General features: G+C 47.1%; 16 protein-coding genes, 1 non-coding gene and 2 pseudogenes across 49 annotated transcripts in view; 7 read left to right on the forward strand and 12 right to left on the reverse strand.

The window, feature by feature from the left end:
* The first annotated feature begins 301 nt into the window (after nt 1-301).
* Nucleotides 302-50,379, forward strand: ARIH2 (ariadne RBR E3 ubiquitin protein ligase 2). Of its 3 annotated transcripts, XM_032591920.1 has the most exons (17): nt 302-456; nt 3,206-3,267; nt 5,188-5,532; nt 19,707-19,752; nt 30,850-30,917; nt 35,721-35,784; nt 37,333-37,483; nt 38,555-38,676; nt 40,138-40,247; nt 41,720-41,837; nt 42,837-42,887; nt 42,978-42,999; nt 44,858-45,009; nt 45,592-45,735; nt 46,370-46,438; nt 47,704-47,787; nt 48,007-50,379. In XM_032591920.1, the coding sequence occupies exons 4-17, from the start codon at nt 19,714-19,716 to the stop codon at nt 48,076-48,078; spliced, it is 1,266 nt and encodes a 421-aa protein (XP_032447811.1). In that variant the 5' UTR covers nt 302-456; nt 3,206-3,267; nt 5,188-5,532; nt 19,707-19,713; the 3' UTR covers nt 48,079-50,379. The 3 variants fall into 3 exon arrangements, with proteins under 3 accessions (XP_032447811.1, XP_030162562.1, XP_030162561.1); XM_030306701.1 differs by lacking the exon at nt 19,707-19,752 and having other exon boundaries at nt 311-456; XM_030306702.1 differs by lacking the exons at nt 19,707-19,752; nt 48,007-50,379 and having other exon boundaries at nt 308-456; nt 47,649-47,720.
* A 3,794-nt stretch (nt 50,380-54,173) lies between these two features.
* P4HTM (prolyl 4-hydroxylase, transmembrane) lies at nt 54,174-68,374 on the forward strand. Its single transcript, XM_030306719.1, has 9 exons — nt 54,174-54,520; nt 54,723-54,804; nt 62,807-62,997; nt 63,856-63,952; nt 65,356-65,518; nt 66,087-66,272; nt 66,992-67,082; nt 67,288-67,411; nt 67,930-68,374. The coding sequence occupies exons 1-9, from the start codon at nt 54,191-54,193 to the stop codon at nt 68,148-68,150; spliced, it is 1,485 nt and encodes a 494-aa protein (XP_030162579.1). The 5' UTR covers nt 54,174-54,190; the 3' UTR covers nt 68,151-68,374.
* Nucleotides 68,375-68,439: 65 nt separating this feature from the next.
* WDR6 (WD repeat domain 6) lies at nt 68,440-76,264 on the forward strand. Its single transcript, XM_030306705.1, has 7 exons — nt 68,440-68,780; nt 71,943-74,415; nt 74,517-74,600; nt 74,695-74,811; nt 74,910-75,028; nt 75,128-75,735; nt 75,866-76,264. The coding sequence occupies exons 1-6, from the start codon at nt 68,681-68,683 to the stop codon at nt 75,586-75,588; spliced, it is 3,354 nt and encodes a 1,117-aa protein (XP_030162565.1). The 5' UTR covers nt 68,440-68,680; the 3' UTR covers nt 75,589-75,735; nt 75,866-76,264.
* Nucleotides 75,800-78,778, reverse strand: DALRD3 (DALR anticodon binding domain containing 3). 4 transcript variants are annotated; one of them, XM_030306715.1, is made up of 12 exons: nt 78,600-78,778; nt 78,228-78,523; nt 77,850-78,106; nt 77,685-77,764; nt 77,469-77,597; nt 77,071-77,141; nt 76,909-76,970; nt 76,732-76,814; nt 76,474-76,656; nt 76,284-76,397; nt 76,117-76,185; nt 75,800-76,030 (listed from the first exon to the last, which is right to left on the reverse strand). In XM_030306715.1, exons 1-12 carry the CDS (start codon nt 78,762-78,764, stop codon nt 75,911-75,913), a joined length of 1,629 nt encoding a protein of 542 aa, XP_030162575.1. In that variant the 5' UTR covers nt 78,765-78,778; the 3' UTR covers nt 75,800-75,910. The 4 variants fall into 4 exon arrangements, with proteins under 4 accessions (XP_030162575.1, XP_030162574.1, XP_030162573.1 ...); XM_030306714.1 differs by having other exon boundaries at nt 75,800-76,185; XM_030306713.1 differs by having other exon boundaries at nt 76,474-76,814.
* Nucleotides 78,779-81,478: 2,700 nt separating this feature from the next.
* NDUFAF3 (NADH:ubiquinone oxidoreductase complex assembly factor 3) lies at nt 81,479-83,129 on the forward strand. 2 transcript variants are annotated; one of them, XM_030306720.2, is made up of 5 exons: nt 81,479-82,058; nt 82,161-82,374; nt 82,511-82,577; nt 82,683-82,783; nt 82,863-83,129. In XM_030306720.2, exons 1-5 carry the CDS (start codon nt 81,982-81,984, stop codon nt 82,977-82,979), a joined length of 576 nt encoding a protein of 191 aa, XP_030162580.1. In that variant the 5' UTR covers nt 81,479-81,981; the 3' UTR covers nt 82,980-83,129. The 2 variants fall into 2 exon arrangements, with proteins under 2 accessions (XP_030162580.1, XP_030162581.1); XM_030306721.2 differs by having other exon boundaries at nt 82,161-82,353.
* A 558-nt stretch (nt 83,130-83,687) lies between these two features.
* On the reverse strand, nt 83,688-88,788 carry IMPDH2 (inosine monophosphate dehydrogenase 2). Of its 2 annotated transcripts, XM_030306716.1 has the most exons (15): nt 88,613-88,788; nt 88,121-88,169; nt 87,798-87,899; nt 87,399-87,473; nt 86,877-87,083; nt 86,290-86,377; nt 86,017-86,216; nt 85,847-85,937; nt 85,659-85,754; nt 85,313-85,384; nt 84,503-84,646; nt 84,272-84,416; nt 84,030-84,173; nt 83,867-83,950; nt 83,688-83,764 (listed from the first exon to the last, which is right to left on the reverse strand). In XM_030306716.1, exons 1-15 carry the CDS (start codon nt 88,708-88,710, stop codon nt 83,743-83,745), a joined length of 1,617 nt encoding a protein of 538 aa, XP_030162576.1. In that variant the 5' UTR covers nt 88,711-88,788; the 3' UTR covers nt 83,688-83,742. The 2 variants fall into 2 exon arrangements, with proteins under 2 accessions (XP_030162576.1, XP_030162577.1); XM_030306717.1 differs by lacking the exon at nt 85,313-85,384 and having other exon boundaries at nt 88,613-88,786.
* Nucleotides 88,789-89,043: 255 nt separating this feature from the next.
* On the reverse strand, nt 89,044-141,674 carry QRICH1 (glutamine rich 1). 6 transcript variants are annotated; one of them, XM_030306708.1, is made up of 12 exons: nt 141,510-141,674; nt 140,002-140,061; nt 137,586-137,805; nt 131,031-131,360; nt 107,397-108,437; nt 101,081-101,258; nt 100,292-100,446; nt 99,089-99,203; nt 92,576-92,684; nt 92,068-92,219; nt 91,656-91,746; nt 89,044-89,987 (listed from the first exon to the last, which is right to left on the reverse strand). In XM_030306708.1, exons 4-12 carry the CDS (start codon nt 131,337-131,339, stop codon nt 89,795-89,797), a joined length of 2,343 nt encoding a protein of 780 aa, XP_030162568.1. In that variant the 5' UTR covers nt 131,340-131,360; nt 137,586-137,805; nt 140,002-140,061; nt 141,510-141,674; the 3' UTR covers nt 89,044-89,794. The 6 variants fall into 6 exon arrangements, with proteins under 6 accessions (XP_030162568.1, XP_030162566.1, XP_030162569.1 ...); XM_030306706.1 differs by lacking the exon at nt 141,510-141,674 and adding an exon at nt 140,791-141,076; XM_030306709.1 differs by lacking the exon at nt 141,510-141,674 and adding an exon at nt 140,787-141,076.
* Nucleotides 129,081-129,208, forward strand: LOC115509445 (annotated as a pseudogene).
* Nucleotides 141,675-142,880: 1,206 nt separating the features above from the next.
* On the reverse strand, nt 142,881-149,881 carry QARS1 (glutaminyl-tRNA synthetase 1). The gene is made up of 24 exons (XM_030306740.1): nt 149,736-149,881; nt 149,437-149,584; nt 148,967-149,076; nt 148,733-148,808; nt 148,262-148,326; nt 147,608-147,661; nt 147,411-147,471; nt 146,981-147,052; nt 146,790-146,875; nt 146,526-146,612; nt 146,015-146,114; nt 145,825-145,903; nt 145,635-145,743; nt 145,399-145,529; nt 145,199-145,291; nt 144,950-145,087; nt 144,775-144,862; nt 144,546-144,689; nt 144,305-144,409; nt 144,023-144,115; nt 143,777-143,904; nt 143,617-143,683; nt 143,417-143,542; nt 142,881-143,023 (listed from the first exon to the last, which is right to left on the reverse strand). Exons 1-24 carry the CDS (start codon nt 149,850-149,852, stop codon nt 142,973-142,975), a joined length of 2,328 nt encoding a protein of 775 aa, XP_030162600.1. The 5' UTR covers nt 149,853-149,881; the 3' UTR covers nt 142,881-142,972.
* Nucleotides 149,882-153,101: 3,220 nt separating this feature from the next.
* USP19 (ubiquitin specific peptidase 19) lies at nt 153,102-164,442 on the reverse strand. Of its 16 annotated transcripts, none has more exons than XM_030306739.1 (27): nt 164,337-164,441; nt 162,594-162,853; nt 162,304-162,339; nt 162,004-162,132; nt 161,784-161,917; nt 161,408-161,710; nt 161,083-161,299; nt 160,797-160,953; nt 160,614-160,685; nt 160,383-160,498; nt 160,061-160,281; nt 159,781-159,976; nt 159,564-159,697; nt 159,296-159,454; nt 159,097-159,207; nt 158,524-158,634; nt 158,341-158,442; nt 157,424-157,564; nt 157,214-157,332; nt 156,840-156,977; nt 156,427-156,740; nt 156,213-156,323; nt 155,909-156,125; nt 155,673-155,825; nt 155,419-155,579; nt 155,159-155,337; nt 153,102-153,513 (listed from the first exon to the last, which is right to left on the reverse strand). In XM_030306739.1, exons 2-27 carry the CDS (start codon nt 162,715-162,717, stop codon nt 153,397-153,399), a joined length of 3,972 nt encoding a protein of 1,323 aa, XP_030162599.1. In that variant the 5' UTR covers nt 162,718-162,853; nt 164,337-164,441; the 3' UTR covers nt 153,102-153,396. The 16 variants fall into 16 exon arrangements, with proteins under 16 accessions (XP_030162599.1, XP_030162597.1, XP_030162595.1 ...); XM_030306737.1 differs by lacking the exon at nt 164,337-164,441 and adding an exon at nt 164,257-164,326 and having other exon boundaries at nt 160,061-160,275; nt 161,408-161,707; XM_030306735.1 differs by lacking the exon at nt 164,337-164,441 and adding an exon at nt 164,257-164,326 and having other exon boundaries at nt 161,408-161,707.
* A 242-nt stretch (nt 164,443-164,684) lies between these two features.
* On the reverse strand, nt 164,685-176,177 carry LAMB2 (laminin subunit beta 2). Its single transcript, XM_030306722.2, has 33 exons — nt 176,103-176,177; nt 175,930-176,015; nt 175,640-175,812; nt 175,418-175,553; nt 175,264-175,337; nt 174,709-174,897; nt 174,553-174,616; nt 174,116-174,318; nt 173,907-174,027; nt 173,387-173,575; nt 172,996-173,175; nt 172,764-172,876; nt 172,435-172,514; nt 172,214-172,346; nt 171,877-172,035; nt 171,672-171,799; nt 169,862-169,994; nt 169,484-169,676; nt 169,261-169,404; nt 168,805-169,036; nt 168,558-168,721; nt 168,258-168,482; nt 167,962-168,179; nt 167,754-167,850; nt 167,294-167,666; nt 167,021-167,205; nt 166,702-166,943; nt 166,274-166,622; nt 165,737-165,944; nt 165,518-165,659; nt 165,258-165,434; nt 165,007-165,166; nt 164,685-164,927 (listed from the first exon to the last, which is right to left on the reverse strand). Exons 2-33 carry the CDS (start codon nt 176,012-176,014, stop codon nt 164,791-164,793), a joined length of 5,406 nt encoding a protein of 1,801 aa, XP_030162582.1. The 5' UTR covers nt 176,015; nt 176,103-176,177; the 3' UTR covers nt 164,685-164,790.
* An 11,155-nt stretch (nt 176,178-187,332) lies between these two features.
* Nucleotides 187,333-191,744, reverse strand: CCDC71 (coiled-coil domain containing 71). The gene is made up of 2 exons (XM_030306741.1): nt 191,673-191,744; nt 187,333-189,084 (listed from the first exon to the last, which is right to left on the reverse strand). The coding sequence occupies exon 2, from the start codon at nt 189,030-189,032 to the stop codon at nt 187,611-187,613; it is 1,422 nt and encodes a 473-aa protein (XP_030162601.1). The 5' UTR covers nt 189,033-189,084; nt 191,673-191,744; the 3' UTR covers nt 187,333-187,610.
* Nucleotides 191,745-195,770: 4,026 nt separating this feature from the next.
* Nucleotides 195,771-200,570, forward strand: KLHDC8B (kelch domain containing 8B). The gene is made up of 6 exons (XM_030294260.1): nt 195,771-195,842; nt 196,802-197,310; nt 198,383-198,547; nt 198,901-199,125; nt 199,224-199,325; nt 199,717-200,570. Exons 2-6 carry the CDS (start codon nt 196,935-196,937, stop codon nt 199,911-199,913), a joined length of 1,065 nt encoding a protein of 354 aa, XP_030150120.1. The 5' UTR covers nt 195,771-195,842; nt 196,802-196,934; the 3' UTR covers nt 199,914-200,570.
* A 720-nt stretch (nt 200,571-201,290) lies between these two features.
* CA2H3orf84 (chromosome A2 C3orf84 homolog) lies at nt 201,291-211,341 on the reverse strand. Its single transcript, XM_030294285.1, has 4 exons — nt 211,315-211,341; nt 209,224-209,337; nt 202,071-202,127; nt 201,291-201,701 (listed from the first exon to the last, which is right to left on the reverse strand). Exons 1-4 carry the CDS (start codon nt 211,339-211,341, stop codon nt 201,291-201,293), a joined length of 609 nt encoding a protein of 202 aa, XP_030150145.1.
* On the reverse strand, nt 206,574-206,916 carry LOC115527189 (annotated as a pseudogene).
* An 11,288-nt stretch (nt 211,342-222,629) lies between the features above and the next one.
* On the forward strand, nt 222,630-250,868 carry IHO1 (interactor of HORMAD1 1). The gene is given in 8 exon segments (XM_030294293.1): nt 222,630-222,685; nt 226,231-226,405; nt 228,721-228,884; nt 241,476-241,524; nt 241,959-242,046; nt 249,162-249,265; nt 249,730-250,081; nt 250,084-250,868. Coding segments are annotated over 8 exon segments (1,773 nt in total).
* On the reverse strand, nt 231,375-231,478 carry LOC115509459. The gene has a single exon (XR_003967361.1). It is a non-coding gene; the product is annotated as a U6 spliceosomal RNA (small nuclear RNA).
* Nucleotides 250,869-258,711: 7,843 nt separating the features above from the next.
* On the reverse strand, nt 258,712-262,635 carry CA2H3orf62 (chromosome A2 C3orf62 homolog). Of its 2 annotated transcripts, XM_030306747.1 has the most exons (4): nt 262,535-262,635; nt 261,428-261,848; nt 260,390-260,481; nt 258,712-259,248 (listed from the first exon to the last, which is right to left on the reverse strand). In XM_030306747.1, the coding sequence occupies exons 2-4, from the start codon at nt 261,841-261,843 to the stop codon at nt 258,983-258,985; spliced, it is 774 nt and encodes a 257-aa protein (XP_030162607.1). In that variant the 5' UTR covers nt 261,844-261,848; nt 262,535-262,635; the 3' UTR covers nt 258,712-258,982. The 2 variants fall into 2 exon arrangements, with proteins under 2 accessions (XP_030162607.1, XP_030162606.1); XM_030306746.1 differs by lacking the exon at nt 262,535-262,635 and having other exon boundaries at nt 261,428-261,965.
* Nucleotides 262,636-262,729: 94 nt separating this feature from the next.
* The window catches only part of USP4 (ubiquitin specific peptidase 4), a 49,633-nt gene continuing 34,391 nt past the window's right edge, over nt 262,730-277,971 (reverse strand). For 2 of the 5 annotated variants that reach the window (XM_030306742.2, XM_030306743.2), the window contains 9 exons: nt 276,769-276,960; nt 275,765-275,853; nt 270,720-270,947; nt 269,151-269,221; nt 268,770-268,888; nt 268,233-268,382; nt 267,097-267,200; nt 263,843-263,931; nt 262,730-263,482 (listed from right to left, as the gene is read on the reverse strand). In XM_030306742.2, the coding sequence (XP_030162602.1) occupies nt 263,321-263,482; nt 263,843-263,931; nt 267,097-267,200; nt 268,233-268,382; nt 268,770-268,888; nt 269,151-269,221; nt 270,720-270,947; nt 275,765-275,853; nt 276,769-276,960 (1,204 nt within the window). In that variant the 3' untranslated portion in view covers nt 262,730-263,320. Of the gene's footprint in view, nt 263,483-263,842; nt 263,932-266,100; nt 266,285-267,096; nt 267,201-268,232; nt 268,383-268,769; nt 268,889-269,150; nt 269,222-270,719; nt 270,948-275,696; nt 275,854-276,768; nt 276,961-277,569; nt 277,667-277,971 lie in introns of those variants that run through there. The other 3 variants (XR_004343196.1, XR_003966964.1, XM_030306744.1) reach the window with 3 other exon arrangements.

Here is a 277,971-nt window from a genome sequence, read left to right on the forward strand (position 1 = left end):
GAATACAAACAGTGAAGCGAGGAGTCCATCAGAAAAACGCTGGTTAAATATCCTGGCGGGCGGCGCTGGTGAAAGCCGGAAGAGATGCCTTGACCACTCTCCAATAAGCCGACCCCTCTCCCCCGAGGCCTCCCTCAGCCTTCTGAGCCGGCCGTACCCCGCTCACACTCGGGATCTGAGTGCTGGGGTGTAGCGAAGCGCCAGCCAAGGGACGCTAATACCCAGCGCCAGTCGCGACCTCAGCGACCGCGGGTCGACCCCGGGCCGGAAGTGACGCAACCGTACTGAGCACTTCCGGAGCTGCGGAGACGGCTCCGCGGGAGGAAGGAGCGCGGGCCTTGACCGGCGTCGGCCCGTCGCCTCCGCTGTCGCTTCTGCTACAGTGTCCGATCCGTCTGGCCCGGCCAGACCCGGTCTGGCCTGCCCGGGCTCAGCGGCCGCGGGCTGCGGCTCCCGGTAAGTGTGCGGCGCAGGTCGCGGCCTTGTTTACCCCGGCGCGCCGGGGAGGGGGGGTGGGCTCCCCGCGCGCCTCCCTGGCCCGGCCGGGGCTCCGCCTTCGTCGCCGTCCGCGAGGCCCCCGTGCCCCCTGGCCGCCGGTTCACCGTCTCAGCTCCCAGCGCCGCCCGCGGAGGGGCGGCTGAAGGCTACGGCCGGGGCGGGCGGGCGCCTGGCGTCTCTCAGTTTTTTCTCCTCCCGCCGTCTTCTCAGCTGGTGGAGAGGTCGGAGGCCAGCGCCTCTGACCGACTGGCGCCGGCGCATCTGGGCCCTCCCTACCGGGCGCGCCGGGGAAACGCGCCGCCTCTGGGGCTTCCAACTCCAGTCATCTTTCGGAGCCTTCGCAGTGCCATTCGCACGGTTAGTTAACGCCCGCCTGCGAAGGGTCCACTGGCGCGTGGGCTCCGTGTCCTCGAGGCTGTCCCGGCGCCTCGGTACCGACATTCGGCCCAAGAGCTGAGCTGCCGTCTCGCCGGACGCTGCTGTGCTAGCCGCGGGAGAGGCAGCCGTGTTTTCGAATGACTTCACCTCTGTACTGATTGTTGCTCTGTCCCGTAGAACTTTCTGCCACAATGGACATATTCTATAGTTCTGCTGCTAAGTAGGATAGTCCCTAGCCACATGTGGCTGTTGAGCATTTGACTTGTGGCTAGTGCTACTGAAAACCCAACTTTTAGGTTTTATTTAATTTTTAAGTTAAATTTTAATAACCACATGGGGCTAGTGCCAACCATCTTAGGATGGTGTAGTGTGGAGTTTTGAAACTAAGTTGCTGGTTCATATTTTAAAAGTGCTAAGTAGTTTTCTTTGGAGATGTAACCTTAGTAAATGACGATTCAGAGCCAAATATTATGTCTGGAGTAAACATCGTCGGACTCGCCAAAAAGTGTTTTGTTCTTGTCAACTTTAAACTGAGAGAGAAGTCTTCAGTTTGGGTCCTTTAGCCCAGGGAGGGTGTCACGTCTTTTGAACACGTGACTTTGGCTCTGGAGGAGAAGTAATTTCTATTACTCCTCTGTCTAGGGTGTAGGGATAATAGCTAACATCTAAAGGAAGTTAAAGCGTTGGTATCAGTTCTGTTAATAAGACAATAACATTCTGGACCCTTTGAGCAATGTCAGCACTCTTTTAAGTAGAATTAGGGATATTTAACTTTGAAAAGATTAAGTGTTTAAATCTAAACCTAGAACACCTACTAAGTATGAAATGGCTTTCTCTTTTTTGGAGGGGAGTCTGAAAGTTTACCCTGCTTCTTGAGTATTTAGTTGGTGAGAAGCCTATGGGCAAACCTCTAAGCTCCAATCCTGGGGAGAAATCCAGAGAAAGTGGAAAGCATGGCCTTTTGTTGTGATTCTGCAGGTAGATAGTATTAGGTTTTCTGGGAGGGTGATGGAGATTTATGAATCCTCATAGGTCATGAATCTTGTGGAAGTATTGTCTCTGGGTAATACTGGTTGCAGCAGTGTGATCTGGACAAGTTACTTAACTTTTTTGAACTGTAGCTTCCTCATTTGTAAGAAGTGGATGATAGTCACCTTGTAGGATTGTGAAGATTTAATGAGAATGAGTCAAACCTGAAATTGGCTGTCATTAAATGAGAACTAATATTGGTAGTGAAATTTTGTAGATGGGAACAATATTTATAGAGTTTATTCACCCAAGAAGCAGTATCTTGCATAAAAATACAGGTTAAAAGATATTTAAAAAAATCAGTTCTCTATTAAAAAAAATTTTTTTAATGTTTATTAATTTTTGAGAGGCAGAGCACAAGTGGGGGGGGGGGCAGAGAGAGAGAGGGAGACACAGAACCTGACACAGGCTCCAAGCCCTGAGCTGTCAGCACAGAGCCTTACCGGGCTCAAACTCATGAACCATGAGACCATGATCTGAGCCCAAGTCAGCACTTAACCGACTGAGCCACCCAGGTGCCCCAGTTTTCTATTTTAGAAATAATTTTACATAATCATTGGACTTTAATTTTCATTTAGTTTATATTTACCTGTGTTAGAAGTATTTTTTTGAAGTTATAAATTCTGGTTTTCTAGGAAATCCTAAAGGATAAAGAAATAGACATAAGATTTCTTATTGAGTAAGCACGTAATAGTACTTAGTTTTGGATAGTGAGATCTGTATCTGAGAAGGTCGGATGGCCTTTGAGCATGTCAGAAGAGAGGCAGCAAATGGATGTTAATATAGCCTACTTGACATCCTATTGGGGACACTTTATTTCACAATAACTTTTTCATGAGTAAAGGGAGGTCTGAAATATTGGCGATATTCTGTATTAGATTATCACCATGGAAGTGACTTTATACTAAGTCTCATTTTAAGCCAGTTGCAGTTTGCTAACTTCTGTGTAACCTTTAGGATTGAAATTGTGCTAGTAATTTAGGAAATCTGAGCCATAGGAGCAAGGTGGTGGGTTTCCAAACTGAGGAGAGGGATTGGGTATCTATTTACATCACCAGTACTCCAGGTTAAATTATTATCAGCTGTTTACTTTGAATACTTTCTTTTTTAGAAGGCCATGTAACTCTTTTCAGTATAATGACATACAGGTTTCTGTGGGACTTACAAGAAAATAATTTCATAGTTACTCTGGTCTCTTGCTGCATATCCTTTTAAATGTCTTTGCTTTTAAAAAAATAATAAATTTGCAAAACCAGGGTGCCAACTTAAATTTAAATAGAGTTGTGTCTTTTCATTTTAGATGGAAGTTATATGACATAGAATATTTGGGGTGACATCTTGAAAGATCTTCAAGAATTACAGGTATTTTTAATTTAAAGATTAACTTTTTTTTTCTAAAGGAAAAATACCATAGTTTATTTGTAATTAGGTCATTCTATACCAAACAGTTTGTTAGAAGTCAAACTGCAAATTCCCTTTTATTAATGTGATTTAAAAAAAAACTGGGCATTTGTGGTTAGCATGTCAAACTTCAATTCCCTGCTATTTTTATAATATCATTAAAAGGTGGCTCTGTAGTCCTTTAGACTGGTTACAGAGTCAGTACACGTTCATTTTAATGTGTTTTAATTTTTATCTTTGTCTTATTTATGGTCAGATAGACTTCATATATACTTTTGCATTTAATCCAGATTTGGTTATGGAAGTTATTTACATACCATTCAATCCAGATGCTCTTGCATTTTAAAGTCCTATTAGTTTTTAGATTTAAATCACTGTTTAATACTGTTTCTTGCAGATGATCACTTGGAACGGTACTTACGCAGAAAAGTTAATGGGTTTTTACCAAAATCTTCTCTGAGGTGAAGTTAGGACTTGTGATTGTTTTGCTTTCTCAACTAGTATTCTCTTTTCATTTGTAATTGAGTAACATTTTGACCTCTGAGGTTTTTTTTTTTTTAATAACTTGTTTCATTTGAACTCTTTTTCTTCATCTTAAATAGATTTTGGTTTTTCCTACCCTTCATTCGGTCAGGGCAGAATATGTGTAGTTTTCCTTCAATTTGTAGTTTTCCTTCACTATTGGATCAATTTCTTTGCCTCAAAGTACCCCTTTTAAAGAATCAGTAGAGGGGCGCTTGAGTGGCTCAGTCGGTTAAGTGTCCGACTTCGGCTCGGGTCATGATCTCACGGTCTGTGAGTTCGAGCCCTGCGTCAGGCTCTGTGCTGACCGCTCAGAGCCTGGAGCCTGTTTCAGATTCTATGTCTCCCTCTCTCTCTGATCCTTCCCTGTTCATGCTCTGTCTCTCTCTGTCTCAAAAATAAATAAACGTTAAAAAAAAAATTAAAAAAAAAAAGAATCTGTAGAGGGGTGCCTCACTGGCTTAGTCAGTGGAGCATGCGACTCTTGATCTCGGGGTTGTGAGTTCATGCCCCACACTGGGTGTAGAGATTACTTAAAAAAAAAAAAGAAAGAAAGGATCAGTAGAATCCTTTAAAACTGAAAAATCAGTTAACTCTGCAGACTAGAGGAGGATGTTGAAGAGCTTTGTGCCTTTTATTTTTTCTTAACTAACTATGCACCTGTTTTTCAGATATCTGAGAGCAATGTCTGTGGAACAGTGGTATTTTTTTCCTAGACATTACAGAGGGAAGGAACTATGTCATTTGTGTACTTTATGTGTCACCGCTTAGTGGGGTGTAATTAGCAAAGAGATTTTAAACTTTGGTAGTTCAGCCTTTAGGTTGCTTCACCTGTGGAGATGTGCCTTTTTTTTTTTTTTTTTTAAGTTTGTTTATTTTGAGAGAGAGCGAGGGAGAGAGGGAATCCCAAGCAGGCTCCTCGCTGTCAGCGCAGAGCTCAGTGTGGGGCTCGATCTCACAAACCATGAGATCATGATCTGAGCTGAAATCAAGAGTCAGATGCCCAACTGACTGAACCATCTAGGCGCCCAGTGCCTCTTTCTTAAGGACTCCCACAAGAAGGATAAATCCATGGGAATTTGACCCCTTGACATGGAGCAGATGGCCTTCCTTATTTACTTTTCCATGTGAGGCCCTTCTTGTGAAGTTACCATCATTAGCTGCTTCTGCCCTTCAAGGAAAGAGTTTGCCTTCGATAAGCTTGGGCAGGGAGATGATGGTGAAGTTTCCTGTATGAGACCAGAGTTGGAATAGGCCATAATGGGGGGTAGGGCCAGCCTATGACATTTTGATTTTTGAATGGTTACTGTTATAACTTATAGTGAAAGTAACACTTATTTTTTTCTTTTCCTTCCTTAGAAGACAAAAAACACTAATGCATTTGAGAAAGTGGTAAAGTTTGGGGGGAGGGGAAAAAAACTGCTTTCCTGATCTGCAACTTGGCTGGATGCTAAGATGTCTGTGGACATGAATAGCCAGGGGTCTGACAGCAATGAAGAGGACTATGACCCAAATTGTGAGGAAGAAGAAGAGGATGAAGACCCTGGGGACATAGAGGACTATTACGTGGGAGTAGCCAGCGATGTTGAGCAGCAGGGAGCCGATGCCTTTGATCCTGAGGAGTACCAGTTCACCTGCTTGACCTACAAGGAGTCCGAGGGTGCCCTCAATGAGCACATGACCAGCTTAGCCTCTGTCCTAAAGGTGAGCAGTATTGTCAATTCCAGGTGTAATGCCCCCAGTTAAATCTAAATATGAGCTGTTGCTAACTGATGTCTTCTCTGTATTGATCAAATGGATGGCCCTGTAGTGAAACCAAATTTAGGTGTATGCTGCATTAGTTGGACACATTTGATGCTTCACTTTGTTTTCTAATATATGTGTATCTAAGGTTTTCAAATTCCCAAATTACTAAGAATTAAAAAGGAAGGGTGGGGTAGATTCAGGATAGACTGGAAGTACATTGAAGCAGAATTGCATAGATTAACACTGGTTTCAGAAAGTGAGTTTTATGAAACTTTATGAGGTAAGATATGATTAGCCTCAGGATTGTCATCCTCTACATGACCATGTATGAATGACTGGCAGATGTCTTGAGAGGTACCCAGGGTATGCCCTGAATAATCAGTGCCTCTGTGCTAATTGAGCTCCGTTGTATCATAAACTAATATCTAATGTTGAAAGAAATTTTAGCTTGTGTTTCACTGATTTTGGGGTTTTATATGGAAAATTTAAAGAGTTGGTTATTCCAGCAAGAATCTTATTTTTAACACTTAAACTAGCATGCTTTTCAATCTTGCGCCCCAGGCCAGTTATTGTTCTTACCATGCACATTTTGTGCTATGTAATATTAGACTAGTACATAGTACACTCACATAGAACACTGTGTGCTATGAATATCTTTATGTCATTTAGACAATTTCCCAGCATGTTTTCTTTCTCCTTTAATGTTGGCCATTATGTGAAAGTGGGGACATTTCTCTTATTTCATTGTTTTCGCTGACCTTCCTTCAGAAACTGTTATATGGATCTTGTTTTCTGCTCAAATTGAAGGTCAAGGACACATTGGCATGATTTCAACCAAATAATTGTCTTGTTGGTATTTAAATGGAAGTAACTAAGATGTGCTGTGTTATTTTTGTAAAAGCTGCTTTATCTACTAGTTTAGGGATTTTTTTTTTTTTTCCAGGTAGTCAGCAAAGGCTAACTAATATCTTGGATTTAGATAGTCAGGGCTTTATTACCAGCTAGTTGGAAGTTGAAATCTAAAACTTTTTTTGTGACTCACTTTTGGAAGGATTGGAGACTTCTTGTGCTCAGCAGAAAGCTCTGAAGAATGGAGACCCATTGGAACATCTGGATTTGGGATTTCTACACCATAACTTTAGCAAAGCTGCTGGGACCTCTGTTTCCAGAGGACATTTCCCTGGTAGAAAAAGAAGCATCAGGTCTCTTCCTCACAATGCACACCTCTCTCTATCTGATCAACTCGTTTCTTTAACCATATTGTTAGGTTATACACAGCGTTGGCATTTAAATAGAAAAGGTATCATCAGGTGTGTGGCTATGTGCTGGAGATTATCAGTTGACTAAGTTCATCAGGATGTTCCATCTATGCATAAGAATTCTGTTTGTCAAGCAATCTGTGCTGATTTTCCTACCCTTTTGGAGAGAGGTGAGGGACCCAGGCACGTGTCCTCCTTTTTTTTAAATTGTGGTAAAATACATGTAACATTTACCATTTTACATTCTTTCTTCTTATTAAGCTGATACAGGGTCAGCCCCCTGGAAAGTCTTCCTCCCATAGAAAGCCCTCCCTTTCCTTCTTCACTTTTTATACCCTCAGAGGTCCTTCAGTCTAGATTATACTTTTCCTGAGCAAGCCTTCTTGAGACCCCTACAACATAGTGGTTGTACTCTCCTTTGGTCTCAGGGCCCAAACATCACAACCCATGTATATTAGAGCACATACTGCAGTCTTCTGACTGCTTTATCTTGTTTAACCTTTTTGCATATTTTTGCATGATCTCTCCAACTAGATTGTCACTTCTTAGAGGGCAGAAACTGCTTTATTCCTTTTCTTCCCCGTCATTCCTGTCTCAGTGTTTCATCCATAGTAGGTTTTGAATAATTTCTTGGATACTGTGATTTCTTGGATACTGTGGGTTTTGTCAACTGTTGATGACAATAGCTGATGCTGTTGGTATGAACTAGGTTCCCTAGTCCCTCTACTGTACATCCTTCTCTGTTGTCTTGAAAAGGCATTATGGCCATGTTGTTCAAGTGTCAACTATAGTCATTAGAGATTAGATTGCCAGGTAAGGTATTATAGGAGAGGAAAAATCTCTGACAAATACTTGTAGTCGATTATGTAGGTATGAGTCTTTAAGGAAAACAAAGTTAAAGATCATGAAAAGAGGAAGCAAAAAGTACTTGGTGTAGAGATGAAGGAGTAAAAAAAGATGGAAGAATGTTGAAACACAAGGAAAGGGTTAAAGAGAAAATGGGGCAAAGAAGAAAATAGCCCATGAAAATTTAGATCTCAGTAGAAGATAGATTTTTTTTCCTCCCTCCCTAGACCTCACTGAACAGCATGTTAATAACCCATTTTCTTTCTGGGGCTGGGCAGCAAGGGTCTGGGTTCTTTGGTGGTTTGGCTACATATAAAGGGACTTAGTGGTGTTTTAAGTAGTTTGTGAATTTGACCAAAGAGGCTAGGCAAAAACAGCTAAATTAAGAGTAAAGAGGAAATCACACACAATCTTTCTTTTTCAGACTGGCTAAAAACTAATGTTTTTATTTTTGTGATATTTTATTTTTCTATATAATATATCATGAGGCAGGAGGGGATAATTTAAGTGCTGCATTTACAGAATGGTGTTTATTGCTGCTTTGGCTATTCTAGCTCCCCTGTTGCATGTGTATCAGAGAGTGGAGCTCAGTGGTGATCATCCAAATCACTGCTGGTGTTCCCCATTGATCATGGTGTTTGCACAACTCCATGACATATTGAGATACTTAATTATTTTATTGATTTAGGTGTTTGACTAGTAGAAAATATGACACATATGTGGTTTAAAACTCTGCCATATGAACAGTTGTCTATGAATGAAAGCTAAGTTTGAGGACTGGCTTGACTTTTTCACTGATACTTGTGTTTATTTTACTTTGTTGTGTATTGTTAGTTGCCAATGGATGAGCCATTCTTCAGCATAAAAGTAACTTTATTATTGCCTTTTGAGATTTGACCTCTCTTAAATATTAAAATTCCAGTCTGGGCTTTTGGTGTCATGAGGGCCCCTGGTGTCAGGGTAACTTCTTATATGTGTTGTGAGACAGATCCATGAGTAAGATCATTAATTGAGAAAGGAAACTTCCCAGGAAGTCAGATTAAGGGCTAAGGATAGACAACAGAGAAAATGCTTATCTGTTATGGGGGGGGGAGGGGGGCGGGCAGCTACTGGTGTTCAAATAATAGCAAAACTAGAAGCATTGTTTTTAGAATGAGCTGTCATCTTACAGATAGAATACAGTTGACCCTTGAACAATGCAGGGATTAGGGATGCCAACCCCCACACTGCCAAAAATCGACATATATATAACTTTGACTCCCCCAATCTTAATACTAATAGTTTACTGTTGACTGGAAGCCTTACCAATGACATAAACAGTCAATTAACACACGTTTTGTATGTTATGTGTATTGTGTACTGTATTCTTAATTTTTTTTTTTTTTTCCAACGTTTATTTATTTTTGGGACAGAGAGAGACAGAGCATGAACGGGGGAGGGGCAGAGAGAGAGGGAGACACAGAATCGGAAACAGGCTCCAGGCTCTGAGCCGTCAGCACAGAGCCCGACGCGGGGCTCGAACTCACGGACCGCGAGATCGTGACCTGGCTGAAGTCGGACGCTTAACCGACTGCGCCACCCAGGCGCCCCTTGTGTACTGTATTCTTACAATAAAGTAAGCTAGAGAAAAGAGAATGTTACTAAGAAAATCATAGGGAAAAGACATTTATAGTACTGTAGTGTAAAAAATTTGCATGTAAGTGTATTTGCCCAGTTCAAGCCCATGTTCAAGTGTCAACTGTAGTCATTAGAGATTAGATGATTGCCAGGTGAGGTACTATGTTGTAGGAGAGGAAAAATCTTTGACAAATATTTGTAGTCAGTTACGTAGGTATGAGTCTTTAAGGAAAACAGTTAACTTTTTAAAACACTGTATTTATTTTTATATGAAACTCACACAAAGATTATTTGATTGTTATTGTTATAGATGAGAGAGGTCTTTTCTAGTAATAACAGACATTTTTATTGCAAAATGTGCACTAGTTAGCCAAGAGGAATTTTGTCATTTAGTGAATCCTGTTAGTACTGTTCTGTGAAAATCCTGAGGCATTTGCTGTTGGCTGCTCAGGAAGGAGCTCAGCCATGGGAGAACCCCAGACAGTCTAGGCTGGCTTTCATTGGTGATGGGCCAGGGGAATCTCCTGCATGGTGCGCTCCTTCTCTCAGTAGCACATTAGGGGTGTGGGCGGGAGACAAGTGTTGTTATGTTGTTCAAGGCCCCACCCAATTGCATAAGAAGGGAGAAGAAATAGTCACTTTGGGCTAGATCTAGTCTATGGAGCAACAATGAGCTGTCTGAACTTGTGACTGGAGAACCTTGAAAGTGGAGTAGAAGGGCAGTGCAGGTAACACAAGTCCAAGCTCCATGGGTCAATGAATTGGGTGGAAAAGTTACCTTCTGTGCTAGAGTGGGAGACTAAGAACTATAGGTAAAAGAGAATAACACATGGAGGATCATAAATGCAGCCTGAGGTGTCTTTACTATTTGGAGGAAAGGAACAGAATTTTTAAACTTCTTCAGTGCTGGACTGCACTATTTACTTCTTAAGCCTGGTGTTCGTTCCCCGGATAGGATTGGAGAAATACGCTGGTTGTGAGTGTTTTTACTACAGTTCTTGCTTTATGAATTGCTGTATTAACTGCAGTGGAGCTGGGAAAATGTTATGTAGAAATCTTTATTCTGCCACTCTTGAATTTGTTTTAAAATCTAGTGTTAGATATTCAGCAAAATGTGGCTGGAAAATCTCTTATGATTCTTCTGGATCATTTTTCCCTTTTGTGGATGAATCATAATTGGTTTTCAGGGCTTCTGACTCCCAAGTGCAGAAGTCTTTATAGTCTCGTGTTCAAAACAACCTGGTTTCTACGCATTTCTCACTTGTAACATGAGCAGTTGATATTCTTAACACAAAATACCTTATATTTAACCTTTCTCTTAAGTGGCATCAAGTTTTTGTATATCTAAAAAAAGACTTTCATTTTACTTAACCAACTTTTTAATATCCTGATATAGCTGGATTTTGGACCATTTTATTTTTATTTACATATTAGTTAATAGTAATTGTTTTTTTATTACTTCTCAGGGGAAAGTATCCTCAAGCTGGGCTTGGTAACACTGAGTGTGTGCTGAGCAGCCGTCTGATTTCTATTTTTATGACCTGATGTCAGGTTTCTTTGCATGCCTGCATCTCAATAGAATCTAGATTCAATTCCTGTGTTTCAAATAGTTGGTTATTAGTGGGCGTGTTGACATACTTCATGATGCTTTAGTGTGGAAGTCTGATGTGTGTTTTACTGATGTATAAATTTATTTTAAAAGGGTGATGAGAAATGTCCAGAGTGACATTGAGAATTGCCTAAGTACAACTAGTGCTACAATTGTCCCTGTCTTGCCAGTTTAGAAAGGTTATTGTCGTCATTGACTTTGTGTCCTCACTGTGCACCTGGCACCACATACAGCAGGTTCACCATCTTCCAGAAGAGAAGCCTTTAATCAGATTCAAGGCCAGCTTTCATTCTAATCTTTTTCTTGTGCTTTCACACTGTCATAGGAACCATGTGTAATCAAGGGGTGATTTTAACACCACACTTGTGTTTTAATCCTGAACTATTTATTTATTTATATTTAACCTTATATTGTTGAGGTGTTACTACAGTATTTAAGAAAAAATATCCTTCGTAATTCCATTAACCTATAATAAAAGTTTTCTTCCGTGCTTAGTATCCTTCAGACCTTGTCCATATTCGTGTGTAATATTACTGTGCTTTCAGTTCATTCATTCAACCAATATTTATTGAGCACTTACTATCTGCCAGGCACTGGAATGATATTCTTCTGCTCTTTTCTTGTATACAGGCATGCCTCAGATATTGCAGGTTTGGTTCCAGACTGCTGCAATAAAGCAAACATCACAACAAAGCAAGTCAAATGAGTTTTGTGGTTTCCCAGCGCATATAAAAATTATGTGTACACTGTACTATAAAGTGCAATAGCGTTATGTCTATAAAACAGTGTAAAAACCTTAAGTATTTTATGGCTAAAAAATGCTGTTACCTGAGTTTTCAGCAAGTTGTAATCACAGATCACCATAACAAATATGATAATAATGAAAAAGTTTAAAATACTGCAAGAGTTACCAAAAAGTGACACAGAGACACGAAGTGAGCAAATACTGTTGGAAAAATGGTGCCGATAGACTTGCCTGACCCATGGTTGCCACAAACCTTCAATTTGTAAAAAAAATGCAGTATCTGCGAAGGACAATAAAATGAGGTATGCCTGTATTTTAAGTATTTCCCCTTGTTTTTACTTCATCCTCATAAATTACTTTTAGCGGGTAAATATCACACCATCGTATTGAGCCATAATTTGCTCAGACTTTTCCTGATGGACATTTAGGTGAATACTTATATGTGTGACAGTTGTTGTGAACTGGTTATACTGCTGTGAACATTTTTGTGAATGTGGCCTTTGTGTCTGTTGGGCCTTGGCAAGAGCCTGGGCTGGTGGTCAGATGGTTGGGCTCTGTTCCCTTTTCTGCCATTTAATATAATGTGACCTTGGGTAAGTTCCTCAACATCTTTAAGCTTCAGTTTTCTCATCTGTAAAATAATGATAATACCTCCTTCACAGTATTAAATGAGATAATGCACATAAAGTGCCTGGCACGTGAATATTCGAACATGAATGTTCAAACAGATGTCATGGTGGAGGCAGGGCAAGCGCAGAAAAATGGGAATGTTACTTTCACATATTTGCTATGGTTCCTCAGAACGTATTCTTAGGATTGTGTGTTTTGAGTCATAGGGTAAAAGCCACATTGAGGAAGGTTCTGGGTGACATATTGCTGATGATGCCTCTGAGTATGCGTGTGGTAGTTAGATCATGTACTTTGGATTCTTTTGCCTTCATCCAGAACCTCTGGTTCTCTTCTCCAGGAGCCCACTGATAAGAAAAGTAAAAATAACACAAAATGAATTTTGAATTGGGACCAGGAAAAGAATGTAGGGGAATATAGCCTGTTATTCCTACCTTTCTGTTTGACTGCAGTGTTGGTCTTGGGCCTGCATTGACAGCACTACTTAATGAAGTGCTCAGTTGATTTTAGGGTTCTTATTATTGGGGTATCTCCTTACTTGTGCTTTGTCCCACCCCCAGCCCCCCGCCAGCTTAAAAAATTTTGTCTTTGCCCCTACTGCTCTAGGAAAAATTTGAATGATTAGATTTCTCTGCCCAAAAGAGGGAAGACCTGTAGGAAAGATTTGAGAAAGGTACAGAGTGAGATACAGGAAGCTTTTCATCTTGCTCTTCCTAAAATGTGTCTGCCCTGTGGCTTGATTACTCAAATTGACATGAATTGTCAGATTTGAAGCTTATGTTTTGTTCCCTTTTCTTTGAACTGTCACAAACCTGTATACACATGAAATGGTTTTACTGTGAAAACCACAAGTTATCAACCATAAATAGAGAAAAATACAGGGAGGACGAACAAAAGTTGGTTTGGAGATTTTAAGAGAACAGAGCTGTTCTTATAATCATGAACAAAGAGTGGTCTCTATCTGGGAAAGTTGCTCTTTTTCACTAGCAGTTTCTTTCCTGGTACACGCTCTACTCTCATTTCTTTTATCCGTTATTTTAGGCTCTCACCATCATTTTCCAGAGTTGGTAGATAGCCTTGCCTTCTTTTACAAGAAATAACTTTAATGCCATCAAACTTAGCTTCCTGGATTCTCTGTCTTAATTCATGATACCACCATCCACCAAGCTGGAAGCTGAGAATTTACCCTTGACTCCCTTCTCCCACGAAGCCCTCCTTGATCCCCAGGCAGAGTTGGATATCCTGTCTCTCTACCACTGTGTGCACGTTTCTTGCTATGTACTTATGGTGATTAGAAATTGTAAGCCAGGGCTTAAATTCTTTGAGAGTTGCTTGTTGTTGATCTGTCTAAGCAGGTCAATAAATGCAAAAGTTGAGGATTTAACCCCAAAGCTCTACTTCTGTGTGCTCCCATTGGTAGATAGAAGGCATGCTTGTTAGAGGACTTCCATGAAGCCAGGTGAATTCTAAGCAGAGATCATATATACCTAGTAGATGTATGGTTCCCAGCTTGGGGTGCATCTCGGAATTAGTTCTGTCAATTCTGATTCAAAAGCCTGAACTTCATGCAGGTGTAATAAAACAGAATCTTCAGACACAAAGTGAGGTATTACATATTATATTGATGTGGAGAATTCATGTGGAAGTACAAAAAAATTGTGAAACAATTCAGGTTATTGAAGTGATGAGGAAAGAGTTGTGTCCTTTCTTTGGCTGCTGAAAGGATGTGTCCAGTGTTCAGAGTGTACTGATTTCATAACTAGAGTGGGAGTAGGGTAAAGACACCCAACTATACTGGCAAGTTGGATAGGTTACCTGTAATATTTTTGATGTCTAAACGTACTTCTTATGCCATCAGTTATCAAGATAAAAGTGTGTTCTTATCTCCATGTTGATAATGAGTAGCTACAAAAATGACTAATAATATCTGCAATCATAAACACAATGTGAATGTTTTAAAAGTTTTCAATTTTATGACGTAGACTATGTCATCTTTTTTGCCAGTGTTTTAACATTGACGTCTGCTGCAAGATGGCTCACTGCCCTCACATACCTTTGTACCCCCTCCGTTTGTTTTTGTTTGTTTGGTATTCAAATGTCTGTAGCAGTTTTATGTGCAGTAGCCAAAAACTGGAAACAACTCAAATATCCACAAACAGATGAATGAACAAATAGTGGCATTCCCATAGAACAACATACTTCTTCTCTGTGGTATAAAAAGAGTGAATGGTTCATCATTGATAAATCCCAAAAAAGTATGCTGCATGAGGGAAACCCAGGGGGTAAAAAGAGTAAATATTTTATGATTCTGATCATATAAAGTTTTAGAAAATGCAAACTCATTGTGAAGGAAAGTAAATCAGTGGTTGCCTATAGAGTTGGGGGGGAAGGGAGAAGGATTATGAAGAGCATGATGTAAATTTAGGGGTGGTTTTCTCTTTTGAAATATCAGGAAAATGAAAGTAAAGGCATTTTGTTATGCAAAATGCATAACAAAGGCATTTGTTATGAGTTATAAACTCATAACAGGTTGAGGGGTGGTATGTGGGGACATTGCACACAGGAGCCAATTTGTCCAGCAGATCTTTGAAGAGACTGTGAGCTCTCATTTGACTGACAAAGGCTGGAAGAGATAAGTGAGCTGGGAATGAGGGGATTAATTAATTAAAAGTTTCTGTGTAGGACAGTCAGCCCTGCCCCCACTTAGTTTCAGGACAAAATAATCTGCCTATTTTTAAGAAATAGAATAACCTGGGGAGAAATAGGGCCCTTAGAGTGTGAGGTTGGATGACCTTATTGGTCAGTTTGGAGGTTCTTGAGTCTTGTGTATTAGCTGCCTCTGATTAAGCACCCTTAAAGAAAAGCCTGTCAGTTGACACATTCTGTCTGTGTACACAGAATTAGGATTTGCTTTCCTGACCACCCCCCTTTTTAAATTTAATATTCATATAAAATTAACCATTTTATATTTCATTTCATTTTATCTTATGTTATTTTATTTTAATTTTAAGAAAACATGAGTGGGGGAGGGGCAGAGAGGGAGAGAGAGAATCCCAAGCAGGTTCCGCACTAACAGAGTGGGGCTTGAACTCACAAACTCAGATGTGATCTGAGCTGAAATCAAGAGTCAGATGCTTAACTGAACCACCCAGGTACCCCTAAAATTAACCATTCAAATTCAAATTCAGTGACTTTTAGTACATTCACAGTGTGCAACCATAATCTCTACTTCTGAAACATTTTCATTACCCAGAAGGAAACTTGGTATCCATTAAGTAGTTATTTTCTGCTCCCCCCAGCCCTCAGCAACCACTAATCTGCTTTTTGTTTCTGTGGATTGACCTATTCTGTATGTGTCATATAAATGGGATCATGCAATATGTGACCTTTTGTGTCTGGTTGCTTTCACTTAGCATGATGTTTTAGAGGTTCATCCAAGTTGTAGCATGTATCACGACTTCATTCCTTTTTCTGGCAACCTTTCATTTTTTACCGTGAATAGCTAACCAAGGATCACCAGACATTTGAGGAAAACATGCAAAATAGAAGAGAAACAGGAAAATTGACCTTAGGTGAAGCAGACCACTAGATGATTTTGCTTGTTTATAAAAGTGCACTATTTAGTATTCTCCAGGATATTCAAGAAGATGTGGCATCCATGAAACAACCAGAGATGCCATCTGGAAGAAACTGTCGAAATAAAAAAGCTTGTGGAGATGAATTATGGGTTTGCCAAGTTAAAATATATTCCATAGATCAGAAGATAAAATCAAGAGAAAAATCTCAATATAAAGCCAAAATACAGGCAAAAATTGTATGTAGAAAAAAAGAGACATGGAGGATCAATCCAGAGATCTATCATCTACCAGAATTTCTGGGAAATGAGGACAAAAAATTAAAAGAAGGGATATTTCAAAGTATAAGAAGAAAATATCCAGAATCTACAGAGAGGAGCCTATTGAAAGGGTCTACCCTTTGCCCAGAAGGATAAAGGCCCACCTGCTACAATTGTCACTATGAAGTTTCAGAAAAGAATAGATAGAAAACCTGAAAGTTTCCGTGAAGATACACTGGGTCTTCTGAAAAAAATGGGAATTAGATATGTCATCAACAACAGTGACAACCAGAAGACAGTGGAACAGCAGTCTTCCTTCCAAGTCCTGAGGGAAAATCGTTTTGAACCTAGAGTTCTGTCATTGCAAAATAAGCTTGTTTTCAGAAGTGCGAGGACTCCCAAAATTTCCTTTCCTTGTACCTTTTCTGAAGCGGTTACTTGCAGATGAAAATCAAAAAGAGGAAAGTAAAGAATTCAAGAAATGGTTGAACTAATAACCTAGTTGTCCAATGAAAATTTTCATGTTACTTCTACAACAACCCTGGAAAGCAGCCCAAATTTGAACAGTTTTGGTGGGATCCAAGAAAAATTTATTCGAGAATAGGAATGGGTAGATTTCAAGCAATAGATAAAATGAAAAAGCTGGAAGATAGTTGGAATATGGTAAAGAGACCATAGGGCTCTTTACAAGGGACAAGGGAACTAGAATCCCTATGCAAAGCAGAAAAACTACATGCAAAAAATTATAAGCCAAATATAAAGCAAACACATATATGGCACAAGTATAAGTAAATGGTGGTGATTGAATAAAGATAATGTATTTGTGCCTAATGTATGGATATCCTTCTTTGGCCCAAGGACAGTGACATTGGAAGCACAAACAAGAAAATGCAATTCGGGTCCTGTAAACAATATTTTAAAGTTAACAAAGGTAACTGATAGAACTGATAGTAATATAAATATAAAAAGGTTGGGGTTTGGAAGGGGAAGGTAGGGAGTGGTATAAGTAAACTAAATCTGCTAGAGAATTGTGGGCACACTTAGCGAGGTTGGTGACAACCAGAAGAAATGGTAGAGATTTCTCCTGTATTGGAAGACTGGGAGGCTGGGGAGGGATGGGGTGGTGGGTATTGATCCTTTTCATCAAAGTGCTCTTTATGAACCATTTGATTTATTTTGTTCATTGTTCATTGGTGATTGGGGTAGGTTAAGAATTTGTTGATTCCCAATAAACAAGTGTTTTCTGAGTGTCTTCTGTTGTTTTAACTTTTAGACAGATGCTGAAAGATGGGGAAAAAATAGTTTGACCTCTACCATAAAATAATTTTAAGATCTCTTTGCCTTTAGTTTCTGCCACCTCTTTTTTTAAAGTGGTGAGAGAGGAGATATAAATAAATCCTTTTCTACTTTTGTTTCATATTTTCTGGTATATCCACTAAAAGTTCCACTTTGATTATCTTGGTCTTTTGAAAAACTTAAAGTAGCTTCTCCAGACTCCAATCTGAACTCCTTCCTGTTGCCCCTCTCCCTAACCTATATGTTTGATTTTTGCCTCCTCAAACCTCCTGTGAGCCTCTCTGCCTTTCAGAACCCTCTGCAACTCTCAGAAGACCTTACGTTTTGTTTGTTTGTTTGTTTGTTTTTAACCTTCCTCAGAGGAGCTATATTTGGCCTTTCCCTGCCTCTTTCAAGCCCATGAAGGCTTGAAAGCTCTTGGTGCCTCCTCTCTGGCTTCTGGAGGAGAATGTGGGTATGAGGTGACAGAAGGAAGCGTTAGCATGTAGGACCTAGTACTGGCACTGCTATTGTTCCAGGTGCTTGGGTATGGCAGAGAAGGAAATTGTTATAAATCTCTGTCCTCAAGGAGCTTCCTTTCTGGCAGAGTTCTTTCTTCCTTTCTTCTTTCCTTTTTTTCTTTCTAGAGAGAGCATGTATGGCTGCAAGCATGGGGGAGGAGCAGAGAGAGAATCTTAAACAGGCTTCGCACACTGCATGGAGCCTGACATGGCAGGTCCAACAACCCTGGGATCATGACCTGAGCCGAATTCAAGAGTCAGACACTTAACAGACTGAGTCACCTAGGCACTCCTTGATGGAGTTTTATATAAACAGAAGGGTTATAAAAATAGCATTATATGTTTTGAGCATAGCTAAGGCCAGCAATCTGTAGCTCTGTCTTTGAAATATGCTCTTGGACTTTGTGGCTTTGTCAGTAAGATATGCTAGCCTCTGAGGTATCCTGTAGAGAAGAGGGGGGATCTGAATGGTACTGCCCAGATAGTATTTGGTATTACCTCTTACTTGCCTCCTCACAGTAGCAGTAGCTACAAGAGAAAGAGCATTATTTGAAATCATTTTTGGATAAGATGGGCTTTGGCTGCAGAAACATGGTAAAAGATTTGGATTTTAATCCTACTATGTGCAATTCGTTGGATGTCAGCTCCCGTCTGCCTTTTTTTTTTTTTTTTTTTTTTTGGCTTTGGTTACTGGATACGACCTTGGTTTGTAAAAATGGTGATCATCCTGCTTATATGGAACCCCCTGGAAAACACAGAATTCTAGTAGGGGCTCAACCAGTCTTTTGTACTAAGTACTTCCCAGAGGTTTTCTATTAAAATGCACACCCTAAAAGATAGTCTGGCTGGGTTTACTCCATGATAATGTAGCTGGTGGGGGATAGATGAGGTACAGATAGAGTGGACCTGGCCATGAGTTGATGTTGGAGCTGGGTGATGGATGCATGGGTCTCATCATATTCTTCACTTTGTAGATGCTTGGAATTTTTCATAATAAAAAAGTATCCTTATGGTCAAGGATGATGACTTTCATATTTTTGCTTTATTGTGTTTTGTGTAAATAACTTTATTTGGGGAGGTTGTTGGGTTTTTTGGTATTTTAATGATCAGAGACAGCACTGAGTTAAGATTAGACTGGAGAGAAATCTTCACATTTAATCAGATTTTTAAAGCATGAATAATGTGGGTGCCTCAGTTACAAGTGTGCCCTCCCTCCGTGGAGACCTGTAAAGAAAAAGTGAAAGGAAGCCAAGTTATGATCAGGTGCCAGAGAGCTGACCTTCTAGAAGCTGAGAATATGTAGATGTGAAGTCTGGGAGAATGAAGGCCCACCCACTTAAATTTGATTGTAGGGGTGAGCCTCGCCTAAGGTAGCTGGGACCCCACTGCCACCACCACTGCTGCTGATTTTGTCCCATTCTAGTAGGCCGATGTTCACCTACTCCTTTGTCTCTGTGCTTTAACCTTGTTTCTTCCTCTTACTCCTTTAGTACCTTCTCGCCTCACCCCCCACCCTCCAAGACCTGAATTCATCCATCTTGATCTCCTTAGGCTAGCTTTCCTTTATCATGTCCCTTTCTATCCTGGCCCAGAAGCTCACCCACAATTCACTCCTTTCCTTCATCTCTGCTGTTTAGTGAATGACCACTAGTGTTTGTTAACAAATGTGATTGGACTACGAAGTGGCTTAACACAGGCTGAGGCATGGAGACCCATTCGTGTAGCCTTAAAAAATTTCAGGCAGTTGGCAAGTAAGAATTCTAAATAAAAATTGAAACTACCACCTGTATTTTTTCAGGCCGTTGATGCTCACTGCCATCAGCTGCATCCTCCCTATGGCACTGGTAAGTGTGGGAAGGGATGGTGACAGTTTTGGTGGGCTGCTGGATTTCTTTTTTCTGGGGGAAAAAAATCTGTTTGCGAGCTGTGTTATTAACTCGTCCCTGAGGGCTGGACAGCTTGAATCAACTGTAGGAGACTAAAAAGAGGAAGAAGCAACTGACCATGTTCGTGGGTTTCCTTGGAGAACTGTTGTCAAGAGCAGAGGCTATTCACTACGTGCCTTGATCCTTATATAAAATTAACATATCTTATGCATTATTTTTGAATAATAAACATATACGATCCAAGTGCTCTGGGATGTCAAGTAGTAACTGTTAAATTTCCTGAAAGTCTTAAAACATTTTCCCCAAAGATGGATGTTGGCTGTGTTAGAAAGGGTCTAGAATGTTGTATGTACTTACCATTTCCTTCAGTAGCTCTGGTATTTTAAGTTCTTTGTGGTCAGGAGATTAAGAAGAGGTAGGCTCAGGGACCTGTGATATAAAAAATCATTTTGCCACAGTCAGCTTTCTGCGTAGGGACCTAACGGAGAAAATATACAGCAGTAAATTTGAAATACAGGGTGGGGCAGCAAGTCAGAATTGCTGAAGTATAAGCCGATAACCAAATTGCTGCTGCTGTTGCGTTATCTAAGGTCTTGAAATCCTGCTGCTGTCTCCTTGTAATGAGTGGGTTGGAGGCCACGAGATTCAGAGGTTTTATCAAGATGTTCTCCACTCTAACTGACAGTTTGATGTTTACACTATTTCATTTCTCTAGTCTCTGAAGCCCTTAGAACATGGAAGAAAGTGTCTCCAGAATATCTACTGAAATGCAGAGGTTGTGGACTTGTGTACTACTGTTAACCAGTGAGGACCTCCTTGATGGCAACAAAGGCTAAAGCATTCTTGTACACTTTATTACATCTCTGTGAGAAAATCTTAGCATCATTGCCCAAATTCTGGATTTCCCACTGGTTCCCACTCCCTACCCCCCAAGTCCTCCTTATGAAGTAGGGATAGAATTGTGTAGCACACTTACTATATTGTTTATAAGAAACAGAAAGGAGAACTTGACTCCCAGCAGCTGTCTACTCCTTTAGATATCTATGCACAAGTGGTAACTACTGGACATGTTTTGAGGACCTGTATCAGGGAAATATCTTTTAAGCGTCTGTCCCAAACATAGATTATAGAAGATGACAGAAGGTTTTTGTCTGCAACCTTTGGGATATATTGATGACCAGCAGTAAAGTCCTTTCTGGCATGCATGTAGCTAAGGGCTTTCTGGAATAAAGATATGGAAACCACTTGAGGGTTTGAGGATTGTAAATGGAATGCAAAACCAAGCAAGATTGGATTGGCAGTGCAGAGCAGTGGTTAGGGTAAATGACAACAGAGGGCAATCCCACAGTTTTTTTCAATCTAGAAGGAAAGCTCCTTAGAGGCTCCTGACCCCAGGAACTGGTCAGGTTTGAGGATACAGGGAAAGAGGGAAAAAGGGCAGGGAAGATAGGCTGCTCTTGGCTTCTGCTCTTACCTTATCTTTAACTCTGTAAAAGCCTTCTCTGGGCCACCAGAGACTCGAGGGAACCCTTCAGTCTTTGATGAACTTTATACCACTACTTGCCCTCCCTTCCCCACCTTGATCAGTCACATCCCTTCCCCAGCTCCCAGGAAAAATAAGAGTTCTTATCTTTGGGGCTTATGTTTACACTGACCAAGGCTTTTAGACATGACTGTGATAACCCAAAGACAGGCTTGAGAGCTGTGCTTTGTGGAACAGCAACATTTAAGGAGCCAAAAGACTAGGAGCAGAGCATCTAGTGGAACGCTAAGAAAGCTTGGTCTGGGAGGTCGAGAGAGAGCCAGAGAGCATTATAAAGTTAACTAGCATTATAGACCTGTATGGAAGTTGTATCTATTTATGCTGAAATTCACACTGTATGATCAGTTAACCTTTAGTCAAAACTATGTTAAAACTCTGAAGGAGGATTTTTCAAAAGGTCAGAGTGACTAATGCAGTAGCTTAAAGGTCAGCCTTTTGTTTATTGTAACATTTGTTTATGCAAGTTATTGCCATTATGTTAAATAAATTTGGCAAACTTTTCCGTCCTGACTTCTATTATGAAAAATTAAAACATACAAAGAAGTTTAAGGAATTATATAGTGGACATCCATATACCTGTGATCAAGATTATACAGTTGCTAACCTTTTGCTACGTTTGCTTTGTTATATATCTAGCCATTGACCAATTTTATTTTTATACAGCTTTATTGAAGGATTATTTACATTCCATTAAATTCACCCATTGTAAAGTGTACCATTAGAAGAATTTTAGTAAATTTATACAACTATGTAACCATCACCACAATCTGAGTTATAGAATATTTTCATCATCTGGAAAGTTCCCATGTGTTGGTTAGTAGTCAGTCCCTGCTCACAGCCCCAGGCAACTAGTGATCATCTTTCTGTATGTATGGTTTTACCTTTTTTTTTTAGAAATTTCATATCAAAGGAATTGTACAATATGTAGTCTTTTGTGTCCAGCTTCTTTCACTGAGCATAATGTTTTTGAGGTTCACCCATGTCATATTACATGTCAGTAGTGCTTTCCTTTTTATTGCTGAATTTTCTGTTGTATGGATATATTACATTTTTTTTATCCATTCATTCATCAGTTGTGGACATTGGGTTGTTTCCAGTTTGAAGCTATTCTGAAATATGCTGCCATGACCATTCATGTCCAGGGCTTTAAATGGACATATGCTTTCATTTTTCTTGGATAGATATCTGGGAGTGGGATTGTTAGGTTGTAATATGTGTGTTTAACGTTTTAAGAAACTGCCAAACTGTTTTCTGAGGTGACTGCTATTTTACATTGCTGCCAGCATTCTGTAGGGGTTCCAGTTTCTCCACATTCTTGCTAGCTCTTGGTATTGACAGTCATTTGGATTATATTCATTCTAGTGAGTGTGAAGTGGTATCTTGTGGTTTTAATTTGCATTTCTCTTATGACTAATGATATTGAAGATCTTTTCTTTTGCTTATTTACTGTTCATACATTTTTGGGGTGAAGTGTTCAAATCTTTCATCCATTTTTAAAAATTAGGTTGTCTTCTTGAGTTGCATGTGTTCTTCATAGATTCTGAATTAAATCCTTTATCAGATACATGATTTGTAATTATTTTCCCTCTGTGGCTTATCTCTTCCATTTTCTTAATGTCTTTGAAGAGTAAAAGTTTAATTCTGATGAAGTTCAGTTTATCAATGTGCTTTCATTGTCTTATGTAAGAAATCTTTGCCTAAGCCAAGGTTGCAAAGATTTTCTTGTAGAAGTTTTTTAGTTTTTAGTTTTACATTTAAATCTGTGAACTATTTTGAGTTAATTTTTGTGTGATATGAAGTGTCCAAGTTCTGTTTTGTTTTTGCATAATGATGTTGTTATTCCAGAACCATCTGTTGAATGTTTCCTCTCTTGAATTCCTTAGCACCTTTGTTTAAAATTAACCATAAATGTCTGAGTTTACTTCTGAATTTTATTCTGTTGCATTGATCTTTATGTCTGTTTTTAAGCCTGTATGTACCCTCCTGCCTTGATTACTACAGCTTTATAGTAAGTGTTAGAGTCAGATGGCATAAGTCCTCCAACTTTGCTCTTCTCTTTCAAGATTGCTTTGGGTATTCTGGGTCATTTCCATTTCCATGGATTTTAGGATCAACTGTTAATGTGTGCCTCTTGCCCCCCACCCCCGAAAAAACCCTGCTTTGATTTTGATTAATTTTGATTGTCTTCAGTCTGTAGCTATGTTGTTCAGTATGGTGGCTATGAACACATGTAGCCATTGAGATTTGAAATGTGGCCATTTTGAATTGGTATATGCTATGATTCTAAAATATAAGTGTACTTTTCGGGCACTTGTGTGGCTCGGTTGAGCGTCTGACATCGGCTCAGGTCATAATCTCGCGGTTTGTAAATTTGAACCCCATATCGAGTTCATCGCTCTCAGTGCAGAGCCCACTTCAGATCCTCTGTCTCCCTCTCTCTCTCTGCCCCTCCCCGGCTCATGCTTTCTAAAAAATGAATAAATAAATAAAACATTTAAAAATAAAAGTGTACTTTGAAGATTCATATGAAAAAAAGGATGTAAGGGGCGCCTGGGTGGCTCAGTTGGTTGGGTGGCCGACTCTTGATTTCAGCTCAAGTCTTAATCTAATGGTTCATGAGATCAAGCCCCATATTAGACTCCGTGCTGACAACAACGGAGCCTGATTGGGATTCTGTCTCTGTCTTTCTCTGCCCCCCCCCCACGTGCATGCTCACATGCTAGCTCTCTCTCAAAATAAATAAACTTAAAGAAAAAAGATGTAAAATAAAATAGTTCTTGAATAATTTTTTGTGGATTACCTGTTGAAATAATATTTCAGATATATTGGTCTAAATATATTACTAAAATACATTTCACCTGTTTAAAATTTTAGTTTTCATTTGTTTGCTGCTGTATAGAAATACATTTGATTTTTGTATATTGACTTTGTGTTTTGTTATCTCATAATTCATTTATTCTAGTAGTAGTTTTTGCATATTAGGATATTCGGAGTAAACAATCAATTTTATCTAAGAATAGAGACAGATTTGCTTCTTTTTCCAATCTTTATTTAATGTCTTTTTTTTCTTTTCTCTTTGCCTTATTGCCCTGGCTAGGGCCTCCAGTATAATGTTAAATGGTCAGGATGGTCATCTGTGCCATTTTCTTGATCTTAGCATTCAGTATAATGTTTTTCATAGGTGCCCTATATCAGATTCAGGCAGTTCACTTTTTCTCCCTCACCTCTCAGGTAATTCACTTTTTGTCCTGATTTGCTGCAAATTTATATCTTGAATGAATTTTGTCAGATGGGTTTTCTGTGTCTGAAATGATCATTTTTTCCACTTTTATTTTGTTAATTCAATGAATTACAATAGTTTTCACATGTTAAATCAGCTTTCCATTCCTGGGATAAACCTCACTTCATTATCATATATTGTCCTTTTTCTATATTGCTGGATTTAATTTGCTAAAATATTTGGATTGATTTTTGTGTTTATGTTCATAAGGGATACTGGTCTGTAATTTTCTTTCTGTTATATTTTTGTCAGATTTTTATATCAGGGTTATTATGTTAGCTTCATAAAATAAATTGGAAGAAGTGTAACTTCCTTGAGTTTCTAAAAGTAAGATTGGTGTTGATAGAATTCAACGGTAAAAACTTAGGGGCATGAGAATTTTGTGAGAAAATTTTTGATCATAAAGTCAATGTCTGTAGTAGATATAAGAGCTATTCTGTTTATCCTCTCTACTTTGTGTCAGTTTTGCTAAGTATTTTTCAAGAATCTTGTCAGTTTCACCTAAGATTTAAATTTATTATCCCTTTTTCACCCGTTATTGGTCATTTGTATTCTCTTTTTCTTAATCTAGCTAAAGTTTTTATCAATTTTATTGATCTATTTTTTTAAGTTTATTTGTTTTGAGAGAAAGAGTATGCAAGTGAGGGGGGGTGGGGGGAGGAATCCCAAGCAGGCTCTGCCCTGTCGGAGTGAGGCTTGGACTCATGAACTGTGAGATCATGACCTGAGCTGAAATCAAGAATTGGGTGTTTAACTCATTGAGCCACCCAGGCACCCCTTGTTGGTTTTTTTGAAGAATCAACTAATGGGGTTTGTTAATTTTCTTTTTTTTTTTTTTTTAAGTTTTTTAATATTTATTTTGAGAGAGTGAGAGCAAGGGAGGGGCAGAGAGAGGGAGAGAGAGGAAATCCCAAGCAGCCTCCATGCTGGCAACACAGAGCTTGGCACAGGGCTTGATTGAACTCAAAAACTGTGAGATCATGACCTGAGCTGAAATCAAGAGTCGGGCGCGTAACTGACTGAGCCACCCAGGCACTCCTGTTAATTTTCAATATTATTTGGTTTGGATTTCATTTATTTCTTGTTTTTTTTTTTTCTTTATTATTTTTTTCTTTTCACTTGCTTTAAGTTTTATCATCTTTTTCTAGTTTCTCAAGGGGGACTTAAGGATTTTTTTTCCTAGTATAAACATTTACAGTTGTAAATTTCTCCCTGGCATCATGTTAGCTGCATCTCACCAAATTCTGTGGTATTTTCATTATTCAGTTCAAGACATTTTCATTTTCTTTCTTTCTCTTTCTTTCTTTCTTTCTTTCTTTCTTTCTTTCTTTCTTTCTTTCTTTCTTTTAGTGTTTGTTTATTTTTGAGAGAGAGAGGAGCACACACAAGCGGGAGACGGGCAGAGATAGAGGGAGACACAGAATCTGAAGCAGGCTCCAAGATGGGAGCTGTCAGCGCCTAGCATGACACAGGGCTTCAACCCACAAACTGTAAGATCATGACCTGAGCTGAAGTTGGACACTTAACTGACTGAGCCACCCAGGCGCCCCTCAAAACATTTTCTAATTTCTCTTGTGATTTATTTTTTTTCTTTCTTTAAAAAAAAATTTTTTTTTTTAATATGTATTTATTTTTGAGACAGAGAGAGACAGAGCATGTGCAGGGGAGGGGCAGAGAGAGAGGGAGACACAGAATCCGAAGCAGGCTCCAGCCTCTGAGCTGTCAGCACAGAGCCCGACGCGGGGCTCAAACTCGTCAATCACGAGATCGTGACCTGAGCAGAAGTCGATGCTCAACCTACTGAGCCACCCAGGCGCCCCTCTCTTGTGATTTCTTATTTGACACACCAGTTCTGCTCAGAAGTATGTTCTTTAATTTCCAAATATTTGCTACAGAAAAGGGCATTCTTTTTTTTTTTAATTTTTTTTTTCAATGTTTATTTATTTTTGGGACAGAGAGAGACAGAGCATGAACGGGGGAGGGGCAGAGTGAGAGGGAGACACAGAATCGGAAACAGGCTCCAGGCTCCGAGCCATCAGCCCGGAGCCTGACGCGGGGCTCGAACTCACGGACCGCGAGATCGTGACCTGGCTGAAGTCGGACGCTTAACTGACTGCGCCACCCAGGCGCCCCCAGAAAAGGGCATTCTTGGCAGAGAACAGTTAGCAAAGTGCATGGGGATGCTAGAATCACTTGGTCTGTTGCTGGACTCCAGGGCACAATGGTTCTGATGACTTCCACTAAGGGCTTCAGGTTTGTCTTGTCAGTACTGGAAAGCAGTGATGGGTTTTAAGCAGTGTGGGAACTGATCTTGGCAAGATGTAACAGCTCTGTAAGAGCTGTCTTAATACTTTTCAGTCAGGGTTTCAGGAAGGTAATCCTTAAAGGTTATGGAGTGGAGGGGTCCAGACAATAGTACTAATAGGTTGCTAATTTCTTGATCAAAACAGTGTAGCAAGGGTTCATCTTGATTCTGCTGGAAGATTCTGTTCTCCACGATTGAAAATAATAGAGAAGAATGGAAGACTCCCCAGTTGTGAAGTATTGACTCTGATAGATTCTGAATAACTCTTTGATCATTAGACAGTAATGGCATGAAAACTCAGGGAGTTCTTTCCTGCGAGAGTTTAGCTGTTTGTACTCTTTAATGTTTTAATATCCTCCCCAAGGTTTGTCCTGGCCCTTTTGTGGAAAATGGCTTAAATAGTGCCCCTGCCCCCAACACACATCCTTTTCTGCCCCCAAATCACCTGTGGTTGCTTCCTCTGAGATACTGCTGGGGTGTGTGTGCAGTCAGTTCTCTCTTGTGACCCCAAATCAGGGATGAGGTAGCCTCACTGCTGAGACTCCTTTTTTTAGCATAAATTCTTCTAGGTCCTCTTCCTCTACCCTTGTGCTGTTTTTGCCAGAGAGCCTTTTGGAACCTGACTTCCCTATAGATTCCCTGGTGTCCATTATAGGGCAAGGTGCAGTCACACTGCATTTTGCTTAAATTGTCTCTGGGTGTCTTCAGGTTTATATTGGATTATTGAGGGAAAGAATCCCTGATTTTCTATGATACACTGTGGACACAATATGGGCCATTTTCACACCCCCATCTGTGACTTAGGGATCACAGTAGCACTTCCTGCAGAAGGCTAGTGGGGGGTGCATACAGCTGACATGTGTGTGCCTACTATCTTGTATATATTGACGTATTCTTGGCTGTTGGCACTGAAAGAATAGATTCCTATCACTCCACTGTCAGTTCCATAAAGTGCTAGATGTATCTTCTCTTCACATAATCTGTTCTCACCAAAACTCAAATCTGCTGGGATATTCTGAGTTGGTCATTAGTGGATTTGCAGTCATTAATAAAATTTCTGTTTCAACAGAGGGCCAGATTTTCCATAGGTGGGCTGTACCTGGTGTGCTAATTCTGAGGTTTTTTATTGTTGCTGTTAGTGCTATTCAAATCGAGGGATCAGACGAGGTAGAGTGTTAACATTCTGTTTCTTAAGGAAGGTTGAAGGATTCCATCTTGAAAATCCACAGATTACAGACATGATATCATTTAATAATTGGTGTCATTGAGTGGTCCCCCTGTGTCCAGTAAAGTTCAGGATTCTGTGGATGAGAGGCAGCCTGACCCCTGTCTCAGCTTAAAGGCTTCATCTAAGCCATCAATGGTGAGAAAGGGGAGGTGGCTGTTAGACATGGCCAGGACTTCTCTGGGTTTCCCAGATGGTTTCATACCACAGCATGGCAAGACATTTAGAAGTCAGGACAGACAATGGTGTAGGTCTGACTGGGCTCCATTAGGTAAGAGATGATAGAAAAGGCTGTGAGGAGGTCATCAAAAACAGTATCACAGTCAGGTTTTTAAGAAAGTTTGTAGCCAGGAGCTACATTCAAAACCATTATTTAAGTTTAAACTGTATGTTTTGTCTCTGTTTTCATTTTGTGATAGTGGTTTGCTGTGGATAAATAGTTTTGTTATGGCTACAGTGAGGAGAAATGTCAGTTATAATTCAGGAATCCTAGACCTAAAGTCTCCATGGTCCTCAACAAGAAAATACTACAGCAACATGCCTGAGTCTGATGCCTCTTCCCGTGCATGGAAGAGAAGTGGGGACCCCCATCCTTAGTGAAGTGTGCTGTCTTGAAACCTGGGTTTTCTCCAGATGTTCCTGGGCTGCAAGACAGAAAGGCATTCACTCAGTGCACAACCTTTGATACTGATTATGCACTGGGATATGCCCTTGCTTAGTAAGTTGCATCTGTCTCCTTTCAGGAGTAACTTGAGCTCTAGGAGCAGGGGTTACAAGTTGGTCACTGTGTCTCCCCTCTCTGCAGTTCTTATCTGTGGACCAAGCATGTACTACCTTACGGTTCCTTGGTAGCTCCAGTTTAAAGACTCAGTCCAGTGAACAGAGTACTAGGGTTCTGTGTGTTCTCTTAGCTCCCTGGCCTCAAGTGTGCTTCTCGTTTCTCCTTGATTTAGTGGCACCCTCCTGCTCTGCAGTGCTCTCTCTGGGAAGCCTCATCTAGACCTCCAAACACAACCCCATCTTCTGTGGCCCTACCCTACCCTTGACAACCTCAGGCTGTTCCTTTTTGTAACTAGTCTGCTTCCCCTATTAACAGGATATTGTGGCTATAACATGTACATGCTATCTTACTACTGGCTTATTTAGCCTAGTATTAAAATATGGACTTCTTCCTATGTCAAACTTATTTCTGTAACATCCTTTTCAATGACTGCATAGTTCATTGCATGGATATGTCATATATTATTTACCTAGTTCCTTTTTATTAGACATTTAGTTTATTTTTAATTTTTTACTCTTGTAAAACACTGTGGTACACCTGTCCTCTATGATCTCTTCAGAAAAATTTACAGAAGTAGAATTGCTAGCTCAGAGCACCTTCTGAGACTCTTTGACAGCCATAACCAGTGTGCTTTAAAAACATTTTTTTTTTTTTGGGGCGCCTGGGTGGCGCAGTCGGTTAAGCGTCCGACTTCAGCCAGGTCACGATCTCGCGGTCCGGGAGTTCGAGCCCCGCGTCGGGCTCTGGGCTGATGGCTCAGAGCCTGGAGCCTGTTTCCGATTCTGTGTCCCTCTCTCTCTGCCCCTCCCCCGTTCATGCTCTGTCTCTCTCTGTCCCAAAAATAAATAAACGTTGAAAAAAAAAAATTTTAGAAAAACATTTTTTTTTTTAATTTTTTTGTTTATTTTGAAGGAGAGACAGAGTCTGAGCAGGGGAGGGGCAGAGAGAGAGATACAGAATCCAAACAAGGCTCCAGGCTCTGAGCTGTCAGCACAGAGCCCGATGTGGGGCTCAAACTCATGAACTGCGAGATCATGACCTAAGTCGAAGGCAGACGCTTAACCAACTGAGCCACCTAGGCACGCTTTTTTTTTTAATTATTATTTTTTCAATGTTTGTTTATTTTTGGGAAATAACAAGTGTGCTTTAAAAGGTAGGGGCCACAAAGACTGCCCATAGACTTTTTTTCCCCCAGTTTATTATTTTGAGAGAGTGAGAGAGAGAGAGAGAGAGTGCGCGTGCGCACATGCAGGAGGAGCAGAGAGAGGTAGAGAGAGAGAATCCCAAGCAGAATCTGCACTTGTAAGCACAGAGCTTGATGTGGGGCTCAATCTCATGAACAGTGAGATCATGACCTGAGCTGAAATCAAGAGCCAGACACTTAACTGACTGAGCCACCCAGGTGCCCCAAGGCTTTTAAATCTTCCTGCAATCAGGGCTCATTGGTTGGCAGGAATTTGGAGATTTTATACAGGTGTGTGTTGTTTTGCTGGAATTATACAAGAAGTCCAAGCCTAGAGATTTTCTGCAAGTAATGGGCCTAACTAGAGGTGCACTTCCCATGTGTGGCCTCCTACAGCAGCTTGAGGGAACATAGACCACTTTAGAGAACACAGCTTTTTTGCTTAAATTGAACACTGGATTGTTAACTGTAGACAGGGAGATTTTGCTTAAGATTCAATTCAGATTGATTTCTTGGAAGGGTCATTAATGAAAACAAAGAAAAGTTAAAGAGATCTGGGAAATCACTAAGATCATAAGAGTCTGAACTTAAAGATGAAGCAGAGAACCAAGAGGAAGAATTTGGAAGTCAAGCCTGGGCCTGCTGTAGACATGAATGTGTATGCACTTCTCAAAATGTGGAGCTCTGTGAAAGAAACTACAGTTGTAATTTGATTTTTTTTTTCTTTCTTCTTTTTAGGTATCTCATTCAGTTGCTAAACTTATATTAGTTAATTTCCACTGGCAAGTTGCAGAGATACTGGACAGGTAAGGTGTTTGGAGGAAGAGACATGGCATTGCCCATAGCTTCTTTCTCTGCCCGCCCACCCAGTGGTGATTATGTTTTGGAGTATATCCTTGCAATGTGCATATTATATATTTAAAACACTGGATCATATTGTATATCCTTTTTTCGTCTCTGTATATGGTGAATATTTTTCCATGTTTGCATTATATTTTTTTCTACCTCAGTTTTATTGCTGGCTTAGTATTTTATCACATAGATGTTCCATGCTTTTTCCTAACTCCTGTTGTAGACAGTGAAGTTAGTTCAGTTTTTTTATGCCTTTTTAAATTTGTAATCAGTGCCCTTCTAGATAACACTTGCCAACATCTCCATTTGTTTCTTTTGGATATATCAAGTGAGGAATGCAACATACTTTTGAATATTACCTTCAGAAAAGATAGGCCAGCTTACCATCAGAACCAGAGCTCTTGGCTCTGATCTTCAAGTCTTGAGGTATCCTGGAAGTTCTCAGGAGGAGGGGTTTCTCCTCCTCCTGAGGAGGGGTTTCTCCTCCTCCTGCACCCTCTGGGACGAGTCCCTGTGTCCCACCTTCATAGGCATGTGCTTCTTTCTAGCTTAGGGTTTCTTATCCTCAGCACTCCTGCCATTTTGGGATAGATAACTCTTTGTCATGGGGACACTGTTCTGTGAGTTGTAGGAGGTTTGGCAGAATCCACTTGAAAAGACAAAATAACAAAAAATGTGCAAGGGGCGCCTAGGTGGCTCAGTTGGTTAAGTGTCCAACTCTTGGTTTTGGCTTAGGTCAGGATCTCACAGTTCTTGAGCTTGAACCTGAGCCCCACATTCAGCCCCACTGCTCCTATCAGTGCAGAGCCTGCTTGGGATTCTCTGTCTCCCCCCCCCCTTTCTCTCTCTGTTCCTCCCCCTCCCCCCAAAAAATAATAAACTTAAAAAAAATGGGCAAAATACCAAACAAGCATTTCACAGAAAAGAAAGCTCAAATGACCATTAACATGAAAAGATACTCAACCTTCATAATAATCTGGCACACTGAAATTAGCACCCCCAGTCCGTGAAATCAAAAAGATCAGCAGATACTGCCAAATAACCCCTAGAGAACAAAACTGCCACTGGTGAGAATCACTGGTTGCCACTCCTGCCCTTTCACACCACAGTGAGTCTTTTTTTGAATGGTGTGATCCATTTATCTTCAGAGGAAGGAAGGTCATACCTTTCCTTTTCCAGGCTAAACATAACTGGGATGGCTGTACCCACTGGAGCAGCTTAGCTCACTCAGGAAGGAGCAAGTGTGCTCCTGATCCCACCCACTGCATTCTCACTCTCACTCTCTATCCTTAAGAGCCGAATACATTTAGATAGACTTCTGTGTGAACTTCCATTGTCTGCAGTGCTGTTTCTACTACTCACAATTCTGGAACCATGTAGGTTCCAGCAGTGGGGTACCTCTCACTGCCCAGACTCTGTAGCCTAACTTGGGAAAGGACAAGATGGCTGCAGATATTAAGATTACTAGCGTGAGAAGTAGGAATAAAAGCAGTGGAAGGGAGGCATTCTAAGTGAAATAAGGAAGTCACACTTACATGAGACATTGTTCCCTGCTCAGATTCCTGATTTTGGGGTAATGCATTTTCCTGGGTTTTGTGTGGCACTTTCATTGCCACAGGATAATTGTTTTTATTTTTACTTTTTAAAATTTATTTGTCTTGAGGAAGAGTGTGTGTGAGGGAGGGGCAGAAAGGGAAAGAGAGAATTCCAAGCAGGGATTCTCTTATGATGATAGCACAGAACCTGACACGGAGCTTGATCCCACAACCATGAGATCATGACCTGAGCCAAAATCAAGAATCGGACACTTGACTAAGCCACCCAGGCACCTGTTTTTATTTTTATTTTTTTAACGTTTATTTTAGAGAGAGTGAAAACAAGTTGGGGAGGGTCAGACAGAGAGGGAGACAGAGGATCTAAAGTGGGCTCTGCCTTGATAGCAGAGAGCCCAGTATAGGGCTCGAACTCATGAGCCGTGAGATCACGACCCAAGCCAAAGTTTGATGCTTAACTGACTGAGCCACCTAGGCGCCCCTTTTTTTAAAAATTTTTTATTTTTTTGTATTTTTATTTTTTTATGTTTATTTTTGAGAGAGAGAGAGCACGAACAGGGGAGGGGTAGAGAGAGGGACACAGAATCTGACGCAGACTCCAGGCTCTGAGCTGTCAGCACAGAGCCTGATGCGGGGGCTCGAACTCAGGAATGGTGAGATCATGACCAAAGTCAAATGCTTAACCGACTGAGCCTCCCAGGTGCCCCTGTTTTTATTTTTAAATGTATATATTTCATACCTCATTCCAGAAAAGAATTAAATTTTGATTATGAAATATTAATTTTTCAAAAATGTATGTGCACACGTGATAATGTATAGGTTTTAAAGAGTGATTAAGCAAACACATTTAAGTGTCCATTCAAATAAGAAGTGGACATTTTATTCTGAAGCTTCTGGTGGCAGTTCCTGCTTAGCCACACCCCCTTCCTTCTCCGAAGCAAACAGTATCTTGAATTCAGTATTGATCATTTTCTTATTTATTCTTTTTTTTTTTAATTTATTTATTTTAATGTTCATTTTTGAGACAGAGCATGAACGGGGGAGGGTCAGAGAGAGAGGGAAACACAGAATCCAAAGCAGGCTCCAGGCTCTGAGCTGTCAGCACAGAGCCCGACGCGGGGCTCGAACTCACAAACCGTGAGATCATGACCTGAGCCGAAGTCAGATGCTCAACCGACTGAGCCACCCAGGCGCCCCTCTTATTTATTCTTAAATTATATATCCTTTAGTTTTGGATGTTTTTAGAACTTTACAGACATGGAATCATGCTGTCTGTATTCTTAAACTTTTTAAATTAACAAGGTTGCATCTTAAGACATCCTATCCATATTCCTGTCAACATTTGTGATTGTGAATTTTAGTTTTTTGTTGTTATAAATAATGCAGCTCTGAAAACTCGTGTGTATGACCACTAGTGTCATATAATTTTTCTAGGGTTGAGTGTAGGAAGTGAGTTACTGGGCAATAGGGTGTGTGTTTCTTTAGCTTTGCTAAATGACAAAATGTTTCCAAAGTGATTGTACCATGTTATATGCCCACCAGTGGTACGAATGTTCCTGATACTGTCACCCTTGAAGTTTTACAATCTGGTGGGTGGGTATAAATGGCATCTAATTGTTTTTAATTTCAGTATCCCAGATTATTATGGAGGTTGAGCATCTTTTCTTGTTCATGGCCGTTTGTACTTTTTTTTCCTATGAAATGCTTGTTCTGTCTTTGTTTTTTTTTTTTGTTATTTTGTCTTTTCAAATGGATTTGTAGGAAATTTGCTTTTATTTATTCTGAATATCAGTCTTTTGCCTGTTATATATGTATTGAGTTACCTTCTATTTATTTATATAGCTGGGTTTTTCACTTTATGGTGTGTTCTGATGAACTGATATCCTTTTCTTTTTTTTTTAAGTTTACTTATTTATTTTGAGAGAGAGGGGTGGGGACAGGGACAGAGAGCTGAGAATCCCAAGCAGGCTCTGCACTGTCAGCTCAGAGCTCAGTGTGGGGCTCAAGCTCATGAACCACCAGATCATGACCTGAGCCGAAGTCAGATGCTTAACCAACTGAGCCACCCAGGCGCCCTGAACTGACGTTCTTTTTTTTTTTTTAATTTTTTTTTTTTTCCAACGTTTTTTATTTATTTTGGGACAGAGAGAGACAGAGCATGAACGGGGGAGGGGCAGAGAGAGAGGGAGACACAGAATCGGAAACAGGCTCCAGGCTCTGAGCCATCAGCCCAGAGCCTGACGCGGGGCTCGAACTCACGGACCGCGAGATCGTGACCTGGCTGAAGTCGGACGCTTAACCGACTGCGCCACCCAGGCGCCCCTGAACTGACGTTCTTAAATGTAACATAATATTTCAGAGTTTTCCTTTATGCTTTTTTTTTTTAATTTTAATTAAGTTTTTATTTATTTAAGTAATCTCTACACCCAATGTAGGGCTCGAACTCATGGCCCCAAGATCAAGGGCCACATGCTTCTCCCTGATGAGCCCACCAGGAACCCTGTATACTTTTTTCTGTGTCCTTTTTTTTTTTTTTTATGTTTGTTTATTTTTTAGAAAGAGAAAGAAAGAGCAGGGGAGAGGCCAAGAGAGGGAGAGGGAGAATCCCAGGCAGGCTCCACTCTGTCAGTGCAGAGCCTGAATTGGGGCTTGATCCCACAAACCGTGTTATGAAACCTAAGCTGGAATCAAGAGCTGGCTGCTAAACCAACTGAGACACCCATGTGCCCTTTTTTTATTTTATTTTTTGAAGATTTTATTTTTAAGTAATCTCTACACACAGCACAGGGCTCGAACCCACAACCAACAAGATCAAGAGTTGCATACTTTACTGACTGAGCCAGCCAGGCACTTCGGCATTTTCTATGTCTTAAGATATCATTCCCTGTTCTGAAGACACAGAGCTGTTTGCTTATATTTCATGAAAGGGATTGAAAACAGATATGGTATTTCATAAGTATTTTTCTTATAGTTTCGTATCTTTGAAGCAGGGTTATTATTCTCATATGAATTGAGAACTAAAAAGTTGAAAGAGGAAAAAGTATTTATACAAAGGAAAAGGAAGCTTGGTTCTGTCAGACAGTAATTAGAGACAAAGACACTTTAGTGCAACTGCAGCACTTGTTGGTGTCTTCTGATTTTGTTCACAGGTTAAAATGCTTATCTTCATTTCTGATTCCCTTTATTTCTGCTTGTATTTTGCAGATACAAGTCTAATTCTGCTCAGCTGCTTGTTGAGGCTCGAGTTCAGCCCAGTCCCTCGAAACATGTGAGTGTCTCCCACTTGAGCAAGGGTTCTCCTGACACACATGGCTCTTGCTGTGGCTTAAGGTGTTATTGAGAACCATCTTGCTTTGTTTCTGGTACAGCATGCCAGAGATTTTTGTTCCAACATGGGCCTAAATCTTCCATTTCCATTATAGTTGAAAGAGTTTCCTCATGGATGGAGAATAAATCATTGCCAGTCCTGGGGCCCTCTCCAGCCTCACCTTGCTCTTTACACTTACACACAGCCTGCGTTCCATTCCTGCTGGGTTCTTTGGTGTTCCCAAGCTTACTGCACGCCTCTTTGACTCTTCTCATGCTATCCCCAGCTTGGAATGTTCAGACCCTGTCCCCATCTTTGTCTGTGGGAGTGGAACTCATTTGTTAAAGACCCAAATTGAGCTCTCTCTCACAAAGCCTGTCTCCCGCGATCTCTCCTCTCCAAAATCCTCTAGTTATGCCTTGAAGTCTTTGCGTGTGTGAGGTACCGACTCACTCATCCTTTCAGCTCCCCTACCACACTGTGTGTGCTTTAAGGATAGGAACTATATCTTACAGTGTGCATGGCAATTTCCTATGTATTTAGGAGTTAGCAAATATTTTCAAATAAATAAGGCCATGTTGGAAACACTCTTTAGGAGGAAGAATTGGGGCTCAAATTGCCACTTAACTTCGGTAGTTCTTGGGAGAACATTTCTAGGAGCATACTAGATAAACATGAGAATACGGTCTTTTTCTTCAAATTGTTTTTTGTATTCCCAGTGAGCTAACCAAGAACCTAATGTAAACCTGTAGTGGACTTTTCCATCAATTTGTGGCTTGGGCCAGGGGTCCCCACATTGTTTTTGTCTGTCAGTTTGTGTAGCATGGCATGGATTCTGGAGTTCAAGCTTTGCGGTCATTTGCCCACATCCTAGAAGGTTTCTTTCCTAGTAGGAGCCTTCCTCATCCTCTAAATTAATTGTACTTGACATCTCTGCAGTATGTTAAGGATGAGTTGTGACTTAGTAAAAGCTGTAATATTTTGTGTTTTGGGCATTAATAATGGGGAAAGCACTGTCTTTGACAAGTAAACCTGCAGTGGGACTATTAGAAGCTTTACACGCTCAGCTCAGCCTCTAAGAGCCTCTGTAGTACTTGTTGAGGGACAGCTCTGTTCATCAAATGAGGCAGTTTATAAAAGAACCCAGTAGCCTCTAAAAGCAGAAGTTGAACTGAATGACCTCTAAGGACCTTGGCAATTTGGAAATCCTGAGCTTTTCAGCCTGACATTACAAACTACTGTAAGTTTTCCATTCAGCCTTCCTCTGCCTCTCTGAATCCGAGAGATTGTCCAGGGCGAACACTCAGGCACCATCTCCTTTAGGAAGTCTTCCTCATCTATGCTTTCTGTTCAGAACTCTTGGGACCCGTAGAGCCCACACATTTGTTGAGCTCTAACACTTGTTGCAGGGTCAGAATCACTTCCCAAAGACCTAGCTGTGTGAGGCACCCCTGTGGCTCCCAGACTCTAGAGGCTCCTCTTTACTCATTCTGTTCCGCCTCTCCCCAGGTTCCCACAGCCCACCCTCCTCACCACTGCGCAGTGTGTATGCAGTTTGTGCGGAAGGAAAACCTACTTTCTCTGGCCTGTCAGCACCAGTTTTGCCGTAGCTGCTGGGAGCAGCACTGCTCAGTACTTGTCAAGGACGGTGTGGGTGTAGGTGAGTTTGCCACAGAATTTGTAAAAGGCTAGCATGAAGTATTTATCTTCAACTCTGCCCCTTTAGGTACTCAGGTCAGCTGCGTGTTTTCTTCTGAGCCTGATTGAGGTTTTTATTGTCAGAACCATTGGTTTCCATTTCCAAACACAGGTTGAATAGTCGCAAGGTTTTTCTCAGTCCTGAACAAAATGAGATGATTAAGGCTGTTGTTTGGGCATGTATGTAAACATTAGTGTGAATGCATGGCTACTTTTTGGGAGAACTGTCCTTAAGCTGCCTACCCTATCTTGATAGCCCAAGTGGCAACCATAACTCAGAAACACTCAGAGATTGCTGCTATTTAGGTAACATAATTCAGATTTGGTGATTGGTTCTAGGAGTATTTGTTAGAGTATGACTTGATATTGGATCTAACTTAGCATCACATTAATGGTGTCTGCAGAATCTCATTGTGTTGGGTAGAAATCACTTGCACATAATATTAAACATCACAAAATGAAATTGTTAGCCAAGAACCATATAGGATTTTTTTTTTAATGTTTATTTTTGAGAGAGCGTGCACTTGCACATGAGTGGAGGGGCAGGGGAGGAGTTGGGCAGAGAGAGGAAACAGAGGATCCAAAGTGGGTTCAAACTCCCAAACCATGAGGTCATGATCTGAAGTTAGACACTTAACCAACTGAGCCACCCAGGTGCCCCTAGGATTTTTTTTTTTTTTTTTTTTTTTTAATGAAGTTCTGTGCCCAGTCGGGGCTTTAACTCACGTCCTCGAGGTCAAGAGTGGCATGCTCTACCAACTGAGCCAGCCAGGTGCCCAAAGTACTGTGTAGGATTTTTTAGATGATACTGCCTTTTTAGTGGTGCTATTTATTTGTGATTTATATGTAATTTGAGAGAAATCTTAGTTGCATCATTGTAAATATATTAATTTTTCTCTCTTTTTAATACATTCTGTGGCTTCAAGGGTTTCATATATGGAATCTGAATTTGTTGGTTGAACTCAGTGGGGAAATATATTCTTGTTGTGTCTTCTGCGACGCAGTTCTCCATCGTGTTGCCTTTGTTCAACAGGAGTCTCTTGCATGGCTCAGGACTGCCCACTGCGAACACCAGAGGACTTCGTGTTTCCATTGCTGCCCAATGAAGAATTGAGAGACAAATACAGGCGCTACCTCTTTAGGGACTATGTGGAGGTATGCCCAGCCCCTGTTGTGCCTCTGTCTTCCTGGACCTACTTCCCATTCATTCTCATCACGGTTACTTCGTAGACTAAGCTGCCATTAGGTGCTGTATTTTTTTTTTTTTTAATGTTTATTTATTTTTGAGAGAGAGACAGAATATGAGTGGGGGATGGAGCAGAGAGAGAGGGAGACACAGAATCCGTAGCAGGCTCCATCTCTGAGTTGTCAGCACAGAGCCTGACGCTGGGCTCAAAATCACAAACCATGAGAGATCATGACCTGAGCCAAAGTTGAACGCTTAACTGACTGAGCCATCCAGGCGTTCCTACATGCTGTAATTTGAAGAAAGAGCTGCACAGCTTTTTAAAAGTTTAGAAACCACTAGAGTGGTAGTGAAAGAACATACGCCCTGGAGTCAGACTGACAATAACGTGAATCCCACGTCTCTTACTTCCTCACTGTGTAGGCTTTGACCCATTATTTTACCTCTCTGAACCTTGATTTTCTCTGATAGAATGGTCAGGCGTGCTCACCTTCTACCCAGCTGCTTAACAAGCTGTTGTATGTCAGGGGATGAACATGAGTCATGGAGATCTCAGGAGTTGCTCTTGCATTTGGTTCCCTGTGTGATTTAGCACAGAGAAGGGGTATTGCTTCTTGTGCAGTTTAAAAACCTGTCCAGAATTCCAGTGTTTGGAGTCCATCCCCTCCATTGGGCTTCCAGTTGAGACTTGCTGCTTTCATGCAGCACAGTTTTCATCTTTGTCTTTTGTGCCTGAGCTTACTGGATTGACTCATCTCGGTCTTCTTATGCACGTGCTGTGGGATAAGCAGTGCCTTGTTCTTTGTGTTGTTTGCTGCCTTTGGTACATGCGTGAGGGTCATCGAGCCTTTCAGAGTTTTTGTTTTTAGGGAAAATTGGTGTGTGATGTAATAATTCAGTATTTGTATATGTTATAAAGTGATCACCACGGTAAGTCTAGTTAACCATCCATCACCATATAATTGACCCCCTTCACCCATTTTACCCATCCCATAACTCCCTTCCCCTTTTTGTTTTGTGTTTGTTCATTTTGTTTTTTAGATTCTGCCTATAAGTGAAATCATATGGTATTTGTCTTTCTTCGTCTTACTTCACTTAATATAATACCTTCAGATGCACAGCTGATTGGGCTGTGTTCCTTTCCAGACCTGGTCCCTGTGCACTTTCATCTCACAGACACAATTCTGTATTCCATTTTGTAATCTAGCCTTAAGTCATTCCAGTGATTTGCTCTCTAGTTTTAGCTAAACGTTAGAGGTCTTCAGTATCTACCTAATGCAGTTCCTTGTGGCATCCTTTCTGAATTCCTATAGCCCTTTGATGGAAGTCATCAGCTGGAAGAACAGAAGGTGTTTGAGCTCTCAGGGAGGTCTGATTTGGAAGCAGTGACTAGGGGATGTCCTCATTGTTTCCCCTTGGTGTGTTCACAGAGTCATTACCAGCTCCAGCTGTGCCCTGGTGCAGACTGCCCCATGGTTATTCGGGTACAAGAGCCTAGAGCTCGCCGAGTACAATGCAATCGGTGCAACGAGGTCTTCTGGTAAGAGTGAGTGTGAGTGCTGAGCATCCCTGGGCTCCTGCCTTGTCCTCCTCCAAAGCACCACTGCTGTTGCTGTGGGTGAGGGTGGGACTGGGAAAGACAGGGTCTTAGAGCCTAAACAGCAGCTCTGCTCCAAGTGGGCTCCACTTGGGCAGTGCTCCAAGTATGTACCCAGCATCTCACGTCCCATGGGATGTTTGACAGTGCTCAGAGACAAAAAAGTGGCACAGATTCTTGGAGACTATGCTGTGGTTTATGCTGCTAAGACTCATGGCACAGAGATTGTGTCTATGTGGGGGTGTATTTGCCTGCACAGATAATCCCATATCCCAAATCCCTGTATTTGAAAGCAACAATCTTCAGCATCTGAATCTTTCTCCATGTTGGCCTGCGTAGGTTAATTTTAAAACACTGTAATTCATAAAAGTAGTTTACATCTACTTGGAGTTTATTCCATTCGATAGATATGGGAATAGCTAACGTGTACTGAAGGCTTACCATGGGAAAGACACTATTCTCATCACGTCAACTTCATTGTCACAGCTCTGTACAATTGATACCGTTACCCTTATGTTCTTGGGGAAGAAATGGAGGTGTGCAAGGTGATGGCAGAGCCATAATTTAGGTCCATATCTATGTCTGTCCCTAATCATGCCTCCCTAGAAGATCCATGGTAGCGCTTCAGAGAAACTACATGGAAAGTGTGTGTGTGTGTGTGTGTGTGTGTGTGTGTGTGTGTGTGCGTGCGCGCGTGCGCGTGTGTTCTTGCCTTTCAAGACATTGTTGAGGGAGTCTGTGGCTTACCAAAGGTTAAGAACCAGTAGCATAGTTGCTCTCCATCATTTGTGTCACTTGTTATGAACTTGTTCCCCTGGGGCATTTGTTAGACTGTTTGCCTGAGAGCCTTCACTACCCAACATAGTATTGGCTTGGATAAAGGGAAATTAAAAACACGGAACTGTAGCCCAGTGAGTGTTGGAGTGTTTTTCTCTTCTGATTTTAAGTTTCAGGCATCGTCAGATGTATCATGCAGGCAGCACCCATTCTGACAGATGTGCATACTGTGTGCATCTGGCTGGGAGCTAAGTCAGAGCTCTCGGAAAGTGGATCTCGGCTTTGCCTGGGATCTGAGCTAAGTTATCTGTCTCAGAGCACCTTACCTTGCACTTTGAGTAAACTCTGAATTTGACATCCTTTCAAAGAGGGTTGACACCACCCAAGATAATTTAAGACAGAAACGTTTTATTTGGGTGTATTGAGAGTATATCTTAGAAGTGCTTAGATTGAAGAGAAATTCATACAATATTTTAAGTATAATTCTGGGTAAGTAAAGATCCCAAAGGCCTTGAGAGATAACTTTACTTCTTTGAAAAGCTCTAATTCAGTATCTTTTGGCTTGGACAGAAGGAAAATTGAAAACATAGGACCCTGCCCTAACAATTATTTGAATGTCTTTCTTTTCTGGTTTTAAGTTTCAAGTGTCGTCAGATGTATCACGCCCCCACAGACTGCGCCACAATCCGGAAATGGCTCACGAAGTGTGCAGATGACTCCGAAACAGCCAACTACATTAGTGCTCACACTAAAGACGTAAGGACTGTATCTTACCTGTCATGGATCTGCCCTCCTTAATGCTGCCTAGGTCCTCACCTGGGAGGCTGGCTGGCTTTTTGAGTGCGGAACACCCAGGGCCCCAGGGCCCTTGCTGAAGTCTGCAGACCCTTTCCCAGACTTGGCAGAATTGGCAGTGGATTATCATAGTATGCGTTGGATGCATTTATTTTAATAAAATGCTGACCTACCTGGAAAAGTTTGACCAGTAGAAGAACTAATTAGAAGAAAACCAGATTTTGTTTTAATGTGTCCCAGGCTTTAATAGCCTTGGGCAGGAGGTGGTTGATAGCAACACATAATAAAGAGCGAGGCTTTCGTGCAAGCCTGGGCATGCCCAGTTCTCATTCTGAAACTTCCCATGGGAAAACATGGCCCTCAGCCCCTTGAACCCTGGGTGACTTGGCACCTACCCTATGCCAGTCATGTGCTGAGTTGCTGCACTCACAACACAGCTGTGACTGTGACATTAAACATAGTCTACTTCGTGGCAATGGGAGAGCAGAGCGTCAGACTGGTCTCTGCATTGCTGCCTACGTTGTGGCACCTCTCAAATGAGAGCAGGTGAGCTTTAGAGGTTGTTTCCTTGCTCTCTCGTTGAGGCAGAAGTCCAGGCAAGCTGACCAGGACGTGGTCTGGTGTGGCAGCTCTTGTGCTGCTTGGCATTCTTTCCAAGCAGGAAGACATTGTGCTGACTCAGCTTGTGCTTAATCTGAGCAGCCTCGTGGCAGAGACAGATGGTGGAAGACTTAGTGGGGCTCAGCCAGTGCTTGGAGTGTTTCAGAGCCAAACGTGCTGACCTCATTTCCTTGAATTGCTGTTCCAGCCTCAGCAACCCGCCACATTTAAGTGAGATGCTCCTCCCCAGAAGGGCTCGCACGATGAGCTGCTGGGCACGGGTGCCAAGAGCTTTGTGTAATTTGTCTTAGAACCAGCCTGGTGGTGTGTGAGCCTAATGGCGCCCTTCTGTCTCCTCAGTGTCCAAAGTGTAACATCTGCATTGAGAAGAATGGAGGCTGCAATCACATGGTGAGCAGAAGCCTGTACCCTTTGCATATGTGCCATGGAGCCTTTGGTCAGCGTGCCCTTAACATGTTCTCTTCTGTTTCCCTCTGACAGCAATGCTCCAAGTGTAAACACGGTGAGTCCTAGGTGTGGTGCACAAGGCCCAGCAGCACAGTCTTGTGCATGGGTCTCCAGTGCTTGTTTAGTGAGTGCTTTTGTAGTAAAGTGACAAAACAAAGGGCAGCCTTGGTCACTTATAATCGCCAGCGTAAAGCAGCTCTTGATTTTTGACTTATTACTTTCTGGTGCCTCTTATAATCCTGCTGCCATCTCGCTCACACATATAGTCAGAAGTGAAGGTTGGGATGACTCTTTGACAACCTCATGATCCTCAGTCACCCAAGAAGATTTCAGTGTGTTCTTTTTATTTTTGCCAAGGCAGGTAAGTTCGGGGTTTATCTGTGCTACTTTACAGATATCTTTTAGAGCAGCTGTTTTATTGGAAGGAGTAACATAATAGTCTTCCTTCAAGGTTTTATAAAGTTTCCACAGGGTCTTTTGATTTGGCCTTTCGGATCTTCTTCATCCATCAGGAGTAGCTTGCATAGAAGGACCTGTTGGTTTTGCTTTCCTTCCTGCAAGATCAAATAAAGAAATAAAATCCAAGTAGAAAGTATGTCCAGGCAAGTCTACACAGCAGCTTTGATGCTGACCAGGGGGCCCTGAGGGTTTCTCTTTGTAAGGGTCTCATCTCATGCTATTTTTCCCAGGAGCCCACTGTAATCAGAGTGAACATGGCAAGGCATTAGAAGGAAATAGCGATTGAAGTGTAGAATGAAGATAGACCACTGGTAGTGGCATATTTCCTCAGTGGTATCCCACCCTATGCATTTGAGTGAGAGGGACGTGTATCATCTACTTAGAACAGTGCATAAGACATGCATACGGTTTAAAGAGAAATGACAAAGTGAACACCCCATCACATTCCTCACACTCAAGAGTTCCCTGTGTGTCCCTTCCCATAGTCTCCCCATCCCTTACCACCCAGAGTTACTACCATCCTTTGCTTTGCTATATAGTTCTACCACCTATACGGGCAACCCTAATATTTACGACCATAGCAAGCACAACCTACCTGATTAAGGAGATCACAGTTTTGCTGCTATTTGGCGAGGGCTTCCAGGAGAAGGGAAGCGAACAACCTCTAGGTCTCTGGGTTTGGCTTTAGCTCCTCCACGTTTTTATAAGAGGTCTTTTTGGTAAGTCAGTGAGCCAACTTGAATCCTGGTAAAACAGAGTTTACCCACTGTCGGTGTCTTTGGCAGAGATAGGTTATAGATCAGGTTTTGGCCATGTGACAGACTGGTTGGCTCCTCTCCATGAGATGGTAATTGTTGGATGTATAGTAGATCTTTATTTTTCCCTCTTTGCTTCCTTAGTGTAGAAGCAGACTTATAATTCTGAATATGAACTATTGGGTAGCTGTTGGTTTTATAGAAATGTTCTTTTTTAAATAATGACAGAATAGGGGAAAGCCTTTATTCCCAGCTTCATGTACAAAATCTTCTTAGGACGGGTGTTACGAGGGTGGAGGTAGTCAGGAGGGAAATATGTGTTCTGGACGAACAGATGGGCCTCATTGGACAAGTTTCTGCTTCTCAGTGGCATTGACACAGCCTACTAGTGGTCTTGTACAGTCAGCATCTACCTGTGTTGGGTTAAAAAGGCACCAAGCTTATGTGCTCATGGAACTGAGAGGTTCCTCTGGCTACTGTTCATATCAACAAGAAAAGGCTACAGGGACAGTGGGATGTGACAGAGAGGAGATGTGCACATTCCATCTGGAAAACGGTACCCTTGGGAAGTTCTGGTCAGGTGACAACCCCACCCCACTCCCCTCACAGGATCTGTCTGTCCTACTGCTTTGCCTGTGCCTTTGGAGGAATGTGATCTTATCTTGTGGGTGTAAATGCCTCTTTCTCCATCCTTCACAGACTTCTGCTGGATGTGTCTAGGAGATTGGAAGACCCATGGCAGCGAGTACTATGAGTGCAGTCGGTACAAGGAGAACCCCGACATTGTCAACCAGAGCCAGCAAGCCCAGGCCAGGGAGGCCCTCAAGAAGTACTTGTTTTACTTTGAGAGGGTAGGCATCTTCTGCAGCTGCTCTTCAGGGTTGGGCTTCTTCCAGTTGGCCTTCTGAGGTAGAATTCCCAGTGACTGGTATACTGGTATGTGCACACGGAAGTCAGGGAATGGAGCTCCTTCAGTGGACCTGAGTGATATCTCCATAAATGTGGCTTTCAGGTTCCAGAGAGCAGCCAAGACCAACAAGCTCTTTGAATGATGGCTGAAGGACAATGAGGGGACCATCAGTCTTTTCCATCCGCTATCATCTTAATCAGATTTAGAGGGCAGTTCTTCCCAGGAAGACTCTTCAGAAGCCCACAAGCATGGCACATTTGGTTTCTAAGCACAGTAGACCAATGGGTACCTAGCCTTGTTTAGTCTTCAGGGTTGGAGCCCTATTGCCCTAGAGGGTAGGGTGATCTGGCAGGCAGACAGGGTTAGTAGTGTGGACTGAAGAAGTCCTCCTCCTGCACTCTCAAGGACACACAGTCCCCATAAGTTAGATGAAGCTGTGGCCATCCTGTGCCAACCAAGGTGTCAGCCATTCTGAACTTCTGTGTGGACTTCTGCTCTTTTCTCCTTTCTCTGTATCCTGTAGTGGGAAAACCACAACAAGAGCTTGCAGCTGGAGGCACAGACGTACCAGCGGATTCATGAAAAGATTCAGGAGAGGGTCATGAATAATCTGGGGACATGGATCGACTGGCAGTACCTACAGAATGCTGCCAAGCTCTTGGCTAAGGTGTGTACTGCCTCACTCTTCTGATCCCTGGTCCAGCGCCTGTCCCTGTTAGGCCCAAACCTCTGAGGATGGGAAACATTGTATGGGGCAAGGGAACGCAGCTCTGTGTACAGCTCTGCACGCTTCTGCTTATGGGCCCATGTTTCCTTGGGCTGTGTCCCCTGAGGACCCAGCCTGCTGCAGGCAGTGGGGGGCACTTCCAAGAAGAGGATTCCACTGCCTCTACCCCAGGGAAGGAACTGCAAGCCCTTTTCTAGTTCTCCTTAGGGAGAACTCAAACTCTTTTCTTCTTTTGTCTCATCCACACATCACTCAGAGGGAGCTAAGAGATTGTGTGTGTGGACTCTGATGTCCGACTCGAGGGAAGAGCCTTTGAGGCAGCTGCTGGTAATAAATCAGAGTTTAAAAAAGGAACTGTGGGTTCTTCTGTGACCATTTTTGTTTCAGCTTTTCCCATGTTATCTCCCAATTAATCCGTGATTGAGCTCGGCCTCATTTCTTTTGGGCCCACACCTACAGGGCCAGGGCCAGGGCCAGGCTAACTCGCATGGTAGGGTAAGAATTGTGGGAGCTGCCTGAGATGCATGTGGGTTAGGTTCACAGGCACAGGTGCCTTCTCTCTCTCCTATTGCAGTGCCGATACACCCTGCAGTACACTTACCCATACGCGTACTACATGGAGTCTGGACCCAGGAAGAAATTGGTAAGGCCAGGCAGTCCTCTGCTCTGCCCTCTTAGCTTCACAGGTGCCCTTGTCTACTAGCACTTTCCAGGAGAGTGGGGACCAGACTCTAGCTATTGGGAGGGCAGAACAAAACTGTCAGTTTTTTTAAATACATATTTTATTTTATTTTATTTTATTTTATTTTATTTTATTTTATTTTATTTCATTTTATTTATTTATATCCGTTAGTTAGCATATAGTGCAATAATGATTTCAAGAGTAGATTCCAGTGATTCATCCCCTAAAAGCTGTCAGTTTTTGAAGTTCACTTCTCCTCTAGGCATCTTTAAATAGACTGCATGCCCTGGCATTCTGTGTAATAGTAAGGTAGATATGTCAAAGCCCCTGAACAGCTATATTTATAGGGCAATTGGCTAAAAAGTTCTGTGGTCACTTGGAAGGCCAGCGCCCATGCCTGGGAGGATCTCCAGCATGCATGTCTCTGAATTATAGTGGACTCTTTTACATCTTTAATTCTGTATCTTAGATATGGGTTATTTCCCCCAATTATAAAGTAATTCACATTTATTTAAATGTTGGAAAACATAGAAAAACATTTGCATCATCCATAATCCCACCAGAAGGAAATGGCCACTGTTAGCATTTTTCAGCCTTTTAGAATTATTTTTATCTATTTAATGTTAATTATATATGTCGCATTCAATTGTTATAACTGCTTATTGTTGCAGTTGTCATTATTTACCAGGCTGGTAAATACCGGTTTTAATAATAGGATAAATGATTTGTTATATGGTCATACCATCATTTGGGCATTTATTGTTTCTGACTTTCATTATTACAAATAAGACATTGAGGAACATTTTGTGTATAATTGTACAACGGGTATACAATTACTAAGTCAGATGGTTTGAGTATTTTTAAGACTTGAAGAGCTGAAAAACTGAAAGATTCTGTGAACGCCATGTCTGTGAAGATCCATTGTGATTTGCTTCTGCAACATCTGTTTCCCTGTATGTTGGGAGCATTCTTTTCAATGGCTTAAATTTTCCCCCTGTCTTTTGGGGTAGAGGGTGAGTGTAGCCTTGCCACTTGGCTGTGCTCCTCAGGTAGCCTTTTGATCGGGTTCTGGCTCTGGCTCCAGGAACTAACTCTGCTCGCTGAGGACAGTATCAGGGTTGTCGGTAGCTCTTGCGAGCCTGAGGTGCTGCGTCTGCCCCTCCATCTGCAGGCCCCGCCCCGGCTGCAGCCCCTCTCCTTTTGACCCTCCTGCTCTGCCCATACAGTTTGAATACCAGCAGGCTCAGCTGGAAGCTGAGATCGAAAACCTGTCATGGAAAGTGGAGCGCGCAGACAGCTATGACAGAGGGGTAAGTGCTGCCCTCTTGTTGGCCCTTCTGTTGCAGGCCAGGGAGGACTGCCGTGTTAAAAATGACAGGGTTGTTAGCATGCGGCCCAGAAGCTGCTGCTGAGAAGGGTGGGGAGGGCAGAACCTTTGACTCCTCATAGCCCCTGACATGGTGGACATGGCTTTGGCTGCTCCCTGCGTGGGATGGCCGTGTGAGCACCATCTTGCTTTCCTGCTGCAGGACTTAGAGAACCAGATGCACATAGCAGAGCAGCGGAGGAGAACCCTGCTGAAGGATTTCCATGACACCTAGGTGGGACATGGGCGTGTTGGAGTGAGGAAGATGTGGCTGCGAGGCCTCCTGGCTGCCGTACTGCATGCTGCAGGCTCTGCCTTTCACGACCCCAGGCAACAGCCAGGGCCCCACTCCTGAGAGACACTGGCCGCACACCTCTTAGTCCACTTCTGTTTTCTTCTCATCTTTTTGCTTTTTGTTTTTACCAGGGTAGAGGTCATGTTGAATTGGCCTCTTTTCAGGACTTTTAATTCCCCCTGGATGGTTGTTGGGAGGGAGGGAAAGTTTTTTCTGAATGACTATTAATAGTATTAGATCATTACAACTTATGTAATTTTCAAAAGTTGTATAATTATACAAAAAAAAAAAAAAAAGCAAACCATAGAATTACACAGAACCCTTTTTAAAAATAAATTGGCAATGGAGTGTTTTACCCTCTAGCTATTTTACTTAGAATATAACATTTGCTGCCTGCCCCCACTGCCTCAGAATGTCTACTGTAAGAGGGCCCCAAGGGTCTCTGTTTTTGGATTCTCATGTGTCTGGCCACAGCTGGTGTCCCAAGGGAAGAACGTGGGTGGCAGATGGTGGGGAATGGAGTTGGCCTGTGTAATGGGCACGGAGCGCAGAGAATCACATCATGCCTTCTGCCTGGTCCTTAGAGGCCTTTTAGTGGTTGGATGCACCTGCCTCACCTTGCAGTGAGGAGATAATACAGAAAAGGGCCTTGTCACAGGGTGTCATTGTCTGATGGCACTATGTGTCTGTGAGCTCATCTTTCTTCCAGGTTTACCTGGGTCTGGCTACTGAGACCAGCCCACAGCAAAGCATAGGTGAGCTTGTGGCCCTCCAGACCAGGGGATGTGAGTTCAGCACAGTTGTTTCATTTTGTCTCCTAAAGATAGAGATCTACTTTTAAAGGGAATTATTCCCCCAAACAAATTTGTTTTACCTTGGTCCCTTCTTTTGTGCCAGTGTTCTGGTGGTGTAACTAACCAGGTTCACAGATGGCCATTCATAACCTGACACTGTCCTGCTACACTGTTCTCTGGTGAACTTCAGGGTCAGAGTTCAGCATGGCCCTCCCAAGGGCACTGGTATTCCTGCCTCAGGGGCCTTGTTTGCACACGTGGTTTTTATGTTATCTGGAGTGTGTTCTGTGGCTGCTCTGGAGGGTTGGGTGCTCTCCCACTTGCCTGGGTTTAGCTGTTGGAGGACACCATCTCTGGGGTCTGGGAGTCTTGAGGCCAGGAGAGTCCTTGGTTTGTAGTCTCAGCTATGATGCTAGAAGGGCTGGTCAGGGGAGAAGGCCAGCTTTTGCACAGTAGAGTACAAAGGAACAGGTGGTTTGTGTGGTGTCCTGCCTGTCCTGAGCCTGGTCCTATGGGCCTTTTAAAAGTTACTTTTGTGATTCCTGGGGTTTCTGTGACTTTGTTCACTGCCTCCCCTCTGAGGCTGTCCATACTCGACAGGGCCTCCTTAACCTCCTAGAAGAGTTGCTTGGGAGATCTGTGAATATTATTTTGGAAGTTCTTTGATATTCAAACATTTTCACCTTGGTCAGCAATTTCCCAGGTATCATGTTAGCTGTAAACTGAATCACTCTTGAAGATAGAAGACAGCTGTGACTCTTGGGATCATGGGGTACACAGCTGGCTACAGGCTCCCTCTCTTCCTGTCAGGTCCTGTCTCTTTCTATCACCTACAAGGGAGGAACTGTGGGGTGGAGTGGGAAAACAGGCTAGGAGGGCAGCAAATGAGCCCAGAATTGGAACAGTCGGGAGCTCACTGAAGGAGGAACATGCCTGCTTGCAGGACCTCGGGGTGGGTGTCAATGCTGCATTGACATGTGGAAGATCCTGGCGTCTGGAGCCTTTACCTCTCTTACCAAGTCCTTTCCGTGTCACCACCGTGGCACAGGACCTGTGTTGCAGCTCTGCGCCTTAAGTCACACCCTGGGCATCCCTGGGCATTGTTTGGACTGCACGGCTGCCACGTAGTGCACTTGTACCCAGCTGTGGCCCCCAACCACTAGAGCTGTAGGAGGTTCTGTGCCCAGACAGTAGCCTGCAGCCCTTGACCTGTGGAGAGCTTCCTTTTGTGTCCCCAGTAGCTGTCCTTTGCTAACATCATCAGGAAGATGAGAAAGATCAGGCAGAATTTTTCTGCCCTACAAAGGATGGAAGATAAAGGAAGGCACAGTGTTTTCATGAATTTACCATATATCTTTGTTTTCTTCAAAGAAAAAATTGAGGCAATGTCATCTGCTCAATGTTGAGTGGTTTATTCAAAATAAACTGAAAGTTTCTGATTATAAAACTGTGTAGGGTCTTTCTTCCAAGGATGTAAGTAACCTGAGCCAATACCCCAGGGGATTCTGGCCAGTGAGCACCAAATGGGGGTCTTCCTGCTGATCAGCTCCGTCCTCTAGAGAGCTGGGAAGAACCTACTGGCCTCTGTTCTGCCTTCTCTGGCTTGCTGGCGAGAGGGCATCCAGAGGGAAGTGGAATATCCTGGCAGTTTTTGCTCTCCTCTCCCTCCCTGGGTTGCAAGTCATACCATTCCCCCCACCACACACAGATCCTGGGATTGTAGCAGACTACCAGTGGGAATGCCCCACAGCTGCTGCTGAGGCCCTGAGCCCCTCATCCAGAAGACCCCCTGGGTCCCTGCAAAGCAGATGTGGAAGCCTAGGGTTATACAGTATGGCAGGGGTGTTGTGGCTTCACAGGGGCTCTGGTGTTACAAAGAGAGGACCCTAGACAGAAACCTGAGTGCACAGAGTTTAATCCCAAGGATTGAGGACAGGAAATGGAGTTTGGGTTCTGATCGAGTGGGTCCACGCTTGTGGTGGGAAGAGTGGCAGCAATTTCAGTGATAGCTCAGGGGTGAAGGCTCCAAAGCTGTGGGCAGCATGCAGAGGGCAGGCAAGGCCAGAGAGGCCCTAGACCCTGCCAATCTGAACGCCACAGCTGCTCATCCCTGGGCCTCGGATGCTCCACGCCCCATGCACGGCACTGGGCATACAGTGGTGTGCAAAAGATCCATGGGTTTTACCCGCTCAGAGCCTCCAGAACATGTGGGACACGGATGGAATTGATCACTATACCATTAGAGATCTTAAAAGAACAAGAGATAACACATTCTGGCTAGAGGAGGGATTTTCCACGTAAGTCTCCAGGGTTCATGCAACAATCAGCATTGTCTCTGCCCTGTTTTGGGTACTGAGGACACAGCTATTGGCTTTGGCTTGTTAGGGCAGTTTCTGTCCCTACAAGATAATCACACTTAAGGATTACTGAGCACATAGCCCATTTAGTCCTCTGAGACACCCAGGCACCCCAGGACATCCACCCTCTTAAGGTGAGCCAGCCTGAGCAGTGAGAAACCTTATGGTCCTTTTAAAAATAATAAATTTAAAAATGGGGCACCCGGCTGGCTCAGTCGGTAGAGGATGCGACGCTTATCTCAGCATCATGAGTTCAGGCCTCACGTTGGGTTTGGAACCTACTTAAAAAAAGAAAGAGGGGCACCTGGGTTGTTCAGTCTGTTAAGCGTCCAACTTCGGCTCAGGTCGTGATCTCACAGCTCTTGGGTTTGAGCCCCACATCAGGCTTAGTGCTGGCAGCTCAGAGCCTGGAGCCTGCTTTGGATTCTGTTTCCATCTCTCTCTGCCCCTCCCCCACTCACTCTCTCAGAAAATAACATAGAAAGGAGGAAGGAAGGGAGGGAGGGAGACCTTATGGCCCTTAGGTGCCAAAAGGAACATGGGTTTTAAAAGGCCAAGAAGTTAGCTTATATCATGGTTGTGAAATTCCCACAACCAACAGCAGGTGGAGCAGAAATAAGCAATGAGCATCCTCTCCTATCCCCCTTCCCCTTCCACTGAGCTCCAACAGGCTTGCTTGCCTTCTGTTGTCTGGTGATGAGTTAAAGAAGGAGCTGTGCATGGCAGTGGGCATAACTCACTTGGATACAGGAGACAGGAGATAGGAATATAGGAGAATGGTTCAGAAAAAATGAGCAGTATGAAGATTTTAAGGTGATCTAATTATAGATATTAAAAGGCTAAAGAGGAAATGGTCTCAACGTTCATTCATGGGTACCAGAAAATAATGACATCCTTGGTAAAACTGTGACTCGGTTGTTGTTTTTCACATTAAAGAATTTAGAAGATTAATACAATTGGGGGGAAATTTTGTTTTCAATTGTTCTGTGTACGTGGAAGTTGAGAGACTTCTGACCTAACTGGAGTAAAGACAAGCTGCAGGAAATCTGGACACTTTGAAGTTGGTAATAGAGTTTTCTTCCTTTTGAATCAGAAACATTTCTTTTGTGACCATTCTAGTATTTATTTACTTATTTTTAGAATTTGTTTCAGGGAGCAGGGCCAGGCCCTCACTGCCTCTGTCTTCACCTCCATGCACAGGGAGTCCAGGCTTACCTGGTTACCCACAGAACTGTCAGTTCCCACTCCATCTGGAACGGGATGCTCGACCAGTGGTGGTGTTTGGTCAGCATCCCAACTTTGGCTGAGCCATTGAGCCGTAACAGTTCCCATTACCACCTGGCCCTCTTCCCCTCTTAGAAATGTCCAGAATGTCTCCTTTGGTTGAGCAGTGTTTCTCTGTAGTATCCTAAGGAGATTGACAAAGTGGTCCCTGAGGGTGGCTGGACGAGATGCACCCATGTGCTTGAGCACTGGTGAAACCTTCTGTTGTGTGTAAAATCTCTGAGAGAAAGAGGTGGCCACTCAAGCCCCCGGCCCGCTCTACTGGAGAGACCAGAAAATGCAGACTCCACTTTTCTAGAAGGAAATAGGGAGAGGGGGTGTATTAACAGAGTAGAGAGAAGCCACTAGTGGGACTTGCCTCAGTGGTGTTGCTCTTGTCTTCATGTCGGCTTCTGTTCTGGGGCATGTGCATCTCTGCCTGAGAATAACCCAGTCCTAGAAGAGCAGGGAACATGAAAATGCCTAGGCTTTGGCACTTGGGCACTGGTATGTCCTCCCACCTCCATACCTGGTGATAATGAGTTTAATCTTCCTCTGAGGTGATGGTGTCTCAATTATAGAAAAGTCCCTTTCTCCTTCTTCACCTGTGCCAGGTTTGAGGCAAGGAATGTTCCTGTGCACCTGAGTACCTGCTTGCATTGCTGCACGTTACTTACTGTTCAGGGTTTGAGCTTCCTGGTGTCAGGACTTCTTCAGAAGCCCTCTCTGACCACTCCAGACCAGATGCCACAGTCTACGCGTGTATGTGGCATCAAGCAGCTTCTTTTTTTTTAAGTTAATTTATTTACAGAAAGAGGGTGCACGCGTGGGGGAGGGGCAGAGAGAATCCCAAGCAGGCTCCCTGTCAGGGCAGAGCCCAATGCAGGGCTCCATGCAATCCCACCAATCATGAGATCATGACCTGAGCCGAAATCGGGAGTCAGCCGCTTAACCCACCGAGCCACCTAGGCACCCCATCATCAGGCAGCTTCTTAAGCCCTTACTGCTATGTTTCTGTGTGAGGTCCAGACTGACAGAGTGGACCTCCAAGGCGTTCTTGGCCTCCTACGCTGGCAAGCATCAGTGCCTAAATCTGTGGATCCTACGCCATCACATGCGCAGTCATCGGCCTCCTTGGCGCCCCCAAACCGCCGCATTACTGAGTCATCTTTTGGCACCGTCTACTCGCTGCCACCCTACTCCCCGGAATGAGAAAACGCAGACCATACATTTCCAGAAAGAGGGAAGCGCATCTTAACCAGGGGACGGAGAAACTTCTAATGGGGTTTCCTTTAACAGTGCTGCTCTTGTCCGCATCTCCATTGGGAGTGGGGGGCGATCGGCTTCTACCCTGGGAAGAGATTATTTCCTCCTGACGATAATCCAGCCCGGGAAGAGAAACTCCCAGGTGGGCCGGGTCCAGGGCGCAAAGGAGACCGAGCACGGCTCAGGGAGAAATAGGGCGGCGCGGGGGCGGCGCGGGGGCGGGGGCTGTTATGGCTGGCGCAGCATCCCAGGGCACCGTCTCCTAGAGACCGCGGCGCGCGCGGGCTCCGCGGCGGTTGTCCGGGCGACGGCGCTGCACGGCGCGGGCATCCCCGCGGCCCCTCCTCTGGACGTGCGCGCGACCTGGGCGCCATGGCGGCGGCGGCGGCCCCGAGGCCAGAGGCCGCGAGTCCGAAGTGGGCACCGCCTGAACGCGAGCGGGCCGGGGCCGCGGCCGGGCTGGACGACTGCGAGGACGCACCGGTCCGGCCGCTGTGCAAGCCCCGCGGCATCTGCTCGCGCGCCTACTTCCTGGTGCTGATGGTGTTCGTGCACCTGTACCTGGGCAACGTGCTGGCGCTGCTGCTCTTCGTGCACTACAGCAACGGCGACGAGAGCAGCGACCCCGGGCCCCAGCGCCGCTCCCAGGGCCCCGGGACCGCGCCAACCCTGGGTCCCCTCACCCGGCTGGAGGGCATCAAGGTGAGGACCCCCGCCTCGCTACGCTCCAGGCCCTGCACGGCCGAGCCCGTGACAGCCGCCGCCCAGCCCACGACCTCCACGTTGCTCCCTGCGTCTGCCCCGCGCGAACCCCGCTCGTCGCGCTCGGGGCCCCGGGCGCCTGTACTTTCCTCGGGCGTTGCGGCCTGGGGCCCGAGCTGCCCGCAGTGCCCCTTTCCCTTAGGTGGGGCACGAACGTAAAGTCCAGCTGGTCGCGGACAGGGATCACTTCATCCGAACACTCAGCCTCAAGCCGCTGCTCTTTGGTAAGTTCGCCGGGCGCTCCTGGGAAGGGCCAGGGGCTGCGGTTTGGGGGTGCCTGGAGGCTTGTTTTGACCACGTGACTTCTGTTTTGAAAATGGCTGCTTCAGAGTAGCTCTTTTTCCACCCAAAGGTTTCCCAAAGTGCAGTACCCGCCCCCGCCTCCATAATAGGGTTGTACAGGGTGACCTTTCCACACTCCCCTCTCTGACCCCTGCTCTACAGCTGATCCTTCCATCACAGGGCTGGGCAATGTGACCCTGAGGCCATTGTCTAAACATTTCATTGAAACTGTCTTTGGACACTCCCTGCCATCGTTAATTCTGTCATATTCTAGAATGGGGGAGCGTGGGAGAGACTAATAACCAGGTCCTAGCTGATCTCAGGGCCTCTGAGGAAGACTCTCACTCCCAAAGTGGGCCCTGTGGGCTGATGAAAAGCACTCTGTCCAATGTGAATGTCAGTGCCCCCAAACCTGCCCCCCTGGACCACCAGCCTTAGCTATCAGCACCTTGGGGTTCTTAGGATGGAGTTGTAGGCAAAACCTTCCAGGGTGGCCTCATTTGGAAGCAGCATCATAAGCTCACATTTTCTGAGCTCTGGTTATGTGCTAGGCTTCATGTTATCGTTTCATTTCATTCTTACACCCCCTCCATGAGATGAGTGTGGATCCCACCCTCAGGTTACTGGGTGAGAAAGTGAAGCACAGAGAGCTGTGGTTGCTTGGTCAGGCTCATACAGCTAGTTCAGGGATGAAGCTAGAATTAGAACCCAGGCAGCCTGTCTCCAGGGCCTGTACTCTAAAGCCAACATTCTGGCTGAGAAGATTCAGAAGTCCTTCAAAGACCACCAGTGTCAACAAAGTGGGGTTCCCCAGAACCATGACCTTGCCGAGGATAGGTTTGCCCACCCAACCCTAGGTACTCAGTCTCAGTGACACACTTACCGCAGACTTGGGGCCATTCCTGCCTGCTGTGGGATGGTGTGGGTAAGGGGCTTTAAGAAGGGGGCTGGGGACCAAAGCAGAGCATCTGAGCACATGCCATTACCCCTGGGGCAGAGGGCCCTGGTTGAGAATTATACTTAGGCCTATGAGAATGATTTCACATGCATGCTGTGTGAGGGGAAATAGGTAATGTCGGTCCTGTTCTGGGAAGGACCCTAGAAGGTTGTTACTGTTATTATTACTACCGCATAACTGATGAAGTCTATGCCAAACACTATTTTAAGGCTGAGAACACAGCATTGAACAAAATAGGAGGAAAACAACAACAACAACACACATCTGAAGCTGACATTTGAAAAAGAAGACAGTAAATAAACAAGCAAGTATATATGGCGTGTCAGATGGTGATACACGACTGCAGACAAATAAGGCAGAATTTCAACTGGGGTTGAATGAAACTCTTAATAGAGGCCAAGGAGGCCAAGGTAGGCTTCCCTGCAGACTTGTAGGAGCTGTGGGATCAAGGCAGGTGGCTGTCAGGAAAAGGTGATCCGGGCAAAGGGAACAACACTCACCCTTTTACTGCTACACTGCCATGAACAGACACGTCTGAAGGGGTTGTACTGTCTCCCATCAGCCTTCTTGGGACACGTAGACACTTAATTCAGATGAGCCATGAGGCCAGAACCGTACCCCTCACCCCCTAACATGCAGCTGTTGCATCGAAGCCTTACAAAGCTGAGAATGAGAAACCCAAACCCCATAAATTGCAGGAAGCAGGAGAGATGTGACAGAAGGTCAACTGGTTCTGGTTAAGCCATCCGATGGGTCTGTGTATCCGCAAATCACAAAGGGCTGTGGCCCCCATTTTCTCCCAAACTCTTACATTGCCTTTGAGTCCGCTGGTGGACGGTGTCCCAGGTTTTACCCTGAGGCTTGCTCCTTGGTGAAACGAGGTGAGCCACATGAAGAAGAGATTAGTGATTACAGGAAGTCCTCTTGTGAGGCAGGAAAAGCACAGGGGAAAGGGTGTGAGAGGAGGGGGAGTTCCTGAATGCGTGGTGTTGGATGAACCCAAAGAATGAAGCCTCATCTCAAGGAGGAGTGTCTGTCTTCTGTGCCTGTTTAGTCATCTACTGTCACCCTAAAAAGGCAGGAGGGCCTAAGGAGAATGGGCCTGCTGTGGGTTCTGTCACTTCTGCCCTGCTGCTCTTGGCTCCAGACCTGTGACCTTCAACCTCAGGGACCCAAGATGCCAGGGTTCAAGGGGTGGGTGTTCATAATGTAAGCTGGGGCTAGGGGGTTGGGTTCTGCCCCAGGGTGCCTCCACCTGCATGGGAGGGAGCCCCACCATTTCATGGGGAAGACCCCATGCAACCACCAGTCTCTCCCTTTGGGAGACATTTCCTGTTTCCCACCTTTATCTCTAGAGACATGGGGCAAGCAGGACCTGGCCACAAAGGCCCCACCCTGAGTTCTTGCCGTAATACCTGCTTGACTGTGGTAGGCATTTTGCAAAGATTTGGACCACTGGAAGTCAGCTGAGGACTTCATCCTGTTCCGTTCAGAAGGGAGGTGTCCCAGTTTTGAGTCATTGTCATCTCTCTGGGGACACTGCCTTCTTTCATGTGGCTCACTTCTCCTTCCATCCCACCCCACCCTCATTCTGTGTTTGAACAGATCGATCTTACCACCCCTTCCTTAAAGTCTCCAAGATTCCCACTTCACTTCTAAGTTTCATTTGGTACCCTCATCTTCTGCTGCCCCCTCACTCACTCACTGCTGTCCCCAAGCTCATGCTGCCTTGGGGCCTTTGTGCTATGCTCACTACCAGAAGGCTCACATCTAGCTCTTCCCACAAAGAGGATGGCTTCAGCTCCATTGGGCCTCTACGCATACATCCCCTCCTCAGATACCTCCCTTGACCTCAAACTGGTCTTAAGAGGTTTTGAGATGCTCTTACATCAGCCTGCTTGGTTTTCTTCTCAGCACTTGGCATCATTGGAGACTATTTTCTGTATTTATTTGTCATTTTCATGCCTCTGCCCCTAAAGATGAGCTGCATGCAGAGGAGGCCTGATTTGTGCTGGCTGTGTAGCCAGGAGCCAGAGTCGTGTCTATTGCTGGTCCTTATTGGCTGGCTGGAAGGATTTACTGGGCACTCAGCCAGACCAGCACCTATCTGCTTGCTTGGAGTGACTTGCCACCACCCTGGCAGGTGCCCCCTGATTCGGCACTCCCTTCAAGAGCAGGAGGGGGCACTTTCAGAAGGCCAACAAGAGCTTTAGCCCATTTTCTTACTATTTAAGGTAAATGAGTAACTTAACACCAGTACACAAAACAACTTATCTTAAAACCATGACTGCTTTATCATAGGATTTCCAAGTCAGTTCAGGAAAACAATTAGGCAGTTACTTAAGACCATTGTGTTCTTGACAAACACTGGAGGCCCAGAAATAGGGGAAGAACTTTTTGTGTGCATATAAGTTCAGATTTGTAAGCAGCTTAATACAATTTTCTGCATGGACCTCTCTCCACCCCCTGTGCTTTTGCATGGGCCTACAGCTTGAGGCAGTCTGTGTGTGGCTTGACAAGTAGCATCCTGCCCAGAATGAGCAAAGCCTGAGGCTTTGCACCTGCCCTGAAATAGATTGGGCTGCTGGGGCTTGTGGGCATTAGCCAGGCTGTCATCCCAGGCCTGGGACAGAAAGGTGGTCTTGCCTACCCAGCACACACAACTGCCAGGGAGCCAGCCTCCTTCATGTCTGGGCAGAGCACTATAGCTCAGGAAGGGTCCCTTTAGCGTTGATCACAGAAGGGTTTATGCCCTGCTTGGGCTGTTCCTGGGGCTGGTCTATAAGTATCCATGAAGGGCAGCAGATAGAGGGTTTTATGTATGTCCAGCCAGGGCGGGACATGGTTTGTATGGCTGCTGCTGAGGCTGTGGCTACAAAGTCCCAGGCTCTTCCTGCATTAACTCCTATTCTGGGCACTGGTGATGGTGCCACCTGCGCACCGCCAACTGCAGATTTCTGTGACCTTGGCTCCAGGCGTAGGCTGTGGTTACCAGCAATCGATGGCCCTGCACCTCCCCGCTTAGCACGTAGGTCTCAGCATGCCTTCCTCGCAAGAGGTTGTGCATGCATGTGGCATCCAGCTGCAGCCAGCGACGCAGAATAGGTGCCAGTTCCACAGCAGGCAGTGGGCCTGCCTTCAGCACCTCTAGCCCGGAGTCCAGGTTGCAGTCTGAGAGGCCAAAGGACGAGCCGTTGCATCGGGAGAGCCTGACCTTCACTGCTGAATGGGACCAGAGGAGTGGGGTGATGTGCAGGGCTTCTAAGAATAACCCCCCACCCCCCACCGCCTGGTGACCCACACCCTCTTGTGATACTCTACCCTTTATCAGGATCCTAGGAAGGGCTGAAGTCCTGGCGGCCACTCTCCTAGGCAGATTTGTTTGGTGTGTTGTTTTAGCAATGCCAAGCTTATTAAAGGCATTTATTTTGTAGCTTTAACCAGGTATAGCATTTAAGTGTCCCCTCTTTTCATCTGTCTTACCCAAGCTTGGAGCTGGGATGGAGGCACTTGTAAGGTGGGTGTAAGGAGTACTGGACGCTAGGGATGGGCTCACCAAAGTCGCTGGCACAGAGCGCTTCCAGAACCTCGTTGGATGAGCGGGCGTCCTGCAACTCGCAGTCCCTGCAGCTGGCGCGCGGCACTGGGGGAGGGGGGGAGGGGCCGAGTGAGGCTCCGCCAGCCGAGAGTGGGGGAAGGGCCGTCAGCGCGGGCTGGAGGAGCCCTCCCATGGGTCCCTCGATCTTCACCCTTTCTGAGACCTGCTGCTGTGGCCAGTCCCTGTCTTCCCTACCAGAGAGACCCGTGTACCTGGCCCTGCGGGGAGCGGCTTGGAAGGGTGGGGCGCTGCCCGTGGACATGGCCTGGGGGCCGCGCGGGGACTCACGTGGGCGGCCCAGGCGGGAGCCTACGGAGACAGCCGCGACGCAGAGGCTGTGCCCGGCGGGGAAGCGGCCGCAATGCAGGATGGCGGGCCAGGGGTAGCCGTAGCAGGCCATGATGGGCGCAAGCTGGCCTGCAGGGCCTCACACAGGCTGCGGCACGGGTAGATGAGCCTGCGGAGGTGGGGGGAGGGGAAGTATCGGGTGGCCGGGCGCTCAGGACTTCCTGGCCCCTGGGCTGGAGCTCCTGTCCCGTTCCAGTGCAGAGGTACAGCCAGTGACTCCACGGTTGCTGGGCAACGACACATGGTCACCTGGCAACAGCCCTCAGCCCCGCAACCTTTTCCCAGCGTTTAGGTCTTACATCCCCCACCGTCCTCGCGTGGTGCTCGCGTGGCTCGGGCCACTATCCCGCTTTCCAGCGCACCCCGCCCCCCTCCAACCATGGCGGAAGTCCACTGCCGGGGAGACGGTTGTATGCGAAGGACCCTGCACTCGGGGCCTTCACTCCCCCATTTCGGAGGGAGAAAGCAGAGCCCTCCCTCTTGTCCTGAAAGGCCTGCAGGAGACTGCCGCTTCTGGTCGAGGCTGGGGTTGGCAAAGAGCGGAGGCCTGATCATTGGATTCTGAAAGAGCTCATTCTTGCTGCTACTGGCGTGGTCACCCTGAGGCTCTGGGAAGGTCCCTCACTCTGCAAAGAAGGAACTGAGGGAGCCGTTCACGGGATAGGTTAGGCTGGGGAAGAGGAATCAGCCTTTCCATCTCTGGACTCTGGGAGAAAAGGCCCCCAGATGAGATGTGGCTCCGTCTCTTGCTGGGATCTCTTGGGCAGAGTTTCCACGCCCACTGGAGAGGGGCTTCTGCCCCGCCCCCCAGCCAAAAACAGCCTACCCACTTGTCATACCTTGTTGATGTTCAAGAGCCCTTGAGGATTCATGGGCCCAGAGGTGCTCACCATCGATGGTCCCTTACCTATGTCTCCTCTGTCCCATAGGCACCTGCTCCCCTGTGCCAGGAACACCCTGACAAAACAATCCTTCATCTTCATTTCCCTCCCCACCCCTACCAGCACTTAGCATGGATAGGTATACAGCAGTGGTTAGTGAACAGACCCTGGCAGAGGAAAGGCCCCCCACCCACCCTCACCTAGGAGCCCCTGCCCTACCTGTCAAGGCACACAGGGGCAAAAAAGGGAGCAGAGGAAGAGGCGGGCATCAGGGTGGCACTCCCTGGCCAGCAGGGGCAACCAGCTGACTGACTGCTGGACAGCCTCAGTTGCCGTGTCATGATCCAACAAGTTGGGCAGCTGCATCTCTGTGTAGCCAATGTCATGGCACAGCGCCATGGCTTGGGGAATAGGCATGCACCGTGTGGGGACCCAGGGAGCCCCTACCCCACTGTCACCCCACAGCACCACCAGTGCCACAAACAGCCACAGCCTTTGATCCATCACCTGCTCTGTCTGCCTTGGTCTCAATGAGTTGAGGTTGAGGGCTTTATAGGGCTGCACGCACACCCCAGGAGGCAGTGTTTGTGCAGCCTCCTAGGTGCTGGGACCCATCTGCTTAGGCCCCAGTGTGCTGGCCTGAGCAATTTGCATTTGATTAGCACACTGCAGGGGACTGTAGAGGTTGGTGGCATCTCCTTTGGGTCTACGGATTACCAGCACTTAATAAACTGAAGAAACCTGGGCCTGTGTTTTCTTTTCTTTTTCTGGTTTACTTTTCTTGTTTGTTTATTGTTTAAACTATCAGGAGGTGACTATTGACTAGCAGTTTGGTGTCATCCATTGTCCAGTGCTACCCCTGCCTCCTCCAGTGGATGGCTCATACCCTTTCTGGGTTTACTGGGTTGAGGGGTCAAGCAGGCCAGAGTGGGGGGCCTTTGTCCTGCCTTTAGCGTCATCACATCTGGGTAACCTACCCATGGAAGCTGAATGTGGTTGTGAGCATGGACTTTGGAGTGCAACAGCCTGGGTGGCCCTGAGCAAGTTGCTGATGTCTCTGTACTTGCCGTGAGTCACGAATAGGAAGGCAAACTGATGGGGCCCTTTTTTCTAGGATGAGTATAGGGATTAAGGAGTTGACGATGTGATTAGGACAGGGTACAGAGTCTATACCACCTAAATGTGATCTGCTGTGATAACCACTAAAAATCATTTTAGTCCTGGCTCTGAGCAGCCATTTTCCTTCCTCTTGGCAATGACCGCAACTTCATGCTGGGAGTGTAACCCAAAGAAGTGGTAGACCACGCTGCAGTCCTGAGGGGTCACTGTGATGGTGTGGCCCTGCCTCCACCTCTTGGTGGCCTCTTGGTCCCCATCTAAGGAAGTCTTCTTTCCCAGGAATGAGGGAATGTAGCTCCTAAAAGTGCATGGGGACATTGGGGTGTGGGACCCCCAGGTGTGAGGCTCACTTTCCAGCTCATCCAAGCTGCTTGTGAGGCTGGTGTGGTGGCATCCAGCCAGGCCTGACTGGCTTTTACTCGGGCTTAGAGGCATGACATTCAGTGTACACTTGTTCCCAAAGCAAAGGACACCCAGAACGTCTTCCCAGAGCATCTGTCAAAGACCTGAGTGCCCCCCCCCCACCACCACTGATGTGCCAGCACTGGGCATCTCAGCCCTGGGCAGAAGACTTGTGTGGAATAGAGGGCAAGGACTGGCCTACAGCACTGAATGTTTTACACTTTGTTTTTATTTGAACAATTCTGAAAAGCAAAATTGAAAGCAAAACCCAGCCACCATCATCCACTTTTAAATATATACCAAATAAGAAGTGGAGGTCAACCCTCTGGCCTTCAGTCCCACTGCAAGGTGGGTTAGTCCCTATCCAGCTTAGCTCTGGCGAGCTTTCCAAGACTCCTCTGGGACGTGTGTTCTCTCAGCATCAAAGAAAGAAGCCCCACGTTCCAAATGCTGGCCAACCTTTGCAAGACAACTCAATCTTGGGGTCGGAGTCCAGAGTAGAGGTAAAGGGGTGTGTGAGGTCCTGACATGGTGACCACCAGGGGACAGAGAGTACCCTAGAAACTCTGCAGAGAAGGTACTGGTTGCATCACTGCCTGGGCTCAGCCCTCGGCTTCACCCACCTCCTCTCCTGGCAGAAATCCCTGGCTTCCTGAGTGATGAAGAGTGTCGGCTCATCATCCACCTGGCCCAGATGAAGGGGCTACAGCGCAGCCAGATTCTGCCCACTGAAGAATACGAGGAGGCAATGGGCACAATGCAGGTCAGCCAGCTGGACCTCTTCCGGCTGTTGGACCAGAACCATGACGGTCGCCTGCAGCTCCGCGAGGTTGGGATCCTGGGGTCTGGAATAGACACAGGGTGGGAGCCCCCTGAATTGTCTTTCTGGTGGCGTGCTCAGCCCTGGCCCTGAGAGTCAGGTGCCACCTCAGATCAGCTTGGGCATGCTCAGTTCCAGAGGCCCCCTCCTTCCCTGGAGAGGCCCTGGCTGCCCTGGGAACCCCAGAGGATGGCAGGAGAATCCCCCTGGGGGTGATGACATTTATTGCCACAGTTCCTGGGTGGTGCACCATCTGTGATCTGGATTCCTTGCTGCCACGGCTGGGGTCCCCACAAAACCCATGGTGGAGGGGTGGCAGCTCTGAGGTAGCCAGAAGTCTGCATCTCTCTTTTACATGCCCCTCACTCACACCAGGCTTCTGACAGAGGTCTTAGCAGGGTATGTGGTCCCTTGCCTATATAGAGAATGCCTCACTGAGCCTGGGTTTCTTTGACGAGCTTAGTGGTCATGCTGTGGCCAGCCCTCCCCTTGGTGTCTGTTCTCTGTTTGCACTCAGGCTTTGGCCTCCCCACCTCACCTTGGGTATCTGAGTGGGATACAGTGCTGTCCTTCACTCTGCACCCAACCAGCTGACGGTGCTCCCCATGGAGGCCACAGTCCCAACAGGGCCAGGAATGCCTATGGCCTGCAGGCCTCTTAACTATCTCCCTGGCCTCCTCCCCAGATGCCTGTGGGCCTTTCTGCCTACCATCCCTTCAGCTCAGGGACCTCAGGCTCTGCCCTGTGTCCTCACCCATACCCCATCACCTGAACCCTTAACCTTTACAGCAAGAACTGGGTGACTGTCTATGCTCTGGGGGCCCCATCATTGGGGCCACTCCACTGAGGGACCATCTTGTGCTTTAGGTCCTGGCCCAGACTCGCCTGGGAAATGGACGGTGGATGACTCCAGAGAACATTCAGGAGATGTACTCTGCGATCAAGGCTGACCCTGATGGTGATGGTGAGCCCATACCTCGCCACAGTTCTGTCTCTGTGAGCCTCCTGCCCCCACAGCCAGGTGGCCTCTATACCCACCTTCTAGAGTAGCCAGAGATGATGAGGCGAGGATCCAGCCTTGCCCTCCTGGGCTGGGTCATCCCACTCCTCTTGATGACAGTCTAGAGGGACATTCTTGGAGGCCATTTTGACCTCAACAGGCAGAGACGGGTACAGGAGGGGGCTTGCTTGGCTGGCAGAGGGCAGAGTGGGCACAGCAGGAACAGGGCAGTGAGACCAGCTTGAGCTTGGCTGTTCACCCTGCTCCATCTTCCTCTTTTCAGCCAAGCATGAGGTCTTCCCCAGAAGCCACCCTCTCTGGTCTGAGATCTTGCTTGCTTTCCTCTTGCCTGCCTAGAGTCATGCTAACTTCTGGGGGTGGTTTGGGTAGGGGAGCTGTCATACAAGTGCGCCACCCCCTCTTTGGTAATAATCCTCAGGATATTTCTGAGGTGTAGTCGTCATTCACATGCCCAAGTTCTGGACAGAATGGGGAAGATACAACAGTGAAACAGGACTTGGAAGAATGGCCCTGTGGCTGGTGAACCCAGAGTGAAGGATCTGGCCAAGACCTGTGGCTGGAGGGGCACCATGATGCTACCATCCCTATGTACAGAGCCGGTAACAAGCCCACAGGCCTTAAGTGTTCCTCACCCTCAGAGATATCTGGGTCAAACAGTAGAAGGTTTCTTTCTTGAGTTAGCCAGGATTACATGGAGCAGACGTCAGCTACTCTTCCAGAACCCCCAAAGGGTGGATTTCCTGTTTTGTGGGTTGGACAGGAACAGGGAAAGAGTGTTCTTACTTGGGAGAGTGGCCTGGCTTTCTTTGTTGAGGTAGACTGGTAACCCAGCAGACAGGACTGGCCAGATAGATATCTTCCACTCAGGATGGGACCTGAGGTCATAAGGGAACTCCTGGGGACCAGCCCCAGCTTAAACCCTACAGCGTGGAAGGCCCTGGACAGAACCCAGCACTGACTGCTGTCTTTCTTCACCCTCTACAGGACCAGAGGGTAGCCACCATGTGCTTTAGAGCCACGCTGGAGGCCAGCCAAGGGCAGTGCTTGGCCTCAGGTCCTGGCCATATGGTTCACGCTTCCTTTGACCACCCTGCTGTGGCCAATCTAGTAGGGGTTAGGTCCTTTGGGGGACCAAATCAGGGTTTAAACTGAGGAAATGAATTTCCCTAGGTCTTCCTATAGGGCCTGATGTGACAGAAGGTTCATCTTACCCAAGAGTCCAGGTTAGGGGACAGGTACACATGGTCCCCCAGTGCCTGAGGCCAGGGGTAGGTAGGATGGTAAAGCCTGCCACTGTGGCTTCCTCACATGGGCTTGGGGGGCATGATGGTGGGTGCCCTGTGCAGGAGTGCTGAGCCTGCAGGAGTTCGCTGACATGGACCTTCGAGACTTCCACAAGTATATGAGGAGCCACAAGGCAGCATCCAGTGAGCTGGTGCGGAACAGCCACCACACGTGGCTCTACCAGGGTGAAGGTGCCCACCACGTCATGCGCTCCATCCGCCAGAGGTGAGCCCTGGAGCAGGAGAAAGCCATGTGGGGCCCTCACGGAAGTCCTTGGCTGGGGCCTAGAGGACAGACTTGATTAGCCAACTCAGGATTAAGTTCTATTCATTAGACCAGGATTGGGACCCATTAAAAAGGCAATTAACAAAGGCAAATTAGCCCTAATTGTGGGCAAACAATAGACATTTGGGATTAGAGATAGATTGGAATATTTGTTTTTTGCTAATTAGAAAAATGACTTCTTATCTCCGTCTACAGAACCCCCTGCCCCTGAGCAGCCAGGGGTTTTAGATAAGGAACCTCCTTCCTGGAGGGAGTGACCCCCCACACACACACCCCCGCCCCGCAACTTAGTGGAAATCTCATCTTTCTCACCCAGAGAGGTCTCTGGCATCCAGGGAGAAGGGTTCATGGGTAACCCCTTCTTGCTCTTACAGGGCCAGTCTAGGGTGGCCTAAGGGGCTTCCAGGGGAGGTGGGCAGGGGCAGAGCTTGTGGCATTCTGGGGGTCCAGCTCCTTCAGGGTGCTGCCTTGCATGAGATTACCCAGCTGAATTCCTACTGCCTACCAGGGTGCTACGCCTCACCCGCCTGTCACCTGAGATCGTGGAGCTCAGCGAGCCGCTGCAGGTTGTACGGTATGGCGAGGGAGGCCACTACCATGCCCATGTGGACAGCGGACCTGTGTACCCAGAGACCATCTGCTCCCATACTAAGTTGGTAGCCAATGAGTCTGTACCATTCGAGACCTCCTGCCGGCAAGTACCTCCCACCTGGGGTGGCCTTCAACTCCCAGACCAGACACTCCCATGACATAAACACAGTTCTGCCCTATGGACATGCCCCCAGGGCCAGGAGAACATGGGAGCATCCTGGTTGAGGATACCCCATCTCTTGCCCTAGTTTGTTTACCAAGTGGCAGGAAAGGGGTGGCCATCTTGTCTCAGTGGCCAGACTAAAGTATGCACAGACACTGAAAAATTTCCCCAGAACTCTGAGGTAAGGGGAAAGGCTGGATTTCTGGCTTTTTTTTTTAACCCCTATCCCCTGGGTCTTGATTCTGCCTCCATTGCTGGAGGCCTCAGCTTCTCCCTTTGAAGCTTTGTCCCCCTCCTCTGCTAAGGCAGGGAGGCGGGTCTCTTCTCTTCATGTGGCTGCTCTGGGTCAGCCCCTTGTACTCCCCACCAGCCCTTCTGCATGGTCACGCTGCTTCTGCTAGCCTACCTTTCCCAGCCAGCCACGTAATTTAGCTAAGTGCACCTGTGATCTTGGCCACACAAAACATTGTGACACACAGAAAGAGATGGTTTGTGGGAGGAGTAACAGGCTAGGGTCTTGGCACTGACCTGCAGTGTTGTCACTGATCCCAGCCTGCCCCTCTGGCCCTTGGGAACCTGGGCAGCTTATCCTGCCCACAGGTAAGCTCCTGGGAGTGCCCACAGCTGGGGACCTGCTCAACGGGCCCCCTGCCTTACAGCTACATGACAGTGCTGTTTTATTTGAACAACGTCACCGGTGGGGGCGAGACTGTCTTCCCTGTAGCAGACAACAGAACCTACGATGAAATGGTAAGGGCCAACCAGGCTGTTAACTCTGGTGGGATGGCAGGTTCTTGGGCAATCATAGTATATAATCTTCCAGACCTGGGATGAGGGGCCCAAGTGAACCCCTGGGCACATCTGACTGGTTTCCCTCTGGCCACTTTCGGCTGCCTGGCCTTGGCTTTTGGCAGTGGGGGCAAGTTTGAAAACTTTACCATCCTGCTGTCCACAGAGTCTGATTCAAGATGACGTTGATCTCCGTGACACTCGGAGGCACTGTGACAAGGGGAACCTGCGGGTCAAGCCCCGGCAGGGCACAGCAGTCTTCTGGTACAACTACCTGCCTGATGGGCAAGGTGAGGGCCTGTGGCCAGGCCAAGCATGCCTTGAAGGAAACTTCCCTTTATCCAGCCCAGACTGCCACCTTGGTGGGATGTTTCTAGCACCCCTACAAATGGTTTTCTGCCCCTAGTGCCTCCCAAAGATCATCCTTAGTGACTTCAGTGGCCTGCACCTGTGCAGCCTCCTAGGTTATCTTGAACCCTGTGATTGATTCCCTGATGCTCCAGCCTTCCGGCTCACTGGGGCTGGGGACACAGGTCTGTCACCAACCCAGGCTGTGGACAGGCCTGGCAGTAAGAAAGCTGGTTTCAGAAGACCAGTGGTATTGTCAAGAAAGAGTATTGTCAAGGTATTGGTTGGAAAGAGATGCTGAGTCCCCAAGGACACCTTGGGGCCAGATTTTACCACCTAAGATGTGTACAGCTGGGCCCACCCTTGTCATGCCCTTGGCCTGTATAAGGTCAAGCTCAGGTTAGCTCAGCCTACAGTCCCTTCGGTCGCCTCCCTTGCTCACACCATCCACCTCTCCTAGGTTGGGTGGGCGACGTGGACGACTACTCGCTGCATGGGGGCTGCCTGGTCACACGTGGCACTAAGTGGATCGCCAACAACTGGATCAATGTGGACCCCAGCAGGGCGCGGCAGGCGCTATTCCAGCAGGAGATGGCGCGCCTGGCCCGCGAAGGTGGCACTGATGCGCAGCCAGAGTGGGCCCTGGATCGGGCCTACCGCGACGCGCGTGTGGAGCTCTGAGGGGAGTGTTGGCCCCAGCCCCCAGCCACAGGCTGCCCGCCGCCCCAGACGGGGGGGTTGGGGGTGAGACCCGCCTTTCCCCTGTCCAGATGCAGGCCAAAGGCCTGGCTGATGTCTTGCCCCATTCCTGCCTCCAGCCGCGACTAGGGCACAGTTCCTACATTCGTGTTATTTATTGTGTACAGACCCATGCTGCCCCCTAAAATAAAACCACACGGCTTTGAGCCGCTGGGCCCCCGAAGCAGCGGGTCGGGCCGGGGTAGGGGGAGGTAGATTGGGCCAGTACGAGCCCGCCGCTGCGCTTGGAGAGCGTCACGCCAGGGGGAGGGGCGAGGGCGGCCTCGCCAATGACGGGCTGGATTGCGTGAGGCGAAGGGTCGTGATTGGACATCGGCAGCGGGCGACCCTGGGCTCCGCTACCTGTTGCTAAGGCCGCTGTAGATCGGCTCTGCTGCGTGCGAGGAAGGCTCGTCTCGCGAGAGCTCAGCTCCCTTCTTGGCCAGGGCAGCCGCAGCAGCAGGAGGACGGACATGGACGCTCACGAGGACTACGTTTGGCCGCGGGCAACCTCCGAGCTCATACTCCTCCCGGTCACGGGTCTGGAGTGCGTGGGGGATCGGCTGTTGGCGGGTGAGGTTTGGGTTGAAGCGCATGCTAGTGGAGAAGAAACCGTGCGCTCGCGTGGGGCGGGACCGTCAGAACAAAGGGATACCCCCAAGGAGGAGGACGGGCGGCTGGATGAAGCCCGACCGAGGGGGGCGGGAGCCCAGGAGATGGCGGGCAGGAGACCCAGCCGGAGGAGCCTTGGAGACAAAAAAAAAAAAACCGATGTGGCTACTGAGTCCCTTCATAGTCTGCAGCCGACGTGGAAAGAGCGGTGGGGCTGCGGGAAAGTGCGGGGAAACGCAGTGATTTCGGAGGCGGAGCATGGAGGGCGAGCGGTGTGTGGCCCCTTCCTGGAGGGGGGGGGGGGGGGGTTGGGATGAGCCGACCCCAAGGTGGGCGGTCCTGAGGGCGGGACCCGGTGGCGGGGGTATGGCCTCAGGGCTGTGTGAGGCTTCTCCGTGGAAGGTGGGGAGGACCAGATTGAGTGGCGGGAAACTAGAGATGAGACCTTTGTGAGTGAGCCAATGCTTGGGGAGGCAGACGCTAAGGCCCCTTCCGAGATGGTTGCGTCCAGGAATTCCGATGTTGATGCTTCTTGGGGGAAGGTCAGGTCAAGAAGCATAGGCCATCAAAGCCCTGAGACCTGAGGCAGCAGACCCTTGGGGAGCATTGAGGACTGACTGGAGGACACTAGTGATTGATGGTGGTGCTGCTGAGTTTTTTAAGGGTCCTGAGGCAGGGCTCTGTGCAAGTCTTGAGTGAGCTGCTTACTATCCTAAGGGGGTGGGTATGTGTGTGTGGGGAGGGATGGCCCAGTTGTGCTCTGGTGAAGGGTGGGGACTCTGGGAGTTCAAGGTGCCTACGATGGGTTAGAGTCCTAAGGCTTCTGCAGGAAGAGATAGGTAGGCAGAAACCCAAAGAACCACAACAATGAGCTAGGAGAAGGGAAGCGGTGAGTTTCTGGCAGAGGGTAAACATGCCAAAGGCTTTGAGGCTGAGAATTTGTTACTTCGGGAGAAAGAGGGAATTCCTGTGAGGCTGAGCAGGGGTGGGATGGGACAAGTGCTGGAGAAAGGAGCAGAGGCCAGGCTGTTTTAAGCCTAGATCTGACTTCATAGTGGTGGTGGAGAGAGGCCCCATGAAGGGTTTTAGGCAAGAAAATGACCTGGGAAATGCAGGTTAGAAAGCTCTTCAAGTGAATTCCTCTACTCCAGTGACTTCCAGAGTGACTTTTGTATTGCTGCAATTCTCAAATTCTGTCCATGTACACCTATAATCTGAATTTCCAGCCCTCTTTGCTTATGAGTTCCGGGCCCCAGTGCACAGGTGCCTTCAATTTGAAATATTCCTACTGGGTGCTCCAGCTCAGCAGAGGGAACAACAGCCAGTCAGGTGCCTGAGTCTGAGCATCTCCCTCAGCTCCCAAGCCAGTCTGGTTGATTTTGACTTCATACATGTGGCCACTGTCTGTATATTGCCGTCAGTTGAGGCCATGCAACTTTGCCTCCTAGACCCCCTCAGGAGCATTCTCCCAGCCTATCCTTGAGCTCTTTGTTTCTTATTCCAACCACACGACTGTGCTCACCTCAGGGTCATCAGACTTGCTATTCTATCTGCCAAGAAAGGTTCACCCATCTCCCCCATGCTTGCTCTTCCTTTGGTTACCACTGCTTATTGATTCCTCTCCGTCTATATGTTATGTTCGCAAGGTGGCCTCTCCTGACACCCAGTCTGTTTATTTCTTAATTATTATTTTTTTAATTTTATTTTTGAGAGAGAGCGCAGGGGAGGAGCAGAGAGAGAGAGAGAGAGAGAGAGAGAGGGAGACACAGGATCTGAAGCAGGCTCCATACTCTGAGCTGTCAGCACAGAGCCTGATGCAGGGCTCAAACTCACCAACTGTGTGATCATGACCTGAGCCGAAGTTAGATGCTCAACCGACTGAGCCACCCAGGTGCCCCTCACCCAGTCTGTTTAGAGGAGACCAGGGTTTCTCAGTATCAGCACTTTTGACATTTTGGCCCAGATCCTTTTTTTGGGGGGGGGGGGGGCTGTCTGTGCTTTGCAGGACGTTTAGGAGCATCCCTGGCTTCTACTCCTAGTTGCCAGTTAGCATAGCTCCCAGTTGTGACAACCAATGTGTCCCCAGATATTGCCAGATGTCTTCTGGAGGGAAAATCCTCTGGAATAGATTTCCCTCTTTTATATTCTTAAAGCAACCTGTATAGTTCTTTCCTGGAACTTACCAGAGTTACAACAATGTAGTTTACTTGGGTGATACTGTTTATTGTCTGCCTGATGGGCAGGAGTCTGGGTCTGTGCTTGTCTTACTCACTACTCCAGCATGTAGTTAGTTCCTTGTCTGGTTTATAATTGATGCTCAGTGCATGTCTATTGAATGTTGAAAAATGGAGATTGCAAGCTAAGAATATCATGAGGAACTGTTAATGTCATCTCAGCTTAAGGTGATATCCTGGGCCAAAGTCACTGTGGTGGGGAGGATTTGCAAAATCTTTAGAAAATGAGCACTCGGAACATGAGAAGATGTGGGAAGTTTAGAGGAGTAAGTGGTGAGCTTCTTGCTTTGGGGCTGGGGCTGAGTAGAGGGTGGCAATGGTTGAGAGAACTTGAAGGTGAACTAGTAGAGTGGGAAGTGCCTGCAGGGCAGGCAGGAGGTGGCTTAGGGTCATGGGAACCTTGGCTGTCAAAGTAGGGGCTGCCTCTCCTGGTTCTTCTCATCAGTGTTGAACATGCTCACATCTGAGCTTCAAGGAAGAAGCTTCTGGAAATCCAGAGGCGTTCTGCTGTGGCCCCAAGGTGGGAGGATCACCTTTAGGGACAGCCTCTGCCCTGGGGGAGGGGTGGGTTGGGGGGGCGGAAGAGGGCGTGTAGAGGCAGATGAGGCTGAGGATTTGTGAGAAAGGCTGACAGGCTTCCAATGGAAGGATGAGAAGTTAGGTGGGGCGAGGAAGAGCCTGTGTTTGAGGAAGTCAGGTTGAACTGAGTATCTGAATGCCAGCATTGAAAGTCCAGCTGAAGCTGAGGCCGGGGACTGTCCAGGGTTCAAGCCTGCAGGATCGTGTGTTCTAATGCATTCACAGGCTACATGCCTGAGTTTTCCCTGCCCTCGTCTCTTCATGACTTATCAGAGGTGAGGTTCTGATGTGGCTCTCTGCCTCTGTCTAGGTGAGGGGCCAGATGTCCTGGTGTACAGCCTCGATTTTGGTGGCCATCTGCGGATGATGAAGCGTGTGCAGAACCTGCTTGGCCACTATCTTATCCATGGGTTCCGGGTGCGACCAGAACCAAACGGAGACCTTGACTCGGAGGCTATGGTGGCTGTGTTTGGGAGCAAGGGACTCCGAGTTGTGAAAGTTAGCTGGGGACAGGGCCGCTTCCGGGAGCTCTGGCGCTCTGGCCTATGGAACATGTCTGACTGGATCTGGGATGCACGTTGGCTTGAGGGGAACATAGCCTTGGCCCTGGGCCATAACTCAGTAGTGCTATATGACCCTGTGGTAGGGTGCATGCTGCAGGAGGTGCCCTGCACAGACAGGTGCACCCTCTCCTCAGCCTGTCTGATCGGAGACACCTGGAAGGAGCTGACCATAGTGGCAGGTGCTGTTTCCAATCAGCTCCTTGTCTGGTACCCAGCAGCTGCCTTAATAGATAATAAGCCTGTGGCCCCTGACCGACGGGTCAGTGGGCATGTGGGTGTCATCTTCAGCATGTCGTACCTGGAAAGCAAAGGCTTGTTGGCCACAGCTTCAGAAGACCGAAGTGTCCGCATCTGGAAGGTGGGTGACCTGCGGGTGCCTGGGGGTCGGGTACAGAATATTGGGCACTGCTTTGGGCACAGTGCCCGTGTGTGGCAGGTCAAGCTACTAGAGAATTACCTTATCAGTGCTGGAGAGGACTGTGTCTGCTTGGTATGGAGCCACGAAGGTGAGATCCTTCAGGCCTTTCGGGGCCACCAGGGTCGTGGCATCAGGGCTTTAGCTGCCCATGAGAGGCAGGCCTGGGTGGTTACTGGGGGTGATGACTCAGGCATCCGGCTGTGGCACTTGGTAGGGCGTGGGTACCCAGGTTCGGGGGTCTCAGCTCTCTGCTTCAAGTCCCGTAGCAGGCCAGGTACCCTCAAGGCTGTGACGCTGGCTGGCTCATGGCGACTACTGGCAGTGACTGACACAGGGGTCCTGTACCTCTATGACTTTGAGGTCAAGTGCTGGGAGCAGCTGCTGGAGGATAAACGCTTCCAGTCCTACTGCCTCCTGGAGGCAGCCCCTGGTCCTGAGGGCTTTGGACTGTGTGCCATGGCCAATGGGGAGGGTCGTGTCAAGGTTGTCCCCATCAACACTCCAACAGCAGCTGTGGACCTGACCCTATTCCGTGGGAAGGTGCATAGTCTGAGCTGGGCCTTGCGTGGCTATGAGGAGCTCCTGTTGCTGGCATCGGGCCCTGGTGGTGTAGTGGCTTGCCTGGAAATCTCAGCCGCACCCTCTGGCAAAGCCATCTTTGTAAAGGAACGTTGCCGGTACCTACTGCCTCCAAGCAAGCAGAGATGGCACACATGCAGTGCCTTCTTACCCCCTGGTGACTTCCTGGTGTGCGGGGACCGTCGGGGCTCTGTGTTGCTGTTCCCCTCCAGACCAGCTCTGCTCAAGGATCTTGGGATTGGGGGCAAGGCCGGAGCTGTCACTGGAGCACTTGAAGCAGGTAGTGGCAGTGGTGGGGATGAAACTGAGTGGGGCCCTGTGTCCACCCTCCCTTCTCTGCACGGGAAGCAGGGTGTGACCTCGGTCACCTGCCATGGTGGCTACGTGTATACCACAGGGCGTGATGGCGCCTATTACCAGCTCTTTGTGCGAGGTGGCCAACTCCAGCCAGTCCTAAGGCAGAAGTCCTGTCGAGGCATGAACTGGGTGGCTGGGCTCCGTATGATGGCTGATGGGAGTATGGTCATCCTGGGTTTCCATGCCAATGAGTTTGTGGTGTGGAGTCCCCGATCCCATGAAAAGCTGCACATCGTTAACTGTGGTGGAGGGCACCGCTCCTGGGCCTTCTCTGATACCGAGGCGGCTATGGCCTTTGCCTACCTCAAGGATGGGGATGTCATGCTGTACCGGGCTCTGGGTGGCTGTACTAGGCCACACGTGATCCTCCGGGAGAGCCTGCATGGCCGTGAGATCACTTGTGTAAAGCGTGTGGGCACCATCACTCTGGGACCTGAATTTGAGATGCCCAGCTTCATGCAGCCTGACTACTTGGAGCCCGGCAGCGAGGGGCCTGGCCTGACTGACATTGTGATCACATGCAGCGAGGACACCACTGTCTGTGTCCTGGCGCTCCCCACAGCCACTGGCTCGGCCCATGCACTTACAGCTGTCTGTAATCACATCTCCTCGGTGCGTGCGCTGGCTGTGTGGGGCATTGGTACCCCAGGTGGCCCTCAGGATCCTCGGCCAGGCCTGACTGCTCATGTGGTGTCTGCGGGGGGCCGGGCTGAGATGCATTGCTTCAGCATCATGGTCACCCCAGACCCCAGCACCCCAAGCCGCCTCGCCTGCCACGTCATGCACCTTTCGTCCCACCGGCTAGATGAGTACTGGGACCGGCAGCGCAATCGGCACCGGATGATCAAGGTGGATCCAGAGACCAGGTAATGTGCACTGCTAGGTGGGAGTGTAGGGTGGTGTCACGCAGGGCAAGCCCCTTACAGCTGCTCCCAGGTTTGCCCTGACCTGTGTCTGGTCTCGGCAGGTATATGTCCCTAGCTATCTGTGAGCTCGACAGGCCTGGCCTTGGCCCCCTTGTGGCTGCAGCCTGCAGTGATGGAGCAGTGAGGTGAGAATGGGCATGGGGGGTAGTAGGGCCAAGAGACAAAGCCTGGGAGGTTGTCCAGAATGGGTTCTGAGCTGGGCCACTCTCCGCCCCCGAGGCTCTTTCTTTTGCAGGACTCTGGGCGGCGGTTGCAGCTCCTGGCTGAAACCTTCCACCACAAGCGGTGTGTCCTTAAGGTCCATTCCTTTACACATGAGGCACCCAACCAGCGGCGGTGAGAGAGGCTGCATGGTGGTCCTGCATGGGCCAGGTGGGGGCTCCTGTTGCTTTCCATCCCCTTCACTGACCTAGCTGCCCTCCCCTGGCTCCCAGGAGGCTGTTCCTGTGCAGTGCAGCTACTGATGGCAGCTTGGCCTTCTGGGATCTCACTACTGTGCTAGACCATGGTTCCACTGCCCTGGAGCCTCCAGCGGACCCCGGGCTTCCCTACCGTGAGTAGCCAGTGTACAACCATGGCTGTCCCTCCCCACCTCACACTTTGCCTTCACCCATGTGGCAGCGAGGCCCTGATAACCATCTTCTTCCTCCAGGACTGGGCACCCCCTGCCTGACCCTCCAGGCTCATAGCTGTGGTGTCAACAGCCTGCACACCTTGCCCACACGTGAGGGCCACCTTGTGGCCAGTGGCAGTGAGGATGGCTCCCTCCATGTCTTTGTGCTGGCTGTGGAGGCACCAGAGCTGGAAGAGGCCACTGGGGGTGCTGAGCTGGTGCCCCAGTTGCATGTGCTAGAGGAATACTCTGTCCCCTGTGCACATGCTGCCCATGTGACAGGCCTCAAGATCCTAAGCCCAAGCCTTATGGTCTCAGCCTCCATCGACCAACGGCTGACCTTCTGGCGTCTGGGGCATGGTGAGCCCACCTTCATGAACAGTACCGTGTACCATGTCCCAGATGTGGCTGACATGGACTGCTGGCCTGTGAGCCCTGAGTTTGGCCACCGCTGTGCTCTTGGGGGCCAGGGGCTTGAGGTTTACAACTGGTATGATTGAAGTGTCCCGCGGTGGCCGGCATGCTGGGTATGGGGCCTGCTCGCAGACGGGAGTGGAACAGGAGTGACTGTCTGTGCCCATGCCCAGTGTGCCTTGAGGGGAGGAGGCGGCAGCCGCGGGTTCCTGACGTCAGAGCAGGAGCTGGAGGTGAGTATAGGGTGCCATCTGGGCAGACCAAAAATATGCCCTACTGCGTATAATAGGACCAGGCTTTATAGTAGAAGTAATTTATTTTTGGTTTCAGGTCCCTAACAAAATCTGTGTATCTTCTTTTCAGGTGATGACTCTGTAAACATTCCTAGATATTGGGGTCTCTGTGGCCTTAGATATGGTCCAGCGGAGGGAGGCCCAGCGTGGCTAGGCCGGTGTGAAGCACTTCACGCACGGCCCGCAGAAGCTGGAGACGGGCAAACATTTGACCAAACAGGTGTGGTCGAGGCGCCTGTTGGAGAGAAAGGGCCTGCTGGTCTCGTCCTTTGCTTCCCTTGCACCCCCGCAACCCCCCACCCCGTTTTGCTGTGCACTTACTCCTAGGATGTGTATGCGGTTATAGTAGGAGCTGAAATCCATGCTGAGCTGTACCAGGAACTTGCACATCTAGAGACAGAGACTGAGTCACTGGCTGGTCTCTGATCTTGTGCCCAACCCAGAATAAAGCATTGAGTGTGCAGTGTCTGTCCCCGTCTCTGCCTCACCGTCTCTGTGCGTGCGGTCGTGTGCAGCCCTGGGGCTGTGCATGCCAGGGCTGCTGTCTGGCTCAGCAGGTCTGGGAAGGGGAGGATGCCATTGAAGAGCAGGAGCCACTCACCCTGGGAGGAAGAAGGGCGCTGGGAGATGAGGTCCCAACCTCCTGTGGGTGCCCAACTACCTGGGGAGGGCACTCACCTCATCCTGTAGCAGTGAGAAATCGAGACTGCTCACAGGTGGAAAAGTGGGGTACAGACCTTGTTCCATGCTGTGCCTGTACCCTTCAAACAGTGTGGCAAGACGGGCACAGTTATACATGACGAAGGTGCCGCTCTTGGTGCCCTTTGTGGAAATGCTGCTGTCGGCCAGGGCCAGGAGAAGCTGAGGAATGGGGGCACAGCTGCAGCCACCACACGTGCTGTCCAAGCCCTGATCCTGTAGGTCACCCAGGCTCACCTGACCGTGCGGGGCTGTGCTGAGCATCTCAAACTTGACGGTCGCCACGGAGAGAACGCTGAAGACCTCTGTCCAGGCTGGGTCTGAGGCAGTGCAGTCGGTCAGTCTCCACAGGCAGGGAAGCAGACAAGCCGCCCCTCCTGCAAAGCACAGCTAGGGGTTCCCGGGCGCACGCACCTTGTGCCAGGTCCCTGCCGTGCTTCACTGCTGACGCCTTGCACACCTGGGCGTACCGGAGCCTGCATGAGGAGAAGAGTGAGCGGGGCAGGTGGGGTGGTGAGGAGTTCCCCTCCACCTCAACTACCCTGACTCAGGGGCCTCCCTTCCAGTCTCACTCACTCGTAGTACTCAGGGGCAGTGAGGGTGCCGGGTGCACCAGCCACTTTCACCGGGCCACAGACCAGGTGCTTCTGTCGGGAAGAGAACAGGCACTCAGCTAGGCAGCGATACCCTCCAACACCAAATCCTTCGAGAAGCCTAAATCTGGTGCCTGGACTCCCCCCGCCTTTCAAGCCCACCCCAGGACACAGTCCAGTTTCTTCAGTGTTCTCTGGGATGTGCCCCCGGACCCCACCTTCTTTCTCTCAGGATGCTCACAAGCTACGGCAAATACCCACTCACCAAGCCTGACCTCCCCCTCAGGATCAGGTGTCACGTATGGACACACTGGCCAACAGGACGCTTGAGGGTTTTCAAGGGCCGTCAGGTTGGTGGGGGCGGGGAGGAAGCCACTAAACCTGTGTGAGCGGAGCCTGGTCATCCAGCTTCCGCCAAAGCAGGTCCACCTTTTGTTGCTGGAACTCCTCCTCACAGCTCACCACGTGCACAACCATGCAGCGGTCTGCGTTAGCATCTGGGGCCGCAGCCTATGGTGTGTAGGAAGACGGTCACCGAACGAACACAGGCCACTCGGCTGGCCAGTGTCAGCCTACGGAGTCGGGTCAGTCACTAACCAGGGATGGAGGGCTGTCCCCTGGCCAGCAGCGCGCAGCCTCCTGCAGCTCGGCTAGCACCGAGAGCAGATCCTCAGTCACTGCAGAGAACACGAGGGCGTTGAGGCTAGCCAGGAGCATAGAGTCCCCACCTTCTCTCCAGCCCTGCGAGGCTCCAGCTCCTACCCAGACACTTGTCCAGGTTGGGGTCATAGCCAGCTGCGCGTCCCCGTTCTTGCACCAGCTCCTTCAGGCACACTGTGCCCAGGACGCCGCGGGGCAGGGCTCCCCGCTCCTGGGCAGGGCTAAGCTCTGCAAGCGCGCGGTTCCTCAGGGCTTCGGTGGCGGCTCTCTCCGAAGCAGCGGGCCAGTCCACGCGCAGTTGCTGCAGGAAGGTCGGCATGTGCGGGTCTCGCACGGCGGGGACGAGGCGCACACTCTCCCTGCGAAGCGAGGGCGACCGCCTCAGCCCTATCACCCGGCGCAGCTCCCCCTACTTCCCACTCGCAGCTGCTTCCGTCCCAGCTTCCTACCCCCGCCTCTTTGGCCCCGCGTCGCGCTCACCCGTGAGCGCGCAGAGTTCGCGCCAAATGATCGGCCACGAGCACGGCGCGCAGCTGGCTCAGGCGGAGCGCGCCGGGGGCGCTGCGCAGCGCCGGGCAGTGGAGTAGGACGCGCGGGCCCGGCGCGGCGGGCGTGGCGGGCGCGACATAGGCGGCCACGGCGCCGAGCACGCGCTCGAAGACGGCGGGCCGCTGCAGCTGGAGCGCCAGACCCGCGGGGGTCGGCGCGCAGCGCAGCACCGGGGCCACGCCGGGGCCCTGCAGGCCGGCGACTGCACGGACCACACGCTCGGGCACCTGCGAGAGGAAGGGCGATGAGCGGGCTGCGGCGCTGCCCCCCGCCGCATGTCCCCACTCGGCCGCTCGCGCCCACCTGTCCGTCCCCGAAGCGCGCTTGTAATGCGGGCCGCGGCGCCAGGAAGTCTCGGGCACGCAGGTGGCGGGCGCGCGTCTCCTTGAACCACACGGGGTCGCCAGGCCCCAGGGCCGTGTTGAGGGCCCCTAGCGTCTCTCCGACCCCCAGGCGCCCCGTCGCCATGGCGACCGGAAGGAACCAGCAGAACCGGAAGCAAAACCCCGGGAGGTCGAACTTCCGGGAGGACCGACAGGCCAAGGCGCGTATCCGGTGGCGGCCCCTGAGCTGACAGGTGCGCCAGAGGGAACCGTGATAGCCGCTTTCGACCTTCGGCCCCAGCTCTCCCTCTGCGTGGCCGGTCTGCCCTGCCTGGCCTAGGCTCCGAAATCTCCGGGTTCATCTTAGACCTAGGGTTCTGTCTTCGCCACCTGCATTAGCAACCAGGGAAAGGATCCTCCCTACTGGGTGGGGCCCAGATCGCTGTTTCTCCCCTCGAAGTCTTACCTCTGTGTATTTGTGATAACGTTTCATTCCCCACATTTGACACATGATCAAACGTCAGGAGCTCCAAATGAGTTTAGTGGGATAGGGCAGCTAACATTACAGCCAGCTAACATTTCACGACCACCTAAAAACTCATTTTTAAAGAATCGTGTTCTGCGGTTTCGGGTTATTCAGAAGTATTTCCTCTTTGCGATTTGGGTCGTCTTTACATCGGATAAATGCCTACTCTCGTAGAATTGCTTCTCTTGATTTTTGAGGAATTAGATCCATCAAGATAGTTTCCAGAATTACCAGCTTTTTTTTTTTTTTAACGTTTATTCATTTTTGAGAAGCAGAGACAAGAGAGTGAGTGGGGGAGGGGCAGAGAGAGAGGGAGATACAGAATCCGAAGCAGGCTCCAGGCTCTGAGCTGTCAGCACAGAACCCAGTGCAGGGCTCGAACTCAGGACGAGAGAGATCTCATGACCTGAGCCGAAGGCGGATGCCCAACCGACTGAGCCACCCAGGCTCCCCCAAAATGACCAGCCTTTAATGCTTTCCTTTTAACCTTGTGTACTTTAACAGGGATCCTCCGGCTTCCTGGTTTAGGCAAGGAGCCATTCTGAGCCAAATAAACAATGTGATCATGAGAAGCCCCAGCTAAAGGACTGCTCCCAGTTGGAGCATCCCATTCCACTAGAGAGACAAAGCTCTTTCCTCTGTCCCACCAGGGATCCTGAATGTTTTCACTTCAATGTAACTTAAATCTCCTTTTCTATTTTCTTTAATGGAGATTGAACCTGACACAGCACACAGTGCTGGGAAAACCATGATTTCTGTTCTGAAGCAGTGAGAGTGCCCAGGGCTCAGAAAGGAGAGAACCCTAGAAAGGGGCAGCAAAAGTTTGGCAAGACCCCTTTCTGGGCCAGGGCTCCAAGGCCCTGCTGGGATCGCAGAAAGAGCACTGGGCGGACACGACATTCCCGATGGCTTCTTGGGTGCCCACTCAACGGGAGTGATCGTGTCATTCCAAAGCGCTTTCCATTCCGCAGGCGCATGACCCTGGGGCAGCTACTAACAGGGTTGGGGGCTGGAGGCGGAGCTGGGGACTACAGCTACTCTCGGTACACGAAGACGGTTGGGGTGGGTTTTCCCCAGGAAGTGAAGGGCTATCTTTAGCAAGCTGCGGTGGCCCTGTGGGACTCACCGCGATCGCAGCCCTGTCCAGAGGCCCTGGAAACGCCCTCCCTTGTCAATGCCACTCCAGGTTCCAGAGATGACCACAAACCTGGCTCTCCGACGTCTACGCCCACCACTTCCAGGCTGAGGGCGCACTTGAGACAGGGTCGGAGACCAGAGCGACCCAATAAGTATGTATGGGGGTCAGAGGCTGGCCCACCCCACCTAGGCCAGGACGCTGCTCTGGCAGGAGAGCAGGGAACGAAATCCAAGCGCAGCTGGAATGCTCTGGAGACAACAGCTGCTTTTGGGATTCCGTTGCCCGCTGTCCAGCCGTGGCGGGTGGGAATGACCCCGGGGCGGGGGGGTAGTTCCCTTGTCTTGGGGCCAGATCAGGACCCCCATTCCCAGTACCAGGAGACGGACCTACGAGTGGGCGGTAAAACCGAGTGTAGTGGGAACGAGGCGCTCACCTGGGCCCCCAACAATAGGAAGGTTGGTGGGGGTCTCCCCTGGGACCGGTCCAGATCCGGATTAGATCCGCAGGGTAAGATTACTCCTGTTGGTCCCATGAAGCCAGGCCACCAGTGCGGAGACGGTGGTGGGAAGGGCTTCGAGATCAGCCTAGAGGGAAGCTCACCCGTGGGGCCGGAGAGGAAGTAAAGCCGCGCGCCCGCCTCAGGGACACCCCCGCACCCCGGGCCCTTTGTCCCGTGACTATGCCAGCGCCCGGAGCGCTGGGGACCCAATGGCGGCGATAGGACCCCCGGGAAGCCATTGCGACCGTCCTCCGCTATGCCGAACCTCCCTCCCGCCCGGCCCCGTGGGTAGCAGACGCGTCAACATTCCCTTGAGGCCACGACACGGTGGGGGCGCGAAGATGCCCGAAACCCGCGCGGGCGCCAGCGACTCTCGCGCCAGTAGGCCCTCTGATTCGGTTCAAGACGGGGGGTCGGGGAATTCTCGGGCCGCGAGCAGCGTGAGCGACGACAGGGCGATGCTCCAGCAGCTGTCTAGTTCAATATCTGGTTCCGTTCGGCCCGGTGGCTCCCACCCGAACAGCTACAATCGCCCTACCACGGCGTCCCCTTCCGCTTGCTGGGGCCGCAGATTTGGAGCCATTTTAAGGCGAAACCAATCAGCCACGCCCCCTCGCGCTCCTGAGAAGCCAATCCACGCGTGGCCACGCCCCGGGAGACGCGCGGCGACGACGCCAACGGTCGCGCTGGTGACGGTTGAGGAGGGGCGTGATTCGCAGAAGTGCGGGGGAAACCTGAGCTGGCCGCTCCGCCCTCGGAACCCGACGCCCCAAAGCCTGGGATTAGGGGCTTGGATGCTGGCCCCACGCCCTGGCCAGGTGTGAGGGACTCGACCAGGTGCGCGGCAGCCCCGCCCCAGGCTCCGGGAGCCTGCGTTAATAGCTGAGGGCCGGGGACCAAGCGGCGGCGGGGGCCCAGGCAGCGCTCTGAGGCCGGCCACGCCACCAGGTGTCCGGCTCCCCCAGGACGGTCTGTGGGGGTCTGGGGCGGGGCGGGCGGCAGGTGCAGACACCGGAGCCGCGGTAGGGGACGGGCCCTCCTGGGACAGTTTTCCCGGGCCGGCTCCTTCACAATCCCGCGCTGGGGCAGCCGACTCGCGCGGTGCCCTCCGGGACGCAGAGGGCGCTGTCAGCGCGCTGCGGAGAACTTCGCCACGACTCCGCTGACCTAGCGCCGGGTTCCCTGCACGCGGGTCCGCCATGGTTGCCTCGTTCGCTCTTCGCGGCCTGTGCCGAGCTCGAGCCGCCTTGCGCTGTGACCTCGCAGAGCTGCTGTGGTGAGTCCAGACCCAGCGTCCCTGACTCTCTCGCCCCCCACGACCGGCGCCCCCCCCCCCCCCCAAACGGCTCCCTAGAACCTGAGCATACCCCACCCGCAGGGTTCCAAGGCGAGGGCATCGGCTCACGCCGGCGGACGATGAGCTGTATCAGCGGACGCGCATCTCTCTGCTGCAACGCGAGTCCCCGCAATCCATGTATATCGACAGCTACAGCAGCCTCGGCTTCATGGTCAACGGAAATCGTGTGCTTGGGCCCTGCGCGTTGCTCCCGCACTCGGTCGTGCAGTGGAACGTGAGCAGTGAGGAAGTAGAGGTCCAGAGCCCCAGGCCTGTCCCCTGATTCTGTCACTGGCAAACTTGGCTTTTCCGTTACCCCTTTGTGGAGCAGGTAAGGGCTCTGTGGGGAAAGCTGCGCGAACTTGTACTTAACTTGCCTCCTCCCAACCCAGGTAGGAACTCACCAGGACATCACTGAAGAAAGCTTCTCTCTCTTCTGGTTGCTGGAGCCGCGAATAGGTACTGGAGAAGGGGAGGGCTGAGGTGCTTCCAGCCCCAGCAAACCACCCCGCCCCAGCCTCCCCACTGACCCGCCATAAGCTAATCATGGCCATCTTTCCCTAGAGATCATTGTGGTGGGCACCGGAGACCGGACTGAACGACTGCAGCCCGGGGTGCTGCAAGCCATGAGGCAGCGGGGCATCGCGGTGGAAGTGCAGGACACGGTAAGTCCTGCCACTTGGGAGTGCTGAGCAGGGCCCAGTCCTATCTCTAGCCAAGCTGATGCAGGCTTTCTCTTTGCAGCCCAATGCCTGTGCCACTTTCAACTTCCTGTGTCATGAAGGCCGAGTGACAGGAGCTGCCCTTATCCCTCCACCTGGAGGGACTGTGCTCACAACTTTGGCACAAGCTGCAGAATGAACCGCCAGGAACTGACCTAACCTGTCCAGGAGGGCCGTGGCACTTTTGCAGTGCACACGGGTTTCCAGCGCTTTCACTAGTCCCTCCCCTTTGGCACTGTAACACTTGTCTTTCTTGCCAGCAAGTTAATAATTTAATCCACATCTTCCATTTTGTTCTAGTTTACTGCTGGTGAGGAGCTACTTGGCTCAGTGGGCTCTTGGTGGGGGTTGCAAAGAAACCAAGGGATCACCTTTTTATCTAGGCTACTTACCTCCTCAGAGGCAGGAGGCAGCATAGGCACCTGTTTCAAACTGCAAATGTAACTACTTGCTCACATGCAGATTTGAGGGGACCTCAGTGCTTTCTCCACAAGGTCCCTTGGAGATTCAAGTTAGAGAATACATATGTGGATCTCAACCTGGTCCCATGTGGCCAAGCACCTGTGAGTGCCAGTCCAAAGCCCCCATGGACTGTTCCATGACCTGTCCTAAGTAGCCATAATGTGAGACTGCACTCTTGTGAGTCAGAGCTGGCCAGACTCATCTTGTGAGCTGCCTCAGGAGGGACTTTTTGAATCAAGAACTAGTTCCTCCTTCCAGATCCAAGGAGTATCCTGACCTCAGTGTCTGAGGCTTTCCCCACAAATGAGGGTGTTGTGTTTGTGTGCATCTGTGATAGTGGCAGCTGCACAGCCACACCTGCTTGTTGACCTCAAAGATCAGGCACTTTTTTTTTTCCCAAACTTTTATTGAAAAACCAAGGGGGTATGCCATATCCCTTTTCAGAAAAGCCTCTTCTCATACCTGTAAGCAGAATAACAAGCTGTGAGGTGCGGCAGGAGGAAAGAGGCACAGCAAAAACCTTTGCTCTGAAGGTAGATGGGTACAAAAGGGCTGGTCACTTACGAATGGAGGCTGTGGACACCACCTTCCACCTGAGCTGAGGATGTTCTCTTCTCAAACTTGAGTTCTCCAGAATACATCATGGCTCTGAAGAGGGACGGATGTCGGATGTGGGTAGCTGGCCCTCAACCACCCCCTCTACCCATGTTCAACTCCCCAAGCTTACCGGACTTGGGTCAAACTCTTGGCACCAATGTCTTGGCAGGAGTGCTGGATGCCAGCGATCAGGTAGGGGACAAATTTGTGGATGGACCCTTTGTCCTGCACAGCCCCAGACACCCCCTGAGCCACCTTGATTTTGTCAGCTTCACTGTGGGGAGAGGCAGGACAACACAAGCAAGGTCAAAGCATAGATGAAGCTGCCAGTACAAGGCTGTCAGCACAGGATAACTGACTTTCCTGTCCCACCTGAAATATCGGTTCTGGCTGCTGAGATGCTTGTCCATGGCATCAAGAGAACCCATACCACGATATTTCTTTAGCCGGATTCCATCAGAGAAGAAGTACTCGCCAGGGGCCTCAGTAGTAGCAGCCAGGAGGGAGCCCATCATAACTATGGACAGATGGGAGTGCTGGGGGCAGACTCTGAGTGGCATTAGGGAAAGAATCCCACCAAACTCCCTGGGTGCTGGGCCTCACCTGTGGAGGCCCCAAGGGCCAAGGCTTTAGCGATGTGGCCCACATTTTGGATTCCTCCATCAGCAATAACAGGAACACCAAAGCGCCGTGCATATTCTGACACCTTGTATACTGCTGTTGCTTGGGGCCGCCCGCAGGCCAGCACTATTGAGAGAGGAATATATGGGTGGATGGAATTAATGGGGACAGGCAAGGGGCCCTGTGGCCATAACTCAGCACCCAGGAGCTCTCAGCTACAGATGCACCAAGACTGCAGCTTGGCCGAGAGAGTCAAGTCTGGGATGGCTGCTGCCCCATCTGCCTTGAACAGTACAAATAGCTGTGATGGCCTCCACTCAATCCTGCATGTGCGCGTGCATGTGTGCGTGCATGTGTGCATGGCCCAGGGCAGCCTCAGGCACATGCAGTCAGCAGCCGGGAAAAGCCCCACCCACCTGGTATCAAGTGGACGTAGGGGGTCACCGTGCAGTTAGTAACCCAGAGGCCCACCCCTTCCTGCCTAGTTGGCAGCTCGGGCAAGATCAGGGGAGTGGTTGTGTAGAAGGAAGAGTGGCTTGTTGGTTCTTGAGCTGTGCCTACGATAGGAAATGTGGGCAGACTAGGGCCTACCTGGGAAGGAGATCCTGCCTTATGAGCACCCCGGGAAGAGGAGGGAGCTGTGTTTTCCAGCAGCCCCCAAAACCATGGTCTGTCATTCAGTTTGCCCTGCCCACCCATCAGCACCACAAACCCCGGGAGCTACAGCTACAGTCAACCAAGCAGCCGGGCAGTGGGCAGCTGGGCCGGGCCAGTGGGCCGGGCTGGACTTACTATAGCAGCCCGTGACAGTAGAAGGGCATTTGGGGCTGTGGGACTTTATGTCTGGAGGGATCTTGGGAGCCACTAAATAAAACAAACAGACCAGAGTTTAGAGAGGGTGCAGAGCAGGAGCAAGGAGGCCAGGCTAGGTGAGGGGTGGGGTGGGAGGGAGTGGCAGGTGAGGAATGACGAGCTCGTCTTCCAGCATGTCACCCATCCAAGGGGCCCATCTGGCCCTGGGGCTGCCCCTATTGGAGGACTCCGTATTGTTCCCACAAGAGCACTTGGCTCAGGCCATCTGGGACTAAGGGCCCTGTTGAAGCCAGAGTCTCTGAGGGCCTGCTGAAGCATTTCCTACCTTCCTGGGTGATGCAGATGGAGCCACTGCCCATGCCCACCCGCAGGGCATCTACGCCAGCATCAATGAGATTCTTGGCCTGAGCAGCTGTGACCACTACAACAGGGAAAAGCTTGTGTGAAGGTCTAAGTGGGAGCTTAGCTTCCCTCCTCTTGCCCCACGTCCTTCAGTGCCCAGTCTTGCCTCACCATTGCCTCCAATAACTTGGAGACTGGGGTATTTCTCTTTGATGTACTTGATCATGTTGATCTGGAAGATTGAGTTTCCCTGGGAAGAGTCCTGGGACAGAAAGAAAGTCCCAGTGAGACTGGTATTACAGCTGCCCCTACCACCCTACCCTGCCTATGTGACAACTCACCAAAACCACTACATCCACACCAGCCTGGGCTAGCAAGTCCAGCCGATACTTGTCATCTTCATGAGTGCCAATGGCTGCTCCACAGAGCAGCTGCTTCTTGGCATCTTTGGAGGCCAGTGGGTAATCCCGGTTCTTCTTCAGGTCTGTCCGGGCAATGATGGCTACCAGTTCATCATCTTCATTTACAATGGGTAACTTTCCTGGAGGTAGGGCAAATATATAAATCAGAACCCTGGTCTTTGGTTCCAGAACCCTTCCACCTCTAGGACTCACCTTTCTTGCTGCGCTGCAAAATTTCATTTGCTTCTTTCAATGTGATGCCTGCAGGAGCTACCACCAAGTCTTCCCTCTTCGTCATGATCTAGCAGTGAGGGGAGCTATGAGAAAAGGCCAGAGACCAGACTTCCCAACAGACCCTGCCCTAATACAGGAGGGAGGTTCCAAAGACCACCACGATCACACACCTGCACCCAAACCACCCTCCTCAAGTGAACCCAACAGTCTGTGCAATATAGTGGCAGGGGTGAAAATTCAGTAGAAAGGACAACATGGTACACAGAGCCTCCTGTTACATAGTGGAGAAAGAAATGCCATGCCAGAGCAATGACAAGAGAACTGGAAGAGGAGGTCGAAATTGATCCTTGAGTACTGCCTGCACCTTGGGGGTGGCAAACATTTGGGCCCATTCAGAGCCTCTGGTGGGGAAGAGATGCACGAACCCCATGAAGGGATCAGAAACCTGGCTGGGCACTCATCTTTTCTGGACTGCAAAGGCCCCCAGAGATGCCATTCAGGCAACAGAAACCTTGTCTTAAGCCTTAGCTGCTAGAGCTTGGCTTTGCTTTGTCAGTAGCACCTACCTCTTCCAAAAACCGGTCGTGCTCCTCCTCCTTGAGAAAATCAATGTCCCTTGAGGAAATGATGCCAACCAGGCGGCTTCCCATCCGTCCTGTGTCAGTGATCGGGATACCACAGAAACCATGCCGGGCTTTGGCTTCAAACACATCCCGCACTCGATCCTTGGGGCTGAGGACCACAGGGTCTGTGATGAATCCCTGCTCATATTTCTGGAAGGGATGGCAAGAATATTTCTGAACGGCCTTTACCAGTTTGAAGCCCGGGGTCTGTGCCAACTCCCCCCTCTGGCAGTGCCACAGGACCGAATCACAACTCAAACCCAGGAATAGGAAACACGGGTGGGCTGTAGGTACTGTCCACCTGGTCCTCTTCTGTTGACTAAGGACACAGGGTCTCATAGTCTTCTCAAGAATTGAACCCCAAAGTGGGGAAAAGATCAGGAGAATATATCCCCCATTCCCACCCCCCACTCCACCTCAATGCAGTTCCCAAGAGCTCTTGACCACTATCCTTGCCCTTCTGACCTTCACTTTCCGAACTTCGTTGGCTTGGAACTCCGGTGTACAGTTGTGGTGGATGAAACCAATACCACCTGTAAGCTGCATGATAAACAGAAGATAGTGAAAAAGTGACAAAGAGGTGCTCCTGGGTGGCTCAGTTGGTTAAGCATCTTGACTTCAGCTCAAGTCATGATCTCACGGGTTCATGGGTTTGAGCACCACGTAGGGCTCTCTGCTGTCAGCACGGAGCCCACTTCGGATCCTCTGACCCCTGTCTCTGCCCCTTCCCCACTCATTCTTTTTCTCTCAAAAATAAACTTTAAAAAGAAGAAAAAAGTAAAGAGTAAGAGCAGCATGACTCTATATGCCTTTGGGGAACAATGTGGGGCTCCTCCTTCTGTCCCTACATCCCGTCATGCTCACCGCCATTGCTATGGCCATGCCAGCCTCTGTGACTGTGTCCATGGGTGAGGAAACCAGTGGGGTCTTCAGAGTAATCTTTTTGGTCAGAGCAGAAGTCAGGTCCTGAGGAGATACAGCCAAGTAATGTGGGAAAGCACCTCATATGCCTCAGGGTGGTGCCAGATCCCCATAAATCAGGTGCCCTGCATGACATGCATGCCAATCAGACTATTCTACAGAATCTACCCCCAAGCCCAATTTGGTTTGGTTCAAGCTGAGAGGACAAGGCAAAGGAGTACCTTACCTAACCTGATGTTCAGGACCCAGTTTCTGGCGATACTCACCACCTGGTCTGCAGTGAAGTCGATGTACCCAGGGAGAATGAGAAAGTCACTATGGGGAAGGGGAATGAATTGGGAGTAAGGCTCAGGTTTAGGGCGGCTTAAGATTCCATCCCCACTGATCACATCAAAAGGCATTTGGGCCTAGAGGGCACTGCCCTAGCCCGTGTCACATTAAGAGAAGACAAATCACAAGGTGGAGATGTAGATAGGGGACCTTTTCTGCCACCTAGCTGTCAACAGCGACCCTGGCATCCTGACAACTCCATGTGCCGACAGAATGGAGCTTCTAGTCTGAAATCCCAAGCACTGCCAAGATGCCTCCTCCATTCCGCCCCACTTCAGATCTACCAAGTGGAGCCGGAGATGATGGGGGATTTTCCGCAACCTGTCCCCACGCCCGAGTCCCAGAGGGCTCAGTGGAAAACCCCACCCGGCCTCCCACCGCAGCGCGCCGCCCCTCTCCTCGCCCAGGTGAGCCCGCTAGGCCCGCACTTGTAGGTGAGGCCGTCCCCGCAGTTGAACAGCTGCTGTGCCGTAAGCCCGTCGTCTGGCACGTAGGACGTGCCCCCGCTAATCAGGTAGTCGGCCATAGCCAGCACCGGGCAAAGCCGCGTGTGTCCGAAGACCGCGCCGCAGAGGCCTCAGCCGTCTGGGCCGCGCCAATATAAACCCGCCGATATCGTCATTGCGCCCTGCGCGTCACTGACGTCAGGACGCAGTGCGACCAGGCGGAGCCTACGCGACTTCGGGGCGGGACTACCGAAGGAGCGCATGCGCATGCGCTAGGGCTTGTAGCCTTGTAGTTGGGTGTTACCGTGTCTGCTCCCTCCCACAAGACCTTGACCCGTTCAATTAGCAGGCAAGGCTTTGCTTCCACTGGCCCGCCGGGATCCTCCCAAATAAAGAGGCAATGTTCACTAGCATGTTGAAAAGACGTGCTTGTCATTCTTAATAAACAACTAGATTAAGAATACATAAGAGAAACAGAGTGGTATCTTTATATGATACACAAGTGTATGTTACAAGAATTCCATCAGGCACAGGAGCCTCAGGTTTAAGGCCTCAATGCTAGGCAAAAAAAAAAAAAAAAAAAAAAGGCATGGTAAAGTTTTTACTTTAACATCTAAAATGTCACTTGTCATAAAGGAGGGTGTAATAGAAATTGTCTTTAATAAATCATAATTGAAGTTCCCCTCATTTTCCTTCCATTAAGATGCTAAGTTTATGTCTGAGCATGAAGAAAGAAAAAGACGGTGGCTCCCCTGTGGTCAGCGACGTCTGCCAGTCAGAGTGGAAGCCAGCTGGGGAGATTCCCTGGAGGGTCCATCCATCACTAATTCCATCTTTCTAGAGTAAGGGAACGGGCCACATTTCTCCTAACAGTCCAAGCCCTTTTCCCAGGCCCCAGACAAAAAAGAAAAAGCCAGCCAGCCACTTTCTAGGACATCTGGCTTTTCAGGAAACCCAGCACCCCCACGGGCTGAGGAATCTGCCGCAGATTTACGGAGACGCACAGGAGGCAAAGTTTCCTTTTACATTTTAAACAGAAGCAGTCTGAAAGGCTTCATAACTACACCAATAAAAAAAAAGAAAAAATGGAGGCCTCTTCTTTAGTGTGAAAGTCTGTCCATTTTTTTTCCTGGATCATCTCCCTTGCACCATGGCTTAGGCATCTCAGTGCATGGTGCTTGCGTTGGCCACTGCAATGGCCTCCTGAATTTCTCGTATCACCAGGATCCGAGTCAGCATCTGTCCCATCTGTTCTCTGCTGATAGGCTGGACCGAGTACCAGATTGGGCTATTGGGGGCCACCACTGGCTCGGGCGTCAGATAAAAGGTGTCATTCCGGCCTTTCACACTCTGGGGGCTGAAAAATATATCAGTAAAAGCTGGGTAAAACCACAATAGTCTCAACCCTCCCACATTGGAATCTACTGGACAGATGCTGTCTGCAAAAGTTGGGAAGACAGCAGCTCTTGGAGGTATGGTATCATAGCTACTGAATTCCATGCAGCCAACACATATTACCTCTAGGACCTCCTTTGGGGCTACTGCAAATGTCAGTAATAGGCTACCTCCCTTCCACTCCTCCCTTACATGCTGCCAGCTGTGAATATCTCTGAGTGACACCTAAGGATGTGAGGTTCATCTTCTTGAGTCCAACTATATCCCACCTGGAACCAATTTCACCACTTACAAGGTCATCTCCAAGTCTTTCCTCATGTTGTTTGCCTCTACCCAATCCACTGACAATTCCTCAATTTTACCTAAGGGACTCTATCTGCCTTCCCAGCTTGGCTAAGATGCTGGGACCCTTACTTAGGCTCACACTCTACCCCTTCAATGTTTTGCTGTACTTATTAGCACATGTCACTGTCTAAACAGTTACATTCACCCATCCACTCAAGATTTATCAAAGGGCCACTGTGTGCCAGGTCTGCACTAGGAGCTGGTGTTCAAGAAATGAGCAAAATCCAAGACTTCCCACCTTATGGAGCTTACAGGTAAGAGGAGAGATAGTCAACAATTAGATAAATACACACAAAATGACAATCAGTGATAAATGCTACAAAGGAAAGAGCCCAAAAGAACAGGTAGGGAATCTGGAAATGCTTCCCTAATAAAGCTGAGAAGAGGATTGATAGGAGCCAACTAGCCAAATATGGGGGCCCGTAGCGGGTGGGGAAGGCCTGCCCAACAGGGAAAAATGTTTTTAATGTTTATTTATTATTGAGAGACCGACACAGAGCATGAGCATGGGAGGGGCAGAGAGAGGGGAAGACACAGAATTTGAAGCAGGTTCCAGGCTCTGAGCTGTCAGTACAGAGCCCGACGTAGGGCTGGAACTCACAAACCACGAGATCATGACCTGAGCCAAAGTTGGACACTTTACCAACTGAGCCACCCAGGCGCCCCATCAACAGGGAAAATTTCTATGCTGAGGCCTGCGGGCAGGGAGAGCATGAGGTCCTTGAGTGGAGAGAAGCCAGCATGGCTAGAGAGCCAAGAGCTACATGGACATGAGATGAGCAAGGGGAGTATACGAAAGGCCTTGTTGGCAACATTAAGATTACTCTTCTTTATATAATAAACTAAAACCACCGAAGGTTTTAGTCTAAGTAACATGTAAAGAACTATAGCACAGAAATATCATTTTGGCATTGCTGTAGAGATGACATGTCAAACTGAAAGGGCAAGACAGCAAAAGCAAAGAAAATGAATCCCCTCTAGATTGATGTTGCTAGTGACAAAGGTCAAGGACAGGAAGATGTTAGGCTATGCTATGTGATGGAAGCCACTTCTCTATACTTTCCTCCCTCTACCTTCATTCCCCTCTCCAAGACAGGGGACCATATAAAATTACAATGCTGGTCATTCCACATGTTTTTGGGAAACCAGTAAGGTTGCTTCTATATTTAGCTTTTGGGAAGTGTGTATTTACTCTCAGTTCGTGACTAAAGAATGCCTTTGTATACAGGTACAGTGCATGCATGCACACACACACAGTCCCCCAGCCACCATAAAGCTTCCTCACCATTTAAAGAGGTAGAAATCGTAGAGCTTGATGGGACATCTCAGTGGATTCTCTGGATTTTCCGTCTGTTCTGCATACATGTCATCTGTAACTACAAAACACACCCCCAACACCAGAGACATGGCATCAGACTGCTTTAGCTTAGGCCCAGATTAGGAACCTTAGGCTTCTAGCCATCCCAAACTAGACTTATTGGGAGGAAAAATGGTGTGAGGCATGAAGGGAAAGTATGAAAGGAAAAAGCAGCAATCATTTCTGGGGCATCTCTGCTTCTAGAAGAGTTTGAAGTTTCTGGCTGGGGAGAAGGGAATGGAGAATTCTTATCCAGCAAATCCCAACCTTCACACTAATCACTAGTCCCCCGGCACAAGGACAGGGCAGGACAAGTTGCACCTGTTTCCGTAGCCCCTACCTTTCTGGCCAGTCTGGTGTATCCCAAGTGCCTTCAGGTACCGAATACTCGTGCTTTTATCCTTAGGATTAGAGGGGTTCTTCTTTGTCTGTCGCAAAACCTTGGAGAAGGCCAGCTTCATATGCTGGTCCACTGTCTTCAAAAGGAAGTATCTGCACCACAAGTGAAAGCAAGGCAAAGGGAGGGGTGCCAGGAGGAGACCATGACTCAGCCTCTGCCATCAGTGTCTCGGAGGAGCTGATGCACACACTCCCAGGATCTGGGCAGGCCCACACCCAAAAACACTGTCTAGTGGAGGAACCACATCAAGACTGATGGCAGGGGTCTGGCAAGGCTGTCTGCCTCACTGGTCACCACACAAATGTAGCCAAATGGGGCTGAAGGCTTTCAGTAGCCCAGATGCTCTCAAATGTGTCAAAGGAATTCCTAAGTCTACCTGGATAGTTTCCACCCTCTTCACTGGGCAGATGCCAGCAGTGGCTAAGCATAGAGCTTCTAGAACACTTACTTGGTGTTAAAGAACATGAGGGTGGTCAGCAGGGTGGAAGGGGAGTGAGCCCCGAGCTGCTTGCACTCCCACAGCATCTCCTCAGTCACGTGGCTGGGCAGGACATAGCCTAGGAGGAATAGAGTACTGCTACAACAAGACGATGGGAGAAGGGCCCTCAGAGGTGCAGGATGGGAAGTGGGAGGCACAAGGACCACACAGGAGTACAAGTTTACCAGAAAAATCTCCCTAGGGAATGGCAGAATCACCTGGAAGCTTGAAACACAGATGCCTGGGTTTCAGCCCAAGTTTCTGGGATGGGACCTCATAATGTGCATTTCTAACAAGTTCCTGAGAACCAGTGCCCTATATGATTCTTACCTGATGTTAATTCTTCCTCTAATCCAAGATTACAATTGGGCAAAAGAACATAGTGTAACACCCAAAACTATAAATCAAACTCTGCATATATGCATACTTCTCTAGAAAAAGGGTATGGAGCTTTCATCGTATTTTTTTAAAGGTGTCAAGGGGTGTTTTCCACCTCTAAAAAGCAAGCTCATTCTCATTCCCTGTCTGGATAAAGGGGAGAATGATATTCAGAACTATTACAGGGTTCTCCCACAGGGAAGGTCTAACTTTAAGACGCTGGTTCATAAGCAAACTGAGGGCTGGGCAGGGGCAAAGGCCAATGTTTGATCAAAAGCCCTGTGCAGCCAGGTCTATGTGAACAGAAGATGACACTTAGGTTGATCACCAAGCCCCCATCATGTGTTCATTCAACAGTCAATGTACCAGTGTTTATGTGCCAGGCACTGAGGCCCTGGTGAAACAGTATTCTCCTGCAGGAGTTTCAGGAATTCTCCAAGCAGACAGTGAGGATGCCACATCCTAGGAGCAGGGAAAGAAATATTCTGCCCAACACATTCCTCTTCTCTACTCTTGCGAAAGCTGGTCCTCTAAGTCCATTAGTGCACTCCCATCTCTTTCTGGCAGCACTATCTCTACTCTTCTGTTTTGTGGCCCACTGGCAATACGATAAGATTCCCTGCCCTCAAAATATCTGAAGCAGATGAGTGGCACAAGACAGCCCTGTTTGGGGAAGGCCAGAGCTAAAAGTGGTCCCACACATACCTTAGCATGCACTATTTTCTTTGGGTTCACTTCACTCTGCCAACTGGTAGTGTCTCTTCCCTAGCTTTACCCACTTCCTAACACAACTTAAACTGAACTTTAGTGTCTAAAAACCAGGACTCCTGGCATGGGAGAAGGGAGATGCAGAGACATCATATAAAAAGCCTTGTAGTTCTGAATCTGAACTGCAGGTATCAAAATGATTTTTTTTTTTTTTTTTAGTTCTGCCCCCCTGAAAGGCCTAGAAACAATGACCAACCCAGAAGCAATGAACACCCCTATGCTACTTAAAATACCATTTACCACTAAAAGGAACCAGGTTCTATGCTGAACTGACCAATTCTATACTGAGGCAGAAAACAGAAAATGTCCAAGATGAGCATGGAATATCTGGAAAATCAGAAATCAAGGAAGTAGGGCCATGTCAAAAGAACTTAAAAGCCAATTTAAAGAGGCTCCAAATGGCCAAAGACAGAACAATCTGCACATCAAAAAAGATTACCTGCAATGGAGTAAACTATACTAAATATGTTTAAATCCATCAGTTCACAAGGATTCTTTAAAAAGTGAATTGGTCATCACTGGATGAAGTATGGAGTAATGGAGTAAACCATACTAAATATGTTTAAATCCATCAGTTCATAAGGATTCTTTAAAAAGTGAATTGGTCATCACTGGATGAAACCAGTGAACCAATTCATTACTGTAAAAACTGCTAAACAAAGGAGAAGAAACAAGCCCTTATCCTGCCTCTACTATAAAATCCATAATCTATACTGCTAGGCATTGAAAGAGTGATCAGGAGAAAGTTGTGCTCTGTATTTCAGCTAATAACGAAGAAGTAGTAACATCAGAATACCACTGTTTGCAACTCCTAATGAATGAATGGACCTAGATATTATGGGTATCAGATGGAAGTATATAGCCCATCTATGATGTCTCCTTCCAAAAAGGAAACACAAAATTCAAAACCCCATCAATGAAGTCTTTATCTGCAACTATCTGCAACATTTACAGTTATGTGAATACAAGGAACAGAAAACTATACTAAACTACAATATGGGGATGTAATCAGACTGACAATTTAAAAGGCTACTTTCTTCTATAAATAAATTGCAAAAAAAAAAAAAAAAAAGAATTAAGGAATCAAGGGGAAAACTAAAGATTAAAGCTAAATATTAAAAGACATACCAGCAATTTCAATGTGCGGATCTTATTTGCACCTTGGCTCAAAACAAAGTCAAGACATTTTTGAGACATTAGAAATTTGAACAAAGGGTAGATTTTTATGACATTATGGAATTATATCCCCCCCCCAGTATAATAAAGGCATCATGTGTCAAACATACTAAAATATTTATGAATAAAGTGTCTAGGAGTTACTTCAAAATAATATGGGAAGGGAAAAAAACAGATGGGGTACCTATGACACAAGATTTGCCATGGACAATGGGTACAAGGGAGTGTCATTTATCTCAAGTTTACTTTTATATATGCTTAAAATTTCCACAATGCAATTTTTATTTATTTATTTATTTTTTTTTTAATTTTTTTTTCAACATTTTTATTTATTTTTGGGACAGAGAGAGACAGAGCGTGAATGGGGGAGGGGCACAGAGAGAGGGAGACACAGAATCGGAAACAGGCTCCAGGCTCTGAGCCATCAGCCCCGAGCCTGACGCGGGGCTCGAACTCACGGACCGCGAGATCGTGACCTGGCTGAAGTCGGACGCTTAACCGACTGCGCCACCCAGGCGCCCCCAATGCAATTTTTAAAAAGCAAAGTTTGGGGGCGCCTGGGTGGCTCAGTCGGTTACGCATCCGACTTCAGCTCAGGTCACGATCTCGCGGTCCGTGAGTTCGAGCCCCGCGTCGGGCTCTGGGCTGATGGCTCAGAGCCTGGAGCCTGCTTCCGATTCTGTGTCTCCCTCTCTCTCTGCCCCTCCCCCATTCATGCTCTGTCTCTCTCTGTCTCAAAAATAAATAAACATTAAAAAAAAAAAAAAAAGCAAAGTTTGCACAGCCACACTTGGCTTGAAAATTTGCACATCATGTAGAGTGATTCACTTATTTGGTTTCTGTTCTAATGATAGTCCCTCAGAAAGGACTCTTTCCTAATGCCCTTAAAACTTTCCATTCCCCTGTGCTTGGTTCAAGTCACTTAATCATATACACTGTCTTCCCCCTATTAGACTATAAGTTCCATTTTATTCATTATAATATTATATCATCTACACCTGAAATGCTACTTGGCACATAACAGGCAAGCAAAAACTATTTGCTTGAAAAGGAATTTTTCTTTTAGGGGTGTCTGGGTGGCTCAGTCAGTTAAGCATCTGGCACTTAATTTCAGCTCAGGTTATGATCTCATGATTTGTGAGTTTGAGCCCTGTGTCTGGCTCTGCTCTGTCAGCGCGGAGCCTGATTGGGATTCTCTCTCTCTTCACTCTCTCTCTGCCCCTACCCAGTTCATGCGCTCTCTCTCTCTAAATAAAATAAATAAGTTAACTAAATGAAATACCTATTTTTTAAAGGTTAAGCGTGTAACTGTGTGGTGATGGATGTTAACTAAACTAGATCATTATGCAAGATCTACACATATCAAATCATTATGTTGTATACCTAAAACTAACATAATGCTTTATGTCAATTATCTCAATTTTGTTTTCATTTTAAAATTCCTGTTAGATAAATGCAAAAAGTAAATAAATAAAAATAAATAAAAAACAATTGGCAAAGCCAGGATTAAAACTCAGATATTCATGTGAATATAAACTTTTCAACTCATCTGGGTAAATACTAATAAGGAGGACAACTACTAGATCATAAGGTAAGAAAATGTTTACTTTTTTTTTTTTTTATATTTCTAATATTTATTTTTAAAATTTTTTTTTTTTTTTTTTTTACTTTTGAGAGAGAGAGAGAGTGAGTAAGTATAGGGGAGGGGCAGAAAGGGAGGGAGACAGGGAATCCGAAGCAGGTTCCAGGCTCTGAGCTGTCAGCACAGAGCCTGATGCGGGACTTGAAGCCATGAGCAGAGAGATTGTGACCTGGGATGAGGTCAGATGCTTAACCCACTGAGCCACCCAGGCACCCCTCATGTTTATTTCTGAGAGAGACAGAGACAGAGAGCAAAGGAAGGGCAGAGAAGAGGGGGACAGAGGATCTGAAGCAGGCTCCATCCCAATAACAGCCTGATGCAGGGCCTGAACCCATGAACCGTGAGATCATGACCTGAGCTGAAGTTGGACACTTAACCAACTGAGCCACCTAGGCACTCCAGAAAATGTTTACTTAAAAAAAAAAAAAAAAAAAAAAAAAAAAAGGCCAAACTGCTTATAAAGGGATTGTACCATTCTGCATTCCCACCAGCAACGAATGAGCATTCTTGTCCTCCCTATCCAGCAATTGGGCCTACCACTGCTTGTGATTTTAGCCTTTCTAATGGGTGTATATAGTGGTATCTCATTTTAATTTGCAGTTTCCTGATGATATCTAATGATAAGCATCTTCATATACTTATCTACCACCTGTGTTATCTTTTTTGGTGAGGAATCTGTTTAGATCTTTCCCTTTTTTTTGGTCCAGGTTGTTTTTTATTGTTGAGCGTTAAGAGTTCTTTGTATATTTTGGATACCAGTTCTTTATCAGGTATGAGTTTTGCAAATATTTTCTCCCAGTTTGTGGCTTGTCTTTTCATTCTCTTAACAGTGTCTTTAACAGAACATAAACCTTTAATTTTAACGAAGTCCAACTTATCAATTATTTTCTTTCATGGACTATACTTTTTGGTGGTATATCCAAAAAGTTACTACCAAACCCAAGGTCACCTAGATTTTCTCCTATGTTATCTTCTAGGAGTTTTATAGTTTTGTGTTTTACATTTAGGTCTATGACCCATTTTCAGTTAATTTTATGAAAGGTGTAAGGTCTCCATCTAGATTCATTTTTTGGTATGTGGATGTCCCGTTGTTCCAGCACCATTTGTTGAAAAGACTATTCTTTGTCCACTGAACTGCCTTTACTCTTTTGTTAAAGATCAGTTGGTTATATTTCTGTGACTCTACCTCTGGGCTCTCTATTCTTTCACCAAAAACCTGCACACAATGTTTACAGCAGCTTTATTCGTAATTGCCAAAATCTGGAAACAACAAAGATGTCCTTCAATAGGTGAATGGATAAACAAATTGTGTGGTACATCCATACAATGGTATATTATTCAGAAGTAAAAATAAATGAGCTATCAAGCCATGAAAAGACACACAGGAACATTAAATGCATATTGCTAAGTCAAAGAAATAAATCTGAAATAGCTACATACTGAATTATTCCAACTATATGACATTCTGGAAAAGGCAAAACTATGGAGACAGTGAAAAGATCAGTGATTGCAGAGATTTGGGGACGGAGGGGATAAATAGGTGGAGCACAGAGGATTTTAGGGCCCTGAAACTTCTGTATGATACTGCAACTGTAGATACATGCCATTATACATTTGTTGAAACCCACAGAATGTATAACAGGAGGAGTGAACCCTAATGTAAACTACAGACTTCTGTAGTGTGTCAATAATGGCTCATCAATTATAGCAAATACATCATATGAATACAAAATATTAAATAATACAGGGAAGAGTGTGTGAGGGAGTATATGGGAATTCTCTACCTCCTGCTAATTTTTTCTGTAAACCTAAAAGTGCTCTAAAAAGATAAAAATTTATTAAAAAATAAAACCCCAAATACCTCAGACATTCTACTCTAAGACTCTTGTTCTTTCAGGAGTTTTATGAGTAAAGCAAAAATTATGCTCTATATATGTAGAACATATGTTCAAACATATGGGAAAAAAATCTCCAGTATGTAACATGAGCAACCTATATGAAAGAGTTCGTAATTCTTAAGTTTTGCAATGATTCTAATTTTAATCAATAAAATTTTTTTAAATGTTTTATTTATTTTTGAGAGATTGAGTGCATGCGTGAGAAGGGGAAGGGCAGAGAGAGAGGGAGACACAGAATCCAAAGCAGGCTCCAGGCTGAGCACCGAGCCCACCACAGGGCTCGAACTCACGAACGAACCATGAGATCATGACCTGAGCCGAAATCAGACACTTAACTGACTGAGCCACCCAGGCACCCCAATAAATTTTAATTAAAACAAAGAGAAGAGTAACAACCCAAGGCTCTGCATGCCCCCCGTGTCCTGGCCACACTGGGACCAGGGGTTTCTCTGTCTGATGTGCAGTGCCCCTTCAGTATCAGGCCAAGCAGTACAGAAGTTCATGCTGGTGCCAAGGATTTATAGCCTCCTCACCCACATGCTGTCATAGCCAGCCACAAAAACAGCTGATCTTTTATAAACCCAGGTGGGAAAGACATCCAAGGACTAGGAAGACTCTTACCAAGTGGAGTGACTCGGGGCTGAACATCTTTCAGAACTTCATGTAGCCACTCCGTGAATCGAACATAATAAAGATCGGAGAAAATGTCATCAACCCTTCCATTTTCAAAAAGATACTAAAAGAAAAACAATAAAAGTTGTTGGTAGTCTCCTGAGTAAAACTTTCAGGGTAAATAAACACTGTATCACTACCACTCCCTATCTGTTTCTGCTTCCTTAACAAACCAACACAACAGGTCAAAAATGTCCAGCATGTGACGCTTCCACAGCACACTTCAAATCATGTGAAATGACTCTCACAACACTCTAGAGAGTAGGGTCAAAGGGGCAGATTTTGTGAATACTATTTCTCCCAGATAAGGCACTGTCTTGTGATAGCAAAAAAACAATACAGGCTCTGGGGCCAGCCTCTTATTAGCTACAGTGTAAGTTAAATAACTCATCTGAGTATTTCAACTTTTGGGGCTCAGTTTCTTTGTAAATGGAAAGGACTGTGCCAGCCTTCTAGGACTAAGGAGAGCATGGAATGAAACAGAGCATGTAAAGCAATCCACTCAGTGCCCTGGGTGACTGGGAAGAAAGAGGAACAAACTGGGGGGCAGACTTTTCTCAGGCCCAGGCAACAGGGTGGTCCCAACCAGCAAGTGCTTGCATCATACCGTGGGGTTTCTCCACAAGAGCATTCACACACTAAGAAATCCGCCTTTGTTCTCTTAAACTGCCAGTTCTAAGACAAGTTTCCCTGTTATGTTTCACGTTAGATGTCCTGAAAGCCCAACTACAGCTGTATATTCTAGCTAGACTCTCGAATAATTATTCTGTGTTAATGCAGGGAACAATGAGAAAATGGGCTGAATGTTAGCACCAGATTTTATTTTGGATAAATTACTTTTATGCAAACCATGTATTTACTTTTAATGAAAAGTGTTATATACAAATCCTTTGTGATTAAAAAGTTTTAATATACCAAACATTTTAACAAAAATTTCTCTAGATGACAGAATTACATATGATGTCTATTTTATTTTTTTGAAGTGAACATGTTAGGTCTTTTGCAATTTTAAAAGATGTACATTTAAAAACTTATTATATAGTTGAAAGAAAACTTCACTATAATCACTTGCTTATCATTTTACTAATTTGAGTAACCAGCAAATACCCAATGGGAACAGCTCAAACATGTTCCTGCGAAGTTGTTTCCTACCTTTTGAATACACAGGAAAATATAGTAGAGCACATCTGGATCATAGGGTTCACCTTCTCCATTTCGAGCTTCTCTTGTCATTAGACAGAGCCCATAATTCAACTCAGCCACAGCAGAAGAGATGAGATCTTCCTGGAATCGAAGCAGTTGGCGCCCTGCAACACAAGCCAAAGGTAACCCCCAAAGGTGAATGGGAGGGGATCTTGATAACAGTAATCTCTTCACAGGTTGCTCAGATCCCGAGAAGGAGGGCTCAGAGAAGACACTGATCATCAGGGTGCTAAGACGGAAATGGTCACCTGTATCTAAGGTCAGAATTGGCCCACTAAGATAGTAATCCTGTATGCCCTGTTTACATCAAGGCTTTCCTTCCCACAATCCTTCCCACCACACATACCCCCAAAGTTATTAGGGCCAAGACATGAAAGCAAAAACAAAACCCCCCAAAATCCACACCTTAAGAGGAAGAATACGAACATATTGCTAAGGAAGAAGGCCCTTGAGCACACTCACTGGTCCTATCTCCTTCCAGAATTTACTCTGCCCAGATCTGCTAGGTTGACTCCAGAAATCCATGTGTACAAAAATGTCTGGTTTTGGGCAAACACCATAAATCCTGCTCATTACCAGCTTGTTGCTGGTCTTGAATTTAGCATACTATTTCAGATGGTGATCCCTAACCACCAGAGCCAAGCGACACCACTTTTCTGCCATTTTGTCCTCCAGCTGCTTTCATACCACTGCATTTTAGACAGAGTCCACCCTCCTCTCTCCTTCACAAACACTCACTCCCAATGGGTGCCAGTCTGTTCTGAGCATCCTTCTCTAACTCAGCATTCTTGGTCTGGGCCCAGTTTTTCCATACTTCAAGCCCTTCTTCTGGTTTCAGAGAATTTGGAAGCAGAAGTTCTGGGGAAGGCTGTGGCTGTGACTGTGGTTCAACTTCAGCAACCTGGACAGTCTGAGCCTATGAGAGAGAAACCATCAAAATGTGTCAATATTGTTTTCCATCAGGCCCTTCCACAATACTGTTAGAAAAATGTTACCTGTGGTTTTTTTTTTTTTTTTATTAAAAACAACAACAACAAAAAAAACAAAAAACAACTTTCTTCTACTTGTCCTACTTCCAAAAAATTTTGTGGAGTTCTACTCCTTACCCCAGGGACAGCTAAGGCTACTGCAGTGCCTCTCAGCTCTGGCTGGACTTTTGAATCTCTGAATTACAAAAACCAGTATCTGGGCTCCACCCAGAATCTTTTTTTTTTTTAATTTACAGTAACCTTTGTTTTCATTGATATTTCATTTAACATAATTTCAAAGAAGATCTGTGCTGTAAGATGAGCCAAACAACAGAAACCCTAAAGCTCCTAAGAGATTTTTTTCACACTGTTCTGAGTAGGACATGAGGTTTTGGGGTCCCCAATGTTGATACTTAACATTTTAAAATTTTTTATTATTTTTTTAAAGAATTCATTTATTTTTTAAATTTATATCCAAGTTAGTTAGCAATAGTGCAACAATGATTTCAGGAGTAGATTGATACCTAACATTTTACCTCTTGAGATTTTACCAATAGATACAGAAAGAAAAGAGAACATCAATACACAAGAATTAAACTGTAATAAGAAGCTCTTGGGTTACATACCACCCACCTTTTTAAGGCTGTAATGATAATGAAGGATTTCTTCTTCTGGAAAGTTCAATGTCATTTTTTGTTTTGTTTTATTTTGTTTTTTAAGTAAAATGTCACAATATGTGAAAATGTTGCACTTGCTTCTCTTAATACGCTAAAAATGGTGGAAGTTTTTAAGTTCTTCATGAGTCCAAGCTGGGTCATGACTACTACTTCTGGGGATACTTCTGGGGTCTATTCAACACACTAATTCCAAGTTTGGCAACCATCAGCAAAATGACTTGCAATTAAGCCCACAGACGTCTTCCAGAGTGGCAGAATCTTATTCCCATAATGTCAGCTAAGGTTCCAGAGGTGGCTAGGAAAACCCAAATGTTCCCTGGATCCTGAGACAGATGATAAGCACCCAGGCCTGCAAAACTACTGAAAAGAAGACCAGCAGCCAGTGACGGGACACTACCTGCTTTTGCACAGCCAATGATCCTACCAGAAGCAACCAGTGCTGCGTTGCCAAAGCCAATCCAATGTAAAGGCACTCAAACTGCTTTTCCATAGGTCTGCACCAGTTGACAAGGCATACAAGCCTTGAGGCCCCAGAATCTTTTTAAACAGATTAGTCTTTCAAAAACCTTCTCACATAAAAAGGCCATTCTAAAGTTCAGTCATTTCTCAGAACTACTGGCCCAAAGCACAGCTTGTCAAACTATAAAGTGCAAACAAATCACTTAAGGATTTTATTAAAGTGCAGATTCTGATTTGAAAGGTCTCAGGTAGGACCTGAGATTCTGCATTTCTAACAAGTTCCCAAGTGAGGGAGCTGGTTTGCAGAACACACTTTGAATACCAAGTGTCCAGAGTAGTGACCATTAAACTTTTGGGTGCACTTTAAAAACTTCTGGGCTGCTTTTAGAAAATACCCATGACTGGGCCTTATCCTTGCAGATTATGATTTAATTGGTCTGAGGGGGGGGTATGCCACCAGTACTTTTAAAAGCTCCCAGGTGATTCTCATATCCAGTCATGGGTGAAGATCATCCTTTTTAAAAGAAAAAGGAAAGTACAACAAACAAGTTATGTTCTCTCCCCTGCAACTGTAAGATGAGAGGGTTAACACTGAAGGATCTATATGGCTTCTCTAGCTATATATAAGGTTGGTTTTCTCCCCACCATATTCCTTCTCAATAATACTGCTCTATTTCCTAAGGACATTTTTGAAGACAAGAGGCACTACTCTACCTTCCTGCCTCCAAAGGAAGTCATCCCATCCCATCCTCAATGGTCTAACAGCCAAGCCATGCACACAAAGGGGCAGAGAAATGTCCATGAGCCTCAATCACAATCCTCATTTTGGGCAGGATAGATAGCATCATAGATACCAAGCATAAATTCTTGAGTCTCACTCACTTGTCTATATTCTAAACAAATTCCTTTCAGCCATTCATCATGCCAGGGCCTACCCAAAGGGCTAAGCAATGTCAAATTATTCAAACTGAAGGCAAAATGATTTATATACGACACATTAATCTGCCTGTCAATGAGTAAAAATAAAAACTCTCCTTCCTATCTCTGCTCAATTAAACAAGGAGATAAAACAGTATCAGTGCAAGGTTCTTAAATGTTTGTCAACCCAGGAACTCCACTGTAGACACGCTTCCCAGTTCAACTACCAATCTCCTTGGTGAGTCTTAACCACTTTTCCAGTTTGGATTTCCATGTTTGTGGAAATGATTGCTAACTATGCACCTCCAAGCTAAACATCCCCTTAATATACCCAGGGGGTACTATGTTTCCAAGTGAACATCTTACAACCAACCACCTCAAACTAATATCTACAGAGAGAACTCAGCATCTTCCCCATCCAAAACTATTCTCCTCAGAGTTCCCTCCCTACCTTGTTCAACGGCAACACCATCTACCCAAGCTGCAAAATCTAGTAGGAGTGTGAATAGGTAAGTAGGTGGGTGCCACGGCATGTGGGGCAGTACTTTGCTTCTGGTTTTTAGACAGGTGCCCTTCACCCACTAATGTAACATTCCCAAGCATCTTGACAGTAAACTTCTACATCTGTCTAAATGTCAGTGGGTAGGGGTGGTAGTGATCCCAACCAGGATGAAAACTACTGATGTAAGTGGGGCCTTATATACTGTGGTGTAGAGTTTTCCTATTTATAATGGAGTCCTTGGAGAGTTTTAAGCTGAGAAGTGACATATTCTTACATTTTAAGAAAATTATTCTTGCTGATTTATGGAGAATGGATTGAAGAGCGAAGGTACTGGTGGCCTGGACAAGGATGGTGACAGTGGAGAGAATTTAAGAAATTCTGAAAAGTGTGGTGGCAGAACCAAAGTGGCTTCTTGAGAAACTGGCTGTGAGAGTAAGGGAAAGGAGACTCAAGGATGATTCTTGGGTATCTGGTTTAAACAAATGGGTGGAGGATGGTACCACTTTCTGAGAGGGAAAGTTTTTTGTTTTTTTTTAAACAGTACATGTATGTATGTATGTATGTATGTATGTATCTTTAAGTAAACTCTACACCCAATGTGGGGCTCAAACTCAACCCCAAGATCAAGAGTTGTATGCTCTACGGACTGAGCCAGCCAGGTGCCCAGAGGAGAAGTTTTGACAGTGGCAGAGGTGATGCTAATGAAAAGCTGAGATATCCTCAGTAAATCCAAGGAAATGAAAAATAGGCCGCTGGATGTGTGCAAAAGGTTCTAAGGGGAAAGGCATGGTCTAGAGATAAAGATCTGCGTCAATGCAGCACAGGCTCTGGGCTCCAGAGCCAGTCATTCCAGGGCTAAAGCCCAACTCTGCTAAATACTAATCCTGGCTCTGATCTTACTGGTTTAATCTGTGTCTCAGTTTCGTCCTCTGTAAAATAGTGGTACACACCTCATGAAGTTGATGTGAGAATTAAATGAGTTAATATGTGTAACACTGAAATAGTGCCTGGCAGACAGGGTCAGTGACTATCCTCTTCATGGCACCAGCCATCTAGAGGGTGCTGAAAACCATGGCCATGGCCATAAATCCCTTAGGGAGAAAAGAAGGCCAGTACTGAGCTCTGAGGAACATCTACATGTATGGTTTAGACAGAGCCACCAGCACACTCTTCTGAGAAGGAAAAAGAACCAGTAGGGGTAGGAGGAAAAACCACACCAGAAGAGAATTCCAGAAGACAGGTATGATCTGTTGTTTAATATGTTGCTGTGAGATAAAAACAGACATGCCTCTTAAATCTGGCCAAAAAGAGGTCACTAATAACCTTAACAAGAGCAGACTCAAAAACTGAAGAGAAAACCTTTTAGAAGGGAGAGTCGGCTTGCGCAGATAATGCTTTTGAGAACTCTGGGAATAAAGCACAGTGGAGAAACAGGGCAATAGATGGAGGTGCATATGAGCTCAAGGGAGGGCGGTTTCACCATCAACCTGGTTTTAAAGTGGGTGATAAGAGAACTTACATAAAGGGTATGGCAGGTGAAGGACCACAACACTTTGTCATCAGCTCTCCTTAGGGTTCAACTCACATCACAATTATCTTCCCCACAGGCTGTGAGTACTCCAAGGGCAGAGACTCTCTATTCATATTTGTTCCCCAGCACATAGCACTAAGCCTAATAAGGAAGGCAGAGGGATGTCTGTGGTATAAATGGATGAACTCATCTTTCCTGCATGATGGGTATTCTTCTCAATTTTTCCTTTTCCGGTAATACCTGATATACATTCCTGTTAAGACTTTCCCAAAGGAAACATGGCCCCTGAAGAATACAGGCCTACTAAAATGAACTCCAGAAAAGATCTTCTGATACAGGGTCCAGAAGTACAAAGTAAAAGAGGACTTTTAAATTAAAGAGGATTGGCTTGCAAACTGGACCATGAGGCCCAAGAAAGCTGAGAGCCCTGATGTCCTCCATACTGGTGAGCAATAGCTGAGTGCAGAGCTACATCACAATACTCCAGGCTGGTCTCTTCTACGTGCAATTAATCCTACACATCTGTACTTGACTCTTCTTGTTATCACAACTTTTAGGATTCTGGAAAAATTTCCTACCAAAGATCAGATCAAACTCAACTCTTCACTTTGGGAAGATAAATCCTTTGCCTCCCATGCCAACTCCTCTCCCATAGTTCCCCTCTCATGTTGCACTAGGCCATGTCCCTTCTGTCCATCCCTGGTTCTGTATTCATGCTGCTTCACTCTGGTCAGTTGAACCTATAAACTAGAGATCAAATACCACTTTTTTCCACAAAGATGCCTCTGCTGACTTTTTAACCTAGGACAGTTTCTGAATACCAAGTTTATTTTTGTGTGTCGAGCACACAGCACACTTGATTATGCTGCGTTATGTTAAAAAAATAGAAATCATACATTCTTACTCCAAAACTGGACTGGAAGCTACCTGAAGCAATGACTCTGTCTTGCTCAACTTCTAGGCCTGACAGCTGGATATTTAATAGGTCCTTAGCAAAGTCACCTAATATATTATCTATGAAACCACTTGGTCAGCCTTTGCTTAACCAATTACATATGGCCTGAGTTTCTGAGTATGGGCGCTGTTTGTTCCAGCTCCCTTGCATACATTCCCAGGAGTCCCTGAGACACACTGCCTTCAGCAGTCCCATGAGACGAGAGTCCCTAAAGTTTACTAACAGTCTTAAGGAATAAATTTATCCATACCTCTGTGGTATCCTTAAAAAAATTTAACAATTAGAAAACATAAAAGAATCAAGCAATTTTAAAGTTGAAATTTCAACAGGGTTCTATTATTGTAACTTTTCTGTAAGTCTAAAATTATTTCAAAATAAAAGTTAAAAATTTTTTTCAATATAGTTTCCATAACAAAATTAACCAAAGCTTGACTATTGTTAAATACCTTTGGGAAATCACATTGCAGTGGTGGCTCATCTGACACTCCCAAAGGTTATCACTTTTAACAGGCCCTCTGGAAAGTGTTTTTGATCATCTAATTTACCTACATTGTGTCCACAGATGATAACTAAAAAGGAATAATTTCACAGCCTCTCTGCTGTGATGAGTTTACAGTCTAGTGCATACAGTCTAGTGAAAACTAGTTTTCATCTAGTGGATGAAAGTCTAGATCCATTCGTTTGTAATGCAGAAAGTAGCTTATTAAATGCAGATTAACACTTAGTGTGTCCCGTTAGTCTTTACCTTGAACTTTACTCTTAAGAGATTATAAAGAAGCACCTGAAGCATCTACCCCCCCAAAGCAGTTATTGATCGTTTCATCTACCTCCAGTTACCAGGACAGAACTCCTGCTCATTGCATAGCTTCACCTGCTGCTTCTATTCCCCCTCCCCAACCTCAACCAAAATATAAATATTATATATTACTGCAAGACCAACATCGTTGCGGTAAATAAGCCAGAGGTGCTGGAGGCTACCAGGAAAGTTCTGTGTTGCCCTGGGCCCCAGGGCAGCAGGCTGCCCTACAGAGAAGTCTCACTTACTGAACAAGTAACCTGGAGCTGCTGCTGCTGCTGCTGCTGCGGTGGTGGCGGTGGTGTCTGTTCCTGGGGGGTTTGTTGTTGTGGCTGCTGCTGGGGGTCCCATATGTGGACAGTCTGAGCTGTATTCTGGTATGTGCCTGCCACAGCCTGCACAGCCACTGGAATGTGGATGTTGCCATTCATGAACTGTGCTGGAAAGAGAGAGTTTGCAAGGGTCTGCACTACCTCTTCATGTGAGTTTTTCACTACAGACGTGGTGCCCACCATCTTCTCCTTGTCATCCTCCAGCTTTACAGCTGCCAGGGCCGTGGGTGAGCCACTGACATGAACTGCATTGTAGGCTTCCTGGGGAATGGCAATGTGGGTAATGCTCTGCTGTTGAGGATCCCCACGGGGCTGGGCAGAGTAAACAGGGATGGTCCAGGTTTCTCCTGTAGGGCTAGTAATGGTCCCAGTGGCACTATACAGGTGGGCACTGTCTACTGTCAGTAAGTCTGGCCTCAAAGACACATAACTCTGCTGCTGGCCCTGTGGAATGGCCAGCACAGTAGCCACCGGCTGCCCTGAGATGGCATAGGACACAGTGATGGGCATGTCCACTTTGCGTTTCTTCACTGGCTGGAGGACACTGGCTGTGCCAACCCGTCGCTCCCCTTCCCGGGGTGAGCCCTGCTGAGACGGTGGTGGGGAAAGGGCACCCACGGTCTGGATTTGGATCTGCTGACCCCCAGCAAGAGACTGGCCGGCCACCAGCTGAGCCTGGATCTGCTGATGTGGGATGTGCTCCTCTGGGATCTCTGCAGCCTGGATCTGCTGGGCCGCCTGCACGTGCTGCACCTGGATCTGGGCTGCCTGCAGCTGCGAGGGGCTGGGGCTCTGCAGAGACGGGGTCTGGATGGAGGGGGCTGCCGGCTGTGGTGCTTGGCCTTGGATCTGCACCTGGACCTGGATGGGCTGCTCAGCAGGCTGGTGAACGGTGAGCTGCGGGGAGAGCTGCTGAGCCGAGACCTGCTGCGGAGACTGCTGTACCTGCACCTGTACCTGCAGCGACAAGATTCACCAGTGAGTGAACCAGGCAACATTAAGAATTCAGCCCCAAAAGGAAGAGATCTCAGGGAGAGGCCCTAGGTAATGTGAGGAGAAGGGGCTTCTTTGGAAGACCCAAGGCTTCTTTGGAGACCATAACCCCCAAAACCATGTGCATAATTCTCCATCATCACACAGCATTCAGAGCAACAATTAGCTACCAGAGCAAGTAAGACTATCAACTTGGATCTCTGAAGAAAATATCAGAACTTCTGCTTATGTTTTAATTATTGTTTTAAGGTGTGACCCCACCCCTTTGTTTTTGCAGATTGGTATAGTACAAGTAGATAGTTTATAAAAATATATTTTGGTGTATGATCAAAAACAGTTTATCCATGGGGTGAGTAATAAAAAGTGTGTGGACAGGGGCACCTGGGTGGCTCAGTCAGTTAAGCATTGGGCTTTGGCTCAGATCATGACCTCGTGGTTCATGGGTTCAAGCCCTGCATTGGAGTCTTTGCTGACAGCTCAGAGCCTGGAGCCTGCTTTGGATTCTGTGTCTCCTTCTCTCTCTGCCCTTCCCTCACTAGCACTCTCTCAAAAATAAGTAAACAACAAAAAAATATATACTAAAAAAACAGTCTGGTGGGGACCAATGTTCTAAAGGGTCAGCAAGACAAGTACATTTTACAGGCATGCAATTCTCAACCCAGGATCAAAACTACTCCCACCACAGACTAGTGGAAAACACAGTAGAGACAAAACTCTTGAATTTGGAGAGATCTCCCAATATTGCTATTAAAATGTAGGCACTGATAAATAATTTCTTAAGATATCTTTTTTTTTAATGTTTATTTACTTCTGAGAAAGAGAGAGAGAGAGAGAGAGAGTGCAAGTGGTGAAGGGGCAGAGAGAGAGGGAGACACAGAATCCGAAGTAGGCTCCAGGCTCTGAGCTGTCCACATAGAGCCTGATGCAGAGTTTGAACTCACGAACTGCGAGATCATGACCTGAGCCTAAGTTGGACGCTTAAGCGGCTGAGCCAACCAGGCACCCGTTAAGTAAGGTATCTTCAAAAAAGAAGCATTATGGGGCGCCTGGGTGGCTCTGTCGGTTAAGCGTCCGACTTCAGCTCAGGTCATGATCTCACGGTCCGTGGGTTCGAGCCCCGCGTCGGGCTCTGTGCTGACAGCTCAGAGCCTGGAGCCTGTTTCCGATTCTGTGTCTCCCTCTCTCTGTGACCCTCCCCCGTTCATGCTCTGTCTCTCTCTGTCTCAAAAATAAATAAACGTTAAAAAAAAAAATTAAAAAAAAAAAAAAAAAAAAAAGAAGCATTAAACAAACCCACAAGATTCCTGACAATTTAATCTAAGGAAGGTTACTATATCCTCCTTCTGATTTCTGATGATAATGCAGTTCATTTCTTATTGCTGTTACCTCAGCATACAAAGCAGCATGAAAAGATGCCTTGTATAGCCTGTAGTTAAAAAAAGAAAGAAAGAAAAAGATATTTCCTTCAGACACACATATCTAAACTCTAAACACTGGTAGGAAGGTAGAAAGGAAGGCAGATGAGAGATTTTATCTATCTAATAAAAGAAGCAGACACATCGGGGTGCCTGGGTGGCTCAGTCGGTTAAGCGCCAGACTTCGGCGCTGTGTCTCGCGGTTCGTGAGTTCAAGCCCCGCGTCGGGCTCTGTGCTGACAGCTCAGAGCCTGGAGCCTGTTTCAGATTCTGTGTCTCCCCCTCTCTCTGACCCTCCCCTGTTCATGCTCTGTCCCTCCCTGTCTCAAAAATAAATAAAACGTTAAAAAAAATTTTTTTTAAAGAAGGAGACACATCACAAAAATAATCAAGCATGGTGCTAGGACAACTGGCTATCCATATGAAAACAATGAAGTTGCATCTCTTAATTATTTCATACACAAAAAATTTAAAAAGGATCTGAACAAACATTTCTCCAGAGAAATGCAAATGGACAATAAGCCAATGAAAAGTTGGTCAACATCATTAGTTATAAGGAAATGCAAATCAGAACCACAATAAGATGCCACTTGAAAGCCATTAAGATGGCTATAATTAAAAAAAGACCGAACTACTGGGACCTCATCAAAATAAAAAGCTTCTGCACAGCTTAGGAAACAATCAGCAAAACTAAAAGGCAACCGACAGAATGGGAGAAGATATTTGCAAATGACATATCAGATAAAGGGTTAGTATCTAAAATCTATAAAGAACTTCTCAAACTCAACACCCCCAAAACAAATAATCCAGTGAAGAAACGGGCAAAAAACATGAATAGACACTTCTCCAAAGAAGACATCCAGATGGCCATGGAAATGGCACATGAAAAAATGCTCAACATCATTTATCATCAGGGAAATACAAATCAAAACCACAATGAGATACCACCTACACCTGTCAGAATGGCTAACATTAACAGCTCAGGCAACAACAGATGTTGGCGAGGATGCGGAGAAAGAGGATCTCTTTTGCATTGTTGGTGGGAATGCAAGCTGGCGCAGCCACTCTGGAAAATAGTATGGAGGTTCCTCAAAAAACTAAAAACAGAACTACCCTACGACCCAGCAATTGCACTACTAGGTTTTTATCCAAGGGATACAGGTGTGCTGTTCTGAAGGGACACATGCACCCTCATGTTTATAGCAGCACAATCAACAACAGCCAAAGTATGGAGCCCAAATGGCCATCGATGGATGAATGGATAAAGAAGATGTGGTATATATATACAATGGAGTATTACTCAGCAATCAAAAAGAATGAAATCTTGCCATTTGCAACTACGTGGATGGAACTGGAGGGTACTGTGCTGAGTGAAATTAGTCACAGAAAGACAAAAATCATATGACTTCACTCATATGAGGACTTTAAGAGACAAAACAGATGAACATAAGGGAAGGGAAACAAAAATAATATAAAAACAGGGAGGGGACAAAACAGAAGAGACTCATAAATATGGAGAACTGAGGGTTATGGGAAGGGTTGTGGGAGGGGGAATGGGCTAAATGGGTAAGGGGCACTAAGGAATCTACTCCTGCAATCATTGTTGCACTATATGCTAATTTGGATGTAAATTTTAAAAAATAAAAGATAAAGTTAAAAAATAATAAAAAAAGAAAATAATACATACAGAGTTTTTATTCTCAATAAATAAATATTTGATTAAAAAAAAAGACTGACAATAACAAGGGTTGACAGGGATGTAAAAAAATTGGAATCCTCATATACTGCCAGGAGGAGTGTAAAATTGGTTCAGCTGCTTTGGAAAACAGTCTAGCAGTTTCTCAAAAAGTTAAACATACCTATGACAAAGATATGAAAAACCCACAGGACCCAGCAATTCCACTCCTAGGTATATACCTAAGAGGAATGAAAACTATGTCCACATAAAAATGTAGATACAAATGTTTATAGTAGCCTTATTCCTAATAGCTAAAAAGCAGAAACAACCCAAATGTTCATAAATTGATCAATTAAAAATATATTTGATATTTCCATAGAACAGGGTATTATTTAGCAACAAAAAGGAATGAATGAAACTTTGGTACAACTTAGATAAACCTAGTGAAAACACTATGCTAGCGGCACCTGGGTGGCTCAGGTAGGCATTCGACTCTTGATTTTGGCTCAGGTCATGATCTCATGGTTCATGAAATCAAGACCCGAGTAAGGCTCTGTGCTGACAGTGTGAAGCCTGCTTGGGATTCCCCAACCCCCCTCTCTCTCTGCCCCTCCCCTGCTCTCTCTCAAATAAACATTAAAAAAAAATTATGTTAAGGGAAGTCAGTCACAAAGACTAATGATTATCTAAGAGCACAGGATTGGGGAAAATATAAAGGGGTAATGGGTACAGGGTTTCTTTTTTGGGTTGATAAAAATGTTCTAAAATTGGTTGCAGAACTCTGTGGGTAGATTTAAAAACTGCTGAATTATATACTTTATTTTTTTTAATTAATTATTTTTATGTTTATTCATTTTTGAAAGACAGAGAGAGACAGAGCACAAGCAGGGGTGGGGCAGAGACAGAGGGGGACACACAATCTGAAGCAGGCCCCAGACTCTGAGCTGTCAGCACAGAGCCTGACACGGGGCTCGAACTCACGAACCGTGAGATCATGACCTGAGCCAAAGTCGGAAGGTCAACTGACTGAGCCACCCAGACGCCCCTGAATTTTATACTTTAAATAGGTGAATTATATGAGAATTAGATCTCAGTAAAGCCATTACTAATTAAAAAGATAAGCAAGGAGGTTATGTAAAGGGCATAATAGACCTTGAAGTCAGACTTGAACTTCAATTGCTGGTATACTTTCCTAGCTGTGATTCCCCTTAGATGTAATATAAAGGGGGAGAACACCTAACTCCCTAGAGTTGTAATGAGCATAAAATAATATTTACCAATATACAGTAGGTGCTCAAAAAGGAGGTTTCCTTCCTTATAAGCATTATTTCTTCTTTGTAGACTTTGTTTCGAGAGAGAGGGTGTGAGCAGAGGAGAAGCAGAGTTAGAATCCCAAGCAGGCTCCATGCTATCAGCATGGAGCCCAATGTGGGGCTTGATCCCACAACCGTGAAATCAAGAGTCTGATAAGCATTATTTCTTTACACCAGCGAGTCTCAAAATATAGCTTCCAGGCCAACAGCATTAGTACCCAGGCACTTTTAGAAATACAAATTCTCAGGTCCCACCTCAGAACTACTGAATCAGAAACTCTGGGGAACAAGCCTAGCAATCTATCTTAACAAGTTTTCCAGTTGACTGATGAAGGCCCATGTTTAGAACCAGTGCTTTACATCAAGGACATAAAGGAAACTATGAAACCAATTACTATAGAAGCTTTTTTGGTCCTGGGATCCTCTCAAAAAATTATTGAGGACCCCCACTAGCTTTTGATTACATGGATATAGATGTTGATATCTACTGTATTAGAAATTAAAACTAGGGCACCTGGGTGGCTTAGGTGCTTAAGCATCTGGCTCTTGGTTTTGGCTGAGGTCATGATCTTGTGGTTCATGGGTTTGAGTGCCACATTGGGCTCTGTGCTGACAGTGCAGAGCCTGCCTGGAATTCTGTCTGTCTCTCTCTGGCTCACTCTCTCTCTCAAAAATTAATAAGTAAACCTTAAAAAAAAAAGTCCCTTGATGTAGCAAACCTCATTTAAAAAAAAAAAAAAAAACTAAAAAAAAAAACAAAACAACTAGGATATCACACAAACCAATCTTGTTAACATAAATAACACATGCCTATGAAAAGGCATACCTAGGTTTATTGTGCTCCCCCCACACAATATAGGTTTTTATTTTTTTAATGTTTATTTATTTGAGACAGAGAGAGCACCAGCAGGGAAGGGGCAGAGAGGGAAAGAATCGAAGCCCTGACCTGGGGTTTGAACTCAAACTATGAGATCATGACCCAGACTGAAATCAAGAGTTGGATACTTAACCAACTGAGCCACCCAGGTGCCCCTTTTATCATTATATTTTTTATAGTGATCTGTTGAGATCTTTGATGTTACTAAGTTACTTGTTATAATTGGGGACCAATGAACCTTGCCCATATAAGACCACCGCAAACTTAATTGATAAATGTGCATGTTCTAACAGCTCCACCAACAGGCCTCCTTATTTCCAGAGACAAAATAATATTGAAATTAGGCCAATTAAAAACAACAGCTTCTAAGTGTTTAAGTGAAAATAAGAGTCATTTCCAAAAGCTAGAAATGACTAAACTTAGTGAGAAAGGTATGTCAAAAGCCAAGGCAGGCCAAAAGCTAGGCCTCTTGTGCCAAACAGTTAGTGAAGCTGTGAATGCAAAGGAAAACTTCTTGAAGGAAATTGTTACTCCAGTGAACACATGAATGATGAGAACACCAACTTTATTGCTAAAAGGAGAAAGTTTAAGTCAGCCAAAGACTAATTCAGAGCAAGACCCCAACTCTCTTCAATTCTACAAAGGCTGAGAGAGAGGGGAGGAACCTGCAGAAGATAAGTCTGAAGCTAGCGGAGGTTGGCTCATGAGGTTTAAGCTGTCTCCATAATGTAAAAGTGTAAGGTGAAACAGCAAGTGCTGATGTAGAAGCTACAGCAAATTATATAGAAGATCTAGTTAAGGTAATTAATGAAAGTGGCTATACGAAACAACAGATTTTCAATGTAGATAAAACAGTCTTATATTTGAAGATGCCATCTAGGACTTTCATAGCTGCAGAGGAGAAATCAATGCCTGGCTTCAAAGCCTCAAAGAATAGGCTGACACTGTGTTAGGGGCTTATGCAGCTGGGTAACTTTATGGTGAAACTGAAGTTCACTTATTATTCCAAAGGTCCTAGGGCTAAGGTCCTTAGGATTTATGCTAAGTTTACTTTGTTTGTACTCTATACATAGAAAAACAAAGCCTGGATGATAGCACATCTGTTTAACGTGGCTTACTGAATAATTCTAAGCCCAGTGTTGAGACCTACTGCTCACAAAAAAAAGGTTCTTTTCAAAATATTACTGCTCACTGACAATGCATGTGGTCATTCAATAGTTCTTAAATTTTTTTAAAAAATGTTTATTATTTTTGACAGAGAGAGAGAGAGAGAGAGAGAGAGAGACACAGAGCATGAGCAGGGGAGGGGCAGAGAGAGAGGGAGACACAGAATCCAAAGCAGGCTCCAGGCTCCTAGCTGTCAGCACAGAGCCTGACACAGGGCTCAAACTCAGACCATGAGATCACGAGCTGAGTCGAAACCAAGAGTTGGATGCTTACTGACTGAGCCATTCAGGTGCCCCAGCAATAAAGTATTTTTAAATTAAGATATGTATACTCTTTTTTTTAAGACATAATGCTGTTACATACTTAACAGACTACAGTTTAGTCTGAACAACTTCTATATGCACTGAGAAACCAAGTCATTTGACTCACTTTAGTGCGATATTCACTGTATTGCAGTAGTCTAGAACTGAATTTGCAGTATCTTTGAAGTATGCACGTATTTGCCAAAAAATTTTTTTATGAGTTGCATTTTTTACATTTTTTGCAACTTGCTTTAATGGCTGACTTAATTGAAGACAGCTGGATTCTATTTGCTTCTGCATTCCATCTGTTGTGTATACATCACATGTGGCATCTAAAAAACTCCACTGTACATTCATAAGAAAATGAGAATGAAAAAGGCAGGTAACATCTCAGTATTCTAATAAAAACAGCTTTGATTTTAAGAAGTCCTGCAAGGGTACTGGGGATGACCAATCTTGAACCACCCTTTAAGAACCACTACTACAGGGGTGCCTGGGAGGCTCAGTGGGTTAAGTGTCTGACTTCAGCTCAGGTCATGATCTCACTGTTTGTGGGTTTGAGCCCCATTGTTGGGCTCTGTGTGGACAGCTCAGAGCCTGGAGCCTGCTTCAGATTCTGTGTCTCCCCCCCCCCCCCGCCCCTCCCTGCTAGTGCTCTTTCAAAAATGAACATTAAAAAACAAAAACAAAAAAAACTACTATAAGGGCGCCTGCATGATTCAGATGTTAAGCATCTGACTTTCACTCAAGTCATGATCTCATGGTTTGTGAGTTCGAGTCTCACATCGGGTGAGCTCGAGCCCACTTTGGTGGGTGAGCCCTGCTTCTGATTCTCTCTGCCTCTCACTCACTTGCACCCTCTCTCTCAAAAACAAACAAAAAAAACCCCACTACTATAGAGTTAATTACATAGTACACTTTATAATTGTTATTACCTCCTTAAAAATGAAAAAATTTTAATCTGGTTATCACTAAATTATAGCTCATATGCTTCATAATTTTACGGTATCTCTTTTAATGGATTTTTTAAAGAAACCATTTATCAACATTCAAACTTCCAACAGAATCAGAAACAAGTTATCACAATTACTATGGAAATACTATGGAATCAGAACTGGGGTGGGGGGAGGATCTACTCCTCACTCCAGAATAAACCAGCACAAGTAATCTGATGCCATTTTAGATACAAAGTAGCTAGAATTTAAAATTAGAGGAGTAAGAGCTAAGAGTTATAGCACTTTGTGACATTTCTTTACCAATGTCAACATATTGAGTAAGAAATCATACATTTTGTTTATAACCTTCAATCATAACTATCAAAGGTCAATAAGAATTAAATGTTATTTTTATTACCTCCCTTCCAATTTTTATTCATATAAAAACATAACTTTATTTTTTTAATAAAAAAAATGAAATTTTACTCAAAGAAGAGGAAACAGAACTGAAGTGAAGGAGGAGGAGAAAAAGAAAAAAAACCTAAGGAAGACATTCAGAAGTTGGTATTGTGATTCACTAGTTGCTCTCTGTTTCTTAACAGGTTTACCTGTAATTTTCAAGATTATATTTAGATCAATTGTCTCGAAAAAATTACAGATAACTACAGAAAAAAAAATATATATATATATAATAAAAAGGCATTTTTTAAACTTAAGCCTAGATTTAAGATGATTCTCAAGAGGTACAAAAAGGAAAACTATCATCTCTAAGCCTAGCATATCCTAGAAAAGTTACATATCAAATAGGAGAGGGGGGACATTACTAGGGGCATGAATTTGGTTTTATTGTTTCAAAAACCACTGTTTCTCACCTCTCAATCCCTCATGAATCACACCATGTTTTAGTTCCCTTCACATTTAAATTATTCAACCTTATTGGGGCACCTAGGTGGCTCAGTTGGTTAAGCATCCATCCTCTGCTCAGGTCACAAACTCAAGGTGTATGAGTTCAAGCCCCACATTGGGCTCTCTGGTGTCAGTATGGAGCCTGCTTCAGATCCTCTGCCTCCCCTCTTTCTGGCCCTCCCCCTCTCATGTTCCTTCTTTCTCTCTCTCTCAAAAATAAACAAACCTAAATTTTTTTTTAAATTACTCAACCTTCTCATTTGGCTCCCTACCTTCTCCAGAGTTTCTAATTGCCTTTTTTTTTTTCCAGATGATCAGAAGAGACACTTAAAATAACTATACTTCTGAGCTCTTGACCACATAATATGTACCGCACTACTACTTTCTTCTTGAGCATTCTGACTTTCTATTTCAACCTGGACAGACTGCTTTCTGGCTCTTCTGTATGGCTACCACACTGCAATCAGATCTCAATTCTGAGTTGGTTCTACCATTTCTTTTATTTTCATGACTTTTCTTAGATTCTTTATTTCATTGAGTATACTATCAATTAAGTTTTTCAGAAAGTATGTCTAAATGTGGTCTGCAGAGCAGCACATTCAACATCAACCTGGAAATTTGACAGAAATGAAAATTCTCTGGAAATGAAAACATTATGCCAAAGAGATATCTGCACTCCCATGTTTAGAGCATTATTTACAATAAACAAAGACATGAAAATGAATGAAATGTCTGAACAGATGGATAAAAAAGTTATGGAATATATAAAAAATGGGATTTTACTCAGCCATAAGAAAGGAGGAAATTCTGCCATTTGTGACAACATAGATGGACTTTCTAGGGCTTTATGCTAAGTGAAATAAGTCAGAGAAAGGCAAATACTACACAATCTCAAAATCCAAACAAAAAAGGAACAAACCCATGGGGGAAAAAAAAGAGATCAGATTTGTGGTTACCAAAAGCAGTGAGTGGAGAAAGCAGGAAGAACAGGATGAATGTGGTCAAAACGTACAAACTCCAAGTTATAAGATATGCTAGGGATATAATAAACAATTGGATGGATGACTGTAGCTAACAATGCTGTATGATACAGAGGAAAGTTAGTAAATCCTAAGAGTTCTCATCACAAAGAAAAAAATTTATCTTTTCATCTATATCAGATGATGGATGTTAACTAAACTTATTTCGTGATATACTTAAGTCAAATCATTAAGCTGTAGACTTAAACTTATATAGTGCTATATGTCAAATATATCTCAATAAAATTGGGGGGAAAGTGCAAATTCCCAGAACTGACTCCAGTCCTACACTCAAGCAGAATTCAGGGGTTGGGAGGGGTGGGGGAAACAGCCATTTCCATTTTAAGAAACTTTTCAGGTGATTCTAATGCACCCTGAAGTTTGATAACCACTAGTCTAGAAATTTTATTGGACCTCATTTGTCAATGTTATTAGTTTGTAGATGGTTAATCTTCCTTTTCCTCAGTGTTTAGAACCTAAGTAATCCAGAGCTCAACCCAACATTAAGACTAAGTATTCCAACCAAGAAACAATGAGAAACCATGAAGTAATGCATGTATTACCTCAATTAGGAATCTTTTCTTCCAATCACTGAAACTAAACAAACAAACATCTAATACCATTTCTTGATTTTTTTTGTTTTCTTTCCAGCTAAAATGTAAAACCAAGATTTCATTTAAAGGAGACTCGGGGTCCTGGGTGGCTAAATTGGTTGAGTGTCCATGTCTTGGTTTCAGGTCAGGTCATGATCTCACGGTTTGTGAGTTCAAGCCCTGCATCAGGCTCTGTGCTGACAGCACAGAACATATTTAGGATTCTCTCTCTCTTCCTCTCTGTCTGCTCCTCCCCCACTCATGCTTGCTCTCTCAAAATAAATACTTTGAAAAAGAAAAAAAAAAGAAGAATAAACTGGGGCACCTGTGTAGCTCAGTCAGTTAAGCATCCAACTTCAGCTCAGGTCATGATCTTGCAGTTCATGAGTTCCAGCCCCACCTGGGGCTCTCTGCTGTCAGCACAGAGCACACTTCAGGTCCTCTGCCCGACCCCCCCCCCCCTTTGCCCCTACCCCACTCACATGCACATGCTCTTGCTCTCTAAAAAATAAACATTAAAAAAATATTTAAAGGAGAATAAACTCAGTGAGTGTGTCAGGTCAATTTCCAAATTCCACCTTATAAATGATTTTAAACTTTTTTTTTTTTTTAAGTTTACTTATTTTTGAGAGAGCAAGCAGGGAAGGGGCAGAGAGAGAGGAAGACAAACCCAAGGAGGCTCTGCACTGTCAGCAGATTGGCAGCACAGAGCCCGTCGCTTAACTGACTGAGCCCCCCAGGTGTCCCCTCATGAACAATTTTATTTCCACAAGAAAGAATAATTCTTCTCGTACATTTCTCTGAAGCTCCACTGGTCCAATACCCATTAGTTACATGTAGTTGCCAATCACTTGAGATATTCAAACTATGATGTGCTACAAATCAGGTGCTACAAGTACAAAACATAACCAGATTTCAAGGATTTGTATCAAAGAAGGGCCAAACAGTTTATCGGTAATATTATACTGATCACATGTTGAAAAACTATATTAGATTAAATAAAATGTGATTAAAAAAATCAATTTCACCTCTTGTATTCCCTTTAGAAAAGAGGCTACTAGGGGTGCCTGGCAGTCAGAAGACCATGCTACTCTTGATCTCAGGGTTACGAGTTCAAACCCCACACTGGGTGTAGGGATTACTTAAAAAGAAAAACAAAAAAAACAAGAGAGAGGCTACTAGAAAACTTACAACAACGTATGTGGCTCACATTCCATTTCATGTTCTGAGTCTTACTGAGGAGGGATAGTTAAGGACAGTGCTCAGTGTGCTGGCAGAAGACCAGACTAGGTGAGGAATCGTACACCTAGGACCAAACCTTTTAACAACTAGTCTAGCAAAACTTTAGGGACCTTGATAGAATTTCACTGTTCAAATAACACTCTTCTGAAAACTAGTAGTCTTTACCCAAGTATTAAACATTTGCTAAACTCTGTTTTTTTAAATGTTTTTTAATGTTTTAAAGTTTTTAATGTTTATTTTTGAGAGAGAGGGAGAGAGAGATAGAGACAGACAGAGTATGAGCAGGGGAGGGGCAGAGAGAGGGAGACACAGAATCCAAGGCAGGCTCCAGGCTCTGAGCTGTCAGCACAGAGGCTGATGCGGGGCTTGAACTCACAAACTGTGAGATCAGGACCCGAGCCGAAGTCGGACACTTAACCAACTGGGCCACCCAGGTGCTCCTGCCACACTCTTATGATATAAATGAACTTAGAAATATGGTAGGGAAGAGATTTAACTGTGGGCAAAAGGCTGGATATGAAGGGGCAGAAAAGGCAGCAATAAATGGGTCACCAATCCAATCAGGATCCCAATCAGCCCACAAAGTGCCTGTGAGAGAATAGCTGACGGTAGTCTTGTTTTTGGCTGCAAAACCATGTTTGGAGAACACATCATATTATGAGCACTGCCTCTCAAGGCAGAAGCCAGAATCACTGTCCCAACATCCTCTTCTGCAGCTAGAATGCAGGCATATGACCAAAGCTTCCCAAATTAGACACACTGTATGCAATTTGGACTCAGAGGGGAACAACATGAGGAAGCAGGAACCACAACCTCCATTTTCTGGTAAGAGTGGAGGAATATGGCAGAAATGGAGCAGGATGGCATAGATCCCAATGAGAGACTGTGGTAGGGCAAGGACCTGGGCCCAGGGGTATGGCAGAAGGTCTCTGACAGAACAGGCCTTCAATGTGACCTGAATCCTATTCCTGGATGCACAGCCTCCAAGACCCATTCTCTGGCCCTCCCGTAAATTCCCTGAGTTAACAGCTATCCTTTAATCAATTTTTTCTGAATAAATGAGGGGGATGAGGGGGAATGCTGTCTGATATTTGTAACTAAAAACCAATACCCAGATGGATACAGAAAATATCACATCAAGTTGAAAACTTTAAAATAGTATTTTTACCTTGGGAAAGGGGGTTGTTTAGAAGGGTATCAGAGATTTGAACTGCATTTGTAACAGTTTATGTATTAAAAGAAAAAAGGGATAAAAATGACATATTACCAACAGCGTGGGAATCTTATTTATAAATGTTTGGATACTTTTAAAAACTCTAAAAGGCAACGGGGGCCACAGGTAGGAATGGCATTAATGAGAAGTGGAAGAAGAAAACAAAAGCAACTATTATTTATTTATCGAGGATTACTATGTGCCAATGTGCTTATAACCTAGTATTTTATGTAATCCTCAAAATAACTACAATATGAATTCTTTTTATTTTCATGATATAGATAAGGAAATGGACTCTATGTGGTTAAATCACTTGCCTAAGATGACACACATCTAAAGTAGCAGAGGCAGACCAGATTCGTCTGTCTGAGTCAAGTCTGGCTCTTAATTAACTTTCCTCATTCTCAGTAGCTCACACTACGATGAGGGGTTAGGGACCATCCAGCATGGAGGAAATGTGCAACAAGAAGAAAAAGAGGAAGAGGGACAAAAGTTGAAATGACAAACGGGGAAGAGTTGCACTTTGAGCCACTGAGGCCTTGAGATCTTGACTTCTAGCACCAGAAGAAGCAAGTGATGAGAGGTCTCTTTCCCCAGAGTATCCTTCACTTGTGAGGCCAGTTTGACCAACCAGACTTGTATGAAGCCTCAGTTCCTGCCCTGTAGGAACTGAGAAGGGCAGAGAAGAAACAAGCAATTCTATGGGTGCTAAGTGAAACCCAACACCTGCGATTCACCATCAGAAGGCCTTCTCTCTGGCACATGCATTTAACTTCAAGTGGATGCTTTAGGAAGCACCCAACTCAAGAGGGCTCTTGAAAGGGAAGATCCAAATGAATCCCCGTCACCTAGCTCAGGCCAACCTACCAGGAACAGGAAAATTGGGGTCTTTTCTAGTATTGTACACACTGTCAAGGCTCTTACATGGGAGCTCTTGTTTTTGCCTTCAGAAGGTACTTTCTTAACTCAAATAGATGTAGGGTACTGTTATGTAATAAGAAATACATATTTTGGTCTCTCTGGTTCCTGGCTGGAGCTCCTAAAACCTTCGTTAATTTCCTAAGTGATAATAAAAGTGCCAGGAGCATCATGTATTCTAATGATGTATTCATGCATTCAACTCTTAGAGGGCTCCTGGATGGAGGCTGGTCACTGGTAAGACCAAACCATGATTAAAGTTTGATACCTTCAGGGGCGCCTGGGTGGCTCAGTTGGTTAAGTGGCGGACTTCAGCTCAGGTCATGATACCGAGGTTCACGGTTCTAGCCCCATGTTGGGCTCTGTGCTGACAGCTCAAAGCCTGGAGCCTACTTTCGATTCTGTGTCTCCCTCTCTCTGCCCCTCGCCCACTCATGGTCTGTCTCTCTCTCAAAAATAAATAAAACGTTAAAAAAAATAAAAACAAAACAAAACAAAACAAAGTTTGGTTGGGGCGCCTGGGTGGCTCAGTCGGTTAAGCGTCCAACTTCAGCTCAGAGCTGTGGTGACAGCTCAGAGCCTGGAGCCTGCTTTGGATTCTGTGTCTCCCTCTGTCTCAAAAATAAATAAAAACATTAAAGAAAAAAAAATTTTTTAAATTATTTTTTATGTTTATTTTTGACAGAGAGAGAGACAGAGCAATAGCTAGGGAGGGGCAGAGAGAGAGGGAGACACAGAATCTGAAACAGGCTCCAGGCTCTGAGCTTGTCAGCACAGAGCCCGATGTAGGGCTCGAACTCACAGACCGTGAGATCTTGACCTGAGCCACCCAGGTGCCCCCCCAAAAAAACTTTTTTAAATAAATAAAAACAGAGCTTGGTATTTCAGCCCATGCTCCACTCTGTAAAGAAGAGGGGCTAGAAATTGATTTACTAATGGATCATACCCATGTGCTGTAGGCTCCATAAAAATCCCAAAAGTATGGGGGGTTCAGGGAACTGTGTGTCAATGAATACACTCACATGCCAGGAGGGTGGTACACCCAAACTCCAAAGGGACAGAGGCCCCTCTATGTCTTTATTCTGTTCATTTGTATCCTCTATTGTATCATTTATTATATAATATTCCAGGAAACATGTTTCCCTGAGTTCTGCCAGTTGTTCTAACAAATTATGAAACCTAAGGAGGGGTAGGGAGAACCCCAACTGATAGATGATCAATCAGAAGTACAGTAACCTGGGACATGTGATTGGTGTCTGAGCTGGGGGGAAGTCTTGTGGAATTGATCCCTTAACCTGTGGGACCTGATGCTAATTCCAAGTAGACAGCGTCAGACTGAATTACAGGACAGCCAGCTGGTGTCAGAGAATTGGTAAATGTGGGAAAAACCACACTTTTGGTAGTCTGAAGTGTGAATGTGTTAGTAGTAAGGGAACACAGTGAGACTTATTCAGATAGCTACTCTTCTAATTAACATGTACCTGTCTCCCACCAATCCACTAAAACTGTTTTAAAAATGTAATTACTTTGTATACATACAAGGTATGTGTTGCACAGATTAAGTCAGAGGATAAAGGCAACTCTGAGGTGATGACAGATGTTTTTTAAAAGGCAATCTAATTTTGCCGTAATTTAAAAAAAAGCAATCTAGAAAACAGCCTGAGCTCTCAAGACAGTAAATTGTTTTAAATATCATTAATATATACTTAATTTTTCTTACTGTTTATTTTGAGAGAGTGGAGCAGGGACAGAGAGGGAGAGAGAATCTCAAGTAAGAATGCCAAGCATGGAGCCTGTCGGTGAGGCTCGATCTCACAACTGTGAGATCATGACCTGAGCCGAAATCAAGAGTTGGATACTTAACTGACTGAACCACCCAGGCACCTGACATAATTTTTTATTATCAAAAGGATTAGGTTGAGACACAATATAGTTGACCCTTGAACAACTTGGGTTTGAACAGCATGGGTCCACTTATATGCAGATTTTTTTCAATAAATGCACTATAGTACTGAAGATGTATTTTTTCTTCCTTATGGTTTTCTTTATAACACTTTCTCTAGCTTATTTTAAGAATACAGTATATAATACATACACCATACAAAATACATATTAATTGACTACTAAGGTTATCGGTAAGGCTTCTGGGTCCACAGTAAACAATTAAGTTTTGGGGGAGTCAAAAATTATAAGAAGATTTTCAACTGTGCAAGGGATCAACGTCCCTAACCCCATGTTGTTCATGAGTCAACTGTACTATGAGGCAAAGAGCCTTTTCACCTGTGAATTGAGAAAGGCAGGTCTGTTCAGTACATACACATGTCACCTCTCTAGCCTCATCCATTCTTTCAGTGCACTCTAGTTACACCAGCTTTTTTGCCATTTTTTAAATAAGCAGGCTTCGGGCTTTCGGATTTGGAATGCTCTTTCCTCAGATAATCACGTGGCTCATCTGCCAACTCTCCTTGGTCTTAACTCAAATGTCAAGAGCACATTGGGGCTTACCCTGGTTACCTCCATCTGCTTTTTTTTCACTCCTCTGCATTATCACTATATAAGAAGATTTTTCTTATCTTACGTACCATCTATCTCCTTCCAGATATAATGTATGCTCCTGTATACAGGGAGCTTTCTGTCGGCTCACTACTGTACCCAAGCATCTAGAGTAAAGGGCTTTACAAATAAAAAGACATTAAGATAAGTTTGGGATAGGGAAGAAAAGGTTAAGAACTACTGCTCTGTACATACAAGTTCAAAGCAAAATATTCTCAAACAACACTTTTCTTTCATTAGAAAAGCAGTTCATGTTTAATGAAAAATTCAAGCTCTCAGGGCATCTGGGTGGCTTAGTCAGTTAAGCATCCGATTCTTGATTTCAGCCCAGGTAATGATCTCACAGTTCGCAGGTTCGAGCCCTACATTGGGCTATGTGCGGACAGTGCAGGGCGGCTTGGGATTCTCTCTCTCTCTCTCTGCCCCTCAGCTGCACACATGAGCACATTCTCTCTCTCAAAAATAAACTAAAAAATAAAAACAAAAAATAAAAAATTCAAGTTATCCTCCTTAGCAACCCACTCCCCAGCCCAGTTACTGTTTTGAACTTTACTACTATTATTCAAGGACCATGACATTCTACATGTTAAAAATCAGTGATACTAAACCGGTTTTGACACTCAGCAATCTGTTACACATCCTACCCTGTCAATAGGCAAAGATCTACCTCATTCTTCTGACTGCACAGGACACACTACAATTGTACCATTATTCACCATTTCCCTTATCTAGTGACTTGTTTCTAGTGTTACTACTATTATAAGCAGTGCAGCAGTGAATATCCTTGTATACACATGTATCTGTGAACACAAATGCAAAGCCAATGGTATGCATACTTAAAAAAAAATTTTATAAGTATTGCCAAAATCACTTTCAAGAAAATTACACTAATTTATCCTCTCATACCCTTGCCACCCTGGGTGAAATCTTTATAAATGTTACCCTACCTAATAAATGAAATACGGCATTTCACATTTATTATTTATTTAAAATGTTTACTGCTTTATTTTGAGAGAGAGAGACCATGAGCAGGGAAGGAGCAGAGAATCCCAAGCAGGCTCTGCACTGTCAGCGCAGAGCCCAAGGCAGGGCTCCATCTCATGAACCACGAGGTCATGACCTACATCGAAATCAAGAGTTGGACACTCAACTGACTGAGCCACCCAGGCACCCCTGGTATTTCACTTTTAAAATTTGTACTTCCTGGAGCACCTGGGTGGCTCAGTCGGTTGAGTGGCTGACTTTAGCTCAGGTCATGATCTCTCGGTTCAGGAGTTTAGGCCCCACATCGGGTTCTGTGCTGACAGTTCAGAGCCCGAAGCCTGCTTTGGATTCTGTGTCTCCTTCTCTCTGCCCCTCCCTGGCTCACACTCCTTCTCTCTCAAAAAAATAAATGTTAAAGAAACATCTTCTGATATGCTTATTAGCACTACTTGTATTCTTCTTCTATGAATTGTCTTATATCCTTTGTTCATTTTTTTTTACTAATTATTTTTTTCTACTTTCTAAGAGTTCTTTGTGTGTTAGAAACACTAGAAAGAAGCACAGTCTCAAGTTAAAACAGCTTGGGTGCAAATACTAGCTACTGAAATAGGACTTAACCTCCTTATGCCTCATGTGCTATTTTTAGTTTCAAAAATTATGCTTTTAAACTAAGTACAGACCTATAAGATATCAAAAAACCAACGTGTGTATAATAATTTTGTAACTGCAAGGTATATTTGATTCTGATATCACTCAGAAAAAAATGTTTTTACAAAATTTTATATAAAGTTGTATTGTCAGTCATATATTTTTTTTTTAATTTTAACGTTTATTTATTTTTGAGACAGAGAGAGACAGAGCATCAACAGGGGAGGGGCAGAGAGAGAGGGAGACACAGAATCTGAAACAGGCTCCAGGCTCTGAGCGGTCAGCACAGAGCCCGACGTGGGGCTCGAACTCATGGACCGTGAGATCATGACCTGAACCGAAGTCGAATGCTTAACCAACCGAGCCACCCAGGCGCCCCATTCATATTTTTATTAATATTATCTGGCTTATGATTTTGGCAGCTTTAGAATAACAATGTCAATTTTCATGTAAGTAACATTAGGTAATACAATTTAATTTTATTTAATCTACAAAGCCAACTTTTAGAAAAACTAAACCCCATTTGGCTTAAACCAGTTATTAATGAAAATATATTATTTTTAAACAATTTTTTTTCACGTTTATTTATTTTGGAGAGGTGGGGGAGGGACAGAGAGAGGGAGACACAGAATCTGAAGCAGGCTCCAGGCTCTGAGCTGTCAGCATGGAGCCCTATGCGGGGCCTGAACTCCAACCGTGAGATCATGACCTGAGCCTAAGTCGGTTGCTTAACCGACTGAGCCACCCAGATGCCACTGCCTTAAGAGTTTTTAATTTAAAACTTATGAAAAGGAAAGAAAGATCAGTCTCAAGAAAGGTAAGCTAGGATTAACTACCCTTTGGTCCAAGAATGCTTGGCTCAAAGGTCATTTTTAATTTTAAAGAGGGGAAAAAAACTACTCTTGCACATACATACCATATACCACAATCCTTATCTCAGCAACTTAGATGGTAGAAATGGACTACTTGAAAAAGGCAAAAAATGTTCAAGGAGGAAACTTTTTTAAAAAGACATACACGCTAATAACTTGAATTAAATCTGATAACCTAGGGGTACCTGAGTGGCTCAGTTGGTTGGGTGTCCAACTTCGGCTTAGTCATGATCTCACACACAGTTTGTGAGTTTGAGCCCCACGTTGGGCTCTGTGCTGACAGCTTGCAGCCTGTTTCAGATTCTGTGTCTCCCTCTCTCTCTGCCCCTACCCCACGCACACTCTGTCTCTCTCTCAAAGATAAATAAACATTAAAAAAAAATTTTTAAATGGGAGGGGGGATGGGCTAAATGGATAAGGGACATTAAGGAATCTACTCCTGAAATCATTGTTTCACTATATGCTAACTATTTTGGATGTAAATTTTAAAAAATAAAAAATAAAATTAAAATAATAATAATAATAATAATAATAAAAAAAATCTGATAACCTATGTGGGGAAGAGAACCACACCAAGAAAAGACAGCCTAATAAGTTGGCCAAAACGTAAATCCACAAAAAAATATATCAAAAGAACATTGATAGTTATTATTAAAATTATTATGCCTCTAACTTGCTGATCAAGCTAATATTCTGTGAGATATATAAATACAGCAATTTTTTTTTTGAGGAGAGTGAGTGAGGGGCGGGGGGGGGGCGGGCGGAGACAGATACAGAGAGGGGGGGTGAGCTCACTCCATGGGGGACTCAAACTCACCAATAAGCTCACGACTTGAGCCAAAATCAGATGCTTAATGACTCAGCCACCCAGGTGCCCACAAATACAGTTATATTTATGCAGGGGTTCCCTGAGACCTGAAAATTATTTCAAGTACTCCTTCAGGGTAAAAAAGATTGGGTAAAGCTATCTCAGAGTTTACTTTCTTCCTTAGGAAGGCTTTCCACAATCTAGAATTCCAAAGACTTTCTATACTGTCTTTTAATGGTCTTACTGTTTTGTTTTTATCTGACTCTTTCACCTATCTGGTCTGTATTAGGAGAGGTATCTGACTTTATTTCCAAGAAGAGTAGTAGACTGCCTTACTCCACTAATGGAATATATCCTTTCCCCACCTATTAGAAGAGCCACCTTCATCCTATACCTGGTATCAATCACAGCTGACCCTTGAAGAACATGGCAGGGGCTAGGGGCACCAACTCCTTTGCAATCAGAAATCAACATATAAAACTTTTGACTCCTGTGAAACTTAACTATTAAAAACCTGTTGATTAGAAACCTTACTGATAACTAAAACTGTCAACATATATTTTGTATGTTGTTTCTATTATATATTCTTATAATAAAGTACACAAAAAGATGTCATTAAGAATATCATAAGATAAATTTTCAGTACTGTACTGTATTTCTCAAAAAAAATTTGTATAGAAGCGGACCTGTGTAGTTCAAACCTATGTTGTTCAAGGGTCAACTATACGCATAATATATGCAGACATACATATGTAAATGTGTGTTCTACACCCTTGGTCAGTCCCAACTGGTGGGAGACTGAGGTTGCCCCAGGGGAGAATTTTGCTTTGTATCCTTAACTTCTTGGCTTAGAGCACCCTGAGAACTATTCCACCTTCCCTAAAAGTTCTCTTTTACATTAATTCTTCTGTTGCCTGATTCTGTTTGCTTTCTCTCTTAGCAATTTCTCAGATTTAGTGATTTTTTTTTTTTGAGAGAGAGCCAGCACTTGTGCGAGCGGGGGAGACAGGCAGAGGAGGAGAGAGATAATCTTAAGCAGACTCTATGCTGACACAGGGCTTGATCCCACAACCCTGGGATTATGAGCTGAAATCAAGAGTCGGACGCTGGGGGGTGGGAGGGAGGGGAAAGTGGGTGATGGGCATTGAGGAGGGCACCTGTTGGGTCTACGGCCATACCACCCTGAACGCGCCCGATCTCGTCTGATCTCGGAAGCTAAGCAGGGTCGGGCCTGGTTAGTACTTGGATGGGAGGAGGGCACCTGTTGGGATGAGCACTGGGTGTTGTATGGAAATCAATTTGACAATAAATTTCATATTAAAAAAAAAAAGAGCTGGATGTTCAACCAACTGAGCCACCCGGGTACCCCGGATTTAGTGGTTTTTTGATGGCACTTGTTTTTTCCAGCACTACTTTTTTGAAAGTATTTTTTAAGTTACTTAGAATGAAGAAAATATGTGTTCTTATGAATCCAACATATTGAACCTATCTCATGGATTTATTATTATTTACACTTCTTTTATTTACAGGGGTTTTGGAGAACGACAATGAAGTTAACAGGTGACTTCAATCAGCCGTCTTGAAAACAAAGTCTCAAACACTTTAAACTCAAATCCCAAACCGTTTTTATCCCCCTCCTTTTTTTATTTAAATGTTTACTTATTTTGAGAGTGAGTGAGAGAGAGAGAGAGAGAGAGAAAGAGTGAGGGCGAGCAGGGGAGGGGCAGAGAAAGTGAAGGCAAGGGAGAATCCCAAGCAGGCTCCATGATATAAGTGTAGAGCCTGATTTGGGGCTCGATCCCACAAACTGTGAGATTGTGACTTGAGCTGAAATCGAGTTAGACACTAAACCAACTGAGCCATCCAGGTACCCCCTTCCTTTTTTTTTTTTCTTTCTTAAAGTAAGTTCTACATCCATGTGGGGCTTGAACTCATGATCCCAAGATCAAGAGTCACATGCTCCGCATGCTCTACCAACTGAACCCGCCAGATGCCCCATCCCAAACCATTTAATCTTATGAAAAAAGAAGTCCAAGCTGTAAATAACAGCAGAATAATTTCTTAAACCAAAAAGCCAGCCTTCTCTTATCTACCTTTCCTGTACCCTGCCCTCCTTCCTTACAAAGAATGGAATAAACAATGACTGCATTCCTCTGTGTGCCAGATGTTTTCTGGTCTATTATCTCATTCAGTCTCACTAAACAGTATTATCCCTATTTAACAGATGAAAAACCTAGGGCTGAAAAAATTTACATCATGTCAAGCCAGATCTAAACCCAAGAATACAACTCCAGACCCATGTTCTTCCAATATACCTGTCTGCATCCCTAAGGAGTAAAGGCGCCTTCTATCTCACCAGATATACCTCTCCACCCTCTTGCCCCTCAGTCACATTCTACTCCCTTTCCAATTCTTAGTGGAAAAAGCATCGAGGGCAAAATGAAATAGAACCACAAGAGACAATAGCAAGAAAGGAGCATTTGTAAATGGAGCATACTGTTAGTTTCATATGAGGAACCCCTAAAGAGGCACTTTTAAAATCTTGGCAAATTTATTAGTTCCTCCTCTTTCTGTAAGCTCATTATCAATTAGCATTATTTCCTGAGGATTATAAACAGTAAATGAAGACCTGGAAATCTACAAGTGACCTGAGTCATGGAACCATACAACTAAAGGAAGATCACTAAAACAGATCACACCCATTTTAAAATAAGTTCCAAATGTCATGCTTGTAAGTAATGAGAAAAGATAAGCCCCTCCTATGTTCTTGATCTACCCAGGGTGACACAGACAAAAGGGAAGCTTCAGTTACACACAGCTATGTCACATCCGAGTCCAGTCCCAGAAGACCTCTAATTTCTGTACTGTTTAATTCTCCAAAGCAAATGGCAAGTATCTGTGATCGTTTCAGTTTATGGTAGCTGCAAATATTTTTAGTCTGTACTATATATGAAAGCCATTGTGTTAAATAAAATGTTTCAAAAAAACACAGAATATTCCCTTAGTGAAAATAACCTCAGATATCTGTATATAGATGTGATGTTCCTACTAACCAAAACCCTGATGGCAAATAAAATCTACTAAATAGGATGCACCTCAACATCTCCCTTTTACCTGAACCTGCTGTGGCTGTTGAACCTGAATCTGCTGTTCTTGTTGAGTTTGTGGCTGAACACTGGTGGTGACTGGACAGGCAAGTTCAAGTAAAGACCCAGCCACTTCGGTGCTGTCTGTATAAATGCAGTTCCCACCCTGTTGGTACACCATGGTAGTGGTAGCTGTCTGCTGGAACTCCTGAAGGGCTTCTGGCCCCTTAGAGGCTAGTGAGTCCAGAAATTCCTTCATCCTGTGCTGCGGGACAGACCGCGCCTTTACTCGGATGTACTCTTCAAAGGAAATGGTGTTCTCCAGAGAATTATTCATATTGCAGAGTCCTTAGGGTTCCTAGAAATAAAAATAAATGGTCAGAAGTCAAAATTATGCTATTGTTTTCGTATTTTGAAATGCACACAGCAATCAATCACTTTTGCATCAGAGTAGAATATTCAGGGCAGCTGTATACAGGAATCCAAAATACAGTAATTTATTATACCACCTTATTATTTTTTTTAAGTTACCCATGTTTAAAAATTGCTTCTATAAACATTTCTTAAACTATCACACTGAAAACAAAAAACAAAGGCATGCGTCACAGTACTGGATGAAACAGGCTGAAAACACACTCTCCACCCAGCACTAGGCCAATGCCATCTTCTCTGCAGAGCCAAGCACTGGACAATAAAAGTCACATGCAAAACTATTGTGATCATCACAGAGAGGACGACCAAGGAAGCCAGGAGCAGGGATTCCTAGTGACATGTTCAATTTCCACCGCCAACTATGTCCTATAGTAAAAACATGTATGCCACTTAGCCATAGCAAGACCTGAGAAAAAGGGGATATATACTTCATCTCCCACCAGAAACACCAAAAATCCCAGCTTGCCATATATTGCTCACATTGTTTTGTAGCATAGCTTACTTGTCAGAAGCATGGATTTTGGAGCTAGCTTGCCTGGGTTCAAATCTCAGCTCAATCTCTCTTTAGCTTTGAAACACTAGACAAGTTAGTTAACCTTGGTTTTGTGTATAAAATGGGGATAAATAAAATAGTATTTACCTTACAGAGTTGACATGAAGATTAAATATAAAACTCTGAGAAAAGTACCTGACACAGACAGTACTATATAAGTGCTAACTAATATTAAAATTAGTGGGTAAAGTTGAATAGTGCTTTAAATAACTAGGTCACTCCTAAAACTCAGAAATCAATTCTGGAAATTCTTCATCAGGGTATTTACCCTAAGAATTAATCTGCAGGGGTGGATAGTAATTCTCAACTACCTGGGGGACAACCATGCAATCTATCTACGGACTATTAGTTGCCTGCCACTGCTGATTTCATATTATTCCCTCCCCTCTGGATCAGAACCACCTCCAGAACAAAAGCAGCAGCAGGATATGAGTGTCACACAAACCAAGTGAACGTTTTTGCCAGAAAGGACTCTTATCAATCGCAAATGGAAAAGTTATTTGTTTCCCTGAACCATCAAAGAAAGGCTAGAAGACTAGAAAGGCATCAACACTAGAAATATCAGTCTCTCTTTCACTGCCCAGATGTTCTGCCTTATGTTACAGATATAAGGCATATGGGTAATCATCTTATCTCTTCCACCTGGCTCTAAACTCCTGGCACACAAGACTGTGTCCTGATCCTGTCAGATGGCTGACACATGGTAGGTGCTTCATATGTATATGTACGTTTATATGTATATGTTACATTTGCAATTCAATGTAGAACAAGAAGGATTATGGCTCTTTGTTCCTGTAACATCTATAACTTACAATTATAAATGTTAAGCTGTTCCTGTAACATCTGTAAGTTACAATTATAAATGTTAAGCCTTCTCCTGGTAAATGGTCAGTATACACCCTGGGAAAACGGCCTATATACCCAAGACAAGCGTGAGACCAGAGAAAACATATGATCCTTACTGCTATTAAGTTACTAACACTGGCAACATTTCTGTGGGACACTCTAAGTATAGTATACAAGTTATATTTGGGTGCTTTCCCTACATAGTTGACACAACAGTAAATCTTTTATAACGATGCATATAATACATTGCAAATATATTTCTCCATAAATAAAGAACAGCACATATACCTTATCCTGCCTAAAATCAAACCTTAACCCACTACTCTGAGGAGAGCCTCTACATCTCAGGACACCCCAAAGGCAATAGAGTGCAAAGAAAAGCAAGCACAGGCCAGGTGACTGCAAAGTTAAAATCTTTGTTGAAGACCTCTAATCTCCTGAAATACAACTCGTTTGTCCCTTTCCCACTTCTCTTCTTGACCACTTGCCTTGCTCAGTTCTCCCTTCTTTCTCTCTGCTGCAGGGGAGTTGAAAATTAGGAGGTCTGCTGTAAGACTTCAAAATTAAGCTCTCAACAATGGCCATGATACAAGTGAATAAGAACATCACCAAGGCCAAACACCCATCCTTCTGTTACCTATTCAGAGCAGGCCATTCCACTGTAGGTGACCCACAATCACTCACCACACTGGCACAGAATGTGTCAAATCTCCCTTCTGATAAGAGCATCATGACTAGAATTTCCTTCTGAAGAAGGCATCTCTCATAATATAGACCCAATAACATCACAAAATTCACATGTGACTCTAAATACCTCATCACATCTACCCTTCTGCTCAAAAAGGGACAAAGAAGAGCTATATGAATAGCAATTAACTGATTCTGTACCATGCTGGTACATATTTCAATTTTCTACCTCCATTACAGAAGAATGGCAGAGGTCAATTGAAATTTACACTTCCCCAAATTTATTTTCAACAATTACATTCCCATAAAATACTGACACCGAATTCTGAAGACTGTCTGCACTGGAATCATCGCTACTGTGTCAAAGCAATTTTTTAAAAAAATATGGGTAACCATGGGGCAAAACATTTTGTCTCAAATCTGGGAGAAAAGAAATACACACAATTAAGAACCAAAAAAAACTGCAAAATAAGTTAATAGAATCAGAAAACCTCGGGGCGCCTGGGTGGCGCAGTCGGTTAAGCGTCCGACTTCAGCCAGGTCACGATCTCGCGGTCCGGGAGTTCGAGCCCCGCGTCAGGCTCTGGGCTGATGGCTCGGAGCCTGGAGCCTGTTTCCGATTCTGTGTCTCCCTCTCTCTCTGCCCCTTCCCCGTTCATGCTCTGTCTCTCTCTGTCCCAAAAATAAATAAACGTTGAAAAAAAAAATTAAAAAAAAAAAAAAAAATAGAATCAGAAAACCTTCACACAAATATTGCTTGGTAAAGGCAGTCCCTAGAAACTTCCTAGTGACTTATTTTCCTTCACTCTTTCAAGTTTCACTAATGAGGATGCTTAAGCTTTATCTGAAGTCTAATATTAAATATAAAGGAGGACTACACTAACTCTTTTCCTAGAAACAAATTTTCTTCAGTTTCCAGGGTAGAATTACAACTAGTTTTTTTATTTTTGTTTCTTTGGGGGGGGGGGGGGCGGGCAGTAAAAGTAACACATCCATTTTCTAAGGAAAAAATATTCATCAAACAGTATAGAAAAAAAACCCAAAAACAAAACACCTAAGTATGCTTTGTTGATCTACCAATTTGAAACACTGACCTGTCCTTCAGGAAAGGTAAGTTTAGGGCTTTTAAATCACCCTCCTCTCACCAACCCCTGCCAATCTCATTGTTATTTTTGCCAATGTTCACTTTCATACCTTTAAACCTTTATTTATATGTAGACTTACTAATTTTAGAGTATCTCTAGACCTCCCACTAAGATTAAGAAATTAAAGTGCCATGTCCTCTATTTTTTAATTAAAGAAAATTTTTTTTTATTTGAGAGAGCAAGCACGAGCGGGGGAGAGGGGCAAGGGAGAGAGACTCCAAAGCAGGCTTCATGCTCAGCCAGACCCGGGGCTTGATTCCATAACCCTGGGATCATAACCTGAGCCAAAATCAAGAGTCAAATGCTCAACGGACTGAGCCACCCAGGCGCCCCCATACCACATCCTCTATTTTCGACAAACATTTAGCAAAGTTGAATACAGCTTGTAATTAATCAATCTTTTAGAACACAGCATTTCATACCAAATTAAACTCAGGACATATTTGTTTAAAAAATCCAGGTTCCAAAGATGATAAAACCATTCTCCTCCAAACCCCGTATTTCCAGAATAATACCTTAAAAAAAAGTCACTATAAGAAAATCTAATCCAGCTATAAATTTATTCCAGTAATGACAAGTAAGATAGATGAATAGATGAATAGTCAGCTCCCAGAAATGGAATAAAAGCTTGGAAATGTATCTTCTATAAAGCCTCAAAGTTCATTCTTTAAGCTTTCATTAAACACACACACACACACACACACACACATAGAACACCAACAGCCTGAAGTAGGTAAAATTCTATAAAACTTAGAAACTGTTGATAAAAGCTCATTAACAGGTATTCATTCTATTCTGTATCCTTGTGAAAATATTTGAAATAATTTATGATAAAAACACCTTCTGTATTTTAAGCAGTTTAAACTACAAAGTATAACACACTCTGCAGCGTTCCAAGCTTAGAGCCTGTCAGTGGAGCTTCAAGCAGAAGCAGCCATTGCTTCCCAATTCCCATTGCTTTTTTCTTTCACTAAGCCCCTAGAAGGTTCTTCACCAACTCTGTACAAATCCACATAATCACTTGAGAGCCACTGAAATCAGAGGTAGCTAAAAAATATTAACCAATAACGGATTCAATGGAGAACTTAAAAAAAATTTTTTTAAGATTTTATTTTCAGTAATCTCTACACCCAATGTGGGGCTTGAACTCAACAAACAATCCAGAGATCAAGAGTTGCACGATTTACTGACTTGAGCCATCCAGGAACACCCTGGAGAACTTAAAAATTTAATAGAAAAGGTCAATTTGGAAGAACATTCCAATCTGCCCATTCATACAGACTACAACACACATGGCTTCATTTCTTGTCCTTTTAACCTGCTCACTTGGCACTATCCACCAGACTGACACACCCCAATAATGAAAGTACACTTAGTCAGCATTTGACCAGACACAAAAGTGATGCTTACAAGGCGCGGTGGAGGGAAAGCTTCAGAAATATATTTAAATATTTTAGGTTAATCAGTGAGTTAAAAAAAAAAAGAGAGAGAGAGAGAGAGAGAGAAATTAAACACATTTTCAATAGTGGTGATGGTTTCTTCTTTTTTTATGCTCCAAAAAAGTCTTCCCTACCATTAAAATCAGGTCATTATTCACCTACAATTTTTTAATTTCCAGTGTAATTTTTTAATAAAATGCTTTGATCCATTTAGAATTTATTTTGTATAGGTAAAAGTCTAACTATATTTTTTCCAAAAACAACTTGTCCTTCCTGTATCATTTATTGAATTATTGAAATTCCTTTGCCCACTGACTTGCTATGCCACTGTTATTATATGCCAAATTTCATATAAAGTCTCCTAAGGATTTAGTGTAATTCTACAGATCTTTAACATGGTAGCTAAAAAAAAAAAAAAAAAAAAAAAAAAAAAAAAAAAAAAAAAAGGATGTTAATACCTGGAAGATTCCTTGCCCCCTGAACATAATGTTTGCTTGTTTAAATTTAACAACACAGAAGCACATTATGTGTGAAAAAGGAACCAACACAATTTTATTTACATATACCAGTATTATTTACCCATATGAGAGAAAAAAAAACAAAAAAACTGCATCTAAATGCTAACAGTAGTTATGCCTTGGTGGTAGAATCAGAGGACTTAAATTTCTTCCTGTTGAATACTCTCCTGTATTTTCCACAATTTATATTAAACCAAAAGAAAATTAAAAAGTAATACTTTTACACAGTGATTTACCACAATAACAGTAACACAACAATTCTGGCTGATCATAGCGTGCTTTTCCCCTCAAAATCTGAAACTCTTAAAAAACAAAATCATCAAGCACCATAAGTTTGCATAATAATGAAAAATGTTAACTTCTTCAAGATGCTGCTCACAAGAAACACAAGGGTGAGCCTTGGTAATACAGAAATGGATAAACTTAATGAAACTCCTTTCAAAGAAGCAAGATTCTTAATTAGCTCCAAGTCAAAGGCTTGGTGGGAGCAGTAAATAAACAGAATAATTAAAATACTTCAGAAAAACACGAAGCTGGAGGGAGAGTTGAGTACTCCCAATTTCTGGGCATTAGAAAAGGGAAGAGAGGAAAACACTTGGGACCTCATTGGTGTAGGGGAGTCTGTAAACAAGCATTTGCTTCTGAATACTTTTAAGAATAGCTGCTTTGCAAAACAATATGCAAATCCCTTACCAACAGGCCTAGGAAATTTTCACTTGTTTGCACCCATTAATCACTAGTAGTTCCCCTACACCACCTTCTAGTAGGAGCTTAGTACAGTGCCTGACACAGATTTAGGCCCTCAATGTATCAAAGTGATCATTACTTTTATTATTTTATCACTAGAACACAAGAAGATATGATGAACAAAGGTTATTCCAAAGCAACAATCTATTACATTTTCATAGGTCTCTTCGCGAATTTTTTTCAATTTATGTTCTAAGGGAAGGCCTAAGTACTCACCAGAATCATCCTTTCTTGGGTCTCCTCAAATTTCTGATACCTCTTCCCAGCTCCCCATGCAGCTCCACAAAGTGGGTCTTGAATATGAGATGGACTAAGAGAAGAAACTCTGAGCTGCCTCAGAGCCCTGCCTCTTCCTGTTTACCCAGTCAGGTTCTCGGGCCCCTCTTAAGGTTCGTTCGCATCTACTCTAGCAATAGCTCCTCATAGCTTTTTAAATCTGGTTTGAAGAACACATTCACATTAAAAAAGAAATCAATTTCTACTTTAAGGAATTACAGTCACATTTGTTCTAATTAACATAAAGAGTCATTTCAAAGAAGCAAATTGGGAGATACACCTCTATTCTTAAAGATACTAACCCAATACAGGGTTTGTGATAGCTATTACCTCATTGGGCCATTCACCTGTTCCATACTTTTACCAGAGGAGACCCTGATTTAGGGGCATTTTTGCCATGGTTCTATTTTTGGACAACACACTTTCAACCAGAAACATAAATTTACATTCCCACCAAAGATCAATGGGCTGTAAACTGGCACAACCATTTGCATTAACTAATAAAGCTGACAATATCCTTTCCACATAACTCAGCAATCTACCCCTAGGTATATGATACACACATATACAAAGGTACTTATACAAGAATGTTCATTGTTTATAACAGCTGCAAACTGGAAGGAATCTAGAGGTCTATCAATAGTAGAATCGATAGATAAATAAATTATGGTATAGTCACACAGCTGAATACTATAAAGAAACAGGAATAAATGAACTACAGCTGCACACAACATGGATAAATTTCACAATGCTAAAAGAAGGAAATCATAAAATACAGCATGATTCCACTTACAAAAATTCAAAAGCAAATAAAACTACATTGAGGGCTATGAAGGTGGTAAATAAAAAGAAAAATAAAGAATGTGATTATCACAGAAGTCAGAATTGTAATTATCTCTAGTGGTTGAGAAGCTATGACCAGGAAGGGACCCATGAAGGGTGCAGGGGGCTGGCACTGTTCTATTTCTTGAAGAGGTGATAGTTACACAGTGGTTCACCTTATAACTTTTCATTAAATTTTATACAGATCATCTGAATTTACTGATAGATATATCAAAAAGCAAAAAAAGCTTTCTGATACAGCCCACAAGCTCTACCTACAATTTTGCTCTAGCCTCAAGTGTGACATCAAAGGTTCATTCTTTTCCCCTTTTCAGCAAAGCAAGAAGTTAATCTATCATTTCTTCATGCAGCCACAACCAGAAATCACAATCCAGTGTGACAAATGAAGCATTTAAGCAAAGCCTGGAGAAGACTTAAAACATCTGTAACAAAATCAGGGCAACTAAGTACAAAGTAACACAAAAAAACAGGTGTTTGTGTAACATCTCATTCTAAGGTTGAGAAATAAAAGACCTCTGCCAATAAAGGGTCGCCATTTAAAAAGTAGACAAGCAAGCATGGCACAGGGAGGACAAAACACAATTGATTAAATTAAAACCATGCAAGCTTGAGGGAAGAGATCCTTGATTCTGAAGCTGTCATGATAGACGACACCTAGAGCCCCTGACATTTGGTTACCTTTTTGGAGCAATTCAAATCCACAAAAAACATGAACCATTATTTGATCTTTTCTGTGAAATGGCAACATAAAATTGGAAAGGGGAGGTGGAAAGGCAAAAGGTTCCTGAGAGGTACACAAACTATTCATCACAGAAGGCTGGAAGTAGGACATCTCCTAATAGGCAAATTGAAGTTAATGAGCTTACAAAAAAATATTATCTACAAATACCAACTTAAAAGACACATCTCAAATTTAATAGTTAAAAACAAACATGTTCCGGAACAAGCAGGCCTAAAAGGTATATTTAAATTTTAAGTGCATCTTAAAATTCACTGCTTTTATTTCAATCATTTAAGTTCCTTAGAAAAGCTGGTGTGTCCTCATGCTAAAACCTGAAAGTTGTGGGGCGCCTGGGTGGCGTAGTCGGTTAGGCGTCCGACTTCAGCCAGGTCACGATCTCGCGGTCCGGGAGTTCGAGCCCCGCGTCAGGCTCTGGGCTGATGGCTCAGAGCCTGGAGCCTGTTTCCGATTCTGTGTCTCCCTCTCTCTCTGCCCCTCCCCCGTTCATGCTCTGTCTCTCTCTGTCCCAAAAATAAATAAACGTTGAAAAAAAAAAAAAAAAATTTTAAAACCTGAAAGTTGCGCTGGCTTACACTTCAAGAGAAGAAAATTGTTCAAGGAGTAAACTGTTACTGGATTCAAAGATGCAGTTCTCCCCCATCTTCAATTTTCCAGCACTTAGCAGTTTCTGTCAGACAGCACCCAGGATGATTGGCAGGACTTGTAATGTTTCAATATTACTAGGAAAAAGACTGCACACATATTTTCAGCATATGAATGATTTTAACTCACCAGTCACCATGTTGCATGTATTTCTGCTGCTTGTCCTGAGTTCTTAAGACTTGTAACATTCTGAAGAAGATAGAACAAAGAAGTTCTTTCCATCCTCAGCCTCTTTTTAAATTTTAACTTTGTTCTTAAAATACAGTATATTAAAAAGAACTACCCCCATCATTATCAGATTTCCTAATTTTACTTGCCCTTAGCTCCGTTTTCCTTAAACTTCATTAGGCAAGACTGTAAAACTGATGTCTTGTTTTAGAAAAAAGAAGTGCATTTTTCTCTAGAACAAACCTAGAACTCCCCTAGCACTGGAACTAAAACAAAACAAAAAGCTGAAAAGGATTGAAATTCTACACCAAAAGTGACTTTTGTAGTAATACATGAACAGATTTTAGAAATTTCTGTTGGGGAACTGTGTAATAACAAAAGAAGGCAAAGCAGATTCTCAGGTCGTTCCAATTTTGTCCTGGGCAACTTTTTGGCTGCGCGAATGCGGGGCCCTCCCTTAGTCTAACAGAGTACAAGTAAGCCCCTCCCACCTACACAGAAGAAAAGGTTGCATTTAAGGATTTAAAGTGGCATTTAGAGCTCGGGTAGTTTCACGTCCACAGAAGAGGATCCCCTTCCGGAGCGCACAGAGGTGACGTGTAGGAATTGCGCTTATGGAAGAATTACTTTCCAATGACAAGAAAGCAAGTACCGCCGAAAGGCCTTAAAGGATTAACCTTCCCTCTCCAGCACAAAGCACCAGAACAAGGTGAGGAAACTCGAAGGGGCTCGCTGCCCTCACAAACCTACAGGGCTCTGTTTCAGAAACAGGGCAGCACCTTTCCCGCACATTGGCCTCAAGTCACTGCATTCTTCCAGAAGAACGAGCAATCTCGCCCGCCTCTTAGAGGAGCGGAACCGCAAGACTGCAAAGCCGGTTGGTTTCTCCCCAGGCCTAGGCCATGGCGGTCCGGGGACGTCACCAGAGCAGGAAGGGCCCAACCCACAACCTTCCTCACACTGCGAGCCGCCCGCCAGCTCGCCGCCGCTCCACACAGCAGAGGTGTCCCGCGCGTCCTCGCGGCGGCGGCGCAGCCGCCACCCAACAGCGGGGCGCGCGCCCCGAAGCCGGGGGTCGCGGGCGGGCGCGCGCCACAGAAAGCCGCTCTTGCCCAAGGGCCGCAGCTCCAGGAGCCGAGATATCCGGACCGGGAACGCGCACGTCGGCGGCCACGCGCGCCGGGAGGGCCGCACAGCGCGCGCGCGCCCGTGTATAAACAGGGCCGAGCGCGCCCGAGCACCAGTGCGCGTTCGCGCGCCGCGCCCACCCGAGTCCCCGACCTGCCTCTTACACCCCACAAGGGGCGGGGGCGCGCGAGCCCAGGGACATTCTCCACTCCGGAGCCGCCCCGAGGTCTCTTGGGCCCAGAGGCAGCGGCCCGCCCGCCCCCGCCCGCCGTTGTGTGGGGTGGGCCCGCTGTCTCAGGCCCGCAGGTTCGCCGCATCCCTGCCCCCACTGCAGCCCTCACCCGGCGACGTCGTCGTCGTCGCCGCCGCCGCCGCCGCCGCTCTACCCGCCGGCCCCACCGCACCGCTGGGGGCCCCGGTTCCGCCGTCGCCGCTCCAAGATCGACAGGATTTTCCCCTCACAGCTCCCTGGGCGCCATCTTACATTCAACCCTCACAGCCAATGGGTGCCGAATGCCCCTCTCGCGATAACCGAAGCGTCGGATCCCGCGAGAGTTGAGGCTGCCTCCTGGCCAAACTTAAAGGGAACGCTTCTGCCGAGGCTAGAGGCCTGGCCTCGGGCCCCAGAAACCGCAAGAAGAGCCTGGAGTGTAGGGCGGAGCGCCCCGCCCTCGGACGCCCCTCCGTGCTGGGCGGAGCCAGGGCCGGAGATTGGCCTGGAGTTGGAGCCTGGGCTGGTTGGGGCTCGAAGCTTGCTCTCTGGACCAACCTTCAGCAGCCATCCCAGGCCTCCTTCAGTTGCGCAGCCCCACGTGGGGCGGGGCCGGGTCTCTTGCTTAAGGTAGCGCCCATAGCCCCAGATCTAGGCCCTGCGCCCCCATACCGTAATGCTACCTGGTAAGGCCTTAGTCACTCTCCAGCAGGAGTCCTTAACATTTGGGAACCCCCTCTTCAATCTGCTGTCATCCTAATCCAGCCTTCCGCAACCCAGTCCACCTTAAAGCAGGCCTTGGGTAGGCTTGTGTTTGTATACAGGGAAAATGTGGAGGGTGTTAAAGCTGCAGGCACACGTGGGCCTCACTTGTAGCCCACACTGCCCCAGAGGGCAACCATTCTCCTGTAGAGTTCCTTTAAAGGGCCTCAGGGCCCTTGCACTTGTTTCTCCTGCCCTGGCAAACATCTTGGTCCTTAGGGGTTCCCTAAGGAGTCACTTCTTGAGAGTAGTCTGAGGCACAGACTTGGGTCAGGAATTTCCTCCAGCCTTGCAGTCCCCAGGGAGATCTCTCTTGCAGTGCCTAGCCACCCTCTGTCTCCCCAACTAGGTGGTCATCTTAGAAGGCAAACCACAGAAGTCTTCCTCGTCTCATTGTGCCTGGCACATAGTAGGTACTCGATAATTATTTGCTGAATGACTGGATGGAGAACCAAGTCTGTTTTCATCTGCCTAGGCACACAGGCAGACACAAACCTTCCAGATCCCTCTAGCACAAGGTTCCTAACAGTGGAACAACACCCAGATCCTGCCAGTGCCTCAGACCAGATGCAGAGGATTTCAAATCAGGCAGGCCCAGGCGCCTGCCCTTGAGCGCTAGAAATGCAACAGTGGTTTCAGAGCTGTCCGTATTGCTCAGTGTGCATTGCACCTCCTCCCTACCCCCAGCAAATCTCTAAGGTCCTTAGAGATTGGAAGTGCAGACAGATAACACACAGACTCCAGGGAATTTAGCTGTTCTTTATTGACATGGAGTCTGGGTACCCCTAGCTTCCAGAAGGATGAGGTAGGTCCATGAGGCTTCCTTACAGCTCACACCTTTCCTGGGTCCTCCTTCAGTGTGACAGTCCGGTTGAAGACAAGCTGGATGGCAGAGGGGGAAGAATGACAACCGAGCCAGAACCAGACTAGAAGGCCCAGACCTCACTGGACCCTACCCTCACCTCGTCCCTGAGGAGCTGAGGGTCAGAACACTCAGGTTCTCAATAACTTTATGATTGTGAGTAGGGGACTGATGGCTCTGGGCCTCCATTTTATAAGGATTATAACCACCACTATGGCTGACCCCTACACCTTGAGGAATAAGAAAGCCAGAGTCCATACAAAATTTTGTGCATGGACCTCTGAACCCATTTCCTCATCAGTAAAACATGAACCCCAACTCAGTTAACTAAGGGAATGTTGGCAAAGTAAATGCCACAGTAAATGGCTGCCACAAGTGCATTGTTGTAGAAAGGGCAAGCAGGTAAAAAGCACCTGTCCCTGGCAGCTGTCTGGATCCACGGAGAAGTAGCCAAGCCGCTCAAACTGGAACTTGTCAAAGGGCTTTGCCAGGGCCACAGAGTAGTCCACTAACGCTGCCTCCACCACTTGTAGCGATGCCTGTGGGCAGGGAACTCAGGTGGCCATCCAGCCAGGGAGACCCACCACCCTCACCTTACACCCCAGGAGCCTACCGGGTTCAGGTCACTTAAGAATCCACCAGGCACTTCAGCAGGATCTTCAGGGTTCTTGTGCTGAAATCTGCAGCCAGAATGAAGGTCAGACTCCAGCTGGGTAGCCACAGCAGGCAATGCCCATCTTGTATCTGCCCGCACCCCAGCTCTGTTCACTCACAGTCGCTCATAGAGGCGAATTTCACATGTCAGAGGCTGTGACACCCAGTGAATAAAGGCCTTGGGCTTTTCTCCAGCATCTGCCCGTCTACAGGTTACCTCCAGGCTCTCTACACAGCCACTGGGACCCTGGAAGTCAAGGGGCCTGCAATTAGACCTGGGAACCACTAAAAGGACTGGAAGCTGCACGTACCCAGATCCTCCCTGCAGCAAGCACTGAGGTAGGAAGACTGCAGCCAGCTCTCACCTTGACAACATGCTGCAGCTCGATGACGTAGCCTGTATGCCTCAGGCCCACAGGTTGGCCCCACGCCAGGCGCTTATAGCCTGGTTCTGGCTCCTAGAGGTAGGAAGTGATGCAGACACAAGAGACTGAATGGGTCAAATAGGTACAAGAGGCTTCTCCCCCATCTCTATGTCTGGCAGGGACTGACTCATCTGAAGTAAGAAGTAGGTGGGCTGACAGAAGAGGATAAAGGGACCTCAGGACGGGGCTTAGCAGCAAACAGCACCCTCCACACCCACTTACCTCCTTGAAGTCAGTCCTTTCAATGAAGACTATGGGTCCAAAGGGAACCTGATGGAAGCCCTTGGTCTCATCAGCCGGGAAGTTGGGCACCTGGATGTCTAAGGACTATAGCAGGAGATAGGTGTCTGAGTCACACTAGGCACTGAGACCCCCCCATGCCCAGACCCAGGTGCGCCGCCCCCAACACACATACACGCACACACGCACGCACGCACGCATGCACACATTGAGGCATACCTACCTTGGCAGCAGGAAAGTTGGTAATGATGACCTGTAATGGTTCCAGCACAGCCATGGCCCGTGGGGCTGTGTCATTCAACACATCACGCACGCAGGCTTCTAGCAGATGGGGTTCCATTGTGGTCTGTGCCACTGTCACCCCCACCTAGCAGGAAAGATCAGCATCAGTCAGCAACACCGCAAATGCTGTCCTCAATCCCTACCTGCCCACCAAACCCACTGGGCTATACCCGAGCACAAAAGTTGTTGATGGCCTCAGGCGGGAAGCCCCGCCGACGTAAAGCTGTGAGTGTGAAGAGCCGTGGGTCGTCCCAATCCCTGTGGGCAAGGAGGTGGTGAAAAGCCCTTTGGCAGTACATGCCACTAGTACCACCAACGTATAATGAGGCAAACGATTACACCTACCGCACAGCACCAGCTGCCACAAGCTGGAGAATCTTCCTCTTAGACACAATAGCATAGTGAAGGTTGAGACGGCCATACTCCCACTGAACAGGGCAATACACATCCAATGCATTGCACAGCCAGAAGTAGGAAGAGCGTCTGGGGTGGGAAGGTAGAGTCAGGTCTGGCCACCTCAGACCAGACAGAGACCACAGGAAGGGCTACTAGAATCCCACTGGCCCTACCCACCCATGGGCCCAGCTCCCTCACCGGGCCTGGAATTCCTTGGTGCAGAGTGAGTGGGTGATGTGCTCGATGGAGTCACAGAGGCAGTGTGTGTAGTCATAGGTGGGATAGATGCACCTGCAGGGCATAGGCAATGGGCCCCACCATCCAACCCCACTCTGCCCTACCCATGGCCCACCACCCCACTCTACAACTCCACAGCCCCACCCCATGCTCACACCCACCAGGTATCCCCCGTGCGATGGTGTGGTGTGTACTTGACTCGATAGGCCACAGGGTCCATCTTGCCATCCTCCATCACCAGCTTCATCCGCAGTGTGGCCTCACCCTCTGCAAACTTGCCCTTGCGCATTGCCTGACAGGAGCAAGGCCTCAGGCTGCCTCTCAGCACAGAGGCATCTCTTTCTCAGCATCCTGACCCACAAAGATCCAGCTGCTTCCCCCACCCCCCAAATCCCACCTCAAAGAGCAGCAGTGACTCCTCTATAGGACGGTCCCTCCAGGGTGAGGGCAGGGAGTTGTGGCCTTTGAGCTCCTCTCCTCTCTGGTGGCACACATACGCCTGGCCCCTATGGGGAAAAGGTGTGAGCACCCAAGATAGCTATGTCCTGGGCAGCCTGCCTGGCTCTACATCATGGACCTGGCCTCACCTATGGATGAGCTCCACAGCCCAGGCATACAGCTGGTCAAAATAGTCAGAGGCATATGTCACCTTGTAAGGTGTATAACCTGGGGCAGAAAAAGACACAATGTGAACATCCAACCAGGGATACCCAATGGCAAGCCATAGCCCAAGAAAGACCACCAGGTCTTTCTTCCCAGGCCTTGCCCAGCCCATACCCAGCCAGGCCACCATGTCGCAGATGGCAGTGAAGAACTTTGCTTCCTCCTTCTCAGGATTGGTGTCATCAAAGCGCAGAAAACAGATCCCATTGTTGGCCTAGGAGAGTCACAGAATATGTGAATTCTCACATCATCAGCTCCCAAAATCCAACTCGTTGAACTGAGCTCTCCCAGGTCAGAATTGAAATGCCTTCAGGAGTTTCATTCATCCTCTGTATCGAAATACCTTAAACAAGGCATCTTACATCAACACCAAACAGCCTCTTTCTAAGCCTGAGGGGTTGCACTGGGCATTTCCCCAAAGCTGAACTCACTGTCTCACCCAGAACTTTTTCCCAATAAGCCCAATGGATTCCTAGGTACCTATCACATATGTGATTCTCCTCCATGGCCTTTGTCTGCTCTGGGAACATTATAGGAGCAGAAGGAAAGGCAAGGACACTTTTCTGGTATCCAATCAAGGGAGCAGCAGGTGGTCACCCTGATTGCCAGATTCCCACACACTCACCTTGGCATAGCCAAAGTTGAAATTGATGGCTTTGGCATGTCCTATGTGCAGGATTCCATTAGGTTCTGGTGGGAACCGGGTACGTACCTGAGATAAAGAAAATGGGAACAGAGAAATTAAACCAGAACTCAAGACTACTATAAAGCAACAGATGCCCCTTGCCAGGGAGGCTCTGGTGATAGGTTGGATGGGGCAGCATGAAAGCAGCCCAGGCCCTCTGGCAAGTGTTGATGGCACTAACTTTCCTGCAGTACTTCCACACACCTGTCCTCCAGTGATCTCCAGGTGCTGCTTCAGTAGATCCATCGTATGTGGAGTGGTCACATAGCCTGGGGTTTTGTAGTTCTCACCTGCCAGGGCCAGAATAAGCCTGAGGACTGGGCTGCAGCCCAATGCTCCATACTCTGGATGTAAGAGTTGCTCACCCTCCCCAGGGTTTTGATTTGCCTGCTCACCAGGCTTGTGGAACTTAAGTGCCTCCCCTCGGAGCTGCTCCATCAGAGACAGGGTCTGACCAGCAGCCTCACCTGTGAAGAATAGAACAAGGAAAACTTAATCCTCTGAGCCTCTAAACACAGCTAACTATCCCATTCAGCTCAGGGAGTTGCCTCTCAGTACTACCTACATCCTGCAACCAGAATAGAACCAAGCGGGCCCCTCTTTCCCTAACCACAGAGATAAGAGATACAGAGCCAGACTTCTCAGTTCTCCTCATACTAGTCTCTGGGTAATGGGAACAAAGGAAACACCAGGAATTCCAGTCTGGCAGCAGAAGGCAGGGTGATGAGTATGCTAATGGCCTGAGGAGACTGGGCTGTAAGGACCCATCAGGTGAAAGCCCAGAAGTCAGGGAGCTGAATCAGACAGGAACCTCAAGCCTCTCACCATTCTCTACCACATCCTTTGCTGTCCTCCGGTCTTTTTCTTCTGGCCGAGCTTTTGACACCTGAAAGAAGCCCAGAAATTGGGTCAGGGTCTCTCCTGGTCTTGGGATCACTGGAGTCACATACTCCCTTCCCCAGCCTAAAGTCTCAGCCCACCCCACCTCATCCCCAGGGACCCAGGACCATACTCAGCCCCACCTTGGGCTTCTTCTCTAGATCATTCTCCGTCTTGGGCCCCAGAAGGTGAAGGACCTGAGCAAAAACCAGAGTCAGGGCTGAAACAGGAGTGTTCTCTTTCAAGAAGCACCTGATGGAACCTGCCCACCCACCTAAGGGCTTCCTGGCCTGCCTACAAGCACTGCCTTGAAAAACCTACCTAGCCCATCCCACTTCTGCTCCTCACATGGTTTTGCTGGCCTCAAATGCTCCGTCCCCCCTGAGAGTCCAAAAACTGGTAGCAAAACAGGTAACAAAAACTGCCATTTACAGAGAGTAACTGTGGGCTCAGCATCAAGATAACAATCTACCTCAGCCATCAGCCTCTTGTGATTCTATGCCATCATCCTGAGATGAAGGCACCCCTATTACAATATAAGGCAATTTATCACCCCTATTTACAATATAAGGCAACTTAAGTCCAGAGAAAAGAAACTCACCCCAAATTAGGCACAATCCAGAGGCCCAAGACTCTCACTGCCCACCAAGGTGCTGCCCCTCCACACCAGGCTCTACTATCCACCATCAGAATATGGACAGTGTCTCTTCCCCTCCCACTCCCAATTACCCCTCAGTGGACTTTAGGCACTGTCCATGGCAGGGTCTTTGCCTGCTTCAGCTCAAGGAGTTGCCCACCTGCATGTCTACTTCGTGCTTGATCATTTTGCCATCTGCCCACTTGAGCACAGCCCGAGCCTCTCCTAGAAACATGGGCACAAAGAGCTGCAGAAAGGCCAAGAAGGACACTTCCCACCCTCCTTCCTTGAAAAGGTCCTGGTTGACCTCAAGAACCAGAGCCTGGGACCAGCCAGACCACTGTTTTTTGTTTTGTTTTTAATGTTTGTTTATTTGAGAAAGGAGAGGGGCAGAGAGAGAGGAGAGAGAGAATCCCAAGCAGCCTCTGTGCTCACAAACTGTGACATCATGACCAGAGCCGGAATCAAGAGTCAGACACTCAACTGACTAAGCCACCCAGGCACACCACCACCCCCCCAACCAGACCACTTTTAAGATGCTCTATTCCTCCCTCTTCTCTCTCACTTACACCCAGAAAAGAAGGCATGACCAGAGAGAACAATATAGTCCCCTGACACAGGCCCTACTCACCCATCAGCAGTCCCATGTTGAAACGATAACGTTCCTCCAAGAGTTGGGGCCGGTGGCAATTTATGGCGGCCTCCACCTGCAAGAAAGCCAAACCAATGTGGTTCAGAAAAGCGTTCTTCAGAAATGCACTAGGCACCCACAGTCTCACCCTGGGTCTGCCTGGGTGAAGATGATGAGCCACTCCTTTCCAGGATCAGCACTAAGGAGGTACCCAATGCCTAAGGAAAGACTCACAGCCTCCTCAATCTGCTCTGGGGTCACCATGACACCCACACCGCATTCCTGCTCAAAGTCCTGGGTGTTGATGGGGTCCAGGGGATGACTTCGCACATACTCAAGGGCAGCTGAGAAAGAAGAATCAGTGAGTGACATCACAGCTCCAAGAAGTAGGTAGACAAGGCCTTACCTACCCCGATGAAACCCCAATCACAATTTTGCCTCCTCAGAGGTTAAGCCTTGCACCACCACCCTAGAGAAGCCCTGAGACCACAGTTAAGAGGCTTTCCCTCAGACCTACACTATTCCCCAGTCAGTCTCACCAGGGGTGGCCCTCTCCATCCTTCAGTGCCAGGGCCTGGGTTTAGAGAGGAGTGCAGTATGAAGCATCTAGAGAATGCTGGGGCACTTGACAGAAAGGGCAGACAGCGGTCTTGGCTAAAGGGAGGAGTTGGAGGTGGAAGTGGGAGGACAGGCAGGGGTCTCACCGCTCAGCTGGAGCTCGGTGTGGATCTTCTTATTGGCTACATAGCTCACAAGAAACGAGAGACGCCGGGGATCCCTGAGTCGGGATGCCAAGCCATAGAGCAGGGTCCCGGTGGCTTTGTCGATGGTGGAGCCCAGAGTCTGCTGCGCCTGGGAGTCCGAGGAGATTCAGGAGAGAAGCCCCACGCCCAGTAAGAAAAGCCTGAGTTAGACAAGTTTGGTAGGTCAGGATCGGGATCGGGACCCAGCCCAGCTTTGGGGCACAGTCGGCAGCCCGGGCCAAGGACAGAGGGACTCGCACCTGGGTCGCCGCCTCGCGCAGCTGCGCGCTCAGAGCCGTGTTCTTGAGCGTCTCCCGGGCCTTGTGCTCGCTCAGGCCAAGGCCGGTGAAGAGCGACAGGGAGTCCAGGGCCGCCATCGCTGGCACACCGGAAACCGAAAGAAAACTTTGGGGCCAATCTGCACGTTGGCATTAGCCCACTGACCAATAAGAGAGCGAAGCCGCCAGGGAAAGCCAATGGTAGCCTTCCTGAAGGGAGGGGGCGGGCTCGCCAGGGTCTTCAGCGCCCTTTAAAAGGCAGAGCCGGCCCAAACCCGCCTTTCCGGGCGCTTCACTTCCGTCTTTGCGCTCGCGGTCTCTTGCGGAGGTTAAGGGATAGAGGGCGATAGGACTTTAAGGGAGATTTGCCGCCGACCTGGAGGGAAGGTGCTCAGCACAGAAGCAGGAGGTAGAAGCAGGCATGGCCCTTTGCTTTTCCATTTTTTTCCTTCAGCCCTGGGAACCTTGGGACCATCCTAGTTCCGTTGTTGGGAGCAACTGCGAGTCCCTATCACATTTCTGACTTAACAGCTTTGGAGTTGTCATGGAAACAGTTGAGCTAAATGAAGCCCGGGAAATCCAGTCAAGATAAAGCGCGGGCTCTGTAAGTCTGGCACTTTTCAGGCGCCCACCTAGACACACCTGGTCAGGAGAGAGAGGGGTTTGGGCCAGGAAGCACCTCGTAGATGTTCTGTAATGATTTGGTTTTAAAATCTTGTCACAATTACCCTCCCCTATCAAAGCATGCAAATGTCACGAAAACCACCAGCAAGTTAGACCTTGAAAACCATCTGCAAGTGTTTGACAAGGCATTTTACTGAAGTTGGGATAGGGTGGGGCAGATGAAATACTGTCTTGAGGATACCTATTGTGCTTGGGAGGGTCTCGCCACCGTCTCTCACTGGACTTCTAGGACCTGCTGAGAATGGGGCTAAAACAGAACAGTCTGTTTTCTTTGTGGAACTGGAGCTGCTAGCATGGTGAAGAGATCCCCAAATTTGGGATTGGAACTCAGGCTCTTTGAGGCTTTGGTGTCACTAATACTCGTGTACCTTCAAGAACTGGGCAGGATCCTGACTGCAGTCTATCCATATTCTGTGTCCTGCTTTGTGGCTATATCCCACTAATGACCAAGTTTCATTTCTGGGCCTACATCTGGGTCCCACATGATGACCACATCCAGGTTCTTCCCAGTGCCACACACTCTATCAATATCTAAGTCTCGTCCTGTGTCTTGGCTCCCCATGACACCAGCTTGATGTTCAGCCCAGGCAAGGCCAACTAGGTGTAGGGGATTGAGCAGGGGATGCAGTACAGTGGTGCCATAGACAGGCACCAAGAAGGGGAGCCTCAGCCACACCAGCCCTATGCTGAGTCTACAGCTACAGGTGCCTAGCCCACTACAAAGGTGCCTATGCTGAAGAGTGCCTGCCACATCCACTGTCCCCTCTGTACCTGATGCCACCAAAGGATTTATTACAGCACCATCAGCACCATCACTGAGTCCTGCAGGTCTGGTGATGGCCCCCTCAATGGAGTCAGGGACTAACCCCTTTTCTGGTTCTCTCATGGTGCGTACCCTGTGGACCTTGTGGCTCCATGTCACAGGATGAAGTGGTAGCCCCACCAGTGCTACCGAGAATGCCACCAGAGGCAGTGGCAGGCTAGCCAGTCCTCTGGAGCCCTAGGACTTAGGACAGAATCATGAAATTTTATGGCCCAGCCCAGGGGCTGGCTAGTTTGCATGAGCCCTTGGCACCACTTCAAAGAAAATCAAGAAAAAGATGATCACAAGGAGAAAAGCCAGGCAACAGTCTGCAAGGCCCAGCTGTGGCATGGGAAGAAGCAGGGTCCCGGGGCATAAACTGACAGCACACAGGCAGTAGAGCCACAGTGCAGATGCCACAGAAAGGTTATGCCAACAGCAGCAGGTCAGGGATGGACGGAGCCCCTTGATCAGTGCATCCGGTACAGGCAGACCCCCAGTGGCTAGACACTTAGAGCTGCACACAGTAAAGACCCAGCACAATCCTGTTGTACCCCATACCTAGCAGGCCCTCCCACAGTATGCCAGCCAATGGCAGTCATCTTGCAATTCCACCATTTCGCAGGTTCTCACACCCAGCTCTCCAGGCTCCCAACCCCAGCCCCACCCCCCCAGCCAGCAACCCCACTACGGCCCTTGTGCTGTTGTTCCCATAGAGAAAAGCCAACACTGGTCACGGGGGTAGCTTTCTCCAAGAGCTCCCTCTGCTCACTGCCCCCCCTAACTCCAGCCAAGGCTAAAGGGTAGTAGCAAGGCCCACATGCTAACCTTCTTGTATGACTGGCCCCAGAGGCTTGGGACAGGGATGGACTTACAGGGCTGCCAGGATCCTGTACCACCGCTGCCTGCCTTATACTCTTTCTGGCTTTATCTTAACACTCGCCTCATGAGTACCTCTGGTCCCCATCTCCTCCAGCTGGAGACACCCATCCTTACCTCCAAGCGATTGGACACAGGAAGAAGCAACATTATCCATGAAGAGAGTCAAGGAAGCTTCTCACAAGGTCACAGGGGCTCTGAAACTAGGACAAGACTGCAGACCCACTATGGGTGAACAGCCTGGGGCAATGGCCAGGAGCCAAGGTCTCAGGGACTCCAGGGAAGAAATGGCCCGCCAGGACCCTGCAACCTCCCTCCATATGAAAGCAGCCAAGATGAGCTCTGGTCTCTCTGCCTATCCTCCTTGTGGAGCAGGGTCTCTCTCACCACAGCATTTTTCCTCTGCTCTGTTTTCCACTAAGAGATCCAGATGGTGCTCAGGCTACAGCAAAGAAAAACCTGATACTAGGAAAGGAGGAAGGCAATACTCCCAGTGCTTCCTGTTCCCTAACAAGTCCTCCCTGACGTGTCTGGCAGTCAGCTCCAGGCTACTCCAGTGCCTGCACCTTTTACCTCAACTTCTGGAGCCTCATGGGGTATTCACCCATCCTTTAGGTAGAAGATATTGACAGTGATGTCCACTATAGCTGCCTCCATATGAGACCCAGAACTGGTGGGATCAAAGGGCAGCAGGTAGGCCCCAGAAAGCTGATGGCACTCGGGGCTTCATGACCCACAGGGGCTACAGTGGGACCCCACCATCTCTACTCAGACCAGAGCACTTTCAGGGTCTTTAATACACCTACCTATATACATACATGTGTACGTACACACACACACACACACCTCCCCTCTCGATGGGGAGAGGTGGCCACAGCACCTGGTGCATCATAGTCACTAAGTCTGCTTATTTATCATTTATTTTTAAAATATATTTAAACAGCAGCAATCACTTCCAAAATGCAAAAAAAAAAAAATTACAATTTTTAGAATAAAATTATATAACGTTTATGGTGCGAGTCAGAAAGAATTGAAGGTACAACTGAGAATCAAATCACGCGGCACTGGGAGTGGCTGGAGAAGCCAAGGTCCACTGGTTGGGAGGGTCAAACTGACAAAAGGGCCCAACCTGTGAGGTTCCCACCTCAATCACACCCCCAACCCCCACTGATGAAGCCAGTGTCCTCTGGGTTATCGAAGGAGAAGCGGCAAAGAGCTGGCCCTCTGTGGGAGATTCCCCAAACCCAGTCCCCACCTCCCCCACCAGCCAGGGACCTGCTAATCGACCTCCTCCATGTTGCTGTAGGTGGGGGCTGGGCGGTCCACAGGGGGGGCGAAGCGTTCAGGGGCTGTCCGCGTGGGGGCCACCTCGGGGGCCTGGCCAGGGCCTAGTCCCTGCAACAGAATATGAGGACAGGGGTTGGGGGCTGCCCAGTATGCTGCCTGGCATCCCGGGGGTGCTGGCTCAGAGCCCCGGCACCCAAGGGAGGGCCCCAAGGCAGGCGCAGACAGCAGCGGCGTTGAGACAGAGAGACGAGATCGGGCCTGAACAGTCTCGCTTTATTAACACTTGAAATACAGGAAGCTGCTTGGGCAGGACTAAGCCCCATGCCACAGGTCAGAGCAGCAGGATGAATGGACAAACAGCTGGACGGATACCCACCCTAGATGCTCTGTCCCGGCAGGAGCCACAGTCCCCACCCTCACCCACCAGACGCACACACTGAGGCCCAAGCCCAGAGTTGGTCCCCACCACAGAGGCAGGCATTGCCTGATGGGCAGGCAGGTGGGCCAGCTCACAGCTGCTGCCTGCAGTCGAGCTCATCTCCAGCGACTCTGGGATACCAGAGGATAGAACACGTTGAGCACGAGGGCCACCAAAGCTGCCACGGTACCCAGAACAAAGTACCGGAGGCAGCCCTCATCTGGTGTGGTAGGGCCACGTGGTGGGGGGCCCACCCAGTCTTGGGGCCCCCAGGGACCCAGGGGCACAGGCCCCTCAGGTACCGGTTCCTCCTCGGCCTCCAGCTCCTGCCAAATCCGGGAAGCCTACAGTGTGTGGAAATGGCCATCAGCACCTGGGGCAGGAGGGTAGGGAGGGACCCAGTGTCCCCTGGCCATGATGCTCCCATCCAAGACTACTGGCACTAACTCCTTACACATCCCAAGTCAAGCAGCAGGGAGGTGGGCAGGTGGGAGCCAAATGGGCCATTTGCAGAGTTGTCTAGACAGAGCACCAGGGCAGGCGAATCTTGACAGCATTTTGGCTCCCTCAAAAAGCTTCCCAATTGACATGCAGCTGGAGATTGGAGGGGGATGGTTAGCTAGTCAGTTTTTCAGCCCAGGGTTCCCACAGAGGAGCTCATGGAGGATAGAGCTGTCAACCTGAGTAATCTGGCTCCCTCCCACCCATGTCCCGATAGACTGTGACCACTGTCCTCTACTGGGATTCCTCTGCATCTGAGCAGAGAGGGCTCAAGGGAGAAGAGGGCAGCAAGGAGGAAACAAGTCCAAAGAGAGATGCAGCAGTGCCCACCAACCAGACCTATGGCATCCCATGTCAATAAGGGACGGAAGACCCCTAGGGTTCAGTAGGAACTGACGCTCACCTCAGAGGGTGGCGGCCACCCTAGCCCATGGCCAGTCTGGACAGGCCCTGTCCTGAGTGCACATCAGAACAAGGGAGTGATGACAAATGAGTCTGTGGGCTGGCTGGCATGTGAGGAGGGTGCAGAGGAAAGCTGGGTGAGTGTCGGGTACAGTCTGTTTATGGCATCCTACCCAGTGAGGTTCAGAGCAGCTACGTAGGCCTGTGCCAAGAGGGTGCCTGTATGCATGCCAACAGCAACGTGCTGCTGTGCATGCACCTTTTACAAGTGTAACTACAGCATGGGGATTCCTCTAACTAGGACTCTGATGTAAGAAGATCACAAATCCCAAAGCTCCAGGGGCCTATGGCTGGAAGAGAGGAGGCTGTGCCCCACCCCCTCCCGTCTATGAATTGGGCTCACTAGCCTATGAAGCCTCCCCAGCGCCTCACCTGGCTGGCAGCAGCCTCGGCTGCAGGGCCTAGGTCTGGGTGGTGCTCAGAGTGACCTGCCCTGGGGGGCCTCTCCACAGGAGAGTTCCGCCGGCGGTAGAAGAGTACATAGGCATAACGCGTCACGACCTGGCTCTCGTCTACCGTTGTCACCGTGCTGTCATCAAATAAGCGCCACCCTACAGTGAAGTGGGAAGAGTGTGAACATAACCTGCACCCCCACGCCTACCACCTATCCTGCTGGCTGCATGTGCCCTCACCCACGTCGCTGCGCTGGCTGCTGCGGTCATTGGGCAGGCGGGCACAGGCAGTGTAGTGGCCGCCAATCATGCCTCCGTAGTGGTTGATGACAGCGTACAGGTCGTAGCTAGGCAGCTGTTCCTCTTTCTGACCAATGCAAAACTTGCTCAGGTCCAGGTTCCTGTGGTCCCAGCCAGAGAAAGGTCAGAGTCAACAGGTGCCCAGGATGGTACCCCCTATAACCTGACTACCATCACCAGGGCTCATCACTTACCGAACAGGGAACTCCACCAGGTCGTTGATCTTGTCACGCCAAATGAAACTCCGAAAGGAGAAGCGCTTGAGCTGCACAATGAGTACGTTGGGCAAGCGCCACAGCAGCAGCTGCTTGGAGGCCTCTCTGTGTTGTTTACACTGTGGGCAGTACCTGACAGCAGACACAGGTGAGGTTAAGACCAGCAGATCTCCACCCCACCCTGCCCAACCACCTGCCTGCCACCCCATCCTCACCAAGCCTCCTCAGGCGCCAGCACCTCAGGCCGAGTGAAGAGGTTCAGGCACTGGTCCAGAGTAAAGTGCCCAGCACGGGCAGCCTCACCAGCAGAGCCTGGATCCTCAGCACACTCCAGCTCTTTGGAGGCTACCAACACAAATTCCTGCAGGCGCTCATTGTTCCGCCACACTAGAGCCAGGCTGCAGTCCTCACCCAGCTCCAGGGGGGTGTCTCCTAGAGATTGGCAGGGAGAGGCGTCATGTAGCTGTAGAGAACGGCCAGCCCAGCCTACCCATGGCTTCCACCCATAGCCTCAGACACCTTTGTCCTCCAGCCGCTGCTCTCGGTTAGATGCGTCAATTTTATAGATGAAGAACTGAGGAGTGTGGGCATTTATGGCTTCACTTGGGTGCTGATATCCAGGCACAGCAGCTGTGAAAAAACATATAATCAGAGCTCCCCTACCTACCAGGACCTAAATAAGCTCCCACTAAACTCCCCTACCCAGCTGCGGAGCCTTTCACCAGACTCTTACCTTCGGGCCGAGACATCCTCTCACCAGCAGGCAAGGAGCCAACTTCAACAGGCCCACTGGCCAGCACCTCAGAAGAAACTCCACTGGTGCTGGGCACAGAGCCCCGATCAGGAGCCGCCCATGTCCTAGGGACCCCTGTGTCCCCCTCAGCCACGGGGGTCACCAACTGGAGCTCAGGCGGCTGAATCGGGTCCCTCTCACTGTCCCCAGCCTCCAGGGAGCTAGTAGAGAGCAACGTAGTACAGCCAGTGCCCTGGGATTCCAAGGCCATGCGGCCAGGCTGGAAGGGTGGTTGGAATACACTCACAGAATACCTGGCAACAGGCAGCAAGGCAAGTAAGAATCCTGACAAGGCTACCTGGCGTCTCTATTCCCCCAACTACCACACCCTCATCCAACCACTAGACACTTACCGGGCATAGCCCTCTAGCAGCTGAGCAAGACGAGCATAAGTGAGACGTGAGGCAGGTACACTGACCAGAAATGGGTAGCCAATGTTCTCAGGGCGGCAGAGACCCTTGTGGTCAGGCCAGTGGGTTTTCTGGCAGAGCCTGGAGAGAAGGAGGAAGTAAGAATAGGGCCTTAGCCCCACCTCTTTTAACTCTCCACAGGGGGCTAGCCTCTGGCCTTGGGAACTGGGTATGCCAGCCCCGCCTCCCCCAGAGTCTGGCAGAGTAGAGTGATCGGTGGAGGGCTTAAAACATGTGCCTCTATGAGAGGAGAGGAGATAGGGTGGCAAATGAAATGTGAAGAGGAGGGAAAGGGGGGGGACCGCGGGGGTCCTCACTGGTTGCAGTAGCCCACGCGGTAGCACCGGGTACAGCGCTTCAGCTTCTCATCCTCTGACTGCTGCTTCCGCTGGCAGGCTGCACACTTGGAGATGGGGATGCTGGGCACCTGGGGGCGCTAGGGTGGGTTGTCTGGCTCAGCAAGGCCAGCCTGGTTGAGAATGCCCCCTCCCACAGGGCCTTGTGCCATCGGGTTGGTCCTCACTCACCTGCTGCACCTCTAGCACCACCACCCGCTCCTTAGCCAACTCTGGGGATAGCAGCTCAAAGCAGAGGAGCGTGTCAGATGGGGACACAGTGTCCAATGAGTGGGAGGGCAGGAATACACGGTGGAAACGATTCTTAATCACCTGGGGACAGAGGACACACAGATCCTATATGAGGACAAGCCCTTTCTATAGCCCTGCCCCAGGGCACAAGAAAGCTTGGACCTGAACCTGGGTCTAGGCAGCAGAGTGGGGATTGTGGCCCCAAAGCAGCATATGCCTCTGCTGATACCAGCCTCAGTGCCTAAGAAAATAAGCAGTCGGGTGCTTCAGAGAGCCTGAAAGTCAGGACTAGGGACAGTATCAACCCAACCAGTACTCTGGTGAAACCAGCACTTCACCACACTGAAGGCCTCTACCCTGCTATCAATTAGTGGGGTCCTGCTGAGACTGCAACATGGCTGTTACAGTGGAGGGGTCACATTTGAGGAGGCTCCTTCCCACTTCTATCCCCAAAGAAAAGAGCACTTCCAGGCTGGAAGCTAGGAAACTTAGGGGAAGACTAGCACACAAATCTTGGATAATACGAGGGAGTAGCAGGATGGAGGGAGAACAACAGCTGGGGGGAAAGGCAGCCCTCCAGCTCCAGCTTCTTGTTGGAAGACAGAAAAGCAGTTGAGGGCCCTCACCCAAAGGGGGAGTAAACACTGATGATGGGAACCTTGGGAACTTACAGACTTCTGTTACACAGCCCAAAAGCCTGGTTTCACCCATGCCTCACCCCCTAGCACACCACTGTGCAGCCACACGCACATTTGTGTGTATGTACAGGGATGCCAACAACCATCCACATGTGACTGCACACCCTAAGTACATACACAGATCCATGTGTGTAAGAGCTTGAGGAAAGACAGATATACCTCAGCTAGACGCAGGTTCTCAGGCTTCACGTGGACACTCTGAGAGAGGGATTCCAACACTTCACTTGCACTGGAGTTCTCCTTGCTGATGCTCACCAGAAACTGTGGTGACAAGAGTAGAGACCCTGGGGGAGGTGGACCGGGGTCTTCGGGATTGCCCAGAAATAGGAGCTTACTTCTCACCTTGATGGGTTTGCTGTGCGGCTCCCGGGCAAAATAGAAGACGGGGAGAACCTTCTGCTTCTGTGGCAAGGGTACTGGCAGGTAGAGGAATGGGTCAAAAGTGATGGAGACCTGCGGATGCACAAGTGGCACTAGGTGGCTGCACAGGGAGTCGGGAACAGGATGCTCACACCCAGGGAGCCCAATCCAGGCACTCGGATGGCTCTCAGGGCCTCAGAGCCAACCAGCAAACTCTCAGGTTTGAGAACACCAGACAGACTAGAAGGGTCTTTCTGGCAATCGAGGCCCTGCCCAGCCTCACCACTTATCAATTTGCCCCTCACTTGTAACCCACATCTTCCCAATACTACCCATACCCCTGCCCCACCTTATCGCTGTCTTGGCGCCCAAACACTCCTTTAACCTCAGTCAGGAAACCTACCCAGCCTGATTTCTGCAGCCCACAAAGCAGCCGAAGGCCTCCGTCAGCTTCTTTGCCCAAACAGCATCTAAAGATGCACATGCCTCCAACCCCAGTTTGACCAAGCTAGCTAGACCAAGCTAGGAGCCTCTTTCCAGGGGAGCCCTTCACACCTTGGCACACACAGGGCACACCAGCTTCGACTTATACTGGCCCTGAAACAGGTCTACGATGAAAGAGTCATTCCTCATCTTATGCCGCTGCCATGCTTCTTCAGCCACCACCTGAGGAGCAGAGTGGTGAGGATCAAGGAGCCCTGGGGACTGGGATGTGCATGAGATATGCCCACCTCTGCCCCCAACCCTGACTGACCTCATCGGGCCGCCCATCTGAATCCACAGTTTCTGTGTAGGGCTTGTTCTGAATGCGATTCAAGTCTTCATGCAGCCCATCCAGCAAGAAAGCCATGAACTCCTGGGCATCATGCTGCGCATAGCCTGTGAACTGGCTGGCCTTGCTCGCCACAATGGCCTGGATGCAGGGGCCAAGTGTGAGCACGGAGACCCAGCACCCACCCCGTACCCAGCTGGTCAGCCTTCCCCACCCACTCTAGCCAGGGGTAGGAATGGCCACAGATCACCTTCAACTTGGAAGGCTGGAAGGCATGGTGGGTGCCCTTCCACAGTGCCCGGAGCAACACAGCAAAGCCAATGGCCAGACGCCCACCAGTCCCCAGTGGGTTGTTGTAGTTGATCTCGGCCTCAAAGGAGCGGTCTAGGGACAGCAGCCAAGTACAGGTGTGAGCAGGGAAAAGATTCCCCTCTGCCACAGCCCTGGGCTCCAGGCCCTGCTCTCACCGTGGAAGAAGTCCCGGAGCTCCCGAGTATTGGACAGAGATTGAATGACACTGTTCATGAAGCAGGTGTTGCCTAGGTTGACAAGGCCAGTGAAGCCAGGCAAACACACCTTCTTCTCTTCCTCCTCCTCTTCCTCCACACTATCTCCACTCACAGGGCTGTGGGGCATTGGAGGCACCATACATGTGGGCTTGGGCTGTGGAAGCAAGGAGGGGCATGAGCGAGCAGCCCTGAGGTTCTGCAGCCTCTAACCTTGGCCCTCCCCACCCAGGATTCTCACCGAGGCTAGGTGTGGCTCTGGCTTTGGGGCTACATGCTCCATGGGGGTGCGGGCCACCACACCATCCAGCCCCGTGTCCTCAGATCGAGCCTTGGGTTTTTCCTTCTCCACAGCCCGAGCTTCCTCCTGGCCTGTGAGAGGGTGGGGGGCACCTCCCGGTGGGGTTGAATCCAGAGGGGTTGGACCTGTCGGCACGGCAACCTTTGCACCACCCACTGCACCTTAAAAAGGGGGAATGAGGGGGCTGGTGGTTAGCAGCATGTGGTGGGGATGAGGGTCTGAGTTATGTGGGCTGGACGATGAAGGGAGCTCGTGTGCAGACCTCGTGCAGCTGGGGCCTCCAGGCCCCCCCAGCGCTGACTTTGCCGCTTTCGGAGGCAGATGTCAATTCGAGAGGCCGTGAAGCAAAAGGTGCACTGCTCAGGCTCAATCAGGTTCCTGTGGGGAAAGGCTGAGCTCAGGGACTTAGGTGGAGTGGATATTGGGCTAAATGGGCCAGGGAGACGGAGCCCAGGGTGGGACAGGCATAGTGCTGGGGCCAGGAACCACCCACCTGAGCTTCACCTGCCAACGGAAGATGGTATGGGGCCCACAGCCTGGGTGTAGTCTCAGGAAGTTTCCATCCCTGCAGAAGCAGAGCAGGGGCAGGGCAGGAGGGAGGGTGGGAAGAAAAGCATGAGATACAATGTCCTGCCTGAAGTGCACTGTCTGCCCAGTCTCCTGCCACCCCACCCACCTGGTCTGGAAGATAAGTGTGAAATCTTGCTCGCGGAAAAGCACTCGAGAAGTGTCCCTGCAGATTTCTTTCACGTACACATGCACCACCACTGAATCCGGGCCCTTCTCATATGAGTCATTCTTGACAAATGCCAGGTTCACCATGGACTCCGGCTCTACATTGAAACCACAGCTCAGCACCGCCCAGGACAGGTTCCAGCCCGTGGCTGTTCTATTCCCTATCCGTCCACCAACCTTGCAACCCAACCTAGAGCTCTGCTTACCACCCCCAGCCCCACCTTTACCATCCACCAAGGTTAGAGCATCTGCTGCCTCTGTCATCTCCTCTTTGGAACGGTCACCTTTCTCAGGATCTCTGCTCCGAGCCATGGCTGGGGAGACTGGATCATTGCTGGGGGACACGGTCTTCTCTCCTGCCAAGAGTGCTAGATTCTCCTCTGAACCCAAAAGGCAGGTCTGGGGGTTCAGCGGTGGTACCCGGAGCTGTTCCTCAGCCTCAGCCTATTTGTGGCAAGATTGTGGGCAGGATCAGCCCTAGGTCTGGCAGGTGGCCCCCCACTGCAGTCCATCTCCCTACCCTCCCATCTCCCACAGGTACCCCACTCTCACCTGGGTGGCTGTCTCAGCCAAGAAGGGGGGGGCATCGCCCCGGGGTCCAGGCCCATCTCTGGACCCTTCCCCATCTGGCCCTCTGCGGAGATGCACAGCCCTCTTGGCGCTGGGCCCTGCCTGGGCCCCGGGGCCAGCCCCTGCGCCTACCTCACCACGGCCCTGGGCCCTCTTCTGGTTCCGGGCCTCCTGTTTACCCCGCCGGGGCTCAGGGCCTGGCTCCAGGGCAATGGGAGATGGCTCCTGCCCATTCTCCTGACACCGCAGCCCTGGCAACGCCTCCTGGGTCCCTAGAGGTTTCTTCTACCAAAGATACAGCAGTCAGGCCCTGTCAACCACACTGGGTATCCCTACCCTACTCTGCTGTGGAACTTACCAGAAGAGAGGGCCATGTGAGCAGAGGCACCTTCTTGGGCAGTGCCAGCTGCAGGAGGCCACCCTTGCGGGCTTGTACTTTGGTGCAAGAACTTTCTATCTCAGCATAGAAAACACCACCCCACTGCCGACCACCTGGAAATAGAATAAGGGCAGTGAACTGTGGTGGGGAATATCAGAGGATTCAAATACACTGCTGGGCTCAGGGCAGATGGGCACACCTGGAAGCCGCACCACGCAGTCTGTGTCTGTGAAAGCAGCATCCACCTCCTCCAGCCGCAGGGGACCCGCTCCCACACGCAGCTTGACAATCACCTCATCTGCACTCTGCCTCCAATCAAGCAACAACTCTGTAGGAGGAGTACCAACAAGACTCTGAGGGTCTCCATAAACTCCCAATGGGGACAAGCAGGTGCCACAGACCCAGCCCTAACAGGACTGCTCCAGATGAAGGCTATAGCCCCAGTGTGCCCTCCTCATCCATAGCACTCTAGCATCCAAAAGGCCAATTCATTACTCACCCTCTTTGGCCTGCTCCTCCCGAGAGGACACTGACCCTGACAACAAAGAAAAGAACAGGGAAATGATGATGGGGAGGCAGCCTTCAAGACCCCACCACTCCACCAAGCACCATCTTCAGTATCTCAGCCAAGTATGCAGACCTCAAAGCTGAGGCTCTACCCAGCCTGCTGTGGGTTCTTCTCTTGGTATCAGACCAACACAGAAAGAACTGTCATCTCCCAACCCCCAATCTGTATGCTCAAAAGGCAGGAGGAGGAGACCACAAACATTCTGGGAATGCCACTTTCACCTCTCCTAGGATCTCCATCCTTGCTCTCCTGGTTTGCTCGATCCTTCTGCTTCTTCTTACTGGTGGCCTCCTCCAGTCCTGGGGGACCTCTCCTTGGGCCCGTGGTGCTGGCCCCACCAGACATCTTGAGCCGCTTGGTCGACAGCCAGAGTGCCCCGGGGTCGGCAACGGCGTCTGGGTCAGGGCTACGGCGCTTTCTTCCTGGCCCAGCTATCTTGGCAACTCTTTGTGGCCAAATTCTCCAACAAGGAACTGACAGCCTAATGAGAAGGAAGCAGTGATCACTACCAAGGCCCAACAATTTGCTCCTTGGTTACAACCAGAGCTCAGCAACCCAGGATACAACTAACCCTACAGAGCAATATCTCACCACCTAATGTGGCCCTGGACACTCTTGGACTATTCTGAAAAGGAAATAAACAATACAAGTGGCAACAACAACTTCTGGCAGAGACTCCTAGTTGACTGCCATACAGACCCACAAAGATGGGATCCTCACTGAGAAGGTGCCAGGTCAAGGCAGCCATGGCCTGGAACCAGGCTCCTCCACCAATCTGGAAAGGAGCCATGGCTCCAGCCCACAGGGCTGGCACTCTGAGCAGGGTGCTCACTTTTCCTCACTCTCGCTGGCTGCTTAGTCACCACCCGAGAAGTAGGAGGTGAAGGAGGAAGGCAGAAAGAAGACAACCAAGCAGCAAGGGGACCAGGCTCTGTGGCTAACGACAGGCCCAACTCAGGTGCTACCACTGCACAGGCAAGGTCCTGGGGTTAAGGGGCTCCACCTGCTGCCTGCCAACTCCCACCTTCCTCTGAAACTATTTCCATGTGCTGTTTAGGTTTTCTTCCTACATCCCAAGAGATTTTTCTCTCCGGCTGCTGTCCCAAGCAGAGAGGGGACTGCAAAAGCTGGGGTGAAAAGGGTATCCAGCTGTCACACTACCCTTTCAGCAGCAATCCTGCCCCAGAACCAAAGCCGGCTGGGTATCCAGTTTGAGACTGAAACAGACAGCATCCCCTTCCTTCCTAGATCCACTCACTCATGAGAAGTGGGCTAGCGACCTCCTACCCAGTTTCCCACAAACCCGCCAGTAGATTCTGGGCGGTTTTTCCATCCAAAATAAAGTTCTCGAAATTGAGATAAGGGTAGGGATGAACAATGAATCCAGGACCCCTGGCAGCTTCAAGCCTGGCCTGAGACGGGAGCAGAGCAAACAGTGACTACTCTGTGTTCCCCAGCGTGTATGTGTGGCGGGGGTAGAGGAACGTTCTTCTATGGGGGGCTGGTGGGCTGGATCTTCAATGACGACAGATCCAGAGCCGAGGGGTGGACACCCTCCACCTCTTTGCACCAGGCCCCAGCTTAAGGTCCCGTCCCTCCCCATTCTCGCGGCGACACCGAGACAAGAGTGTCTAGAGACCATGTCGGCCTACACGGCTGCGCGGGGTTAAAGACTACAGACCAGCGCCCTGGCCGGGCTGCGACTCAGCTCCAGCCTCCAAATCCTGCGCCCTCCACCACCTCCTCCAGGAAGCCACCCTCGCTCGCCGCCAGCCCTCTTGGAGGCAGGAAGCCGACCATGGGCGTAGAGTAACGGCCCCGCCCGCATCGGTGGGCCCGGTACGCCGCGGGGTTCGAGGAGTCGAGACTGGCACGGCACATGACCTTGAACAGGCAGCCCGGGGCTCGCGTCGCGGCCTCCCTGGCTCCTGCCAGACAGGCGAGTTGCGGCCCGTCCCACTCACCGAGCGAGGCCGCCGCCGCCAGCCCTCTTAGGGCCCTGGCAACCCGCTCTCGGTTCCGGTTCCGGCGTCTGGTCGGTTCCGGTTCCGGCGCGCCCCTCCCCCGTCCCGTCGCCGCCGCCTCAGCCGCTTGTTTTGTTTCGACTTCTAGTTACGGCCGCGGGTGGCTGAGAGCCTAGCTGGTGACGCACTTCCGGTGGGAGTGGGCATGCGGCGACGGGCAGCTCCGGGGCGGGCCCGAACGGAGGAGGCGGGGCTCCGGTGCTTTGGCCTCGCCCTGGCCCTGCTGGTGCCATCCTGAGGTTCCGCCCAGAGACCCCGCCCTCCCTAAATCAGAGTCCAGACTACACAGTGGGTAATCACAGCGGTTTATTGGGGGCCTGGTCGGGCTGGGAACTGTTTCAAGCAGATGCAGTAACGGGCGGGGTTGGGGACTGGAGTAGGCGTCGCGCAGGGGTCACTGGCAGGTGTTGTAGATCTGAACCTGCAAGTTGATGGCTTGAAGCACGCTACGCATCCTGGCCTCCAGCCCATCCAGCTGGGCTGCTTTGCCTTCCAGTGCCCGCTCGTTCTCTTCATAGGTGCCCTCCAGCTCTAGGAGGGGAAGGTCTCAGCTGAAGGGTCCTACTCCCAAAGTCCCACACCTCTGGCGCCCACCCACCGCAATCATCACCTTGTAGCCGTTGCAGCTTGTCCTGAGCAGCCTGCAACAAGCCTCGAGCTTCATCCCGAAGTTGCTCTGCCCGTGCCTGTGCAGCCGACACACCCTGGGCCTTGCGCTCAGCCAAGGCCTTCACTGTTTGGTACTGGTCGCCTAGTGGGCCCTGCAGCAGCTGGGGATATAGAAGGCAAAGTCAGCTGGGTGTCTCAGTGGACGCCCAGACTCTACTTCAACCCCCACCAGCTGGCTCTGCCTCAACCCACCTGCTCAGCCTCTCGGGCACGACCCTGGGCACTGCCCGCTGTTTCTTCCGCACTAGAGGCTGCCAGGCTATTCCCTGCTCGTTTCAATTTCAGAGCCTCCAGAAGACCATCCAATTGCTGAGCCCGCTCGCCTGCAGAGCTCAGTGCCTGCTCTGCACCTGCCATCTTCTCCTGAACCTGTCATGGGTGGACCCAGGGTTAAACAGGTCTATGGTGCATGCCCATAATCTTGCCCCACTGATGTCCCAGAGAAACCACACCTGATGCAGTGTCCGCTCAGTGTCCTGTGTGTCAACTACCGCCCCTTGGATGGCACCCTGAGCAGCTCCCTGTGCCCTCTGGGCTTCCTCCAGTGCTGCTTGTACTGTTTCTGCCTTCTGTTTCTCACCCTCAGCCCGGCTCCTGAAGAAGAGAGGGAATCAGAGCCTGCAAGTATCAGGACCAGGTGTCAAGGATTGGGGCCAGGGTCACAGTCAGACCTTGCCCGCCGTGCATCTTGCAATAGCTGTTCTGCCCGACGTACATCTCCCACGGTGCGTGCCAGGATTGTGTCCACATCCGCCAGGCTCTGGACCCTCTCTGCAATTGCGCCTGCCAGGTGCTGGATTTGCTCAGGTGATGCTGGGATGGAGAGCTCTAGTACTCGTGTGGCCACCATCTCAATGCTATCAGGATCAGCCCCCTCCTCTATGGGGACACAGGCAAGGGCTTAGGGACACAGATTCTCCAGTATTGGCATCGAACACAATTTTGGGGTATGGACTCAGGGACCCCACACAGAATATGGGTTTGCTACTAGGCATAGTGATTAACTACAAGGACAGGAACTGTAAGTGGGCACAGACTTGGGGTCGTGGACTTGGGGACCACATATAGGCAAGGGTTGAGGGGCTAGACATGGGGTCATAAGCACAGGTCCAGTGCAGGCTCTGACCCAAGTATGGACCCAGGGACACAAGTATGAACATAGACACAGGTGACACAACCACATGGCCTGGGCCACACGGGAGGCTCACGGCTGAGGAAGTCCTTCACACTCTGGATAAGTTCCCGAAGTTCTTGGTTGGCCTTCTCCACCTGTCCCCTGGAAGCATTAGCCTTGTCCAGGGCTGCCTGGGCCCGCTGCTGTGCCTCTCCTGCCTGCCGACGGGTCTCAGCCACCTGGCTGAGGATGCCGCCACCTTCTGCCAGTGCCCGCTGCAGCTCTGCCTGCGTGTGCCGGGCCCGACCCAGTGCCAGGTCCGCCATGGCTACTGCCCCATTGCAGCTGAGGCCCCCACAGCGGGGTTGCCCATCCTCGTCCAGGCAGCCAGCACCCCCGCAAGGGCTTGTTGCACAGGGTGCATCCCCTGGGGGCCCACACACCTGCCAGGCACAGAACAAGTCAGGGACCTGTGGAAGGAACAGCCACACCCACATGTCCCACCCCACACTTGTGCCTCACCAGTTCATTGATGCCTGTCAGGCTCAGGGACTGGGTACGGGCTGAGAGCTCGCCTAGTGCCTGCTGGTTGGCCATGTGCTTGCGGTTGAAGTCCTCCTTCTTGGCACCTATTAGCACCTCTGTCCTGTGCCGGGTATCTGCTGAGTTGCTCACAGGACTGGGCACTGTCAGGGCTGATGTGTTGGCACGACGTTCCGCCTCTGCAGACAGACTGTAGGCGTGGCGGATGCTGTCATAGGCACCTATATTGGGCAAAGGCTGGCAGTCAGCTAAAGATCACTCAACCCTGGTCCACCTGCCTAGCTGGCCAACAACCCACCCAGGAAGTTTGAATGCTTGAGCAGGTCCAAATGCTGGTCCAGCTGCCGCAGTGTGAGATTCAGTGCAAGCCCATCTCGCTCCAGACTGCTCAGTGCATGGTTGGCATTGAAGTTCTCATCCTGCACATCAGTCAGTTCTGCCTCCAGCTGGGTCAGGTGCTCAGTGGCCTCCCCAATTTCACGCCTGTGCCAGTAGGTAGTGGTGTTTAGAGAAGCTTCAGGCCACTGGGCCTCTGCCCCATCCCACCACATATCCTCAGACCCATCCGCACCGTAGCTCCTCTGTGGCCTCCACAAGTTGCGCAGTGGAGGCAGCTGAGGTGTTGCGGGTACCCACAATCCCCTGCACAGTCCCCAGCTTCTCCTGCATGTGCCAGAAGCGGCTCTCAAAGGCACCCAGCACACCCGTCTGCTGCAGCTCCTGTGCCCGCTGCTCCAGGCGCCGCGTACGGGCAGCCAAGTCCTGTACCACACGGTCCCAGTCCCCGAAGCATGTGTGGCATGGGTGGCAAGCAGGAAAGACCCCTGAGAAGCCACGGGCACACTGGTCACAGCGCACGCCAGACACGCCTGGGCGGCAGCTACAGTGGCCCGTGGAGCGGTGACACTGAGGCGTGTCTATTCCACGAGGGTCACAATCACAGGCTGCAGAAAAGGGCAGACCATGAAGTTAGGGCGGCAGTGGGACATCCTGAGAAGTCCCCCATCTACCCTAGCCCTGCCAGCTCTCACCGCGGCACTGCAAACCAGGGTCTCCCCAGTGGAGCTCTTGGCACTCAGAACAGGTTCGCCCACCAAAGCCAGCACGGCAGTGGCACTGCCCTGTGAACTAGAGTGGGAACAGGGCAGAGGTCAGAGCCTCAATCAGAGGCTAAGCCCTTGAGAGTTAAGACAGACAGCTGGCACCATCCACCCAGGGATCCACAGGAGAATCCCATACCTCATTGCAGGTAGGGCCTCTGGCTCGGCTTGGGTGGCAGGCACAGGGCTGACATCCATGGCCACTGGTAAGGTTCCAGAAGTTGGGGGCACAGCGGTCACAGCTAGGGCCCTGGACATTGGGGAGGCATGGGCACTGCCCACTGCTTGGGTCACAGTGGCACCGGTCAGTGGACGGGCACTGCTGGGGATCTGTGCCCAGCAAGTTGCAGGTGCAGCCTGTGCCAGTCAAACACATTAATCAAGGAGAGCCTGAGCAGCAGAGCCCTGCCCCAGCCATCCCAATCCCACACTCACGGTGACAGCTCTGTCGGGTGGCCTGTCCATGGAAGCCAGGCTTGCAGTGGGCACAGTGTGGCCCCTCCGTGTGGTATAAGCAGCGCAGGCATTGCCCCGTGCGGGGGTCACAGGCATCAGGGTCCGTGGGGTCAATGTTCCCACTGCACTCACAGGGCTGGCACTGGCCACCTGGCCTCGATGGGTCCCCAAAGTGCCCAGGGGCACAAGCTTCGCACCGCAGCCCTGCCCACGGTTCGGAAAGGCATGAGTGTTCAGTTCAGCTGCCCCACCCTGATCCCATGCCTGCACCTTACTTACCTGTGTAGCCTGCCTTACAGTGGCACATGATCTGCTGGGAGTACCCATCCCGATGGCAAGAAGTAGCAAAGTGCCGCCGGCTCCCAGGGCCTTCAGGGCAGGGACAGGGCCGGCACTGGCCCCCATGTGGTAGCCGTGGGTCCCCGTAGAAGCCAGCAATGCACCTTCAGGGAGGGGCAGGAAGAGATATGTGATCCCTGAGCAGCATTCCCACCCACCAACCCACTCCCAGCTGCTCCAGGCTCACCTTTCACAGTGCTCACCCCCTGTGTGATCACGGCAGCCCAGGCAAGTGCCTGTGTGGGTGTCGCATTCATCTGCATGCCCATTGCAGACACATGGCTGGCAGTTAGGGAATCCCCACTGGCCACGCTGGCAGCGATCGCAGCGAAGCCCAAAGGCACCAGTTCGGCAGGGGCATTGCCCACTGGTCCCTTCACATAGGCCACTGAGTGCCCCCTCGGGGCTGCACTGGCAGGCTGGGGGCAAGGCAGAGGCTGAGCCAGGGAGGGGATTTGAGGGACTCTAGGTGGGGTCAGGGTGGGAAAGTCAGGGAATGGAAGAGAACTTCCAGTGTCCTGGTGCTGAGAGCATGGGGTCCAATGCAGAGTTAGAGGAAGGAAGAAGCAGAGTCGGAGGGAGGAGGGAGAATAGTAGTGGGGAGGAGAGAGAAGGAAAGGAGGAAAGAAAGGCAGGCAAGTACCTTGACAACCTGTGGGGCCAAAGCCGTAGAAACCAGGGGCACAGCGATCACAGCGGCGCCCAACCACTGCAGGTTTACACAGGCACTGACCGCCATGGGGATTACACTCAGAACTCAGTGAGCCCTGGGGGTCACACTGACAGGCTGTGGGGCAGGTGGATAGGGCCAAGTCAGGCTGGGGCCCCACACCTCTGCCCCACCGACCCACATCACAGACACTTACGCAAGGCACCATTGTAGAGTAGAGCAGACAGGCTGATGAGGAGGGGGACACAGGCCTCAGAGGGAATGGTCTTACTGGGCACCAGACCCTCCTCGTGACAACGGTAGTGTTCAAAGGTGGCACGGCGCTCCAGGGCAGCAGCATCACCCCCACTAAACATCTCCAGCACGAGGACACGGGGAAGCAGCACCAACTGAAAAGATGAGCAAGGAAGAATGAGGTCCAGACCCAAGACCATATTGACACTGCCAGAGCACTTAGCACCACCATGGGCCTGCCTCTTCTGTCACAGGCCCCGCCTATCCAGCCACCACCACTACAGGTCCCATCCCATAGACCTTGCCTTCCTAGTCAGTGTGGGGAGAGAGGACTATTCACCGAGTCAATGAGCAGGCTGGGTCTAGAGTAGGGGGCCTCAGGCTGGGCACTCCCCCCTGTCCGCACCAGCTTCAGATGCAGCTTATAGGAGATGCCAGGCTCAAGGCAGACAGGTCTTGGAAATACCATATACCTGGAGGGAGACAAGGACAGGTATGGGGTTCACCCAGGGTCCCTGTACCCACCGTCCTAGGCCTCCTCACCCCGCACACAGCAACCCAACCATCGGCCAAGAAAGATGCTAGGGCTGGTATACAGATTTCCACAAGCATGCCTCACCGGACTCCTATACCTGTGCAGACCAATCTCTGAAAATGCTCCCTACAGTCTTGCAACCCCATGGCATTTCCCTGGCACAAATACTTGCCAATTTTTCTTCAATGGCCTCCTCACATTTCCTCCAACCTTGACCTCCAACCTCTGCTTCTCTTCACCAAGACTATGTCATTCCCTCCAACCTGGCTCTGCCTTTCCTAGGTCATTCCCATCAGCCTACAAACATCTTTTATTCCCCCTTGAAAACATCTTCTCTTAATCCCTGAGTCTCCCGTAGCTGTTGCTTTATCTTTGCTCTCCTCCCCAATAAATTGAACTGTGGTCACTGCCTCTACTCCAGCCTCGCACTCCAATGGAGTTTTTATGCCAACGTGCCATCAAGATGGCCTGTATCAAGCTCACCATAAACCTCCATGTAGCCAAACCCAGCAGCCTCTTCTCTGTTCCCATCTGCTCCAGCATTCAGCAGCATGCGATGAGAGCAGTGCACCCTCCTTCCTAAGACACTCTTCTCTCCACTTCTGGAACCCTGTCCACACTCCTGATTTCCCCCCACTGCCAACTCTTCCTTCTCTACTGGCCTCTAACACCCAGAGCTTTCTTCTGGTCCTCCTTCCTTTCTCTGGTGATTTCATCTAGACCTATCTCTTTAGTGACAAGTCCCAAACTTATATTTCCAACTTGAGGCCTCTCAGTAATTGCAGACATAGAAATCCAACCATCCACTGGCCTTCTCTCACATGTCTAAGCAACTCAGAACAGCTCCTCCCTATGTCTCTATCTCAGTAAAGAGCCCAACACCCACCCAGATGAACAAACTCCAAACTCTAGACTCATCTTTCCACTTTCCCTTTCCTACACTTCTAACCCATCATCTCTGCCACTAGAACCCTCTGGAACCTTCATCATCTCACCACATCAACCACTAAACCTCTGTCCAAACCACTGTCACTCAGCTAACTCAATAGTCTCCAGCAGATCTTCCAGCTTCCCCTTTGGTCCCTTTCAGTCTGTTCTCCACTCAGAAAGTAGAGGGATCTTTGTTAAACACAAGTCGCAGTTGGTAAAAATGTCTATAATGGGTATGACCCCTTTTATGCTGCTCTCTCTACTTCTGTGTATGTTTGAATATTTACATAACAAAAGCATCAAAAAAGAAGGTGACAAAACAGATACATGAAACAAATATTACCCAGAATGTAATAAAACAATAATCAGACCAGGCACATCCCTGCTCAGAATGCTCTGATGCCATCCCTTCCCACTGTGGGCATTCCTTATAGTGACACTAAATGAGTTCCCATTAATTCTTGCCACAGACCTCCGGAATTTAGACCCCTAAGAGAGCAGGCCTATTCTACTTCCTTCCTCTGACCTCTGCCACGCCTAACAGCACCTGGCAAACAGCTCTCAGGAGGAGGCACTTGAAGCAAGGGACAGATGAATGAGCAGCGTGGGCTTCCAAGTGCCCTTCAGAGAATTAGGGCTGGCCTGCACCCCTCCACTGTTATAGATGCTACATTAGTGCCCTCACCTAGTTTCTGGTTGCAGAGTCCCTGGAATGTGGTCATCCTTGGGCAGCATGTGCCCACACGGGCCATGGGCAGACACAGGCCCTGGGCGCTGCACGGCCACTTCCATCTCTGCCCATTGCTCAGGGACCTGGTGGAACGGGATGATGAAGGAAATGCTACCACACCTGGAGGTTCAGCTCTGGGTCAGGTTTCACAGAGTCTGACCTGGGGCTCCAAGCGCAGCAGCAGATCATAATCCATGGCTCTTGGCACAGATGTCACCAGGAACTCCAGTGCCTGACCTTCCTGCAGTCTAACAAAGCCCCGGCCTGTCCAGGATACAGTCCCACCAGGGGTCACCAGGCGCTCCACCACATCCAGCACCTGTGAGGGATGCAGCTCAGGGGGGTGGGTGCCTAGGTAAGGCACCATTTCTTCTACCACAACCTGTCCCCAAACCCCAGCTCTTCAGCTGAGGCCCTGTCCAAGGCTGGACACCCTCCTCAGACAAAGTACCACCCATAACTCTGCACAAGCCCTGCCCTCCAACATTGCTCCCTACCTGTCCTCGGGTGTCCTCAGCCTCCCAAGTTAGGTGGTCAAGGAAAGGCCGGAAGTAGCCAGGCTGCACCTGCTCACAGCGTCGCCCCACCATGTGCTGGCGACAGCGGCACTGACCTGTGGCCTCATTGCACCTGGGAAGCCCATGTTTACTCAAGAAGGATCCCTTACCCTGCCCAGGATCTCCCCCCCCCCCCACCAGACCCCTTATATGGCACTCACTGGGGATCCGAGGCACCACCCACGTCGCAATCACATGGACGGCAGCCAAGCAGGTCGTGGCTCAGGCCCCAATGGCCAGGCTAGGGGAGAGGAAGTTGCTGGGGGCCAGAAACAGACCCCCCCCCCACCCGTCAGGGAATCCAATGACAGCTCTCAGCCTCTACCACCCCTTGGAGAAAACATGGTCCCTAGACCATGGCTCCCACCCTTGGCCTCCCAGCTAGGAATAGACCCTAAGCTCTCCCCAGTGGAGTATAGACACCACCCCCTCACCCTGTGCTCTGAGAATAAGTGCAGGACCCCAGAACCCCAGCCCCCTGCAGTCGCACCAAGCAGCGGTTGCAGCCACGTCCAGTCACTAGACGCTTGCAGAAACAGGTTCCACTGTTGGGGTCACAAGAGGTGATCCCAGGCACTGTGCCCCGTGCATCACACTGACATCCTGTGGGGAAGGAGACCCATCAGCACTCTGGGGAACATGGTAGTGCTGGTGTTCATTGGGTAAAAAGTAAGAAGTCAAGGGTTAAGGTTAGCACAGGAGGTAGGGCAGGAAGCACATACGCCGACAGCCTGCAGGGTCGCTGGCACTGAGCCCAAAGAAGCCATCACGGCATTGCTGGCAGCGAGAGCCCACCACATGTTCTTTGCAGCGACACTGGCCCGAGACCAGCCCCAGAGCAGGATCATCATGGGGATCACAGCGACCACCATCTTGAGAACCCATGGGGTCACAATCACAGGCTGAGGGCAAAAAGAGGTGCAGGGTCACCCTATTCCAACTAGCCCAGCACCACTTATCTCCCAAGCCTCTTTACCCTGGATTCGCAGCCTGGTTTCACCCCACGCCCCCTCCCACCCACCCCCAAACCCCTGCAACCTGGACAGCAGTCTGGCTTCCCAGTTCCTACCCCAGACTCAGCCTTCCCTCTCCCATGCCCAATCCCAGCCTCACAGCGGCACACAGCAGGGTCCCGCAGGTCCTTGGTTGGGTCACGGTAGAAGAAGGGTCGGCAGAGCTCACAGTGGCGCCCAGCTGTGTTGTGCTGACATCCATCACACACACCTCCACTTACGTTGCCAGATGCCAGATATATGGCCATGTCGAAGTGGCAGCTGTGGGCATGCCCATGGCACTCACACTCTTGGGGGAGGGGAAGGCAGGACAAAGGTCACTTGAGGGCCGATGTCCTGAAGATAAGGGGTGTAAGGGTCCCAGTGACACAGCAGGTCCCTGCCACAGGCCAGAATTTGTGGCTGTGGGCTCAGGTACTTTAAGGTCTCAGCATTATACTGACCCCCTGCCCAGAGCAGATTGTGAAGGAGAGTTAAGGGAATCCCTAAGGGCATGAAGGCCTGCATACTCTTTGGATACAGTCTGGGTGTTAGGGGCTTGACCAACCAGCTCTAGGTTTTACTCATGGCACAGCCAGACAACAGAGTTCTGGGGCTATGTGGGCCAGGATCTCACTCACTCCTGCAGGCATGACTGTGGCCATCTTCAGCCGGACGCCAGGGCAGGTCATGATAGAAATCTTGACACCGCTCACAGTTGAGGCCACGAGTGTTATGTTTGCAGATGCAGGCCCCATGAACCTAGAAGGTGGGCAAGCAGGTGGTCAGCACTGTCCAGCCATGCCCGCCCCTGCCCCCAGCCCTATTCCAACCAGTTAAAGCCCCTCACCATGCCCTCAGCATGCACTGGTGCCCCTGGGGCGGGTGCACACTGTGAGGCGTGTCCGTAACAGAAGCAGTTGCCACGCACAACCAGCTCGTAGAGGGCATAATAGTATTTCTCACGGATCTCCCGCCGTGGGTCAAGCAGGTTGTCCCCCAGTGTATGCAGCCGTGTCAGGTTCACCCGTAGGTTAGTGATCTTCAGCAGGTCTAAGTTGGGTGAAAGAATTGGGAGCCAGCTGGCCAGGCAGGCTCTTGTTACTCCATGCCCACTCAGGGGCTGCAGCTGCTAAGGTCACCTTGGGAGACCTCCTGTCTATTGCTATGTGAGCTAAACTGGACTTGGCACCTGCCCTAAGAAGCACCCAAAATAGCTACTGAGGCCCCAAATAGTCACCGGCCGGACGCTGGGACTGTGCCAGGCTCAAAGGGAAGAACACTCACTCTGGATTCGTGGGCTGTAGGGGTCTGGGATAGGGATGGCAGGATCCAGCACACGATAGATGACCTGGAGGAACATGGGGTCATTAGAGGCACTGGACCCTGCCTCAGGCCCATCATCTCCCCTCTTCCTGCCCCAAGTCAGATCCCACCCCTCACCTCGCCTTCAGTGGATGGCTCAATCTCTGAGTAGCGGGACTCACAGACTACGTCATCCCAGTGCCGTGGGGGGGCCAGTGGGACTCCTGGAAAGTCAGCCCCACAGTCATAGGAAAAATATCGGTACACATGCCAGGTGCGTCCAAAGTCTGCTGAGCGCTCCACCAGCATGGCAGCAGGACGAAATGTCTGGGTGGGGGGCATGGCTGATCAGTGGGCCTCAGGCCCAGGCCTATCAAGAGCCCTGCCCAGCTGGGGCTTGCCCTCAAGCAGTTCATGGACAGGTGGGGGGTGACTGCTGGAAGCCAAGCAATAGTCAGGGAGGGTAGCCCCTTCTAATGGGGAGGCTCAGGGGTCATGGGGCCCAGGGAGGCAGCGCGTGCAAAGGCCTGGAGGCAGAAGGCAACAGAAGGTGTGGGCCATGAAGGAGCCTCCCATGCAGCCAGAGTACAGCATGTGACCTCAGGGAGGCTGGGCTAAGTTGCTGGGAATCTGTTCAGGGGTAATGGGGAGCCAAGCAGGGTGATTCAAGCAGGCTCCCAGACATGCGGGCACCTTGAAGGTCATAATGAGGTGTGTGAAATGAAACTCAGCCTCCAAGTCCAGCTGGATGGTGACCACGGGGACACCTGAGGCAGGAGTCGGAAGTCAGGGACTTGAGACTACTGGTGGGCAACCCACTCACCCCATGACCTACCCACGGCCTCACCATTCTCTGACTGCCACCAGGCTGTCCGGCGCTGTGGTGCAAAGCTGGTAACTACATTCTGGATGCGATGACTGTTTGGGTTGTCTCTAGCAGAGAAGGGGCGCCGGGAATCACACAGGAAGCACTTCTTCTCATCCTGGTTTGGGTCAGAGTCAAGGTCAGGGTCAGTGCTTCAGCCAGTGCCAGCATCCCCTCCCCTGGCCTGGCCACCCCCAGCCTCACCTGAAGGTGACTAACGATGCAGTAGGGCTGGGGGCCATGCAAGCCACAGGTGGATGAGGCAGTCAGTCTGTCAGCACGGCCCACTAGCAGGTCACCTGTGGCGGGGTAGCAGCTTCCCCTCGAACAGCCTGGCACATCTGGGGCCAGGGCCTGGGCCAGGGCGGTGGCCAGCGCTGGGAACAGTGGGTCAGCCAGTTCTGCTGCGCTCCCACCCCGCAGCCCCAGGGCTAGCTCCCCCCGGACCCACCATCTCATCCCACAAACCCCAGGCCTTCACTAGGCCCTCTCACCACTCAGCAGCAGGCCCAGTCGAAGCTCCCAGGGCCCAGTTAGTCCCCGCAGGTCCCTCCCTGATACCCCTGAGGCCCGCTCCATCCTGAAGAAGAGGGGAATCCAGATGAGGGGGGATGAGAGGTCTGTAGCCCAGGCCCACCCTACCCCTCCCTTGGGGTCCCGTGCAGACCCTGCCCTCGTAAATCCCTGGCTGATTCCCCACTCAATCCTCCCTCCGGCAGTCCCTCCACTAGCACAGTCCTGCGACTTTGAGCAAAGTTGAGAAGTACGGCAAGAAAGAAAGCGTGGAACGGATCTTGGGCAGGAGTGCAACACTGTGCAGAATTTCCTCTCCCACCTCTCCAGTAATGATCCTCATTCTAGAAACCAGACATAGTCCAGCTCACCTGCAAAACTTTATTGTGCTCCCTTGGTCTGGTTCAGACCAAGGGGCAGGGGGTTTGGTTTTAGGCCGCCACAGTTAGGGAGCGCACCAAGTAGGGGGCATGGCATGAGCAAAGAAAAGGAGTCTGATCTTCTGAGACTTCAAACAGCCCACAAAACCCAGCCTTTCTCCCCAGCATTGTGAGTGCTGTGGAAGTCACCATCAACTAGGCTGTTCAGTTCCAAGGTTCCAGTATCAGCAGGTAAGTGAGAGAGCACACACAGAGGCATCAAGCTCCTCTCTCTAGGGATGTGGGAAGCTTTAGGCTGGCCTGGCCAGAGCCACAGGACAAGATGGAGGTAGGACGAGAGATGGAGAAAAGCCATCCCCTTGCCCAAGTCACTGTTCCAGGAAGCTCCACCTTCCTTAGTCACTACTGCAAGTATGTACAAGAAGTGGTGTCTCAGTTTCCCGGTGTGAAAATGGGTGCTGGGCAGCTGACAACAGAGGCAGGGAGTGAATCCAGTTCTTATGGCTATTCATCCGTTCCGCACTTTCTGGCCTGCCAGGAGGCCAGAGCCCGGGCTTGGAATGCGAGCTGCCGGCGAGTGCCCCACCCAGGCCCCTGGGACCACAGGCAGACCGTGGACTCCGCAGGTCTATAAGGCCAGGCCCCTGTGGCTCTGAGCTGCCACAACTGTGCCCACTCTGTCTGGGGCCAAGTGGAGAGTACCCAGAGCTGTGGAACTGGGGGGGAAAGCTGCAGGTTCTTCACGGGCATCACCAGGCTTCTCAAGGAGAGTCTGAGCAGGGGGGCAGTCAATCTGATGGACTTACAGGGTCTCAGGAGGTTACTCCAGTTTTCTGAAGTAGTGGTCTCCAGTTACCCTGAGGGTCATGTAATCAACCTGAGGGGCTAGGGGTATTAGAGGTGACTCAATTTTAGATCACTCAGAAAAGGATCTATCAGTGTCAAAGGCACTGGATGGCCTCTGTGAGTTTTACGAGATCTCTGGTTTCTCAAGGACAGATCACTGGAGGATATCATGGAGTCACATGGGGGTTACTCGAGGTCAGTAGGCACTCAGTGGGGCCCCTGGTCCCTCAAGGTCAGGAGATTCTTGGGTCAAACTGGATCATTCAGGTAGTCTGAGTTACTAGCTGGGATCATTCAGGAGTCTGTCTTACTAGCTCCATACACCACAGTCAGCAGGTGGCACATGCGTTTGCCCATAGCCACATGTGTTGAAGCAGCTTTGCTGCACTCTGTTCCAGGGCCCCAAGGATGACACCTGCTTGCTCAGTATCTGCTCATTCTGCACCAGGTGGTGCTCCAACCTTGAGGATCAGGTTATCTGAACCAGGTTCTGACCTTTGGCCCTAATCTCTGACCCTGGTCCTCAATTCTGTCATGACCTTAACTCTGACCCCAGCCCTAAGTGAGCTCTAACCCTAATCAACATTTGAGCCCTGTTGTGAACTTTGACCCCAGCCCTGATCCCTACAAGAATCTGGACCTGACCTGGACCCAGCCCTGACCCTCCTACACCATCCCTGTTCTGACTCTGACCTGTCCATCTGACCCTGATCCCACTCCATACCCCCACCCCACCATGGACCAGCCATGCACCTTTTAGCCAACTCTAGCTGTTAGGCACCCACTTCAGCAGCTCTTGGGCTCAGCTTGTACCTGCTGTACCCACTCTCCTGCATCTTGCCCTGTGGCCACCAGGCTATGTGTGCCCTTCTGCAACTCTACCACGCCTAACTAGGCCATCTGCAACTCCTAGAGCAGGACTTGAACCGAAAACCCACCCCACCTAGATCCTACTATTTCAGACAGATTGCTGCCCAAGGTTCCCGGGGGCGGAAGGGGGCTGAGACTCTGCCTCAGCCCAGTATAGCCCAGTCCCAGCCTAAATCCCACCTCTGACACCTCAATGTCCAGTGTACCCATATCACCTTGCCCAGGCCCCCAGCCATGCCCATGGCATGTACTGCTTGCTCTTCTGCCCTCTCAGCCTGCTGCTGACAAGGCCAAGTAGGTCTTGAAAGCCACAGCTGCACTGGACAGAGGCCCCAGGACTGGGGTCACATCCACTGCCACTGCCAGTATCATCCAGGCCAGGTGCCCTGCCACCTGGGGCAAAGGTCAAAGATCACAGGGAGGTCACAGCAGGGTAGCAACTAAGTAGGGTGCTCACATGGTCTGTGTATTTAGTAATGCCAGGGTATCATAGTGGTTCAAGCATCTCAGGGGGAGAATGGAGAAAACAGCAGCCACTGAACAAGAGGTGTGAAGGAGCTGGGGGTAATGAGGCCTCCAGGCCTCGGAGTGTCTGTTTTGCTGACTGCAGTCCTTGTTCTGCAGCCCTTGTATGACTTCCCACCTCAGCCAGCTGAACATCCAGTGCTTGGTCCTGGGCCCTAGCTGTCCCCCACCCCAACCCCTGAAGGGGACAGATGATCAGTTGGACATCCCTGTCCTCCCCATCCTCTGACCTCTGCCTCCAGTCTCCTGGCCCTTCACCAGGTCTGCTGTGCCTGATGGAGGACACCTTCAGCTCTGGGCAGTTCCTGGCCTATGGTGTCTGGTGCAGGGAGGGCACTCTGGATCTGACTCAGCAAGAGGGCAATGCTCACTGTCCCACCTTAGGGGAGGGGCACTGCCAGCCCATGCCATGCACCAGCTGCACACTCACAGCATCTGCACCTTCATATGTAGGAACTGGAGTAGGAATCTTGGATATGAACTCGATTCCTGACCCAACAAACCCTGACTCTAACCTCTCACTGACTCTGCCTCTGACATGACTACATGTGCTGGGGGCTAATAAGAGCGAAGTATTAAATTTTCAGGAATTTTGTGAATTAGCTGATAAGTGGTAGGTAGACTAAAATCAGCCATGGTGGCTTTGCTCACACCATGCAAATTGATAAACACTACAAATCAGTTCCCTCTGACCTCCAACCAGCTGTTAAACATTTAAGAGCATACTAGTGCTCCCATCTGACCCCTGGTTAGCCCTTATGAATATTTCTCATTCTGGAAGGAGTATCACAACAGTGTTCTAGATGCCCACCTGCCCCTCCCCTCAGCTGTGAACAGACACACAACAAGCAGACATGTACCCAAGAGGAAACACTGGAGGATCTGCACAGTTGCTTGTAGAGGGACTATGGTGGCCACACCCCAGGACCCCCTTACACGATGTCTCCCAGGCCTGGATTCCCGTGGAGCTTGCTGTGGCCTGAATTTGCTGCAGCTTGTAGGGGTGAGTCAGATGTGGAATGTATCTCCTGCACCCCTATGACTCCCCGCTTGGCTCCCATGCATGGCCCCAATGGCTCTGTACTAGTTGGTTAATGCTGCCCTAGGATTGTGGCAGCTATATCAAGGCTATTGGAAGAGTTATGGGAAGCAACCAGAGCCCACTGGGTAGTGGCAGGGTCCCAGGGCAAGAGGCAACACCACAGGGTATCAGGAACATAGGCCAATCCAGGTCCCCAACCCCTGCATTCCTGTAAACAAGCTAGATGATCCAGTGAGAATTGTATGTCCCAGATATCCCCTATTGCCCTACACCCAGGTTTTGGCTAGAAGAAAGTCCTCGCCTTGGCGAAACCCCCTATAGTGATCCATATCTCCACCCACCACTTCAACTTTGACTAGGAGTCTCAGAAGCTATGGACACAACATCTGGATCCTGTCAACCAGCTTCATCAGTTTCGGCTCCCACATAGTTGCTCCTGTCCCTGGCTGGCCCATCCCCCACAGTAGCTGCTCTGTCCACCACCGGTCTCTTGGGCCTGTCCTAGGATGCTGTCTCATTCTCCAAATGTGGTCACAACCTGGGCTCCAAGCAGGGCCTCTTGGGAAAGCAGGCAGCTGAGGAGGCTTGGGCCTCAGCATCTGCAGGGGATGGCAGGGATGGGTAGAGGGGTGGCTCAGGACTCCACTAGTTGAGGCAGGGTCAATTAGCGTTCTGGGTTTCCCCAGGTACATAAGCAAAAGCACCTGGCCCCTTCCTTCTGCCCCAGCCTAGCCCCTACCCTCACCTGCTGCCCATTCACCTGCTCATTAGGCCTCATCTTGGGCTCCTGTTGCCCTCTTGGGCCAGGCAAGCCCTTGACACAGTTTAGCTCCCAGGATAATTCTTCCAGACGTTCACACTGCCTCGTAACTCATGGCTCTCTTTCTGCCACAACCTGTCCTGTGGCCCACAGTGTCTGAGCCAAAGCAGTCACTTTCTTCCTGCAGGAAGATGTACTCTCCTTTATGACTCCTCACTCAGGAAAACCCACCTGACTCCCAGACCCAGGACGCAAGACAGGCCAACCTGAGACCCCATGAATCCCCAACCCTGAGAAGCTAGCTGGAGACCTCCCCCTTACTGACCCAAGACCCCTGGCCTGAATCCAGCTATCCACTCTGTTAGTTGCTCCAGAGTCCCCAGAATGGGTGAAGAAGATTCCAGGAGAGTCTGTGCCTGGTGGAGTACTGCCTCCAGGGCCTGTAGGTGTCCACCCTAGCCCTGGGCAACCCAGCCAGGCATCCCCTTGTGTAGGGGGGCCACCTCTTGGGCCACAGTTTCTAGCTGCAGCTGGAGCAGAGCTAGACGTTGGTCCCAGGAGGTGAAACAGGTAGGGCCTGGATACAAGACACAAACTCACAGGCCCAGACCACCCCAAGACCTGGACCCCCAGGACTTAGGTTCCCATTAACCGAAGATCCCAGGGATCCCATCCCTACTAAGGCTCTAGTGTCCTATGACCCCAACCTATTTCTCAGACTCCTCACCTGGGGCAATTGGCTACTGTAATAGGTTTGCCATCAGGATGGTGGGCACACGGAGGGTCATGCTGTCTACAAAGTTGGGGCCAGAGCCAACTAGGAGAGGCCCCCAAGACTGTACAGTGGGGAGGAGCAGGCAAGGGGGCTCTCTGGGGACAAGTTGAGTGTCAGTGTCCTCTAACATTCTGGCTCTCTCCTCTCCCACACTGCCCTGAAAATATGGGCTCTAAGACACCAAACCTCTGACCATGCTGATGCTCCCACCTAGACTTCCTCACCTTCCTAACCCAGCCCAGCCTCTTGTTCAAACCAGTCGTCTCCACACACTCCCTCCCTCCCCTGAAAACCAAGTCTAAGCTTTGGTTTTCTCTTGCCCCTGCTCCTCCTGGACACTCATAGGCAATAGGGGGTCAGCTGGCTGGAAGCCCTGGGCAAGTTCAGCTTCAGCAGTGGTTTGGTCAAGGGCAACACAGAAGTGCCCAGATGGGAATTCATGGCAGCCATGGAGGTGGGGGTGGCACAGGCAGAGGCCCTCCCCAGCAGAACACCTGAACTAACGTGGGGGCAGGGAAGGAGAGTCAACTCCTGACTCTTATCACTTGATCCCAACTCCCAGGCCCTACCTTGTACCCATTGCTGTAGGCATAGTCACAAGGCCCGTAGCCCAAAGAGTCACCACTCAGACTCCAGAACTCGGACTGTAAGAGAGAGCAAGTAGGTGGAGAAAGGACAGGAAGATCTGGGGCCTAGGAGGTCATATGCTGGGACTGCCTGTTGCAAGAGGAAGGGGAGTGAGCACAGGGCTTCAATGCTCCTCTGGCTATAGCTGAGAGGGGGTGAGGAGACCTCAGTATACTCCTGCACAGCTTCATAAGAGGTAAGATGAGGATACTCAGAGGCTAAAGTAAAAGTTAAAGGATTTATGTTCAAGGAGAGGCAAGAAGTGGATGGAATTCTTTCTTGGACTGAGTCTTCCTCCAAATATGTTTGTTGCGAAACATCTTTAAACCCAGTGCACAATATGTTGTAACTTGCTTCATTGCTTTTCCTTTTATGTTCCCAAATCTCCCACCTGAGGGCATATGCTGGTTCAGCTAGCTGAGGTGGTGTTGACCTTGGTAACCAGATCAAGGAGTAGAACCAACCCATGTGCAAGGCTCAGTCTAGAGTCACACTTATTATACAGCCTTATACTTGTCAGCTGCTAGAAGCCTAGTGCCCCAAATCACGGTCAAATCAGAAGGTGGGGCAAGGCTTACCAGATAAAGTCTGCAGTCCCATCCAGAGACAAAGCGTTTGTAGTGACAGGCACTGCTGGAGGTATCACAGGCATGAGTGCCAGGGACCTGGCCTCAGGGGTAGTGTCTACGGGCTAGGGCACAGGGCTCGCAGGGTGCTATTGGGATTCCTGCAGGGATAGGTGCATGCATGTGTCATTAGAGCAGTGATTGGGGGCAGAGCAAGGACATGAGGGTTGGGTCTACTCTCAGGATAACTCACACTGACAACCTTCTGCCTGAGTGGGGCTTAAGCCACAGTGACCAGGCCGGCAGAAGTCACAGCACTGGCCCGACATGAACTCTGCAGTGACATTGCCCAGAGAGGAGGCTGCGGGTCTTTCTGTGTGGGCATCACACAACCCCCCTTCCAAAGTAGCCATAGAGTCACAGTCACAGGCTGAATCATGGGTCAGAAGTGAGGACAGAGTTAGGTCAGAGGTCACCATGGAGCTGAAGGATCAGGGTCAGAGGTGGGATTGGGGATTGGAAGGCTCACGTTTGCAAGAGTGAAGAGAATGGGGTTCCTCCTGGGGATCTCAGTGGAAGGGCTGGCAGAGTTCACAGTGGCACCCAGCTGTGTTGTGCTGACATGTATCACACACGCCTCCAGTCACATTGCCAGATGCCAGATACAGGGCTATGTCAAAATGACAACTGTGGGCATGCCCATTACACTTGCATTCTGGGGCAGAACAAGGAAGATGGATATGGAGCGGGCTGACTTAGGCAATTATGGCCAGGCACAGAGGACACGGCACGTATCCTGCCAGGTGTGGGGGTGCCCAGGCTCTGCTGCATGCCATAGGTGGTACTAGCATAGGTCCTACCAATGCTCACAGTGGGTACCAACTGTGTGGTGATGGCAGATGCAAAGGCCATGCACCTGGCAGGGAGGAGAGCAAGATGAGTCTGCCCCAGTACCCCAGCTTGCCCACCCCAGCAGCCACAGGATGCCTCTTTCATGGCGCTCACCATGCCTTTCATGTTGGCTGGGGCCTTAGCTGTGGGCCTGCACTCAGAGGCATGGCCATGGCATAGGCAGCTGCCTCTGGCCACAAGCTCCTAAAGGACATAGTAGTAGAAGGGGTGTCTCTTTAGGCTCCTCCAGCAGCCTATCACCCAGCATGTGCAATTTGGAGTTCACATGGAGATTTGTCACATGAAAGAGTTCTGGAGACACAGACTGGGGACCTCAGGTGCACTGATCATTATCCCTCTATGGCTGGGATGGAATAGGGGTAGGGTTTCTTCTCTCTCTGCATCATTGCAGCCACCTCCCCCAGCATTCATGCTGTGGGACTCCCACATACCTGCTCCTCTAGGCATACCATCTTAGGATGACCACAGCCTAATGGTGATAATTCTACCTCTGCACTGCTCCAACCATGACATTACTCCTGAGGTGAGACCTGCACAGTCCCACCTCTTCCTGGATACCCCATCCTGGCATTACTAGTTGAAAACTGCTTCCCCATTGCAGTAAACCATCCCATTCCCCAGTCTATCATCAAAACTAGAAATCAGTTTACCATCCAGCCAAACCATATATGGTATTAGTTTGCTTATTTATCAAGTTTTTCTCATTTTCATGTCAGATCCAAGACACTTTATCTGCTCCCCACTGAACACTGCTCAGAAGACAGATGTCTGGCACACAGTGGAGCTCAATGGGCACTTGTTCAATGTACACATGGGACAGATGGGTCCATGGCTCCTTTCTGCTCCACAGCTTAAGTCAGTTACTGAACCAAGCTTCCTCTTATACCTCCCTTTGCTGAGTGTCTCTCTCCTGATCAGAAGAGCAAGCAAGACCTGCTTGGGAACCTAGCATGGGGGCTCAGGGCAAGTAGTTGGTAATAACCAGTCAAGGTGGGTGGAGAGTAGAGAAAAAGCCAGGTTGGGGTATGTCATGCTTTAGTACTCACCTGGCCTGACTCTGGGTTGCCCTGCTGGGTTATGGTTATGTGTCTTGTCTTTCAAGACTTGTTTTACAAGAAAGAGGTCACAACCCAGAGACGCCCTGGTGCCACCTAGAGGCAGCTGCAGAGACGCCAGACACCAAGTAAGGCCAGGGTGATGAATCAGGATGAGGACTCATCAGGGTGATGAGTCAGGGGGACCAGGATAGGGGCTGTGATGGAGGCTCATAAAAGGGACAGTTATAAGGTACAGCGACAGGTGCAGAAATGGGGTACATTGTTGATAGCTGGCATAGAAAGTAGTGATGGGAACCACAAAGGGGTCCCACAAAGAATTTGTGATGGGGCAGAGATAGAAACTGCCAGTCCCTATACACTGGGCATAGGTATGGGGAACAATGATGGGACAGGAAAGGGGGGCCATATTAGGTCCATAATAGAGGACCATGATGGGATAGAGCCAGGGAATAATGCTGGGGGACGGAGCTGGCTTGCCTCCCATGATACCTCACTGGTGTACACACCCAAGCAGGACCTCACCTCCCTGCATTATCTGGCTGTCCTGACATGCAAGGAACACAGGATTGGCTGTGGAGAGGATTACCCTGAATCCTGGGATTGTTTGGGTTCTCCATTAAAATGGCTGGGTGCAGAACTTTGAAAATAACCTAGAAGAAGCAAACCTGAGCCTCTGGCTTCACCCCAGGGCCCAACCTCCCTTCCTCTAGGTTGACCTTGCCCTCAGCGGAAGGCTCAATGTTGGAGTAATGCTGGTCACAAACCAGCCCTGTTTCTGTGGCCAGGGGTGGGAGGGATCACAGGAAAGAGGCCTGAGCAGCTGTAGGCAAAGTATGAGCATACATGCCGAGTGGCCATGGTCCACTGAATGCTCCAGAAGCAGAGTTGCCAGGCAGAATGTCTGAGGACAAGAGGGGGTCCTTGGGTCACCAGAGGGAAGCATCACTGGTGGCTGTGAGGTCAGGAGGCACAGAGCAAGCCTTTAGGCTGGGGCATGATGAACGTCATGATGAGGTGGGTAATGTAGAAGGCACTCTCTAGGTCCAGCTGGATGGTGACGTTCTCAACACCTGTAACCACAAAGGCCAATCAGAGTGACTGAGCCCTGACCTTAGACCTGCACACATGGGCACACGGGTACCATCACCTCTCTCTGCTGGCCATCAGGTCTTGTTTCTTCCACGACCACTCCAAATCACATTCTCAGTGCCATGGCCTCCCTGATCCCAAATGTCACAAAAGAAGGAATTCTCAGATTCCTGCAAGAGGTACGTGGTTGGCCCCCAAGCCCCAAATTTCACAGCACAGGCCTCCCCCTCCCAGCAATGATCTGAACCCCCACAAAGCCAAACCTGCCCAGGAAAACTCAGAGATACCATCTCCAGAGCCCTCACCCTCCTCCCCACCTGGAGGTGACTGACAATGCAGTAGGGCTCAGAGACCACAGGAGGACAAAGTTCTGGCCATGGCCAACAATCAAATTGCCAGTAGGTGGGTAGCAGCTGCCACTTGAGCATTCAGGTAGGGGAAGTGTGTCTGACACCTCCTCAATTGTTCTGGAAGCCTGGACTGGGAAGGACAGCATCTGAACAGAGATCCTAAGGGTCCCCCCACCTCATTCTGCCCCGTAAGAGGCCTGGAGATTTTTTTCTCCTGCTCTGGATGGCTCTCAGGGAAAGCCAACCTCTCACCCGCTGGTGGCAGAAGCAGAACTGAAAGGAGCTGCAGACTGGAGAGGAGGCCTAGCCAGGCTGGGGGTCCTGGGCCATGGGAGCTGAAATCAGACCTGAGAGAGAGGATGAACAGCGGGCTGCCCTTGAGGAGCTAGGTGTGGCCCCATACTCACATGGTAGATAAAAGCAGGATTGCCAGAGACAAGGAGCATGCAGGGCTGTGAAGCCATGGTGAGGCTGGGAGCAAAGGGGGTCCCCAGAGCCTGGGAGCCAATGGAGGTCACACCCTATTAATTGCAGCCACCAGATGCAGAATAAAGGTGGGGAGGGTGTACCAAGAAGCAAACAGAACTTCTCTACAGGTCTGCCATCCAATATGGCTGGCACTAGTGGGGCCAGGATTCAGACTAACCCATAGAGACAGAAAAGATCCAATTCTCATTCAAATGAGGCTCCCACCTCTATCCCTGAAAGGCTGTAGGTCTCTAGGAGCCTCTGGGGAATGTGTCCCTGTCCCTGCCAGCCCCAGGCACTGCCTTTGGGCTGGGCAATCAGGAAAGGAGTGGCAAATGGGCAGAGACCTAGTTTTGCTTGGGGCCCAGCCCCCTCTCCAAAGCATGAAGAGCGGAAATGTCTGAAATACACAGGCCCCTGCTGGGAGGCATAAGGCTGGACCTAGAAACAGAGTGCTTGGGACCCAGGCAGAAAGCACTGCTGATGGGGTGAAGCAGTGTGGAAACTCTCCTGGTTCAGTTAAAAGAGTACCCAACTCATCCAAGGCGAAAATTCTGCAGTCAGTGGACAGACTCTGTGGCTCTACGACCCAGAGCCCTGGCCTCTGACTCAACTCCCAACCCCTTGCTATCAACTGGGGAAGATGAGGCTGGAACAAGGAGAGGCAGAAATACTATAGCTAATTTAGGCCTGGCCCTGCCCCAGACAAGCTCAGGCAAAGCCCCAAAGTTTCAGCCAGAGCAGGGTAGGAGACAATGGCCCCTGGGGAGTAGTACCACAAAACCCCCTTTCCCTGGCCTAAAAACCTGCTGGTTGCAAAGTTCCCCACAGAGCCACCTACTGTCCTCCTGCAGGGGGCCTACCTGGTCAGTGCAGACCTAAGGGAGGCATAGAGTGGCTCTGCCCCTGCCCTCAGGGGCAGCTTCTCACCCATCTACAAAGGCTAGCACCTCTAGAGAAGCCGGGGAGCTACTCTTTTCACTCACATCCAGGACTTGTCTGGGGCTACCAGGACCCACTTTGGCAGCCCTGTTCCTGGGGCCACTCCTCCTATATGCTCAAGCTGGCCTACCAGCAGCTATAAACACAAAAAAGACCATGAAGGGTGGGCAGGGAGACTGGAAGGTGGAAAGGTATAAAACGTGATAGATGGAACAGTGGAGGTACAACTTGAAGAGTAACAAATCACAGTGCATCGCGCCATGAGAACACCCCTCCCACCCGCCCATACCACCCCATATCCTCCAGTTTCTGAAAGGAGAATGGTGGCTCTCAGGGCCCTGGAGAGGCACCCGGAGTCCTTGGGGTTGTAGAATCCATGGGCATTGCACACTGTGCCACTGGTCACACAGACAACTGGGCTCAGTTTCCCCAAACATTGCTACATGAAAGAATCAGAGTGCTGAGTATGGCAGCAATGGCTGGAGCTGTATTACAGGGGACAGGTTCACACGGAGGATCTGCTGAGCCCGCTGCCGAACCTCATCATCTGAGGACCGCCTGTCCACCTTGATGGCCCGGAATTTCAGCAGCTTTGCTGTTCCAGGCCCTAGCCATGCCTTAGGGGATCGGGACCCAAGTCGTGTTCTTTTCCGGGGAGGAAGATCCTTTGCCTCCTCAGCCCTTTTCCTCTTCTGCCCCACAGTCTCAGGGTGGCTTTTCTGGCCCCTTCTTGCAGTCCTGGTCTGAACAGACCCTTTTGGCCTGCCTCTGCTCCTGGACTGGGTCTGAGTTACCTTGGCCTTAGATCCCACTGCCTTGACCTTAGCCCGCACTGCCTTGGCCTTGGCCCGCATAGCCTTGGCTTTGGCCTTGATTCGTGCTGCTTTGGCCTTGGCCCTGATCCGTGCTGCCTTGGCCTTGGCCCTCATCTGTGCTGCCTTGGCTTTTGCCCGGGCCTTGGCAGCTCTGGCCTGTGTTCGAGCCATCTTGGCCTGGGCAGCTTTGGCCAGTGTTCGAGCTGCCTTGGCCTGGGATGTTTTGGTGCCCAGGGCAGAGCCACTTTTCATTTGTAGGCCACTGAGGGACCCAGTAGCTTTGCAGGTCTTTTTCCGGGGCATAGTGCCTTGTTGGGGTCTGGCCCTGGGGCCTCTATGAGTCAGACATTTGGGGCCCTTGCTTGTGCCTTTTTTGGGAGCTTTGGGCCGAGAGTTCCCTGGTCTCTTCCCTGGACCTTTGCGCAGCTTCAGGGGAGAGTCTGCAAGTGAGAGCTGCAGTGACTGTGCCTTGTGCTTGGCACCCAAGCAGGGCATGGGAGTCTTTAGTGGAACCAGGGCCTCAAGGACAACAGAGAGCCGCATGGCAGGGTAGACACCTGGATAGAGGTGGGCAGGGAAGCCCACTGCTGCACCCCGGGCACGGCTGGCACTTGACTGCTTCAGGGAGCTCAGCAGCAGGTTGGTGGTAGCGTGCTTGGCAAGGGCTGGTGTGGATGCTTTGGCCAGCCTTCCAGATAGTGGCATAGGGAGCAGCGTGGCCCGGCCTGCAGGCAGTCGCATGGCAGTTCGGGGAGCACTGGCTGGAGGTGATGTGGCAGCTGGGGTGGGGGCACGAGCTTGCAGCTTCGTCTGGCTTGGGGGGTTAGCTGTGCATGAACTATAGCCATAGACATCACCGCTGCGCAGGATGGTAGGTTGGAAGCCATCATCCCGCAGGCCCTGCAGGAAGGCTACAAGCTGGGCCTCTGTGGCACTGAGATCCTGACTCATGGGGTTAAAGACAAGCAGCGCCTCCTCCAGGGCCTTCTTCCCTGCCGTGGAGATCCGCGACCAGGAGTGCACAGCTTTCTCCTCCACATGCTGCACCACCACGCTCATGGCATTAGGCACTGCAGATCTGCCTGGGTATCCGCAAATCAGCGCTTGGCACCTCCAAGACAAGAAGAAAAGAATCAGTAAGAATGGCACTGAAGGGCGTTTGGGATGGTACAGCATGTTACTCTTGATTTCGGGGTTGTGAGTTCAAGCCCCATGTTGAGTGTAGAGATTACTTAAAGAAGATATATCATTAGGGGCACCTGGGTGGCTCAGTCAGTTAAGCGGCCAACTTCGGCTCAGGTCACGATCTCGAGGTCCGTGAGTTCGAGCCCCGCATCGGGCTCTGTGCTGACCGCTCAGAACCTGGAGCCTGTTTCAGATTCTGTGTCTCCCTCTCTCTCTGACCCTCCCCCATTCATGCTCTGTCTCTCTCTGTCTCAAAAATAAGTAAACGTTAAAAAAAAAAATTAAAAAAAAGAAAATATATCATTTAATTAATTAAAAAAAAAAGATTGGGGCACCTGTGGCTCAGTAAGTTGAGCATCTGACTTTGGCTCAAGTCATGATCTCATGGTTCATGAGTTTAAGCCCTACATTGGGCTATTGTCAGCGTAGAGTCAGCTTCGATCTTCTGTCTTCCTCTCTCTGCCCCTCCCCCGCTGGTTTCCTCTCTTAAAATAATTAACTAAACTTAAAAAAAAAAAAGATGAGCACTGGGATAAGGGACAAGGCATGTAGATAATAAGTCCATCAGGGCCTGTGCTCTCCTTAATAACAACTATGGATACACAGGGCTCTTGCCATAGTGAGCCACTGTTTGGGGCAAAGCCCTGGTTTCCTGACTTACTATAGTGGCAAGGTGAGGATCAGGGTGGCAGGAGGGACTCACATGGGTCAAAGGCAGTTTTGAGATAAATGTCCAGAAGCTCATCAGAGCCATCTAACATGCTATTGGGTCCCTAGGAAGATTTGGGCTTGGTTGGCCCATTTTAACTCAATTCTCTATTTTCTGAGGTCAGAAACCTGGTATTAGACTCAACCCTGGGAATAGAGGTGAATGTCCGTCTTCAAGGAGTCCTGTACAGAAAGCAAGACAGAGACCATGAAAGTTCTTGGGAGTGCACACTGATACCCAGCTCAGCCTTCCAGTGGGTCAGGGAAGGATTCCTAGGAGAGGCAACACCTAGGTGGGACATGAGTGATGAATAGGAAGGACCAGATGGAAATGGAGCAAAAAGGGGAACAACCAATACAATGTCTTAGAAATGAGAAACAGTAAGGCACATTTAATGTGTGTGACTGGAGTCTGTGGTCAGGGCTGGGCGGTCTAGCTGTGAAACCAGCTGAGAGCAGGGCAACATGAGCCTTTAAGTCTAGTCAAAGAGCCCAGACCTACACTCAATGTCAATGCCCACCTCTGTTCCTCCAGCTGCTGTTATCCAGGTGCTCAGGGGTAAACCTCCCTGTCCACCAGAAGTTCTGCTTTTGGAGTCCCCAGACAGGCTCAGAAGCCTGACTCCCAGGACTCAAATCATGGAGACTAACCTCAAAGCAAGAGTCAGACTCTCCTTCAACAGAAACTAAAAAGTAGCAGATACTCATGACACATGTCTGGGCAACCAGGCTGCCTGTGGGTCAAGCAGCCAGACCAAGAGCTCAAGGTCTGACAGCCAAAGGCTCCAACAGGATGGCTAATAAGGTGGACACTAGAAATCTGAGCTGTCCTAACTAGGGTCTGGAGGGCTGCAGACCTCAGTACAGCCCAGATGGAGCTGTCTGGGAACACTCAAGTTGTCCCAGGCTTCTCTGAAGAAGCCACAGGCCATCAGTCATGACTAATGTCTAATGCCTAACCTGGTACTGAGGGCTCCCAGAGGGAGCCTGATCCCAGCTGTACCACAGCATTAAAAGATCAGCTGGGATCAGGCAGGTCCCTGGGGCCAGGAGGCGCGTCTGTGCAGCTTCTTCCCACCGCCCTAATGGAGCAGAGGAAGTTTTCAGAATCCCCTGGAGGAAGTGCCCTGGGGCTCTTTGTTTGGAAACATTCTTGGATCCTCAGGTGTCTCTGGCACTTCCTCTCTCCAGAGGCCATTCTCCAAACACAATCCTTGCACATGACTTTACTTCTTTTATTTTTTTCTTTCCAGGGGATGTAGTTTTCAGGGCTGTGAACTGTAGAATAGGGAGGAGCCTGTTTCCCCGCAGGCACAGATATTAGGGGTGAACCGAGGGCTCTTCCGCCCAGGTCGGTCTAGACTCTTGGGAGGGGTCTTCTGGGTTTTCCAAGAGGCTCCGGAAACAGAGGCTGCAGTCTGGTCCCCGACTTCCCTTCACACGTGCCCCCGGGGCCGACAGGGAAGTTGATGAAAGATGGGAGACAGGAGAGGCCTCATCCAAAGGGGACCAGGTTGGGGGACAGATCAGGGCCACTGGCCTGGGAGTCCGCGTCCCTGGGGCCTGAGCCGCGGGTAGGAGCGGGGATCTTGAAGGCAGCGAAACGCGCGGGGCGGGCGGGGCGAGCCCGACCCGGTCGCGCAGCCCCAGGGTGGGGTCGCTGAGCAGGGGGTGGGGGTGGGGGAGGATCTTGGCCGGGCTAGTGGAGGGCGCGGGTCCCGAAAGGGCCGACCGCCCGGCCCATCCGCCCTGTCGCCTCGCGGACGGCCCTTCCGCGGCGCGGCTAGGCCCATGGCCCCAACCTACCGGCGCCGCCGCGGGGACCCAGGACGCGCCTCTGCGCCGCCTCCGCTGCTCCAACATGGCCGCCCGCTGCGCACCGGAAGCGCGCCGCGCTTCCGCTTCCGGGACCTGGCCCGCCCTAGTGACCCTTGACCCCCCGAGACCCCGTTTCCCCCAAAGTCTGGGAACGGGGTAGGTGGGTACCTAGGAAGGCTTCCTGGAGGAGGTGGCTGCGGGGGCCGCTCTAAATCCATCCAGTCCTGTGCAGTAGTCTGAGGAGCAGAGGTGCTCTCAGAGGCTGTGGACAAGCCCTGCCTCAGTCCCAAGCTCCTGACTTGAGGGAAAGAGGAATGTCCCCTGCCTCGCTGGGAGTGTTGCAGGGGTATCTCCTCTGAGGGCAGCAGCCCTGCCTCTCTTCCTGACAATGAGGCCCACGTGAAAGGATGGTGCTGGCGTGCACACAGCCCAAAACTGGGCATGTACAATCTGAGAGTCCTAGCATACCAATGTGGGCCTGAGGGTACTTGCCTAAGAGCATGTACATGGGTGTGGTGGGAGAACCCTTGCCCAACCCCAGCCCTGTCAATGGCAGGAAGTCCTGCCTCCCAGAATTCCTGTCCTTTGCCTAGGAGACTGGGACCTCAGTCTCTCTACCTGTACTGCTGGGTATGGTGGTTACAGGGCCCATTGCCCAAGCAGCACCAGATGAGAGGACACAGGTCAAAATTAACTCTAGGAGTCTAAGAGGTCAGTCTCTGACCAAAGGCCTATCTTAGTCAGGGGTCCCCCAAGTCCAGGATGGGAGCCAGCATGGAAACTCTGGTTTCATGGATGAGATAGTGGGGACATTCGTACTTACTTCAGTTAGAGCCTGAGCTATGAGGCAGAAATACTGCCACAACTCTTGGACCCTGACATGTACAATGGTGCCAAATTTAGTAGCTGAGGGTAGGTGGAAGCCTGTGGGCAGTCACAAGATGCTTCATTTAGGGACTGGTTAATAGCTTTTCTCCCTCCTCATATGACCCCAGGATCCTTAGGCATAGAAGGGTCTAGGCACCCCTAAAGAGAAACACTCACCCCCGCCCTCCCTAGGCCTCAGCTGGCACCTCTGAGCTTCCTAAGGCCTCAGCACTCATGGTAAGGCCCTCAGTGCCTTCAAACATAGCCAAAGTGTGCAACAGTAAATGCAAACTCCTGCTCCTTTGGGGTCAGTGCTTCTAACTCTTCATTCTGTTAGAAAGAGGAGAATGGTGGGGTCCCAAGGGCCAGGATCTCCTGGTACAATCAGGAAGTCCCACCTTGGTATGCCCAGTCTCCAACTGTGGGTGAGTCCTGTCTCTGCCCCATCCATGGTTGAGAATTAGCTGCTACTCTCAGGACCAATCCAGCCTCATCTTCTACCCCAGTTGTCTTCCACAGCTTCTCCAAAGTCAGCAGTGTTGGCCCCCTGTATGTAGGTGGTTCCAGGACTGTGTAAAAAAAAAAAACAAGGGGCGCCTGGGTGGCGCAGTCGGTTAAGCGTCCGACTTCAGCCAGGTCATGATCTCGCGGTCTGTGAGTTCGAGCCCCGCGTCAGGCTCTGGGCTGATGGCTCGGAGCCTGGAGCCTGTTTCCGATTCTGTGTCTCCCTCTCTCTCTGCCCCTCCCCCGTTCATGCTCTGTCTCTCTCTGTCCCAAAAAAATAAATAAACGTTGAAAAAAAAAAAAAACAAGTCCCATGAAGAGGTAGAGCTCAGCCATCAGGGATGGCATGGACTTAGGTGTGTCCTGGAAAGGGGAATCCCTCTCTGGTGATGTCCATCCCAGAGTTCAGTGAAAAATGGAGGACTTAGCAGGGTAGATCCATCCCCAGGCTGTATCCCTTGCAGACATTAGAACTGAAGGGATAGTAGGGGTTAGGGGTCAGGGTTATGGGTACCTAGCACTCTGAGGGGAGGCTGACCCTTCTGCCTCTTGGTGCTCAGTATGTTCCAGATGGAACTCTGGGAGCATTCATCAGAGAAAAGTGTGACCTGACCTGGAATTTGGTGGATGCTGACCCTGTAGGCATAACTGGGATCAGACAGGATGAGGTTGGCAGAGACCACAAGGTTGTCCCAGGATCCAGCTCTTGCTCTCCATTTGGCATCTTTTACAGCCCTGAGTGATGGGACCTAGACCCATTTCCACCTGATCAGAGATCTGGTGGATATCTAGTTGTGGGCGAGGCCGGTGGGCCTGGGAGGGATCACTCAAGGAGGGAGTCTATGTGACAAAGAGAAAAGCCAGGGCTGGATCTTCAGGAGCCACTTCCAAGGGAGAAGAGGAACCAGAGCCTGTAAAAGACTCTGAGAAGCAGCACAAGCAGGAGCAGAGGTGCCAAGGTCACAAGGAATGAAACTCTGAAGACATCAGCAAGATTTCAGTTGAGATGAAGACCATAGGGACCTGTAGTTTTAGCTATATGGTGTTCCATAGAGACTTTGACAAGAGCAATTTGGGGGGAGCAGTGGACATGAAGTAGCAGGTAGCAGGTGATTGGAGGGGAGGAAGGGGAGGCTGGAGGGACTTGGGGGTACTGGGATGTGTCTTAAAGTAGGAGGCTTTTAAGTGCTTAATTGCTGGAATGGAGAGGGGAAAGGGCCTGGAAAGGGAATAGTGGGAAATGTGAGGGTTCTGCAGAGCAGTGTGAACACCCCGTGGAGGAAGGTACAAGTGCGCTAAGTGAAGAGCAAGTGAAAGGCAGAGTGAAGTGAGAGGATGGAAGCCACCTAGTCAGGTTCTGAAACCTGCCTTGATACCACCATTTCCATGTAGTCCTTCCAACTCCAACTGCCAGCCTGTGAAAGGAGCTGGACTCTCTCTCTAGTCATGGAGAAGGCTCTGCCCACATTCAGGGCAGGCTTCAGAAGTCTGGCAAACCAAGGACTCAGTGCCTCCCCCCCCCCGCCCCCCCAAGCAGCTCTCAACCCGTGACTGATGGAGATTTGAGAATGAATTCCTCAAGCAACCTTTGCTCTGGGAGAGAACCCAGCAAGATTTGGTCCCAGTTGCCAACAGTGGTAACTTGCTTGATGACACACCCTTTATTGGCTGCTTTCTCTTTTTGCCACTCCTCTGCTGGTGCTTCTTGGCCTCATCTCCCACATTAACTATATATACTGCTATCTTTACCTCCAGATGTGCTTCTGGGGAAAGTGAGACACACACTGTCCATGAAAGAGGGACAAGATAGTAGCAAGCCCAGAAACCCACAGGATTTCTTCTGGGTGACCACCAACCTGCACGAATGGGCTCCCAGCTCACAGATTTAGCCAATACTCTGCATGCTCAGAAGATAGGCTGGGCCAGGGTCTGGGTCTGAAATAAATAGGCCTCTGTCATACCAACTTGCTATGAACAGTCACAAAATGTCTTGGGCCCCAGAGTAGTCCAGGCCTCAGGCCCTAGAGAGAGACCTGCCTGGCCTCTGATTCTTGAAGTTCATCCCTTACTCAGAGCTACCCTCCCCACAAGAACTTTCCCCACCCAGGCCTGTGGAAGGGCCTGTCAAGCACTGAGGCCGGCACTGTGTGCTCCTCCATCCCCTGCTAGCCTCACTGTCCACCATAGGACCTATTCAGCGCCCTGCTGTGTGCCTGGGGAAGTGCGACCCAGCCACCGACCCCACCAAAGGCCCAGGCCACGCCCCAAACGTCCTCCAGGGGGCGCCGCCGCGAAGCCGGTCTTTGGGCTCTTTGAGCTTAGTGCCGGTGGGCGGGCGCCGGTCCCCCAAGCCTGCTGGTTCTGCTAGCCCGCCCTCCGCCCCTTCCCCCGCGGGTGTTCCCCAGGCTGGGTCCCACTCAGAACGATTCCCCACCACACACGTGTTGTGCTGCTCACTGCTGCTTCATTTCTCCTCCCGCCCGAGGTCGGACTCTAAATCCTGGACAGGCCCAGCGTCCACATGTCCATTTGTCTGTTTACCGGTTTGCGTGTGACTGTGGGTCGACGCGCCCTGCTCTGGCCACGGCAGGTGCAGGGTTAAGGCGGGGGGAGATTTTCCCCAGTCGGGAGGGGGGACGAGGGGCGGACCCGGTCCAGCCCCGCCCCGCGCCGAGCCGAGCCGGAGCCCCGCCGGAGCCCCGCGGAGGCTGGCCTCAGCCCCAGCCAGAGCCGGCACGGAGCCGGAACGGCGGACCCCGCGTCCCGGCGGCGCCGGAGCCCCGGCCGGTGAGTCCCGCAGGAGCCGCGCTCAGGGGAAGTTTGGGGCGCTGGGCGCAGAGCCCCAAGCGCGCTCGCCTGGACCCGCCCCCCGCCTCCCGCGAGCTGGAAGTTTGGGGCCAGGAGGCCATCACGCCAAGGGTCCCAGGAGCGTGGCCCCCACGGGAAAGGAAAGGCTGAGGAACTTGGGGATCTGCTGTGGAAGTCCAGCTGCTCATTCCTACTGGAAACGCCCTGGACTATGGGAGTCTAGAGTCCTATGATCATGGGATCCCCAAATCAACCTCCCTCCCCTACTTCTGGACACCAAGGAGACTGGCCTCTGGGAACCTGGCACGAACAACCCCCTGATAGTAGACCTGAAGGGGGAATGTGGGGCCCTGGCGTCCATCTCCTCCTCTCCTAGTCCCAAACGCCCTGATCTTGGCCTTTTGCTGGTGGGAATGGATGATCTCTATGGAATGGCCCCCAAAAGGGTTGTAAGTATACCCTGGAGTCTGATCCCTGGCAGCATGTGGGAGACCCACTGGAAGCCAATAAGGGGAGGGTACAGTAGGACTCCATTCATGCAAAGCACCAGAATGAGGATTGTTGAAAGGAAGGGAAGGGGGCCAGGGTGGAGTGTCTTATCCTAGTCAACTTACCTACCACCTAGACCTAGATTACTTACCTACCACCTAGACCTAGATTTGGCTGGGGTGGAGGTGTTAGGTGAAGGCAGGGGGTGGGAGGAGAATCCTTCATGCCCCATAGGAAGAGGGGAATTTGCCTGAGTATCTGGTAATCTGCCTTCTTTCCCACCCCAGAGGCACCTCAGCAGTGGTGTGCTAGCCAACAGGGGTATGTCCTCCCCCATGCCTTCCCACCAGTGATTCTGAGCCAGTCCTGCCCTTACCTACAGACTGCTCAACTGTACCCCGAGGGACTGGTCAATGGCCCTGACCCTTTGTTTTCCCTCTCTCCTCCAGGTGAAGGCAAGGTCCCTGGATTGGTCAGACACTCCCTGTAGTCCTGATAGAGTCAAGATGAGGCCGCATCATGCCCCTCAGTGAGGCCTACAGCCTGAGCAGATAGTATGGCCTACCACTGGAGGTGAACACCATGGCTACAGGAGGTGGCCGGGCCTTTGCTTGGCAGGTGTTCCCACCCATGCCCACCTGCCGGGTGTATGGCACAGTGGCATACCAGGATGGGCACCTGCTAGTGTTGGGGGGCTGTGGCCAGGCTGGACTGCCCCTGGACACTGCTGAGACACTGGACATGGCCTCGCATACATGGCTCACACTGGCACCCCTGCCCACTGCCCGGGCTGGTGCGGCTGCTGTGGTGCTGGGCAAGCAGGTGCTAGTGGTGGGCGGTGTGGATGAGGGCCAGAGCCCTGTAGCTGCTGTGGAGGCCTTCCTGGCTGATGAGGGCCGCTGGGAGCGTCGGGCCACCCTCCCTCAGGCAGCCATGGGGGTTGCAACTGTGGAGAGAGGTGAGTGGCCTTAAGGAGGTCCCTGAGGTGCTTCAACACCCTCCATCCTTTCCTTGGTCCCTTACTCTTAGAGATTGGAAAAAAGATGTAAATTTTGTCTGAGTACCCTGGACATAGATTTGATTCTTGTAAAGACCCTCTCCTACCTAGCTCTGAGCTGAGCTAACAGCAGCCTTAACTGCCTTTTCCAGCTGTGAAGTGGGAGAACGAGCCCAGGCTGGCCCTCAGAATGATGGGAGGCACCAACCACCTCCCTGACCATTCCTCCTCTCTAAGACACAAGGAGGAGTAGTTCAATGACTCTCAGGGTTATAAATAGTCTGGGGGAGGGGGATGGGAACAGGGCCTTGGCTCAGAGCCCAGTAAGTGCTTAGATTCCCCCCACCTTCCTCCCATATACACACTTACCAGGGAGCCTGAGATGGGAAGGCCAAGCTAGCCTGGGGATGGTTGCCATGGAAGCCCTCAGCTGACTGACCCGGTTCCCCAAGGCCCCCCAGACATGCTCCCAGCTGACCCTGAGGGTGTAACAGGGCAAGAACCTACTCTAAAAGGGCAGGATATAGAGGTGCTGGCAGGGCTCTTTGGCAGAAGGCTTGCAGCCAGCACCTCCATCCTACAAGCCTAAGCTCCTCTCCCAGCCCCCAGCTGATCTCCAGAGTTCCCTCCCCAGTCTGAGCTCTATGCTGAGCAGATCCCCATATGCCCCTCCCCGACTTAAATCATCCTCCACCTTCCTTCCCCAGGGAAGTCCCCACCTTGTGGCCTCCAGGTCTGACCACCGGTCCTGCTTAGATGCCAGATTTGGTTGCCATAGCATCTCCAGGGAGACAGAGATGGATTATAATTAGATCATCTGCCTCCTGCTCTTCACTTGGAGGGGCCCTGGCCAGAGCAGGAATCCTAGCTCTCCCAGCCCCCACTCTGGGAAGTAAGGAGGGTTTCTGCTGCTTGGGAGACGTACTACACAGAAGTGGGTCCCCACCCACCCCCAGACCTGACCAGTGCAGCTGTCAGGGTAGAGTGCCCTGGCCAGGCTGAGGTGCACTCTGAATCGCTCTTTTCTATGCAGATGGTATGGTGTATGCTCTGGGGGGAATGGGTCCTGACACGGCCCCCCAGGCCCAAGTTCGGGTGTATGAGCCCAGGCGGGACTGCTGGCTTTCACTACCCTCCATGCCCACACCCTGCTACGGGGCTTCCACCTTCCTGCACGGGAACAAGATCTATGTCCTGGGTAAGGGCCTGGGGGTGGGGGCGGGGGAAGGATGTGGGAAAGGGGCTCGAAGTGCAGAAGCACCTATCTTCATAGGTTGGCTGGGATCAGGCTTAGTCTGGGATGGCAGAACAAGAGAAGTTTTGGGTGAACCAGGCTTGCTTGGAGGCTCTGACCTCTGGTGGCCCTACTAAGGCTGGAAAACCAAACCCCAATGCCTGAGGATCTTCAGGGTGGGTGATTCATGCTCTGTTGTGCACACAGCTGGGTATGGGTAGCTAAGGTGGGCAGCAGTAAAAGCTTAGCAACCTGGTGAAGGAGGAGCCTGCCAGGCCTCCTAGGCTCCTTCCAAGGTGCTCCAATTCCATTGGCAGGGGGCCGCCAGGGAAAGCTCCCAGTGACTGCTTTTGAGGCTTTTGATCTGGAGGCCTGTACCTGGACCCGGCACCCAAGCCTGCCCAGCCGCCGAGCCTTTGCCGGCTGTGCCATGGCAGAAGGCAACGTCTTTAGCCTGGGTGGCCTGCAGCAGCCTGGGCCCCACAATTTCTACTCCCGCCCACATTTTGTCAACACTGTGGAGATGTTCGACCTGGAACATGGTGAGCAGTGGCTGGCCTGGGCTGGCCTCCCACTTTCCGTGGGATGGAGGGGCACAGTGTGTGTTGGGGGACTTGATCTGACCTCCCCTTTCCTGCAGGGTCCTGGACCAAGCTGCCCCGCAGCCTACGCATGAGGGATAAGAGGGCCGACTTTGTGGTTGGCTCCCTTGGGGGCCACATCATGGCCATTGGGGGCCTTGGTGAGTATCTGTGGGGCTAGGGATAGGAGGCGAGTCCAAGACAGGCGGGAGTAACCCCAAGCATGAGCACTCCCTCCTGCCCTTCTCCAGGTACTCCAGGGATCAGGGCTTTGTGAGCTTGCCTTTCCCAATCTGTGAGGCAGGCAGGGTGTGGTCTGCACGGCCTAACTCTTGGGGTGTCCCTCAGCACCTGACTGAGGGCTTTGTACCAGCAGAGGTTTAGGAGACAGAAACAGGTCAAGTGACCACTGAATGAACGGACAAATAGAAATACGAAGAAATGAATGAATGATGAATGGGAGCGATGAGTAGCAAGGCCCTAGTAACCCAAGCAAAAGAGCTGGAGTCCTTGCAGTCTGTGCCATTTACAACTTCTGTCTCTTTCCTGCAGGAAACCAGCCATGCCCTCTGGGCTCCGTGGAGGGCTTCAGCCTTGCACGGCGGCGCTGGGAGGCCCTGCCTGCCATGCCCACAGCCCGCTGCTCCTGTTCTAGTCTGCAGGCTGGGCCCCGGCTGTTTGTCATTGGGGGTGTGGCCCAGGGTCCTAGCCAAGCTGTGGAGGCACTGTGTCTGCGTGATGGGGTCTGAATGCCTGATGGGACAGGTCCACTGGAGCAGCACAGTGCCAGAGACAAATGTCTGTGGCTCCTTTTGCTGCTGAAGAAGCTCACTGTGGCTCTGTGGGATGAGGGAGGCACAGGGGCAGGCAATTGAGACGAATGTCTCAAAGGGTGGGGGGGGCTTTGTCTTTAGTGCAGGACATATATGCTTATACCCACTTTTATCCCCATTCATTCATGGACCACGCCTAGCTCCACACTTGCTCTGGAACTACTGGGCCCTCTGTCTAACTGGGAAGTGGGAGGCTGGGAGAGCTGGCCTCATGTCCCACAGGATTAGTGCCTACCTAGAGTTGACCAGTCTCACCCCAATGGCTGTTCCTGAAAAATCCTAGCTGCCAGCCTGCCTTGAAGGCCTCTGTGGCCCCAGGAGGGTTCAGAGAGGGCAGGGGACACAGAGGGGATGGAGGAGTGGATACAGGAACGTTTAGAGGACCGGAAGAATATAGGCTTTGGGCCCTTTACACTGTTGACTGTGTGATCTTGAGCAAGTCATTTCACCTCTCTGTGCCTCAGCATCCTCATCCGTAAATGGGGATCTCTGAAACCTTCCTGCCCTACCTACCTCACAGGGCTGTTGTGAGGACCCAGGAAGTTCAGACATGAAAGTAAAAGTGCTGCTAAAATCTGGTGTGTGGCCCTGGTGTGGACTGCTGTGTTGCCCCTGCAACCTTTGGCCCTCCTTCAGGGGTCTCAACTCTCCCAGGGATGAGGGTTCAGAGTAGCCTTTTGAATCTGGCCTCTGTTGTCTTAGCCCCACCTAAGCCTCAGCTTCTCTTTTGGTGACATAGGATGACTGCTGTCTACCCCACCGCCACCCCCCGCAACTGTCCTGGTGTTAGAGGATACTCACACGATAGTCAAAGAAAAGCTCAGAAAACTACAACAAAGCACCCCAGGGTCAGGATGACCTCAAGGTCCATGTCACCCAGCAGCTCCTCGTCTGCTCACCTCCATAGGGAGGGGTAGCCCAGCATAGGCTGTGGCCAGGGCAGTCTCCCCCTGTCCCAGCTTAGGCATAACTATGTGGCCACACACCAGACCCCTAGAGACATAATAGCCTCCTGGAGAAATCAAAGCTGCCATCCTTTGCCTCCTCCTCCAGTCTTTGCTGGATACAAGTAGGGGTCACTGACTCTGCTTTCCCTGCAGCCACACTGAGTGCAAGGTACTCCCAGAACTGACTTGCTTTGGCCATGGTACTTCCTATAGACTTTACCCCTTCTCACTTAGTGGCAGGGTTCCCAGGGCACATCCTCCCCTGCCCAGCACACAGGCGCTATGGACCTTACTGCTCTCCAGCTTCTAAGACCCCTTGGGCTGTAAGTACAGATAGGCCTCTGTGTTAGCCATCCTTGTTTAATGCTCTGGACCAGTTTAGACATTCAGAGACCCCAGCATGAAGGTAATGCTGCAGCAGCTTGGGTCTTGGGATCCCTGGGAGGTCAGGCAGTGTGTTGGTGACTGGCCCCACATTGTTGCTGCCACAATGGCCACCCTGGGATGGTTGGCAGAAGTTCTGCTGATAGGTGGTGCTGGTATGGGGAGGCTGGATCTGCACAAAGTGGACAAGGCGCTGGGGGAGGTCACTGAGTCCAGGGCCTGACCGGAAATTGGCCTGGTAGGAGGATTCAAGGGGCCGCTGCTGGCTCAACTCCAGCTCACAGGGTGCCCAGCGCAGGAAGGTGTGCTGCTGCCACAGGTGCTCCAGGTCTTTTCGCCTTCCGATTCCCTGCAGCAGGCAGTAGGGGCCCTCCTCAACGGTATGGGCCATTGGCCCACAGTCCTGGCACCAAACACCTCCCTCCTTAGGTCCTTCTCAACCCAAGCCTGCTTGGTGATGCCTGGCTCCCCTGGCCCATACCCCAGCCTCTTTGGCCTGCTCCCCAGCCATGCCTTCCATTCCAGGGTGAAGCCTCTAGAAAGTCAGTGGGCCCCAGAATACTTGCACATTGTCAGGCAAGCCAGTGGCTGAAACCAAACCTCTGTTTGGGGAATGGGCTATTTTCCAGACAAGAGAGATTGTCAGGAGCCCTCCCTCCCCACAGTGTCTTATCCCCTCCACCCTACCTCAACTTCAACCTAGGCTGAGGGTCTGCCCACTCTCCTTCCTTTCTTCACTCACTTTGTCGAAAGAAGTACGGTTGTCATGCTTGGAGAAGAAGTGTTGCTGTGCTGGCTCCTTTAAAGACAGTGAGAAAGAAGGTGAATGGGGGGAAATGATGCTTACCTGCCCTTAAGATGTTATCTCAGGACCCATAATGGAGGGAAGCTGCCAGGAGCTACTATTCCTAAACTGCTAAACTTGCCAAAATCCTGAAAGGGCAGTTACAAATTAAAGCACCACCTTACTCCTAGGACATCTCATGCTGGCATTTGCCTCCAAAGCAAAAGTCTCTAGGGCTGCTGATTGAGGATGGGGGTGAGGCATCTTCTAAGACATACTGCCATCAGGAGGGCAGTGGTTCAAGGTTCATGTCAGACCCTTTATCTCTAGATTGCCCAGGACCAGGACCAGAGGCTTCCTTTCTGTCCACATTTAATCCCTCATCATCAACCCAAACTCTTGGCCCTAAGTAAGTACCACCTGAAAACTGTCAATTCTCTCTCTAGCTTGAGCTCTCTCCTGAATTCTAGACTCAATAGCCAACAGCCTATTTCATAGCCCCTTGTAAATGTCTTCCAGGTATCTCCAAACACATGACTGAGCTCTGGATCATTCCCCAACCCCACCCCCCCACCCCTCAGAGCCTCCCCCAGCTCAGGTCATGGCAGCTAGGTCCTACCAAACACCTTGAAGTCCCCTTGATTCTTTTCTTTCATACCCTACATCCAGTGTGTCAAGAAATCCTGTTGATCATTCCTTCAATATGAACCTAGGATTGGACCATTCCTCAGCAAGTTCACTGCTTTCTCTCATCCAAGGGCCACCTCCTTCTCTTGCTTGAATTATTGAAAGAGCTTCCTACCTGGTGTCCCTGCTTCCAAGCTTTTCCCTCCAGTCTGTTGTCCTCTTAATAGGCAGAATAATTCTTATGATACATAGATCAGATCACCTTCCTTGTTTGCTGAAAACCCATGACAGTTCCTCATGTTTGTAAAAGCCAAAGTCTTCACAGTGGTCCATGAGACCCACACTATATTGATCCCTCCATTACCTGCAACTCGCACTGGCATCTTTACTGCTCCTCAAACACACCAGCTATTCCCACCTTGGGGCTTTGCACCACCTGTGCTTTCTGTCTGGGACTCTTTCTGCAACTGGCCATAGGACTCCCTCTCACTTCCTTCTTGGGAGGGCTTCTTCAAGCACTATACCAGCAGTGCCATCATGCCAACTCTGCATTTTTCACTTTCTGGAATACTATGTGACTACATAGTATGATGTTGCTTACCAGCTAATACTCCTGACTAAAACATAAGCTCATTGTGGGCAAAGGTTATTGTCTGTTTTGCTCACATCTGTAACTCCAAAACTGAGCATAGTGCCTGGCACTGGGCTCAATATGTGTTTGCTGTTTAAATCATGAACAGGGACAGAGGTCCCTGGGGCATTTGCTTTGGCCCAGCTGGGAGCCAGAGAACCATGCCCTATCCCCAGGCAGAGAAAGACCACCTCCCAAACCCCCAGACCTCAATAGAAATCTCTCCCAAGACCATCAACCTTGCCTTTGTGCCTGGTCTCTGCCCCCAGAGTCCCCAGTCTCTAGTCAGTCATTCAGCTTCTCCTGCTGTAGACTTGAATGAAGTGTCTGATCTGATGAGTTCAGGCTTTCCTGGGTTGGGGTATGAGCAGTGGCTGACAGCAGGTTCCTAGAGTAAAGGCTGGGGCTAGATCCATCCCAGATCCCTGAACCAGATTCTTCAGGGTGGAGCCTGTGGTGTGTGTCTTTAAAAAGCTCCCCTACAGGAGATCCTGCCTTAGACACCTGGTGCTGGTTTTCCAGGTAGATTGAAAACTCCATGAAGGTGGGAAGCCAGCCAGCCTTACCTTCCATTCCTCATAAAGCAAGCTGACACGACAGAGATTAAAAACCCAGGACCCTTTTAGAAAAAAAACATAGGAAAAAATCTTCAGAATCTAGGACTAGGGAAAGAGTTCTTAGACTTGACACCAAAAGCAAGAGCAATAAAAGAAAAAATTGACAAATTGGACCTCATCAAAAAATTTTTTCAAGTTTTGCTCTGTGAAAGTTTATGTAAAGAGGATGAAAAGACAAGCTACAGACTGGGAGAAAATATTTGCAAACCAAATATCCAATGAAGGAATAATATCTAGAATATATAGAGAATTCTCACAATTCAACAGTAAAATAACAATCCAATTATGGGAATGCAAGCTGGTGCAGCCACTCTGGAAAACAGTATGCAGGTTCCTCAAAAAACTAAAAATAGAACTACCCTACAACCACTACTAGGTATTTACCCACAGGATACAGGTGTGCTGTTTCGAAGGGACACATGCATCCCCATGTTTATAGCAGCACTATCAACAATAGCCAAAGTATGGAAAGAGCCCAAATGTCCATTGATGGATGAATGGATAAAGAAGATGTGGTATATATATATACAATGGAGTATTACTCAGCAATCAAGAAGAATGAAATCTTGCCATTTGCAACAACGTGGATGGAACTGGAGGGTATTATGCTAAGTGAAATTAGTCAGAGAAAGACAAAAATCATATGACTTCACTCATATGAGGATGTTAAGAGACAAAACAGATGAACATAAGGGAAGGGAAGGGAAACAAAAATAATATAAAAACAGGGAGGGGACAAAACAGAAGAGATTCATAAATATGGAGAACAAACAAAGGGTTACTGGAGGGGTTGTGGGAGGGGGGATGGGCTAAATGGGTAAGGGGCACTAAGGAATCTACTCCTGAAATCATTGTTGCACTATATGCTAACTAATTTGGATGTAAATTTAAAAAAATAAAAAGTAAAATTAAAAAAAAATCCAATTAGAAAATGGGCAAACAACATGAAGACATTTCACCAAAGAGGATATACAGATGGCAAATAACACAGGAAAAGATGTTCACCATCATTAAACGTTAGGGAAATGCAAATTAAAATCACAATGAGATATCATGACATATTAATCAGAATGACTAAAATAAAACATAGAGACAACACCGAATATTGGGGAGAATGCAGAGAAACTAGATCATTAATACATTGCTGGTGGGGATGTAAAGTGGTACAGTCATTCACTCTAGGAAACAGTTCAGCAGTTTCTTTTAAAAACTAAACATACAACTACCAGGTGACCAAGCAATTGCATTCTTGGACATTTATTCTAAAGAAATGAAAATTTATGTTCCCCCCAAAACCTGTACACAAATGTTCATAGCAGCTTTTTTTATAAGAGTCAAAAACTAGAATCAGCCCAGATATCCTCTAATAGGTGAATCGTTACACAAAGTGGTATATACGTACCATAGAATACTACTCAGTAGTGAAGAGGAATGACCCATGAACAACTTAGATGAATCTCTAGGAAATTATGCTGAGAAAGAAAAACCAATGTCCAAAGGTTTCATGCTGTATCATTTTATTTATATAATCTTTTTTAAGGTTTATTTATTTTGAGAGACAGAGATAGCGTGAGTGGGGGAGGGGCAGAGAGACAGGGAGAGAGAATCCGTGGAGCCCGATGCAGGGGCTCAAATTCACGAAACTATAAGATCATGACCTGAGCTGAAATCGAGTTGGACACTTGACCGACTGAGCCACTCAGGTGCCCCTATATAACATTTTGAAGTGACAAAATTTTCGGGAGAAGAGAGTGGTGGTTGCCAGCGATAAGAGACAGAAGAAGGATGGAGGAGCAGAAGGCTGGTGGGTGTGGTCACAAAAGGCCAGAACCAGGGATACTTGTGAGGTTGGCCAGTATCTTAACTGTGGTGGTGGATACACAAACCTACATTGGTGATAAAATTGTATAGATCTTAATATACACACAGAAATGAGAATAAGTAAAACTGGAAATCTGAGATAGGTGGATTGCATTAATGAAAATGTCCTGGTTGTGATATTATACTATAGTTTTGCAAAATGTTATCATTGGGGGAAACTGGGAAAAATGTAGAAAGGATTTCTATTATTTCTCATAACAGCTTATGAATTTATAATTGTTTCAATAAAAATTTCAATAAAAAAAACCCTGGGTGGGGCGCCTGGGTGGCGCAGTTGGTTAAGCGTCCGACTTCAGCCAGGTCACGATCTCGCGGTCCGGGAGTTCGAGCCCCGCGTCGGGCTCTGGGCTGATGGCTCAGAGCCTGGAGCCTGTTTCCGACTCTGTGTCTCCCTCTCTCTCTGCCCCTCCCCCGTTCATGCTCTGTCTCTCTCTGTCTCAAAAATAAATAAACGTTGAAAAAAAAAATTAAAAAAAAAAAAAAAAGACTTAAAAAAAAAAAAAAAAACCCTGGGAATCTGCAGCAAGTTCCAATTGATCCCCAAATTTCTTTTGCATCTCTATCCTCAGCTGAAGAATTGTACACAGCCCTGGAATGTGGATGCCTCTGTTGTTGGAGGCAGCCCTGACTATGAAAACTCACTATATATATATTTTTGTCTTTTGATTTTTAAAAAAATTACTCAAAAAAGTTTCATTAAAAAAATTAGCTTTCTGACTGCGTTTGTGCCTTCAACACTTTAACAGCGTTTTTCTGCTCCTCAATAAGGAAAGCACACTTGATCTGGTCATGGACACACTTAGCATATGTGAAGTACCACCCTGCTGACATGGTTTTCTGTTTTAGACAACCTCATAAGAACTTTAGGTCTCACAGCACAAACTTCTTGAAGTCAGCCTGCTCATGTGCCACATGCAGATTTGGGGGCTTTTCCAATCTTGTTGGTATAAAAGTACACAATTCTATTACCATGGATTCAGGACAGCTTAGTTTTGTTAGAGACTGTATTGTAGGATGGCCTATGATGGTATGCCAAACTTTGGATCATTCTGAATGCCTCTAGACACCATCCCCAGAAGAGCAAAACTCACTATTCTTACAGTGGCAGGATAATCTAGTGACTCCCACTGACTTAAGTTTTGTTCTCACAATAGTGAGAGCCTGGTGAGAAGTGTGGTCATTTCCTTCCACCCAGGCAGTTCTGAGTATTCCTGTACCTGGAGAGAATTTCACCTGCTTCTTTGCTTCTAAACCATCTAATGCTCCTTTTCCATTGAGGTAGTAAAGCCTATAGTCTCTGAGCAGGTGCAGCTTGGGCTGGGGTTCCAGCTGAAGAGGCCTTGGAGGAGAAGTAGATTTCTTGGGAGGGGGCAATATTTGTGTATGGGAAGGCTAAGGGACCCTGTGGAGGCTGGCGTTTTGCAGTCAGTAGGGTGCTGAGTGAGGAGCCCCTGTAACAGACTGAGGCATGGCAGGGGTTGCACCGCCAATGAAAGACCTACTCCAAATCATGGGTCCCTGGGACTCTTGTCTGATCTTAAGAACAAACAGAACCAGGATTACATGTCCCAAGAGTTAGGTAGGTGAAAGCTACCAATAAATTAATCTCATCTAGAAGATAAAAAGAAGAAAAGAGAAATTTCTTGCATCTAAATGACATGAACAAAATTTCTACCTGCTCCAAACTAAAGAAAAGTGGTGTCACATCTTAGAAAGATTTTCAACAATAGCTGTAATCAGCTGGCTGAAATCTGGTATCTCTCAACTAATAGGAAAATAAAATGTGCACCTTCCCCAAGCAGTCCCACTAATTAGAAGAGCTTTAGACCTAGAAAGAGCCGCTATACTTGGCATTTATACAATCTGAGTCCAAGATACATAGATCATGCTGTTTGGAGCCAGTGGTAATGCTAGTAAATGCTTTGTGTAGCAAGTCTTCAATTAAAATATGCCCCAAAACATGTTCCCTACTTCTTTCCTGGGGACCAGATTGAGAGGATGTTCCAGTTTTTAGGATTAAAACTGCCACTGGGCTACTACAAAAACCTAGCCAGAAGTCCCCGGTTTGCCTCTATCCCTGCACTACCCCGGTCCCATTACTCTCAAGGGGAGGTGGACCCAGATGAGCGGTCTGGAGTTGCATTTGGGCCTGGCTCACTCAGTAGGCATTGCCAGCCAGTGCTTCCAACTGAGAATCCTAAGGAGATTCAGGCTCCATAGCATGGCAGCCTCCAGGACCCTGTTCTTGGCCTGGGAAAGCAAGTGCTGGAAAATTCAGATGGCAGATCAAGTAGGATCTGTCTAGAAGCTGGGAAGCAAGAAGCTGTAGTGGGCAGAGCATGTTCCAGACACTCCTCCAGGTCCCTTTCCAAGGTCTTCCCACTGCTGTTGCCCACAGGAATGATCTGAGTGCATTCCTCACCAGGCTGCCTTCCCTCTGGCCACTGGAAAGCCCTGGGAGGAGATAGAGAGAAGAAAGGAGGAGGTGTTTCTTCTCTTAACTCCCTCCCAGGCTAGCCCTTGCCTGTCTGTGTCTCTCCACCCAAGATCATGACTCCTCTCAGTGTGGTTCTCTCCACACCACCCTCTCTTTCTGGGTTCTAGGAGCCATACCTTCCCCTTGTCCCTTTGGGTCCAAAGGTACTGACCACCTGGTTGTTACCAACTTGTGATACCACCTTTACCTGAGGCTCTTACATCTATTCCTTTGCATGTACACTCTGCTGAGTTCTCCTGCATTGAGTGAGCTTTTTACTGTTGGGACCCCCAACTGATGCTCAGTGCCCTCTCCTTGTCTCCAGGCCTAGAAGCAGTGGAGAGTCTGGGCCCTGCATCTCTCTCCTGTTCTCTGGAAGCCTTTTCCAGCCACCTCTGCCATCACACCTTTCTGGTCCTCGTTGGCTACACATGTCACTTTATATGCTGCTTCCCTCACCAGAGAAGGCCTCCTGGGGCCCCCAGACTATAAGGCTGACTGTGTGTTTGACCATGGGCTTTTATGACATCAAAGAATCTAGGCTTGAGAGCAGTTGTTGGCAAAACTCAAGGCTTACATTATGGATTCTGGAAGCTCTCTTTCCATGGCCACTTACCCAACCTGGGCCCTGACTCTCCCTACATCTAGAAAGAACATTGAGCAAGACTATCTAGCCTGGTACTAGCTCTTCTCCACCCTGTCTGTAAGGGGAAGACCTGCCACTTCAGGGAAGAGGAGCCAGGCCTCATGCATTTCCTGGGGATAGGCTGGCATAAGATGTCAGTCCAGCTGTGGTAGGTCTAGGGATGATGCTCTTGGGGTCTGAGACAAGTAGAAACTGGCCCAGCCACCCCAGCTTCCCCCAGGGCTACCTTGTACCTGACATCGCCGCAGGAACACTGCTGGAGGCTGGGGCTTGGCTGCAAGACGGTATTCTTGAGCACTTTCACTCTTGAATTGGCCTCTGTAGTGCCCATAAAAGCCAGTGTTGTGCTATAACAAGGCAAGTATGAGGGTGAATCCTTCACAAACCCTTACCCTGAGTCTCAGACCTCAGGGTCTCCTGGCTAGAAGCCTCTCTTGGGAGCTACTGACAGAATAAAAAGAATCTGAGAACAAGAGACACCCGTCTGCCATCCATCATTAGAACAGTTGGCTTTAGCTGTGCTGGCTCACCTGGGAGGGCTATGTGTGGGCAGGGAAAGGCTACCTTTTTTTTTTTCTTTCCCTTCTTTCCTTTCTTCCATCTTTCTTCACTATCTTTCCCTTGAGGCCCTAATATAAGCTGGGGAGACAGCAGTGAAAGGACTGAAAGATCCTGGCCCTTGTGAATCTTCCTTCTAGTGGAGGAGTCAGACACAGCAAATAGGGTCGGGGAAGAAATAACCTGATGACTAGGATCAATAGTGATAGAGAACAGGGATAGCCCCTCATGACATTGAGGGTGGGACCTGAACGTGAGAAGGAGTCAGCTGTATGAGGAACAGCAGAAGAATATTCTATGGGATGGGAACTGAAAGAGTAAAAGGACTGGAGGTCAGAAAAAGAGAGATATGTTAGAATAAACAAGAGGCTTTATGACTAAAGGATTGTGAGCAAACAAGTGAGGTAAGGTCAAGGAAACACTGGTTTAAGAATATGCATTCTCGGGCCACCTGCATTTTTTGGGTTGCCTGGGTGGCTCAGTCGGTTAGGCATTTGACTTCAGCCCAGGTCGTGATCTTGTGGTTCATGGGTTCAAGTCCCTCACTGAGTTCTGTGCTGACAGCTCAGAGCCCGGGGCCTCCTTTGGATTCTATGTTTCCTTCTCTCTCTGTCCCTCCCCAATGCATGCTCTTTCTCAAAAATAAATAATTACAAATTTTTTTTAATAAAAGAAAAAAGAATATGGATTCTCTTCTAAGAACAAAGGGAGACTTTTCATCAGGGGAGGGGCTCAAACAGGTTCTGAGCTGAGGTGATTCAAAGCACTGAGCAAAGTTTTGAGAACAGGCCACTGTCCAGTGATACGATCTTTCTCTGGGGATTGAATGGATCCATCTTGGGCATCCACTGACAAAGTCATGAACACCTGTTTGCCACATACCCTGATGTTCTGGGGCAAGAAGGGCACCCTCTGAAACTGGGACACCTAAGCAAGGGATAAACTTTTCAAAATAAGTACTTCACTAACAGTGATACCTTCTGGAGAGAATTTCAGAGACAGGGACTGGCAAAAGACAGAAATGAGCATTTATCAGGGGTCTAAGAAGGAGCCATACTGTGTTGATGTCATTAGGTAGACACCCTATGGACAATAAGCATGTCTAGCCAGGGAACTCCTAGAGCCCAACTCTTTGTCCTGAGAGCTCCCTGGAGAGGATCGGTGTGGTTGGTCCTCCATGATCATAGCCCTGAGCAGAAAGAAGCTCTCCCAAGTTTGTCCTCTGGCCATTACTGTGGGTTCTTATACATGACTAAGAGGCCCTTTATCTTTTCATCCCACTGAGGGCTCAGGTTGCCCAACTTGTCTGTCCATCTTTCTACTGTCTGTTGGACGCTGCTTGCTCAATATTCAGTTTAATTCAATAGTATTTACTGGGCCTTTACTGCATTCCAGGCATGGGATATACACATGGAAGAAAACAGTCTTTGACTGCAAGATGTTCCCAGTATAGAGAACAGTCAAATTTCAGAAGTATGGGAGGACCAAGCAAGGGACTGGGAATAAATGGGGTGGCTATTAGACTAGGAGGTTCAGCTGATTAGCATCAGACCAGGACACATGGAAAAGGACATGGCATTGTAAAGACTAGGTAGGCTACAGGGGTGACCTCAGAATGGCAGAGGGGGAGTGGGAAGTTCAAGGTCCTTCACGAGCCTGTGTGCTCAATGAAACCTGTCTTGCTAAATTTATTCTCATGATTCATTCAAATTTCAGGTACTACTCTAGAGCCAAGGGCCAGGATTAATTGTAAAATGCACTCTTACCCAGGATCCTACTAAAGCACTTTGCATCTTTCCAGGAAGGAAGCAGAAAAGGCAAACTTTCCTCTTGTCTTTTTGAGCCTATGCCTGAGGAAAGAGAATCTCAGAGGTCAACCTCTTGTTGCTTAGTGACAAAGAGAGGTTGTGACTGCACAATGCTGCTGGTTGTTGAGGCAGTACCCAGTCTGCTACCCCTTTGTGCTTCCTGCTTGGTTTTACTTCTTTACTTCTTTATGAGAGAAATATGCCCCTCATCATTAACATTCTGGGAGAGTCCTTACATATAGAAACATAGTCCACAGTGGAGTGTGATGAATACAGTCAATGAAATATCAAAGAACATTTTAGAGGTGAATCTTGCATTTTAGAATTGTGCAACCATACTGCCAGGGACATAAATTTAGAAAGCATTCCGTGGACTCAGAAGAAATATTAAAAGGGTTTATGGCTCTTAGGATAAAAGTGCTGCTTCAGAATAAGGCTCTGTAAACTTTTCTCTCAGGAGTCTATGATGCCTGAGAACACTGAGGCAGGTGACTGTTACCAGGGCCCCAGTGAAGAAAGAGAGCATAATAGAGCAGCAAAAGAAGAAGCATGAAAATATTTGACATTGTGGTTCCATTCCAAGCTACTCTTCGGCAGATTATTGTCTCTTTCTCATTTGTAACACAGGGACATGAAGAGTTCAGCCCTTTCACTAACCAAAAGAAGAGGCAATCAGCCTCTAAAAATGTACCAATAAAAAGCAGGGGTGCCTGGGCGGCTCAGTCGGTTAAGTGTCTGACTCTTGCTTTCAGCTCAGGTCATGATCTTAAGGGTCAGGATCTCATAGTCAAGATCGAGCCCCATGTTGGGATCCATGCTAAGTGTGAAGCCTGCTTGGGATTTTCTCTCTCTCTCTCCACCCCTTCCCTGCTCGTGTGTGCTCTCTTTCTCTCAATAAACAAACTTTTTTCTTTAATTTTTTTAATGTTTATTTATATTTAAAGGAAAGAGAGACAGAGCATGAGCAGGGAGGGACAGAGAGAGAGGGAGACAAAGAATCTGAAGCAGGCTCCAGGCTCCAAGCTGTCAGCACAGAGCCCAATGAGGGGCTCAAACTCATGAACCGTGAGATCATGACCTGAGCCAAAGTCAGATGCCCAATCGACTGAGCCACCCAGGCACCCCAAATAAACATTAAAAAAAAAGAGTTTAGCAGGAGGAAACATTTAGACCCAGCTGGTGTCACTGGTGTAAGCCGTACTAGCCAGAAAGCCCACCCTACTATAGTTACCCTTAAGATCCCTTCTCACATGTATTCACAGGTACAGAAATGTTCATTGCAGCATCTGCATAGGGAAAGAAAAAAACTGTAAGCAGTCTGAATGTTTTACCAACAGGGCAATAAGAAAGATACTTGAATCCACAAAGATATGTCTTAAAAACGGTGAGTCAAAAAGTCAAATTGTAGAAATATGCACAAATTATACCATTTATAAAATGATTCAATCATGTAAAACAATGTTATGTATTGTTTATGGATACAAACATATGAACTAAAAGTATAAAACATGCATAGAAATGATAAGCATCAAATTCAAGATAGAGGATAGATGAGATCACGGCTTGAGCTGAAGTCAGACACTTAATTAACTGAGCCACCCAGGTGCCCCTAATATATGTGTGTGTGTGTGTGTGTATATATATATATATATTTTTTTTTAAGTTTTTAATGTTTTTATTTACTTTTGGGAGAGAGAGCAGCATGAGCAGGGCAGGGGCAGCGAGAGGGAGACACAGAATCTGAAGCAGACTCCAGACTGCAAGCTGTCAGCACAGAGCCCGACGTGGGGCTTGAACTCAAGAACCATGAGATCATGACCTGAGCCGAAGTCAGACACTTAACCGATTGAGCCACCTGGGCGCTCCTATATGTATATTTTAAATAGAATTTAGAGCAATTTTAGGTTCACAGCAAAATTGAGTGGAAGAGATTTCTCATATACCTCCTGCCCCACACATGCATAACCTTTCCTATTATCAATATCTCCCACCAGAATAGCACGCTTGTAATTGCTGAACTTAAATAGACCTGTCATTATCCCCCAAAGTCCATAGTTCACTCTTGGAGTTGTATATTCTATGTGTTTGGACAAATGTATACTGCAATTACACGAATGCAATTATACGTATGCACCATTATAGTATCATACAGAATAGTTTCACTGTCCTAAAAACTCTCTGTGCTCCACCTCCCAACCCCCTAACCCATGGTAACCACTGATCCTTTTACTGTCTCCATAATTTTGCCCTTTCCACAATGTCAAATGGTTGGAATCTTTTTGATATATATTCACTTAGGAAGATATATTTAAGTTTCCTCTATGTCTTTGCCTAGCATGATAGCTCATTTCTTTTTAGTGCTTAATAATATCCCATTGTCTGAATGTACCACAGTTTATTTATTCATTCACTTACTGAAAATGATATCTTGCTTGCTTGTTTTGCAATTATGTAATAAAGCTGTTATAAATATCCATGTGCAGGTTTTTGTGTGGACATAAGTTTTCAAGTCCTTTGGGTAAATACCAAAGAGCATGATTTGCTAGATCATATAACAAGACTATGTTTAGTTTTGTAAGAAACTGACAATCTTCCAAGGTGGTTGTACTATTTAGCATTTCCATTAGTGGTGAGAGTTCCTGTTGCTCCATATCCTCACCTGCATTTTGTGTTTGTTCTGGATTTTGGCCATTCTAACAGGTGTGTAGTACTAGCTCATTTTTTTTAAGTTTATTTATTTTCAGAGAGAGAACACGAGCAGGGGAAGGGCAGAGAGAAAGAGAGAATCCCACACAGGCTCCACAATGCCAGCATGAAGCCTGATGTGGGGCTAAAACTCATGAATCATAAGATTATGGCCTGAGCCGAAATCAAGAGTTGGGAAATCAAGAGTCTAGTCACTTAACTGACTGAGCCAACCAGGCGCCCCTCATTGTTTTAATGTGCACTTTCCTAGTGATATATAATATTGAGCATCTTTTCATATGCTTATTTGCCATCTATATATCTTTTTTTTTTTTTTGGTGCATTATGTTAGATTTTTAGCCCATTTTAAAATCGGGTTGCATTCTTATTGTTGGGTTTTAAGGATTCTTTATATATTTTGGATAATAGTCCTTTATCAGATGCCTTGAATCCACACACTTAGTTATAATCAGGTTTTTTGCCCCTACTACAACGATTAAAACTGCTTCTGTCAAGGTCACCCATAATTAATTCTTACTTTTCATTTTCCTTGACCCATCAGGAGCATCTGACATTGATGAAGCTTGAGGCAAGGACTGTGATAAATAGGTGACATATTAGAAGCCTGAGGGCACAAAGTCTAACTTTGTGGCTTTTAAAATCTTAGTCTTATGGCTTCTAAAACCCAGGGGCTGACAGACCAAGAGCCATAGGTGCAGAATGTACACTCTCACTTCAACCTCTGCCCCAAAGTGACTCCCTAGGTTCATTATAATATATTTACATTGTGGGTTTCACACCCCCAACCCCATGGGCAAGATGGCCAAGACAATTCCAGCAAGAACCTTGTAGGGCCAAAAATTCCCCCTCCCAACCAGTAGGAGTCCTCCCTTCTCAGTCAGAGTTGGCCCTAGCTATGACCCATAAACTATGCAAACATAAAAAGAAAAGACACCCATCTTAAAGACAGTTGCCATCTCTGGGCCTGCCCACTTTCCCATCTTAATAAACCTAATAAACTGCTTTGTGCTTGCTACCTTCCTCTGGCTGTCTTTATTCCAGTGGGGATCCTCATGTAAATCTTTCCTGGGGAATCCAAGAACCAGCCTTCCAATCAAACCTCCATTCTCCCACCTAACAAAATAGCTGGTCTCCTCCTCCTCTTTGAAGGATGGTCCAGGAGGCTTCCACAGCACCCCACTCTCCTGGTGTCCCTCCCCTGTCCCTGACCACACCTACTTTGGGTCCTTTACTACTTTTTCCTTATCTAGGCCTCTAAAGTGTGTGTCCTGGGGCTCAATCAACACAATGTTTTCCATCCATGCAACTTTATTGGTGAACTCTCTATTTCACGACTTTAAAGGCCATCTATAACCATTAGAGGCAGAGTTACATAGATCCCCTCCGCCCAACACCCTTTGCCCCTGTCCACTCTGCCCTCAGGCTGCCCCAGTCAGTACCTAGCAGGCAAGGTACCTTGGACTATTTCTTGCCTTTCTTTCCCCAACAGGCCAGGCCCCCAGTTCTGTGTTCCCTTTTGACCACAGCTCCTCTCTTCCCAGCGGCTCCCCTTACCCAGCTCTTGTTAGGACCACTTGGGCCCTAGCCATGTCCTAGCCGCTGGGCACACAGTCCTCTCCGCATGCAGCAGGGTGTGTGTCAGGTAACTCCTGAGCAGTCTGCCTTGCTGAGGGGATGCTGGGTGGGGTGTGGGTGGCAACTGGGTGTGAATGTGGAGACACGCAGGTACCTCTTGAGAGGTACACGTGGGACAGGTAAGGCATGCAGCAGTACTCGCCCCGAGGTAGACCGCCTGGCCTGGCCAATGAAAGTGCTGGTAAAACCAGCACGCCCGTTAAAACCTTTAAAGCAATGCGGCAGAGGGGGCGGGCCCAGAAGGCAGGACTTAATCCTCATTGGTCAGATAGGGCCTTGGGGGCGGGACCACGCATGCTCAGGCAACTTCAGTGGGACTAAGTAGCCTTGAGGTAAGATCAGAGACGCCCCAGGTGGGGCGCGAGCTGTCCCTCAGAGGTGGAGGCGGGAGGGTTTTGGCCAGGAAGGGCAGGGAGGGGAAGGGGGTGAAGGTGGAGAGGTCGGGGAGCCATACGGGGGCCTTGAGTACAGGTTCGAGATTTCTGGCGACGTCGAGGAGTTTCTCGGGACGCCGGGTTGTCCAACTTGATCCTTGTCCTGGAATTCCTAGCCATTCATTCTTTCTCTGTGACGGAAGACCTCTCTGGCTCTTCAAGGAGACTTTCTGTGCTCATATTTGGAGTTGTTTTCGTTAGATTCCCGGGTGTCCACAGCCTCTCATCCCGAGTCTGGGATTAGGAGACGCAAGAAAGAGAATCGGCTCAGAAAGCGTGAACAGGAACCCGGGAAACTGGGATTTGCCTTATAATTATGCAGTATCCCTTGGAGGCCTCTGGAAAGGACATCTGAATGATTTAGTCTGGGAGCCCAGAGTGTGTCTCCTAGTTGAAAAGAGACTGAAGATGAGAGTGAACGGTCGTATGAGGTTTAGGAGGGCCTGGTCGAGGCCCAAGGGGCACAAAGTCTGAGAGAGAGAACTGTTTTTTTCTGTGACCGAGTGGAGGAGCCAGAAGAGCATGTGGAGGACCTCACACTGTGGCCTCAGGAGTCTCAGTGTTGAAGACGGGGGTCAGATGGTGGCGGTGGTGTACTTCCCCTTAGGGCATTCTCTTCAGCACACATGTTTCTCCCTTGCCTAACTCCTTGCCAGCGCCCTTCCTAGGGAGACAGTTGTATACCTTGCGTGCACTTAAACGTTTCCTCTGCTTTTATGCTTCTTCTAATAGGATTGGGAGATGAGAGGGAGAGAGAACCCTGCCCTTGGAAGTTTGTAATGTGTGCATTTCAGTTTTCATTTACCTAGTGTCCTACCTAAGAATGACTACTACTTCATTACTAGTGTGCTAGCATCTACAAGGATAGGTATAGGCAGATGGGATTTCTGCCCTCTGGGAATTTAAAGCCTATAATAGGTAGCATGGTGACAGGTAAATGCATAGAGAACAGATAGACCTTGAGGCTGAGCACATCAAGCCCCATGTGGTCCTTAGACATAGGCAAGGGTGCAACCATGGGATTTTCTCAACATGTAAGAAATCTCTTAGGAGTAAGTTTGGTCTGGAACCAGGAGCATAGTTATTCTAAACCCCAAGCCACATACTGCATAAATTATTCTCCTTTCTCAACATAAACAGAAATGGAAGATGATAAAGGATGTACATCTAGATGTAGTAATATGGTCTTGTAGTGATGTATGTAAAATTGTCTAGATGCTAAATCAAGACTCTAGAAGGAAGAATTTCTGAAGTGTTGATGGAAGAAAAAAGCTCAGACTATCAAAGAAATAAGTAAACATGAGTCAGGAATCCTAGATTTACTTCAATTCTTCCTCTTTTTTTAAATATGTAATAAGTCTATGCAGATCTAGGGATTTGAAATGTAATAATTAAAACCAAATCATATGTATTTTTAAATTTGTGGATACTTGGAAAGTTTTGCTCTATTGTCCTAATTTAGTTCTCATAAAAAAAAAAACAACAAACAACTGATTTAACAGTAAATATTTTCTGGGCACCTATTATGTGCCAGGCACAATTTCTAGAGTCTGAGGATATAGCAGTGAACCGAACACAAAAATTCCTATCCTCAAAGAGCTTAACATTACATTCTTGTAGGCTTGGATGTGCATGCTGAGACAGACAAAACAAAGTAAAATTTAAAAATATATAGTGTATTAGAATAAGGGTATGCTTTGGAGAAAAAGCAGAGAAGAAACATTGATTATTGAGGTGCTACAGTTTTGAATAATTTGAGAGAACCCCTGGACGCGGTGGATGTGGTTTGGCCTATTATGCTGATAATCTGAAGGAAGAGTGATCCAAGTGGAGGAAAACAGTATGGGAAAGGGCCTGAAGCTGGTTGTGGTTGTGGTTGTGGTGCTGGTTCCCAGCAAGGGAAAGCAGCAGTGAGAAGCCCCATAAGAAGTGTGGAATGGAGTGTAGATGGGAAAAAAGCAGGGCTAAGGGGAGATTGCAGACACCAGAGATAATCATGGGAATTCTGGCTTGTATTGGAGTAGGGTAGGAGCAGGGATAACATGATCTGACTTAAGGTTAGAGGAACTCTGAATCTAAAGTTGTCAGATTTAGCAAATAAAATACAGGACACCAAGTTAAATTTGAATTTCAGGTAACAATATTTTTTTTAGTACAAGTGTGTCTGGCAATATTTGGGAAGTTCAAATTTGAGCATCCTATATTTTTCTCTGGTAAACCTATAGAAGAAGGAAACTTAAAGTGGACAGATTCTGAATATGTTTGAAGGAATCATAGTATTTTGCTGACAGACTGGATGTGAGAGAGAGTCAAAGAGGACTCTTAGATTTTGGCTTGAGCAACTAGAAAGATGGAGTGCTGTAACTGGAATAGGACGACTGTAGGTGGAGAATGTTTTGGGGAAAAAAATGACAATCTTAGTTTTGGACATGTTGGTTTGTGGTGCATATTAGTCACCCAAGTAGAGATGTCAGGCCAGCACTTGAATATAGGAGTCTGAAGTTCAGGAGAGGGGTCTGGGCTGGAGGTAACAATGTTGGGTGTTGTCAGCTAATACAGGCATTTACCAATTCATACATCAATTTTTGTGTGGAAAATTTCAAACATGTCAAGTAGAAATCATTGGATGAATGAATGCCAATGTACCCATCACCTAGCTTCAACAATTATCAACCCAGGGGCAATCTGTACCCCTTTCCAGGTCCCCTAATCCATCTCTATTATTTTAAAGCAAAACAAAAGTTTGGAGATTATTTTATTCATTTAAAATGTATGTATAAAAGATAAGGACTCTGTTTTATCATAACCACAATATCATTACCACACTTAAGTAACAATTTATTGATATCATTAAGTAGCTAGTCAATGTTTAAATTGCTTAATTGTTTCTTATAATTCAGTATCCAAACACATTGTATTTGGTTGGTGTGGCTCATAAATCTCTTCTAATTTATAGTCTCCCACATCTCTTTTTTTTCTTGCCTCTTATGCTTTAAAAGAATATGATCATTTAAACTGTAGAATTAACCCCTCTGGATTTTGCTGATTCCATTCCACTGGTTTTATTTAACCACTGTATTTTCTGTATACTGGTCCTTACATCTAGAAGGTTAATTAGATTAGGGATCAATATTTTTGGCAAGTATACTTACTTCTTTGGTAATGCTTGGCACCTCCTGTTGAACCTCATCAAGAGGCTCATACTAGGGCTGGTTTCTGTTGTGAATAAAGATCAACGGAAGGATTTAGGTGTTTTCAGCCTGATCTATTCATTATAAAGTTTCCTATTACCTTTAACCTCATGGTTTAAACAGCCATTTATGATCATTGTCTAGATCCATTATTTTCATTGCACCTCCAAAATGGTAATAATCTAATTGTACCATTCATTCTGTGTTTATTAGCTGAAATACTTCTATAAAGAACATTCTCACATCTATATGTTGGTTACTTTGAAGTGCATCTTCCTAGAAAGGTAAGAGAAATGATTCTTTTGTCTACCCTACCAGCTTTCAAAATAATAAGGTGGTTGCGTATCTTCCAAAGTGACTGATGAAGGTTTTAAAAACTATAAATTTAACAGAGGAAGCCCTTTAAGCTAGCTCTCCAGTAATCTTTGGCCCTGGTAGTCTTTGATAGCTTCCTTGTTCTCTGGGACTAGATATCCCAGACTCAAGCTGTACATTTTCTGCCCCAGAACTGGTTCCTTTTAGTGGTGAATGGTATTTCAAGACCAAAAGCTGGGTGCTAAGATTGTACATCAAGAATTACTAATAATTTTCTATTTATTTCAGACCTAGGATTATAGGGTTTTTGCTTAACCTTATTTTGTATTTCTATCTCTTTTCTCATACACTGAAAATTTTTATTCCCAATGACTACATTAATATATTATCGATTTGCTGTATTCTGATAGATGCTACATGTATATATGTATGTATATTACATGTATGTCTATATACATGTATATTATACATATATATATGTATATATATATTTTTTACTAACTATGATTACTGAAAACAAACACACAGATTCCTTTACTGTTCATTTTGTCTTTAGGCTACACTTCACTAGAGATGTGGTATCAAATTATCATATTTAGAGGCACAGGAAATAGACCCTCCTTGTGGGGCTCAATAACCAACTTGTATGTTCCATTTTGCTCCTTTGTAGGAATTGCTTGGTTTTCCCCATTTTTTATTTAATTTTGTTTTGTAACTATGTGATTATATGTACTTATTCTAAAGTTGAAACTGTAAAAACTGCTACAGTTGGAGAAGTCTAGTTTTCATTTCTAGCCTCTCCACCCTATCTCTGCCCTCCAAGGTAAACGTTTTTGTTGGTTTTTAGTTTATCTATTTTTCTTATCTCTCTCTTCCTCCTTGCTTTTCTTCTTTCCTTACTTAAAAAAATAAGCACATTGCTATGTGTGTATATTTATTTATATTCATGTTCCCTTGACATTTTTGGATGAAATATTGCATACCACATACACTATTCTTCACCTTACCTTTTTTTTTTTTCTTTGTGCTTAGCAATATTCTGGGAGGTCACTCCCAGAGTATATTGAAGTATATCTTATATACACAAGAATATATATTCCTTTTAACAGTTCCATAAAACTCCACTGTATGAATATACCATAGTTTGTTCAACTATTCACCAACTGATGGGTATTGAGTTGTTTATGGTGTTGCTATTACAAATGGTATTGTATTGAAGAGACATGTGTATATATAATTTTCTATTTCTGTCAAACTATTATTGGCATAGATCCCAATCCTTAGAAGTAGGATTGCTGGATTAAACAGTAAATACATTTGTAAATGTTCTAGATAGTGCCAAATTCTCCTCCACAGAGGCCTTCCCAGCAGAAGTGCTTGAAAGTGCCTCTTTCCTTCCAGCCTCAGTAACAGAGTACATTATTATACTTGCATTTTACCGCCTTTATACAAAAGAAAACAGTCTCTATGATTAACAAATTTTTTAATGTTTATTTATTTTTGAGAGAGAGAGAGAGAGTGTGCAAGCGCGCAGGGGAGGGGCAGAGAAAGAGGGAGACACAGAATCTGAAGCAGGCTCTAGGCTCTGAGTTGTCAACACAGAGCCTGACGTAGGGCTTGAACCCACAGACTGTGAGATCATGACCTGAGCTGAAGTTGCATCAGCTTTCCCTCTGGTTCTTTTATGATTTCATTTTTATATTATCTCTGATCCATTTGGATATTTTGTCGTGTATGGTGAAAGGACTAGATCCAATCTTAATCTTTTTTCATGTAGTTATTCAGTTATCCCAACTCTACTTTTTTTTTTTAGGTTTCTTTATTTTGAGAGAGAGAAAAAAAGGCAGGGAGAGGGGGAGAGAGAGAATCCCAAGCAGGTTACTTGCTGTCAGTGCGGAGCCTGATGCAGGGCTGAATCCCACAAACTGAGATCATGACCTGAGCTGAAATCAGGAGTTGGATGCTTAACGAACTGAGCCACCCAGGTGCCCCTAAAGATTTTTTTTTAATGTTTTAACGTTTATTCATTAAAAAAATTTTTTTAATGTTTATTTTTGATTGAGAGAGATAGTGCACAAGCAGGGAAGGGGCAGAGAGAGAAGGAGACACAGAATCTGAAGCAGGCTCCAGGCTCTGAGCTGTCAGCACAGAGCCTGACGTGGGGCTTGAACCCACAGACTGTGAGATCATGACCTGAGCTGAAGTTGGATGCTTAACCAGTTGAGCCATCCAGGCACCCCATAAAGTTTATTCATTTTTGATAGAGACAGAGTGTGAGCGGGGGAGGGGCAGAGAGAGACAGGGAGAGACAGATCTGAAGCAGGCTCCAGACTCTGAGCTGTCAGCACAAAGCCTGACTCGGGGCCCGATACCATGAACCATGAGATCATGACTTGATCTGAAGTCAGATGCTTAATCAACTGAGCCACCCAGGCACCCCCTAAAGATTTTATTTTTAAGTAATCTCTACACTCAGTGTGGGGGGTCAAACTCACAACCCTGAGATCAAGAGTCACACATTCCAGGGGCGCCTGGGTGGCGCAGTCGGTTAAGCGTCCGACTTCAGCCAGGTCACGATCTCGCGGTCCGTGAGTTTGAGCCCCGCGTCGGGCTCTGGGCTGATGGCTCAGAGCCTGGAGCCTGTTTCTGATTCTGTGTCTCCCTCTCTCTCTGCCCCTCCCCCGTTCATGCTCTGTCTCTCTCTGTCCCAAAAATAAATAAACGTTGAAAAAAAAAATTTAAAAAAATTAAAAAAAAAAAAAAAAAAAAAAAAAAGCCACACATTCCACTGACTGACCCAGCCAGGTGCCCCCAAAATACCTGTTTCTGACACATAGGTAATGGGAATTTTCACCAATTGAATGGGAATATAGTTGCTGAAATGTCTTCATCCATATATAACAGTCACCAGTAAAGTCATCTTTGGGGGGAAAGTTATACTTAACCTTTTAAATTAATATTCCTCTCTTTTCAATAGGGCTAACCATAAGAAATGAATTTTAACGTCTGGAATATCAAAGAGATGCTCAGTATTCCCTCAGGTTCTGGGTAAGTTATATACTCTGATACTTAATGAAGGTCTTATAGTTGTATTGATTTCATTGAAAAAGGCTGCCTTTCCTATTAGTTTATTAGTAATAGGGTGACTTCATACACCTTTTTTCCCTTCTTTTTCCCTTCACTGCTACTCTCCCATATTGTCTTTTTCCTTTTGCCTATTTCTTTTCTTTTCTTTTTTTAAAGTAGGCTTCACACCCATCATGGAGCCCAGTGCAGGGCTTGAACTCACAACCCGGAGATCAAGACCTGAGCTGAGATCCAGAGTCGGATGCTTAACCTACTGAGCCACCTAGGCGCCCCTCCGCCTATGTTCTGATGATAAAAGCAATGTCAATTTAGCTATTTGTGTTAATTGAGCAGTGGCTCTGTGTCCAGAACTAGGCCTCTGGAGTATGAGGCCTGTGAGAATTAGAAATGGCCTAACAATCTAGAAACTGACCTCAGTTGGAGTGATTTCGATTGAAACAGCAAGGATCAAATCAAGACAATGTTTAGATACGTATTCATTTGTGTGGTACCATTTGTAGGTACTGTGGAGTTAAGAGCTACTCCAGCTGTTGACAAGGCTCACTGAAATACTGCCCCTTCTACTACTCCACTGAGGTACTTATATTGGTGTCCATCAGCCATGCAGTGGACTTGCCATTGCTAACTTGGTGGATGTGCCCCAGAATTAGTATATATTTAAGGGATTTTTAATTGCTTTTGGTATGCTTTTATTATTAGTTTCTTTTCTTCCTAATACCTTCCTGAAGACAGTTATTAATTCAGCAAAAACCTAGAGCATTGTGCTTTTTATTTCTCAAAAAGAAAAAAAATGCTTTCAGTTGATACAGAGAAAAATCTTTGTTAAATTCCAGATCCTGGCTTTAAGATGTAAATCCTACGTGGTTTCTGGAAGCTCACAGTTTTTTTTTATCCAGCACAGCTAATTATTCTCTTTAACCTAAGAGGGGAGTCATAGAGAGCTATTTAAGCTATTTTGAGCAACGATTATGCAACCCATATTATAATATATGTGTGCAGCCCATTACCTTAGCTAATCTTAGAAAATGGTTCTATGAGTGAAAATAATTGCTCTTTCCTGTGCTGAATTATTAGAGTTTCTTTTTGTCTTGCATTAGTATATGTTGGCTTGGATTATGTACTTATATGCTATGTAATTACTTTAATTTAGCTTTATTAAAAGGAATGATTTGTGTTTGTGCATTTTAATAAAAAGCATGTTTTTTTAGGTTACACAACAGCATTAAGTAACCCAAGTTGTTATTGAGATGTTTCTTTTTTTTAATGTTTATTTATTTACTTTGACAAGGAGAGAGAGCTCATGCAAATGTGCACAAGCAGGGTAGGGACAGAGAGAGAGAGGGAGAGAGAGAATCCCAAGCAGGCTCTGGGCTGCCAGCACAGAACCGGACTTGGGGCATGATTCTACAAACTGTGGGATTATGATCTGAGCCAAGATCATGAGTTGGCCATTCAATTGACTGAGCCACCCAGGTACCCCCATATGTGAAGTTTAAATGTATATATCTATGGGAAGCAAGTTGGAAGTCCACAGCTGGAAGTACTTAGAGCAAGCAAGAATAAGACACTAAAGGTGTGAAAGGGAATACCACCTTGTTTCAAAAACAATTTTTAATGGATCCTCCTGTGCACAAATCTGAGTTGATCATATTCTTCAGTCTGGATGAGGCCTATTAGTCTGATGGACTGCCATAACAAAGTACCCTAAACTGGATGGTTTCAACAATAGAAATTTATTTCCTCAGTTCTGGAGATTGGAAGTCCTAGAACCGTATGCCAGGCAGATAATTTCTTATGAGGGCTCCCTTCCTGGTTTCCAGACAACTGTCTTCTCTCTGTGTCCTTACATGAAGGAGAAAGAGAGAGGTGTCTGAGTGGCTCAGTTAGTCAAGCATTCAACTCTTGGTTTCAGCTCAGGTCATGATCTCACAGTTTGTGGGTTGCACCCTGCATTGGGCTCTGCACTGTCAGTGGGATTGGGATTCTCTCTGCTCTTCCCCTGCTCTCTCTCTTTCTCTCTCTCAAAGAATAAATATATAAACTTAAAAAAAAAAGGGGGTGCCTGGGTGGCTCAGTCAGTTAAGCGTCCAACTTCAGCTCAGGTCATGATCTCACACTGCGAGTTCGAGCCCCACGTCAGCTCAGAGCCTGGAGCCTGCTTCAGATTCTGTGTCTCCCCCTCTCTCTGCCTCTCCCCTGCTCATGCTCTCTCTCTTTCTCTCTGTCTCAAAAATAAATAAAAACATAAAATTAAAAAAAAAAAAGAGGGGTGCCTGGGTGGCTCAGTCCGTTAAGCATCCAACTTTGGCTCAGGTCATGATCTCACGGTTCATGGGTTCGAGCCCCACGTCAGGCTCTGCTGGCAGCTTGAAGCCTGGAGCCTTCTTCATATTCTGTGTCTCCTCTATCTTCCCCTTCCCTGCTTGTGTTCTGTCTCTGTCTCTCAAAAATAAATGAACATTAAAAAAAAATTTTTTTTTTTTAAAGAGAGGGCAAACTCTGGCATCTCTTATTGTAAGGACCTTAATCTCATCATGAAGGCCTGCCCTTATGACCATGTCTAACCCTAATTACCTCCCAAAGACCCCATTTCCAAATACTATCACCTTAGGAATTAGAACTTCAACATAATAATTTGGACACAAATATTCAGTCCATAACTAAGTTGTCCTGTGTTTTTTCTGTTATGATTCCCACTCTCCCTCTAATTCTGGTCCCTTCCTTCCCTGTAGGCATACTCTAAGAGAGTTAATGAGAGTTCTGTACACTTCTATACACTTAGTTACATACTTGTTTGGTGTGCTGTGATGTATATTTAAAAGGTTATATAAATGTTACGTGACTTCATTCAATTTTTACTCTCTGTGCTCAAAATTACATTTTTGAGACTTATCCAGGTGGCTATATGTAAATCTAGCTTATTACTTCAGACTAATGCATCAGTTACTTTATTCCCTTAGTGATTAACAAATCCAACTTTATTTAAAGTTTAATTATTTATTTATTTTGGGAGAGAGAGAGAGAATATCCCAAGCAGGCTGACACTATCAGCACGGAGCCCAACATGGGGCTTGAACTCACAAACTGTGAGATCATAACCCAAGCTGAAATCAAGCATCCAATACTTAACCGACTGAGTCACCCAGGCGCCCCAATAGATTCAACTTTTTGAAAGATAATGTTCTTTTAATCCCTAAAGATTTCAGGAACTTTGATCTCCAAAATGGTGTCATAGCCCACAGTGCTCTTGTACCACAAGTAATAGTGTCAGTCCTTAATGTTTGAATTTCCATCAGATTGTTCTTAAGTTGCTATAATCAAAATGTCTGACATTCAGAATTTCTTTGTGTTTCTTTGTGGGTAGTACTGGCAGTGTGCAGGGGATTAGATCAGAACAAACTAGTACTCTGCCCAGGATATTCTGAAATGAATAGTTGTGAATTATGATTTCATTTGTTCAGGATGTTTGTCTACTTGCTATACTTTCTTTTCTTGCTTAATTTCAGGACCACTAATTCCTCTAGCTGGAATAATAATCAGACTGATCACTCCAGTCTCAGTGATTCCCAGTTCCTCTTTGGATCACAGTTCTGTCCAGAAAGTTCAGAGACTCTGTCAGCACCCTTGGACTCTGGTGTCTACTTGAGACACCCAAAACAGTCACAACAGAATTCTCTGGATGTGAGTCTCATTTCCACAGTTGCTCTGCATGCATTTCATAGTCATTATGGAGATAAGCTATAAAGACTTATTCTGTTGGATTGTTTTTTAGATTTATACATCTCTAAGGATTACTCTCCTAAATGGATTTGTGCTTGTTTGGTGATTCAGTACTCCGGTAGTCTTGGGATCAGATTTGGTAGTCTGAAATGGAAAAAAATATTAATTTGCAGTTTCTTCTATTACTAAAGCAATATAGAATATTGCCAGTACCTTGACCCTCTTAGAGGGAGCCAAATATTGCATGATATTTCCTTTAAAAAAAAATTTTTTTTAATGCTTATTTATTTTTTGAGAGAGAGACACACACACAGACACGGGTGGGTGGGGTAGGGACTGAAAGAGACAGAGACACACAATCTGAAGCAAGCTGCAGGCTCTGAGCTGTCAGCACGGAGCCCGATGTGGGCCTCGAATTCACAAACTATGAGATCTTGACCTGAGCCGAAGTCAGATGCTTAACCAACTAAGCCACCCAGGTGCCCCTGCATGACATTTTCTAAGACATACTATTGTTTGTGAAAATTTCATAAGAAAGAAGAGCTTTAGAAAAATAGGAATAAAGTAACATAAATTTTATTTTATATGGACATTTTTTCCTAAGAAACTTTAGATGCTTTGTGGATTTTAGTCTACTATGCTACATTATTTCCTTGAAGAAGGACATGAGGATTCTGAGGACTTGGTTAGTGAATAAAGGCCAGAATCAAGAATAGAGTCTCGTGAGTCCTCGATTTTCTGAGCCCAGCCTGTCTTCTTTAGTGGGTCAGAAATATTTTTACATATTTATTTATTTTGGTTTAAAACTAGATTTAACTTTATATACAGACTTAACCTGCATCAAACAGAGACTCCATGGATAAGATTAAGTCAGTGCTTTAAGATAGTAGAGTATGCTCTCAGATAAGTATTTCGATACAAAAATTGGTACCCAGTGATATGAAGGAGTATATGTACTCCCTGAATGTTTCAGAGTAAGTGTTGCCTCAAATGCAGGAAATGGCTCACCATATGCCAGCATGCCTACTGTCCAGTCCATGTGAAATTTATTAAGTTTAGTTCAACAGTAATTGAGTTAAACCTATTAATGTGAAAACTTTAACATATCTCAGAGACAGCATAAATAATTCAGTTATTGCCTTCAAATTTGTGCAACTGATTTTTTTTAAGTTATTCAAAGTTTATTTTGTGAGAGAGAGAGAGAGAGAGAGAGCAAGCGGAAGACGGGCAGAGAAAGGGGGGGAGGGAGAGAGAGAATCCCAAGCAGGCTCCACACTATCAGCACAGAGCCTGATGCGGGGCTCAAACTCACAAACCGTGAGATCATCACCTGAGCTGAAATCAAGAGCTGGATGCTTAACCGACTGAGCCACCCAGGCACCCCTGTGCAACTGATTTTAAGCCATCTTAGCTGATATTTTATTTTTTTTTTTTTTTAAAGTAGGCTCCACACCTGACATTGGGCTTGAATTCATGACCCCGAGAGTAAGAGTCACATGCTCTACTGACCGAGCCAGCCAGGCACTCCAATTAGCTGATATTTTATTTTATTTTTTTTTTTTTTATTTTTTTTTCAACGTTTTTTTATTTATTTTTGGGACAGAGAGAGACAGAGCATGAACAGGGGAGGGGCAGAGAGAGAGGGAGAAACAGAGTCGGAAACAGGCTCCAGGCTCCGAGCCATCAGCCCAGAGCCCCTGACGCGGGGCTCGAACTCACGGACCGCGAGATCGTGACCTGGCTGAAGTCGGACGCTTAACCGACTGCGCCACCCAGGCGCCCCTTTAATTTTTAAATTTTTTTTTTTTTTAGTTTTATTTATTTATTTATTTATTTTTCAACGTTTATTTTTATTTTTGGGACAGAGAGAGACAGAGCATGAACGGGGGAGGGGCAGAGAGAGAGGGAGACACAGAATCGGAAACAGGCTCCAGGCTCCGAGCCATCAGCCCAGAGCCTGACGCGGGGCTCGAACTCACGGACCGCGAGATCGTGACCTGGCTGAAGTCGGACGCTTAACCGACTGCGCCACCCAGGCGCCCCCAATTAGCTGATATTTTAAATAACTCTGTGCTGGTAAGGCATGAACCTTATTAATAAAAAGAGTTTCTTTAATATGATTTTCTGATGAATATGGAATAAAAAGGAAATACTACATGCCATGTTGTTTTTTAATGTTATTGTTTACACTTAAATGTGACTATATTATGTAGAAAATAGTGAATGCTATAAATATTTGCATGTATGAAATGCTATGATTTTTTTTCATTTAACAGAGTGAACCAAGTATTTTCACAAAATATCAGACAAAACCCCAGCTATTTGGAGGAAATACAAATGATAGAGGCTTATTTCCTCTTCCTTTGTCAGTTGGAAAATCAAAGGGCCTCTTGGAACAATTTGAGGAGAAAAAGAAAAGGGCAAAAGACAAATGTGACAGGTATGCAAACCTTTCAAGTGGATGTGACAGCTCATCTTTTCTGAAGGAAACAGAAAATGGAATATTAACAGTCAAGTAATTCTATTTTAGCATATTAGCACTCTTGCCTTTATAGCTCAGCTAATATTACTTTATTTGCTTAGTTGTCAATGTGACTTATGGCAGATTTGAATATGGCTGCCACAGTTCTGGCCCCCCTGAAAAGGACTTCTTAGAGAAATATAATATTCAAGTAATGATGTTTATTCTGCCTAAAATTCTGCCCTTTTATCTTTTCAGATCATCACAGTTGGGAAATTAGATAAAAGTTGTTTTATGGTTGGGCACCTGGGTGGTGTAGTCAGTTAAGCATCTGACTCTTGATTTTAGCTCAGACCATGATCTCACTGTTGGTGAGTTTGAGTCCTGCATCAGGCTCTGTGGCTGATGGCATGGAGCCTGCTTGGGATTCTGTCTTTCCTTCTCTCTGCCCCTCCTCTGCTTGTTCTCTCTCTCTCTCTCTCTCTCTCTCAAAATAAATAAATAAATAAACAAACAAAAAATGTATTAAGGGGTGCCTGGGTGGCTCAGTCAGTTCAGCATCCAACTTCTGCTCACATCATGATCTTGTGGTTTGTGACTTCAAGCCCCATGTCAGGTTCTGCTGACAGCTCAGAGCCTGCTTCAGATTCTGTGTCTCCCTCTCTCTCTGCCCCTACCCTCACTTGCAGTCTGTCTCACTCACTCTCAAAAATAAATAAACATTAAAAAATATATTTTTTTAAAAAGTTGTTTTTGGGGGTGCCTGGGTGGCTCAATCGGTTAAGCGTCCGACTTCAGCTCAGGTCATGATCTCACGGTCTGTGGGTTCGAGCCCCACGTCGGGCTCTATGCTGACAGCTCAGAGCCTGGAGCTTGCTTCGGATTCTGTGTCTCCCTCTCTCTCTGACCCTCCCCTGTTCATGCTCTCTCTCTCTCTGTCTCAAAAATAAATAAATGTTAAAAAAAAAACATTTAAAAAGTTGTTTTTGGCACAAAAACAGACACTCAGATCAATGGAACAGAATAGAAAACCCAGAAATGGACCCACAAACATATGGCTAACTAATCTTTGACAAAGAGGAAAGAATATCTAATGGAATAAAAACAGTCTCTTCAGCAACTGGTGCTGGGAAAACTGGACAGTGACATGCAGAAAAATGAACCTGGACCACTTTCTTAACCATACATAAAAATAAACTGAAAATGGATGAAAGACCTAAATGTAAGACAGGAAGCCATCAAAATCCTTGAGGAGAAAACAGGCAAAATCTCTTTGACGTTGCCCGCAGCAACTTCTTACTTAACACTTCTCCAGAAGCAAGGGAAACAAAAGCACAAATGAACTACTGGGGCCTCATCAAAATAAAAAGCTTCTGCACAGCAAAGGAAACAATCAGCAAAACTAAAAGGCAACCTACAGAATGGAAGAAGATATTTACAAATGATGTATCAGAAAGGGTTAATATCCAAAATCTATAAAGAACTTCTCAAATTCAACACCCAAAAAACAAATAATCCAGTGAAGAAATGGGCAAAAGACATGAATAGACACTTCTCCAAAGAAGACATCCAGATGGCCAACCGACACATGAAAAAATGCTCCACATCATTCATCATCAGGGAAATACAAATCAAAACCACAATGAGATACCACCTCACACCTGTCAGAATGGCTAACATTAACAACTCAGGCAACAACAGATGTTGGCAAGGATGCGGAGAAAGAGAATCTCTTTTGCACTGCTGATGGGAATGCAAACCGGTGCAGCTACTCTGGAAAACAGTATGGAGGTTCCTCAAAAAATTAAAACTAGAACTACTCTACGACCCAGCAATTGCACTACTAGGTATTTATCCAAGGGATACAGGTATGCTGTTTCGAAGGGACACATGCACCCCAATGTTTATAGCAGCACTATCGACAATAGCCAAAATATGGAAAGAGCCCAAATATCCATCGATGGATGAATGGATAAAGAAGATGTACACACACACACACACACACACACACACACACACAAAATAGGGTATTACTTGGCAATCAAAAAGAATGAAATCTTGCCATTTACAACTATGTGGATGGAACTGGAGGGTATTATGCTAAGTGAAATTAGTCAGAGAAAGATAAATATATGACTTCACTCATATGAGGACTTTAAGATACAAAACAGATGAACATAAGGGAAGGGAAACAAAAATAATATAAAAACAGGGAGGGGGACAAAGCATAAGAGACTCTTGAATATGGAGAACAAACAGAGGGTTACTGGAGGAGTTGTGGGAGAGGTGATGGGCTAAATGGGTAAGGGCCATTAAGGAATCTACTCCTGAAATCGTTGTTGCACTATATGCTAACTAGCTAACTTGGGTATAAATTTAAAAAATAAATTAAATTTAAAAAAAAGTTGTTTCAGGGTCAAGAATGTAGCACATGAATTTTTTTTTCCTTTTTTTTTCTTTCTTTTTTTTTTTAATATGGAATGCTTCACGAATTTGCCTGTCATCCTTGTTCAGGGACCATGCTAATCTCTGTATCATTTCAATTTTAGTATATGTACTGCTGAAGTGAGCACAGCCCATGAATTCTTTAAAAAGCTGATGCAGGCTATTCAGGCTGATTTTCTCACTTTGAAATGTTGGTATTTTTTAAAAAGATTTTATTTTTAAGTAATCTCTATACCCAACATGGGGCTGTAACCCACAACCCTGAGATTGAGTAGTCCACCAACTGAGCCAGCCAGGTGCCGCAACATGTTGGTATTTTTTAAGATAGACCCTAAATTTTACATATAGTCTTAACTTAAGTTTTTTTTTTAATGTTTATTTATTTTGAGAGAGAGAGAGAGACAGAGCAGGAGCAGGGAGGGGAAGAAAGAGAGGGAGACACAGAATCTGAAGCAGGCTGCAGGCTCTGAGCTGTCAGTGCAGAGTCCCATGCAGAGCTCAAACCCACAAACTGTGAGATGACCTGAGCTGAAGTCAGATGGTTAACCGACTGAGCTACTCAGGCACCCCTTATTTGTTAGTTTTATATTTACTCATTTACCTTAGCAAATACATGAGATAAATTAGGGCTGCTATATTAATTTGTAAATAAATAAGTTGAAGTCACTGAGGATATTAACTTGTTCATTTTTGGGTACTAAGTTATCAGGGCAACATCTTTACATATCATGAAATCCTAACTTTCAAGCACAGATATACTTTATTATTTCTGTGACAGTGAAGATGTATCACTTAGTGTCACCACTAGTATTTTTATGTTGAAAGAGCCAGAATTTCTTTAAAAGTTCTTTTGTTTTTAATGTTTTAAACATTTTTTTTTGAGAGATAGCATGAGTGGGGGAGGGGCAGAGAGAGGGAGACAGAATCTGAAGCAGACTCTAGGCTCTGAGCTGTCAGCACAGAGCCCAACGCAGGGCTCAAACCCATGAACCCTGAGATCATGACCTAAGCCAAAGTCAGATGCTTAACAGACCAAGCCACCCAGGAGCCCCTCTTAAAGAATTCTTAGACTAAGTATCCTTTCTCTTGAATACCTATCTTCCTTTAGTGAGAAAAGCAAAATGCTCTATTTGGAGTGTTTGATTCTATTGGTAAATAAACATTTTCCAGACATTGAAAGACTTCTTTCCCCTAGGAATTCAGGCTCTAGGACCCTACCAGTTTCTCAGAGGCCCCTTTTGGCTATGGTAGGGTACTGCAGATGAGAAGCTATACTCACTTTCTTCTTCAAATAGATCAGTGTTAATTTTTTTCCCTCTGGGCATGGGATTATATCTTATTTGATTAAGATTTCTGCAGCAGGGGCAGGCTGGCCAACTCATTTGGTAGAGCATGTGACCCTTCATCCTGGGGTTGTGAGTTTGAGCCCCATGTTGGGCCCAGAGATTTTTTTTTTTTAATTTATTACTTTTTTAAATGTTTATTTATTTTTGGAAAGAGAGAGAGACAGACAGACAGAATCCAAGCTGGGGAGGGGCAGAGAGAGAGGGAGACACAGAATCTGAAGCAGGCTCCAGGCACTGAGCTGTCAGCACAGAGCCTGACATGGGGCTCAAACCCATGAATCGTGAGATCATGACCTGAGCTGAAGTCAGACACGTAACCAACTGAGACACCCAGGTTCCCCAACAGAGATTACTTTAAAAAAAAAAGATTTCTGCAGCTAAAAAAGTTTTTTTGAAATGTGAAGTTTATTTCGATATTTTCTTCCTTCCTTGCTCTCTCTCTCCCTATATCATTTCCTTTTTTTTTTTTGTAGTGAAATGAGTTTCTGTTAACAATTATTTACAAGGTAGAAAAAATATATATAACATTTATACAGAGAGAGCAAATTATGAGGACTCTGAAGAATCTCCATGAAAAAAATCAAGCTTAAGATATTGACTATTATGTAGGCAACAAAAATCATAATTTTAATAAATTCTGGCAAAAATAAAACCCAAGATTCTAGATTTTAGATTTTTTTTTGTCAATAAGTGCTTGTCAGAAATGTGGTAAGAATGGGGTACCTGGCTGACTTAGTCAGTAGAACATGCAACTCTTGATGTCAAGGTCATGAGTTCAAACCCTATGTTGGGTGTGGAGCCTACTTAAAAAAAAATGTGGTGAAAAGGATTGAGAAATTTTTAAATGAGAGAAAGAAAGCATACCGCTGTAAATATGGAAACAGGAAAGTGATAAGACACGGTGCAGGATTCAAACATAAGAGATGCTACAAACTTATATGACATGGATTTACATATTGTGTTTTGAAAATACATATTTTCCCAAACTTATAGAAAGGGCTTATGGAGGGTAAGAAATCTCAAAAGAAGCCTAAGCTTTCAGATTGAGTTTGTTACGACTCTTTTGGTGACAAATAAAAACTCACCTCAAACTAGCTTTGACAAAACAGAGGATATATTAACTCTTTTAACCAATCTGGGAAGGACAGGAAAGGAAATCAAATCAGAATCTCTTTTCTGTGCTTCTCTGTCGATCTATTCTTTGTTCTTTCCTGTTAAAGACTAGCTTCCTACCAACACAAAGAATGGGATTCTTTTTCCATTGTTTGAATTTGAAAAATCCTAGTGGAGGCTTCTGGTAGGCTTGCTTAGGTCATAGGGGTGAAAGGAGGGAGGTGTGACTGGAAATCCTCACCAGAACCACTTTTTGGATGCATAAAGAATCAGTTCCCCATTAAAGGAGGACTCTGGGTACACCAGTGGATGGCCATTACCCGGATTATTGTTTTTTGCCTGTAATATTTGAGAAAACAGATTAGTCTCATAACTAATGAATCACCTAAGAATGACAAATAGATTATAAAAATAACCATGTTCTTTCAATAATTGTTGATTACCATAGTGAGATTCTTTCATTCATTCATTAAATAAACACTGTGCTGGGCCCAGTACTACAAACTTGTCTTTGAAGTTGTTAGTCTGGTTAGGAAAACAGGCATTTGTTGGATAAATTATACAATTAGACCAGAGTTATTGTTTGTAAGCAATAGAAATAAGTTCATTTCAATGGAAAAGGAATTTTTTAAGAGAATATTTGAATGGGTTGTGGTTCTGGGTATGACAAAGTAAGCATACTCCATCCCATCTCTCCCACTGAATGCACCTAAAAGCCCTAAATACAGTTCATGTGGCGTTTGAGGACTATGAAAAGTAAATGGTAGCAGGTAGATTGGGGAAGGAAACCTGAATTCAAAATATGAAAGTTCTGGCTTTGAGTTTCCTGGGGTTTTGTTTGTTTGTTTTTTTAAATGTTTATTTATTTTACTTTGAGAGAATATGTGTATGTGAGCAGTGGAGGGGCAGAGAGAGAAAGGGAGAGAGAATCCCAAGTAGGCTTCACACTGTCAGTGTGGAGCCTGATGCGACGCTTGATCCCATGAACCACGAGACCATGATCTGAGCAGAAATCAAGAGTCGGACACTCAACTGACTGAGCCACCCAAGCGCCTCTGTTTGTTTGTTGTTGTTGTTGTTGTTGTTTTAATTTTTTAACATTTATTTGAGAGGCAGAGAGAGAGAGAGAGCGAGCAGGAGTGGGGGAAGGGCAGAGAGAAAGGGAGACACAGAATCCAAAGCAGGCTCCAGGCTCTGAGCTGTCAGCACAGAACCTTGAATTCACAAACCGTGAGATCATGACCTGAGCCAAAGTCAGGTGCTCAACCCACTGAGCCACCCAGGTGCCCCTCTGTTTGTTTGTTTTTAAGCAAAATTTAAAATGCTTGCTCTGCAACAATCACTGTTAAGAGAATGAAAAGATGAACTGCTGTGCCAGTACAGATTCTGCTGCCCACTCCTGTCCAGTGTAGTAGCCAATGTCATCCTGTACACTTTTACCATTACCCTGGAGCTCTATTTTCCTTCTACTGGAACCACAGCCACTAGAGAGAGAACTCACGGTCTTTTTCTCCTGACTCCTGGTCTGCAAGTTATATGTGAGAAAAGAACCTAGGCTAAGAAAGCAAGTCCCTGGCACTTCAACCTCTAGAGGAAAAAAGAGGCTCTTCTCCCCAGGATCCCTAACCTGAGGAACTACTTAAACAGAAAATAGAGTCAGATACAAACCAGCCTAAAATGAAGACTCTGGACTTCCTACTCTAAATACAAAGTTGTAAATGGTGTAGTAGAGCCTGCATCCAAATGCTTTGAAGGCATGAGGATTGGCTCCCACCTCTGACTGGGAGAGTCAGGAAAGACTCTATCCAAAGGAGCACATCTAAGCTGAGTGGGAATTTTGGGCAGAGATCTTGCCGTCTGTCAGATTCTCAATCGTGCCTTTTGAATCAGCTTACTCTGTGAACCACCATTAACAACGTTTTATATAACTCTGCTCTATTTTTATGTATTTAAAAAAATAAAAAATGGTATCACTTCCTATGGACTGTTTTTCAATCTGCTTTTTAAATTCAGTAATCTTTAACGATTATGTTTCTGTTTCATCTACAAAATCATTTCTAATGATTTCACTGTATTCTATCATATAGACCTTTCAAAGGTTATGTTTTAAATATTTAATACAGCATGAGAGAGTGCCAAGAATACATGATGGGGAAATATTAATCTTTTCAACAAATGGTGTTGGAAAAACTGGATCCATATGCAAAAAAATGAAAAAGGACTTTTATCCTATACCATGCATAAAAATCAACTCAAAATGGATTAAAGACTTAAACATAAGACTTGAGGCTGTAGAAATCCTAGAAGAAAAACATAGGTAAAAAGCTTCTTGACATTAGCTTTGTGAATGATTTGTTGAATATGATACCAGAAGCACAATCATCAAAACCCAAAATAGACAAGTGGGATTACATCAAACTAAAACATTTCTATGCAGCAAAGGAAATAATCAGCAAAATGAAAAGGCAGTCTATGGAATGGTAGAAAATATTTGTAAACCGTATATCTGATAAGCTGTTAATAAATATATAAGGAACTCCTACAGTTCAATAGTGTAAAAACAAATAGCCCAGTTAAAAGATGGCCAAAGGAACTGAATATACACATATGTAAAGAAGACATACAATGGCCAACAGGTGTATGAAAAGGTGCTCAACATCACTAGTCACCAGGGAATTGCAAATCAAAACCACAATGAAATATCATCTTACATCAATCAGGATGACTATTATAAAATATTTGTTTGTTTGTTTGTTTATAAGTGTTGGCAAGGATGTGGAGAAAAGGGAATCCTTATATATTGATGGTGGGAATGTAAATTGGTGCAACCCCATTTCTAAGTATATGTCCAAAGGAATTATATCAGTATCTCAAAGAGATATCTGCACTGCCATATTCATTTCAGCATTGTTTATGATATGCAAGAGATGGGAGTAACCTAAATGTCAATCAGTGAATGAACAGATAAAGAAAAAGTGGTATATGCATATAATGGAATAGTCTTCAGCCTTAAAAAAGAAAGAAGTTCTGTCACTTGTGACAATATGGATGAACCTGAAGGATGTTATGTTAAATAAGTGAGACACAGAAGGACAAATACAGTTGACCTTTGGACAACACAGGTGTGAACTGTGCAGATCTGCTTATATGCAAATTTTTATATTACAGTATTGTAAATATTTTTTCTTATGGTTTTCTTAACATTTTCTTTTCTTTAGCTTACTTTATTGTAAGAATATAGTATTATTCAGTCAGTATGTCTCAGTTGAGTGTCTGACTTTGCTCAGGTCATAATCTCTCAGTTCGTGAGTTCGAGTCCCCCATGCAGTTTATGGGTTTGAGTCCCCATCGGGCTCACTGCTGTCACTGCAGAGCCCAGTTTGGATCCTCTGTCCCCCTCTGTCTCTGCCCCTCCCCCTTCAAGGTCTTTCTCTCAAAAATAATAAACATTTAAAAAATACAGCTTGAACACTCACCATTCAGAACAAATGCTGACGGTAAGCAATTGATACAGCTATGTCTTCATGCGAGGTTGCTGTCAGCTCTGCATGTAGTATAATTTACTTAAATACATTGTTATTGAACATCTCAATAAGCATATTTGATTCAATAAGCTTCGATCATTTTTTAAAATAAAGATCATTCAATTTGAATGGATTTTGAAACTGCATTAAAAACATTAGCTAGGTAAGCTCCTTGAAGGTAGGGAGTTGAGTTTCACTCCACATCACTAAAACTTATAACCAAAGACTTGTCATAAAAGACGGCTCAATAAATAGTTGTTGAATAAATGAGTGGATTTTCAAAGTAAAATAATTCAACATAGGGCAGTAAAGAACTTCCTTCCATTCTTAAAAATAGGTTGTGTGTGTGTGTGTGTGTGTGTGTGTGTGTGCGTGTGCGTGTGCGTTTTAGCTCAGATGAACAGAATTTCCCAATTGACTTTCTCTAGAGAAAAGATTAGGTCACAGTTGACTTCCATGAACTTATAATATTGGGGCAGATGGGAAATCTCTATTTTTGAGCATTCTTTTTATTTTATTTTGGTAAAGAATAATAATTGCTTCCAAATGAACAGTAGCTTTTTTTTTTTTAATTTTTTTTCAACGTTTATTTATTTTTGGGACAGAGGGAGACAGAGCATGAACGGGGGAGGGACAGAGAGAGAAGGAGACACAGAATTGGAAACAGGCTCCAGGTTCTGAGCCATCAGCCCAGAGCCTGACGCGGGGCTCGAACTCACGGACCGCGAGATCGTGACCTGGCTGAAGTCGGACGCTTAACCGACTGCGCCACCCAGGCGCCCCTGAACAGTAGCTTTTAATGAAAGCTTCAATTATCAAGCACTCAATGTTTTTACTCTCTTTACTAAGCATCTTTTAAGGACTTTGGATAAATCAGAACTTGACATTTCAATTCAGACAAGGTGTAATCAAGGATTAAAAAACAGTTAAGGTAATGGGAGCTATCAGATATATATAAAACATTTCAATATAAAATTATATACAAACAGTATTTAATTTGTATAATATAGTTTCATGTTGGGAACATTGGTTTCCGATTGTACTAATAAGGAGTGAGGTCGTTACATATTATATTTAATAGAGGCTTTCATGGGCAGCATTTTGGTAGCATTATTAGACTTTAGACATCTTTAAAATTTTATGTATTTTTTCAATCAAGTTATTACATGTACATAGTTTTTTAAAAATATAATTAGGATTATAATGAAAAATACCAGGCCTATCTTTATCCATTTCTTTTTTTTTTTAAGTTTATTTATTTGTTTTGAGAGAGAGAGAATGAGCAGGGAGCAGGGAAGAGGTAGAAAGGGAGAGAGAAAATCCCAATCAGGCTCCCCACTGAGAGTGCAGAGCCCAACATGGAGCTCAAACCCACGAACTTATGAGATCATGACCTGAGCCCAAATCAAGAGTCAGATGTGAGCCACCCAGGCACCCCTCTTTCTCCACTTCTAATTCCCTTTTCCTTTTTGCAACCAAATTGCAACCTTTTTAGCTATGACAGTACTTAACCTCCATATATCTTATGGCATATGTTAGATAACTTATATTATCATTTATTGATTTTTCAGCTTCAGAGAATGACTCGCTACCCTGGAATAAAAAGTTGCTTCTCTGCCTCCTCCATCATAAACTTCTCCTCTTCTATCATCCCGATATAGTTGTATGGACATTTTCAGTTAAATTACTTTTCTTTTTTAAAAAAAATTGTTAATGTTTATTTATTTTTGAGACAGAGAGACAGAGTGTGAGCAGGGGAGGGGCAGAGAAAGAGGGAGACACAGAATCAGAAACAGGCTCTAGGCTGTCAGCACAGAGCCTGACGCGGGGCTCGAACTCACAGACCGTGAGATCACGACCTGAGCTGAAGTTAGACGCTTAACCAACTGAGCCACCCGGGTGCCCCTCAGTTAAATCACTTCTCAATCTTTAAATCCTTATCTGGATAGCCTAGAAAAATTATATATATTATGATTATATTTTCCTAAATGTTAAAAATTGTCTTGTTTTCTTTTTTGCTGAATTTTCTGTGTAGGAATCTGTCTTTCCCCAAATTCTACACAGAACTTTTAGTTAAAAAGCTCCTTGTTTGGGGTGCCTGGGTGGCTCAGTTGGTTAAGTGTCCAACTTTGGCTCAGGTCATGATCTCATGGTCCGTGAGTTCAAGCCCCACGTCGGGCTGTGTGGAGCCTGCTTCAGATTCTGTGTCTCCTCTTTCTCTGCCCTTTCCCACTCATGCTCTGTCTCTGTCTCTGTCTCTCTCTCTCTCTCAAAAATAAATAAACATTAAAACATTTTTTTAATAAAAAATAAAATTAAATTTAAAAAGCTCTTTGTTTTATATTCAAACACATCAGAAATTCTTTCAGTGTCATTTTCTTCTCAGAGTCATTCTTCCTAATTCTTATCTGAACTTGCTCTGCAGTGCAGCTGTCATTCTGAATCTTCCCTTCACCATTGTCCTAGGCATTCCTACCTCTTCTCTCCAATGTTGGATTCTCTGCTACTTGGATCCTTTTCTTTCTTAGTTTACTCCTTGGATTTGGTGGAGCATATATTCCAGAAACTTCCTGACAACAGATGCATGGCACCTAAGTAATTTTTTGAGATCTTGCATATCTGAAATTCTTTACTTTCCCCTCACACTTGATTGCAAATTAGAATTCTAGATTGGTTCATTATTTTTCTTCAAAATTTCTAAAGCATTGCTCCTATTGCCATATCACTTTATATGTTGCTTTTAAGAGATTTGATGCAGGGGGTGAGGGGGCCTGGGTGACTCAGTTGGTTAAGCGTCCAACTCTTGATTTCTGCTCAGGTCATGATCCTAGCATTGTGGGAAGGAGCCCTGTGTCGGACTTTGTGCTGGGCATGGAGCCTGCTTAGGATTCTCTCTCACTCTGTCTCTGCCCCTCTCCCCTGCTTTCATCCTCCCACAAAAAAAAAAAAAAAAAAAAAAAAAAAAAAAGATAAGTAAATAAAATAAAATGAAAATTTTATAGAACAATTAGACTGACTTTAAAAGGAAAATGTTAGGGGCACCTGGCTGACTCAGTAGGTTGAGTATCCAAAAGACTTGGTACGAATAGTAGTTCTATTTGGATTTAAAAATTGATGTTTGCGTTTATATTGTGTAGATTAGAGAAACAAAATATGTAAAATTTTTCATGATAATCCACGTATGAATCTTTTCAAAAGTGGGATATTCATTTGAGGAATAATTGTAATAGTTTCTTTTTCATTAGAAATTGCTCCCAGAATTGTCTCTACCCATTCTTACAGTCAAAATAATAGTCTTTAGACTAAGATATATCCAGGAATTTTGTACTACCAGAAAGAAATCACTATCTTCTGAAGCCATTGTTGCTATAAAAATAAAAGCTGGCCTGTTTTACTGTAGTAATTACTTGAGTTGCTAAAAATAAAAATTAGCAAAAAAAAAATTTTTTTTTTAAGTTTTATGTATTTTGAGGGAGACAGAGACAGTGTGAGTAGGGGAGGGGTAGAGCACAGAACCCAATGTGGGTCTTGAATCTACAAAACTGAGATCATGACCTGAGCTAAAAACCAAGAGTTGGATGCTTAACCTACTGAGCCACCCAGGTGCCCCTAATATTTAACCTTTTTAAAGATACATATAGAGTAAATTTTATTTTCTTCTTCTTCTTTTTTTGGTATCTGGCAGGTTTAAATGTTCATTTATTTATTGAGAGAGAGAGAGAGAGAGAGAGAGAGAGAATGAGGGGGGAGGGGCAGAGAGAGGGAGGAGAGAATCCCAAGTAGGCTCCATGATCAGCTCGGAGCCTGGCACCGGTCTTGACGTGGGACTTGATGTGGGACTCAGTCTCACAACCGAGAGATCATGACCTGATCCCATATCAGGATTCAGATGCTTAACCAACTGAGCAACCCAGGTGCCCCTAGAGTAGATTTTAAAAAGAAAAAAGTGGTTTGCTTTGGCAATGGTCATGAAAAGTCTATGTTCTAATTTTTTTATAGCTGGACACTAAGGTTTTTCAGGGTTGAGTCTCCCAGCTCTAACTAAGCACTGTTTTACAGCCTGCCATGTTCATGGAATTGATTCTGGTACATTTTCAGTATTTCACAAAGATTGATTTTCTTTTTTTTCTTGCTCATTCTAGTGAGACTCTATACGACTTCATTTCCCATATCAGAGAAAGCATTCACAAGGTAAGTATAGCTACATGTCAAGAAATTAGAACATTTTACGTTTTGTTTTTTTTTTTAATTTTTTTTTTCAACGTTTATTTATTTTTGGGACAGAGAGAGACAGAGCATGAACGGGGGAGGGGCAGAGAGAGAGGGAGACACAGAATCGGAAACAGGCTCCAGGCTCCGAGCCATCAGCCCAGAGCCTGACGCGGGGCTCGAACTCACGGACCGCGAGATCGTGACCTGGCTGAAGTCGGACACTTAACCGACTGCGCCACCCAGGCGCCCCAAGAACATTTTACGTTTTAAGAAGTTTAATAATTACATTGCATTGACCTTAATTCAAATAGAATAGCAAGATTTTAACTCTTTTTTTATCATTAAATGACATTACTCCAAGTTAGTAAAATAAGGCAACAGTCTGAATTTTTTCTTAATTTCGGGTTTCTTAGTTGCAGGCATCTGTGGAAAAGTCTGAGGAACATCTCAGTTCAAGAAGTCAATCTATTTTAGATTGTTTGGAGACTGTGGCCAAGACATGTGAGTATCTCGTGTTTGAGGTTATCAGCAGAGGGCACTAGTGAGCAGAGAACTGAACTTTCTGACCCTAGCCATGTTTCTGCCAGTGGTGAGGTTTCACAGTATTTCAGATGAGAGGATGGGTACATAAGGTTAGTCTTGAAGAGATGTGGAGCACGCTGAACTGGATAGTAGGAACCCCTATGTATGGGGATGTTCCTGGTCCTTAGATGCCCTCTGTGAACCACTAATCCTCCACCCAGTAACCCCACTGCCTCTGGGTAGGATAGCTCTGCCAGATTTCTCATCTCACTGCCTGAAGTGAATCAGCAGCATCCCTGAGTCCCAAATGAATTGCTGGTTATGCTGTCTGTAAAGACATTGTTCCCTTAGGACTTAGAAATAAAGACTCTGCTCACTTTGGAGTTAGAAATACTCCAGTCACCGCCTCTTCTTCTTTCTGTCTTGGTTTCAGTGAGAGCTATTCCGTAGTGAATCACAGCATCTTTCTCCATTTCAGTTATAGTTAGTGGTTTGTAAAGTCCCATGCTCTGCCAAGTAGTGATTTATGTTTAGATAAAACCATGGTCCTGGCTCTTACTAAACAGAAGAGAGCCATAACACAGCTCTCCTTAGGTGGACACCTCTGTAGAACCAACAGCTTCTCAGCTAAATGGCAAGATGATGACTGCATCTGCACTTGTTTGCATTTCTCTGTGTGTTTATTTTTTATTTTAAACAAATTGAAGTCAACTTATTTAAATGCTTTGGGATGGATTGCTCATGATTTACAAAAATTAATGCCTTTGTGTGGCTTAGAAATTAATCTCCATCTGTCTGTAAAAAAAGCACTGTACTGTCTGCTGGCTTCCAACCTGGGTATCCCCCACACAGGGCAACTGTGCATCTGTTTGGAAATCAGTTCTGGAAGCCTGGGACTATTATCCTCACAAGAAGTAACAAGACAAAGAGCAGAAGCAAATCAGGAATGCTTCCTTTGTGTAACATGATAGAATAACTCATTTGGAAGTGTCCAAGGAGAGTACTCTTCTCGCTTTCTACATTTAAAACTAGGTGAAATGCAAAAGGAGGGTTGCAGCAAAAATGTGACATTCTTAGTCCAGTACGGGAAATGGAAGTGCTTAAGTCCCAATACAAGGTCAAGGCAGAGTGAGGACTAGAACTGGGTCTGGCTTATAGTAGGCATAGGGTCCCAATCCTTCACCCCTGATGGTTCCGTTTTAGAGGGTAAGATTTAGGAGAAGGAGCCACATTGATAGGGAAAACAGTAACAGACAGTGTAGCATCATATTAATTAGAAAGCCAGATCATTCTTGAAAATGAGCACAAGTAGTCTGTCCAGAGTCATTCCCTTTCTTGGTAGGTAGTGATGAGGATCAGGAAGTTAGTCATTGAAAGAGGAACCAGACAAATCCTCTATCATCATCTGGTCTGGCCCAGTCCAGCTGACCTGAAGCCCTGAATTTGCCAGTCAATACATTCTGCAGCCCTCAGTATGCACTGACTGTGGCTTGTAAGGGAAAGGGAAAGAGAAAAGATGTTGTGTGAAAGTACTCTCTTGTGCTATTATGTAATTGGCGCCTTCACAGAATGAGGTCATGAAATCTTTCCCTAGTCACAGTCTGCCTGTTCAACCAGAAGGATCACTCAAAGGCATCTAATCTAACTCCTCTTGTTCTTTAGCTGAGGACCAAGAACCAGAGTAATAGAATGAATTGCCAAGGCCATTCACATCCTACTTTAGTTTAGGTTTAGTTAGCCTTAGTAGAGAGCAGTACAATCTAATAGGTATTGGTTCTATTGAAAAATACGATCATTAGGAAAATAAAAATGAGGGGCTGTACTGAAAATCAGAAAATGTCTCTTTTGGAAAATAGATAACTCTACATAAAAAAAATTCCATATGAATCAATATATTAAGTGTAATTATTAAGTCATAAAAAGAGCTATAAGAGGAGCTCCTGGGTGGCTCAGTTGGTTGAGTGTCCAACTCTTGTTTTCGGCTCAGGTCATGATCCCAGGGTTGTGGGATAGACACCTGTGTCGGCCTCTGTGCTGAGCATGGAGTCTGCTTACGGTTCTCTCTCCCTCTGCCCTTCTCCCCACCTCAAGCACATGCACGCTCTCTCTCTCTCAAATTAAAAAAAAAAAAAACAACTATAAGAAAGCATGGGCAACATTTTTATAATTTTGGAGTGCAGCAGTGTCTTCTTAAGCAAAGCACATATAATCATTAAGAAGAATGAGGTCTATCTTTGTGAACTATGTTGAAATGGAAATATCTATTCATTGTTAAATAATAACAGTAAGGTACTGCTCGTGTGTACATAGTTTACTCCAGGACACATCTTGTGGAGGAGTGTGACCAGTCAGTGAAAATTGGGAAGGGTATCCCCCCAAAAAATGAGAGACTGAGGAATCTCTTCTTATAGATGGAGGCTCCCAGACTTTCATCAGGCTTTCACTGGCACAGCAGGGAAAGCAAAACTATGGAGTGTGTAAAAGGAAAACTGGCCATCAGTGCAAAAGCATCAGAATCTCATCTGATGTCAGTAGAGCCCTTGTCAGAACACTAAAATAGAAATGAATAAAAAAGTCATTTTCTAAGAAAACAGTTATTGTCCAGAATATGGAACTGGATTTTAAATGGCATTGTTATAAAAAAGCTAAAAATATCTGATGTTTACAGCCAAAGAAGAAATGAAATGAGTCCCCTTCTAAAGAACCACTCATACACACACATATACACACACAAACACAATCTGTAATCTATATATGGATATACACATGTATCAATGTATCCATGCAAAATCCCAGAAAGTGCTCATAATGTTAGAATCTAGGAAGTGGAACCGAGGTCTGCATTGGAAGAGAATGGGTCATTTTTCATTGTATGCCTTTTTATACTGTTACAGGTTTGAGGGTTTTTTTTAATGTTTATTTTTAGAGAGAGAGAGAGAGTATGAGCAAGGGAGGGGCAGAGAGAGAGGGGGGGACAGAGGATCCAAAACAGGCTCTTTGATGATAGTGGAGAGCCTGATGCGGGTTCGAACTCAGGAACCATGAGATCGTGACCTAAGTTGAAGTCGGATGCTTAACCAACTGAGCCACTCAGGGGCCACTAAGTTATTTTCCTAAACAATGTTTTTAATGTTTATTTTGAGAGAGAGTGTGTGTGTGAGCAAGTGGAGGGGGGGGGCAGAGAGAGAGAGGGAGAGAGAGAATTCCAAGCAGGCTCCGTGCTGTCAGCAGGGAGCCCAACGTGGAACTTGATCCCACAAACTATGAGATCATGACCTAAGCCAAAATTGAGAGTCAGGTGCTTTAAAAATAAATAAATAGTCAAGTGCCACCCAGGTGCCCCTTAAATAAACTTTAAAAAAAAAAGCAACTTTTTAAAAAAGTTTATTTATTTTGAGAGAGCGAGGGAGCAGGGGAGGAACAAAGAAGAGAGGGAGAGAGAAAATCCCAAGTAGGCTCCACACTGTCCACACAGAACCCGATGCAAGGCTGAAATTCACGAACCCTGAGATCATGACCTGAGCTGAAATCAAGAGTTGGATGTTTAACTGACTGAGCAACCCAGGCGCCCCAAATTAACTTTGTAAAAGAAAAAAATATATATATATATAGACTTTGGAAGTAATGAGCTCAATACAAAAAATCCTGTGAAAGAGAGGATCCCAAACATAGGTTTCTTAGGGGACGAGGAAAGAACGGGACCACAGATAGATGCTTTCTGAGTACTGAATCTGGAATTGAACACTTTGCTTGCCTTCCTCATTCTCTGCTTTTGTGGTTGGTGATGTTTACTGTTGCTAGGAAACATTGCTATTTAGGAATTTATCTAGGATAGGATAATTACATTTGCTTCCTACTACAAATATCTGCAAGGATGTCTGAAAGAATATTTGACTGATTGAGTTTAGGAACAGGAATCTAGTACTTGAAACATAAGTAAACAGCCTTTTTCTAATTGGTTGACATAGGGAATTTAACTTTGTATTGAGAAATAGTAGAACATTTGCTTTCTAAAAATTTCTTACTTTTTTTCTTGTGGTAAAATACACATAAAATTTACCATTTCTTACTGTTACTTTGCAAGACTACACTGGCTTGTCTATTTCTGTCATAACAGGCTCTTTCTTGCCTCAGAACTTTGCACTTGCTGTTTTCTCTGTCTGAACAACCTTCCCCTAATCTTTGCAGGACTAGCTCCATTTAATCCTTCTGGTTTCACCTTAAATATCTCCATCTGAAGTAGATGCCCCCCTCTTATTTTTATTATAATCCCTATCATAGCATTTATTACAGTTTTTCACTTATGTTCATGTTTATTTGTTTATTGTCATTTTCTCCTTTTCAAAATTGCAGAATTCATATATGGAGTAGACAGTTTTGTTCAAGACTGTTTCCATGTTCCTAGCACAGTATCTGATAATAAGTTTCAGATAAAACTGTAAATCTCCAATTAATGTGTTCAAACACATCAGGAATTGTTTCATTTTCTCATTAGAGACATCCTGGCTGGAGCTCAGTCTTCCAGCTCTAGACTGGGCAGATTACTCCTGAGGTCCCAGTCTTAGGACTTCTCTTCACCATCATTTTGAGGATCAAATTATTTTTTCATCCCCAGTCTTGGATTCCTTTGTTTCCTGGACTTTGGCTTATACTTGTATTTGGTGATACACATCTTCTAGTAGCTTTCTGAGAAAGTATATGGGAGATAACTTTTTTTATACATTGCATGTTTGAAAATCTCTTCTATCTCCACATGGGTCTAGAATCCTAAGTGAGAAATTCTTTGCCGTTAAAATTTCTAAGGCATGGCTCCATTGTCTTCTAGTTTTAGTTTTGTTATTGAGATGTTTGATGCTATTCTTCTTCTTGATTCTTTATGTTATCTGGGTACCCCCCCCACACACTATCCTTTAATGGACATTTCTTGAGCCTCATGTTTTCCCTTGATATGCTTTTTAAAAATTTTTTCAAAATGTTTATTTTTGAGAGAGAAAGTGAACACATGCCTGGGTGGCTCAGTTGGTTAAGTGTCCCACTTTGGCTCAAGTTATGATCTCATGGTTTGTGGGTTTGAGCCCTGCATCAGGCTCTCTGCTGTCAGTGCAGAGGCCGCTTTGGATCCTCTCTCTCTGTCTCTGCCCTTCACCTGCTCATGCGTGCTCTCTCTCTCTCTCAAAAATAAATACGCATTTTTAAAAACTCTGAAATGTAAGACTCCTTTTAAGAAGGTAATTATGGGGGCGCCTGGTGGCGCAGTCGGATTAAGCGGTCCGACTTCAGCCAGGTCACGATCTCGCGGTCCGTGAGTTCGAGCCCCACGTCAGGCTCTGGGCTGATGGCTCGGAGCCTGGAGCCTGTTTCCGATTCTGTGTCTCCCTCTCTCTCTGCCCCTCCCCCGTTCATGCTCTGTCTCTCTCTGTCCCAAAAATAAATAAACGTTGAAAAAAAAAAAGAAGGTAATTATGTTTTATTTTAAAGAGAAACTCTTAAGTAAATCACTTAAACTTTATGAGATACCATGTTGTAAATTCCTGCCTTTGGCTGATAGAGAAGACAAAAGACAGAATAATTAAACATGGGGAACTAACAAAGCACCTATCAGAGTGAGGGAAGTTTCAAGTAAGATCTAATTTGATTTATTATCCTGTCTTTCAAGCACCAGATGTTACTTTGGTTTTCCTTACATTTATTGTGAAGAGTTAGTACTCTCTTGTTACCAAATTGTTTTTCAACCCATCTAAAATAAAAACATTTTGTCAAGAATCTTGAAACACTCTTGGGGCGCCTGGGTGGCTCAGTCGGTTGAGCATCCACCTTCGGCTCAGGTCATGATCTCACACTCTGTGAGTTCGAGCCCCGCGTCGGGCTCTGTGCTGACAGCTCAGAAGCCTGGAGGCTGGTTTGGATTCTGTGTCGCCCTCTCTCTCTATCCCTCCCCTGCTCATGCTCTGTCTCTCTCTATCCTCAAAAGTAAATAAAGAATCTTGAAACACCTTTATATATATATAAGAAGATAAAAGGAATATCTGGTGTATTATTCCAGATTATTTGTAAATTATACTTGCTAAGCATTTTAAGATGTATGTGAACTTACAATAGTTATAGCATATAGTAGATACTCATCAAGTATTTGTTGAATAAATTAAGAGCATCTTCACATGAACTGCCATTTAGAAGAGGAAGACAATAATGATTGCAACACAAATGTGTTATTAAGACTGTGTGTGTGTGTGTGGTGTGTGTTTCAAATCTCTCTATGCCAGAGAGAAGAATCAGGTATCAGTCCTGAGTGGTTAGCACTCAGTCACCAAGTTCATTACAGCCCAAGTGTAAAGAGGGGATACATAGTGGAGGGTGATAGTGATGGTAGAGCACACACATGGTGACAGCAGCAGAGAAGGAGCCCCCAAGCCAGCCAGGAAATGCTGTTTTTCAAGGAGGGGACTCCTGAGAGAAGAAGAATGGGAAATTGAGTTGCACTGAGGGTGTGGCTGAGGGGAATGGGTAAAGTTGACCTGGGTAGAAGCAAGGATAGATCTCCAAGCCAAGGGAACGGCATGCACAGGCCAGTGGCGAGAGGGAGATTGCTTAGGAAACAGAGCTCAGAGATGTGGAGGTTGGATAGAGAAGGTAAGAGGAAGTGAGCTTGGGTCTTGATGGCCAATTTAAGATTTGGACTTCATCCAGTGGCCAGTGTGGTGCCATTGAAAGTTTCAGCAAGGGTTTCAGAGGATGCATGATCATATCTACATTCTTGACAGAATACTCTGATGATGGGACCAAGAAGGTGGGCCAAGGAGGAGGTTGGTGCCATCATCTAGGCAGCAGGTTTCAGGGTCCCCAGGAGGTGCTGAGATTGAGTCTGCCTTGGCCAGGATGTTCTCAGGGAGGGAGGGAAGAAGAGACAGTGGAGGAACTGCCCTACTCTGCTTTCTCTCCCCACCAAGGCTGATCTGGGTAGAGTTCTGGGCACTAGCAGAGCAGGCTCAGGTGCCCCATGCCAGATTCTAGCTCCTCCCTCTCCACACCGTGGTCCGGGAAGGGTGAGGCATGCCATAGTCTTCGTGAGGTAATTGTCATTTTTCTGTATTTAGTGCAAGAGACTGTGCAGGCCCAGAGTGATCTGCTGTTGGGAACTGTGCATGACAAAGGCAACATGGAGCAGGTTATCCTCGAGATACGGAAGAGATTTGAAGCTGTAAGTGTGGATCCCAACCTCTTTCCTCAAGTATGTTGTTTTTTTTTTTTTAATTTTTAATTATTTTTTTATGAACCTGTTTTATTTTTTATTTTTTTAAATTTACATCCAAATTAGCATATAGTGCAACAATGATTTCAGACCTCAAGTATGTTTTTGGCTTTGTCACTAAGTCCCAGAGAGACACCTTTAAAGTTGCAATTTTTTTCAGCCAAGAACAGAAGCCAGACAGGACTTCTTGTAATGGACCAAGGTAGAGGCCAACTTCCTCCTCAAAGGTTCTCCGGCATGATGTGGGGCCCAGGGGCCCTACTCCAGAGTGTTACCATGCTTCCTCTGTAAAGCACCCAGCAAAAGACAAGCTGTGGTTCTGCCAACACATCCTTTGGTTGGTTTGCACATTTCACTGTGCATTCGGAGTTGCAGTGTCCGTAACTCTTTTCTTTCTTGCTGTCTTTCCCTAGAGACAAGCAGAATTTATAGAAATGAAGTCCGACCTGAAGCACCTTGAAGTTTTAGTTGCCCAGCAGAGTAAGGACTTCCAGCAGCTGTGTGAGCAGCTAGGCCAGCTGAATGTGGCCAGCGTCCTAGCAGAGCTGAAGAGATTGATTTCAGTCCCTCAGGTACCTGGGCATGTGAAAGACAGCACTTCCCAGACCTCACTACCTCTGGCCCAGAGCCTCAGTTTCACCAGGCAGGACAGATATGCCTCTGAGGAACCAGATATGTGGCAGACTCAGGCCATCCCTGCTGTCTGGAATCTTAGTATGGGCTCCCTGCAGCCTGGGGAGTTTGCTGTCTATACTGAGGGAGCAAAAGTGATGCTCTCCAAGGAGAGGCTGTGCTGATGGCCGCTGGAACCGGCAAAAGAAGCAGGCGAGTAAAGGACAAGGCAGTGCAGACCAACTGCCAGAATTGGACTCTTAATAAAACCAGCCCTGAGAATCATGGCTCTGGTTCCCCAGGCCACAAAGTTCCTTGTGACTGGAGCTGGGTTTCCCAAGGAGCCTCAAGGTTTATACCCCTGGACTTTGAACCCAGCATTAAGAACACTTGCCAAAAATGTCAAGCTGAAGGTGTGCTTTCGTGTGCCCCTTGTGAACAAAGGCTGGTGACTGCACAGAAGGGCAGAACTATGGAAAGAGGGGGGAAAGGCAAGAAGCAGCAGCCCAGGAAAGCCCGCAGAAGCAGGCTCCTAACCAGGAAGCAAGAACAAACCCCTAGCAAAACCTGTGCTTTCAATTCTAAATATCCTCAGCTTCCAGTTTCTGGCCCACAAAGGCTCCCCCTGGAGCAGCAGGAACCCTTTGCTCAGTCCCTGCATCTGTGGGGCTCCAGGACTCCCACAAAACCAGTCATCCCTGTTCTGAGAGCAACAGTCATGCCCAGTGAGACAGTGAGGGCAGCACAGGAGAACATCTTGCAGCTCAGTGGGCATTCTTCCAAAGACAACAGCCTGCTTTCTAAAAGTTCCCTGGGGGACCACCAGATGAGCTGGTTCAGTGACCTCAACCCTGGAAGTTCAGAGTCTCCTCTGTGCAAGGATCCAGGGAAGAATATGCTCTATGATCTGGGTTTTGACAGCAGTGATGATGGCTTTTGACCAGCCCACAATCTGACTTCAGCTGATAGTTTATTGGTCTCAGCTGGAAAGACAAATTCTAGAACACTGGGGCTGGCTAACAGCAGAAAGTCCCTGAAGCCTAATTGGAGCCCTCAGGCTCAGAGGGCCTGCTAGAGGGGGTGGTGGTCAGTGTAGGACAGGTGCAGGGCAGGGGAGTAGCTCTGGTGTTCTGGGTACCAGGTGCTGCCCATGACAAGCATAAGGGATAACTGCATCCTTATTTATTGGAGTGAAGCACGTGGAGACGACAGTGATGAGCTGGAGCAGCACCCTGGTGTAGGGCATCAGGAGGAGGGTGCTGATTTTGGTGAAAGGAGGACTGGCCTCCATGTGGAATACTGAGTGGCAGAAGGGCTCTCACAGAACTGTTGCTGTGGCAGCAAGACTCCCATTTTTGGTCTTCATGGTATTTCCTACACCTGACCAATACCTATCCAGGCCTCGGGATTTTTAAAATTATTTTTATCCAGTTTTACTGTCAGAGCACTTGCATGTTTTGATCAGTGGACATATTACAGGACACACTGTCTTCTTGTGAACAGAGAAACAGAGAATGTTAAGCTGCCAATGAAAAGAGGTGACGGGCACCGAATAAATTCCCAGAGCACCACTGTATACAAGCCATACAATCCCATTTTTCTTCCTGGCTGTTTTCCCTATGCTGTTTGCAACCACCCTTCAAGCTAATGAGAGCATCTAAGGGCCCTGTATTATTTCCAGAGAGCAATAGGCTTATGTGAGACTTTGGCTGTCTATTCATATCTTGCAGAAGTTTTGAATTTTTGTTATACATATATGTATATTTGTTTTATAACAAAAAATAAAAATTTTTAAAAGCATATTTTTTTCATTATGTTTATTGAACTGATCTCCCAACAACTTAAGAAAATCAAATAGGGTGCCTGGGTGGCCCAATCGGTTGAGCTTCCGACTTTGGCTCAGGTCATGATCTCACAGTTCGTAAGTTTGAGCCCCACATCAGGCTCTCTGCTGTCAGTACTGAGCCCAGATCCAGCTTCAGATTCTCTGTTCCCCAGTTCCCCTTTCTGCCCCTCCCTGACTCGTTCTCTCTCACCCTTTCTCTCTCAAAAATGAACATTTTTTAAAAAGAAAATAAAATGGATAAGACATATACCATCTTTTTATTCCATAGACTTCGCCCAAATGATTTTGAATAAACACCATCCTATTCAGACTAGTTTCCTTTTTCTTTTCCTTTATTGTTTGAAAGTAAAATTCCTCACTGGATGGATTGGCTTCCAGAATTTGCCCATTTTCAAGGCAATGCAGTAAATGACACTGGGACCTCTGAGTGGACCATTATAGAACGCAGTGGTTCTTGATTTTTATTTTCATTCTTTATTTTCAAGGGAACGTATCCCACAAAAGTTTGAGTTTAATTTGCCCGCAACACCTTTGACAACCTAAGCTGCTCTTATTCCCGTTTCCAGACCAAGGGCCTCCTATGACCTGTGGCTGTGATCCTCAGGCAATGACAGCAGCCCTTTCCAAGGCCCAGGAAGTACAGACTTGGACTCTGCCTACGACTGCCCTGGCCTTTTCTCCCCCGTGAGCCTCACTGCATGCCTGTTCACCCTGCCCTCTGCCAGTCTCTACTGCCTTCCATACTAGTTTTCTCTGCTTATACATGGGAGGAAAGGGCCCAGCCATGCAATGGGCTCCTTCCAACCCGTCTCAAACTGACTACAGGTGGCTGTTGAGTGGTTAGCATGAGGCTTGTAGACCAGAGGGTTTTGTATCTGGAAATCTTTTATTACTCTAAGCTGAAAAGTTTGGTCATTTTAATTCAAAGTTGAGATTCTGTTAAGAGAATTCCGTTAATGTTTATGACTATGGCCTTCTCATTGAAGGGTCTGTCCAATTTTGAAATGCCAAAGCAGGGGGCGCCTGGGTGGCTCAGTCAGTTAAGCGGCTGACTTTGGCTCAGGTCATGATCTCACAGCTTGTGAGTTCAAGCCCTGCATCGGGCTCTGTGCTGTCAGCACAGAGCCTGGAGCCTGCTTCGGATTCTGTGTCTCCCTCTCTCTCTCTGCCCCTCCCCCACTCGAGCTCTGTCTCTCTCTCTCTCTCAAAAAATAAACATTAAAAAAAAAAAAAAAGGAAGAAATGCCAAAGCAGGACCCTCTGTTCTTTTGATTCTGCTGTGAGTTATGAAATCCTGTATTTCTTCAGAAGTATTTCATTTTGTGTTATGAAGTCAAAGATCAGAGTGACTCAGTGTTCCATGAGCTGGGTGTTTTTGTAGAATGAGCAGTAAATTTATCTCCCAACAAGGCTGGGTTAATTAAAATTACACTGCCTGTCTCTGGTAATCATCAGGAAAGGATATTCTGTTTCTTATTTTATTCCTAAGGTTTTTTTTTTTTTTTTTTAACTACTGTGTTCCTGCCAGAATTGGTGAGCGTGACATAGCCCAGGCATATCCCCAGAGCACACGATGTTTTGCTCTTTGGATGCTGATAGAGATGTGGCTACACAGGGGCAGCTATAGTGGGAGGTCTATGGACCTAGGGCCCAGATAGCCACCTAGGGGCTCCTCCCTCTGATAATCACTCCAGGTACATCTGAGGATGGAAATAAAGCCAACCACAGCACCTAATTGTCTTGACATTCAAGTATCAATCAATAAATTTTCAGAGAGAGAACAGCAGGCGAAGGACAGAGAGAAGGAGACAAAATCCCAAGCAGGCTCCAAGCCATCAGCACAGAGCCCAATGCAGGGCTCAAAGTCACCAACCATGAGATCATGACCTGAGCTGAAATCAAGAGACGCTTAACCATCTGAGCCACCCAGGCACCCCTCAAGTATCAATTTAAATGTCCCCTACAGAGAGGTGTCTGGGGGGCTCAGTCAGTCAAGTGCTCAACTCTTGATTTCGGCTCAGGTCATGATCTCATGGTTTGTGAGTTTGAGCCCCACATCAGTGCAGAGCCTGCTTGGGATTCTCTCTCAAAATAAATAAACTTAAAAAAAATAATGTCACCTACAAACAGACCTTTTCCTGACCTCTTCTGTAGGAGCTCACCCTACTCACTGCCCATTCCCTTACCCTGTTTTAATTTTCTCCTACAGCTCCATCTGAAATGGCATATTGATGTGCATACTTGATTTGCCTGCCTTGGTGGGCGGAATAGAAATCCCAGAAGCAAGATCGGCATCTGCCTCATCCCAGTTATATCTTCAGCATCCAGGAGAGTGTCTGACCTTAGTAGACACTTGACAAATAGTGAGGGCAGGGATTGCTTGCTTAACATTTGAAGAGCTCTTTGCAGCCTGTCCCAAAGTCAGGTCTCTCTAGCATTCCTTTGCAACTTTCCTTTTTTGTGTTTTGTCTCAGAAGCTCCAGAGGTCTCCTGATGAGGGGTCTCCTGCAATATGCTCTCTTCTCTCCCAGGCCAGGTACCAGCAACCTCTCTCCACCCGAAATGCCCAGAAAACAACAGGCTTTCTGCCTTCCAGTTACTTCCTACAACGGATGAGCAATTTTGAAAAAATTTTCATGCTAGGCCTTAGGCCAAAACTCTTCATCAAATCAGGCATCCTCCAGTTGGCCAAGCACAGAAAGTCCTTCCCCACTAGGGCTAGGATCCATTGTCAGGTAGATTTCCTAAGTAAAACTTTGTCCACTCTATAAATATTTTAACGGAACATAAAATATTAACATTCTCCCACATACTCCAGGGAGAAAGCAAATTGCCAGAGCTTCAGATAGTCTTGGGATGAAAGTCTTGTCAATTGTTATCTACGGTCAGGTGCAGTGGCCTCCCTGGTTCGCATGCGCTATTCACTGGCTACTGCCATATTAAATGCCCTGTGCTTTAGTTAGAGGAGGTAGCATCCTGGTACCAGGTGAGCCCCCAGCTGAGCCATTCAATAAGAGGAAGATTGGCCTGAATTAGGCCTCTTTTGCAAATCCTCTTCCTCAATTTCTTTGATCACTGACAGCTCACAACTTCTCTAGTGGGAGGATGGTGTCGCTGTCCTATCAGCACATTCCTGGATACACAGGTGAGAGACACAGGGCCCCAGGTTTTGTTGCCTTCTGCCTGGTCTCCTGATCCCCTTGCGTTCTCTCCTGGGATTAGAAGTGGAGGGTCCAAGGAGCCAGGGCAGGTGGGCCAGGAGGTGGCTCGGCTTCCCTATTCCCCGAGTGAAGGGAGCAGGAGGCAGGGGGAGGGGGATCTGGAGACCCAGAAATGAGAAGGCAGGCCCCAGTGCCTGACTGAGCTGGCTGGAACTCAAGAGAGGGAGAGGCATACTAACCGGAAGTTCTCTCAGAACTCAACCTGGCAAGATTTCAGACTCTGATCTAGACCCATGTGGCTAGACAGCCATGCCCAGTAATGTGGAGAACATGGCAGTCTGGATGAGGCTGAGGGCAGGGTCAACACTTCCAGCCCTTGAATTGTCCTTTTGAAATAATTGTTGCTCTGCTCTCAGGCCTCAGCTGTGGTTCTCTGCTCCCTGCTGACCTTCACTCGGCCATTGGCTCCTCTCTCTCCTTTCTCCTACCCCTTCTTCCTCAGCCTGCCCTGCCTGCCCTCCCGCAGGTCCTAGTAGCTTCTGTGAACCAGCTCCTGCCTTACAAAGTCTACAAATAGTGCTGCATATAGAGCTGGTTTCTAGTGGCTTCGGCATGGACACTGGTGGGACGCAGCCAGGGGACCTGAAAACCTCTTACAGGGCTGGATGGGCCCAGCTTCTCACGTGCCTTGTGCTGTGGCTTGAATTTGCAGTTTGCAACTAGTAGGTTCCAAAGCTCCTATTTATTCTTGAGGTTGCCTTGTTTCTATTTTGATTCTGCTAATCCAAAGCACAGTTTGGTGTTTCCACGGAAACAATTCAGTGATTGTTTAGTTTGCCAAGATGAGCTGCGGGGGAGAGAACCAAATGACGTAAAACATTTTTAGTTTCTCAAATAGGACTATCATTGTCTCAAGAAGTTGTTGGTCCCAGCCCCCTGCAAACCCAAGGAAATATTCTAGACTCCTTTTCCCCTTCTAGCTAAGTCTCTAGAGACCCATTCCCCAAACCCCTGCTGTGTGCAGATAAGCACACATCTGCCCAGTAAAGCAGATGACAAAGGCAGGAGGGTCTCCTTAGGACACTCAGGAAGCCAGGGATGCAGAGACAGGAGTCCATGTCACAAGGGAAATGACCATATGGCTGCTCCTGCTAATCTGGGACTGGAGAGCCAGAGGCTCAGGGCTCACCTGCTTTAACTGAACAAGCTGTGTTCCTACAGTGAGGAAAAGCTCCTCATCCAAGGATTCAGGGTGAATTACCCCTCTGGCAAATTTGAAGTTTTACAGAAAGGTTTAGCTAAAACAGTGGTGTATCTGTCTGGGGGCATGAAGAGCTGGGTCTCCCCCACCCATGCTGAGCCTTGTTCTCAAGGACCACAGTCTCCTCCACAGGCAGAAAGTCCTCTCTCTGCAATCTTCTCAGGTTGGGGCGAGGCCCCCATTCCCAGAAACTACTCCCTGTACAAAGACCCCGGGGGAGCGTGAATGGAGACCTAGAGCTTCTGGTACCGGGGATCAGGCGACTCTCCTGCCAAGGCCCTGTAAGTCCTCCCACTGTGGGTCTGGTTTCTGCTCCAGTTGCTGGGAACTGTGAAGGTCAGCTCTGGGCAGTTAGCTGGTGAGGGATACCCTCAGCTGGCTGGTGGAGTTGGGGGTCTTAAGAAGACATACATGTCCACTGCAGAAAAATTAGAAAATATGGACAAGAAAAAACAAGACAAAACCCCCTTGCCTTCCATAACAATGTCCTGTATATGCTGTGCTCATACACACATTTGTACAAACTTGGGATCAATTGCACTTTCAAAAAATAAATACATTTTAAGTTTTGGAATAACTTTAGATTTACAGGAAAGTTGCAAAGACAGTTTCTATCTACCCTTCACCCAGTTTCCCCTAATGTTAACACCTTACATAACTGAGGCAAAATTTGTCAAAGCTAAGAAACTAATACATGAACTCCAGCCTTTATTTAGACTTCCCCAGTTTTTCCATTAATGTCTTCTTTCTGTTCCAGGATGTAATCCAGGATACCACACTGTGTTGTAGTCAGAGTGTCTTCACTGGTCTGTGACAGGTTTCAAGTCTTTCCTTGTTCTTCATGACCTTGACAATCTGGAGTGCTGGCCAGGCATCCTGCAGAACGTCCCCCAATCTGGGTTTGTCTGACATTTAGTGTATGATTAGACTGGGGATGAGGGGCTTTGGTAAGAACACGGTAGAGGTGGAGCAGCCTTCTCATTGCTCCCTGTGGGGGTGGAAGGGTCAGCCACATGATGTCACTGGTGGTGTCACCTTCATCACGTGCTTAAGTGCTGTCAGGCTTCTGCACAGAAATCTGTTTTTCCTTTTCCCTGCTCTGTTCCTTGGAAGGGACTCACTGAGTCTAGCCTGGCCTCAAGGGGTAGTGATGGGAAACAGAGTGGATTAAGCTCCGCCTTCTCTATGGGAGACAATCCACATCACCACTTCATATCTGAACTACACTGTGTTGAGCCCTGGCTTTTTTGGATCCCAAGTAGACCTCTCTCCATGCACACAGCCGTTCTTCACCTGAGCAGTACAGCTGTGAGCTGTGAGCATTATTTTCATTTGCTCCCGTCCTTTTGGCTAAGGGAGAAGAAACTGGTCCCTAACTCCACAAGCAGTGAGTGCTTATTGAGGGTGCCATTCCCTACAGGGACTGAATGTCCTCTGGTTAACCTTGTCCTGCCCTCTGCCCCCCGCGGGGCAGTGGTGGTGGCTGCCTTGGCAGGGGAGGCCCATCTCATGAAGTGGCCAGAGGCTAGTAGTGCCATTTGCTCCGCTAAGGGGTGGGCATGCAGTCTCCACCTGAGAGCTCGCAGGAATCACCAGACCTGTGTCACCAGCTCTGCAGCCTGCCCTATGCTGAGGTCTCTAGCCTAAAAGATGGCCTGTCAGAGGGGGGCCCTTGGCCACGGGCCTTCCTTCCCGGTTCTCTGCGTTGTTTGGGCTTTGGGTCTTACAACAGCCCCTGTGCCAGCCTCCTCATCCCCATCCTCCCCATATGAGCCCAGAAGGCAGGCACTTCCCTGAGACTCAGTTTCTGGGCATCAAATCTTGCCCAATAGCTTATGTGTCCCAAAAGAACATCATGATTTTAAGACATCTGCCAAAATAATTTCTGATGATGTCCTTGTCCTTTCTTTCCAGGAGTGTGGCTAGTGCCAGCCCTGTTAGGCTTTTGCTGCTATGCTGACCTCAGGGGAGCAGTGGGCTGGCTCCTCCTTCACTCCCTGCCCATCTTGCCCTAGCAGGGTCATTGCTACAGGGATTCTCTGTGGCCTCCAGGGTCTCCAAGCCTGGAGTGGGATGCATGAAGGTGGGGCATTGGCCCATGGGCAGGACCTATGCTTACCTTTTCATCCCATTGCCCTTGGCTGAGGGCCCAGGGGTCTGATGTGCAGAGTGTGGTGGGGAGGCCTCATGGGAATGTCCTGTCGGGAGGGGACCAGCCTCTCCAACATAACCATGAGGTCCCTGTAGAGGCCTTCAAGCTGAACAGGGGCAGGGCTGGGGGGCACTGATGAGAGGTTGGTCTAGACAAAAGGAGAGCATGGAGCCCATGCAGAGAACAGGCAGCCCTGTGTAGAAAGTGTGCAAGGGTGGCAGAGGGCCTGGGGCCACAAGTCTGTGTAGGCTGTGCTGGCCTGAGGGCTGGTCCCAGGGGATGTTCAAAGCTCACCCTGGTTGTGGCCCCAGTACTTACTTATTCAGGGGCCCATGGGAAAATAATACCAGGAGACACAGCAGAGGCCCACAACCCATGCCCGCCTTGGGTACCGGATGTATTCAACGTCAATCAAAGACACATTTGAGATGTCAAGAAAAGTGAAAAACAAGTCAACAGTAAGAAACATTTCAAAGCAACAGAAAAAAAAAAAAGGGCTTTCAGATCAAAAAGGGACACAACTAGAAGTTAAAGAGGGTGTGGTAACCCAGATTCTGCCAGCCCACAGTGGCCCACAGTGACACTGATCACTGCCTGAGAGACAGCCTCCTGCTGGAAAGAACCAAAGCCGTCCTTACTCAATTTGGTATTTAAAAGAGGCCATCAAATTGTAGTCCTCTTCCAAGTCCAGCACAGTCTCGACGATACTGTGATCATCAAAAGCCTGCTTGAGGCTGCCAGGCTCCGCATCTGAGGCCTTCTGAGGGCTCTCATCGGAGAGCAGAGCCCAGGCCTCCTCCCTGAAGGGCGAGCCTCCGCAGCGGCCACACACACGGCTCAGCGCATTTTCAAATTCTAGCTTCCCAGCCAGTTCTTCAATAGCTCGGATGCTTGCATGGTCTTAAAAATAAGAACATCCAGCATTACAATTCCAGTGAGAGGCTCCCAAAGCCATTTCAGGCACAAGTTAAAAGCCACAAATGGGCACTCACTCTTCAGGGACTGTGCCAAGCCTGGCATTCCCGCCCTGAGGTGGGCAGGCTGCTACAGTAGGTGCCTAATTTTTAGATGGTCTCGATGCCCTCCCTCCCAGCTCCACTTTTATTAAGCCCAACTACCTGCCAGTCCCCAAGGAAGGTGTAAGTGGGAGGACACAGAGATGCACAGGCTTGTCTTGGATCTCAGGGAACTCCCTGACCTGCAGGCATGACCAGACATAGTGTGAAAAAAATGCGAGTCTTTGGGGAATCCAAATGCTTCCCGGGGCTGGCAAGGGTGTGAAAGATGGTGAGCCGAGGCAGGTGACTTCAGCTCCCCTCCTGGGACTACTGGAGGAGACTCTGTCCTCTCACATAGTGGGCTGGCAGGGGTCTTGCTCTGTGGCCTAAAGTGAGTATCCTCCCACCGGGCCTCCCTTTCATCCCCACAACCTGGAGACCCTTCCAGAGACAAGAGCTTCAGGCAGCCCCCAAGGCTATGCATGCCTTAATTAGGGGCTGTTGGTCCACTGTGCAGTGTCAGTCATTTAGAAATAGAACATACCAAAATAAATAAATTAGGTCATGCACAGTTCACACAATGTACAGATGTGTGTGTAGAAAAAAAACCTCTGACCGGATGTATAGCACTATGTTAACAGTAGCTTTCTTTGGGTACTGGAATTACAGGGGAGCTTTGGAGATCTTTCCTTCTAATCTTATCTACCCACTCCACCCTGACCCATCTTTGCCTATGTCCTTGTCTCCAGATCTAAGCTCAACCACCAAGTCCTGGGGAGCCACTGTCCCTTATGTCCAGGGTTTCACTGTAACCAGACATTTATGAAATGACCCATCAGGCTATCGGCTCCATGAGGGCTCTATGCATAGAGCCTGCCCTGGCAAAACAAATCTACCATGTAGATGAATGAGAACTAAGACAGTGGTTTTTTGCTTTGTTTTGTTTTGTTTTGTTTTGTTTTGTTTTAAAGACACCTGCTGACTCAGGAGCCTGCAAGGAGGACCTATCCTGAGGAGAGGACAGACCTGCCCTCTGTACTCACCGATCATATCAAGCAGATCCTTTGTGACCTCTTGGCTAGAATTGCTGAGTGGCATGTTTGAGTCAACCTTCAAATCTTTCTCCATATCTTTCCTGCAACCCCCAGGTAGAAAAAAAGAAGAAGAAGAAGAAGAAGAAGAAGAAGAAGAAGAAGAAGAAGAAGAAGAAGAAGAAGAAGAAGAAGAAGAAGAAGAAGAAGAAGAAAAGGTGGAGGATTAGAGCCTCTTTCAAGAAAATATCGTGGGGAACTCAGTGTTAGATAATCTTAAAAACAAAAATACACTGGCAACTTTAAATCAGCTCCTGTGCTGTGTATACAGGACAACTGGAAACTGCTAAATCAGTGAAGTTGACTAATAACATCCTAATGACTCACAGGCATCACAGATAGTGCATTAATGAGTATGAATGCCCATATAACATTTGTAGAATTGAATCAACTAAATGGCTTCTTCTTTCTCTGCCTCCATGGAAGCCAAGATGGCAGGACCCTGAAGTTTCATCCCATATGGTCATCCTTTCTCCAAAGCAAGGTGCCTAAAACCAGGCAGTTTAAACCTACCAGGGAGAAGGGTGCCCGACTGGCTCAGTCAGAAGAGCATGTGACTCTTGGTCTCAGGGTGGTGAGTTCAAACCCCACGTTGGGTGTAGAGATTACTTAAATAAATAAACTTTAAAACTACCAGGTAGAAAAAAAGGTCTAGGGGACATCTTAACCCAGTGATGGCCTAAAAAACCGGTGGGGTGGGGTGGGGTGTGGGTGAAGGGAGCAAAAACAAGGATGAAGGCAGGAAGTATCCACTCAGCCTGTCCCTAGTATGGACATTGTTTCTGCAGCATAAAAAATAAAGCATTTTAGAAATCAGGTTCTCTAACATTCACTATCCCTGTGGGACCTGCAAGGCAGTTTCTAGGACTATTCTGATGGTCCTAGAGGGGAGGCAAAGGCAGTGCTACAAATTCGATTTAGGGACTTTAGACATTTTCAGAAATGCGATCCCCCTAACTGTAACTTTTTACACTGGCAAACTGGAATCACCTTAGGCTGTCTTTTCTCCAGTTCTCCCCATCTCCCGCAGCTCTCCAAAACTGTCTTTCGGGTGCCCAAATGGAGGAATGCATCAATACGTTTTCCTTACTGGTCAGAGGTTTTCTTTTCGCGCATAAAGCATGTGGCTTTGCATTCATTGGGGCGTGGTTTGGAGCAAAGGCAGGGCTCTCTGTCTCAGAAGCACAAGGGACTGGAGCAAAAGGAGCAGGGGAGGAGGAGCAGGCTGCCAGCGGGTGCCTCCTGCAGAGGAGCCGGTGCACAGGGAGGGGGAAGGAGAGCGGCGGCGCGGTATCCTGCTCCAGCCTCTGCTGGTCTGAGCACTCCTGGGAATGACTGACACCTTCAAAGGCTCGGTCAATGGCTGCAGTCAGCTCCTTTCTGCATCTTCTCAGTTTTTCAGACATTTCCCCTAAAAGCGACCACGTCTTTATTATGTAATACATTGTAAATGCACACAGCATCATGAGTATAACGTTACAGATGAAGTTGCAAGCCACCCCTGAAAGGCGCATCTCCTGGAGCTTGATCCACGCCACAGGGCAGAGGCCACAGTAACCCACGCTCCAGGTGTGGGGGGCCCGGGGGGGGGGGGGCCTTCCTCCCGTGCGGCGGGTGTGGCCCTTGATTCTCGGGAGGAACCTGCAATCTGCCGGGAGCCCCAGGGACGCCCGGACCCGCCTCCCCCGGCTTCCGGCCCGCCTCCCCCTGCCGCCCGCCCAGTCATCTCCGCGGCCCCCTCGGCCCTCGCCAGCAGCCCGCAGCCGGCCCTTGGGCGAACGTCCGCAGCCACGTCCTCACCCAGCAACGCCGCCACACCGCCACCCCCACCAACGGTCGCCGCGCGTGCACGAGAACGGCGCTCCCGCTCCAAGGTTAAAGGTCAGACAAGAATGCCGGGACGACCACCTAGTTCTTTAAACCCATGGGGCCCAGAGGGGAAGCGAGCTAGCGGGATCCCCGCCTCCCTCCCCCACCCAGCGAGCCCAATGAGGACTGCGGGCGGGATGGCCTGGGGTTGGGGGGCGGGGCGTGGAGGGGGGCGGGGGGGGGGGAGGACCGCCCAGAAGCCGCTGCAGGGGCGATCTCATTTCTTACCAAAGTTGGCAAGAAGGGAAAGGTTCCTGTTCTCCAGCTGACATGGAGAGAAACCGGATGGGCCACCGTACCCAGCAGTTTTGTGAACCGACTTCTTTTAAGTGAGATCTAATAAAAGCTCCACACCGTATCCAACGGTCTCAATTCATCAAGGATGGTGAGGGACATAACAGAACTGCTAGGTTCCACACGAGATTGCAGGGCAGGAGACCCCAACACCAATTCTTTTCATTTCATTAGGGGGAAGAAAGATGGAAATTCCAAGATGGCTCAAAGGGACACAGAAACGGGCTTCAGTGGCTAATTTTGAGGGAATTACAAACCCATCTCAGTGCACAGCAAGGGAGAAGGGGACAATATCAAGTGAACTTGAGGCTTGGTTTACTGCGGGCAGACTGCTGGGGTGACCAGTAATCAGCACCAGAATAAGAAATCCAGGAGCTCAGGGCAGCCTCCTGCATGTCTGTCTTCACGGCCACCATACTCCATTACTGTTCCTCTCCATTCTTTGGAATTCACAGGACTTACTCCACTGTGCACCCCCCACCCCCTACTTTGCAGCTCCACAGGTCTTACAAGAAATTTCTCACCACCTGCATAAAAAGAAAAATAATTCAGCCTCTTGACATAACCCTTCTGAGCAAACAGGGTCTTTTTTTTTTTTCTTCTGCTCATAAAAGGGAATTTCCTCATCTGGTTTTTAGACTAGAAGTCTCCAGAGTGTCAAAGCTGTTCTCCTGGGGGATTACACTGGTGCTGTGGGGTGGCAGAGTCACGGAGACAGCATCAGTTGGTGTCCATGCTGCAAGCCTCATCGTCCCCCATGCCCTGCTGTGAGCTGCTTGGGCTCGTCCCTCCCTCAGAGGATCCAGAAAAACTGATGAGTGAAGGTGTCTTATAAAATTCATCATCTCGACGTTGGTAAAATAGCACGTAAGCTGCTTTTGTCTAAAACACAAGAGGGAAAAGTTCATTCACTGGTTGGAATTACCACCCATTCTCCCCAGCTTTTCTCTCACTGTTCAAAACCCACTCTCAGGCATCTGCCATTGTGCCCTATGCATCCATGCACAGAGGCAACCATGAAGGTGACTGTGCCCAGAGTGGGGAAAGGCCAGTGCCCTATGATAAAACCCAGATGAGAGTCCAGCTTCTCATTTAGGAAGCGTCCCAGAAGGAATGGCAGTCACTTCTTTCTCCACCACACCCAGCTCCCACTGTCACATCAGGATGACCAAATAACCAACCAGCCCAGGAGACTCCACCCATAAAGGTAAGATGAGGAACCAAGTATTAGAGCCTACTCACCACTATCTGATCCTCGGAGGCCAGGGACACATTGCTATCATCAAAATAATACCATTTCCCGTTCAGTTTGTTCTTCGCATATGCGGTGTCTGCCAAGTCAACAAGAAAATACCTCTAGCAATCACCAGAGAACTAATCTGGCTAGTTTATTGCACTGAACAATAAAACTCTAAAAAAATGAAACAATGTTCTCACTCATATGTGGAATTTAAGAAACTTAACAGAAGACCATGGGGGAAGGGAAGGAAAAAATAAGTTACAAACAGAGAGAGGCAAACCGTAAGAGACTCTTAAATATAAACAACAAACTGAGGGTTGATGGGGTGTGTGTGTGGGGGGGGGGGTTAGGGAGGGAAAATGGGTGATGGGCATCAAGGAGGGCACTTGTTGGGATGAGCACTGGGTGTTGTATGTAAGTGATGAATCATGGGAATCTATCCCCGAAACCGAGAGCACACTGTATACTCTGTATGTTAGCTAACTTGACAATAAATTGTATTTTAAAAAAATGAATAAAACAAAACAAAGACCCTGAAATTAAATTTATAGGTAACAACCAAAAGTCAACTACTTTTTTTGAAATCTATTCTTTCTCAAAAAGGCTCTGAAAGGGTAAAAACGGAGTCATCAGGGACCAAGGCTTTAAACTGTAATTTTGGAGGGTATCTGGGTGGCTCAGTTGGTTAAGCTTCTGACTTCAGCTCAGGTCATGATGGGTTCAAGCCCCGCATCAGGCTGAGTGTGGACAGCTCAGAGCCTGGAGCCTGCTTCTGTCTGTCTGTCTGTCTCTCCTCCACCCCGCCCCCTCCCCACACTACTTGTACTCTCTCTCAAAATTAAAACATTAAGCAATTTTTTATTAAAAAAAAAAATAATAGGGGTGCCTGGGTGGCTCAGTCAGTTAAGCATCTGACTTCGGCTCAGGTCATGATCTCATGGTTCACGAGTTTGAGTCCCATGTTGGGCCCTTTGCTGACAGCTCACAGCCTAGAGCCTGCTTTAGATTCTGTGTCTCCCTCTCTCTTTGCCCCTCTCCGCCTCATGCTTTGTCTCTCAAAAATAAATAAATGTAAAAAAAAAAAAAAAAAATTTTTAAACCTGTAATTTGGGGAAACTAATCCAAAAAAATAGAGAAACCTAGTATTAATCTTCAGGATGGCTGTTAAACCATAGCCAAGGGACCCATAAAAGAAGCTGATACTTTTAATATTTAAGCAAAAATCGCTCTCCCCCACTTGGTTCAGGGAGATGGCTACTACTGCCTCTTTCAGCCTCTTAGAGCCTCTGGGGTAATCCCAGTGAGGGACACTGGGTTTGCAGAGCTGGGATGTGGACAAGATGACTCACAGTTTCAGAGAAAGATCAATCTGAGTCCAAGTTGGTGGCTGGATAACAATGCCTCACGGTGATCTAAGCATTTACCACAGCCAACACTTCCTGTCTTATTTTTATACTATTCCCCAGCAGGATGTGTTTACAACAGCAATCCCAGCAGCAATGACCAATTCCCAGACTCTATGAAATGACAGACTCTAACGGAGGACTGGTTACTAGTCTCCAACTGCCGCGTGACTTTGAGCCAGCCGTTTAGCTATTCCTTATCAGAGTGCCTGCACAAAGCGGCGGCGAAGAACATAAGGAAAAGGTGCCGAGGGCCTGTTCCCACTGTCCATGCTTGGCATAACAGCAACAATGGTGGTTCTCGATCCTGGAGTTCCAACTGTGGACCCAATGTGGATTCACACACCACCAGCCTGAGCTTATGGATGAGAACACTGAAGGATACGGAGGCTAAGAAAGTTGCTCAAGTGGTATGTTTATATACTAAAATAGCACTTAAAAGTATCATTTTTTTAAAGTAAATTCATTTGACATTTATGAACACAGATACCAAAATTAGTTTGGGGAGGAAAAAAGTTGCAGGAAGTGTTGCAGGGTATGATGTGATCAGAGGTCACCGATAGCCATTCCAGTCAACCCCAATTTTCAAACAGGCACAGTTTTTATTTCCCAGCCTCTCCTACAGCTAGATGTAGCCATGTGCCCAGTTATAGCCAATGAGATGTACGTAGAGGAGTTAAGGGAGATTTCTGGGAAGCTGGCTTAAAGGGGAAGGTTGTGCCCCTTTTCCTCTTCTTCTGATGGCCTGGAATGTAGACATGAGGGCTGGACACTGAGCAGCCGTCCCAGCCATGAGGTTATACAGTAAAAACGGAGGGGCAGGAAAGCAGACTGTTGGACCAACAGAAAAAGCTTACCCGTACAGGGGAGAAGACTGGGGCTTAGGGCAGTTCTGTAATCTGCTGTGAATATAAAAGGAACTGATATCTCCCATGGTGTCATCTCTAGGGTCCTAACGTTGGGTGTAGTGGCAGTTGGCATGGTGCAGATGCAGCAGAAACAGGAGGAAACCCAGCTCTTGACTTCAACATCACTAACACCCTTCCACAAACAACAAAATATAAGTCTTTTCATTATAAAAGTAAACCTACACATTCCAGACATTTTGGAAAATAAAGTAGAGCAAAGGGAAGGTTTCCTTGTTTTGCTTTAACGTAACTGTGGTTGGGGCGCCTGGGTGGCGCAGTCGGTTAAGCGTCCGACTTCAGCCAGGTCACGATCTCGCGGTCCGTGAGTTCGAGCCCCGCGTCGGGCTCTGGGCTGATGGCTCGGAGCCTGGAGCCTGTTTCCGATTCTGTGTCTCCCTCTCTCTCTGCCCCTCCCCCGTTCATGCTCTGTCTCTCTCTGTCCCAAAAATAAATAAACGTTGAAAAAAAAAAAATTTTTAACGTAACTGTGGCACTAGTTCCTGCAATGACGCAGGCTGAACACGTCACAGGCATTTCCCTGTGATCATTAATTTTATTTTGCAACGGCTGTACACTCTTCCATCAAGTGTGTGGACAGTAGTGCCAACTGTGGGTCAGCAATCCTGATACGAATTTTTCACTGTTATAAACAGGTGAATATCTTTGTGCATAAAGCTTTTTCCCAATGTCAAGTACTTTCCTCAGGATAGATTCCCAGAGGTGGGATTATCGGATTCAAGAATACAAAGACAAAAAAAGAAAAAGAAAAAAAAAGACAGAATGGAGAAGCAGCAGTTTGGACCAAACCTGAAACCTTGACACTGGAGGCGTGAGGTGCTGTGTAAATAAAGTACTTAGGGCAGTGCGTGGCACACAGGAAGAGGCTGGTGAGAGACTGGCTGAGGGCATTTCAACATCTCGGAGGAAGCAGATGCCAGTACTTACAGTGGCCAACCCCCATGGCTCCATAATGATTAGATACGGCAATGAGGTCGTACACATAAGGCCTTGCTGACAGGTCACACACAAACTCGGACATGTTCAGAGCTCTGAGCACAAAACACAAAAATGGCCTTTAATACATTAAACTCAGAGAAAGAAGTCAGAGTAACCCAGCAATCCCTTTTATGCAACAGGCTAGAACATAGGAAAGCACTCAAAAACTAACTGCAGAAGGAAGGAAGGGAACAGGCCACAGCGGCAGGGGACCCAGGGTCTTGTTCTGAGCACCAAGATGTTCAGGCTGGAGAGAAGTCGCCTGGCTAACTCTGGCCCCAGACCAGGCGAGGAAGGGCTCTATGCACAGACGGGAGGGCTGCAGCAACTATGTAGAAATGGCTGTCAGTATCCAAATTCTAGCTGGTGCCATAAAAATTTAAGCTAAATGCCAAAACAGGTCCCAGAAAACTTTTCCCAATATTTTATATTGAAAATTTCAAACATAAAGAAAAGTTGAACGAACTTTACAACAAATACTCATGTAGCTACCACCTAGGTTCTCTCACTGACACGTCTATACTTCATTGTCTATCTACCTCTAGTCCCACTACCCGGGAAACACTCTAAAATCTGCATTTTGCGGACAAACTCTTATTTGGTTGACTTATTTTCCTGCGTCAGTTATGCTCTGCATCCTGGGACCTGAGGACACTAGTAGACAGCCAGTCCCACTCTCTACCCAGGGACAGGACAGGACAGGAGGCTCTGCGTCCCCACCTGCAGCCCAATTCTCCTCAGCAGACTATGCTCCAGTTACTTTGTAGCCCTGTTAACGAGACTCGGCCCTGCATTTGTGCTGTCCAGCTTAGCCCAGGCTCCCTGGGACCAATGACGGATGGGATGACCAGTTCAGTCAGGTGGCAGCAATGATCAGCATCACCCTGAACCTGGGAAGCGCTTCTGTTGGAGAATCTTTTCCCCAAACGCGGGAGGATGGGGAGAGGGGGTGAGCCAAAGTCTAAGGGCCCAGACCCAAGCAAACATCCTAATGCAGAAAAGTCTTTGGTGGCAAAACCCTTAGCCAATCAGTGCCTAGGTTTCTCGCCTACTTTTTAATTTTCCTAAGAACACTCAGGACCCACCTGACGGGGAATTCCACAACGGTGTCGAGCTTATCCCTCCAGTATCTATTGTAGGAGAAACGTTTGAGGTGGACCACCAGGATCTTCGGCAAGGACCACAGGTCAAACTTCTTTGTGGCCTGTTGATGCTTCTTACAGTTGGGACAGTACCTGCAGAGAAAAGAGAAATCTCCACTTAGCGGGGGGCCAGGGAGCCAGGGCCACCTGGGCACCCAAGCATGGAGGCACAGCCACAATCCCCTAATGTCTTTTCTTGCACTCAGCACGAGCTGCTTCAGTGCAGCGTGTGTGTGTGTGTGTGTGTGTGTGTGTGTGTGTGTGTGTGTGTGTCTAAGCCACCTTCCTAAATAGGAAGATGGCTTTCTCAGTCTGGAAAACACAATTTGCACAGAAAGACTGTGATATAGGGACAGCCACGTCACAGGCATGTGATAAGTGACACATCTCCTCCCAAAAGGGTTTTTGTGTACAGATGGCCCCAGCAGATCTCAGTCCAGGGTGCACGGGTGTCCCTGCCCAGACTGGGGTGCCACGTACCAGGGGTCATGCTCCCCAAGGGTCTCCATGGTGGTGAAGAGCTCGATGCAGTCTCTCAGCGCCACCGCGGTCTTCTTCTTCTTCTGAGGCTGCAACATGCTCACGTGCTTCTCATAGGCCTGTGGGGGACAAAGTGCGGACTTCTGTTGGGAAATAGGAGTCCTAACCCCATGAAGCCACAACCTCCCAAGCTCCCATCCCTGGAATATAATGCACTTTCTGGAGCCTCTGAACATATAATGACAAAATCTTTAAGTGCTTTCCATTCTCCATCCGAAGTAGAATTTGTCAAATTGCTGGGGAACTGGGGTGAGTGACCTGAATACACAGCCAGAGCAAAAGCCAGCATGTACCACTGACCAGGAGTCCCCAGTCACCTACCTCAGATTCTTGCTCATCATAATAAAGGCTCCGGGTCTCACTGTCCCAATCGATGGCCAGTGTGGATCGAGCTGTGGAGGAGGACCAACGTGTCACTTATAACTGAATAGCCAGCAACAGGAGAGGCTCTTCAGGTGACAGGAGTGACAAGAAAACACTCAGGCTTCATCATCAACACCTGCTCACCTATCACCAGCCACTGCCAAGAGCAATGCTTTGCCTTGAGCCAGCCTACTCTGAACCCCGGGACCCCCAGAACCTTTGGCAAAGATTTCCTCAATGTCACAGTAAGTTCCAAAGGCTCTAACTATATAAGGATACTGAAAGAACATAGATCAAGATGAAGTTACAGCAACCAGATTTACCCTCCCACCTTAACCCATGAGAAAACCTGACAAAATAATAAAGTGGTTTTGAAATGAGGGATATTAGGCGGAGCAAGCGTGCTATCCCCAAGGGGAGAAAAACAAAAAAGGTGATGCCTAGGGGCCCCTGGGTGGCTCAGTTGGTTAAGCGTCCGACTTCGGCTCAGGTCATGATCTCACGGTTCGCGAGTTCGAGCCCCACGTTGGGCCCTTTGCTGACAGCTCAGAGCCTGGAGCCTGCTTCGGATTCTGTGTCTCCCTGTCTCTGCCCCTCCCCTGGTTGCTCGCTCTCTCTTTCTCTCTCTCTCAAAAATAAATAAACATTAGAAAAAAAATTAAAAAAAAAGGAAAAAGATGATCCCTACACTGCCCAGCTCACTGCCCGCACTTTCCAGGCCACAGCTTGCGAGAGAGGGGGAAGGAGACGGAAAGATTGAAGGGGAGAGTCAAAGACTAGAATTCAAGAAGCTGGCTAGAATATGCAAGGCCTTGTACAAGAGGAGGCAGCCACACAGAGAGGAAGGAGCTGCAGGGACACAGAGAGAGAGATAGACACAGAGACCCAGAAACACATTGGTAAAGCTGTTCTTGAAACCAATTTTTTAAAGAAATGTAACAAAAAAGAAAGAGCGAAAGGACAGTGTGCTCATTTCTTTGCCAATGAAGGAGACACGGAGATGCTTCTAGGCAGGGGTCTTCACCGTCCTCTTGTGCTCTCCGTACATCCCATGTAGGTGCCTCTTCTGTCTGCACATCAGCCCCCATTACAGGCTCCAGCTAACAAACAGCCTACACAACCCATGACCATGGGTCACATTTCATGAGTAGTCTTATGGAACAAAAGAAATCAGCATCTAGCCAGCCTCATTAAGTGACATGGCTCTGACAAAATGCTGCCAGAGGTACGAGAAGTGTTAGCAACCCAGAGTGAAGGTCCTGAGGGTGGTGGCAGTGAAGGGAGAGCTCACTTCCATCCAAAGTCATCAAGGGCCAAAGAGAAAAGCCTGACAAGACGGCCAGGGCAGGAGGGGTGAGGTCTCTGAAACTAAGGAACTTTAAGCCAAGGACCACACAAACATCTGTTCCTGGAGCTACAGGAAGATGGCAAAAGCCCAGTGCAGTGAGTGCTGAGTGCAAACGGGATTTTCAAATGGATCCTAAGCCCCCCAAATGCGCAGTTTGAAAAGTCAAAGAAAGTGCTTACAATTGAGTTTAAGTAGTTTTCCATCAGTTGCAAGGGAATTTATATCAGCTGTTCCGTAGGAGTTCACGAGGCTGAAGGTAAAAAGCCTTTTCGGGCAGGACTGGCCTTTGACCTTCTTTTGGGTGGTCTCCCCGCAGTCATTTCCCAGCTCGTCCTCCCCACTGCCTTCTGTGTCTGAAAGTTGCTCTCTGCCTTCGTCCTGATGCTCCATTTCTTCTTCATCTTCTCCTGGCATACAATGAAAACCAATGTGTGTATAAATTGCCACCATTTTGATGTTGAAAATTTTACTTCATGTTTAACTACAGTGCTTCCTTCCAGATTTTGTCCTGTTTGTGTGAAACTACACCTAGCCCTTCACAAGGTACCAAAATTCCTGTGTGACCCTCACAAGCTGGTTAAGACAGGCAAAGTGGGCACTGCTAATCTGTGATGAGGAAGCACAGGCCTAGGAAGACTCAGTTGACACTCCCAAAGGTACACAATGTGGTCAGCAAGCCCACCCGTCCTAAATTTGGGCCCCTCAACACTTGAGTACTTTACTGGGTTTCGACCCACATCCTCTGACTCTTTCAACTTCATCACTTGACCCACAGAGAGAAAAGGGAAAAAATGAGAAGCCAAGAAGACAGTTTGGTTGAGAAACACAATTTAAAAGACAATTAAGGGGCACCTGGGTGGCTCAGTTGGTTAAGCGCCCAACTTTGGCTCAGGTCATGATTTCAGTTTGTGAGTTTGAGCCCCACATCAGGCTGTTTGCTGTCAGCAAAGAGCCCGCTTTGGATCCTCTGTCCCCCTCTTTCTCTACCTCTCCCCCACTCACACACATACACACACACTCTCAAAATAAAAGTCAATTAAAAAATATTATGATCACAAATATTAAGCAAAAGTCTTCAGTTCCTCTACAAGAAACAGGCTGACTGTCCCTTCAACAAGTAGTCAGAGATTGAATGTCTCTCAGGTACAGGTGCCATGCTGGTGGGTCCCAGTGAACACAGCAGACAGGATCCTGCCCACTTTTTTTTTTTTTTCTCTTTATTCATCGGAGATTGCTGAGCTTCAATAATTTTTTTTAAGTTTTTTTTTTTTTTTTAGTAATCTTTACACCTAATGTGGGGCTTGAACTCAGACTCCAAGATCAAGAGTTGCATGCTCTTTACTGAGCCAGCCAGGTGCCTCTCAAGAGTTTTAATAGGCATTCTACAGACATACGCTGATGAGTAAATTTCCCAGGCATTTTCAGAGAACTGGTATATGGGACTGCAATAAAAAGATCCATAAACATATTCATTGTAGGGGCGCCTGGGTGGCTCGGTCAGTTGGGCGTCTGACTTCGGCTCAGGTCACAATCTCGCGGTCCGTGAGTTCGAGCCCCGCATCGGGCTCTGTGCTGACAGCTCAGAGCCTGGAGCCTGTTTCAGATTCTGTGCCTCCCTCTCATTCTGTCCCTCCCCCACTTACGCTCTGTCTCTCTCTCTCTCTCTCTCAAAAATAAATAAACATTAAAAATAAGAAAATAACGGGGCGCCTGGGTGGCTCAGTCGGCTGAGCATCCGACTTCGGCTCAGGTCATGATCTCACAGTTCGTGAGTTCAAGCCCTGCGTCAGGTTCTGTGCTGACAGCTCGGAGCCTGGAGCCTGTTTCGGATTCTGTGTCTCCCTCTCTCTCTGCCCCTCCCCCGCTCATGTTCGGTCTCTCTTTCTGTCAAAAATAAATAAAAATTAAAAAAAAAAAAAAGAAAATAACATAACATAAAATATGAAGTTTACATACTGGGGAAATAGTAGACATGGACACTCTGAGGAAAACAGGATGTTGTACATAAAAATCCTCTTTTTCTTAGACAGTCTGCCGTGGGAGTGTTCATAAGGAAAGACAAGTCAGGCCCAGGACAACGCAGCAGTTTCCTCTCAGGCCACAAGAACAACATAGCCATGGATGAGGGCGGGCCACGCACCCCTACTGGCACCCTTCCGAAACAGCCAGCTGGCACAAGACCACAAGCCCAGCCCTCATGGACTTTCCTTTTCCAATCAGCCCACTTGGCTCCTGAGGCACTGGCACTGCCCCTTTTACACCTAGGTGAACCTGCCCCGCTCCCAGACCAACAGGTGAGACCCTGCCCTACCTGCTACCTGTCTGACAGGGACACAGAAAAGCCTGCGTCCACCCCACTCAGTAAACAAACAGAGCCCTAAAACTATAAGAACTCCATCCCTGGTTGTACCACTGGCTATCAGCTCCTTGGAAAATCTCAGGAAACTTATGCTAATGCAGTCAGAATTAAATACAGTGAGTGTATATAACAGGATGAGAATAGAAAACAGAGTCCACTGAAAGCAACTACCCAAGATCAGGAGAATCAGGAGACAGCCACCATAGGCCTGACAAGAAGCCATGGCAGTAAAAACATTAGAAGTATTTCACAACATTGAATAGGGTTTGAAGTCTATTTGCCAAGACTCAGTTAAAGGAGTCAAAAGAAGGCAGCAATTCTCCCTGAACAGGAGACTGACAAATGCAATATCTAAAAAGCTAGGCTAAATATAACAACAGCAAATACTGACATGGTGTTATTATTAATCGTGCATCTATTATGTGCCAGGTACTTTAACCCACATTACCTAATAAAATGTAACCTTGGGGCACCTGGATGGCTCAGCTGGTTAAGTGTCCAACTCCTGATTTGGCTCAGGTCATGATCTCACAGTTGTGAAATGAAGCCCCACATCAGGCTCTATGCTGGGCATGGAGCCTGCTTGAAATTCTCTCTCTCCCTCTGCCAATCCCCACTCTTCAAAAAAAAACAAAAAACAAACAAACAAAAAAACACCAAAAAACCTGTAACCTCAAATCTGTGAAGCAGACGTCATCATCCCATTCTGCAGATGCGTGAACCAAGGTTCAGAGGAAGGAGGTGACTTGTCCCCCCACACTTTGAGCTAGAAATCACAGTGCTTTAACTGCCAGAGCACCAAAAACCTGTGGGTCTCCCAGGGTCTGCTCGAGACTGTCATGACCACCCTGACATCTCTGCTTGTGGGACCTGGACACAAAACACCCTCTTGTTCATCCCTAGTGGAAGAACATGATATTCTGGGCAAGAATCAGAATATAATACTCAACATCACTCATCATCAGGGAAATACAAATCAAAACCACAATGAGATACCACCTCACACCTGTCAGAATGGCTAACATTAACAACTCAGGCAACAACAGATGTTGGCGAGGATGCAGAGAAAGAGGATCTCTTTTGCACTGCTGGTGGGAATGCAAACCGGTGCAGCTACTCTGGAAAATAGTATGGAGGTTCCTCAAAAAATTAAAACTAGAACTACTCTACGACCCAGCAATTGCACTACTAGGTATTTATCCAAGGGATATAGATATGCTGTTTCGAAGGGACACGTGCACCCCCATGTTTATAGCAGCACTATCAACAACAGCCAAAGTATGGAAAGAGTCCAAATGTCCATCGATGGATGAATGGATAAAGAAGATGTGGTATGTATATACAACGGAGTATTACTCGGCAATCAAAAAGAATGAAATCTTGCCATTTGCAACTACGTGGATGGAACTGGAGGGTATTATGCTAAGTGAAATTAGTCACAGAAAGACAAAAATCATATGACTTCACTCATATGAGGACTTTAAGAGACAAAACAGATGAACATAAGGGAAGGGAAACAAAAATAAAAACAGGGAGGGGTTCATATTCTCTTAAATATGGAGAACAAACAGAGGGTTACTGGAGGGGTTGTGGGAGGGGGGATGAGCTAAATGAGAAAGGGGAATTAAGGAATCTACTCCTGAAATCATTGTTGCACTGTATGCTAACTAATTTGGATGTAAATTTAAAAATTAAGTTAATAAAAAAAAATGGCAAAAAAAAAAGAGTATGACTAGAATAAACAGTAAACCTAAAATACTCACAATGTGCAGTATCTGGTGAGGACAGAGCCTTGTGAGCATTATTTTTAACGTCAAGTCTCACTTTCGAAGACTGTGCACATCTTGGAGAAATCTGGGCATTTGGATTTGCAATTGAAAATTTATGGCACTAATTTGGAAAACATTTGCGGTTATATAGTGATAAACCCACTAAGTTGCCTGGGCCCCCAAAAGGGTAACCACCACAATGCAGTTCAGACACAGCTCCTCAGTCAGGGATAAGCTTGTGAGCACTTGGACATAAGAGAATGGCAAGGGCTCTGGGTTTCCTGCAATGAGCCTTATCCTACTGCTTTGTAGACTGTGGCTCTCTTTGCTGCCACAGACGGAGCTCTCTAGAGTCAGCTATTACCTGTAGCTTCCTGGGCAGAAAGAAACACTCAAGAGAGGGGCGCCTGGGTGGCGCGGTCGGTTAAGCATCCTACTTCAGCTCAGGTCACGATCTCGCGGTCCGTGAGTTCGAGCCTTGCGTCAGGCTCTGGGCTGATGGCTCAGAGCCTGGAGCCTGTTTCCGATTCTGTCTCCCTCTCTCTCTGCCCCTCCCCCGTTCATGCTCTGTCTCTCTCTGTCCCAAAAATAAATAAATGTTAAAAAAAAAAAACTAAAAAAAAAAAAAAAAAAAAAAAAAAAGAAACACTCAAGAGAAACTCTCTGCCCTCTGATTGGCTGGACAGGACTCCTGTCCTCCCCAGAGGCAGTGCCACATCAGAGTGGTGGGCAAGAGCCAACCTAATAGCTCTGCAGACAAAAGCCAAGTCATGGAGGCAGTCAAGTGCTGGATAAGCACCCACTGCAATCCCAACACACCTCATGATCCTGGGCAAGTCACCGAGTCCTGTCAGTCTCACTCTGCCTGAGGTGAAACACAGCCTACATGTCTAAGAAGATTCCATGAGGCGCTGAAATTGGACAACATGCGCTGGCAGCACAGAGTGGTGCATCGGGGCTCCCAGATCTGCTCTCTAGCCAGAGCCCCCACCCAGCCTTAGAGCCTCCCTCTCCCGTGTGTACAACACCTTTGGAAGAAGAGGGAGGTCAGGAGGGATTTGGTCAGTCACAGCCCCACAGCGTGGCGAGCGCTCACCTTCACAGCTGCCCCTGGAGCCATTGCAGGCCCCCGGCTCCAAGGGCGAGCTGCCAGACTCATCAGGCAAAGGCTGTTTTATATAGCGGCTTGAAAAAAAGGAAAAAAAGAACGATGTGTTAGCTATAACATTTACCTGTTTTTCTCCACTATTCAGCTAGAAGTAGTTCACAACTGATATACTCCCAGCTATTCACAAAGCAATTCAGGTAAATAAAGCGTGTGATTGTCAACACTTTAGATATTGAGGGGAACCCAAAAGATAAGATGTGTAAGTACCAAGTCGCCGAAGACTCCGAGTCTTCCATGAATGCTTGTTTCAAATCTTCTATGAATGTCACATGGCATCACCATTAGAAAAATATTTCCCAGGAACATTAATTACCAGCTTCAGAATGATCGTGAAGCTACTTCAGAAATTGTATTCTGACACAAACTGCCCTCAAAACACTACACTGCCTGCACCCAGTGACTGACAAATGTGACAGACATGATTCTAGAAACCCCAGAGAAGGCTTAGGTGACAGTATCATGATGCTTAAGATGTGCCAGATGGGGGGCACCTGGGTGGCTCAGTGGGTTGAGTGCCTGACTTCAGCTCAGGTCATGATCTCAAGGTTCATGAGTGCAAGCCCACGTTGGGCTCTGTGCTAATAGCTCAGAACCTGGAGTCTGCTTCCGATTCTGTCTCTCTCTCTCCGCCCCTCCCCCACTTGTGTGTATGCACGCGTGCGCTCTCTCTCAAAAATAAATAAGCTGTAAAAAAAAAAAAAAAGAAACAACAACCCAAAAAACAATGTAAGACCCCTTAAAAAAAAAAAAAAAGATGTGCCAGGTGCCCCTTCCCAACAGCACCTGTCCTGGCCCTTTGGGGGCAGGCCCAACTGCATTTTCACAGGATTAAGCACGTGGGACCAGCACAGGGACACTGCATGGGGAGTCACCACTATGACCAGGCCCGTCTTGATTTTAAATAACAAGCAAAATGCATTTCTGTCACCAACCTGATACGCTCACAAACAGCCTGGTACAAAGACTCAAGGGTTAGCTTGTGCTTGGGAACAGAAACCAGCAGTGGCTGTCCATACAGCACTGCCCCGGAAGAAGTGCTCGACGGCCTGGACTTCCTTTCCCTGAAGTAGACTGGAAGTGTGACACACTCAGAGCCATCAGCGGAGATGCTGCAGACCTCGTACCTGTGTCAATCACACAAGAGGGCACCTTCAGCAGCAGGCCATCATGAGCAACGGAGATCTGAGCTGCAGCTACATGGTGGCCAGGACTGTGGTTACTGGGACAAATCATACTTTAGCATAAAAGGTGGATAAGCCATTTCCAAGAAGATTCTGGAAGCTGGGTCAGGAATCCCAAGGATCACTATCAGCAAAATGTGAATCTATGCAACCCGGGACTCGGGGATAATGTGATTCTCCTTCCCCCAACCATGGCCTCAACTCTGTGGTCCTTTGAATGGGACTCAACACAGATGACAGCTGTCATCGGGACCATCACTGCAGACATAAAGGCGCAGGAAGGGGGAGGCCTGGCCACCAAGTTCATCTTCTGTCACCAAGGAGCTCAACTTTTGAAGTGTTATAAAATCAAATATTGTACAAGAATGTATACCTAGCATATTACGCAAAGATGCTTTCTTTCAAATGAGGAAGCAAATTTATAAAACTAATTGTTTGCTATCTTTGTTCAAAAACATTGAAGTAAAAGAACCATATTTAATTTTTTAAAAATTAGAGATAACCAAAGAAAATGCTAAATATAAATCAATGATTTTGAAAAATGTGTCTTACTTAGTGAATACATGGGATTGAGGAGATTTATAGATGTTTTATCCTGGAACAGATGTTACCAAAATTGCTGGCAACCGACTGTAGTCTTTCCCTCTTCCTATAGGGGGAGACACAAACTTACTGATTCAATTTTTGAAAACTATAAACACAAACATACACACACACACACACACACACACACACACATACACACACACAACCCTCCCCAGATACCTGGCAAATAGTCCTAAATGACATATGTGCAAGAGGAGTTCTAAGAAAAACTCACAAAAATGGCTAAGGTGTGCTCTAGGTAAGGGCCCTGTGGTCCAGCATTAGTGTCAAGAATGAGGTCTTGGAGTGAGGCTGGCCCAGGTCTGTCACTGTCACCTTCTGGCCACTATAAGGGGGCCAAGTGCTCCC

Source organism: Lynx canadensis, chromosome A2 (genome assembly GCF_007474595.2).
Source record: "Lynx canadensis isolate LIC74 chromosome A2, mLynCan4.pri.v2, whole genome shotgun sequence".
Lineage (NCBI taxonomy): Eukaryota > Metazoa > Chordata > Mammalia > Carnivora > Felidae > Lynx > Lynx canadensis.

What these genes read in the sequence shown, in the direction of transcription:
- ARIH2 (XM_030306701.1), top strand. Translation starts at nt 5,284, where the DNA reads ATGTCTGTGGACATGAATAGCCAGGGGTCTGACAGCAATGAAGAGGAC. An exon ending in GTTGCAGAGATACTGGACAG is followed by an intron (nt 30,918 to 35,720) that starts GTAAGGTGTTTG and finishes TGTATTTTGCAG; the next exon opens with ATACAAGTCTAATTCTGCTC. An exon ending in TTAGTGCTCACACTAAAGAC is followed by an intron (nt 41,838 to 42,836) that starts GTAAGGACTGTA and finishes CTGTCTCCTCAG; the next exon opens with TGTCCAAAGTGTAACATCTG.
- P4HTM (XM_030306719.1), top strand. Translation starts at nt 54,191, where the DNA reads ATGGCGGCGGCGGCGGCCCCGAGGCCAGAGGCCGCGAGTCCGAAGTGG. An exon ending in CCTCAAGCCGCTGCTCTTTG is followed by an intron (nt 54,805 to 62,806) that starts GTAAGTTCGCCG and finishes CTCTCCTGGCAG; the next exon opens with AAATCCCTGGCTTCCTGAGT. An exon ending in ACAGAACCTACGATGAAATG is followed by an intron (nt 67,083 to 67,287) that starts GTAAGGGCCAAC and finishes TGCTGTCCACAG; the next exon opens with AGTCTGATTCAAGATGACGT.
- WDR6 (XM_030306705.1), top strand. Translation starts at nt 68,681, where the DNA reads ATGGACGCTCACGAGGACTACGTTTGGCCGCGGGCAACCTCCGAGCTC. An exon ending in GGGGGATCGGCTGTTGGCGG is followed by an intron (nt 68,781 to 71,942) that starts GTGAGGTTTGGG and finishes GCCTCTGTCTAG; the next exon opens with GTGAGGGGCCAGATGTCCTG. An exon ending in GGACCCCGGGCTTCCCTACC is followed by an intron (nt 75,029 to 75,127) that starts GTGAGTAGCCAG and finishes TTCTTCCTCCAG; the next exon opens with GACTGGGCACCCCCTGCCTG.
- DALRD3 (XM_030306712.1), bottom strand. Translation starts at nt 78,764, where the DNA reads ATGGCGACGGGGCGCCTGGGGGTCGGAGAGACGCTAGGGGCCCTCAAC. An exon ending in GGGACAGCCCTCCATCCCTG is followed by an intron (nt 77,598 to 77,684) that starts GTTAGTGACTGA and finishes TACACACCATAG; the next exon opens with GCTGCGGCCCCAGATGCTAA. An exon ending in CGGCAGGGACCTGGCACAAG is followed by an intron (nt 76,815 to 76,908) that starts GTGCGTGCGCCC and finishes GCACTGCCTCAG; the next exon opens with ACCCAGCCTGGACAGAGGTC.
- NDUFAF3 (XM_030306720.2), top strand. Translation starts at nt 81,982, where the DNA reads ATGGTTGCCTCGTTCGCTCTTCGCGGCCTGTGCCGAGCTCGAGCCGCC. An exon ending in GACCTCGCAGAGCTGCTGTG is followed by an intron (nt 82,059 to 82,160) that starts GTGAGTCCAGAC and finishes CCCCACCCGCAG; the next exon opens with GGTTCCAAGGCGAGGGCATC. An exon ending in GTTGCTGGAGCCGCGAATAG is followed by an intron (nt 82,578 to 82,682) that starts GTACTGGAGAAG and finishes ATCTTTCCCTAG; the next exon opens with AGATCATTGTGGTGGGCACC.
- IMPDH2 (XM_030306716.1), bottom strand. Translation starts at nt 88,710, where the DNA reads ATGGCCGACTACCTGATTAGCGGGGGCACGTCCTACGTGCCAGACGAC. An exon ending in GTGTGGATGTAGTGGTTTTG is followed by an intron (nt 85,938 to 86,016) that starts GTGAGTTGTCAC and finishes TTTCTGTCCCAG; the next exon opens with GACTCTTCCCAGGGAAACTC. An exon ending in CATCTGCATCACCCAGGAAG is followed by an intron (nt 85,385 to 85,658) that starts GTAGGAAATGCT and finishes TGTTTTATTTAG; the next exon opens with TGGCTCCCAAGATCCCTCCA.
- QRICH1 (XM_030306707.1), bottom strand. Translation starts at nt 131,339, where the DNA reads ATGAATAATTCTCTGGAGAACACCATTTCCTTTGAAGAGTACATCCGA. An exon ending in GCCCCGAGTCACTCCACTTG is followed by an intron (nt 92,685 to 99,088) that starts GTAAGAGTCTTC and finishes TATTCCTCCTAG; the next exon opens with GCTATGTCCTGCCCAGCCAC. An exon ending in CTCATGTTCTTTAACACCAA is followed by an intron (nt 92,220 to 92,575) that starts GTAAGTGTTCTA and finishes CTTGTGGTGCAG; the next exon opens with ATACTTCCTTTTGAAGACAG.
- QARS1 (XM_030306740.1), bottom strand. Translation starts at nt 149,852, where the DNA reads ATGGCGGCCCTGGACTCCCTGTCGCTCTTCACCGGCCTTGGCCTGAGC. An exon ending in CGACATGGTGGCCTGGCTGG is followed by an intron (nt 145,904 to 146,014) that starts GTATGGGCTGGG and finishes TTTCTGCCCCAG; the next exon opens with GTTATACACCTTACAAGGTG. An exon ending in ATTCGCCTCTATGAGCGACT is followed by an intron (nt 143,684 to 143,776) that starts GTGAGTGAACAG and finishes TTCTGGCTGCAG; the next exon opens with ATTTCAGCACAAGAACCCTG.
- USP19 (XM_030306738.1), bottom strand. Translation starts at nt 162,717, where the DNA reads ATGTCTGGTGGGGCCAGCACCACGGGCCCAAGGAGAGGTCCCCCAGGA. An exon ending in CGTTGGCAGGTGAAGCTCAG is followed by an intron (nt 160,499 to 160,613) that starts GTGGGTGGTTCC and finishes CTTTCCCCACAG; the next exon opens with GAACCTGATTGAGCCTGAGC. An exon ending in CGCGTGGGCTACTGCAACCA is followed by an intron (nt 156,978 to 157,213) that starts GTGAGGACCCCC and finishes CCTTCTCTCCAG; the next exon opens with GCTCTGCCAGAAAACCCACT.
- LAMB2 (XM_030306722.2), bottom strand. Translation starts at nt 176,014, where the DNA reads ATGGAGCGGGCCTCAGGGGTATCAGGGAGGGACCTGCGGGGACTAACT. An exon ending in CGACCCTGCAGGCTGTCGGC is followed by an intron (nt 172,877 to 172,995) that starts GTATGTGCTTCC and finishes CCTTCCCCACAG; the next exon opens with GATGTCAGTGTGATGCACGG. An exon ending in CAAGCATTCAAACTTCCTGG is followed by an intron (nt 166,944 to 167,020) that starts GTGGGTTGTTGG and finishes TGCCCAATATAG; the next exon opens with GTGCCTATGACAGCATCCGC.
- CCDC71 (XM_030306741.1), bottom strand. Translation starts at nt 189,032, where the DNA reads ATGAGCGTGGTGGTGCAGCATGTGGAGGAGAAAGCTGTGCACTCCTGG.
- KLHDC8B (XM_030294260.1), top strand. Translation starts at nt 196,935, where the DNA reads ATGGCTACAGGAGGTGGCCGGGCCTTTGCTTGGCAGGTGTTCCCACCC. An exon ending in GGTTGCAACTGTGGAGAGAG is followed by an intron (nt 197,311 to 198,382) that starts GTGAGTGGCCTT and finishes TTTTCTATGCAG; the next exon opens with ATGGTATGGTGTATGCTCTG. An exon ending in GAACAAGATCTATGTCCTGG is followed by an intron (nt 198,548 to 198,900) that starts GTAAGGGCCTGG and finishes TTCCATTGGCAG; the next exon opens with GGGGCCGCCAGGGAAAGCTC.
- CA2H3orf84 (XM_030294285.1), bottom strand. Translation starts at nt 211,341, where the DNA reads ATGCAAAGTGCTTTAGTAGGATCCTGG. An exon ending in GTGCTTTAGTAGGATCCTGG is followed by an intron (nt 209,338 to 211,314) that starts GTAAGAGTGCAT and finishes GCCTTGTTATAG; the next exon opens with CACAACACTGGCTTTTATGG. An exon ending in TGTTCCTGCGGCGATGTCAG is followed by an intron (nt 202,128 to 209,223) that starts GTACAAGGTAGC and finishes CTGTCTTTAAAG; the next exon opens with GAGCCAGCACAGCAACACTT.
- CA2H3orf62 (XM_030306746.1), bottom strand. Translation starts at nt 261,951, where the DNA reads ATGCGCCTTTCAGGGGTGGCTTGCAACTTCATCTGTAACGTTATACTC. An exon ending in TGGAGAAAAGACAGCCTAAG is followed by an intron (nt 260,482 to 261,427) that starts GTGATTCCAGTT and finishes TGGGGGTTGCAG; the next exon opens with GAAAGATATGGAGAAAGATT. An exon ending in GGATCTGCTTGATATGATCG is followed by an intron (nt 259,249 to 260,389) that starts GTGAGTACAGAG and finishes CTTATTTTTAAG; the next exon opens with ACCATGCAAGCATCCGAGCT.